This window comes from Bos javanicus, chromosome 2 (assembly GCF_032452875.1).
Source record: "Bos javanicus breed banteng chromosome 2, ARS-OSU_banteng_1.0, whole genome shotgun sequence".
In the NCBI taxonomy this organism is placed as follows: Eukaryota; Metazoa; Chordata; class Mammalia; order Artiodactyla; family Bovidae; genus Bos; species Bos javanicus.
In genome coordinates, this window is record NC_083869.1 from 127,133,424 (window position 1) to 127,386,495 (window position 253,072).

Here is a 253,072-nt window from a genome sequence, read left to right on the forward strand (position 1 = left end):
GTAAACTTCAGGAAGTTAAAGTCAGAGTGTTAAAGGAGGGGATTTGGGGTGAATTGTTTCTCTTTCAAAAGTGTCTTTTGGGACTTCTCCGATGGTCCAGTGGTTAGGAATCCATTTGCTTATACAGGGGACACACGTTTGATCCCTGGTCCAGGAAGATCCTCCGTGCCTTGGGGCGACTGAGGCTGTGTGCCGAAACTATAGAGCCAGCGTGCTACTACTGAAGCCCACGTGCCTGGAGCCTGTGCCCTGAAACAAGAGAAGCCACCACGATGAGAAGTCCATGCACCGCAACTAGAGAGCAGCCCCCACTGGCTGCAACAAGAGAAAGCCCTCGCACAGCAATGAAGACCCAGCACAGCCAAAAATAAATAAATAAAAAAAATTAAAAGTGTCTTTTGGATTCCTGGACCCAACCCAATGTGTATGTGAGTTGGGGGAAGGGCGAACTCCCACACAACACTGGACGATTCTCAGGCACAGCAAGGCTTCTGAGAATTCAACTCAGTTCTGATACTCTCTACCCAGAAACAGCATCAGATCCCACAGGTTTAAGAACTCAGTCCCATGAGACAACCCCTCTCTCCCATTTCAGATGCCAGTCACAAGCTTAGGTTAGCACCTGTGCTTCTGACCAACCAGCTATGGGTCAGAGGTTCCAATAACCCCTTCCTTGGGTCTGATTAACTTGCTACAGGGTTTTAGAAACCCTGTGTCAGGAACAGGGTCAAAGACAAATATTAGAACAAGAGATGCTCTTGTGCCCGCATCACTTAGGACAGGACAAGGGTTTCAGAAGCTCTATGTCAGAAACGGGGCCAAAGATCAAATGCATTTCTTTTAATAAATCACAGTATCACAGTGTGTTTTAATGGATATTCAGCCTCACTCATAAAAGGAGAAATGTGAAGCAAAAGAAAACCGAGATTCCATTTGCACGTAGCACTTTGGCAAACATCAAAAGATTTGACTCACACTCAGTTGGTGGAAGTGTAAATTAGTCCAATGTGAAAAAGTGTACTTTAGTGATAACTATCACAATCCCCCTTGATCTGATAATTCTGCTTCTAGGAACTTCAACTTACAAAAATCCTTGCACACAGGCAAATGTTGTACTGAAGAAAACATCTTTGTCTTTTGCCCCCACTGCCTGTGAAGATACTTTCTGCAGCTGGGTCGTCTTGTCCCTTGGTTGAAGCCAAGAGCAGATTCCATGACTTCACTGGACGTGCTCAGATTTTAAAAGTTTCCGATCATGTAAGTCATGAAATAGTTTCAGTAATTTGAAAGAGTTGAGTCACAACTTCAGGCCTCTCTCCCAGGCCAGGCTTGCTCCACAATGAAGACATCTTTCCTTTCCCCTTCCTCCCTCTTTTCCTCCCTCCCTCCACTCCATTAACCTCTGTTGAGCACCTACTATGTGTTAGGAACTCTTCCAGTTTGGAAATAGCAGGGACCAGGAAGGACGGGTGACCCTGGGGTCATCAGTATGGCAATGATAGGGACAGAGTAAAGGGACAAAGTAGGTAATGAAATAGTTAATCCCACTAGAGAATTGTAAGTGAAAAAAAAGAAGAAGAAGGTGTGGGAGACCCCTGTAAGTTAATGATTACTCAAGAAAGAAAGTTAATGATTCAGTTCAGTTCAGTCGCTCAGTCATGTCTGACTTTTTGTGACCCCACGGACTGCAGCACCCCAGGCTTTCCTGTCCATCACCAACTCCCAGAGCTTACTCAAATTCAAAGTCCCTGGAGCTTACAGTCTAATGGAAAAGACAACAATAAAATAGGAAATCAATTGCAGAAGTTAATGATTACTTAACCACAAAACCAAGCAGGTTACTTGGCATAAAGCGCGTGCAGCGGAAGCACGAGACATGCCCCCAGACAATAAAGATGGCGGCATGAGACCCACATCCTGCCCAGTGAGCTCAGCTGAGTTAATGACCCCTCGGACATGCTCTGTACACACACACACACACACACACAATAACTATGGAAAGGTGACATTTCAAAGCAAAGACTCTCACTGTACTGAGACCTGGAACTACTTTTCCATTGTGCCATGACAGCCCTGGCTTGACCCTGTAGGGCCAAGAAAATTCCCCTGCCCAACCTGGAGAAGGTGCTGATGATGGAAGGGTGATCTCTATTCAAGAATGAGGAAGAAGGTGGTCTTTCCCCTCCCCACTTGTCCTTTGATTGTAAAACAGTAGCCCACCAAATGCTCCATGTGCAGCACTTGCCCACTTGTAAGCCTCATAAGCATCCTGTTCTAATAAACCACTGATCTACCGCTTTGCCTTTCGTGGAATTCTTTCTGTGCTGAGACATAAAGGACCAGAGTTTCTTGGAGCTCCCTGAAATGCCACATAGCATTTTCCGCAGGCATGCTGAGTGTCCAGAAGGAAAATGAGACTGGGATGGATTATCAGAGGTACTGGGTGGGATAGGGGTGCCGTTGAGGATTCGGTGCCAGTTGATATAAGTGGTCAGGGAAAGCCTCTGCTGCTAAGGTGACGTTTAAGTAGAGATGTGAAGGAAGGGGCAGCCAGACATTCAGCTTTTTGGAGCCAGGCCCAGATTCATGGCCATGGAACCCACGTAGTCACATGGGGCTCTGTGTTCTGAAGGGTCCCATGCTTGATTTAATACTCTGCTATTGCTGTCTTGAAATTTTTAAGTTTTGAACAAAGCCCTGCATTTTTGTTTATACAGGGCCCCAGAAATTAAGTAATAGGTCCTGTCTGGGGCAAAGTGAGCTTCAGACAGAAGGAACATCCGGTGCAAAGGCAAAGAGATGGGGATGTGTTGGCAGCTTGAGTCTGGAGTAGGAAAGGAGCCAGGGTGGCACCAGGACTGGCTCCTTGATGCCTGCCGTATGAGGCTGCACCCCTTCCCGCAGCAAGTTATAGGATCAGGAAGTGTCTGACTTAACCCTCTGATTTGAGCTAGTTTTCTTGCTTTCCAGTTTTGTTGGGCTTCCCTGGTGGCTCAGATGGTAAAGAATCTGCCTGCAAGGCAGGAGATGTAAGAGACTTGGATTCAATCCCTGGGTTGGGCAGATCCCCTGGAGAAGGGAAAGGCTACCCACTCTAATATTTTTGTCTGGAGAATTCCATGGACAGGGGAGCCTGGCGGGCTACAGTCCATGAGGTCGCGAAGAGCTGACAAGACTGAGCAACTAACACTTTCATTTTCAGGTTTGTTGTTGTTATTGTTGTTGTTATATAGTCGTTGGGTTGCATCTGACTTTTTAGGGACCACACAGACTGGGGTCCGCCAGGCTCCTCTGTTCATGGGATTTCCCAGGCAAGAATTCTGGAGTTGGGTTGACATTTTCTTCTCCGGGGGATCTTCCTGACTCAGGGATTGAACTGGAGTCTCCTGCGTTGGCAAGTGAATTCTTTTTTTTTTTTTTTAGCCATGGACTTTATTGTTTGAATATTTGCAATTATTATTCTATACACAAACGTTAATTTCTTACAAAACTCTGTATTCCATATTGCTAGGTCACTTCACTCTTCATTTTATGTCACATTTCCATCAAGAACTATTTCCCCAAATCACAATCTGCCTGATTGTGTGTTGTTGTTGCTCAGTTGCTAGGTTGTGTACAACTCTGCGATGCCATAGACTAGCCCACCAGGCTCATCTGTCCATTAGATTTTCCAGGCAAGAATAGTGGAGTGGGTTGCCAGCAAGTGAATTCTTTAACAGCTGAGCCAGAGGGAAAACCCCAGGCTTGGCAGAGATTTAAAACTGACTCTTTCTTCCTGTGGGTGGGTCTGCTTTCCTGGAAGTCCTGCTCTGGTTTTCCCCCAAATCAGAGCCTGAAACAGAGACTTAAGTGCAGATAGTTTATTTGGGAGGTGATCGCTGGAAGTGAAGGGAGGGAGTGGGCAGACAGACCAGAAAGGACGCAGAGCACAAAGGAGGAGGTGTCTGCCGGTCTGCCCTGCAGACAGTGCCCTTTGGAGCTGTCTTCTCTTGGACAGGAGGCTGGGGCTTTCTCCAACAGCTCTGACACACTGTGGGTGAGGGCTGCTCCCAGGGTGTTGGCTGTCTGCATTTCTAGTCTGCAGCTCAGCTGGCAGGCTGAGCTAGAGCTTCCAAGAACGCCCTGAGGCCAGAAAGGAGAGGCAGGCTTGGCGGGTGCTTGGAGTGGGGCTGGGGTCCTCACGTTCCGAACAGTCCGCCACTGCTGAGGCTGAAATCTTGGTGGGCCAAGAAGATATGGCCTGGGCCACTCCTGTGTTTGCCACACGGAATGGTCACTGCGGGGCCTCCCACCTGGCGATCCCTTGCTTCCCTTGCTGAGAACAAAGTGCATCCACCAGCCAGCTGCTTACAGTGAACCTGCCCTGTTCCCAACATCTCAGGACACCTGCAGCCTCCTTCTGCTGAGGCACTGGGCCATTTCTGGAGACCTCTGTGGGCGGGATCTAAGGCTGCCCCAGGCTGACTCTCTCCTATGACCCAGTTCTGGTCGGGGGCAGCACAGACCCATGACCTGCTCACGTATGAGTGCAGTTCCCTCCTCCCACTGCCTCCTCCTCTGCTGCTACTCACACCTTGGGATCCTTAGGTAAGAGTTAGAGACCAGCCACAGAGTCCAGCCCACTACCTTTCTGACTGGTCTCCCTGAAGCCACCTCACTAGGCTTGAAATGAGAAGAAAGCTATCCCATCCCACCTAACTCTCGCCAGAAAAAAACCCTCTCTCTAACTCATCTCCCCACTGCCCTCAGGGTTGAAGCTGTCCCGCCTTGACTCCCTACATTTTAGCATCACCAACGCTAGCATCACCAACCTTTCCAATGTCCTCTGCTGCCACCGGGTCCCCTATGTTTAAAGTTTTTCATCCCCTAAACTTACCCTGCCACTCACACCTCTGCGCCTTTGCACATATTGTTCCCGCTGCCTTGAAAGTTCTTCCTCCTCCCCAGGGCTTGAGGAGAAACTCCTCATACTGTAAGAGTCGCCCCAAGTGGCCTTGACACAGAGAATCTTTGTAGGAAGCCAGTCCCTCCTGCATTGCACTCCCCATGCACCAAGCATGGTTGAGGTTATGGTCTTGAGTCAGATTCCCTAGGTTCCAACTCTGGCTTTGCTATGTGTACGAGTCAGGAATAGCTTCAACCATGCTGTGTAACAAACCATTTCAAAATTTGGGGGCTTACCACAAATTTTTCTTTACTTTCTTTTATTTTTCTCACCTATTTGCAAGGGGATGGAGTAAAGAATTGAAACAGACTGATAGTTGGCCTTTATCAAGCAGTCCCTCTGTGCCAGGCTCTGTGAACATGTCACATGTATTATTTCATTTAATCCTCATGCCAACCCTATATGGTGGGTATCATTAGCCTGTTTTAGAGTGAAGGAGATACATAACTTGCTGGTAAGTGGTAGAACTAAGATGTGAACCCAGGTAGAACACACTCATGTGCCTCACGGCTTTGCTGCCTCCAGAGGACGGAAGCACTTGCTTGGGGGAAAAGACAAGAATGTGTTCCAGGGACTTCCCTCGTGGTCCATTGGCTAAGACTCTGTGCTCCCAATGCAGGGGGCCTAGGTTCGACCCCTGGTCAAGGAACTAGATCCTGCATGTCACGACTAAAACCCAGTACAGCCAAGTAAATAAATAAATACCAAAAAAAAAAAAAAAGAGAGAGATTGTGTTTCAGACAGCTCAGGCGCCCCCTTCATCCTTTCTCTTACTTCGAGTCCACTGAAGCCCTTCCAGATGGCCTCCCCACTCAGAGCCCGACCTCTGAGGCCTTTGGTTCCTTAGGCCTGCCCCAAAATTCAGTCTCCCTGTTCCTTCAAGGGCCGAGCCCGGCACCTGGGAGGGCAGGTGGATGTTGCACAGGTTATAGAATAACCTGTTCCCCTTTCCAGGGACAGGACTCAAAGGCTTATAGGGGCTCTGGGATCCTGGAGCAGTGGAGTCACTGGGACTCAACCAGGTGGCCTGAGCCAGGGGAGGACAGGGAAGGGAGGTGCCCTTGGCTGCCCTGGGGCTGCTCTCACCCTCCCTGGGCTGGAAGGAGTCAGAGCAGAGGGCAGGGAAAGATGCGTGCTGGCCCCACAGCTCCACCATTTGATACCAGTACTGTGTAGCAGCTAAGAGCTGGATTTGGATCCAAGTCTGCCACTAGGCAACTGGGTGACCTAGGGCAAGAAGGATCCTCTCGAGTCTGCTTCCTCATCTGCAAACAGAGATAACGACAGCACCCCGTCACGGGCTTACAGCGTGTCTAGCGGGCTTTGCACATGGCAAGTGCGTCACGACTGATCACTGTTTCTACTTGTATTACTTTTATCATTCAGCTGTCAAGTATCCAAGCCAAGTTTCCTGGTTAAGTGCTTTTTCTCCCCCAAGCACAAATACAGGTTCACTGACACACGTGTGCGTGTGTGCGTGCTCAGTCACTCAGTCGTGTCTGACTCTTTGCGACCCCATGGACTGTAGCCCGCCAGGCTTCTCAGTCCATGGGATTTTCCTGGCAAGAATACTGGAGTGGGTTGCCATGCCGTCCTCCAGGGGATCTTCTTGACCCAGGGATCGAACCCACGTCTCCTGCATCTCCTGCCCAGACCCTAAATACACCGTGAGTTATGAGACCTGGGATATGTCATTTCTCTTCACTGGGCTTCATGTTTTCTAGCCATAAAATGGGGAACAACACATTCAATGTGCAGGAATGCATGAGGCCAAATGAGAGAATTTAACAGTCTCATGTCTCCTTTCTGAGCCTCAATTTCCCAATTTGTGAAATGAGTAAATAGGATTATCTGGATCAAAGGAGGTAGTTTTGCCCATGGCAAGAGCTTAATAAACTATAGCTTTAAAAACAAGTCCAGGGACTTCCCTACTGGTCCAGTGGTGAAGACTCATTGCTCCCAATGCAGGGGGCCAGGGTTCGATCCCTGGTCAGGAATCTAGACCTGACATGCTGCACCTAAAGATCCTACAGGACGCAACAAAAAGAGTCCACATGCCACAACTTAAAGAACCTGCATGCTGCAAAGAAGATCGAAGAGCCAGCACGCCACAGTTAAGACCTGGTGCAGCCAAATAGATAAATAAAGAGATACTAAAAACAGCACAAAACAAACAAGTCCAGGACAGAGCAGGTGTTCCACAAACGGAAACTGAATCCAAATCACCTTTCAAGTTCTTATTCACTATGGTAGAATATGTTTCATCATGTAGAATATAATCTCCGTAATGTCCTTACTTATTTTCATTTGCTATACCCTACCTGTTCTAAATGATCAGATTTTCTATGCCACTCTTCCTAGCTATAAGAGCAATGGAGATTCACGTAATTCTTGTGTGCTTGTCTGAACCTGTAGAAGTAAAGACTTATTTCATCCTATTACATTATGATTATACAGGTTTTGTTATAAAAGAGAAGTGTACATTCCTCTAGTACATTGCAGCTGACAAACAACCTTCCTATCTACTTTAGTTTTACTTACTTCTCCTAACACCCCTGTCAGGTTGGTATTATTAGCTCTGTTTTACAGGTAATAAACTAAGGCCCACTGAGAACAAGGAAACTTGCCCAAGATCACATGGTTAGTTGGGGTAGCGCTAGAACTTGGATCCTGTATCATGCCTTTGCCCTACAACTGTCCCTCTGAATAGGCTCAGAGCTCCTGAGGGCAGGGGGTGTCCCCCTGAGGCAGTCTCCCCTCAGTTCCATCCATCAGGCTGATGCTTCCAAGACAGGTCCGGGTTTCTCCCCACTCTGCCTGGTCCAGATCTTTACATACCCGAGGAGCAGACAAGCCCTACCAATGTTGGTCCAGTATCTTCTAAGGGCCTACCCTTCAGGTACTCCCTCTCCTGCCGGGAGATGTTACACCAGGGAGTAGAAAGAGGGCTTTTGTTTGGCCACATGGAAAGGCCTGTGGAAACTTGGATCCGTGACCAGGAATTGAACTCGTGGCCTCAGCAGTGAAAGCGCTGAGACCTAACCACTGGACCACGAGGGAATTCCAAAGCAGGTGTTTTAACGGAAGTCTAAATAGTGTGTCTTGGGCTGGGCAGGGTAGGTTAGGAAAAGCTGCCGGAAGACAGCGCTTTAGGTGGGGACTTGAATAAGACTGAGGTGCAGGGTTGGGGTGGAGCTCCCCAGGCAGCGAGGTGAAGATGGGGGAAGGTCAGGCGTATCTGACCAGAAGCAGCCTAGTGAGGTGGGCTGTGTGGGTTTACGTGGCTTCAGGGCTGGGCTGCGGGCTCTCACTGGAAAATTCGGGTGCTCCAGCTCCAACTCGCCGCCTCCCTCTCGGGTTAGCCAGGTCCAGACTCCGGAGCTTGCGGCTCAAGTCGCCGGAAGTGGGAGCGACTCCTCAGCTGAGCAGCAACTTCTGCTTTCTCGGCCTCCTAGTCTCCCTCGGCCCCAAAGACGCAGGACCTCGCCAGGCTGTCGTCGCCGGTGTGGATGACCCCTCTTGCCCCCGTGTGCAACACGTGGGCGCGGGGGTGGGGGGCGGTGGAGGTGCTGCTGGCGCCCGGCCAGGCCGGCTCGGTGGGCGGGCGGGATCATCCAGGCCTGGGCAGGCGGCGGCGGTGGCAGGGTCCTGAGCCCCGAACCCAGAGTCTGCGACCAGTTCTCCCCCGACTCGGGGCGGGGCCTCCACCCGGCCGCCCCCTTTTATCTGCGCTCCGGATGCCTGGATGCCGAGGGCAGCCTCTCGCAGATCGGCTCGGCCTCAGGTACCCGGCTGCCCGAGAGCTGGCGGTGTTGGGCAGCGGGGCCGGGCGGGGCGCAGGGTGCATCCGAGACTCGGGGTTGGGTGTCTTGGTTTGGGGGGGTGGCGGGCGGGGAGAGGCATGTGGGGAGGGAGGGAAGACCCACAGGACCGCGCCGGCAGAGAGGGAGCATCTCCCGCTGGAGCGGGAGGCTGACTGTGAATCAGCTGGAGGGGGCGCCGCTGCGGAGAGACTGGATTAGGAGGAGCGGAGCTGGAGGGGGAGCCTCTCGGGGAGCAGCAGGAGGAGGCTGGAGGCCCGGGGCGATCAGAGCCGCAAGGAGGAGAGGAGGCGGGCGGTGGGGCGAGCTGGCCCCGGGGAGGACCGCAGTGTCGGAGGACGATGGGCACGGACCATGCTCCTCCCACGGAAGGGGGAATCTAGGGAGATTCTGGGGGTGAAAGGGGGTGTGAGTACCTGGAACTGGGTGGTGTGACGGACTCCCAGTTGGAAAATCGGAAACAGTGGAAGAGCACGGCATGGGGCTCAGAGGGGCTCTCACTCCAAAGGAGCGCAGGTCCGTTGAGATCGGGGCTCCTTTGGTGTCAGGAGACTATAAGGGATTCCCCCCACTCGTTGAGGGACGCACTTGTCTCGAGACTATAGGCTTTGAGGACCTATAGGGAAACCAGAGGTTTCCCTGGAGCATCCGCCCACCATTACCCAACTAAGCCTGGCAGGAGTGAGAGGTCCGGTCAGACCAAGACTGGGGAGTTGAGTGTGATATATTTTCAGGGCCTGGCTGCTCCTAGGGGGATGTCCGTGACATTGCAGAGGGACCCAGCCTCCCATCTTGGGGCTTATACCACCGCGGGGCCCCTTAGTGACAGGCTGCTTTTCCCCAGCTTAGTTCCCCTGCCAAGAGGTCAGTAGGGAAACTGGTCAGTGATAAACCCAGGTCCCTTTTCTGTCCCCATGTCCTGGGCAATTGTAGCTAGCTCACCTGGGCCTGCTTTCCTCCAGCAGGTGTTTCCCTGTCCTCAGAGCAGTTGTGAGTCTGAGACCCGCAGAGGAATTCCTTTAAGAGTGATTTATTTCATTCTGATCACACGGTTCAGTACAAATGGAGGCCCAAAGTGCAGTTACAAAAAACAAAAGAGGTTTCTGTTCAGTTTTGGAACACATGGAGGAGCTTTTTCTTTAAACTCAGTGGGAGGAACTGGCGAATTGGTTTGCATTGAGGGAGGTGACCTAGTTGCTGAGATATCAAGAAGCCAGCCAGGGATGAAAACTTTGCTTGTATAATCTGTGGCCACTCACTGGGTGCCTGGGAGTTGACCGCAGTGGATGAAGGGCAAGAGCACTGGTTTTGGAGTAAGATAGGCATGCTCTGTCATCCTGCCTCCCTCCCGGGCTGTGACACCAGCGTAGTCACAGGTTCAAAGAGTTGCTGAGAGGGAGAGGTGAAATGTGTGTAAAGCCATTGTAAACGATGACTGTTAGTGCCTAGTCTTAGTAATAATATTTCAGGTTCTGCCATATTGTGTTATCCTTGTCAGGACCTCTCAAGAGGGTTTACTTCTGACAGCCGCATTGTTAACACTGGCCTAGCCTTAATTGTTTTTGTCTGATGAGGTTAAACAGCCTTCCATGGCAAGATGAAGTTGTCTTTAAGAGAGTGTACTGAACTGTCAGGGCCCAGAGAAGCAAAGATGAATATTTTGCTTGACAGGAAGGAGGCAAAAGAAGTAGAATTATAATCAAATATACTTATAATAGATGCTATTTAGTAAGACTGTTATGGAGAAGGAAATGGCAACCCACTCCAGTATTCTTGCCTGGAGAATCCCACGGACAAAGGAGCCTGGTGGGCTCCTTTGGGGTCCCAAAGAGTCAGAGACAACTGAGCGATTAACACACACACAAGGCTGTTAAGCTCCAAGAGGGCACGGTATGAATACCCTTAGGTGTTACCCTTTAGCTGTTAATTAACTGGGCTATTAGTTCCCTGAGGGTGGTGTTTTAACTGTGTTGTTCACAGCTGAAGTTCCAGCTTCTGACACTGAGTAAGAACTGAACTGAACTGAAGCCTAAAACAAATACTGTTGGAATGTCTCAGGGCCTAAAGGGCCCTTTGAAGTCACCGGAGAATGCATTCTGTCCTTTGACATTTGGAGAAACAGGGCCAAGAACAGAAGGGACTTGTCAGGGCCACACAAGGATTGAGTAGCTGAGTCAGGACTAGAATCAACAAAGCTGGTGGAGCCAAAGCCGTGCCAGAGCCAACATCCAGCATCTGTGACTTTGTTTTTCTTGAGGTAGCTATTATTATTCTCAGATTTTAAATGGATAGGTACAGAGAGGTGAAGTAAAGTCACACAACTGGTAAGTTCCAAACCTGAAATCCCATCCTCACATGAAAACAAGGACCTGGCTTGTCTTGAAATAACTGCCCGAGGAAACAGATGAGCAGATGCCCTCCCTGGGAGCAGCAGCTCTCTGCAGTTCTCCGTGATTACCAGCCAGGGGGCTTCTCTCTGGGCTTTATTTATTTATTTTCCTGGGCTCAGGGGTATTTCAGTTGTGTGGGTGAGCCCCATCAGGCAGCCTGTCTGCTTCGTTCACCATATGCCCCCAGCCCGGCACCCCTATGCCCCGCGTATAGTACTCATTGAGTAAAATCTGTGAGATTGGTACAACCCAGGGCTCTCCCACTCCGAAGCCCATTCACCACCTAATCCCCACAAACTGGCCTGCTGTTTTGCCCCCAGAGATATTAAGGAGCCTCTCTCTGACAGTGTGTATCAGGGGGAAACCAGGGGAACTTGGGGGGTGGCAAGCTTTGGTTGAGGAAGCAGGTGAGGAGGTTGACCTTAAGTTTAGAAAAGGGAAATGTGAATTGGAAGAGCTGAGGAGGTGGGAGGGGAGAAGAAGAAGATGATGCTCAGGCTGACAGAAGACTCCCCACTGGTGGTCCAGTGGTTAAGAATCCACCTGCCAGTGCAGGGGACACAGGTTCAATCCCTGGTCGGGGAAATTACCACATGCTGCAGTGTAATTAAGCCCACGCACCACAACCACTGAGCCCAGGTGCCCCAGAGCCTGTGTTCCGCAGCAAGAGAAGCCACTGAAATGAGAAGCCTGCACCCCGCGTTGGAGAGTAGCCACCATTCACAGCAACTAAAGTCTGCAAGCAGCAAGGAAGATCCAGCAGAGTCAAAAATAAGTAAACTAAAGAAAAAAAGACATCCCACTTGGGCCATGGAGATCCCAGTTCTGAAGTTCAGTCAAACCAGAAGGCTCCCGAACCTGCAAGACAGGCCACATATTACCGGCTAGCACAGTCTTCCACCTTTACCCTCCTGCTCAGGGATGGGGCTTCTGGGGCAGCTGGGGCTGAGGCCCCTTTTCTCTGGGGATTTCACTTCTCTTGGGTCAATGGGCAAGTGCAAGTCTTCAGGGCTCTGTGAATCCAGAGAGGTTATTCTGAATGGCCTTTGCTAAGAACACTTTAATTATTAAATAAGGTCAGTGTCCCCAGAAGTCCAAACTCCAGCCATATTGTCCTGGTCCCTAAATGTACCCTCAGAGGAAGGTAAATGTTTAAAGAGATACAGATAATTTTGTAAGGCCTCCAAACCCAGTGGAACCAGATATTGAGGCCTAAAAGAGCACTGAGATTTTTTTTTAGAGAACCCAAAGCAAACTTTTCAACTTGGGAATGTTTTAAATACTAATATTCAGGCTAAGAATATTTCAAATACTACTACTATTAATAATTGATACTAATAATAGGAATAATTTACTGAATCCCTAAACTGTGCTAAAACTGTTCTCATAGATTTCATATTTGTAGCAGTCTATGAGGTAGATAATGTTAAAATTCCCATGAGGGGGCTGAGGATTAGAGACGGTAAGTCACTTGTCTTAGGTCACACAGCTAGTGTGTTATGGAAGCAGAAGTCAACTTGGTTTGTCTGAATCTGAAGTCCATCTGCTTCATGAGCCTTTATAGTGTCTGTTTTCTCCTTGATTCCTAACTTCCTTCCATTCTGCTTCCTACTGAGTAGGGGACAGAAGCCAGTCAAGTTTGCCTGATATCCATCAACCAGGCCCTGGACATTTGGTCTCAGCCCAGCTTTGCCTGCCTTGCCGTGTGATCTTGGGTAAGTCACAACATTTCAGCTAGCTCTCAGTCTCCCCAAATATTTCATGCAGAGGTTAACCACGAGCTTCCTTCTATAGCTGAGGCCTGGCTAGTGGGGGCAGAGTTTAGCCTGGAGTTGACCAAGGTAGTAGTGGTAATAGAGGGGAGGGTGGAGGGTGGAGGTGGTCTTTAGCCCCACCCTCTGGTGACATCACACAAGACACCTACAGTCCCTGGAAGCCCCACCCCTAGTGACCCTCACGTATGGAAGTGCCATCCAGTGCCTGGCATCTGGCGAATTTTTTCTGTTCTATAGCAGAAGTCATCAGCCCTAGTGTTCAAGAGAAACCCTTAGGTAACTAGTGCAATTAGGGAGACTTGGAGGGGGGCCCTGGGGCTTCCCAGGTGGTGTTAGTGGTAAAGAACCTGCTTTCCAATGTTCGATCTCTGGGTTGGGAAGGTCCCCTGGAGAAGGCATGGCAACCCACTCCAGCATTCTTGCCTGGAGAATCCCATGGACAGAGGACCCTGGCGGGCTACAATCCATGGGGTTGAAAAGAGCTGGACATGCTGAAGCGACTGAGTGTGGAGGAGGGCCATGAAGGTGTACTGGACGGGGTGGGATGCCTGGAACAAGACTGGGGTGGGCAAACTGCTCAGAGGATGCCTTGAGCCTGCCCTCTGGGTGTCCGCCCTCATCCTTCTGGTCATGCTAAACTCCTGCCCCTGCTTCTTTCCCCTGGATCCAGGGCCACTTTCATGGAGTCAGGAGATGGGAACCAATTCTGAAAATAGAGCTGTTCACATGGAACTGGGCTGCTGGCTGAGGTCTAAAGGAAACAGGGCGACTAGACCTCTGTCATCCCAGGATCTGGTGTCTGGGTTCTGCGCTCAAAGTCCACTGTGTGTGGGGGAGGAGGAGGACAGTGAGTGAGCTATCCCCTGCTGAGGAGGTGGCTGTGAGCCAGGCTTCACTGGAACAGAGAGTAGGGAGCTGGTAACTGGGTGAGACTGAGGTCCTTGGATGCAAGTCAGTTGCTAGAAGCCTAAGGAAGCAATTTGCAGGAAAGGACCTAGTCACCTGCTTTAGAACAGAGTTTTCCAAAGTGGTTCTTCGGGATGCGGTTGGCTGTGACAGGAAGCAAGGCAACAGGAGTGGCTGAGAGTATCTGGGCTCTGCAGTCACAGAGCTGGGTCCGGATCCTGGCTTCACCTCTCTCTATCTACCTCACAGGCTAGTTATGAGAGTTGCAACAAGGCTATGAGTGAGAAAGTGAAAGTGAAAGTCGCTCAGTCGTGTCTGACTCTTTGTGACCCCATGGACTATACAATCCATGGAATTCTCCAAGCCAGAATACTGGAGTGGGTAGCTGTTCCCTTCTCCAGGGGATCTTTCCAACCCAGGGATCGAACCCAGGTCTCCTGCAATACAGGCAGATTCTTTACCAGCTGAGCCACCAGGCTATGAGTGAGCATATCGTAAACTCTTACTACATTTCAGCTAGCTTTATAATCATTACTGGGAAAGGAAATCCTTGGTCATGTAAGCTTGGCAAATGTATTGAGCTGTTCAAAAAGTATTTGGGTTTTCCCATTAACATCGTACGGAAAAACCTGAACGAAGTTTTTGGCCAATCCAATAGGTTCAACAAAGTGAAGCAGGCTCTTTGGTGCAGGCCTTCTCTGATCTTTTAATATGCTCTTAGGACTTGGGAAGTTCCAAGAGTGGGGATGGAGCACTGAACTGGATGGGACAGATTTTAGGGAGCCAGGAACTAAGGCACTGCTGCATGTCATCATTCCCAGGCCTTTGTCCTCATGGTGGAATGGAAAGCTAGCCGAATTGGGCAACTCTTGGGAAAGCCTTCCTGTCTCTGGGCTCCTGTTTTCTCAAGGTAAAACAAAGGAACTGCATGAGATGCTTTCAGAGGCCTTTTCTTGGTTCCCTGAGGTTCTGAGTTGGGAAGACAAAGCTATAGACAAGGGTGGAGGCCAGACTGTTGAGGTTAAAGACCTGTCTCTCGGGGAAGAGAAGAAATCCAATTCTGGCAAGTGGATTCAACCAGCAAGTGGGCTGGGGGGGGGTTCTTGTGCTCTGCACAGAAGTGGCCCCACTACGGTCATTAGCAAGGTCTTGCTGATGAATTGGTTCATCAGCAGGGTCTGATTCCTAAACCTGCCAGGCCATCTTGGAATATGAAGTAGAAGACTCTTGTACTCCCCTGTTGTAGCACCTCCCATGCAGTGGTGTAATGACTTATTTAACTCCTACTTCGCTACCAGGCTGGGAAAGGTCAGAGGCCAGAGCTGACTCCATAATGTAATGCAGGAGGAACTAAGGGATGCAGATCAGGCTGGGGGTGAGGTGGAGTGTGGGCTGGGGGTGGCTTGATGTTGCCTTTGCACAACAAGCACCCTGTGTTTGCTTGGACTATGTGCGAATTACTGGGGCTTTGGGGGTGATCATGGTGCTGCTGATGGCGGAGAACTTGAGTGCTTTATCTTGCCCAGATTTCTTGCATTTTAGAATGACTGGTGCAAAGGAAGTTGCAGTAAATATCTGATGAATGAAAAACAGTAAGTTTGGTTGCTAAGTCCATTAAGCTTCTTGGGGAGAATTTGAGGGAGGGGAGTTGTCTGTCTAGCTAGTTGTCTGGATAGTTTATCAATACATATTTGATTTAATGAACGGCACGGTGAGTAATGATAAGCCTGAATTAAGCAACTAGTATCAGGCAAAAACAGTATATAATTATTAAATTATTAATAGTACTTGCCACCTTGACTGCAGAGGGCAGTTTTGGGACGTGGTTAAAATTACAAACTGAGAGACTTCTCTGGTGGCCCAGTGGTTAAGACTCCATGTTTCCAATGCAGGGGCTGCAGGTTCGATCCCTCGTTAGGGAACTAAAATCCTACATGCTGTGCAGTGCTGTCAAAAAATAAAATAATAGTAATAATAATAAAAAGACTGCAAACTGAATTTATATCATGCCTTTACTGCTTCTTAGGCAGGGTACTCAACTTCTCTGTGCTTCAGTTTCCTTGTCTGAAAAATGGGCATATGATAGTACCTATCTCATAGGGTGTTGTGTTGATTAAATGAATCAAATATGCATAAATTGCTTAAGACACTGTCTGGCACATAGCACATGCTGTGTAAGCATTTGCTATGCTTTGGTTTCCTCTCTATAACCTCTACCATATTATGAAGTTCCTGAAGGCAAGGATCAAATTCTTTTCCACTCTCCTCCCACCCTACACTCTGGAACCCAGCACAGGACATGAGGCAGAGAAGGAGCTCAGTAAGTGTTTGCTAAATGAATAAATGAATGAATATGTTTTAAATGATAACTTGTATAATCCATTATAGATCTTCCACAGGGGAAAGTGAGGGGGCATTAAGGAGGTGGCAGCTTGTACTGGTCTTAAAGGACTTCAGTAGAGGGAAAGGAAGTTGGCACAGGGTCTCACATTTGGGTTAGGTGGAAATGAGGGTGGGAGCAGGTCATGGGGTCTTGAATGCAGGGTGAGGGGTTAGATTGGATTTATTTGCAGTTAGCAGTGTGGAAGGTCTAGAGGCAGGAACTTTTCAGCAGGGGTGTGGCTAGGGCTGTTTTTATAGGATCAGTTGTTACTAGGGACTTGCAGGGAGAAAAGTGGCTTTTTGAGTTGGGCCTTCAAGGCTACGAAGTATTATCAGGATGCTATTATGCTGATTTTTCATTCCACAAGCATGAAATGAATGAAAATGAGCACCAGCTACCTGCGAAGCACCAGGGGTTCATAAAATAATAAGACAAATAAGCCTACCCTGGAGGAGCTTGCATTAACAACTTAATGCCTATGAGAAATGTTATAATGGTCAAAGGACAGTGGGCATTCGAGTAGAAGGGTCAGCATCAGAGGACTGGGGGGCCAGGGAAGCCTGGGAAAATATCACAGAAGAAATGGGTTTTGAGGAATGACTAGGAGCTTGCCAGACAGGCAAGATGAGGTAAATGTCTCAGATGGAGGGAACAGCTTACCCAGAGCTACAGACATGTGAAACAGCAGGTCCAGGGGCTTGATGAGGCTGTGGCTGGGTGTGATGTGTGCTGTGGTTGAGTACTAAAGCTGGGAAAGGCAGTAGGGACCAGATCATGTAGGGTAATGAGGGTTAGTGGGAAACCCAGGCCATTTGGAAGAAGCTAAACGTAGAGGTAGCAAATCTGTTCTTAGCAAGGACATTGTCACCACCATGTGAGCACTGACGGCAGCATGAACACGGGAAGAAAACAACGGGGGCTGCTGCATGGAGCCTGGACTGGAAAGGAGTTGGCTGACGTAGTGGCCTCTAAGTAACGCCTGCCTCAAACATTTATTGAGCACCTTCTATATGCCAGGCACTATCCTAGGCCCTTGGGATAGATCAAGGAGCAAAAGAATCGTGAGTCAGAGCTGAGCTCTCTCTGAGGACAACTCTGCTCCTTTTTAACTCAGTGTAGGGATAAGGGGGTAGGGAAGATGGAGAAAGAACTGGGCAGCAAAGCCCCCCCAGTTGCTGCTCATGGGGCAGGAGGGTGAGGACACCAGCTCCCTAACTTTGCTCGGGCCTCTCTCTTCCAGCCCCCTGCCCAGCCCACAGCCATGGCCACAATCGTGGCCCAGAAGCTCAGCCACCTCCTGCCCAGTCTGCGGCAGGTCCACCAGGAGCCTCAGCCGTCTGTGCCATCAGAGCCTGTGTTCACCGTGGATCGAGCTGAGGTGCCGCCCCTCTTCTGGAAGCCGTACATCTACGTGGGCTACCGGCCGCTGCATCGGACCTGGCGCTTCTACTTCCGCACGCTGTTCCAGCAGCACAACGAGGCGGTGAACGTCTGGACCCACCTGCTGGCCGCCCTGGTGCTGCTGCTGCGGCTTGCCATCTTTGTGGGCACCGTGGACTTCTGGGGAGACCCACATGCCCTGCCTCTCTTCATCATCGTCCTCGCCTCCTTCACCTACCTCTCCCTCAGTGCCTTGGCTCACCTCCTGCAGGCCAAGTCCGAGTTCTGGCATTACAGCTTCTTCTTCCTGGACTATGTGGGTGTGGCCGTGTACCAGTTTGGCAGCGCCCTGGCACACTTCTACTATGCCATTGAGCCTGCCTGGCATGCCCAAGTGCAGACCATCTTCCTGCCCATGGCTGCCTTTCTTGCTTGGCTTTCCTGCACTGGCTCCTGCTACAACAAGTACATCCAGAAGCCTGGCCTGCTGGGCCGCACTTGCCAGGAGGTACCCTCCGCGCTGGCCTACGCACTGGACATCAGCCCCGTGGCTCACCGCATCCTTGTGTCCCCCGACCCTGCCACAGATGACCCGGCTCTTCTCTACCACAAATGCCAGGTGGTCTTCTTTCTGTTGGCTGCGGCTTTCTTCTCTGCCTTCATGCCTGAGCGCTGGTTCCCTGGCAGCTGCCATGTCTTTGGGCAGGGCCACCAGCTCTTCCATGTCTTTTTGGTACTGTGCACGCTGGCCCAGCTGGAGGCCGTGGCGCTGGACTATGAGGCCCGGCGGTCCATCTATGAGCCTCTGCACACCCGCTGGCCCCACAACTTCTCTGGCCTCTTCTTGCTCACAGTAGGCAGCAGCATCCTCACTGCATTCCTCCTGAGCCAGCTGGTACGGCGCAAACTTGATCTTCATCGGAAGACTCAGTGAAGGGGGTGGCAGCTGGTAGGGAGGGAAGTATAGTGGGGGCCCAAAGGTCCGGATGGGAACAGATGGGAATAGATGGGAACTTTGGCTCCAGGTGGGAACAAGTCCTGGTAAAGGTGTTTTTGTCTGGCCCGCGGTGATTCTCTGTGCATTCCTCGGCTGCCAAGGGCAGCACTGGCCAGTCCTTGGATTGAGGATTGGCTGGAGCTGCTGGGGTCTACTCTTGGGCCTGCCCCAGCTGCCTGCCCTGGGAGAGGGAAAGAGAAAGAGAAAGATGTGGGCCACCCTGGTTTTGCCTCCCCTCACTGCCTCTCTCACTTAGGGGTGAGGATGGGGGATCAGCTGGGGCCAAGACCCTGACTTGGGGCTTCCAGATTATCTGGGAGGGGGTGAAGTTGGGATTTAGGTTAGAGTCAGATCTGAGCTGAGGGACAGGGAAAGCATCAGCAGTGCCCTCTACCCAGATCCCCTTGGGAAAGGACAGCCCTCTGTTGTGTGCAGGACTTTAAGGTTCCTTGAACTCCAGCTTGGAGTTTGGGTGTTCCAGAGAACCCCCAAAGGTCAAAGATTGTGCCGGGTGGAAATGGATCCCATCCAGTGCCCCACAGCTCTCAGTCACTGTCCCAGTGAGCTCCACCCTCCTATCACTGGACTCTGTGTCCCACTCATCCTGTTCCCATCTTTCCTGGGTCCCTCATTCACAGCTCAGTGTTTATCCATTCAGTGTTTCTTGGGCCTCTACTCAGAGACAGGCTATTGATGGGGCCCTGTGGATTAATGCAGGATTAAAGGCTTTACTATCGAATGAACTGTCAGGGGAAACACTGAGGAGGGAATAATTAGTGCTGCCTGGGACCCTCAGGATCTTGGGTTGAGAAGGGTGAATAGGAGTTTGCAGATGGAGAAGAGGAAATGTATTCCAGGCAGAGGGAAAAACCTGTTCAAAGGCCAAGAGGGATGGAAGGAGGAGTCACTGGAGCTGAAATCAGGGGTGGTCTGGACTCTGATGTCCTGGATGCAATAAAATGACTGTGCCAACAGTTGCTTCCTTCTTGTCTCCTATCCTGGAGAGAGGGCCCCGGTGCACCCCTTGGGCCTGCTCATTGTGTTGGAGGAGGTTTTCAGGGGGAGCTTGGGGGTGGGCAAAGGGAGGAGATCCTGTTTTATCTTTGCCTGGGGGTGGGCCTTATTTACTGTATATGGGAACTTTGTTTTGATAGGAAAGGTGAGGTAGTTTTATCACTAAATAAATATTAGACGTTAAAAGAATATGTTTAAAATATATAATTTGACAAATATTTCATTTCTTGGTCTTTTAATCAAGGAAGATCTTTATGTATTGCCTTTTCCCCAGTACATAAGCAATAAATGGCAATATATGTACAGTGAAGGAAAATTAGGAAGTACAGGTAAGAAAAGCAAAAAATCTTGAATGAATAAGGAATATCACTCCACTGCTAAAATATCCTGTCGTGCATATATTTTATCTGTGGAGATTGTGGTTATGTGTGCGAGCATTTTTATATTTCTGAGGACTTAGAACAATGCTAGGCATGTGTGTGTGTGTGTGCGCACGTGCTGCTCAGTCGTGTCCTACTCTTTGTGACCCCATGGACTGTACCCCACCAGGCTCCTCTGTCCATTGGATTTCCAGGCAAGAATACTGGACTGGGTTGCCATTTCTTTCTCCAGGGGATCTTCCTGACCCAGGGATTGAACCCCCATCTCTTGTGTCTCCTGCATTGGCAGGCAGGTTCTTTACCAACTGCACCAACTGGGAAGTCCAGGTGCATTTCTGAGGGGCTTTCAGAATTTGCAAAGTACTTTCACAAACCTTGCTTGATCCTCTTTAAAATTCAAGGCCACACAGTGAGTACTGAAAGCTAGTTCTTGACTCCAGAGTTTTAGTTTTCATTCTACTTAACGTTTTCTAAATCCTTTCCCATGAGGTTTCCTAGTTACACTTAGTTTTTTGTTTTGAATTACAAACGTAATCCGTTTAAGGTAGTGCTGAGGACCCCAGCTATGGAGTTGGCAGACCAGAACCTCCTCTCCTCTTTTTGAGGTGTTCCTAGGTTTTCCTAGGTTTCCTAGATGTTCCTTGGCTTCCCAGGTGGCGCTAGTGGTAAACTCACCTGCCAATGCAGGTAGGCCACAAGAGACACAGGTTCGATCCCTGGGTCAGGAAGATCCCCTAGAGGAGGAAATGGCAACCCACTCCAGTATTCTTGTCTGGAGAATTCCATGGACAGAGGAGCCTGGTTGGGTACGGTCCATAGGGTCGCAAAGAGTCAGATACGACTGAAGTGACTAAGTATGCATAAGAACTCAGCGATGAGACAAGGAAAAGCTCTGATGGTTATGAGTAAGAGAGTGCAACTAACTCAAGAAAAAGAAAATGCATATTCCTTGTACAGCGTCGCGAACGCGTTCACACAACACAGTTCCGGAATACAACTTTTGGATCAGAAAGCCAGAATGAACTTGGCCTTGGTAATTCGCTCCTCGCCTCACAATTGTCCTGGTTAAGGCGTAAGACCGCAGAGCTGGGGAAAGGGGGCGGGGCTTGGTCCGGGGCGGAGCTGACGCTGAGGGCGGTGCCTGCGCCGGGGAGGTCGCGGCGTAGCTCCGCCCCCATCGTTGGCGGGAGATCCGAACGTCTGCAGAGTCTCTGATGGCGGTTGCGTGAGGTGGTTCGAGCTTCCAGCGGGTGTCCCGTTGGCTTGGTCTTCTCAGCGGCTATGAGGCGCAGAGGCCCGGAGAAGGAGGAGGAGGCCTGCGGCGTGTGGCTGGACGCTGCGGCGCTGAAGAGGCGGAAAACGCAGGTGGGTCGTTGCAGGGGAGAGAGGGTGGTTCAGGAGGGCCTAGGGGCCCAAAGGCGTGTGAAGAGAAGCGTTTGGGTGAACCTGGAGATGATGGAGATAGAGTCGGGGGGCGAGAACGAACATATTTAGCAGTTGAGGGGAGAGAGGGGCCGGAGTCTGAAAAAGGCTGAAGAATGGGATTTGGGAAGGGTGGAGAGAAGAAAATGGGGTAGGAAGGCTGACAGGCAGGCTGTGTGGGGCGGCATGTGAAGAGGCTGGGACAGCGAGGTTTCGAGGTGAGAGAGAGTTTGGAGAGAAAATCTGCTTGAGGAGCGTAATGGAGCAGACAGACTCCTTAATGTAGAATCCCTGCGAGAAGGTAGCAGAGGCTCAAGTACGCGGAGGGGTGGGTGCGTAGAAGTTCTCGCCGGGAGGGTCCGCTGCCCAGAACTGGTAACTTCAGGGGGGAAAAAAAATAGAAGAAAGGAAAAACAGAAAAATAGTGAGCATCCACTGATGTCACATACTGTATTAAGTATTTAATATGTATTATGTGTATCATCATCTTTATGAGAGTAAGGAGACTGCCGCCGCCGCTAAGTCGCTTCAGTCGTGTCCGACTCTGTGCGACCCCGGAGACGGCAGCCCACCAGGCTCCCCCGTCCCTGGGATTCTCCAGGCAAGAACACTGGAGGGGAGGGGAGGTTAATTAAGCCAGGTTCAACCAACTAGGAGAATTGGAAATCAAACACAGGTTTGGCACATATGCAAGATTCTGTTAGTCATTACAAAGAAACAAAAGTATGAGATAATAATATTTACTGTTTATTGAGCATTTTAAGCCGGACATTGTGCTGAATATTTCCAACGAGTTATTTTGTTTGGTACAGTTCTATGTAGTAGTAATATATGTAATGTATGTAGTAATATGTTTAACATATGCAGTGAAATATCTAACATTTATAACCTTTCCCTGTCTCAGAGGCCACAGCTTTCTTGGGTATCCTTCTAGAGATAGTCTGTGCATCTACAAGCAAATGCATAACTATTCTTTTAAATAGTAGCATCATACATGTTGTTCTGCAGCTTGCTTATTTCACTCACTGTATCTTAAGGATTATTTCATATGGCTCACAGAAAGCTGCTTCATTCATTTTAAGGACTACATAGCATTCTGTTATGAAATAGTATCCATTATAAGCAATAATAATGTCTTAGTCAGCTGGGCTACCATAACAGAATACCATAGACTGGGTGGCTTAAACCAACAGAATTAATTTTTTCATTGTTCTGGAGGCTGGAAGTCTGAGATCAGGGTGCCAGTATGGTTGGATTCTGGTGAGGACTTCCTGGCTTGAAAACAGTTGCCTTATTCTTGTATCCTCAACTGGTCTTTTCTTGGTGTGTATGTGTGTGTGTAGAGAGAGACAGAGATATATGTGTGTACTTGACCTGAGGCCACAAGAAGGCTAGTGTTGCTGAAGCAGAGTGAGGCAAACAGGAGTAGATGAGATCTAAAGAGTGTGGAGAGCATAGGTGGCCAAATAATGTCATGTCGGTATTACAGCCTCACATACGAATTTTGGAGTACACGATTCAGCCATCGCAAGTATATATGTGCTGTGTTTAGTTGGTCAGTCACGTCCGACTCTTTGTGACCCCATGGAATGTAGCCTGCCAGGCTTCTCTGTCCATAAGGATTCTCCAGGCAAGAATACTGGAGTGGATTGCCATGCTCTCCTTCAGGGAATCTTCCCAACCCAGGGATCAAACCCAGGTCTCCCGCATTGCAGGCAGATTCTTTACCCTCTGTGTCATAGGGAAGCCCGCAAGTATATATAGTATTTATGTTTACCAGTCTTTTCTTGATAAGAAGCTGTCTCTGCTACTGCTGCTAAGTCACTTCAGTCATGTCCGACTCTGTGACCCCAGAGACATCAGCCCACAAGGCTCCCCCGTCCCTGGGATTCTCCAGGCAAGAACACTGGGGTGGGTTGCCATTTCCTTCTCCAATGCAGGAAAGTGAAAAGTGAGAGTGAAGTTGCTCAGTCGTGTCCGACTCTTAGCGACCCCATGGACTGCAGCCCACCAGGCTCCTTCGTCCGTGGGATTTTCCAGGCAAGAGTACTGGAGTGGGGTGCCATTGCCTTCTCCAGAAGCTGTCTCTAATCTTTTGCTATTAAAAACACTTATGAAATGAAGAGTTTTATACACACATCCTTTTGTACATATGCAAATAAATCATCTGCAGGATCAATTTCTAGAAATGAGATAACTCGTTAAAGAATGTATATTTTTAAAATTAAGAACATGAAACATGTAACCTTGTTTAGTAAATACAAAAGTCTCTTTCTTCTATCCAGTGGTTAAAATATATATCACTTCAGAAATCTGAAACATATTTCCTGTAGCACAGGAGTTCTCCAGAGAGAGTCTGTGTCAAGCCTTATATTTTTTGTTGACTATGTTTGTCGAGCCTGGTAGGCTGCAGTCCATGGGGTCACTAAGAGTCGGACACGACTGAGAGACTTCACTTTGACTTTTCACTTTCATGCATTGGAGAAGGCAATGGCAACCCACTCCAGTGTTCTTGCTTGGAGAATCCCAGGGACGTGGGAGCCTGGTGGGCTGCCGTCTCCGGGGTCGCACAGAGTCGGACACAACTGAAGCGACTTAGCAGCAGCAGCAGCAGCAGCAGCATTTTTGTTGAATTAGTAAAGTCATCTTGCTTCCTTGTCAACTTTTTTGTTCTTCTCTAGTATGTGAATGAGTATGCTCCAAAAATAGGAGTTTTATCATATTATAGATAGAATGGTGACCTTTTCCCCCACATATAGGGGAAACGGCTAATTAATGGGTGGTAGGGAAATAAACGTATTTATCAAAAATGACCAAAATATGCAATGGGTGTTTTTTACTTCTGGAGTTAGGAATGAGCCTTTTATACTTTTAGAATAAATACATTCTTGATTGATGTGAGATGGATGGGAAATCTGTGTACCAGTTTAATTTAGAAAGAGAAGCAGAAGAGAGCTAAGAGAGAAAAAGGGATTACCCCTCAGGGAAGAGGAGAATCAATATTTATTTCTATATCTGTAACTCTGACACTCCAAGTCACACCTTTTCCTTTGATGATGTTATGATGAAAACATTTGTCTGTTGATCTGGTACATGGCAGGAGTCCTCTCTCCAGGATCTCTAGGCCCTTTCCTCTGATTTCTGGAGGCCTGGACCTTATGACTGTAGTCACTGACGCCATTATTCCCAAAGATACTTTTATAAACATTTGTTCTTCCACTAGTTCCTGTTCCTCTGATGTTAAGATTTCCAGCCCAAAGCAAAGTCCTAAAGATTCCCTTTTACAGGATGTAGAATCCTGCTTCTTCCTAGATTAGCTATACAATAGGCCTGAATGAGTTTTAATGTCAAGTGTCAATGAAAAATTAATAGTCAATTTAAGAAAGAAAGGGAAAATTTTATTTGGGCCAGCTTGAGGATTATAATCTGGGAGACAGTTTTTCAGAAAGCTCTGAGGACTATTCCTCCTATAGAGGTCAAGGCAAGGTTATATTAGTTTTTGAGATAAATGATTATATATGCAAAGTAATAAATTGAATTTACATAGGCAGGAGGAGAAGGGGACGACAGAGGATGAGATGGTTGGATAGCATCACTGACTCAATGGACATGAGTTTGAGCAAGCTCCAGGAGTTGGTGATGGACAGGGAAGCCTAGTGTGCTGCACCTCATGGGGTTGTAGAGTCGGATACGACTGAGCAACTGAACTGATTATGAAAAGAACATCTTTTTTTGGTGTTAGTTCTAGAAGGTCTTGTAGATCTTCATAGAACCGTTCAGCTTCTTCGGCATTAGTGGTTGGGCCATAGACTTGGATTACTGTGATATTGAATGGTTTGCCTTGGAAATGAACAGAGATCATACTGTCGTTTTTGAGATTGTACCCAAGTACTGCATTTCGGACTCTTTCGTTGACTATGGGGGCTACTCCATTTCTTCTAAGGGATTCTTTTCCACAGTAGTAGATATAATGGTCATCTGAACTGAATTTGCCCATTCCTGTCATAGCTTTTCTTCCAAGGAGCAAGTGTCTTTTAATTTCATGGCTGCAGCCACCATCTGCAGTGATTTTGGAGTCCAAGGAAATAAAATCTGTCACTGTTTCTATTGTTTCCCTATCTATTTGCCATAAAGTGATGGGACCGGATGCCTTGATCTTCATTTTTTTAATGTTGAGTTTTATGCCAACTTTTTCACTTTTCTCTTTCACCTTCATCAAGAGGCTCTTTAGTTCTTCACTTTCTGCCATAAGGATGGTGTCATCTGAATATCTGAGGTTATGGATATTTCTCCCTGCAATCTTGATTCCAGCTTGTGCTTCATCCAGCCTGGCATTTCGCATGATGTACTCTGCATAGAAGTTAAATAAGCAGGGGGACAGTATACAGCCTTGACGTACTCCTTTCCCAATTTGGAACAAGTCCGTTGTTCCATGTCTGGTTCTAACTGTTGCTTCCTGACCAGCATACGGGTTTCTCAGGACGGAGGAAAGGTAGTCTGGTACTTCCATCTCTTGAAGAACTCTCCACAGTTTGTTGTGATCCGCACAGTAAAAGGCTTTAGCGTAGTCAATGAAGCAGATGTTTTTCTGGAACTCTCTTGCTTTTTCGATAATCCAACAGTTGTTGGCAATTTGGTCTTTGATTCCTCTCCCTTTTCTAAATCCAGCTTGAACATCTGGAAGTTAATAATTCACTTACTCTTGAAGCCTAGCTTGGAGAATTTTGAGCATTACTTTACTAGCATGTGAAATGAATACAAGTGTGTGGTAGTTTGAACAATCTTTGGCATTGCCTTTCTTAGGGATTGGAATGAAAACTGACCTTTTCCAGTCCTGTGGCCACTGCTGAGTTTTCCAAATTTGCTGACATATTAAGTGCAGCACTTTCACAGCATCATCTTTTAGGATTTGAAATAGCTCAGCTGGAATTCCTTCACCTCCACAGCTTTGTTCATAGTGAGGCTTCCTAAGGCCCGCTTGACTTCACATTCCAGGATGTCTGGCTCTAGGTGAGTGATCACACCATCATGGTTATCTGGGTCCAAAATGCAGTACTTGGGTACTTTTTATTGGCCATCTTTGAAAAAAGACAATTACAGTTTTTTGTAGTTTTCAGCAAATTCGAAAAAATTGGGGCTATTATTTCTAAGTATATTTTCTGCTGTCTTTCACCTTGTTTTTTGGAATTCTTGTTATATGTGTGCTCCATATTCCACAGACCATTAAGAATTTATTCTTTTCAGTTTCTCACTCTGCTTCGTTTTGGATTGTTTATATTGTTACAACTTCAGGTCCCACTGTTTTTTTTTCCTGTAGTCTCTATAATCTATTAAGCCCATCTACTGAATGTTTCATAACTTCTATTTCTTTCATTATTTTCACATTTTCCTGTAAATGCTTGAGCATATTTAAAGTTTGCTAATTCTGTCATCCTTTATATGTACACACACACACACACATACATACATACGGGCCTAACAGGTCAGCTTGCAGTTCCCTGGATCTTAGTTCCCTGACCAGGGAGTGAACCCAGGTCCTCAGCAGTGAAAGGGTGAAGTCCTAACCACTAAATTGCCAGGGAGTTCCCAGTCATCCCTGGTTTTTCTGAGTCTGTTTCCATTAACTGATCCCCCACTCCACCCCCACCTCCCCATTATGGGTTATTTTCCTGCATTTCACATATCTAGCAATGTTTTGTTGGGACTTGACCATGGTTCTACATTGCTGGGGGTCTGGATTTTGTTGTCTTTAAAGAATATTGAAATTTGTTTTGGCAGGTAGTTACTTGCTAATCACACTGCTCTTTTTTTTTTCTAAAAAGTATTCATTTATATTTATTTTTGGCTATGCGAGTCTTCATTGATGCATTGACTTTTCCTCTAGTTGCAGAGTGGAGGCTACTCTAGTTGCGGTGTGAGGGCTTCTCCTTGCTGTGGTTTCTCTTGTGGAGCAAGGGTTCTGGGGTGCACAGGCTACAGTAGTTGCGGCTCCTGGGCTCTAGAGCACAGGCTCAATCAGTACTTGTGGCGCATGGGCTTAGTTGTTCCTTGGCATGTGGTATCTTCCTGAATCAGGAATCGAATCCATGTCTCCTGCATTGGCAGGTGGATTCTTTACCACTGAGCCACCAGGGAAATCCCAGTCAGCTTGTTTTTAAGCTTTGTTAGGACTGGTTGATTCAACAAACATGAACTTGGGGAGACTCTGGGTGATGGTGAGGGACAAGGCAACCTGCTGTGCTGCAGTCCATGGGGTTGCTAAGAGTCAGACATGACTTGGTGACTGAAAAAATAGCAGGACAGGTTTGGAATAGTTTTTGTTCTGGGGCCAGTTTAGAATTGCTTAAGGGGTGATCCTTCTAATTCTGCTAAATGTCCCTGATGTTAAAAAGTTCTTTCTAGGAAGAAATGTGTCTTTAGGTCTTCCATCCATTTTTTGATTGGGGTTTTTTTTTTTATATTGAGCTCCATAAGCTGTTTGTGTATTTTGGAGATTGGTCTTTTGTCTGTTGCTTTGTTTGCAAATGTTTTCTCCCATTCTGAGAATTGTCTTTTCATCTTATTTATGGTTTCCTTTGCTGTGCAAAAGCTTTTAAATTTAATTAGGTTCCATTTGTTTATTTTTGTTTTCATTACTCTAGGAGATGGGTTGAAAAAGATCTTGCTGTGGTTTATGTCAGAGTATATTTCCTATGTTTTCCTCTAAGAGTTTTATAGTGTCCGGTCTTACATTTAGGTCTTTAATCCAAGTATCATATATTAACACATATATGTAGAATCTAGAAAAATGGTACAGATGAACTTATTTCCAGGGCAGGAATAGCGATGCAGATGTACAGAATGGATGTGTGGACACAGGGATAAGGTGAGGTGGGATGAACTGGGAGATTAGGATTGACATACATACACTACCATGTGTAAACCAGGTAGCTGATGGGAACCTTCTATATACTACAGGGAAATCAGCGTGGTGCTGTGATGACCTAGATGGGGGCATAGGGGTGTGGGTGGGAAGGAGGTCCAAGAGGGAGGAGTTCTATGGCTCAAACAGTAAAGAATCTGCCTGCAGTGCAGGAGACCTGGGTTTGGTTCCTGGGTTAGGCAGATTCCCTGGAGAAGGAAATGGCCACCCACTCCAGTATTCTTGTCTGGAGAATTCCATGGACAAAGGAGCCTGGTGGGCTACGGTAAACGGGGTCACGAAGAGTCAGACCCAGCTGAGCAACTACCACCTTCACTTCTCACTTAGTTGTGCGGCAGAAACTAACAACACTGGAAAGCAGTTATACTCCAATTTAAAAAAAGTGTTTCTACGTTGGCTAGTGAGAACCCTCCCAGCCCTGTGTGAGCTCTAGAATTGTTCATCTTGTGCTTCCTGGCATTTTTTGTCTGACCTCATGGGGTTTTGCCTACCACACAGGTGGGTTTGTTTTCAGTAATGAACTGAAGGGCTCTCTATGTAGATTTCTGGATGTGCTTCTCTGTGCTGCAAATCCCAGCCACCTCATCTTTCCCCAAATTCCAGTCTCAGCCTGCTCAATTCATCAAGATGGCAGTGCTCTGCCTGGGTATCTCTCTACATACAATGCAGTCTGACAGGTGCTACCTAGGGCGACCCAGGGTTCACCTTATTTTTCCTGCTTTCGGGGATCAGTCCTGCACTGCCTGTTATCCATCATCCAAAATCAGTTGTTTCTATATCTGATTCAGTTTTCTAGTTTTGTATGGTGGAAGGAAATACTCCATACTAATACTACAAGTCTATGAATTTTATGCCCAGGATTTTCCAAATGTTAAAATGAAGTCAACTTTGGGCTAGAATTAATAATTTGGTTCAAATTTCAGGCCTACTTCCAAATTGGTACATTGTTGTTGTTCATTTGCTAAGTTGTGTCTGGCTTTGTGACCCCATGGACTGCAGCAGGCCAGGCTTTCCTGTCCTTCACTGTCTCCTGGAGTTTGCTGAAACTCATGTCTATTGAGTTGGTGTTGCCATCCAACTTATGTCCAACCATCTCATCCTCTGCCATCCCCTTCTCCTCCTGCCTTAATCTTTCCCAGCCAGGGTCTTTTCCAATGAGTCGGCTCTTTGCATCAGGTGGCCAAAGTATTGGAGCTTCAGCATCTATCCTTCCAATGAATATTCAGGGTTGATTTCCTTTAGGATTGACTGGTTTGATCTCCTTGCAGTCCAAGGGACTCTCAAGAGTATTCTCCAGCACCACAGTTTGAAAGCATCATTTCTTTGGCACTCAGCCTTCTTTGTGGTCCAACTCTTACATCCATACATGACTACTGGAAAAACCATAGCTTTGACTATATGGACCTTTGTTGGCAAAGTGGTGTCTCTGCTTTTTAATATGCTGTCTAGGTTAGTCATAGCTTTTCATCCAAGGAACAAGTGTCTCCTTGTCAAGTGGGCCTTAGGAAGAATTACTACAAACAAAACTAGTGGAGGTGATGAAATTCCAGCTGAACTATTTCAAATCCTAAAAGATGATGCTGTTAAGCTGCTGCACTCAATTATGCCAGCAAACTTGGAAAACTCAGCAGTGGCCACAGGACTGGAAAAGGTTAGTTTTCATTCCAGTCCCAAAGGCAATGACAAAGAATGTTCAAACTACTGTTCAAATGTGCTTGTTTTGCATGCTAGCAAGATAATGCTCAAAATCCTTCAAGCTACACTTCAAAAGTACATGAAACTGGTACATGGATATTGGCAAATCTCATTCTTTGACTTTCACAGCCAAACTGAATATAATCCTACTTTCCCTACTGTTTGGGCATTCCACAACAAGCAAATGGAAACAAAACCAAGTCACAAATAAAGGAGCATGGGATGAGTGTTAAGTGTAGTGAGATTTGTGCTGCTGCTTTGCTCCTCCTCTTATTAACAGCCAACTATTATTGTTGTCTGAGAATTGTGTAAGCCTTTTTTATATCAATCAACTCACCAAATCCTCCTAACTGCCCTGTGGGCTTGGTACTGTTCTTGTCTCCATTTCACAGATGAGAATGATACAGAGATGGAACAACTTCTAGAGGGTCATGCAGTTAATAGGCTGTGGCAAAACTGGTGTTGATTTGAGCAGAAGCTGTGTGACTTGGGAGCCATGCTGTTAAACCACTATGTGACTATTTGAAAACTATTGAAAATGAATCAATTGCTGCTGCTGTAGAATCATAAATTATCTTTAAGTATAAAGGAGAGAATATCTTCTGTGGAATCCCTTCAACAGATCCTGTTTGTTTAGTCAGCCTGCTGATTTCCACGGGGAAGCACAAAGAATGGGCTAGAATTGGAATATATGATTCTTGAGGAAAAACAGATACCATCAGTATGGCAGAAAACGGTGGAAGGAGAGGTACAGCCAAAACTAGAGAAGCGTATATGTGGAGTCCAAAAGATCTAGTGTGGTTCCAAGAGGGCAACTGCTGTTTATTGAGTCTTTCCTGTCTGAGCTGTCTTGATATTAATCGTTTCTATTATTCTTTTTCTCCCCTTCCTTAAGACACAGTTAATCAAGTCAAGCACCAAAATGTTAACACTCCTTCCTGGAGAGAGAAAGGCTAAAATTTCTTTTACTCAAAGAAGCTGTCCATCTGCAGGCACTCGGCAGACCAGCATTGCTTCCTTCCTCACCTCGCAGCAAGGTATGGTGAGCACACTGAAAGCAATCAGGGTGCGAAAGGGAGTGCACGCATTCTTCCAAGCTGGAACATTTACGAGAAGTGGTGTCACCAGTGCTTTGTGTTAAACTTAGCTGACTTATTAGACAAGTTATAAAGCACAAGAAAACATCGTCTTTTGGAAAGCAATATATACGTGCTTTTACAAACATGCTTTTCTGGTTCTGTTTATCACAGTCTAAAATTAAAATATTGGTATTCTTTGACAGAGCAGTGAGGAAAGGTATACTTGAGGGTTGGGGGGGGGAGCCATTAGTAAGGTATATGTATTAGTAAGGTATATGTCTTGGATTGGCCACAGTTAATAGTCTGTATAAGATTAATTGATAATTTATATGTCTATATGAAGCTTCTCAAATTAATCAAAGTTCAAAGGTGTTTTTTTCTTAGCTTGGCATAAAGTTGGCTTGTGTCTCATCATTCCTTGGCAATTCTTTGTTCACATGTTCCTCTTTGGGGACCAGCTGCCTCAGAGCAGGCTGGGGCTTACAGAGCAGGATTCTTGTCAGTTGAAGTGTGCTGGGAAGAGTTCTAATTCTTGGTGCCATTCCCAGGACTGCTTTGCCTAAGCCTTCAAAATGCTTTCTCCCTACCAGAAACAAAAACTTAAAATGATCTTTTGCTTTAAGCAACGAGTGCAGATTTTTTCAAAACCACTTTCCAATTCGAAATTCTTGTATATTCTATATAGTCTGTATTGAAATCTTAGAAAAAGTTGAGAACGCTTTTAAAAAATAATTTCTGTAGTATATTTCTTGGAGAAAGAAGAGTTATCAGCTTTGTTTATAATTAGATCTTGGCCTCATTTGTGGGGGAGTAGGAATTTCATGTTACATTTATCCTTAAGGCAGACAGGATCCATTCCACACCTGATAAAACATACAGGCTGGACACTAATAGTTTTTTTAATTGTCCTTTCTACTGATTGACTTAGCAAATAATTGTATCTTTATTCCATTTTCCATGAATATTTGGGGAGCGGGAGACTTACATTCTGTCAGAAGATTTCTGAGTTGGCTGGTTAATGTGATCTCTGAGACTTTACAAAAATGGTATATACTGAACATGTTTCTCAAAGGATAATATCCAGGAGTAATATTTGGCCAGCATCACTATTCAGAAGAAACTACATGTTAAATAAAAAACAAAAGCAAAACTGATCTTCCCTATTGTGTTAAACAAACCCATAACACTAAAATGTGAAGAGTAGGTTGTGGTCTGATTATATGCCATGTTTATTAGGTAGGTCAAAGCAAGCACCCATATATTTTGAGAAGGGGAATATAAGAACTGTGTTTTAGACTAGAGATTGAAAGCAGGAAGGTCAAAGGTAGTATGGTAGCTGATACTGATTACAGAAAAAGCCACCTGAATCCTACTCAGGTGGAGTTTTCCTGCAGAATAATATTTGTTCATCTGTTTTACTAGGAAAGACAAATGGTGCTGACCAGAGGAGTGTTTCATCTCATACAGAAAGTCAGACCAACAAAGAGTCTAAGGAAGACGCAACCCAGTTGGAACATCTGACCCAGGGCTTGCGGGCTGACTTCATGGCACCCCCTTTAGCCACTTCAACCCCTGCAGACATCCAGGAAGCTAGACTTTCTCCTCAGTCTCTCAAGGCTTCTTGCCAGCATGGAATAGGAACCCCATACTTGACTGTGCCATGTTTGTTCCGGCCTGATACCTCAGTCTGTGCTGGAGCGAGTAAGGCCTCACTGGCCTGCTCCTTCGCCCACGACCTGGAGAGTTCTTGCTTGCTGGACCAAAAAGAGGGAGAGGATTCTTCCTGTGAAAGGGAATGGCTTCAAGGATCTAAGAAAAATAATTATCAGAGTGTGGAGAGACACAGTAAAACAACTGGGCACAAGGGCCATCAGCTCTTGGATAAGACTAACTTGGAAAATGTGTCTGCCAAAAGAAGCAGGCAGGCCCCTGTCCTTCAAACATACAAGGATTCCCGGCGTGGAGCAAACATGAAAGCAGTAAAACAAAGCTCTTGCCCTATTCCTGGGTTTTCCTGGGACAGTGAAAGGAATGACAAGGACTCCTGGAGTCAGCTTTTCACTGAGGATTCTCAGGGCCAGCGGGTCATTGCCCACAACTCTAGAGCTCCTTTCCGAGATATAACCAACGACCAAAATCAGGGCTATGGGCGGGTCCCTAATAGCCTTTGGGCTCAGTGCCAGGACAGGACCACCCAGTTCAATCTGCAGCCTGATTCGCTCTTTACCCAGGACTCTGAAGGTAATCAAGTTATCAGGCACCAAGCCTAAATGTCTTTGTGAGGGTTTGGGTGTTTGGTTCTAAAAGTACCTAGAAATGACATATAAGAAAACATCTTCAGGGGGTGAGTATGTTTGAGGAGGGGAATGTAAGATTTTCGTTTTAGAAAGGTCTTTCAGGAGAATGATCTTTGGTGGGAGGGAAGCATGGGATGAGGCTGTCGTTATTGAGCATTTTGTGTCAATAAAGCAGGTGGTACCACTTGTTGAGACAGTGTGACTGGCTTCATGTCTTGCTCTGAGGATGAGGTGGCTGGTGAATTCCCTGCGTGAGTTCGGAAGCACGGAAGGTGAGCACGGAAGGGACAGGGCAGGTACTCATCCCTCCACTAGAGCCCACTACGCAGCCTGCACAGAGGGACCTCTTTGCCCTTTTAGATGCTTCTGACTTGGAAGCTGCTTCTTATGGATATGTGTTTTTCTAATCTTTGGCTGTAATTTTACCCATTCAACCTAAGCTTGTCACCATTATTCTTGACTTTTTTGAGTGATGAGGCAATTCTCCCAGACCAGGCATACAAGGACAGGGAGGATAGACAGAGAAGTAGAATGATTAGGTAGTTTTGTTATTTTATTTTTGTGGTAACTTTACAGTACTTTAGGATTATATATGTTTAAACATCTCCCTGAAAAGGGCTGACTTATAATGATCTAAACGGGAGAGAACCCCCTTTGAAAACTATGAATCCAAATAAATGACTGTTTACAAAGCTGGCTCTGATGGTAACTAAAACATTACCAATTTCGTTTTTTTGAAAAAGCAATGTTCCGTCACTGCCATGGGTCTGATCTGAACACAAATCCAATCTGATTTGTGTTCTATTCAAGACATCATCCACCGGGCAGCAGTTTCCCATGTTGCAGGTGTGGTACGTAGGAGGCTTAAAAATAAGCCTCTAGGGGGCAAGCGTGCAAGTTATAGGATGGACTGGCTTTAAGAAGTTAAGTGTTTCTAAAGGGAACAAGAAGCTCCCTAGGTAAGAAGCTTCCTCCTATAAAGGCAGGAACCTGTTTACAAAAGCTCATATACCTTGAAATTAATAGGAATTCTATACCTGTAGGGGATACTGGGTGGTCACAACTCAAGAGATGGACACAACCAATGCAGTATCTCTCCACATCCTTCCTTTAATGTCAGGTAATACTTCAACCCAAACACACAGTATACATACTGTAGTGAAAAGGACCTGAGGGCATCTGAGTCATGCATGGTATAGTAAGTACAAACCTCGGCACCAAGCAAAGGAGCTGTCAAGGGCCTGGAAGATTCACTCTTCATTTCTCTTTCCTGCTCGGCTTAAAGTCCATGGAAGAGAAAGAGCTTTCAATCAGTGGAACCAATGAGGCATCAGGGCCTTGGAGGGTAGATTTGGTTGTACAGTATTACAAAATATATTTAAGAAAAAAAACAGCCCAGGCCTCCCAGCAGTATCCCAAGCCTCAGCTGGTCCAGTGGCCCAACCTCTACATGTAAGTGTTAAGACAGGGAAGGGGGAGAGAATGATTGCTGGGCATTGGTGTCAGTTCATGATGGAGCAGCATAAGATTTTCCCTGCCCTGTGAATGTGCACATACATTTATAGCCCCCTCCCCTCAGCCCTGCTCTGCTGCAAGGAAGCGGCTGAGAGTGATTGACAGCTGGGCACAAAGTGTTCAGTGAGACCAGTTATGGGGTCTAGTGCAGTGAAGTCAGTCTTTCATTTAGGACCTACTTTCACACAGGAGAAAGGAAAAACCAGAAAGTTCTATCTCACCCTTTAAATTGAGAGATTCCAACGCATATAATTACCTGTGTCTCAGCTCAAAGCAGTCCTTTAGCTTCTAAGGTTTGAGTATGGAAAACATATAATGCAGCTCTTCTTAGTCCAAGCTCTAGCTTTCGCCAAGACTGTTGCAGATTTCTAACTGATAGGCAGAAACATCTGCGGTGAGGGAGGCAGCACTGAAGGAATTCCAGGAGCGTGAGACTGAGTTGTAGAGCTGAGTGATATCAGTTCCCTTTTCTACTGATATCTTCTTCCTTCAGAGCAAACTTCCTCCTTAGGACCTCAGAGATAAGAACAGCAGGATCTTCCTCCTTCAGTGAACTCCGGCTCCTAGAAATAGAATAATAGCTTATGTTTATTGAGTACTTTGGTTTTTCCAGTAGTCATGTATGGATGTGAGAGTTGGACTATAAAGAAATCTGAGTGCTGAATTGAAGCTTTTGAACTGTGGTGTTGGAGAAGACTCTTGAGAGTCCCTTGGACTGCAAGGAGATCCAACCAGTCCATCCTAAAGGAGATCAGTCCTGAGTGTTCACTGGAAGGACTGATGCTGAAGCTGAAACTCCAATACTCTGGCCACCTGATGTGAAGAGCTGACTCATTTGAAAAGACCCTGATGCTGGGAAAGACTGAGGGCAGGAGGAGAAGATTGAGGGCAGAGGATGAGATGGTTGGATGGCATCAGCGACTCAATGGACATGAGTTTGGGTAAACTCTGGGAGTTGGTGATGGACAGGGAGGCCTGGCATGCTGCAGTCCACGCGGTTGCAAAGAGTCGGACATGACTGAGCGACTGAACTGATTTAGTACTTATTCTGTCCTGAGCAGTGTTTTGTGTGTTGGAATACAATCTTATTTAATCCTCACAACACTCTTATGAGGTAGAAGCTATTACAATCCTTTTTTACCAATGAGGAGATTGAAGCACAGCAATGTTATGACTACGCCCAAAGTCATTAGTCAGTAAGCGATTGAGTCCAGAGTTTAAAACCAAGCTTGCAGATCTCATCTTTTAATTAGACATGGTTTTACTATTTCCTGCAATGGCTATAAAATGTGGGCAAAGGACCATTAACCTGTTGGTATTGGCCTGTCATGGCTAAGCTTCTGATCCCACCTTCTAGCTCTATCTTATAAGCAATCCAGAATTTACAGTTAAATGTTCACATTTTAAGACCCATGGGAGCAAAACCAGTTCCAGATTAGGGTAGGTTCAATTACCTGATAACCTCAGGTATCTTCCTGGAAAGTAGTTGCTTGAAATCCTAGTGAACTTACATATAATCCTCATGAAGGCATTTTATTGGTCATTATGCTAGATATAAGGGCTAAGATTATTATTAAACCTCGAAAACCAAACCAAGAGGAACTGCCTTCAGTCTGTCACATTTCTGAACCTTGAGGACAGGACTACTTTCCCATTCTTACTCATCAACCCAGCTCCTCCTATCAACAAAGGAGAAAAGATCCCAGGGCATGAGTGAGAGAAAAGGCTTAGCAGTAGGGGATCATAGATCTAACTGGTACAAGAGGCAAGTGTAAGAAAGTTGGAGAGTCAGTCTATAAAATACTGATCAGAAGAAAGCAGCAGCAACTGAATTTGGGAATGCTGGAGATCAAAGAACTGGGGGGGTCTGTATGACCAGCCTGACTAGGGACAGGTAGTAGGATCCACTACCAGCACCCTTGTCTAGTTTTCAGAAGAAAATGGGACCAGAAAACAAAAAGGGATCTTGTGTGAGGTGAGTCACTGTCCCTTTAAAAGTAACTTTATCATTTCAGGAGGCAGCCCTCACCTCCCCAGCCCTGAAAACAGCTTTTTTTTTAAAGGCAAAATAATTTTTAATGGCATAAATGAATAAGCAAACAATGTACAACGTCTGAGCCCTAGTTAACTCATGTGTAGCTACAGATTGATTTATCTGTTTGTAGGTTCACAGATGGGTTCTGTAACTAGGACGCTTAACAAAGGATAATTCTGAAACGTAAGATTTACACGTCTGCAGATACTGGCTTCGGAGAAGGCAATGGCACCCCACTCCAGTACTCTTGCTTGGAAAATCCCATGGACGGAGGAGCCTGGTAGGCTGCAGTTCATGGGGTCGCTAAGAGTCGGACACGACTGAGCGACTTCACTTTCACTTTTCACTTTCATGCATTGGAGAAGGAAATGGCAACACACTCCACTGTTCTTGCCTGGAGAATCCCAGGGACGGGGGAGCCTGGTGGCTGCCGTCTATGGGGTCACACAGAGTCGGACACGACTGAAGTGACTTAGCAGCAGCAGCAGCAGCAGATACTGGCTTATTTGCATCCACCGAACAATTTTTCTTTATTTTTTATTGAAGGATAATTGCTTTACACAATTTTGCTGTTTTCTGTCAAACCTCAACATGAATCAGCCATAGGTATACATATATCCCCTCTCTTCTGAAGCTCCCCCATCTATCTCCCCACCCCACCCCTCTAGGTTGATATACAGCCCCTGTCGAGTTTCCTGAGCCATACAGCATACAGCCATACAGCAAATTCCCATTGGCTATCTATTTTACATATGGCAATGTAAGTTTCCATGTTACTCCTTCCATACATCTCACCCTCTCCCCATGTCTGTAAGTCTATTCTGTTTCTCCACTGCTGCCCTATAGATAATTCTTCAGAACCATTTTTCTAGATTCCATATATATGTGTTAGAATACGGTATTTATCTCTTTCTGACTCACTTCACTCTGTATAATAGGTTCTAGGTTTATCCACCTCATTACAACTGACTCAAATGTGTTCTTTTATGGCTAATATTCCATTGTGTATATGCACCACAACTACTTTATCCATTCATCTTCGATGGACATCTAGGTTGCTTCCATGTTTTATCTATTGTAAATAGTGCTGCAGTGATCACTAACTCCCGGAGTTCACTCAGACTCATGTCCATCGAGTCAGTGATGCCATCCAGCCATCTCCTCCTCTGTTGTCCCCTTCTCCTCCTGCCCCCAATCCCTCCCAGCATCAGACTCTTTTCCAATGAGTCAACTCTTTGCATGAGGTGGCCAAAGTACTGGAGTTTCAGCTTTAGCATCATTCCCTCCAAAGAAATCCCACGGCTGATCTCCTTGCAGTCCAAGGGACTCTCAAGAGTCTTCTCCAACACCACAGTTCAAAAGCATCAATTCTTCGGCGCTCAGCTTTCTTCACAGTCCAACTCTCACATCCATACATGACCACAGGAAAAACCATAGCCTTTGACTAGATGGACCTTTGTTGGCAAAGTAATGTCTCTGCTTTTGAATATGCTATCTAGGTTGGTTATAACTTTCCTTCCAAGAAGTAAGCGTCTTTGATGGACAGGGAGGCCTGGCGTGCTGTGATTCATGGCGTCAAGGAGTCGGACACGACTGAGTGACTGAACTGAACTGAACAATGGTGTATGATACATGTCTCTTTCAATTTTAGTTTCCTCGGGGTACATGCCTAGGAGTGGGATTGCTGGGTCATATGGTAGTTTTATTCCTAGTTTTTTAAGGAATCTCCATACTGTCTTCCATAGTGGCTGTATCAATTTACATTCCCACCAACAGTGCAAGAGTGTTCCCTTTTCCCCACGCCCTCTCCAGCATTGTTTGTTTGTAGACTTTCTGATGAAGGCCATTCTGACTGGTGTGAGGTGATATCTTGTATTTTTGATTTGCATTTCTCTCATAATGAGCAATTTTGAGCATCTTTTCATGTGTTTGTTAGCCATCTGTATGTCTTCTTTGGAGAAATGTCTGTTTAGGGCTTCCCCCCACTTTCTTATTGGGTTGTTTGTTTTTCTGGCATTGAGTTGTAAGAGCTGTTTGTATATTTTGGAAATTGATCCTTTGTCAGTTGTTTCATTTGCTATTATTTTCTCCCATTCTGAGGGTTGTCTTTTCACCTTGCTTAGAGTCTCCTTTGCTGTGCAAAAGCTTTTAATCACGTCCCACTTGTTTACTTTTATTTCCATTACTCTAGGAGGTGGGTCCTAAGAGAATCTTGCTTTGATTTCTGTCATCGAGTGTTCTGCTTGTTTTCCTCTAATAAGAGTTTTATAGTTTCTAGTCTTACATTTAGGTCTTTAATCTATTTTGAGTTTATCTTTGTGTGTGGTGTTAGGAGGTGTTCTAATTTCATTCTTTTACATGTAGCTGTCCAGTTTTCCCAGCATCATTTATTGAAGAGGCTGAAAACAGCTTTTTAACTGCATTAAAAAATACAGCTGCACACCTGGCCTCTGGACTTTGAGGTTAAGATGTCAAATATTTCAATGCCCAGAATCTACATTTAAATAAACACTTCTGGTATGTCCCATGCAGTAGAGAAACACTGCAGGCAGATGACTCTCAGGCTGGAGCTCCAGGGCTTCTCTGCTAGATGAGTTTCTCATGGTAGGTATTTCCCAAATCCCCTCACACTCCCATCAGAAACACCTAGAGTTCTACTCCTTGGGTGTTCTGCTTTGGTAAGTTTAAGGTGTATTTTGAACAAACCCAAGCAATTCTGATCGGCAGCCAGAGTTAGGCACTAGGCATCTCAAAAGCTTTGTTCGTAAATCTGTGTTTCCAGGGTTGGTTTGAATAATGGACCACTATTTAAAGGGAATTCTCCTTCCACCAAGTCTACTTTTTGAGATACTAAAATAACTATTATGCAACTGTACTTTGAAGGATGGGGCACAGGGACAGTTATTACTACCAGTATGAGAACTGGAGTGGTGAAGCCTTGCTGGAGGACAGAAGCTGGATTAGATGAGCCTTCTTATTAAACCTCTGTTTAGTAACATTTGGTTGGGTTAGATCATCCCAACCAAATGTAAAGTGCTGCTCTTTTTTCAAACTGGGGTCCCCAGGCACTAGCAAGTGGGCAGCAAGCTTTGTGAATGAAATTACACATTGCTACTAATGAGGATTTACTATGTAAGTATTTACTTTCTATTAGATAATTGGCCACAGGCAACTTAAACAGTAGGGGATTCAGTGGCTAAGACTCTGAGGTCCCAATGCAGGGGGCCTGGGTTCAATCCCTGGTCAGGGAACTAGATCCCACATACCACAGTGAAGATCCCATATCCCGAGTGGCATAATGAAGACCCAGCACAGCCCCCTTTCCCGCCCCCCAAAATGATCATCATAAGCTCCTTAAGGTATACTTACAGGTCTTGGCTCTGCTTCATCCGGTGGAAGTCCTTTAGGATACCCATCATATCTGCAAAGCTGCTGGCCTTGGACAGAGAGACGCAGTCATCCTCTTCAGATGAGCTGCAGGTAGCTTTGTGTTCTGGTTTGCAACATTCAGGGCTGGCAGAACAAAGCAGGGGGACTGATGGAAGCTCAGGGACCTCTATCTCGGTCTCCTCGGTGATGTCACTAATGACAAAGGAAGTTGTAGAGTGGAATGAGGATCCAAAACAAGGTAAGGGAGAAGAGACATTTGAACTTCCTGGAGATAAGAAATCTGGCGTTAATGAAGCCGAAGCTGAAAGAGAAAACAATAGGCATGGATGGACATTGGGGCTAAAATACAGCAGTTACATCTCCCCACAAGCACTGCCTACCAAATATTCATTTCCTGGGCTGACACCATGACATTCTGGGTTCCTCCACTACCTTCCCCTCTCAGGATCTCAAGAAGATGTAGCAGTATTATGCTTTTCCAGTGTTCAGAAGGGCAGAAAAACCCACCCCATAAAGGCCTTGCTTCCTAAAAGCTCCCATTTTGCAGCGGGCAATGGAATGACAGCATTCTTTAGACTGAAGCAATAGTGTAGAACCATGGCCTGATTTTGTCCTTTTCTCTAACTAGGCCAGTGCTTCTGACTGTGCTCCTTTAAATGCAGCTATCTGTGACTGGAAGAACCGTTCTACAGACAAAAACCAGAATGGTGATAGTTCTCCCAGTTCCCAAATTTTAATGGAGAGAATTTCCTCAATTTCTAAGTTTCTAGGGAATATTTTTGGATTTTTCCTAAACTACTTCAGCATGTCTCTTGGATGATTAAAAAAAAATGTAGCGAACAAATATAAATGGAAAATTCAAGTCCATTTTCTCTATAAAACTGCCACATGAGAGAATTAAATACATAAAAATTTTCAAAGAGAGAACCATGATTTTCACATGTTCTACCAACTGACAAGGTTTGGGAGCTATAACTTTGAATCAATGAGTAGCAAAAAAGTGAGAATGGGAGGAATATGAGGGTTAAACACTGAGCATCCTGGGAAAGATCCACCCGTTGGTATTTCCTACATCTGGTCAGCCCATCCATTCCCAGTGATTCTCCCTTAACTGCAGACAGAAAGGCTGAGGGATGGAGAGGTGGTCTCTGGTAGAAAGTCAGAGTGCAAGGAAAAGGAAAATATGCTTATAAAGGGAGATATCTCTCAGTGGTGGGGAAAACTTATTTCTCATATTGAAAAGGAAAGCCACTGAGCACTCATGGAAGACATGATCTTAAAAGACATTTGGAAGAGAGGTGGTTTTTGTGGCTGAGGGAGGGAATCTGCCTGGGGCCCCAGATTAAGTGAAGATTTTGTTCCTAACCCAACCAGTCTGCCCCAAATGGCTGACAGAAACCATCCAAAGATTATATAGGCTAGCCAGGCTTTAGGGCAGTCCCAGAGCCCTAGACTCCAGTACCCCCAAATCAAGGACCATTCTTATCCTTATCCTGTCCAAAAGCTAAACAAAAACAAACAGCCTGCTATTTGGTCCTGGCTCAGGGGCTCCTACCTGCATCAGCTGCCACTATTTTGGCAATCTGGCTGCGCAGGTGGCTCAGCTCATCCTGCAACTCGGTGGTACGGCTGAGGGCTGGCAGGGCTGGCTTCTTCAGGGCCAGGAGCCTCTCCTCTGACCCACGCAGGTTGGGCACTGAGGCATTGCGCTGCATGACAATCAGAGGGCTGGGCTTCCAGGTGTGCCTCAGGGGGCGTGTATCGCTCCTGGACCAGGGAGAGAAGTGTCAGAGACATGGGCCACTGCACTGCTTCCAAACTTCCTTCATACACTCCTTCAAGAGTTACATAGCTAGACTTCCCTGGTGGTCCAGGGATTAAGAATCTGCCTGCCAATGCAGGGAACAGGGTTTCACCCCGATCTGGGAAGATTTCTCATGCTGCAGGACAACTGGACTGTGTGCCACAGCTACTGAAGTCCATGCCCCTAGAGCCAATGCTCCACAATAAGAGAAGCCACTGCAATGAGAAGCCTGTGCATAGCAACTAAGACCAAGTGCAGCCAAAAATTAAACAAATAAAGGAGATTAACTTCCTTGCTCTTAAAAAATAAAAGTAACACAGCCAGGTTCTACTCCCACTCCTAGCTCTCACTCCTGTTGCCCTCCATCTCACTCTTCTTCTGCCTACCACCTCATCTGTGAAGAAGCTTTTCATTCCCCAGTTGGCAGGCTACTGCCTCAGCTACCTGACCCGGGCGTAAGTCTCCTCTTCATCTGCAGCAATCCAGGCGATGTCAGCCAGGGTAGGAACTGGGGGCACATCCCTCAGACACAGGTCAGAGATGTTGGGCAGGGTCTGTGGGGAAGGAAAATTCATTAACATTTACTGCCATCGTGATGAGACAACTGGAAACTGGGCAAAATACATAGGGGAACACCTAATCCAGCACTGGGTGTAGGAAGACTTCCTAAAGGATGTCCAGTTGGAAGCAGTTTGAATAAGAGGCCAGAAGTAAGAGTCTATGAGATTACAAATAATTCAGCATGGCTGGAACAGGAAGGATAGAGTGGTGGGGAGTTGGGAGAGATTGGGAAGTGAATTAGGAGCTTTGAAATAATGAGCCATTGAAAGGTCAAGTAAGTAAGGATTAGATGTGAGCTTTTAAAAGATTACTCTGGCTACGGTTTGGAGCATGGATGGGAAGGTGGAGAGCAATCATAAGATTTTACCGGAAAAAAAGAGTCACACTCATTTGTTTAAGTCTTACCTGTCATGGCTTTTAAGCTATAACTGCAGAAGTAAGTAGCTGTAATGGAGACCGGTATGGCCCAGAGCCTAAAATATTTACTATCTGGTCCTCTGCTGACCCCTGGCTAGAGCAAAGAAGTCTTCAGTGGGACTGGCAAGAGTTACTTTTTTAACAGAGATGCCCACTGTCTAGCTTTCTGGTTGTGAGAATACAGGTGCAAGGACATGGACAATCTGTTGTATCAACAGGAGATTTCTCCTGGCAAGCTCTTTACAACACCTTTGTAGCATATTGGGATCTACATGTTATAGCAACACAGTCAGAAACAAAGTTGATAATTTGACTATTTAGATTTAAATTTTAAAAAATGGCTAATTAGACAAAAGGAATTGTAATGTAGTTCCTTAAAATAGCTCCTCCACCCAAATGAACAACTAGGGAACAGGGAGATTGCGTGACACCATGTTAAATGAAAAATTAGGAAGGTTCAATTATATTCTGACTGTTTACAACAAAGAAAATACATGGTTAGAAAAAGACAAAAAAGAACTAAAATGTGTGTCATGACTATGTGATTACAGGCAACTTGTTTCCCTTTTTTCATAATTTAATATTTTCATATGGATAAATTAAAAAATAAATCAATAAGATTCCCTTAAAAATATTTAAGGTAATCAATTTACAACACAGTTTCTCAAAAATCCACCTGTATATGAGTTAAATTCAGATGTTTCTGCTATAGACTGTTCAGTAGGTAGATCCAGAACTGATAGCTCTGACGTTTTGATAGGGAAATCTGGGTCTCACAGAAGTGAAGTGATGCTCCAAGGTTACAAACGAGCTAATGACGCAGGCGTTAATGCTAGGATGGGCCATTTAGGGAACGCCTCCATTGGCTTTCCTTGATTAGCCAGAAGGCTCCTCTGCTATTGGCAATTAAATGAATTAACAAATAAAAGTACTTAGCACAGTGCCTGGCACATAGTGTGGGCTCAATAAATGTAGCTATTTATTACTGGTATTACTAATACTACTTCTGCTCTGTGGGAGCCTGTGCCCTTGATTATCTGCCCAGGAGCATCCAGCCAAAGGACTAGAGAGGCTATAGTCAAATGTGGGGGCAACCATAACTGATTCATGCTTCCAAGCTGTCCTTCCCTGTGTTCCTGAGGCTTGAGGCAGCCAGGGCCACATTCAGCCCTAGGCAATAACTGGGTCAAGAGACAACACCCTGCACCAAACCCCAAACCCATTCCAATTCAGACTCCAGATAAGCTCCTACACAGTTTGCAGCTCAGCATCTGATATACAAACTCAGCTCCTTCATTTTCAGGCACATATTTCTGTCTCCTTTGTGTAGGCAGAAAGCTGAAGTAGTTCTTTTGTGTTCCAGCTCCCCAAAGGCACAGACCTTAAGCATCTAACTTGGAGCTGATGCTTAATCATTAGTTCTTACAGGGAGGCAACTAGGACTAACAAATGCTACTTAGCTTTCCACTGCACAAGGGAGTCTTACTCACCTGGGTCAGACAAGTCTGTGCTATAGTGAATGCTAAAGGCCCTTTGGGCACAGAGGTGAGACTGAAATAGCCCAGTAAAGGAATGGCTAAACTTGGCTAGAAAAGAGAGGATGAGGAATAAAGACATAAGGGAAATACTGTAAATAGGTAGCTAAGCAGGGCAAGCCTTAGGCTAGTGAAGAAAAGCAATTTAATTGTTAGTCGCTCAGCTGTGTCCGACTTTTTGCGATCCCATGGACTGTAGCCCACCAGGCTCCTCTGTCCATGGGATTTCCCATGCAAGAATACTGGGTGCCATTTCCTTCTCCAGGGATCTTCCTGACCCAGGGATCAAACTTGGGTCCCTCACGGTGCAGGTAGATTAGATTCTTTACTGTCTGAGCCACCAGGGAAGCCCTGAGTGACAACACCATATTAAAAGAAAAGCAGAGTTCATCTCAAAATCACACACAGCACTCAGTGTTCTGTGAGGGGACCTGCCAGGGTTGCAGGCACACACCTTAGAGCACAGACATGGCTAGTCTAGAGATCCAGTTCAGCAGGGGCCTTTGGCCTACTCTGATACACTGGATTGCTGGAGCCTGATGAAATTGAGTTGCTTACAGAGGCATCAAAGATGCAATATGATTAATTTATGAGCAGATTGGGAGCTTGACTTGTGGTCACAGGTTTGTGTGCAATCAGGAAGCCACAGTGACCAGTACACATTAAAGGCAGTTAAATATTTTTTGAAAAATGAAGATGATCAGGAAAGCAACCTGTCTTGCAACGCCGAGTCTGGGCCACAGAAGCAGCACCACTCTCCCATACACTCTGGGCCACTATTTTCCAGCTCACTTACCTCAAAGGATGCCCGGGGACATGGCTTCAGGGGCAAGTTGGTCCCAATTCGTCTCACTACACTTCGAGCAGCGCCATGCGGCTTATTTTGCCAGATTGGGATGGTCTAAAGCACAGAGAGACAGCCACAACCTCAGAAAAAAATCCAACTCCTGTCCCCATCCTCTCCCCTACCTTCCCTTTAGCAGCAACCTTCACCTTGGCCAGATACATAAGAGGACACCTGCTGTTGCTGAGGCACAGTAAATGCTGGGAGGATCCAGAGAAAAGGGTGAGGAATTAGCGGCCCTCCCTTCCCACTACACAGAGTGACAGAGACACACTGACCCCCTAACTGCCCCAGTATCAGTTGGTTCTGCCTGGAAGGAGGGGATGGAAGGCAGGACCCTTCAATTCCAAGCCTGGGTGGGGGAAGAGTTAACTTGAGGATCTCAGAACTTCCTATAGAACTTTTAGCAGGTCTAGTGCTTAATCTTCCCCATTACACCCTTGCCTTGGGAATGCCCCTTACCACATTGGCTTCCATTCCTGACGTTTCAACTGGCTCCTGCACTTGAAGGACAAGGCAGCCACCGGGCAGCGCTAGAGGCTTGAGGAGGCAGGGAGTGTGATGCCTTCATATCAGGCCATCTTAAGGAACACCAGACTTCTCTTCCTGTGAAACAATCCCCACAGGAGACTCAGTGGCTACCACACAAGCCCCACAAAACCAGGCCCTACAGTGTTAATCGCTCAGTCGTGTTCAACTCTTTGCGACCCCATGGACTGTAGCCCACCAGGCTCCTCTGTCCATGGGATTCTCCAGGCAAGAATACTGGAGTGGGTAGCCATTCCCTTCTCCAAGGATCTTCCCAATCCAGGGTTCAAACCTAGGTCTCCCACATTGCAAGCAGATTCTTTACCATCTGAGCCACCAGAGAAGCCCATGACTAACAATGAGGCTTCTCTGACGTTTCACAGGGGAAGAAAACCAGCCAAAGAGGCTGTGCTCACCCAACCATGGCTTCTACAAATCCAGACCCTTAGAGGTTCTATTTCAGATGCACCATGCTGGGAGCCTTCCTGAGTCCTTAGGTTTCCTGAGGCAAAACTTCTAAAGAATATATATGTATAATTGAATCACTGTGCTGTATACCCAAAATAAACATGATGTTATAAATGAACTATACTTCAATTAAAAAATGTTTTTAAGTCGGTAAGACTAAAAACAAACTTCAATGTAAATAGAATCCTTTGGTAGATAAAAAAGCTCATGGGAAAAGCAGAGTGTAGGTGCCATCCAAGTCCAACATTCATTCCTGAGGATAAGATATAAAAAAAAAGTCCAGCATGTGCCACCCAGCCTAGCACTGCTGGACCACTACACCGGGCAGATGTAAAACAGACAACAGGAGAAAGAAGCCAGTTTGGCCAAAGTCACTCTACCGGGCTACTGGGGAAGAGCCAAAACTTTTTATCCTGGCTCAGCCTTCAACTGGCTTAGTAGCCTTAGGCAAGTTACTTAATCTTTCAGAATGCAGTTTCTCTATCTGTAAGAAGACCTGTAAGAGCTGTAAGAGCTGCCACTCAGGGATACCGAGAGGGTCAATCAGTGAAATAAGATTTTAAAGTACTTAATGAACTGTTGAAACAAGACACAGATGGGCGGATTCCTCATAGCTGCCCTTGCATGGTGAGCAGCTGCAGTCAATGAACTCATTCAGTCCCTTGTTCATCAAACACTTAATACTCGCTCTGTGCCAGGACCTATGCTGGGCACTGTAGGGGCTATGGAAAGAGTAAGACACAGCCATGCTCTCAAGGAACTCACAATCTAGAAGAGAGACAGGACTCGAATACCTAATTCTACCAGAGGCTGAATATCACTGTCTAAGAAAGGCACATCGTGCAGCTGGCCAGGTGAGTTCAGCTCCCTGGCCCCAAGGCCCCATAGTGAGTTCAGAGGGGCTAAGAAGGGAAAGAAAACAGCAACAATAACACAGGTTTAGGAAAAGAAGCAGAGAAGGCAATGGCACCCCACTCCAGTACTCTTGCCTGGACAATCCCATGGACGGAGGAGCCTGGTAGGCTGGAGTCCATGGGGTCGCTGAGGGTCGGACACGACTGAGCGACTTCACTTTCACTTTTCACTTTCATGCACTGGAGAAGGAAATGGCAACCCACTCCAGTGTTCTTGCCTGGAGAATCCCAGGGATGGGGGAGCCTGGTGAGCTGCCGTCTATGGGGTCGCACAGAGTTGGACACGACTGAAGTGACTTAGCAGCAGCAGCAGCAGGAAAAGGTGAAGAGATGTATAAAGAGCAGAGTATGGTAAGGCCATAAAGGTAGGGGAGGTGGGGTGCATGTCAGGTAATGGTCAGGTCTCGAGGGCTGGGAATGTTCTAGGTAAGGAGTCAGTGCAGAGCCAAGGGCAGCCTCTGAAGAGGGGTGGGCTGGACTAACCAGCTCTTTCCAGAAACCTCCCTTGGACGGTCTCTCTTCACCTCTAGGAGAGGAGGTATTACTCCGCGACACATGAGGAAAGGAAGCTAGAAAAGAGGAAGGGACGGCTTTAAGGTCACTTAGTGGCCACGGCAGTAGAAAGCACCGGAGTCCGGTCCAGATCCTCCTGCCTCCAACCTGGGTTCCATCTTCTCAGCAAAGTTCAAGACTTTTTATAAAAGTCCTTCGGTGTGCCAGGCTCTGTGCTGTCAGTGCCTGCCACAAGCTCCACACAACAGTGCTTCCCTGTGTTTCTCACTTTAGTCACTGCAGCCACTACCTCTCCAAACTTATCTCCAAACTCGGTTGGGCCTAATCCTCACGTGGCAGCCAGAGGCCTCTTTTTAGAACACATTGGGAATAGATCTCTGCCAAGCTTCAACCCCTCATGCTTGCTAGAGCCAAGAAGATAACACCAAGACTCTTCAGCATGGCCAGCAGGCCCTCCCTGTCTTTCTCTCCCAGCCGACAAGGCCTCTCCACTCTGGTCCCTGCACGCTTCACCGCCACACCCGCCTTCCCCTGCCCTCCACCCACATTGGCCTTGCAGCCCCTCAATGGCCTTGTTTACTCTATTCCCTCTGCTTGAAACCCTACCAGCCTACCAGCCTCTTCCCCAAGCTCATCCTCAATTACTCCTGGAGCTCAGCTGAAGCATTGCCTGCCCTTCCCGGACGGGCGTCCCGCGTTTCCTCCGGAGCAGCAGTAACTAGATAACGGTGTAGCTTGTGCAGTTTGTCCGAAGGGCGGGACTTCCAGGTACAGCCCTAAGCCCGCTCCGTACCCGGCAGGCACTCGAGCATTTGTCAAGAAACGAACCAACAAGAACGCCGACTTAGCCTTGAACCCTGAACAAGTGTCTGCCTAGAAGACTCCCCACGGCTCGCTGGCCGCGCGCCTGGTTCCCACCGCCTCCGAGCCCGCACTGCCCTTTCCGGGTCTGCTGTCCTGGTGTTTTTACACACGGTCCCCCAGCGCCTCCCGAGCGGGGCCTGGCCGCATCATCCCGGTCCCCGCCGAGGCCGCCGCGCTCAGCGCCGTTCTGTGCCGGGGGAGGGGGAGCAGCCGCGGGGAGCTTCGTCCAGGACACGCCTCCCTTCCCCCCTCAACAGCCCGACCAGACGAGGTCAAGGTCGGCCAAGTTCTCGCCTCGGCTCGGGGGTGGTGGAGCACCCATGAACTCAAAGGCCCGGCGCCGGGTCTCGGAGGAAGCGAGGAGGCGGCAGAAACGAGAAGCCTCTGGTGCGGCTGGGTGACTCGGGCGCGCAACTGCCCCCCGGGGACTCAGTTTCCCCTCAGCCGAGTGTGGCGGACAACACGAGTTCCCGCGAGAACCGGCGCGGGCCCAGCAGCCGCGGGCAGCGCACGGCGCCCGGCACTCGGCCGCGCGACACGCCGGGCCGGAGGGCCGCGCTCCCGCTCGCATTCCCGCTCCGGGGCGGCACTCGGACCTAGTCTCACCTCAGACTGCGGCTCCGGATTCACTCACCTCACGGCCCCTCCTACCACAGCGGGCCGCCCAGCCTCACTCGCCCTCACTTCCGCTGACCCACCCCCCGGAAGCGATCCCTTGCAGCTGCGCGCCGAGCCGCGGCCGCGCGCGTCTTCCGGAAGTGGGCTCTGCTGGGGGTGGGGCGAGAGAGGATCCTGCGGCCGAGGCGGGGCGGTAGAGGGTAAACGCCTGCCATAGGCCACGCCCCCCTGGGGGAAAAGTTGGTGGCACCCGGAAACCCCTGAGGTCAGCCGGCCCTTTCCTGCTCTCCACGCTTAGTCCCAATCCAACCTTTGGAAGGGATCTGTGTTGCTATTCGGCCTCCAAATTGATCGGTGTCTGCTGTCCCCACCTCGACTATAAACTTCCGAAGCTTCGCGCCGGCGTTCGAGGCTCCAGGCTTAGTGCTTGCCCCACCTCATCTCACTCTGGTTCCTTCAGTTTATTTTTTGCAAATTAATTTATTTAATTGGAGGCTAGTTACAATATTGTATTGGTTTTTGCCATACATTCACATGAATCAGCCATGGGTGTACATGTGTCCCCCATCGTGAACCCCTCTCCCACCTCCCTCTGGTTCCTTCAGTTTATGCTTCCCAGCCAAGACCCTCTACAGTCTTCTCTGCACCAAGAAATGAGCCTCTTTCTCCTCTTGACTCTTGCCCTCCAGTGCTTTGTAGCTTTCTTCTATTTTAGCTGTTGTGTATCACACACTCATACCCACCACGGTATATCGTGAGTTGGTTGATCAGATGGGTAGACTGAGAAGCAAGACACCAGAGGCATTGCAAGAGAGACCCACATTCCTTCCAGGCTCACTCACCCACTCCCTTATTGTGCTCAACGCCCCCCGCCCCAGTCTTGGTCACATGACTTGGTCACCATGGCATCCAGGCCTGGGTCACATGCCCTCCTCTGACTTCAGGGTGACTGTGCCTGGCTCCCAGGCTGCTGTTCTTTGGTCTCAAAGCTTGAAAGTCCTAGCTGCCAGGGACAGATGGGCTTCATGGTGGGGAGAATCTGTGCTGTCATACAGGCCTTCTGGTCAAACAAATGCCTTACTTTAATGCCCTATTGTTGCTCTCTTGAAATTAAAATTTTTTTTCAACAAAGGCCCTGCATTTTCATTTTGCACTGGACCCTGCAAACTATGTAGCTGGTCCTAGTCAGAGACGGTGTCCACCCTGATTCCCACCATACTGCAAATGATGAAATTTGACTTCCAGGTCCAGCCCTCTTTCCAGGATGAGAAATTGTTGCTTTAATCATCACTTTCCCATCCTGGGCAATGGCAGATCTTGCAAATCCATTCTAGCTGCCTTTCCTTGGATGTGGTAGTGCAGTCTCTCTTTTTCCTGAAGATCACTTTTACCCAGCACATGACTCTATCCCCCAGCAGCTGTGCTGGCTGCTCACAGCTGCCCCATTCTCAGAATGGAAGCCCTAACCTAATAAGTTACTCTACCTCTAAGCCTAGGAGCGACTGATACAAGGTACAAGAGGCCAGTTCAATTTGGTGGTATGGTTTAGGCTCTAGAGCCTTTCTCCTGTGATCTGGCCAAGGTTTGGCTTTCAGATTCTATTCCTGCTCAAGGTTCTTTCTTTCCCCCTTTCTTCTTCAATAGCCATGAAATTAAAAGATGCTTACTCCTTGGAAGGAAAGTTATAACCAACCTAGACAGCATATTAAAAAGGAGAGACATTACTTTGTCAACAAAGGTCTGTCTAGTCAAGGCTATGGTTTTTCCAGTAGTCATGTATGGATGTGAGAGTTGGACTGTGAAGAATGCTGAGCGCCGAAGAATTGATGCTTTTGAACCATGGTGTTGGAGAAGACTCTTGCGAGTCCCTTGGACTGCAAGGAGATCCAACCAATTCATCCTAAAGGAGATCAGTCCTGGGTGTTCTTTGGTAGGACTGATGCTGAAGCTGAAACTCCAATACTTTGGCCACCTGATGTGAAGGGCTGACTCATTTGAAAAGACCCTGATGCTGGGAAAGATTGAGGGCAGGAGGAGAAGGGGACAGCAGAGGATGAGATGGTTGGATGGCATCACCGACTCAATGGACATGGGTTTGGGTGGACCCCAGGAGTTTGTGATGGACAGGGAGGCCTGGGGTGCTGTAGTTCATGGGGTCTCAAAGAGACGGACACGACTGAGCGGCTGAACTAACTTGTTCAATCCTTCTTTTACAGGTTTTTCCTTAAGTTCACACCCTCAAAAAAAAAAAAAAATTACCTAATGTTTATCTCAGGTTCTAAGATGATGGATTTAACTTCAGAATCTTTCTCAACACAGAACACCAGATTCTAAAAATAGTAAGTTCTCTAGGTCTATCACAAATTTATTTTAAGCAAGTTACTCAAGCCTTCTGGTGACAAATAAACTAGTCCCCAAAGGGACTCCAGCCACGCTCCCTCGTCCATCTGCCAGCTCCCGCACAGGTGGCTGTTCAGTCACTAATTTGGCTCCTTGCAACCCCACAGACTATAGCACGCCAGCCTCCTCTGTCTTTCTAGTGATTCATGTCCATGGAGTCAGTGATGCTATCTCACCCTCTGCTGCCCCCTTCTCTTTTTGCCTTCAATCTTTCCCAGCATCAGGGTCTCTTCCCATGAGTCCATTCTTTGCATCAGGTGGCCAAAGTATTGAAGCTTCACCTTCAGTATCAGTCCTTCCAATGTATATTCAGGGTTGGTTTCCTTTAGGATTGAGTGGTTTGATCTCCTTGTGGTCCAAGGGCCTCTCAATTCAAAAGTTATCAATTCTCCAGCAGAGGAGTGAGATGGAGAACAGAAGAGAACAACATCGGGTCAAAGGAAAGGCACTTAGAACCACCCTAATCTCTTCAATTTTATTGTAGGACACACTGGGGACAGAGGAGGGAAGTGGAGGAGCGATGACAAGAGGGTAGCTGGGGGCCTCCCCCACCACGAGCCTTTGAACCTAGTAGGGGATCAGGCAGAGGCAGCAGGGGAGGATGCAGGAAGTGCAAGCATCACCTTCCATGGGACAAGGATCCCTCATCATGGCGTTGGCCTTCTTAGCCCAGCATGAGGGGAGGAGCCTGCTGGGTGGGAGGGCTGAATGTCTGCAGACACCAGGTGGCTAGTGGGACGGGTTACTGCCACCCATGCCTGGAAGCACTGAGACAGGCTTAGCGCCGCCCCCTCCCTGTAAGCGGCATGAAAGCGCTGCCTCCCAGGAGGGACACAAAGAACCTGGCCGAGCTTGCTGGCTCGCACCTCATTTGCTCTAGAGAAGACAGGGGAACCTGACATATTGGTTTGAAAGGCTTTCTTTTTCGCCTTGGTGAAAACAGGCAGGGGAGAGAGGTGGGAGGGACGAGACAAAACACTGCCAACATTAAGACACAGGCTGAATGTCAAGCCCACCACTGAGTCACCTTGCGCAAGTCACTTCGCTTTCCTGAGACTCAGTTCCTTCATCTACAAGACGAGAATGACGGCTATCCGCCTTGCGTCCTTTGTTGTGAGGAATAAATGAGAAAACACATGTCATCTTGACACAGTGCCTTAGACGGAGAAAGCGCTCAGTAACTAGCTATTATCGTGATACGCAATGCAACATTGAGAACAAAACTGTGAAGACTCAGTAACTAGCTATTATCGTGATACGCAATGCAACATTGAGAACAAGACTGTGAAGAAGGCTCAGTGTGGAAACTCTAGTGGCGGGCAGGGGGACTCAGGTGGGAGGCCGGGGAGTGCATCTGAGGAGATGTTTGCCTTCCTTCCCCTTTCAGGCTGAAGAGGGAGCCCCCCCACCCCAACCCCAGTGGGGCTGGGGAGGGGCATACGTAGGGGTGGGGAGGGGTCTTCGTGAAAGCCCCAGGGCTCCTCATGGGCCCAAGTGGAAGATAAGGATACAGTTGGGGGTATACGGATCCTCTGGGGACTATTTTTAAAAAGTTGGTCAAGAAGAAGGAAGAGAAGGGGGATGTTTCTTCCCACAGGAGCAACTGCAAAGACATCAAGCTGGATCCACCTAAGCTTTCAGATCCAGCCATCATGGGGCGGCTGCTGGGGGGACACCATCGTCCCCTTCTTTCTCCTCAGTGCCGGAGCTATCAAAAATACATATAAACTGTGAGAAAGTTCACATAAAAATGCTTTCTGCATGTATAAAAAAAAGACTGGCCATGGTCAGTGGCTTGGGATATGGACTCAGCGGCCAAGGAGAGCTGGTGGCCGCCCAGCGGTAGATAACCTGGTTTGGGTGGCCTGACAGCTGGGACAGCGCCTGCTCTGGGGGAGGCTGCATTCTCTGGAAGACGTTTCTGTGGAGCTGAGGTCTGGGGTGGGAGGCGGGTGGGGGCTGTTACGGAGACAGTGGCTCCATGAGTCTCGCTGTGACCTGTGCTGGGGTAGGCCGTAGGGGAAGCTGAGGCCCTTGGCCTCAGTGGACTCCTTGTCAAGGGCAGAAGCTTCCTTCACAGTAAACCTCCCAGAGAGCAGGCCTCCAGGAAGTCCTGAAACAGGTTCTGGGGTCCTGTCGTAAGATTGGATTGAGTGGTCTGGAGAGCAGCAGGGTACAGTATGACTTCCCCTTCTGAAGGAGGGTTCTGCCCAGAGCTTCCGGAAGGCTGACGTCACCTGGGCAGGGGACCCCAGGCACAGGAGGGCAGCCAGGCAGGCCTCTGGCCTGGAAGAAGGCTCCAGACAAACAGGAGTGCTTCCTTGGCACCCCCCACCGCAGGCCAAGGCTTCTGGATGTCTCTTTTGGAAGGGGTGAAGGTAAGGAGGGGGGGGGCCTGTCTTTTTAGCACCCATTCTTCCCTATTGTTTGCCCTGCAAGGGCCGGGACTATTTGCCTGAGTGGGGTAGGTCCAAGGAGATGACCCCAGGCCATCTCTTTTGGGGTCTCAAGCAGCTACCAGAGCCAGGAATGTAGTTAAAGACTGTGGTGGCAGCCAGCGCTCAAGGTCAGCCAAGGACGCCCTGTCCACCCACCTCCGAGGCAAACCTTGGATGGCCGCCATTAGCTGACCCCGGTCCCCACGGGCAGCCTGAGAGGTGGAGCGAAAGGCTTGGTGTGTGACACATGGGAAGGCTGCTCTGGAGCTCCCGGGAGGAGAGGCCAATCCAGCTCCCTGTCCAGTTGGGGTCTCACCGGCCGGCAGGCTCACTAGGGCTGGAGGAGGGGCAGGCCGCGCCGGAGGCCCTCCTTCAGGAACTGCATGTAGGTGGCTGTGGACGGGTCTTCAAAGGTGGACGAGAAGCTGAAGACGTGGTTCTCAATGTCCTCGGGCTTCATGGACGTGATGTCCAAGAAGTAGTTGGCGTTGATGTGGTGGACCTGGGGGAAGAGCTGGGTGAGGAGAGCGGGGTGGGGGGCCCAGTGCCCCCTGCAGCCTCGACTTTCCTCGTCTGGGCTGATGACGGGCAGGCTGGGCAGCCGTGAGCACTGCTGCAACCGTTCCCCTCCTCCTCCGCTCACAGGGCTCTTAGCCTCCAGGGCTCCGCACCTCGCCCACCAGGCAAAACCTAAGGCCTTTCAATATCACCCCGCCCCCTAACCCCGCCTCTGTGCCCTTTGACCCTCTCATCTCTGATCCTACAACCCCTGAAATCCACATTCACTTCTGTCAAAATACTTGCATGCCCAGGCCTGTGTCCCCATCAGCTTCTCACTCCAGCTAGTGAGCGCCTTAAGGGCAGGTACCCGGTAAACGAACGGGAGAGTGCAGGCGACCCACCGCCCAGGCGAAGTCCTGTCTGCCCAGCTCCACCACCCGGGGCTCTGCTAGGCTGGGTCCACTGAGGGGGTCGTCCATGGACCGGTGTGAGCTGGCTGATTCCCTGAGGCCTTCCCTTCCCTGAGCCTGAGACAGAAGCTTCCCTGGTGGCTCAGCTGGTAAAGAATCTGCCTACAATGCAGAAGATCCTGGTCTGATCCCTGGGTCAGGAAGATCCCCTGGAGAACGGAGTGGAAACCCACTCCTTGCCTGGAGGATCCCATGGACAGAGGAGACTGGTGGGCTACTGTCCGTGGGGTCACAGAGTCGGTCACGACTGAGGGACTGATGCTCAGGGCCAACCCAGCTCCTGCTCCTCTGCTGCTCCCCACCTGCTGACCTCCCACCCTGCCCATCCCCCAGGACTGAAAGGAGAAGGAGCTGCTTTGCTCAGAAGAGCAAGCGATGCTGAGGCTCACAGGTGGGCGCCTGTTTTCAGAGCCAGCTATGCTTCTTTCTTGTGTGGCTTTTGCCATGTCTCTGAACCTTTCTGAGCCTCAGTTTGTAAAAATCACCATTTGTGATCATCGGTCTCGCAAAGCTTCTGTGAGACTCCTGCTTGAGGACGTGAGTGAGTGCTGTGTCAGGGGCCCTTAGGAAGAGCGGGGGTCTTGCCTCTGCCTGGGTGGTGTCAGATCCTTTCTGCTGCCACCAGGCCTGCCACCTGCCACCCCTCATCCCTGCCACGCCAGGGCTGGCTGCAATGGTCTGAGGTGAGACTTCCCTTCTGGGTCACATTCCTGTCTACTCTGCTGCCCACTGTGCCCCAGAGTGCTGCTGAGGTCCCCATTCTGAGGGAAGGTCCGACACCTGCAGGCAGGCCGAGGGGACATCAGGGGATAACTGAGGCTCGGACTGGCTAAGAGACCAGCCAGGAGGTGGCAGAGCCAGACCAGGATGATGAGGTCTGTAAGCCACAGCCCTGGCTCGCTGCTGCTTCTGCCTGCGGCCGAGGCCGGGTGGCGGGGACCTACCACAGTGCCATTGGGCAAGCAGATCATCATCTCCACGGGGAAGCTGTACTTCTCCAGGTGCAGGCCGGCCAGCTTCTGGTGGGATGGGTTCTCCTGGTTGTTCTGCAGGGACAGTTGGGTATGTTCCTGCTGCCTGGGCTCCACTGTCCCAGGGGCTCCCATGGGGCTCTTCCCACCCACCTGCTGCTCACCTGCAGGTCCTCCAGCTCCTTCACCAGGGACCAGGTGCTGATGAAGCTCTCATTGAGGAGGGCGAGGATGGGCGAACTTTCCAGGACGGTCTCCCGGAGAGTCCGCCCCGAACCTGTTCAGGTATAAGCAAGGTCAGGACCCCGCATGTCTCACTGGGATCTCAATCAGCAGGAAACCTCAGGGACTACAGAACACTCTGTGCACCCAGGTGAGATGACAGTGATTCAAACAGCGCCACAGAAGAGGTACTGAATTCCTGGTAGCTGTAATTAACATCAGTAACATACTGGAATCCTGGGCTGAGACTTGGTGTTGGGCCCCACCTGGCCCAGGGGCTTGCAGACAGCTTCTTAAATCCACTAAATACTGCCCCAGGGCCTTTGCACAGACTATCCTTCTATTTATCTAAAACACTTCCTCCTGTCACTCGACAAACCCTTACTCATCCTTCAGAGTCTCAGCTTGTGTCACTCTTTCAAGTAAGCCTTCCCTGACCCCCAGTTACACACTCTTGGGCCACTCTGGACCTTGCCTTGTGTAAACTTGCCACACTTGTAGCGTCTGCCTTCTGCACGCACTGCGTGCTCCCTGAGCCCAGGGACCGCTTCTGACTTCCTCGATGCAGGATGCCCAGCACCTAGCCTAGGGCTAGGCACAGGAGGTATCCGGGATGTTTGTCGATTGGCTGGACAAGGGCTGGGGCACTGTTTGCTCCTCTTTGTAACCCCCATCAGGCACCCAGAGAATTCTGCACCAGGGGGTCTTTGGAGTATTTTTCTGATTAAGTGAAAAGTGTCCAGGCTTTGGCACTATTTTTCTCTGACTTGTGTGCAACACTTTCCAGAGCACGGACACTTTCACATCTGTTTTCACAATGGTGGGAGGTAAAGTATGTTATCCTCTTATTGCTGAGAAAACTGAGGTCTGGGAAGGAAAATCACTTGGCCAAAGCCTCCTGGCTGAAGATGGCAGAGCTGGACTCCTTCTCCAGAGTCCAGCAGCTTCCTCGGAGCTCAGCACAGCACCCCAGAGCCCTCAACGCACCTCCCTGCCCCATGCGGTCCTCAAGCAACCTCGGGCTCTGAGAGCAGAGTCCCGTGGTCTCAGAGCCCCCTGCGCCCACAAGGAGTGATGCCGCCCCCTCTACCCGCAGACTGGCGGGGTCTCCTCACCTCAGCAGGACTGGTCGTCCAGGGCCCCCCACAGCAGGATTGAGTGCACCAGCTTGTTCTTGGCCTTGGCTTGGTCAAAGGCCTCGGTGAACGGCAGGTAGGTGACCTGGGGCCAAGTGGGGACAGAGAGAAGCTCTTGTGTGCGGCAGGGCCCCACTGCAGGGGCTGAGTGTGATGTGCATGTAGGTGTGTGTGTGTTTGTAGTGGATATACGTGTATGTGCACGTATGCACATGTATGGATATGTGTACATATGCATGGACGTTTGTTGTGTGTGTGAGATGCTGAGCCAGAGCATGGCTCCGCCAAGTTCTGAAAGACAAAGGGGTGGCTCCCCGGCCCAGGCTGAGCCCCACAGGGAGGCAGCCTGAGCCACAAGCCCTGCCTGGCACTCGGTGCCCAGGGCCCACCTGCCGCTCCTCAGCTCTCCTCCCAGCCCCAGGAAGCCCGCCCCTGCCTGTGCCCACTGTCCTGCCTCACCTTCTTGAAGGGGTACATGGCCACCTCCAGGCGCCGGGCTGCCTCCTCCCAGCTCAGCTCCTGCTGCCACTGGATCTCCTCAAACACAAACTGGAGGGGCTCCCCTGAGGGCAGGCGGCTGTCGATCAGGTTGCCATCCTCGTCCAGGATCACAGAGGGCACCGAGGGGCCCAGCGCCTCCAGCTCCATCTGGGCCAGGGGTCAGTGAGGGATGTCTCAGTGAGGGGCAAGAGTCCTCCAGGGGCCCCGAGAGACCCTCAGAGACATGCCATTCATTGTAGAGGCGGGGAGACAGGCCCAGGGAAGGGCAGGGTCCGGTCAAGGCTGTGTACAGAGCCCACTGTCCAGCCAGGGCTCCACCGTGGGAAGCCGGCTGGGGCCCATGGCAGCTGCTGGACTCCGCGTGCAGGAATACGTGTCCTCCCAGGATCCTGCTTTGCCTGCCAGGAGCTCTGTCACTCCCTGTCCTGAGGCTCCTAGCCAGCTGGGTATCCCTGCAGCCAGGCTGAGAGACCCTGTGGCAGGGTTCTGCCTCCAAGCCCCACCTTCCAACCTGAGGCTTCCTGGGTGGCTCAGTGGTAAAGAACCCGCCTGCCAACTCAGGAGATGCAGGAGACCCAGGTTCGATTCCTGGGTCTGGAAGATCTCCTGGAAGAGGAATGGCAACCCACTCCAGTATTCTTGCCTGGGAAATCCCATAGACAGAGGAGCCACCAGGCTACAGTCTATGGGGTCGCAAAGAGTCGGACGCGACTACGACTAACCACGTGAAGGGACCACCTGTGCGCTCACCTGGGGTATGTAGCCGATGTCCACCTCCATGTTGCTGTTCTCACTGGCCCCGTACAGCCACTCCATGTCCACATTCAGAGACCTGGAGACGGGAGAGGGCGCCCAGGGCACAACGCCATCATCAAAGCCCATCAGACGTCAGACTTGATCTCACCGAAAGCCTGACGCTGGCCCCATTTTATAGATGAGGACGCTGAGACTCAGCAGGGTGAACCCAAGGTCTCAGAGCCACTGGGATGCTGACGGCAGAGCCTGGGACCTTTTCTTTCCAGGCTGCCTCTTCTAAAGGCACTAGGACCACACCACCCTCCACCAACCCAGGCCTGTAGTGTACAAAGGGCTTCTACATCCACGGCTCAGGCACTGCCCGCGACCCATGACTCTTAGAGGCAGCGGTCATCAGTGCCTCCCCCAGCACCTCAAGTTGGGCAGGAGTGAAAAACGGGTACTGTCCTCTCGCTGCAGGCCTCCTCCACTGTCTCCAGTGGGAAGTCTGGCCTGATCATGTGCAACCTGCAGATTCACCACATGAGGGCGCCCCAGGACAGGCTACCAACCACCTTGGGCCGGTGAAGCAGGCACTCCACCGCCCCCTTCTGCTCCTTGTTTCATCCAATCCAGGACCCCACCTCCACCCCTGGGCTGGGGGCAGACGTGCCCTGGGCTGAGCCCCCGCAGCACAGGGACTTGCTTGCTGAGCAAGGGAGAGGAGGGCCGGTCTTTCCTCATCATTTTCCCATGGGCCCCTCGTTGCCCTTGGTAACCCTGAATGAGGATGGCAAGTCGCTCCTGGTCCTGGGTTCTCTTCCCAGGCTGTCCCGGTGACCCTCTCACTCCTGTCTAGGACCCAGCCGCCCATCTAAAAGATGAGGAAACTGAGGCCTGGAGGGGCCCAGGGTCTTGCCCACAGCCACTGGTGTTACAGCTGAGACTTAGCTCTGGGCCATTCGGCTCCCAGCCCGGGTACCGTCCTGGTACAGAGTCACTCAGGCCCCCCTGAGCTTGCCATCTGGGATAAAGCTGGAAAGGCTCTCTGCATCCCCCCAACAAGAGGCTGACCCTGAGCAGGTGAAGCAGGTGGAGCAGGCAGGCAGGCAGGTGGAGCAGGCAGGCAGGCAGGTGGCTGGCATTGAGCCCTTCCAGAAGCCACCCCCAGTCCCCACCCAGGGTCTAGGGTAGCAACTGCAGGCAAGGAGGGCCTGCCCCTTAGGTCTCTGCGTGTGCTGTTCCCTCTGCCTGGCTAAACCCTCCTCAGCCCCCAGGTCGCTGCACAGATGTCCCTTCCTTTGGGAAGGCTTCCTGCACCCCCACCAGTCAGGTCCCTGCCCACCTGCCAGCCTTTCCCTAGGGTGCCAGGGCAAGGTGTGGTCACGGGTTTGTCAGCAGAATGAGCAGGGGTGGGGGGGCTCCAGCTTCAGGGAGGGGCTGCAGGCTGCTGCCTTGGGTTCCAGCACAGAGCTGGCTGGTCACTCCATCATCCCAAAAGCATGTCCCAGGTGCTGCCTGGGATGACGGAATGACCACCTCCCTGCCCCCGACCACCTCATACTGCCTCCTCCGAGGTCAGCTCCAGGTGCCTCCCAAGAGGAAGGGCTCTGGGGAGAGACTGAGGGGGGCTGAACTCTGGGAGCTGGCGGGGGCACACGTGAGCAGGATGCTAGGGTGGGATGGAAGCTCTCACCTGTGGTTGGGCACGAAGAGCCGGAAGTCACGGACGTGGGTGGCATCTTTGGAGAGGACGACGTGGCCGGTGAACTGGCCGGGGGAGAACCAGAAGGGGAAGTCGGGGGGCTCGCTGAGCTGGAACTCGGCATGGATGCTGGAGGGAAAAGACCTGGCTGGGAGTGGGTCCCCTGGCCGAGCAGAGCTTGCCTGCCCACCCCCTTCTGCCCCAAAGCCTGGAACCCACGCAGGGATGGCCAGACTCTGGGTGGGGCAGAGGGCTGGGCAGGGGGCGGAGGAGTGTGTGGGGCAGGGAGAGGGGAGGCCCTCAAGGTGCTGCCCTACCTTCAGGGCCCAGTTTCCCCGCACCTTCCCTGGAAGCCTAGCTGACCCTCCTCTGAGCTCTCACAGCCTCTCCAGGGGCTGTGTGACCTGGTGTCACAGCTCTTACGCACCCCCTTCCATGTGGATGACAGTGACGGCCATCAGCCCCATGCTAAAGCACACTCAGCACTTTTCCCTTCCTCCTGGAGGAAGTCACCCCTTCCCTGGTGCATGAGGAGGAATGTGAGGCTCAGAGAGCAAAGCTGCTTGGCCAGGCCCGCAGGGCAGTAAGTGGTGGTGATGGGGTGGTGGGGTCTGGCCCTGGCTCCCGGGGCTGTACCCTTCCGTGCTGCCCTGGAGTCCCAGGCCCAGGTGAAAACAGGGATGGGGCTGCCAGGACCCCTCACCGGAACATCACGGTGTAATAGAAGTCGCTGATGGCGGTCAGGCAGGCCACGGCCCCCTGAGGGGCAAAACGGGTCTTCACGAAGGGCCGTGGGTGGAACATGCTCAGGAGCCGGTGGATGATGACCTGCGGGGAAGGCAGTGGGTCCCGGGGTTGGCTTGCGGGGACCCGGCTCCCCTGGGTGAGTGTCGGCCCTGGACCAGGGGTGGGGCCAGACGGAGGCAGGAGTGCAGGACGCGGGGCAGGCCGGCGGCCTTGGGTCCAGGTGCGGGGCCGGGGTCACGGGGCCGCCCTCACCTCCTTGCCCTTGGGTGGCGGTGGGTAGAAGCGGTTGTTGGACAGGTAGCCAGTGAAGACACTCAGCTCACTGGGGATGATCCACCAGGGCTCGCCTAGCTCCACGTGGCCCTGGGGCGGGAGGAAGGGCCGGAAGTGGCGGGCGGCAAACACGGCACTCGGCGAGGCTGCCGCGGTCCAGTTGCGGAGGCCAGACAGGGCCAGGCGGGAGACCTGGGGCAGGGAGACCGTCAGCGCGCTGGGGCACTGAGAACCTCCCAGGCCGCCTGGAGGTCTCCTCGAGCCCTGAGCCAACCCCCAAACCCAGAAACAGAGGCTCTGGGAGGCTCCTGCTCTGGTCAGGACGGGGTGAGTCTGGCGGGTACCGTCCTGCCAGAGCTGAGGCTCACTTCGCCTCCCCCAGCCCCTAGCCTGGGAAGCGGTGCCCCTGCGGCCCCTCGGGTCCAGCCCAGGCCAGACACCTCTTGCGAGGACAGGGGAATCGAGGCAGCAGCAGGGTCACCTAGGACTGGAATGGGGGGCTCTGGGGGGGCTCTGTGTGTAGGCCCTGACCGCCTCTTCCCGCCTTCCAAGCCCAGGTCCCACTTCCCTTGTGCATAAGCCAGCAGACCAACCCCAGGTGCCCCCACCCCACCCCGGGCTTCCTCACCCCTCCACCTGCCCTGCTTTCTGCTCTCTAAGCTCCCTCTCCAAGTCTCCTCCCTGCAGCTAACGTCCTGGGTGACAAGAATTCAGGAGTCTGTCGGGGGAGCAGCAGCCACCTTTGGGTGAAATCTCTAGGGGCAGGGGCAGGATGAGACCACAGAGGAGGGGGAGGAAGGGCACCACTACTTCAAGTGTAGTCTGGGCCATGCTGGCTGGGCACCCCGGGCACAAGGCCTCCCTGAACCGTTTCCTCATCAGTAATCCACCCCAGTGCTGTCGGATAAGTGACGGGCAGGAGAGGAGGCAGGTCAGACTATGCAGGCCTAGAGCAGGAGGCGGCCATGGACCATGCAGGTCCCCTGGTCAGAGCCCCACCTTCAGTGGCTCTTCCCTGCCCTTATGGGTCACCAAAAGCAGCTGCCACGGCAGTGAGTGCCTGGCCCCACTCAGGGATCCCAGCCGCCAGAGAGCTGTCCCACCTTTGACAGTAACAAGTCCCCTCCTCCACCTCCCTGGTGAGGGGCCCTGGGCTCAAGGAGACTTGAGAGGTGGGGCTTAGGGAGCAGAAAACAGGGCAGGCAGAGAGGGTAAGGAAGCCCAGGGTGCGGCAGGGGCACTGGGCTTATGGTCTGCTGGCTTAGGCACAAGCTGAGATGATGGAGGAGAGTTCTCAAAGCAGCTCACAGGCAGGTTCTCAAAGCAGGGCTGGCTGAGTGGGGCCAGGCGGAGCCTGTCTGCCTGCTGGTCCTGCTCACAGGCTGTGGAGCTCTTGGGGAGCAGCCTGCAAGGTGGGGCCTGAGCTAGGGAGGCAGGGCTGGGGTCTTCCAGACCCCACCTCCCCTGTCAGTGCAGGTGGGCCCCTGCACCTATTCTCCCCACTCGGTGGGAGGGACTCATCCGCTTAGACAGCACTCCAGCCCGTCAATGGCGGACCTTCTCCACCCAGACCGTGCTGGATTCTCCCTTGGACGTCCTCAAGGACCTCAACTCCAGCAGTCCAGACTGACCCCACACCCTCCCTACCAGACCCGCGCCCCTCCTCCAGCCCCCATCAGGAGATGGGTTCCCCACGCACCTGGCCACCAGCCAGAAGCCTGAGATACCCCAACCACCCCTCCCACCCCCTTCCTTTAGGAGCCCTGCGCTGCCTTTCTGTCCTCCCAGCATCCCTCGGGCGGTCCTTCTTTTCCATCACCAAGGCCTCCCCTTCCCCCTTCCTGTCTTCCCGTCCCTCCTGGGAACTGGTCTTCTTCTCTTCCATTTCTCCCCAGCTGCCAGCCTGGAAAGCCTAGATCTGATGAGGGATGTCTCCTATTTCAAAACACACTATGGTATTTGGCTGCTGCAGAATGAAGGCCAAAGTCAGGCAACTGAGCCCCTGGGCCATCAGGCAACTTCTCTTCCAGTCCCACTGATGGGGATGCCCCTACCTGGGGTCCAGTCACCCCCTCTCTCTGCCCTTGGGGTCCTGCCAGGCATCTCCTGCCTTTAGGCCTTTGTCTGTGCTGAAGTGATGGTTCAGCTGAGACACAAAGGCTGAGCAGGTGTGGGCAAGACAAAGAGAAAAGGTGTTCTTGGTCGAGGGACCAGCATGTGAGCTGGCTCACAGGTGGAGGGAAGTCTGGACACCTGGAGCCGTGGACAGCTGAGAGGAGAGGGCAGGGGAGCGAGCAGGAAAGGCAGCAGGGCCTGGGGATGCCAGATCCTGGGAAGGCTTGAGACCTTGTCCACAGGGCCTTGGGTTCAGGTGGGGCTAGTTAGGATGGCACTTGTCAGGGTCATTCCCCACCCCAGAGCCCCTACCAGGGCCTAAACTTCAGATCCAGTTCATCGGAGCTCAAGAGAGCACCTGTCAGGGGCCAAGTACTGTGCTAGGGGCCTGGGGATTCATAGATGTGTGTCACAGGCCTTGCCCTGAGGAAATCGCAGCCTTGGAGTGGAAGACTGACCTGTAGAAAGTAATGATCATAAGCAAGGTGGCTGCATCAGCATGGTCTCTAGCATACCAGCTATTTCCTCCAGCCAGATCCTCCCTACCCTGTGGACACCGGCCTGAGCCCTCCTCCCCTGCAGTTGCTGTCAGAAGTCATTCCCTCTAGGGAGCCATCTGGGTCACAGGTTCATGCTCATCCCTCCTAGCTCCCCTACCAGACCGGGGGCCTGGACGGTGGGCACAGGGCCTGGCATGCTGGGTGCACAGAGGGCACTGGATAAAGGAAGGCAGGAAGGGAGGAAAGACGAGCAGAGCACAGACCATTCTCAGGAGGCGAGTACACACAGATGGTCCCCCCATCTCTGGTCCTGTCTCTGGGAGGTCCCCTGCCCCTCCTGCCCCAACTTACCCCTAGGAACCCATCTTTGCTCTTGGTCATGGACTCTGGGAGCAGAGGCTGGAATCGGGCTTCTATGGTGAGAGTCTCCTCGCTGGGGTCAGGGGGCAGCTCCTCCTCCTCGTAGTTGGCCGTAGGAGTAGACCCTATGAGACACAGGCCACCAGAGAGGGGTCCTCCCTTAGACGGCAGGGCCTTACTTCCTAGGATGTCCGCATGGGCCAGTGATTAAGGAAGCCATGCTTGGGAGGGATGGGGTGGGAGGTTGTAACAGGTAACAATCACCAAAGTAACAATATAGATTACATCGTTTATCAAACATATACAAATAAATTGTATATGTATTGGGCTAGCCCAAAAGTTATTTGATTCTCCCATAACATCTTACAAGGCTTCCCTTTTAGCTCAGTTGGTAAAGAATCTGCCTGCAGTGCAGGAGACCCGGGTTCAATCCCTGGGTTGGGAAGATCCCCTGGAGAAGGAAATGGCAACCCACTCCAGTATCCTTGCCTGGAAAATCTCATGGACAGAGGAGCCTGGAGAGCTGCAGTCCATGGGGTCGCAAAGAGTTGGGCATGACTGAGTGACTAACACTTATAACATCTTACAGGAAAACTTTAACGAACTTTTGGGCCAACCCAATATGATATACCGGAGAAGGCAATGGCACCCCACTCCAGTACTCTTGCCTGGAAAATCCCATGGACGGAGGAGCCTGGTGGGCTGCAGTCTATGGGGTCGATAAGAGTTGGACACGACTGAGTGGCTTCACTTTCACTTTTCACTTTCATGCATTGGAGAAGGAAGTGGCAACCCACTCCAGTGTTCTTGCCTGGAGAATCCCAGGGACGGGGGAGCCTGGTGGGCTGCCATCTATGGGGTTGCACAGAGTCAGACACGACCGAAGTGACTCAGCAGCAGCAGCAGCAATTTGATATACAAAGTGTACGTATAATGTATACAACATAGTATATCCCGCATATACAATCTCTCTTGTATATATCACATTTTGGCTTCACAGTAGTCCTGTGAGCAATATTATTAAGTCCATGTTACAGATGAGAAACTGGAGGCTCAGAGGGTTGAAGTCACTTCCCAAGGACACACAGCCAGGCCAGGCTGGCTGGTCCCCTTCCCTCAGCCCATCTCTGGGGTGAGGTCAGCTCTATTTCCTGGACCATTTGGGGCAAATCCCTCAGCCCTTCTCGGTTTCCTACATGAGAGATGGAACCCATGCTACTATGCATGTCTGGTCTTGGGGGCCTCATGGAGAAGCAAGGGCTGCTCGGGGAGGTCAGGCAACGTGGAATCAGGCAATCTTTGGTGTCACAGAAAGAGCGCTGGTCCTGAAGTCAGGAGACCCGCTTCTCCCTGATTTCCTGGGTGGCCCGTTTCCCCATGGGTATAAGGAGGGGCTGGACTGACAGGAGCTGAACTTGATTCATTGGATCTCTTCCTGCTCAGAGACCTGCCAAGTCTGTAGTCCTTCAAGGGTGGAGGGAGTCAGGATGAAGGCTTAGGGGGGTGGCTAATAGCAGGGAGGGGCCCCATGACGCAGATAATGGAATGAAGCATGGGTGGGTCTCGCCATGACTGCTCTCTTGGGGGCAGAGACCATTGCTTGGCATTTGTTGATGGACGGACAGACTGGATGGGTACATTCAAAGGAGTGCTTACCCAGGAATCACTGGAATCACCAGGATGCCTTTTTAAACTACAGATGCCCAGAACCCCCTGAGTCAGACCTACTGGGTCAGTCTTCAGGGGCTAGAACCTGGAGAAAATGTGCTTTTGATTAGCCCCCCACCCCCTACCCCCAGTGGCTTCTGATGGAAACCCCTGTTCTAAAGCATCCCAGTTACTTCTGCATTTCTAAGTCAAGGCAACAAAATTTCCAAACAGCAATCTGGAAACCTCAGAGGAACAGAGCAACAGGAATATGTAGGGTTACTGGTCAGCTTGCTTATCCAATCATATTACTGTCATCACAGGTAATTCTGAATAATAATGCCATGCATTTTGTGGCTCTTTGGTTTTTAAATAAAAGTTATATTTCCTGACTTATACGTAAACTTTGCTCACTATAGACAACTTGTAAAAATGTTAAGCTACGAAGCAGAAAATTCGGCATACATGACTGTACTACCTAGAGAGGACTGTTTGCCTCTATTTCCTACTTAGATTTGGTGTTTCTTTTTGGTTTTATTTTTTGTTCATCTGACAACTTGGTCCAGTTTTGTACTCGCAGTGGCTCAGGTGGTAACGGAGGGAGAGATTATTTTCCCCGATGGAGAAAAAGATTTGTGTAAAAAAACTAAAGCATCCCCAAGCTCAGCAAGCTTGGCCAACATGTCATTATGAGGGAACTCTGGCTCTCTAGGTGCAGAAAAGGACAAGGATGTGGCTGTGTGGCTGCTTGGAGAAGTGCGTGCAAAATACGAAGTCAAAGCAAACCTGCCCGGGACTGACCTGTGTACTTGCCCATCTGCTTTCATGACAGAACCTGACTGCCCCGGGAGGCACTGACACGTCTGCTCCACCAATTAGCATTTTTCATCTGACTCTTCTCCTCTGACAGGGACTGCAGGCCACCGGGCCGGGACTAAGCTGACCTACCCAACCCCATCCTGAGACACAGAAAGCCCATCTCAGACCTCGGGCGCTTACTTGCCTGAGAGCAGCTGGCGTCTCTGTCTTTTCCATCTATTGACCTACTTATACCAGGTGATCTGGGTAACAAGTAGATGCCCAAGATCAGAAGTTCAAGAAACATCACAAGATATGGACACAGAGGTTAGGGTGGTGATGGAGCGGTGGGAGAGACATTTTATAATTCATTAGAATGCTTTAGCTCATCTTTACAACCGAAATAAAATTACATCCAGGCAAAAACAGGTGACAAAGTAGGATAGGAATCTGACAGTTCCCCAGGAAGGTTTAATATTTAGTAGTAATAGCAATAGCTCCTGTCTATTGATTATCCAGGTTTCCCGGGTGGTGCAGTGGTAAAGAATCTGCCTGCCAATGCAGGAGATGAAGGAGACTCGAGTTCAATCCCCAGGCTGGGAAGATCCCTTGGAGTAGGAAACGGCAACCCACTCTAGTATGCTTGCCTGGAAAATTCCATGGACAGAGGAACCTGGCAGGCTACAGTCTGCTGCTGCTGCTGCTAAGTCACTTCAGTCGTGTCCGACTCTGTGTGACCCCATAGACGGCAGCCCACCAGGCTCCCCCGTCCCTGGGATTCTCCAGGCAAGAACACTGGAGTGGGTTGCCATTTCCGTCTCCAATGCATGAAAGTGAAAAGTGAAAGTGAAGTCGCTCAGTCGTGTCTGACTCTTCGTGACCCCATGGACTGCAGCCTACCGGGGTCCTCCATCCATGGGATTTTCCAGGCAAGAGTACTGGAGTGGGGTGCTATCGCCTTCCCCAGGCTACAATCCACAGGGTCGCAAAGAGTCAGACACGACAGAGCACACATACCATGCCATTGACTATCCACTGCATACTGGGCACTTTGCAGACGTTTTCTCTAATCCTCAAATCAGCTAGTGCAGGACCTGAAGACAGAAGCTCCCTAAACCTCGCCCTATACCCTCCTCGCACCCTCCTTTCCCTCCTGGGCAGGCTGGAGAGGCTTCCTGCTCCCCAGTCTCTCAAACTATACACATTAGGATCAGGTCAGCATCCATCTCACAGGCACTGCTAAGAGATAACTCAGAAGGTGCTTAAAGTGAGTCTGGTCCTGGGAAAGCGGTCCGAGAATGTTAGCTTGTAATATTCACCTGTGAGGAGAACAGGCTTGGGTGTGTGTGTGTGTGTCTATTGTGTGTGTGTGTGTGTGTGTGTCTGTGTGTCTCTGTGTGTGTGTCTGTGTATGTATCTGTATCTGTGTGTGTGTCTGTGTGTGTGTGTGTTTGTCTGTATGTACTCATGGTGAGGCAGCTTGCCCAAACCACCCACTAGAAAGTATCTCTGAAGCCCAGGGCAGCTTCCTCCTACTCCAGGCAGTCCTCCTGCTCAGAGCAGACACAGGGCAAGAACCAGAGGGCGGTGCCCCAGGTCCCTCCTCCTGGGTCCCCAGCCCCTCCTGGTACCTGTCAGCTTCTCAGCGATGGGCTTGAACTCCTCGGGGCTGATGTACATGTCCCGGTCAGTGTCCAGGGAGGAGAAGAGGAAGAGGCCTTCTGTCCCCAGGGTTTTCAGTGCTGAATCCTGCTTGGGAGGAGGCGCTGGGTTGAGCAACCGGATACCCACTGGTATCCCAAACCGCTTTCGCCACCACCTTCCTGAGTTCTTTCAGCCCATCCATCTCCCAAACATCTGTCCAAATGCCACTTCTGCACGCCCCAGAGCCCAGGTCCCCCGTTCCCATCCCTCTGGGTCCCTGTTACACTCCCAGCCTTCGTCCACTGTCCACTCTCCGAGTGCCCGATTCGTATCCGGATCCATCTAGAGTCACCCTCTTGGTCCACCCATCGTCCTCCCTGGACTCCCCTCCCCGCTGTCCCAGCGCCCCCGGCCCCGCCCGCCCGGATGCTCGGGTCCCAGCCTCTCTCAGTGCTTTGTCTGCGGTGAACTGTTCTAGCGCCCATCCGCCCGCTCCCCTAGGAGCCGTCCCAGCCCCGGCCTCGCTCGGGGCCAGTCTGCTCACCCCCGCATCAGTCCTTCATAGCCCGCCCGCTTTCTGGAGCCCCCCTTTTCCTTCCTGGCCGCCCTCCCGGCCCTCCGGCCCCGTCCCCCTCCGGTCAGGCTGCCCTCCCATCCCCGCCCCGTCCCCCACCGCCCCCGGCCCCTCGGAGCCCTGCCCGTCGGTGAGCCCCGCCGCCCGGGCCCACTCGAGTGTCCCCGGCCGGCCACCGCGCCCTCCCCGCCGACTCGGACCTGCCTCGCGGCCGCCTGGGCCTCGCTGTAGCGGGCGAAGGCCCGGGCGGCGGCGGCGGCCGCGGCGGCGGCGAGCAGGGCCCCCAGCAGCGCCAGGGCGCGGGCGCGGCGCGGCGGGGGCGCGGGCGGCGCGGCGGGGCCGGAGCCCGGAGGCCCGCGCTCGCCCGGCCGGGTCCGGCCCATGGCGGCGGCTCCGGGCGGGGTGGCCGCGGACGCGGAGCCGCGGCGGCGCGGGCGCGGGCGGGGCCGGGGCCGGGCCTGGGCGCCGGGGCGGGACGGGCTGGGGCCCTCGGTCCGGCGCACGGCGGCGCTGCTGACTCGCGAGTGCAGGGAGGGAGGCGCGCCGGGGCCCCTGCTCCACACACACCTCCCTGCCGTCCGGCGGTGTCTCCTTCCTTCTCTTTCCTCTCCGCGAATGAAACCGGGCCTCCGCGTCCCGCCTAGCCTGGAGGAGCCCGGGAGCACTTCCAGGCTGAGCACCGGGAGGAGATGCGAGGGAAGCCAGAGGCGGGTCGGGTACCCACTCTCCCCGCATCCCACCCTGCCTCTTATCCGACCTGCTTTTTGAAATGTCTCTGTAGTCATCGCGAAACAGAAAACTACCCAAGTTCAGCCCTCCCTGTTTCTTTCATGGTCTTGCTGGAAGGCCACCTCTGCAAATTCATTAGGGACAGGAGCTACCTGTAAGGACACAGGCAGGTGCAGCGCTGAACCCTCACCTGCGGGGCCCAAGTTTCTTCACCTGTAAGGAGGATTCAGAGAGGCTCTTCTGTGGGTTGGTTGGTGTCGTTCAGTCGCTCAGTTGTGTCCGACTCTTGGCGATCCCATGAACTGCAGCACGCCAGGCTTCCGTGTCCTTCACCATCTCCCAGAACTTGCTCAAACTCATGTCCATTGAGTCGGTGATGTCATACAATCATCTCATCCTCTGTCCTCCCCTTCTCCCACCTTCAATCTTTCCCAGCATCAGGGTCTTTTCAAATGAGTCAGTTCTTCGCATCAGGTGGCCAAAGTGTTGGAGCTTCAGCTTCAGCATCAGTCCTTCCAATGAATATTCAGGACTGATTTCCTTTAGGATGGACTGGTTGGATCTCCTTGCTGTCCAAGGGACCCTCAAGAGTCTTCTCCAACACCATAGTTCAAAAGCATTGATCATTCGGTGCCCAGCCTTTTTTATGGTCCAACTCTCACATCCATAAATGACTACTGGAAAAACCATAACTTTGACTATAGGGAAATGCCCAGGCGGGTGGGGGTGGCAGCCCCCAGGCACAGGGCAAGGCCGGCTGTGAGTTACCCTCTCCCCTGCTAGACCTGGCCTGGACACTAGAATGGTTTTTCTGGAGAACAACACTTAGGGGAGGGCCTTGGGCGTGGAGATGGGTGGAGTTTGAGGAAGTACTTTCAAGTCCTCAGAAATCTTGGTTCCACTGGGTCTCTTTTCCGTTATATCAAGGGCCCTGGGATCCCAGGGGTGGCTGTGCCTGCACTTTCCCACGAGAGGGCAGCAGCTGCCAAAGCCTCTGGACAGGAACCCAGAGTCTGGGGAGCAGCCGCGCAGTCCTTGGAGATGACTGCCAGCCTCAGGGCAGGGCACCGCCCAGGTCTGGGATGTCAGGGGGAATTTAGCGGGTACTTAGCACCCAATGTGTGCTGGACTTGGTGCCATGAAATTCATGCCATCCTATTTCATCCTCAAGCCACCCAATGAGGCTTGTTTGACTCATTTTAAAATTGAGGAACCTGGGAATTCCTTAGAGGTCCAGTGGTTAGGGGGCTTCCCAGGTGGCTCAGTGTAAAGAATCCTCCTGCCAATGCAGGAGATGCAAGAGATGTGAGTCAAGAAGATCCCCTGGAGTGGGAAATGACAACCCACTCCAGTATTCTTGCCTGGAAAATTTCATGGATAGAGGAGCCTGGTGGGCTACAGTCCATGGGGTCGCAAAGAGTCGGGTGCAACTGAGCGCACAGGCACGCACACCAGTGCTTAGGACTCTGTGTGTTCCCTGCTGGGGCCCAGGTTTGCTTCCTGGGCCAATAACTAAGATTCTGCAAGCCACAAGGCAGTGCCCTCATAGAAATAATAATAAATTAAAATTGAGGAGCCTGAGCCCTGACACCCAGGTCTATCTGAGTCCAAATCTCTTGCCATGCTGCCTCTCGGGATGATCCAGCTGACTGAGTGGTGGGGGTGGCACTGGTCTCTACCACCACTTCTGTCCTTCATGGGTAACCAGCCATGACAGTGCCATGTGAGCAGGGTCCTGCCTTCCTAGTGCCCATAAATGACCTGGCACATAGTGGGCACTCTCATGTCTTTTGAATGACTGACACCCAGGGACCAAGAGTTGTGGACCCTGGACCCAGCCCTTGCCCAGCTTTCTGGCCCCCCATTCTCCGAGGGACCCACAGAGGCCTGACATCTGGTGTTGGCTTCTGAAGGCGTCCCACTGTGCCACTTCCAACTCATTATTGCTGATGTTTAGGGACACCCTGCATACGACAGATGCTATTAGAAAACCAAATTCCGTTCTTTCAGGAAGCAAAGCTAACAGAGCACAAAGCAGGTTGGGGGAAGATTGATGAGTCAAGTCCCCTGGAAAATAAATGAGGGGCGTTTTCTTCACCAGATCACTTTTACTTATTACACTTGCTTTTTGTTAAAGACACAGGACCCCACTGGTCTCGGTGGCCCAGGGCTGGAGAGATGTGACTGAGATTGGGAGGGGGCATGTCTCTCAAAGCTGTGGGGTTTCTGGGCAGAGGGGGAGCGGAGAGGGGTGGACTTACAAGATTTGACTCAAGTCAGTGAAACTCTGGAAAAAGGGTCAATCTTGGGATCCAGCTCTGGGGAGACATCAGCTCTGGCCTTGGCAGTGTCCCGCTGGTGGGCACCCTTCCCACGAGGGCTTGCCTCCAAGCCAAGGACCGGGGCACAGCAGGACAGAGCCTTGAGAGATTGGGCCAGCAGGGTGGCTGTAGCCAGGGGCAGCCCTGCTGGAGGTCTTTGGCACCTCCCATGTGGGCACGGTGATATTTGGTAGTAGCACCAAGGTAAGTGGCATGTTGGCCATATCCTTCTCACCCATTAGCAGGGAGATCACTCATTCACCTACTCAACGAACAGTTACTGAGGGTCTTCTATCGTCTGTTCTGGGCACTGGAGAGCCATCAGAGGATAAAGCGAATCTCTGATCTTTTTTTATTGAATTAAAATTTTAATTAATTTAAAAAAAGGAAGATCTTGAGAAGGATCCTGGTATTGGCAGTGAGACACTGAGGGTCTATGATCTCAGGTCTAAAGAAAAAGAGTAGACTAGCCAGTGGTTACCCTCCCAGCTGCCACTTGACATTCGTTTCAGTTCATTCCAGGAGGACAGAGAAGGGCAGGGAGGTAGGGAGCGTCTCAGCAAAGCTGGCTTCAGCTCTGGTCATCTCACCTACCCACTGCATTTAAGGAGCTCCAGGTTAAGAGTTTCAGAACGTAAGGCACCTAGTCCGTCACTCAGGAGAAGGGAAGTCATTCCAGGTTTCCAGAAATCTCCTATCTCAGATCTGAGAGTGTCCAGGGTTTCAGCTGAGCTTTTCAGGCCAACCAGCAGTTACTTGGTTAGTCCTGTGGCCTTGACCCTATCTCTGGGAAGGGCTACAATCAGAGGGAGTAGGGCGAGTCTAGCCTCCAAGCCTTTGGAGGCACAGTTAGATAGCGAAAAGAAGGACCCTGGGCTCACTGATTCTAGGAGTGAAACTGGTGTGGGCAGCATCTCTCCTGGGCTGGACAGAGTGGAGGCTGGACACACAGCAGATCTGTTCCTATTGCAGCTACCAGCCCCAAGAATTGCTCCCCGGCCTGTCTTGGCTTCCCTTGGTCTCAGCTGCCCCTGAGATGCGCCTGTCGTGGCAAGTCCATCTCCAGCCCGCATATCTCCAGGGCCGATGTGAATCAGGTGGACAAAGTTCATTGGTTCCCCAACTACAGCCCAGTCAATCCGGCTCCTCTTGTTCAGCTCAGGTTTCTCTACCATGCAGCAGCCTGGTTTGTCCCAAATTCCCTCACATTCCCTGATGGTTCCGGGTTGACCGATCTGCCTGGGGCCCCAGAGGATTCTTGCTCTGATGCCCAGACTGCCCCCTCCTCACTCCCCTCAGGTGTAAAAACACCCTGAGTATACTCAGCTGGACAGGTCTAGAGCAAGTAGAGTCCTCGGAGCCCTTAGCTGAGCAGGGAAGGTCAGTGTCTTGGACCCCGAGAGACTAGCAGGGTCAGGGAGTGGGGTGGGCAGGCCGGCACAAGGTTCTGTCTCCCACTGACTTGGAACCCTGTTCTGCTCTGGCTTGAGCTGTCTGGCCGCAGCTGGTGTGTGGGGGGGTGGTTCCCACTCCATGCCCGCCAGGGTGGAGTTTCCGGGCTCGCTCCTCAATGCAATGGGGGATCCAAGGGCCAGAGTCTCTGGTCTTCTGGGCAAATCAGCGAAAACTCTGACTCCCGGGAAGTGAGTGCCTGGCGAGAGGGATGCATGCAGAGGAGGGTCCCCTTGGCTGTCAGGAGGGGTTAAGAGAAGCTTCACAGAGCCGATGTCCAGCCGGGTCCGAATGCGGGAGCTCACTGGTGGAGCACTGGGAAGAACATTCCAGGGGCAGGCAGAACAGAGGCAGAGGCCCCAGGGCACGTCTATGGCTTTGTGAGGATGTAGTCCCGTGGGTCTGGGCAGAGGGGGATTCAGGGCAGAGGTGGGGTGCTGTGAAGGGAGAGGCAGCAGGAAAGACAGGCTGAGCTCCACCCAGCTTGTGAAAAGCTTGGACTTCACGCTGGGGCAGTGCAGTCACAGTAGGCCAGGACCTTCCGCCACTGAGGCACCTTCAGATGCTGGGGACCCATCCCTGATCCCGTGTCCTGGCTTCTGGAGGACATGGAGGTACAGGAGTTCCATGTCCACACCCCAGGTGTCCGTGCAGACACTCCCACTGCTCCCCTGGAAGAGGAGGCAAATGGCCTTGGTGCCGGGTCATGGCCTCATACCCCAGCTGTGGCTCTCTCTCTCACACACACCCACGTCCACACCTGCCTGCCTTCTGGAAGCTTCCTCTTTTCTTCTGCTCCCTGTGTCTCTGGGGTACAGGCGCCAGGAAAAAGTCTCTCTCCTGCAGGGGGTTCTGGCGCTCTCCAAGGAGTAAAACCAAATGATTTTTCTACGGTAGTTCTAGGTGGCTAGTGTAAAGTTGGCTCAGTGGGAAAGAATCCACCTGTAACACAGGAGACGCGGGTTCAGTCTCTAGATCAGGAAGATTCCTTGTAGAAGTGAAGTGAAGTGAATGTTGTTCAGTCATGTCTGACTCTTTGCGACACCGTGGACTATACGGTCCATGGAATTCTCTAGGCTAGACTACTGGAGTGGGTAGCCGTTCCGTTCTCCAGGGGATCTTTCCAACCCAGGGATCGAACCCAGGTGTCCCACATTGCAGGCGGATTTTTTACCAGCTGAGCCACCAGGGAAGCCTACCTAGAGAAGGAAATGGCAACCAGCTCCTGTATTCTTGACTGAGAAATTCCATGGACAGAGGAGCCTGGCGGGGCATAGTCCTTGGGGGTCGCAAAGAGCTGGACACTACTTAGCAGTTGAACATGCACGCACATTGGCTACTGGGATAACAGACCTGGTGGGGGTGGGGGTGGGGTGAGCGGGTAGTGAGAGCCATTTGGCTCTGTTTTCTTGTGTTTCTCCTCTATCGTCTCAGTTCAGTTTAGTTCAGTTCAGTCGCTCAGTCATGTCTGACTCTTGGCGACCCCATGGACTGCAGCGTGCCAGGCTTCCCTGTCCATCACCAACTCCTGGAGCTTACTCAAACTCATGTCCATCAAGTCGGTGATGCCATCCAACCGTCTCATCCTCTGTCGTCCCCTTCTCCTCCCACCTTCAATCTTTCCCAGCATCAGGGTCTTTTCCAATGAGTCAGTTCTTCGCATCAGGTGGCCAAAGTATTGCAGTTTCAGCTTCAGCATCAATCCATCCAATGAATATTCAGGACTGATCTCCTTTAGGATGGACTGTTTGGATCTCCTTACAAGTTCAAGGGACTCTCAAAAGTCTTCTCCAACACCACAGTTCAAAAGCATCAATTCTTTGGCACTCAGCTTTCTTCACAGTCCAACTCTCACATCCATACATGACCACTGGAAACACCATAGTCTTGACTAGACAGACCTTTGTTGGCAAAGTAATGTCTCTGCTTTTTAATATGCTGTCTAGGTTGGTCATAACTTTCCTTCCAAGGAGTAAGCGTCTTTTAATTTCATGGCTGCAGTCACCATCTGCAGTGATTTTGGAGCCCAAGAAAATAAACTCCTGCTGTTTCCATTGTTTCCCCATCTATTTGCCTTGAAGTGATGGGACCGGATGCCACGATCTTAGTTTTCTCAATGTTGAGTTTTAAACCAACTTTTTCACTCTCCTTTTTCACTTTCATCAAGAGGCTTTTTAGTTCTTCTTCACTTTCTGCCATAAGGGTAGTGTCATCTGCATATCTGAGGTTATTGATATTTCTTCCAGTAATCTTGATTCCAGCTTGTGCTTCATCCAGCCCAGCATTTCACACGATGTACTCTGCATGTAAGTTAAATAAGCAGGGTGACAATATACAGCCTTGGTGTATTCCTTTTCCTATTTGGAACCAGTCTGTTGTTCCATGTTCAGTTCTAATTGTTGCTTCTTGAGCTGCTTACAGGTTTCTCAGGAGGCAGGTCAGGTGGTCCGGTATTCCCATCTCTTTAAGAATTTTCCATGGTTTGTTGTGATCCACACAGTCAAAGGCTTTGGCGTAGTTAATAAAGCAGAAGTAGATGTTTTCCTGGAATTCTCTTGCTTTTTCGATAATTCAACAAATGTTGGCCATTTGATATCTGGTTCCTCTGCCTTTTCTGAATCCAGCTTGAACACCTGGAAATTCACAGTTTATACACTGTTGAAGCCTGGCTTGGAGAATTTTGAGCATTACTTTTCTAGTGTGTGAGATGAGTGCAATTGTGTGGTAGTTTGAACATTCTTTGGCATTGCCTTTCTTTGGGATTAGAATGAAAACACCTTTTCCAGTCCTGTGGCCACTGCTGAGTTTTCCAAATTTGCTGGCATATTGAGGGCAGCACTTTCACAGCATCATCTTTTAGGATTTGAAATAGCTCAACTGGAATTCCATCACCTCCACTAGTTTTGTTTGTAGTGATGCTTCCTAAGGCCCACTTGACTTCACATTCCAGGATATCTGGCTTTAGGTGAGGGAATCACACCATCGTGGTTATCTGGGTCATGAAGATCTTTTTTGTGTAGTTCTTCTGTGTATTCTTGCCTCCTCTTCTTAATATCTTCTGCTTCTGTTAGGTCCATACCATTTGTGTCCTTTATTGAGCCCATCTTTGCATGAAATGTTCCCTTGGTATCTCTAATTTTCTTGAAGAGATCTCTAGTCTTTTCCATTCTATTGTTTTCCTCTATTTCTCTGCATTGATCACTGAGGAAGGCTTTCTTATCTCTCCTTGCTATTCTTTGGAACTCTGCATTCAGATGGGTATATCTTTCCTCTTCTCCTTTGCCTTTAGCTTCTCTTCTTTTCTCAGCTATTTATAAGGTCTTCTATCATCTAGGACCTTGGAAAGTCAGAGGGGTGATTTGCCTCACACCCAACACTAGCATCTTGGCAGCCAGTAATCAGTCCAGTGTTCCACATGGGAGCAAATTGTCGCTTGGGAAAACCGAGGCTTCTGTTGGCATTGCAGGAGTGGCTTTACCTGCCTGGACCCCATGGGCCTCTCAGCAAATAAGTACCTACTCTGTGACGGTCCAGGAGCACAGCAGGGAAGAAGACAGACTGGGTACTTCCTCCCTGGACCTAAATATTCTAGCAAGGGGAGAGAGATGATGAACACCCAGAGAAGATGGTTTCAGATAATAGTGGACACGAAGAGGTAAGACAATGTGGCGTGGGGTGATGCAGGCAGCGGTGCGTGGCTTCAGCTAGCAGCTCATGTTTACACTGCAGCCTGAGGGAGAAGAAGAGGCCATTCTTTGGAGAATGGAGGCAAGGACATCCCAGGCCGAGAGAAGAAGAACCGGCAAGTGCAAAGGCCCGGAGGTAGAAATAAGCTTGGTGTGTTCAAGAAACGTGAAGAAGGCAGAGCGCGTCATCGAGAGAGTGACAGGGGAAACGGTTGGTGACAGAGGCTAGGGCCATGTCATTGAGAATCTTGCAGGCTGTGGCAACACGTTTCAGTTAGATATGATGGGAAATCCTTTCAGGTATTAAGCAGGGGGAGTGACATGTGATTTTATTTTATTCATTTATGCATCTGTGCTGGGTCCCAGCTCGTGGGAATCTTCCATCTCCCTTGCAGCACGTGGAATCTTTAGTTGGAGCATTTCAAATTCTTAGTTGTGGCATGTGGGATCTAGTTCCCCGGTCAGGGATCGACTCCACACCCCACTGCATTGGGAGAGCAGAGTCTTAGCCACTGGACGCCCTAGAGAAGTCTCTGTGATTTGTTTTTGAAAAGACCTTTTTTTAATAGCCAAAAAAGAGAAATAACCCAGATTTCTATTGATGAGTGGATAAACAAAATGTGGTATAGCCAAACACTGGGTGTTATTCAGCAATTAAAAGGAGTGAAGCGCTGATGTGTGTTACAGCGTGAACAAACCTCAGAAACATTACATTGAATGAAAGAAGCCAGACACAGAGACCACATATTGTGTGAGTCCATTTATATGAAATGTCCAGAACGGGCAGATCTACGGAGACGTTAAGTACATTAGTGGTTGCCTGGGGCGGGAGTGGGGAACGGGGAGGAGAAAGGATGTGCTAATGGATACAGCGTTCTTTTGGGGGGTATTGAATGTTCTAAAATTAGATTGTGGTGATGCTTGTACAACTCTGTGAATATACTAAGAAACATGAATCGTATGCTCTAAGTGGGTGAATTTTATGGCGTATGAATTAGAATTCAATAAAGTGTTTTCTGGGTAGAGAAGAGACTGAGGAGAGCAGGAGTGGAAGGAGGGAGCCAAGAGGCTCATTTAGTCCCCTTGCTGGGCTGGTGAGGAGCTGGAAAGAGGTGGGAAGATGCAGTCAGCCACGTGGTGGTGGAGACAGGGCTTGCTGATGGCTTAGGGGAGGGCGGTGAGACCAAAGACAAGCATCGATTAGGGCTTGAGCTCGGGTGAAGGAGGAAACAGACCAGGCTCTACCTTGAAAGCAGGACTCCATCTTGGGCCGGACTGTGCACTTTGAGTTATATGCCCAGTATCTATGGAAACAGACCAACTGGAAAACCAGGGCCCTGGAAGGAAGAGCCCCAGGGCTCATACCTAGACTCTCCTCGCCTAAAAGAATACCCTAATTATCTGTGTAACCGGATAGAATCATACATTCTATTATGCTTGTTGGGATATGACCACAGGTCTGTTGATAATTGTCCACTGTTAACTACCTAGGCTTAAGGCATATGAATCACGGGTTAACTTTGTATCTTTCTTTTTCCTTTGTTCAGACTAGTTTCTGGGAACCTTGTACACTTAGGGTTATAGGTTTTCACAAAACCTGGTCGGGGTCCTTGCCTAAGAGGGGACTCTGCCTTGCACCCACCGGTGTAGTGAACTGCACTCCACTGTCTGCATTGTCCTGAGTGCGTTTGTTTCCCGGGACTCATGGCTACAACAGGGGTAGATGGTAAGGCCATTTCTGGAAGTCTGAGAGGCCCAGGCTGGGGGCAGCTGGGTCAGGTCTGCTGTGTGGAGATGCCCTGAGCTGCCAGAGAGGCCGCGGGTGTGGGAGTCTGGAGCTGTGAGCTGCTGGACTGCAGACTTGGAAGTTGCCAGTCTCCAGATGACATCTAAAGCCCCCAGATTCAGTGAGATCTCAAAGGAGGGTGAAGAGGCCTTCAGCCTGTGTGGCCTCAGCAGCTGAACGTGGTCCCAGACGTGGCCAAGCCTTGGAGTCTGAGTGGCTTTGGCTGGATTCACAGGCATGGGGCTGGGACTATGATTAGCCAGAAAATAGATTAATTGGAGGGGTCATGACAGCTTTTGGCTAGACTCTCAGACTGTCCAGGCAGAGAGATTGGTTTCCTGGGGTCAGGAGGGCCCACACAAACTGCTTTATTCTCAGCAGCATTAGCCTGGCTGCCACCAGCGTGGCCTGGGGCCTCTGAACAGAGACCAGGCCCCACCCCTACCCTCGTTGGTCCAAGGAAGTGGGGAGCTTTTCCCCAAGGGCACCTGCGACTCTGAGACACAGTCAGGGTTGGGAATCACTGGGCCGGCGCGAGCACCACCGAGTTTTCCTGTGTGGGGTTTCTGGAGTGCTAAGCATTGAATGCCAAATCCGGAAGAATTTTTCCTTTTTATAAAACCATCCTCCCCGCACTCCTGTTGCTCATTCAGGACTGGAGGCTGAGAGTTTCAAATGCAGAAACAGCGATCTTCCAAACAAGCCACAAAAAACAGCGAATCTGACATTTGGGGGCCTTTAAACAGGGTCAGGCTCAGGAAGAGGTGTGGAGTTAAGAGCCCCACCCTCTGCCCCTAGCGTCTGTTTTGAACTGTGGCCAAGGAGAGGGCAGAGACTGGGGTCAATCTCCTGGTTTGCCCGGGACTGAGGGCCACCCAGTATGAAAAGCTGCAAAGGCCAGGGCGGGCTGCGCTGAGCCAGCCGCCCTACAAGGGAGGGAGGAGCATGTCTCAGGTGCCTCCAGGGTGTTTTATTTCATAAGCTCTGATCTTAGTTGTGTGCTTCAGAGGTTTGAGCCACAAAGGATAGAAAAGGGCTTTGTGACAGCCAGACAAAAAAGCATAAAGGTCCTTCTTATATAAGAGATAAGTCGTTATAGGTTGTCTCTTATCAATTGAGACAGAGGAAAACTCAGTGGAGTTTTTATAATTCAAAGACTAAGAAAGGAATTAAATTTTGTGCTGAAATTAGTGATGGACGAGGTCAGCAGAGGATTCACTCTGGAGAGGGCAGGTATTGATAGGAAGCAGCAGGAAGATTTTCTGGGGACTGGAAATGTTGTGTCTTGATGAGGGAGGTGGTTTTAAGGTCTGTGTACATACGGGTCAACATTTCTTCAGCTGTATGTTTAAGATTACTATCCTTTACATTTGTTGCTGAATCTGCATTAAACCTAAAAGGTTTGTTTTTTTTTTTTAAAGTAAATATTCCTATGACATTAGGCACCTTCAGTTTTCAACTGTCTTTCACTCTACTTTTAGTTCGGGGCAGGGCTGAATATAAAATAAGAAAACCCCCTTCCAATCTTTTAAAGAAAAGTTTCATTTAAAACCTCATGGAGAAACAGGACTAATTAAAAACATGGGAAATGAAAGTAGATTGAAGGGAGGACATGGGATTGGAGGGGGAGAAAGGGAGGGATTTCCTTAAGGGCAGGTTGAGCTCGGAGACAAAGATGAAAGGGAGGAGGAGGCGGACAGTCTCGAAGGAGGTTGGAGGTAATGAATTGTTCCTCAACAGGAGGGAACCCAGAGAGACTTAACAGAGATGGAGGCAGGATCTCAGACAGCAGGTCTGATGTTTTCCCGCGGGGCTAAGGCAGGGCACCCTTACGGGGAGCCCTTAAAGCCATGATGGGCAGCGGCTGTCAGGGCAGGCCCCTTGGCCAGTGGGTGAGCAGGGAAAAGTGTGGAGGTCATATGGAGATTGTAGGTGAGGAGCCACATACCGGAGGGAAAGCCCTGGAGAGGTGCAGAGTCAAGACCCTCCAGGAGGTGCCAGGCAGACCACAGGGCAGAAAGGGAGGGGGTGCTCCGGGCATGTATGTGGAATCCAGGCCTGTGGGGGACACTTCTGGAAGGCCATCGTCTCCTGGTTAGCATTCCCCATGAGGGGAGGGCGTGAAGGTGGACAGTACTGTGTCTGAGACCTGGAACTCACTGACTTCCTGCCTGCCTGGGCCCCACAAACAGCCTTGATTCTGCACATACAAGGGAAGGAGAAGGGCCATTATTGGAAGCAACTTCTATTTTTAAAACACCCAGCTGGGCTTGTTGAAAGGCGGAGGGGGGGCGGGGGGCGCGGGCAGAGAGGGAAGTGGAAGCTGCAGGAACAAAGGTCAAAGGAAAGCTGGGGTGGCTTGAAGTCACCCGGTCTGGGACCAGAGGAACCCAGAGACCGAGGACAGGCCGTGGAACATCCGGCAGAGGGCGCTGGGCTCTCTCTGCACTCCTGGGGGCACTGGTTCCAGAAGCTTCTGCTTAGGAACCCAAGAATGGTTTTCCACTGAGACTGATATAAGGGGAGAAAAAAAGAATTCTTAGGCATCTCCACTCAGAAGGGAGAGGAGGCTTTCAAAAATGTAAAGGAGATTATCTCAGGCCCCAGCTTAAAACCCCACCTAGCTTCTTGCTGCTCTCAGATGAAGAGCAAACCCCGCCCAGTTCTGGAGGCCCTGCAGGTTGGAGCCCGGTCAGTCTCTTCCAGCCGGTAGGACCACGCCTCCCCCTGGCTTGCTGACTTCCCGCCCCTCAAACAGATCAGAACTTCCTCTGCTGAGCTTTGCGCCAGGGGCTGGCTGTCCCCTCTGCCTGCGATGCTCCGTCACACGTGTCAGCTCCCCGGGGAGTCCCTGACCTCCCCCGTTCCTCTCACATGTCCCTTGTCTGTGGTTTCTCCGCCTGCATTCAGCTTGCGGATGTATCTGAGGTTTGGTCACTAGCCCGGAAGTCCTGTGGGAGCAGCCACCGTATCTGTCCTGTTCTCAGCTGCAGTTTTAGCACCTCGCTCTTCACTCTTCATGGGGCAGGGATGGTAAAGGCTACTTGTTGAATTACAAAAGCCTGGAGGATTCTGGAACCGAGGCTGGGGCAGCAGCCCTGAGCCCCATAACCCAACCTCAAGAACTAACTGGATGGGAGAAAGCACAGTCAGCCTGGTAGGGGATGGACCTGGAGCATCACTTTCAGGGATAATGGCCAGAGGGAGTGGAGTTTGCTCGTCGATGCTAACCTCCAGCTGGTGCTGGGATTCTTCACGTCCTGTTGAGTCTGACCCCAGAAAAGCAAGATGTTCCAGAAACTTGGGGTCAGATTAGGTCAACATTGGGGGTGGTGACAGGGATGTAGGAGATGGCTCAAGAGGCAGGTGGGGCTGTAGGAACCCTAACATCCAAGAGACCCTGACATCTAAGGAAAACAATTGAGAGCAGAATTTTTATTCTGGTCAAGACTGAGCAGAACAAAAAAATGGAAAAGGAGGAGTTTTGACTTCAATTTGTTTGGATTTCAGTTTTCATCATAAAGGAGGTTTCATTGTGAATTTTATTTATTTTTTGAGGAGAGAATTCATTGTTTGGAGGGTGTTTGTATTGTTCAAAACGGGGGCGGGGGGGCACTTCTTATTTGGTTTATGGCAGGACCTCTGATGAGCACACACAGAGTTGAGGCAGAGGGATATGGAATGGAGACAGGCTAGGCATGGGTTTTATTCTGGGGTGTGGGGTGGCTTTGGGGATCAGTCAGCATCGGTTCTCCCATATCTACCTGTGCCAGGGTCACCTGAGGGCTTGTTACAAAAAGACTGCTGGTGCCCCCAGAGCTGCTGATTCAGTCGATCGGGGCAGGCGGGGGGTGGGGGGTGCCTGAGAACTTGCATTTCTAACAAGCTCCCGTGTGCTGCTGGTGCCTGGGGCTCGGTTCAACACTCTGGGAGCGTGACCTAAGGATGCTTCAGCTCTGAATCATTCTGTGGCCCTTTTCAGGTCTCAACACAAAACCCCCTTTTCAGGTCTCAGGGGAGCTCCAGAAGGAACAGTGACTGGGGGCAAGGGGCTCCCAGTGGGGTCAGGACCGTCTGGGTGTGCTCCCCCGCCACCGCCAGGGAGACAGCCAACCCCTGATGACTGCAAGGCTGGCCAATAAATCCTAGGGCTTAGGAGAGGGAAGTCAACGGGTGTGTTTGTGTGTGCACATGAGTGTGTATTTGTGTGCTTGTACCTGTGTGTATGTTTGTGCACACATAACTGTGCATGTATGTGTGTGTGTGCATGTGAGTGCATGTGCATGTATGTGAGTGTGTGTGTGAAACCTTTTCCTCAGCATGCTCTCATCTCAGCCCCCAGACTGGAGAGTGACAAACAGGTCGGGCCTGTGTCCTCACTCTCTCGGTGGGACAAGGGCTGGGCTGATCTAGTCGGTCTTCTCCTGTGTAAATAACTGCCAGCCTCGCCTCCCTTCCAAGGAGGGATTCAAGGTCTCCAGGAAGAGGAAAGACAAATAGGATCTCAAACACCTTCCAAAGCAGAGACGCCTCTCTGCCAGCATCCTGGACAAGCTCTCAGCCTCTTCCTCCAGCCGGCCACTCCTGCCCGAGCATCCTTCACAAACTCACTGGGCCTTGGAAGCCTGTGGACAACCTACAAATCTTCATCCCCATTTCCCAGTTTTCGCAGATTCAGGGCTAACGGCAATATGCTCGTTCCATGCGAAAAGCAGAAAATGTTCAGATGTATTGCTTGGAGAGTTCGGTCTGTCTCTTGGGCCTGGTTGATGCAGTTTCTCCAAGTTTCATAGCATTTTGTTAAAAGAAGAATTTTTGACAGTAGTGTTTTCCTCACGTTTACTCAAGGTTTATAGTTTACGAAGAGTGTTCACGTAATAACGATAATCACTATAGGTACTGAGTTCCAACACCGGGGAGCTCAGTTAACCCTGGAAACCACTCTCCCTTTCCACAGACAGAAAAGCAGAGGCCCAGAGAGCTTAAGGGACTTGCCTGAGGTCACACAGCCCAGGGAAAGGACAGGGTGGAGCTGAACCCAGGTTCATTTGGTTTCAGCCTGCGTTCCTCCTCTCCTTTGTCCTTCTTTCCTTCAGCCTGACGGAATGCATTCCAATCCGCAGAAAAACTGAGTGAGAAAAAACACAAAACAAATCAAAAGCCAGAGGCTTTTGCAGAAAACAGAGGCTGGAATGCATACAAAAATAAACACGTAGGTTCAAGGGAACCCTCAGGTCCCCAAACAATATGTTTTGTGTAAGATTCTTTCTGTAACGATGCAGGTGGTCGAGGGTCCAGTGGGGCAGGTGGTCAGCGAGCAGAGGACTGACTTTCTAAGTGTGAGGACTGCACTGTCCAAACAGTGGCCAGGAACCACACACAGCTATTGAAATTTAATTAAAATTAAGCAAAAAATTTAGTTCTTCAGTCGCACTTGCCACATTTTAAGAGCTCAATATCCATATGTGGCTGCCCTTTTGGACAGCAGGGATCTAGACCATTTGCATCATCACAGAAAGTTCTACTGTATAGCATTGTTCTAAGCCCCCACTGAGCCTGCTCCTGTCTTACCCTGGCTGTCCTGGAGGAGGGGAGCCGCAGCGCAGGGACAGACGTCTATTCTAAGGCAGGTTCCTCTGTAGTCGAGGTACCTATAGCTGCCATCCCAACACCCCAAGTCCCTCTACTTTACTCTGGAGAGGCGACAGCACAAGGGAAGCAGACAAAGGCCAAAAACCGAAGGACTGGCCGTTAACTGAGGCCATGCTACTCAAAGTGCGGCCCAAGGACTGGCAGCTTCAGCATCTCCTGGGAGCTCGTTAGGACGCTCCATGCCAGACTCTCTGAATAAGAACCTGTGTTTTAACAAGACCCCCAGGTGATTCAGGAGCACATTTAAATTTGAGAAGCTGTGACTTAAGAGATAGGCTGAGCGGGATCAAAATACTGTCCCAAATATAGGAAACCAATCAGATATTTTTAGACACACAAAAAAATAGCATCAGCACCCTGTTCCCCCAGTAGTGTGTGATTAAACATGAGTCACAGAGGGCTGAGCATCTCTGCACCACGTGATTAATCAGCATATTTCCTAGGTTAGGCCCCTCGGGAGGAGCTGGGGGGAGCTGGCCCATTTCCCATCCCTAGTACCTTCTTAGACCAAGATGAGGTCACCTCTCCAAAGCAAAGAGAAGAGAGCGAAGACTCACATCCTGGGTCTCAGGGATGCTGCCTTTATATCAGATTTTCTATTTTTGCCTTTTCTTTCCAATGCGTCTGGCTTTGAACTTTGTAAATTGCCAAAGACACAATGCACTGTATAAAGTCAGCCTGAACAAACACACAGTCCTGTAAAGGGAAGCACCTGGCAAAAGACTGTGTCCCCTCTTCCCGGGGACGTGATGCCCCGCAGGCCCCAGTGCCTGGAGCCAGGTGCTAACGAAGCTTTCTGGGAAGGAACCAGCAACAAACCAATCCATGAAGAAAACAGGTGGTTCCATCCACTATGAGGGCAAAGACGAGGCTTAAAATGAGCCTGGCAGCACGCTGCCTGCCTCCCCGCCACCCCTCGAGCTGGGGACGGAGAGGTCTGCTTCCGGAATGGTTCCAGAGCTCAGATTCTTCCTTCATTGCAGATGACTCACCCTTTTATTCCCCTCTCCTCTCAGCCTACCTTGGGTCTTACTTATTTTTATCCCCAGAATGGAGTTAAGTTGCCAAAGGGATGATATTTCTCCACCTGCAAGGGCCCTCCTGGAGGATGAATTTTAAAATATTCATTTTTACAACTTGCTCCCAGCGATAATGCAGAAGATAAGAATGCTGTGGGGAGGAGAGGGGGGCAGCGACATGGGCCCAGCAGGGAAGCCTGGGGCCTTGGGGAACTGCTAAGTGGCTCTGCCATGAGAGACACCCCAGGAACTGACTCCAAGGGGTTGGACCTGGGAAAAGGGGAAGGGGTCAGTGTGCTTTCATAACTCTCTTTATAATGCTGAGAAGAATCAAAGCCAGACCTAAGAATAGTCCTGCTGTTTTTGCCTTGTCAGCAGACAGATGTGTCGTTTTGGTAGCAAACCTCATTTTTTCTCCAGGGAACAGCCCGTTGCCCATTGCATGGGGTGGTCAAGATGCCTTGCCTTCCCCTTGGCTAGGGGCACGTGACCCAGGTCAGGCTGTTTGGAAGCTCGCGTCCTTGAAGGGAGACACAGTAGAATCTGGAGCTAACATTTGGATTCACCCATAGTGGTGGTGGTGCCTGGGGAGGCTTGCCCCCTGATTCTTGCAACCTGGACCCCTGGCAACATCTTCTTTCCTGTCCTTCTTGAGGTCTGGCTGTTCTCTCCTGAGCCACTCCGAGGCATTCTAATACTGTATTGTTATTATTAATTTTTCTTGCTTAAGTTAGAAAGTGTTGGTTTCTATTATTTGTAGGTAAGAATCGGAACTGACACAAACCCAAATGCCCAGCAATCAGGGCTTAAAAGCATGATACAGCTCACGATGGAGTACTATACACCAGGTACAGCAACGAGACACAGGCACAGAAAAGATGCTTACAACATATAGTTTAGTGCAGAGCAGATTCTAATAAAACAGGATGCCATGGTATGATACAATGCTTGCAAAATACACTCTGTACCATCATAGAAAAAGGTCTGGAAAAAAATATAACAGTATTTATTCTGGTGCTGACATATTGAGTATTTCCCTGATGCTGGGAAATACTGACAGCAAAAAGAAGGGGGCAGCAGAGGATGAGATGGTTAGATAGCATCACTGACTCAATGGACATGAATTTGAGCAAACTCCAGGAGATAGTGGAGGACAGGGGAGCCTGGCATGCTGCAGTCCGTGGGCTCTCAAAGGTACATGACTTAGTAACTGAATGACAACATTTATTCTGGAGGGTAGGAAGGGGAATGGTTTTTCTTTCAGCTTACCATAAAGATATTCCTAACTGTTCTATGATATTTGTGTAATGACTCTTCCTTTTTGCTTTAAAAAAAATGGGCCCAAGCAGGTTACACTTTCTTGGTGCCTGTCAAGAGTGATTTGCTGGGTTTAGGCAGCAACTTATTTACCAAGTGCCAGGGCTCCTGCTACAGCCACAGCTTCCTTGTAGCTCTGACTACTGTTAAGAAGATGCTGGAAATGTCTGAGTTTCCACAACAGGAAGCAGCATCTCCCACAGCCTCAGGGCACCAGCCACATTCTGCTAAGGAGAACCTTATGAGGTGGAGGGTCCACCCTCCACTTGGTGGAAAAGAGAGGTTCAGAGAGACAGGAGACCTGCCCAGGTCCCCCCAATGGGGGTTTAAAGCCAAGTCACCTGGCCCAGGGCCTCAGCATCCCAGGGTGCTACTCAAGTTCACTAACAGCCAGAATGAAGTGGCTGAGCCTGGAGACGGACTCAGAATCATCCTGTGAAGTCAGCTGGGTAGACACGCTGCCGAGGGGTGAGGGTGAGTGAGGAGACGCTCTCCCCAAGCTGCTGGGGCCTGAACTCTTTGCCCTGCAGAATGGTGGCCTCCCAAGGGTGGAGGTCAGGGGGAGAGCAGACTTGTGGGCTGCCGTCTATGGGGTCACACAGAGTCGGACACGACTGAAGCAACTGAGCAGCAGCAGCATCTTCCCTTCCAGGTCTCAGCTTGAAGGTCATCTGCTCACAGAGGCTCTCCTTGACTGCTCCTCTAAGGTAGGTCTCGGCCTGCTTGTCTCCTCTGGAGCATTTCATGGAACTTTTGCAGTCATTCTGCTCCATGGTCTGTGTCTCCCTGCTTGACTACATGCTCCCTGAGGGAGAGGCTTCTGACTGTTCCACTCACAGTTGTGTGCCCATGTCTGGCCCCCTGCAGACACTCACCAAGTAGCTGCAGAACGATGGAATAGATGAAGGCTGGACGGGGTTGGTGAGCAAACCATAGGGGCTGGTCTCCCCTCTGCCTTCATTGGCTGTGTGACCGCAGGCATGTTACTGCCCCGCTCTGGGTCTCTTCCAAGCCACTATGTTTAACTTCATGTATAAATATCCAACCCCATTGAAAAGGTTGGCCTCACCCTTGCTGAGTATCTTAGGACCGATGTAAGGGAAGGTAACAGAAGTTGGCATCTTTACTAAATTATACCTTAAATCAACTGCTGGTTGATTTTTCTTTCTGATGATAACATTGCCGTGGTTTCCCCAGGAGTCACTGATGTGCAATGAACCCAATTGTATTTCTTATTCAATAAACTCTTTTATTGTAACTTTACAGATTTTTCCATTACAGTAATGAAAACAGGACTAGTGATTCATAACTGGCCCAAATCAAAGGGGAACTCTACCTCAAATTATAAGGTGAATGACACATAATTGAACATATAGTAAATGTTGGGCAAAAGGAATTCAAAATACAGAAAATGGGGTCAAGATTTTGTGTGTGTGAGTGCAAACACTTTAAGGTTGGGTTTATCAGGATGATAGCATTTTTGAAAGCACATGAGTTTGGAAACTATATTTATAATCTGTGATAAAACACAACTGTAGAGAAAAGGCAAAATCAAGCAAAACCCAATAAACCGCCTAAACGAAAGGAAGTAAATCGAATCCACGGGGCTGCAACGCAAACCTCTGGTGCTTTGGCCCTGGAACGGCGAGAGAGCAGGTGTCACAGAATTTCTCCGTGGAAAGGAATGTCTGGGCCTGGTGTGACATCTCTGCGTCTCCAAGTCCTGTCTCCTCACAGAGGAAAAGAAGTTGCTCGTCCGACACATTGGCTGGGTCTGCCGGGCAGGGGCCCACGTTCCCAATCCGTTTGAGAAAACCCCCAAATCCAGAAGAGGTGACCGGGGAGCAGCAGGGGTCCGGGTGGGCGTCAGCCCCCGCCCCGGCCAGAGCTGTCTGAGTGGTTCACGGGGAGCGGGTGGGCCTCTGTGTTGAACACCCAGTCTTCCAGGGAGAGCATGTCATCTTCAGAGAACAGAAGATAGAGATACCTGTGCACAGCGGGGAGGGAGCAAGACAGCCTGTCAGTGCCCCAGGGAAGGGGGATCTACTGGGAACAGAGCTCAGAGCCTGGGGTGGGGGCGGCCTCTGGGACAGGCCTGTGCCCAAGGGGGCAGAGAGGTCGCAGACCCTGAGTTCGTCCAGAGGGCCCAGCCCTGGGAAGGAGCTGTGGACGCCGGGGGGCACATCGAGCTTCAGGCCAGATGGAGCTGCTTCATCCTGCCTCTGCCCCCAGCCCCCACTCTGCACCTCCCCCAAAACCAGCTTCCCCTAACGCAAGGAGCAGACCGTTCCCATCCATCCTGAAGGGCTAAAGCACAAGGGACCTACTTGAGGAAACCGCGAGGAGATAGAGGCCAACTTCCACCCTGGAGAGGAGAGGACGGCGCAGCAGCTGAACTGCTGTGGGGACGGTACCAACGCCATCATGGTGATTACTCTGCCCGTTTTACACAGAACTTAAGTAACAAGCTGAAGAAGTTCACTTCTCACACAGCTAATGCTCAGGTGCGTGGAGTCTGGCCCACCTCACTCTGCGTGGAGAAACTGGCCTGGCCCAGGGCCCCCACCCCGAGTGGGATAACCTCCTGGTTCCCAAGCTCCCATCCCTTTTGGGCGCCCTCTTGGGATGGCAGAACCTGACTGATGGTGATGGTGGAGCCTGCCCCTCCTGCCTGCTTCCCTGCCTGCCTTCTGGAAAGAACATGGGCCAAGCCCCCAACTCACTTTAGAGTCTCTGCCAGGAAGAATGTCTGCTGCCTGTTGTCGTGGTTGGGAACCTTACTGTATACATCCTGGATCCCGGAGAACCCAGCTTCCGTCCGACAGTATTTCTCCAAGGCCTGAAGGAATGGAAGGCAGACATGATGTGGGGAGAGGAGAGGTCTCCCCAAGACCCACGCCTGCCCAGCTCTTTAACAGGTATGCGCCCCCTGCTTCGGCTGGCGACTCCAGCATTGGTGGGGGCAGCAGGCCAAACTCCTCTCCAGGGTTCAGCCACCCTACGTGAGCAGGCTCCCTGAGCCCTGCCTGAGCTCTTCACCTGGTGGGAACTCACAGGAAGCTTTTCTGCCTCTTGGAGAACTAGACTGGCCTGGCAGACTCCCTCACAGTGGCAGACAGAGGGCAGGGAAGGGGCGGGTGATGTTCCTGGCCTGCAATGTGGGGATTGGACATGGCTCGCCCCAGGGATTCCCTGTAGATATGTGGTCCTTGGGCCAGACTGTGTCCGCCTTCTGCACAGAAATGCAATTTTTACCCACTTAGCATCTATGGGTGGGGCCCAGGGGGACAAAACAAGTGACCTTCAATGGTCAAGAACTAGGGTTCTCAGAAAAGGAGGGGGACTCTGGCCAGTGCAGTGTGTCCGTGAGTCTGAGCAGGCCCTGACCCCTGGCAGAACATGTGCTCTGGGTGGTCTGGGCCCCCCAGGGCAGTGGGCCAGGGCAGAACAACAGAGGGAGCTCTGCATCCATCCAGGAATCTTCTGGAGTCCCCACCCCTTCCTCTGACACCTGCCCCAAAGAAGGGAAGGATTGGAGGAGCAGAAACCAGAGAGGGGGAGTCCAGGGCTGGGCTGGTTTAGGGAGAGGAGGCAGGTGAGCTGGCAGCCTGCTCCCATTTGAGAGGAGCGATCGACAGCCACCCGCCCAGGCTTCAGGGTCAGAAGGCGGTGACCCTGTGCACGCTGGGCCGCCTCTGGCTGCCGCCCTGCGTTCGCCCCTCCAAGTTGCTGACACTAGTGGGCACTCAACCCTCTTCACAAGCTTGGGGCCTGCTTCTGCCCAGCCGGGGACTCTTGGCCCTGCAACTCAACCTTGACCCTTTGCACTCTCAGCCTTAGCCAGGTGCCAGCCTGGCTGGCCCTTCCTCTGGGCTTTGGACCCTGTCTGGGAGTGGCCAGCGGCCCCCGCCACTCACCATCACCGCTTCCCAGCCCCACTCCCTGTAGATGGGGTCGTGGGTCTGCCGCCATAGGTACATGTAGCTCTCCACCACCTCCGGCCGCAGGATGTAGTAGCTCTCGCTCGTCTGCGTGGCCACGGCCTCTCTGCCCGAGTTAAACCAGAAGGCCTCGGGCCCCAGTTTGGTATCTGTGGGGAAATGACCAACCAGGGAGCCTGGGTCAGACCTCCCATCTCCTTGCTCTTCAGGATCCTGCTGCCCTAGGACAGATGGAAACCTCTGGAAGCCCTGGCCGGGACTGGTTGGTGATGGATTGGCATGGGCTGGCCTGTCTGATTTGCCCGATAAGCTGCCTGGCAGAGGTATAGCTCCCCTCCTGGCCCAAGCTGGCCAAAGCAAGACCCTAAGGCCTCGAAACGCTGGCAGTTTTAGACCCTGAGAATCCAGACAAACGTCCCAGCAGTTCAGGGAGACAAAGGTTTGGGTGGTGTGCCCCTCACTGTGTATTTGAGACCTTAGTCCTGCTAAGATGTTAACCGGAGCTCAGCCAAGAAAGGGCTTTAAGCGCATTTGGGGAACAGTGGGTTAAACCCAAGGAAAAGTCTCTTGTCTGTGGACCCTTCTTTAACTTGCTGATGCAATGACGCTTCTCCATTGCCTGCCCCCCACTCCCCACCCCACCCCACCTTCCCTGGGAACCTCTTCTGACACTTTCCTGAACCGCCTTTCCAGAGCTGACAGTTTGGGAGACTGCTGAGGTGGAGACAGGGAAGATTTGCCCAGAAGGCACACACAGGCAGAGGGAGCCAAATAAAGAAGGCCTGCTGAGCTCTGGGTTTTGCTGTCCTTGTCCGTTTTTGGTCAGTTTGCTGGGGTTCCCACTTTCTTATAACCACCACTGCAGCTATCACGGATGAGTTTAAAGGCTGGGCTGGGTGCTTTACATCCATTTATTTCAATTCTTAAAAGAAATGTTGCTTTGGTTAAGGCAGATATTATCTGCCTCTCAGGCATGTGGAAACTGAGGATCAGAGAGGCTATGTGATTTGTCCCAGGTAACACAGCAAGCTGTGGCTGCGCTGGGGTGTGACCCTGGGTCCGTCTGATGCCCTTTCCCCAGGCCATCCTTTCTCTTTCTCTTCTGGGTCCAACATCTAGGGGATGTAGGTCAGATCGTCTTTCCTTTAATGCCTGCCCATCTGGTCCAGTCAGCGGAGGGCCCAGCTCTGGTCCTAATGTGGCCCTCCCCACCTCCCCTGAGGGCTCAGGACCCCTAGATGCTCTGGGCTGCTTTTTCTCAGGGACAGATTGGAGCTTTGTAGGACATCCTACTCATTCATATGGAGGGCTTCACGGAAGGCGAGTTAGGCAGACCCTGGCCCCTTCAATCCTCTCAAGTGGCGGAGCCGCTCGTGGCCATCAGAACCCAGCCGTTTCGCCAGGCTGCTAACGGGGCGAGGGTGAGAGTGGCCGTGGCAGCCATCCGTGGCGGAGCCAGGCTGGCTGCAACAACATGCTCTGTTAAGCGGACTTTTACGGTCTGGGCTGATTGTCCCCAACAAATAGCAAGCTTTTTATCATTGCTGAGATTTCCTGTTTGTTTATGGTGCTGGCAGAGACAGCTCTTTGAAGAGAGCTGAAGACCAGTTTTAAGGACCCACTGCGAATCGCTGGCCTCCTAAATACAGCTCCAGGAGCTATGGATTCCACTGTTGCGCTCACAGACTCATCTTCAGTGGACCGTTAACAAACGCCTCCCACAATGCTGGCTGAAGGTGCAGGCTGAATACTTCCCATGGGGCCTAGGAGACCTGTGTTATGTTCCCATTGAACAGATGAGAAAACAGAGGCCACCAGCTGGGTGAGTGGCAGAGTGGTACTCAAGCCAGCAATTTTTTTTTTTCACTGCAAATCTTGCGTGGGTCCTCTCCTCCAACCAAGGCTGGGATTACAACTCAGAGCAGTGGGCCCCTTTTGGGGTCCCGGGGTGGGGTGGCCTGGGGCTTTTTCTGAGGGGCACTGTTTAGAGAGGCAGCAGACAAGGTGGGGCTGGGCATCAGAAGACCTGGGCTCCAGCCCCACTGAGCTACTCAGGTGCAGTGTGGCTTTGGCTTAGCCACCGTTTCCCCACCTGTAAAATGAGGAGGTGGGTTCATGATCATCAACGGCGGCTTCTGAGTCTAACGTTTGGCAGTTCTGCCGTGAGGGCTGGCGGGGATGGTGCAGAAGCTCTTGAGCTTCCCGGGGGGTCTTGGATCAGAAAGTGATTATGGGGGTGGTGCCAGGAGGTGGTAAGACCCTCTAAATAGGAGGATTCCAGGGAGGAAAGACAGGGTACGTTGCAAGGTAGGGGCTCAGGGAGAAGGAATTTGCTAGGCTCAGGAAGCAAACGTTTCCAGCTCTGTGCCCCTCATGTGGGAGCCTGGCTGGGTCACCTCTGAGCCTCAGTTTCCTCATCTGTGCTGTGAGGGTCAGCAATGGGTGTCGAGTGTTGAATGATACCCAGCACAGGCAAAGTGCTTAACACAACACCGTGTTCCCTGTAACTGAGGACAGTTTGGGTACGTGGCTAGCACACCCCTCATTCAAATTCTGCGTAACCCCTAAGGCAAGGCATCGCTAAGTCCACGTGTTCCTTCACTCACTGCCGCTCTGCTGGTCTTTCCAGTCTCTCCTGCTGCCCCTTCCCTTTGCAGGGTTACCTGAGCGGGCGTACGACTCGTGGCACGTCTTGGTGATCTGGGCTGCGAGCTCTCGGTAGTGGGCCCTCTTTTCTTCCTTGGCATCCTCAGCGCCGAGGGCGATCATGCCCCCGGAGAAACAGGCCAGGTGCCCCATCTTGTGGTCCAGGATCCCCCCTCGCCACTCGGCGATGTAGGTCAGCCCCCCGGGAGAGACATTCACCAAGTGGGTCTCTATCGCCTGGGAGCAAGGTGGGAATTGGGGCAGGGAGGGAGGGCAAGAGGGGCACAGAGAAGGGAAGGGGGGGATGGAAAGTGAACATTCTGGAGATGCAGCACACGCAAGTCCTCCATCCCAGACAAAGGGGGCCTGCTGACCTTGGCTTGGGGTGGTCCCAGGCGGGGCTGGCAAGAGTTTCTGCCACTTACCCAGCTGAGGCCTGCTGCTTGCTGGGGCGGGGTGGGGGGCTTTGACCACAAGGCAGCTTCCCCAGGGTGAGTCTCTTAATCAGATTTTTAAAAATCCTTTACGTTCAAACATTTTTAGAAAAAAATCTTTAAAAATTATTATCGTTCTCCATTATATCCTCTGTCTCCCACATTGCAGGCGGATTCTTTACCAGCTGAGCCACAAGGGAAGCCCATATCTCTGTTAAGGAATCTTAACCTGAAGCCTGGATGGCCTGCGGGTGGGTTCGAGTGGGTCCAGAGTTCCCCTAATATTGTATGTGACACTTTAGAGCATTTTCAAGGGAAGAGGATCAGTTATATTTGATCAGATTTTCAAAAGGGACCACAGACAATACGAGCTACCCACTACAAGCCCTTATCAGAGGCTTCCTCACTTAATGCCCGTAATAAGCCAGGCACAGCGGTCGAGTGGCTTGTCCCAGGTCTCCCACCACACCAGGATCAGGACAAGGACGCCCACATGCCCACATCTGATTCCTTCCATGACCTGACAGCTGCTCCTCTTGGTGACAAGAGGCGTTCAGAGTCCCTCCCTCCTCCCCCAAGAGGTGATGCTGTTGGGGAAAGACTCCCAGGATATTGGGTGGGGGGTGTAGGTGTCAGGCCATCACACCCCTGACTTCCTGCAATTAGTCCCTGGGAATCCAGGAGCCCTGGAGACAGAGGTGATGGTGGCAGCCACCCAAACAGCACAGGGCTGCACTCAATGGGTCCCCTCTGCTCTATTCTCTGGGGTGGGATGTGGGGGTCTCTGTACTCTGTAAGTAGCACACGTGCCTGCATCTTGGGCCTCTGTAATGCCCTCCCATGGTTTCCAGGTGCCCTCAGACGAAAGTCCAGACTCCGTGATCTGCACCCTGAGGTTTAACCCAACGCCAGGGACATGGCTCCCAGGTGTAGACTCTGGGTCAAACCGCACGTCCACCAGCCCCAAGTTGTGTGACATTGGGCAGGTTCTCTGTTCTCTCTGTGCCTCAACTTCCTCATGTATAAAACCAGGGTGAGAGCACGAGTCACTTCACAGGGTTATGAGGGTCCAATGTGATGTGTCTGTGGAGCTTAGCATGTTTCTTTGTGCAGAGCGGCCTTAATAAAGAGGCCTCTGGCAACTTGCTACCTCCAGCTCTGCTGCTTCCTTGGTGAGAATACCCCCGTCGAAACCACGGCGGCCCCATCACTCTATGACCCTGTTATCTCTCTATGCAGTTCTGGCCCCACGTGCCTGCTCCTGTTTGTATATGATTTATGGGATATCTGCTTCCATCCCAGGACCCTGAGTGCCAGGTGATGGCAGAAGCCACCATCGTCAACCACCAGCCAGTGGCTGGCACTGGGGAGGTGCTCAGACAACATTTGTTCCTTGATCTGTTTTTCCTTGCCAGAAAAAGCAGAGAGGCTGGCAATTATGACTCCTCTCCAGTCTGCCCTCCAGCCTCCCCGACTCCCTCCCATCCTCCCCCTCCCTGGCCCTGGCCACACCTGTGCCCCTTCCCAGCCCCCAGGACATTTTGTGAGCGCCCTCAGTGCCGGCGCTGTGCTCCATGCAGGGGATACAGCCCAGAAGATGGGCCTGGGCCCCAGGGAGCTCACCGGTGGGCACAGAGGCTTCCCAACAAAAGCAAATACGCCTGAGAACCATGACTTGTGATCAACATTTGAATAAAACAAGTTAAGGGGATGAGACAGAAAAAAGCTTGGGGAGGGGGGTGGTCCTACGCTGCAGAGCGAGGTCAGAGATGGTTTCAATGCTGGTGACCCCCACTGAGACCTTTTTTTCCTGCCTCAGGCTTTGTTGCAACTGCTGTTTCCCCCCTAAGCTCCAGCCCCAACTTGCTACCTCCAGCTCTGCCGCTTCCTTGGTGAGACCACAGCGGCCCCGTTACTCTACGACCCTGTTATCTCTCTATGCGGTGCTGGCCCCACGTGCCTGCTCCTATTTGTATATGTTTCTTTGGGACATCTGCCTCCATCCCAGGACTCTGAGTGCCGGGTGATGGCAGAAGCCACCACCATCAACCACCAGCCAGTGGCTGGCACAGGGGAGGTGCTCAGACAACATTTGTTCCTTGATCTGTTTTTCTTTTGCCCTCAGCTGTCAGGCCCAGGCTGGTGGGCTGGCACCAGGACCCTCGCTGAGCAGCAGATGGGGACGCTTTGATGATGTGACTGATGTGCCAGGGCACTGCTCTCCTTGGGAGGAGTATTGGAGTGACCTGCAGGGCTGTGGGGCCCTGACCCGGCAGAGCTGGGTCCACCGCAGCTGCTCTGCGGCACTAAGCATGTTGGAGCGGGGAGGGGTGGCAGGGCTAGTCCTGAGTGCAGATCCCTGGTTCAGTTACCCACTGTCAACAATTGGGAGAGAACCCAGACATCCAGGGAGATCCTAGGAAGCTTCGCACTGCAGCTGGAAATCGGTACCTTTAAGATTGTCTCGCATCAGTTAACTTCTCTTTGGGGTTAATGGGGCTTCCCTGGTGGCTCAGAGGGTGAAGAATCTGCCTGCAATGTGGGAGACCTGGGATCGATCCCTGGGTTGTGAAAATCCCCTGGAGAAGGGAATAGTTATCCACTCCAGTATTCTGGCCTGGAGAACTTCATGGACAGAGGAGCCTGGCAGGCTACAGTCTGTGGGATCATAGAGAGTTGGACATGATGGAGAGACTAACACTTTCACTTTCAGCACGCTATGTAAGTGTGGTAAAGAGTGAAAAGATAGGCTGGTCTCTCTCTGAGGATACAACTGAGACAAGCAAGTGTAAAGGTGAAAAAGCAAACCCCAAAGCTTTCTAAAACCCTAAGCAAGACAAGAGACAGCACAGTCTGGCAACTGACCAGTAGAAAGGCTAAAATCACAGCAAGAGACAGAGCGGAGAGCTGAGTTTGAACCCCAGCTCTGCAGTTTGAGAGTTGCATGACTTTGGGCAAATTGCTTTACTTTTCTGATGACTCTCTTTCATCTTCTGTAAAATGGGAACAATACTTCCTGGATGGTTACGAAGCCGTTCAAAGACTCTGGCTAAGCACTGGCACTGACGGTTCCTTCCTTTGCCTCCTAGAGGGCACCCTATCTGCACCCTCCTGAGGGGGCTGTCAGACCAGCCAGGATCCTCTGTGATTTGGCAGCTGCTAAGTGGAGGATCTGAAGTCAGTGAGACCTGCGTTTGAGCTCTGGATGTGACACTTGCTGCTGGCGGCCTTGGGCCTTTCTCTTTAATTAATTTATTTTTTAATTGAAGGATAACTGCTTTACAGAATTTTGTTGTTTTCTGCCAAATACCAACATGAATCAGCCATAGGTATACATATGTGCCATCCCTCTTGAACCTCCCATCTCCCTCCCCTCTAGGTCGTTACAGAGCCCCTGTTTGAGTACCCTGAGTCATACAGCAAGTTCCCATTGGCTATCCATTTTACATATCGTAATATAAAGTAATGCTCAAATTTTGAGCCAGCAAAATCGAGCTAGCAAAGTAAAATTTTGCTAAGTAAAGTAAAGTAAAATTTAATTTGGTAAAAAAGTAAAATTTAGAAAAAAATTGAGCTAGCAAAGTAATGCTCAAAATTCTCCAAGCCAGGCTTCAACAGTATGTGAACTGTGAAATTCCAGATGTTCAAGCTGGATTTAGAAAAGGCAGAGGAACCAGAGATCAAATTGCCAACATTCACTGGATCTTTGAAGATGCAAGAGAGTTGCAGAAAAACATCTATTTTTGCTTTATTGACTATGCCAAAGCCTTTGACTGTGTGGCTCACAACAAACTGGAAAATTCTGCAAGAGATGGGCATTACCAGACCACCTGACCTGCCTCTTGGGAAATCCATATGCAGGTCAGGAAGCAACAGTTAGAACTGGACGTGGAACAACAGACTGGTTCCAAATAGGAAAAGGAGGACGTCAAGGCTGTATATTGTCACCCTGCTTATTTAACTTACATGCAGAGTACATCATGAGAAACGCTGGGCTGGAAGAAGCACAAGCTGGAATCAAGATTTCTGGGAGAAATATCAATAACCTCAGATGTGCAGATGACACCACACTTATGGCAGAAGGCGAAGAACTAAAGAGCCTCTTGATGAAAGTGAAAGAGAAGCGTGAAAAAGTTGGCCTAAACATTCAGAAAACTAAGATCATGGCATCTGGTCCCATCACTTCATGGCAAATAGATGGGGAAACAGTGGAAACAGTGGCAGACTATTTTTTGGGGCTCCAAAATCACTGCAGATGGTGACTGCAGCCATGAAATTAAAAGACGCTTGCTCTTTGGAAGGAAAGTTATGACCATCCTAGACAGCATATTAAAAATAAGAGACATTACTTTGTCAACAAAGGTCCATCTAGTCAGAACTATGGTTTTTCTAGTAGTTATGTATGGACGTAAGAGTTGGACTATAAAGAAGTCTGAGCGTTGAAGAACTGATGCTTTTGAACTGTGGTGTTGGAGAAGACTCTTGAGAGTCCCTTGGACTGCAAGGAGATCCAACCAGCCCATCCTAAAGGAGATCAGTCCTGAATATTCACTGGAACGACTGATGCTGAAGCTGAAACTCCAATACTTTGGCCACCTGATGCGAAGAACTGACTCATTGGAAAAGACCCTGATGTTGGAAAAGATTGAAGGCAGGAGAAGGGGACAATAGAGGATGAGATGGTTGGATGGCATCACCGACTCGATGGACATGAGTTTGAGTAGGCTCCGGGAGTTGGTGATGGACAGGGAAGCCTGGTATGCTGCAGTCCATGGGGTTGCAAAGGGTCAGACACGACTGACCGAACTGAACGTTACTCTTCCCATACATTTCACCCTCTCCTTCCTCCTCCAGACCTTGGGCCTTTCTAAGCCTGTTTCATCACCTGTAAGAAGGGCACTAAATAAGGTCAGGCACCCAGCACAGCTGCCTGGAGGAGACCACAAGGACAGAAACTCCCTGCTCTTCCTGTTGTGCCTCCTCTTGACCCCCAGGGGTGTTCCTGCCCGCCTGTCTGAACCCCCGCCCCCCATGCCCACCCTAGCAGGAAATTGGTCTGACTTACACGTTGGAGGCCCTGAGGCAGCTTTCACAGTGGTCGCCTGGGCCCCAACCCAGAGGCTGTAAAGTAACCTTGTTGGGGTGCAGCCTGGGCACCGGGATTTTGCAGCTCCCCAGGTGATTTTTAACATGCCAACAAGGTTGACAACCACCAGAATATTCTTCAAAGCCCCAAACTCGCCAGAGGCCCAGCCTTTACCTGGGGTCAGAGACATTGCAGGCTCTTCATTGGGGAGATCAAATGCCAGAGCAAAGCTGAGTTCTCTCCTGTTCAATCAAGTGTTTCTATAAAGCTCCCCGTTTGCTTAAATAATTCATGGCCATTTCTTCCCTTGAAGCCTCAGCTACAGTGTGCCCTGAGGGCTGGGAACCAGGCTGCTCGTTAACTTTTCTGTTTATTCTGCAAGGAAGGCAGAAAGGGCCTCCCCCGGCAGCACCGCTGGGCCCGACCGCTAGTCCTTGACAGACGCTGCAGGCTGCAGCTGCAGCTCAGCCCAGAAACTTGGAGTGGATGGGGCTGAGCCAGACAGAGCTGGGACTGGAGTCCCAGGACCTGCTTCATGACTGAGGTCTTGGCGCTGCGGAGCTGGGCAGGGGAAATTCATCACTGAGCCCACAGTTTTAAGGAGTCCACGGCTCTGGAGGGCTGTTCCAGTGTGTTTCCTTGAAGGACTACCATTCCTGGCCAGATTCAAGTGATCAGAGCGTAGTTAGATGTCATTCATCCATCCAGTTGCTGCTCACACCCATTCATCCACCTATATCCACCCACCCACCCATCCTTACATTCACCCATCCACCCATCCATCCACCCACTCACACACTTCTCCTCCCTGCCTTCCTCCCCACTTCCTTTACTTCCATCCTTCCACCCACCTATCCACCCATTCAGTCATCCATCTGTATTTCCTTCCCACCCTCCCTCTGAGAGAGAAGCCGGGGAAGGCTAATTCTGTGGCCTTTGAGTTGACCAACAGGCAGGACCCAGCCACGTGAATGATATTCCAGGTAGGAAGGCAGCAGATATCAAAGCTCTGAGGTGGGAATGAGCCGGTGTGCCTGAGGGAGGCTGGGGGCCAGAGCTCAGAGGGCAAGGGGGAGAGAGAGAGGTCAGGGTGACTGGCAGGCCCAGGTCAGGGACTGTGGGCAAAGGCGAGAAGTCTGGTTTGTTCCAAGTGCTGAGCAGCTGTGTGGGGAGGGACAAGCACTTACAACTATTCGGGCTGCGGTGGAAGAACTGACTTAGAGTGGGGAGGGGTGAGCAAGGAATCCAGTTAGCTTCGACCAAGGAGGGAGCAGAATAGATCCAACCTGCTCAATGTACTTCATGAGGAAACTGAGGCCCGGAGCCTGCCTTTTGTTTCGCTGGGCTCAAAGGTATCTTACCAGTGGGCTGCTGGGTTCCAACCCCCCTTGAGAATAGCCCAGGCTAACTGGCTGCCCATCAGTCCCACAGTCTCTGCCCCTTTGGCCCATCTGAGCCTAGCATCCTTGTTCACTCCATGCCACGTGAACAGACCAGCTGAGGGACAGTGGGGAGAGCCTGACAGCTGGCTTTGGAGACCTGGTTTTAGCTGGAGTTCTGCCCGTTCTGTGCTGTGTGTCTTTGAGCCAGTGCCTTCCCCTCTCTGGGCCCACAGGATGGGGTGCCCCGCTGAGGGAGGCCCCTCTCAGCTTGGATGTGCTAATTACGTCCCCTCTGGTTCAGCTGGAAGATGTGAGGGTCTTGCTTTGGCAGCCTCCCTTGGGGGCCCCTGTGTTCTGGGTTCTGACACAGCAGGAGCACAGACCCTGAGTTTCTGAATCAGGCTGCCTGCTGCTTCCCCTGAGGCCCTGGACAAATGACTTCACCATCTTCAGCCTGGGTTCTGCATTTGTAAAACGAGGGGGCTGACATGACCCTGATTTCAAGGTGTTTGAGAAGAGTCACAGACAGGGTGTGCAGAGCGACAGGCTGGGGAGGGGACAGTCTCGGGGTTCCTTTGGGCCCGCTCGCTGTGGGGGGCACGGGTGGGCAGAAGTAGGTGGGGGCTAGGCTCCCAGCTCTCAGGGACCCTTGGGGAACTGGCGGCGAGTGACCAAACCGCCCATGCAGCGTCAGGCGCCTGTCTTACCTCCAAGGCTTCGTAGTACATATCTTTAGCTTCCATATCTGTCTTGGCTGACATCAGCCAGGACTTGATCAAATATTCATAAAAACTGTCCCCGAGTCCTCCAACCGAGACGTGGTCTGTGAGGGGAGAGAGGACAGGAATATTATCTCTACCGGCTGCCGGCAAGACTCACCCAGTAAGCTCGGTGGGGAGCGCGCATTAAATCCCCGGCCTCAGACACCCCAGCAGAACGGTTCAGGGGTGCTGGGAGAAAGGTGTGGCTTGCGACTGGGGGCCACCGGGGCCGCTTGAGCTCGATGGTCCCACACAAAAGTGCAGGGGCTCCTCTGGCTGCCATAAATCATGTCGTTTAGCAGGCAGAGGACGGCAGGGCCGCTGGTTATTAACTGTAAATGAGTTGCATTTCTTTAAAAAGATAATCTGGTGGCAGGGAGTTCAGGGATTTTTTATTACCCTGTGCCAAACATGGTAATTAATGTTGGGCAGGTTCATAAAAGGCCACGGGAAGGAGGAATGAGAGGCTTAATTTAGTTGGTCAGAGTGCAGAGCTATTCTGAAAAAGCCAGGTTTAAATGTAGCCAATTGGGATGAACGGAGTTCAAAGGAGCAGGGGGAGGGAAACTGGGTTGGAGGACCCCTCCGTCTGCCCTGGGGGAGCAGGACCTCCAGGCGTGGCTGGACAAGCAGGTGCCCCATGCAGGGCAGCTCCGAGAGAGTGACAGCTTACAGAGGAGCACTTCAATAAAGAAGCAAGAGCTCACTTCACTCCCATTAACAGGCAACATCAAGGCATTCAGTAGATACAGCAAGGAGTGAACTGAGGTTCCTGGTTAAACAGGGAGACAGAGAGGAAGGAAAGGGGCTGGATGAAGCCAGGGCATGGGAAACGGGAAGAGAATTTTCAGCTCCTCTGGAGAAAGAGGGGGCTGAAAGAGAGAAGGGAAGGAAGGGGGTAGAGGCAAGAGAAAGAAACAGAGACTATGGCAACGGCTACCCTCTTTCGAGGGTCTACTGTGGGCTGGAAGCTTTGCTGTATTATGTGTAACAGTCTTCCTAAGAACCCTGTAGAGTAAGCACGACAAACCCCATTTCCCAGATGGGAAAACTGAGAGTGAGCCTAAATAGCTCAGCCACCAAGCCAGTAGAGCGCTCACTTTCTGCAGCTTCACACAGTCAACCAAGAGAAGGAGGCAAAGACTGAGAAACAAAGGACAGGTGTGAAGAGGGAGAGCCCAGAAATGGGAGGAAAAGACAGAACCAGGAGAGGGGGCTTATAGGAGGCCCCATGGTAAACCAGCCCTGCCAGCCCCCTCCAGCCCCTCCTTAAACAAATCCTGGTTCAGCAAGAGTTCAGGAAGGGGACAAGCACTTGGGAAAATGGGAACAGACCAGATAAAGCCTGGGGCTTAGGGAGGCATGGGAAGGGGCCAGCGTGGGCTGGACTTTGTTACCCGGAAAGACGGGACCAGCCTAGTGTCCCCCTCGGTCCCGCTCCCTGGGGAAGGACACAGCTGGACAAGCACAGAGGTGGCAGGACTGTGCCAGGCCTGATAGATGGACGGTGTGTCCACAGCCCTGGCAGGAGACCCATGCAGAGCAGAGGTGGGGGGAGGCTAGAGGTTGGACCGGGTCAGCCTCCGCAGAAGGGGCTGGTGGCTCACAGGAGGGGCGCGGTGACCTCCACGGCCATCTGCTGGGCCTGCCTCCTCTCTGCCGCCCCAAACGCTGCAGCCCACCCCCACACACTCTGTCTCACCTGTGATGACCCCTCTGCCGGGAAGACCTTTCCCCCTGGCATGGCTCAGGCCCTCTCCCTGCTTTGCTCCACCTAGAAAGGCTCTCCTCCGTGTCCCCACAGGGGGACCATGAGGAAGGAAGGAGATAAGGCAGCTGTGCCCTCTGGCCCGGTGCCCTCCTGCAGTAGGCGCTAGGTGACAGCGGCCCCGCACCGTTGCTGGGTGCTGTATCGTCAGGACCTGTCTGTGGGTCTGCCTCCCCAGCTCGGCTGTGGGCTGTATGGGGAGGGACCATGGGAGATTCGCAGCTGTGCCCAATACCTCCACGGCACACAGCGGACGCCCCAGTGGGCCCTGAATGAGAGAAAGGTGAGCAGATTTGGGCCGTGCTGGGAAGGACCTTGAAGGCCACGCCAGCGAGGCTGGACTTCATCATGTGACTGCAGAGCGTGGTGAGTGACGAGGTCCAGGGCTTCACCTGGCAGGTGTGTGTGGGAGAGGGGAGCCAGGTCAGCAGGTGTCCCACAGTTGTTTGAGACAGGACCCCCCCTTGGGGTGTGCGTAGAGTTTCACAGGGCCTCGGCTGCAGTGCACAGTTCTCATCTGGAGGTCCTGCCACTTTCTAGCCTCTGTGTGTGATGTGTGTGACGTGTGTGTGTGGGGGCGATGTGTGTGTGTGATGTGTGTGTAATGTGTGTGGGTGATGTGTGTGTGTGTGGTGTCTTCCCACAGCAAGGGGCACAGGGGAAAAGTACAGGAGTGGGAATTAGAAACATTAGCTCAGGACAAGTCAGACCCCTGCCCTGGGGGGCCTCCGTCTCCTGATTTGTCAAATGCAGATGGGAGCAAGAGTTTGTGTGCTTGAGTGGAGCTGGATTCTTCTGCTTCCTGACCGTGTCAACAACACTCCCATCACACTCGGCAGCAGGAGGCGGCCACCCTACATGCCTGGGAATCGCCGGCAGGAAAGTAGAGTGAAGCTGGGGAGGCGGCCAGGCTGCAGCTGGCGGGCCGCTTACGCTCCTACGCCGCCCACGGGGGAGAATCTGGGCTCGCCACGTCCCTCTCACCAAGGACGGTGTGGGATTCAGGCAGTGGACAAGGCGGCCAAGCTACTCCAGGGGCCAAGCCGGAGGGCTGGCAGCTCTTCAAGCTCTGCTGGGGCCGGTCTCATCTTGGTGCTTGGTGCCAGCAGCAGCCTGGTGGACTTATCCTGGCTGCGACGTCCTAGGGGCTGGAGGGTCTCGGCCTCTCACTACCCTGACATCCAGCTTCAGGCAGGAGTGGGGACTGGGCAAGAGCATGGGTCTGGGCTGGGAGGTAGCCTCAGTTAGTTCTTCGCCTCCTGAAGCTGCAATGTCTGTGGCTGCAAGTGGGCTACACAGAGGATTCAAGGAGAGATAAGAACGTGAACTTGGCTTATGCAAGATGGGAATGGTATCACCTGCTGGAAAATCACACAGTCATCCAGAAAACAAAACCAAATGAACCCAGTGAAAACCACAGAAAACCCGAGATGACCCCTGGCACCAAAGCCAGGGGAGGAGGAAGGCAGGCGCCCAGAGGAGCAGGGCTTTCTTTATAACCTTCCCTCTGCAATCCAGTGGGCCTTGGCTTCATATTTTATTAATAGGAAACATTTTTCCATATGTGACTGAGTCTGCCCAGCCCTGCGACCCTGAGTGCAGCCTGCAAAGAAAATTATGCTTCTCAGCAGGGCGGGGGAAGGCGCGGAGGCTCCCCTGTAATTTGCCAAGGTGGCCCTTCAGGTTGGGAAGCCATGCCCCTTGCCCCCTGGTAATGGGTTTTGCCGCATTGTCCTGGAGCAGCTAGGGCCGGCAGCTGCACAGTTTATCTCTTCACCCAGTCAGGCCTTGCAATTAAAGGCAGTAACAGTTATCGAACTGTCTCTTCCCGTGGCCATAATCTGTAATTCAAACCTTCATTTTCCCCTGGAACTTCTGAATTTGGTACTGTGTTTTGGTTATAAATACTTTGCGTTTCTCCAAGCAGTTTTTGCAGGAGGCTCCTTGGGAATGAGGTCATCACCAAGGAAAATTCCCGGGTCGAATTTTCTGGGCCTCCTGGACCAGCAGATCTTAGAGGCTCTGGCTTGGAAGGGCAGGCCTCTGCAGTTTCCTCACAGTATCCCTGCTGGCTGGCCAGCTGGCCCTCCAGGCCCTGCTTGTATACTTTTGGTGATGGGTGCTTATTACCCGTTAGGACAACCCATGCCATCTTTTTTTTTTTTTTTTTTAAGTCTTTTTTTGAATTTATTACAATATCGCTTCTGTTTTATGTTTTGGTTTTTTGGCCTTGAGGCATGTGAGAGCTTAGCTCCCCACCAGGGATCCAACCCACACCCTCTGCATTGGAAGGCAACGTCTTAACAACTGGACCGCCAAGGAAATCACAACCCGTGTCATCCTTGGAGAATGAACTGAAATCTGTTTACTGCAGCTTTTGACCAGTGCTCCCACACCCTTCTGTAGTACACAAAGATCATATCTCTAGCTCTTCCATTTTGCGAGAGAGGAAACCAGGGCTGGAAAAGAAGAAGTGACGTTCCCCCAGGGTGGGCAGGAATTAAGACTCAGGTTTACCTTGTCCCTGAGCCTTTGCTGATGACATTACAACTGGGGTTGGAGGCAGGGAAAGGGGTAAGGGGGCAAAAAAAAAAAAGGAAGGGTAAAAAGGGAAAGGGTCCTTGTCTGGGTAGAGGCAGTGAAGGTGGGGCTTCTGGGCGAGTCTTGGGAAGCCCTGAGAGGCAGGGCGCATGGAACCAATTTGCGCTGACTGTGAGCACACGACTAGGGCCTTGGTCAAAAAAGGCAAGGCAGAGCCGGGCTTCCCGACAGCGGGGCAATGCTGGAGGCTGGGAGACTTCAACACTCCCCTGCCTGAGAGTTTCACAAACCCCATTCTGTTTCAGTGGGTGGAGCTGGGGGCTGTGAATGAGGCTCCAGAGGTGACCCACAACGGTTTGGTTGAAAAAAAAAGCCTCTGAACATAAACAGCTGGAAATCCTAGCACCGATTCTTATAGGTGTAAGATATGAGTGAGGAACTCATGATTTTTATATTGCTGAATAGGCAGGATCTGCTTAAATGTTTTTTGAAGAAATTACAGTTGGAGGAAGGGAACCAGACGAAGCGGGGTGGGAGGGGATTGCATGGCTTTTCTTGGAGCCACGTTTGGCATAAACCTCTAACTGGAGCACTCTTGCAAGTTTGGGGGAGGATGAAGGAGGTTTCGGTGGGCATCAGAAGAGATGGAAGGCTGGGGATGGCTAGCACGTGGGCGATGCACAGGGCGGGCCTTGGTAATGAGCACTCCCCACGGCTCCTGGCAGGAGGGTGGTACCCAGGAGCCCTGTACAAATGCATCACCCCTCACTGGGCCCAGGTGCCTCACACAGCCTGGCGGGCGGGGAAGCCGGGCAGAAATCCAGTGGACCAGGGGCACCTGTACTCACGTTGCATCCAATTCCCGCTCACCGGGCTGAGGAAGTTGGGGTAGAGGCCGAAGGGTTTGTCAATTTCCCGAAGGACCTTTCGGATGTTCCTGACCTGCCAAGAGATGGACACCACGCACATTTTTACTTTCTCCAAGGAGCCAGCTAATTCCCAGCCCACTGAGGACCAGGGTGGCTGATTCCAGTCCAGAGAGGAAAACATTCCAACAAGGAAAGGAGAGCTGGGTAACCAGCAGTTGGCTCCAATCTGGAGGTCAAGAGAGGGGCCCTTATGCTCAAGAGTGGGGTGCAGCAGGATGTGGCCACAGTGGGGCCTGACCTCCCACCTCTGACTGATCTGCCAGGGGCCCTGCCAGTCTCCCCTTCCCCACCTTACCCCTTCCTCACTGTGTGTGGATTGTGGGGATGAGTCTTTTTACTAGGGGCTTCGTATAAGTGATAGTCGCTCATTTGTAAGTGCTAGACAAAACTGTCTTTTTAACAGTCAGAAATGGTTAAATATTGGCAATTTCACATCACTCAGCCTGGTAATATGTTGTTTTATCTGACACAGTAGGAACCATTCCAGAAGGGAGGATCCTTAGCATTCTTGTGCCCTAATAGGCATCTCGGGGTTTTAATAACAACTGCAACAGCCGTTAATGTTTCTCAGTTGCTCTGAGACAGACGCAGCAGATACACGATCGCCAACCCTCCTAACAATCCATACGGGATTATCATCTCAGGAACCAGGATATCGGAGAGGTGCAGTCACTTGCCCATGGTCATGGGGCTTGTAGTGGCAGAAACCAGGGCGTGAGTCTGGTCTGTCCGCCCACACAGAGTGGCCCTGGGTCCAACAGGGATCAGGGCAGGGACCGTGCAACAGAGGCTGCCCCCGCTGGAGCAGGAGGCCAGGTCTGCAACCTTTGGGGCTGCGAAGGGCATGACATGGGATTCAGCAAGGCTTTATCCATCAGGGGCTGCTGTCTGGCAGAACATGAAATCTTACGGTGCAGACTCCGCAGGACAGAAAGGCCCTTGGGGACCGAGCTGTAGCATGCTCACAGATTTATCTGCAAGCCGAGGAGCAGTGTTTTAGCTGTCAGACCTTTCTTTCCGGGCACAGAAGCTCGCTCGCACTTGGCTCTGCCACATCAGATCTCATATCCATTTATACTAATAGTCCATTATGGGGGACAGGACTGTGCTTGCACCTGAGTTAGTCTTGATTGTCCTGGTGGTGAGCAGTGAAGCGAGCTAAATGAGCTCCCCTGGAGGGTGTGGGTGCTTCCAGAATCAGGGCCAATTTGTTGACTGCCAATAATCGCCTGTGTGAGAGGCATGACTGCGGGAATCAAAGGAGCTAGAGAATGTAAATGTAGTGACAGAGAGGTGGAGGGACTCTTGTGAAAAAGCTGGAAGCCTGCTGTAGTGATCTGGTCTTGAAACAGCATGGGTTTCAGGGCCAGAAAGTCCCTGGGTTTGAGTCTCAGCTTAATCACTTACCAGATGGATGACTCAGGACAGGTGATTGAACCTCTCCGAGTATCAGTTTCCTCCTCTGTCAAATGGGGATAAAAGAAGACACACCTCACAGGCTTGGTGGGAAAATCAGAGCCACTACACAGGGCCCAGCACATCCTAGGTGCTCAGGCAGCGGCAGCTCCAGCCTAGCAGAACTAGAGCAACTCCTTGCCTCACTCCTCTCTGAGCCAGCCGTGGTATTCCTAGAGGGGTCTGGCTCAAGAGCAGTGGAGAAGGGAGGCTGGGGGCAAAGTCAGCCTGGAGTCGGGCAAAAGGACCAGAGACCAGAATATAAGATTCATCAGAAGTGGGATTGACTTTACTCCATGAGCTCTGGAGGTGGGGTGTCCTGGGGAGGCAGAGTCCTCTCAATATAAGGAGGGGCTTCTGAAGGGAGATCTGACAACATGAGGAGCTGTTTAAGGGTGATGGTGAGCCCCAGTGCTGAGGAAGTGATCAAGGGGTTGAAAAACCCTTCTTGAGATTCTTGAGAAAGCTTGGGTGGATTCCCACATTGAGTAAGCGGTGGTCCTCAACCTGACATCAAAAAACACATGGGTGTCTTTTTTTTAAAGACTTTTTTTTTTGATGTGGACCATTTAAAAAATCTTTATTGAATTTGCTACAATATTGCTTTTATGTTTTGGTTTTTTGGGCATGTGGAATCTTAGGTCCCCGACCAGGGATCAAACCCACACCCCGCCACCCTGCACCAGAAGACAAAACCTCAGCCACTGGGCCTCCAGGGAGTCCTGTACGGGGCTTGTTTAAAATGCACATTCCTGGGCTTGAGATGGCTTCTTCGCCAGCCAGCGTGCTAGGTGATGGTTTGAGGCTGGCTGGCTGACGTAAGCCTGGGAGCCACTGTAGTGGTGTGACTCTGTGACCCCTGGGCTCCCTTGGCATTCTAAGAGACTAATCCAGGACCGGGGAAGAGAAGACTTTGGCGGCAGGGGGGGTGGTGGGGGTGGGGGGCGGTGGTCTCCTGCTTCCTGGAGGGCAGGGCTTTATCTCCCTGCAGGGCCAGGACTCGGGAAGGCTCAAGCACCATCGGCGGGTGGTGTGTGTCCACTTTCCTTCTTTGGGTTTAGAGTTGGATCTACGGGGACCCTTCCAGATGGGACTGCCCCGGGCTGTGACCCTGAGAAACCGCTCTTTCTGGAGGGCTTCACAGGGCAGGGGTGGCTGTCAGGAGGGACAAAGGCCTGGACACTAGCTCTCTGCACCCCTGCAGTCCTAGCCAGCCGGGTAACTGAGAAGGAACAGACGTGAGCCTCTGCCGCGGAGGGAAATCACTTTGCCAGCCTGCTGACAGCATGAGCTAGATGGGCGTCTGGAAGCGCTAAGGCAGGCAGATCTCACCCGAAGAAGTTAAATGTCTCTGGAAAGGGGACTTCGGTGCCGGGTGGCCAGTTCCTGCCAATGCAAGCTGGTGCCTAGATTTCCCTGGTTGCACTTACTCCGGATTTCACACGTGTGTGGTTGCCACCAAGCTCACACGTATACCAGGGAAAACCTTCTCGCTGGCAGCCATGTCTCTTCCCTGCTTACTCCTTGTCCTCACCTTCCCTGCCGCCTGCCATCAGGTACAATTAGGCAACTATTTGCTACACTGGCCCTGGCTGCGGGCGCCCCCCACTCTCAGCTGGCCCGTGCTCCATCTCCCCGTCACAAGCTGAGTGCTCACCCTCTGCTCTCCACAAGGGAAAGAGGGAGCAGAGAGAAGACTTGCCTTTTCTGCGAAGACCTGGTTGCCAGAGAGCTGGGTGAGGTGTAAGAACTCCAAGTGCAGGGATCCAAACTCCGCCAGGATGCTGCTGCTCCCTGCCATGGCCCAGCCCCAGCTCCTGTTGGAGCCGCTGAAAAGACAGAAGCAGTCGGGTCACCCCCTGCCGGCGGGGCTGGCTCCTCTGCTTCGTGGGGGAGCACCTACTGTGTGCTGGGCACTGGACTAGGAGCTTCACCATACAATCGCAGTGAATCCTCCCTGGGGGTTGATACTGTTCGTACCCCCTGTTTATCTGATGAGGATGTTCAGGTTGGTGAGAAACTCGCCTACAGGTCATTTAAACCCAGGGCTGTCTGACAGGCAGTAGTCTTCGTTTCTATGGTCAAGCAGCTCCTGTAAGATGTGTGGGCTCTCAAAGGATGTGGGCAGAGCTGCCTTGGTGGCCAAGACCTGGCACAGACATGATGCTAAATTTACAGGCGATAGGGATAATGCAGTCAGGGACCACAAAGACCCCCTAGAACATTCTATCTCCATCCACTTGTTCAAGGGCAACTGATTGCTCACAATCATTGCTGCTGTGTGTGGAGAGTGCATGGCCGGGGTCCAAAGTGGGGGACGACGAGAGGGACCCCGCTTGGCCCTTTCCTTCCCTCCGCAGTCACTGCTGCCCATGGACTTACACAGCCCCCACCTGGAACTCCATGGAACCCACACCTGAAGGGTGGCTGGCTCTTCTAAGACCACCCACCAGGGACCACCCAGATCCTGGGAAGTCCGAGGTTAGGGATGAAAGCAGCCGGGGCTCTCTGAGCAAAGGTCTCCTCGCCGCAGAGATGCAGGCGTCTCCTGAACACCTTAGATGGGTCACCAGCATGACTCGGCGGCCCCGCCGGAGAAGGCTGTCAGCTAACTGCCTCCTCCCTTTCCTGGAAAGTACTGGGTGCTTTCAAGGAGGAAGAGTGCAGAGGCAGGGCCTCAGGTAATCCTCCCATCTGCCCCTTTCACAGATGGGGAAAACAAGGCACAGAATGGTGATGTCACCGCCCGAGATCGCACAGTTAAGTGGAGCAGCTGGGACCCTGGCTCCCCGGCGGCTGGCCTCTGTCCGCCCTCTGCCTCCCAAGGACAGGACCTAGGAGGGCAAGTGTGGGCCCACAGTTTGCCAGCTGAGGGGCCCTGCTTTATCCGGGTGGGCTGGGGCTCCCCCGAGGTTGCCTTTCTCCTCTCTGATGTGGTTTCAAGAAACTCTTGTAGAAACAGATGGAATCGAGTTCAAGGATATTTGGAGCAATGACCTCAATAAACACACCCGTTTCCTTGGTATTACTCTGACTCTGGGCAGGTGGGGAGGGAGGGGTTGCACAGAGGGGAAATTTGAGTTTTAGGTAGTAAATAAAACAGCTTCCAGATGCAGGCACTGGGGCGGGCCGTCCACATCATGACTGCATTTAAAGCCCACAAAGTTAAGCACCGTTAATCCCTGAGGAAAATAGAGAGGGAAGTGAGCTGTCTTTAGAAGCTCAGAACCAGTAGGTGGTGGAGGCAGGATTTGAAGTGAGATCTGTTGGCCTCGGCCTCAGAGAGTACGACCCTCAGGGGTCCCCCAGATGGCCCCATATCCACCCTGAGAGAAGGGGAAGCTGATCCCTCTGTGTCCCTCTTCCCTCCAGGCCAGGAGACCTCTCTCTCCAGCCTGTGACCTCAGTGGGAGCCTCAGGCACCCAGAGAGGTCTTCCTGAATAATTGATGCTTCCTGCCCTGGCAGAGAAATTCAAAGTAAACAAACAAAAAAAAAGCCCCAGCCATGATCAGCAGTCTTTTGTTCTCCTTTTCCTTACAGGAGCCTCTCCTTCCTTCCCCTCCCTCCCAGTGCTCACCCTCCCAAGTGGACCTTCAGTGGTGGAGTCGCCCCTGGGCAGGGGCAGGCGGTGGGCCAGGCGCTTTCCCCTCTCTGACTTGGCCTCACAAACTGGCTCCCCCAGTTCTCAGCTAGGGGACCTCAGGCGGGTCAGGGAATTCCTGCAGACCCCGGTCTCCTTATCTACACACCTCATAGAGTCATTGTAAGTTATAAATTACGCATGCGATGACTGTCATTGTAACCACTATGTAATAATGCACATTAGATTATGTTGTCTGTTAGAGTTAAGTTCTTGATATGTGCCAGGCAGCAGCGGTATCTTATTCTACCTTCACATCCAACTGCAGGGGTAGACAGCAAGATTCTTATTTCACAGGTTAGGGCAGTCCGACTCAGAGAGGGGAAGACACTTCTGCAAGGTCACACAGTAACCTGACAGTGTTAGCTGAGCTGCAACCAAACCCACACCCTCGGTCCTCTGTGCCCCGAATGCATCCGTTCTGGGCAGCGTCCATTCGAAAACCAGGAGGGCTTCTGATCAGCCTTGTGACTGCTGGGCTGACGGCAGCGGGTCTGCTCCCCTCCCTGCCTTTTCAGCCGGCAAGTGGGCCTGCAGCCTGCGTTCTCTCCCCTCGTGTGAGAGAACCATAATCCCCCTCCCTAGCCTGGCAGAAGCTTCTGTGTGTGTACACACGTGTATGGTATCAACACAATCGTTAATTCTGGAACCAGGCAGAGACTGGATTCTAATTTCTAACTTTGCTGCTGTGTGACCTTGGGTAAGTTACCTCAACTCTCTGAGTCTGTTTCTTCCCTTTAAAGTGGGGTCCATGTGGTTGCTGTGTGATGAAGAGAGAGAATCCATAACGTCGTGCCTGGGACATGGTGACCATTCGACAAACCTGCATAATTATTACCACCTGGATGCATGTGTGTGGCAGAAGGGTGCACTTGTAAACACGTATTTGGGTGTGAATCTGTGCACATAGGGATGGGACCAGTGTGTGTGGCAAAGGTGAGGTTGGATGTCTGAGCCTTCATGATTAGGGTAGTGGCAGTGGGGTGCATGCGTGTGTGTGGCCTGAGTGTGTGAAAGCTACCTGGAGAGGCTGATTTACCTGCAGAGGCCCTGTGACTGGACACCTCCCCTCTCCCAGAGCCCAGTGGTCCTGCAGGTCACAGGTCATGGCTGCCCCCTGCCTCCCCCCCGAGCTGGGCAGGGGCAGCAGCGTGGACCCCACTCCACCAGCAGGCCCTCTCCAAAGGCAACACTCAGCACCACGCCCCCAGGGCTGTATACATCCCTGATGCTTTCCCTGGTGGAACCAGGAGGCATTTTTAGCAACAGACTCTCTTACCCAGAAAATGAGAGGGAGGTGTTGCCAGGAAATATGCATTTACATACATATGTATACAGCACTGGCAGCATGCAAACAGCCTAGAAATAAATGCGCTTTCTTAATCAGAAATGTCAGGATCTGTGTGAGATCAGGTCTGGTCTCTGAGGGACCCAGGAAAGGCAGGCGGCCAGGGCTGCAGCATGTGGGGCTTGCTGGGGGTCAGAGGAGGGGGATGCCATGTAGGGAGGAGGGAGGGGTGCCTGAGCTAAGGTCTTATTCTGACCCGGGGCAGGGAGGCCCGAGAAGCTAGACCTGGGACACAGAGTCAGAATCACAGGGTGCTTATGTCTTGGCTCCGAGACATCTGGCCAAGTTTCTCCAGGATCAGTGTTTGTGGGAAAGGAGCCTGAAAAGAGATCCAACTGTCCAACTCTGAGGAGTCAAGCCTGGCACTGAGATGGTGTTTCAGTGGGTCCCTAAGGTTCCTCGCTGGTCTGTTACAAAGACTGAAGTGACATCACTCCCCAGGAATCCTTTCAGACCAGAGATGGTAAGTCAAGATGCCGAGCAGGCCGAGTCCCCTCTTCTTTGCAAGGCCCTAGAGGGTGGGAACTCCTCCGGATGGACAGGGGCAGTGGGAACTCTACCTGAGCCCAGAGACTCTGCCTACCCTCCCCTGTGGGGCTGAGATTCCTGAGATAAGAAACTGCTTCAGGTGATGGGACAAGAAGTTCAGTGTGATGGAAATATTGCAGCTCTTTCCCCAGGGTCAGGCTGTAGCAGGGCCTAAAGCACAGCCCCAGAGTGCTCCCTGGGTGCTGGGGAACGGCTCGTGCCTTCTACTAAGACTCTTGGATCTGTTCCACGCAGCGATGGGCTGCAGGGTTCCTGCCTGAGGGAGGGCCAGGTGGGCATCAGGAGCACAGCTCTTGATCCATAACAAAATGATTTAATAGTTGGCCCCTTACCTGTGAGCAAGAAGACCTTGGGCAGCAGCCATAACATAAATACTGACCCTAAAGGACTTCTGTGTGGAGTGTGATAGGTGAGGCGATGAGCGAAACCCTCGGCATGATGCCAGGCACAGAGTGACCACTCAATAAACGTAGGAATCAGCAATCATCAGAGTTGGCCTCCCGTCCCATACACGGCGCCTTGAGTGAACACGTGTGGAAGGAGAGAAAAAAGAAGGGGACGTGTGTCCTGCCCTCAAGAAGCTCCAGGGCTGGTGGGGGAACGTGGGGAACAAGGGTAACGAGGGCCAAACGAAGCAGAGAGAGTGCCTGGTGGCCGGCGAGGCGAGGATGCTTTTGGCTTCTGGAGAAGGTGGCATCTGAGCTGGGCTCTAATGGCCAGAGAAGCGGTGAGAAGCCCAGGGGACAAAAAGATGGAGAGCAGGCAAAGCAGTGGGGTGCACAGGGGTCCCCAGGAGCAAGCTGCATGGTCCTCAGTGGATCTTAAGGCCTGCTGGCTGCTGTCCCCTTGACTTTCACCCTGCCCTTCCCCTCTGGGAAGCAGCGGGACGCAGGTAAGTCCCCGAAGGCTTTGGAGCGGGCTGGAGCTGCAGCCTGGCTCCACCTGCTCCAGCCACATTCCCCAAGGTCCCATCCACTCTGGCTCTGGGACTTGGTGAACGTCCAGGAAGACGCTAGCTCCCATGCTGAATTACGCAACCCATCGGGAGGGAAAATGATGGAAGCAGCCAGTGAAAATCAATGGCCAGTAAAGAAGCATACCAGTGGTTTCGTGCTTAGTGGAGTCACATGTGATATTTTGGGTCTTATCCAACACTTCTGGTATAATCCACATTTTTTTTGCGAGAAGAATTTGTTTTATAGGGGGGACTCACAATAAATATTATTGAAAATTGAGTTGGAAGTCCTGGGCTCATATCCTAGGTGGCCTTTTACTGGCTTATGTGACCTCAGCCAAGGTCTTTCCTCCTTGGAGTCTGAGCCTCCATGGGGTCGATGTTTCAAGAAGCCCCTCAGGGCTCCTGAGACTTAACTCTGAAAGGGGTTGAGGGTGAGGGTCAGCAAACCAAGGTCCCTCTGTCCATGGTCCTGACTCCCCAGTGGCTGCGGGTTCCTGCCTGTGGTGGGAGGTGTGATGACCCTCCTGGCCAGGCATCTCAGCTGAGGAGGCGGGTGGTTGGGGCACAGCTGTGGGGCTGTGAGTCATGGCAGCATTACAGGAGGGTCCCAGAGGCTCGGCGACCCTGCTCTCCACACCACGAAGATCAGGTGAGCCCTTGGCTAAGGCTGGCTTTCACTATGCCACCCACTCCCTGTGATTCCCGCACCAGAATCACCCCACCCCGCCCCCCACCTGCCACCCTGTGCCTCAGTTTCCATGCAGATGCAGCCAAAGCCACAAAGGGGAAACGAGAAGGCATCCTACCTTTTGAAGTTCACCACGCCTTTTGGGATTCCTGTGGGGGTGTCGAAGGCTGGCAGGAGTTTCTCTCCCAGCTTGATGGCCTTTATCCGGAATACCTGTAAACACCCAGAGTGGGAGGTTTATGAGGCTCTGGGGTCAGACAGGCCTGGACGTGAACCTGACTCCATGACTTCCTGGCTCAATTCCCCTCCGCGTTTATAAATTAAGGACCCTACTACCTTCCTCAGAGGGTTGCTGGAGTAGGAAAATCAGATAACGTTTGTAAAGTACCTACTGTGGTGTCAGGACCAGGAGGAAGGCTCAGTGACTATGCTGTGATTAGGGTGACTGTCGGGAAGACGGAGCGATCAGGGCAGCGGGTCACCAATGTCAGTGCTGCCCAGGCTGGGCACACGGGAAGCACCTTCAGACAGAACGTAAGGAGCACTGGACTGGGGGCTCCAGGCCTTGCTCCCCAACTTGGCTTCCGTGCGCTTCTCAGCAAACCTCTGCCTTCGCCCACGCCATAAACCCAGCGGAAGGGCCTTTCCCCCTGACATTCTGCGCACCCTTTCTGTTTTGCAGCAGCAAAGGTGAGTGGCTAACCCAGGGATATGACGACTAGGGAGCCCAGGTGTCAGGGGCCCTGCCCAACTGTTCTGATTAATTCAAAATCACCTGTGACCCTCTGAGGAAATAAATCATCAAGGAATTTCCAACAACTTAACTTTATGGCTACTTATTCCAGTGTTGTTTACAATAGTAGAAAAAGGGCAAATACACTAGATATCACGTAACAGGGAAATGGTGAAATTATGGCTTTTAAGTGCAACCACTCAAGTGATGTTGCAGATGGTTGTTTTATAGTAAAAAAGGGGGTTATGATCTATTAAGAGACAATATTTCACAATGGTGTAATTCAACTTTCGCATGAGGAGAGGTTGGGAAAACACCGACATATTAACAATGGTCTTCCCAAAGGACTAGGCTCATGGAGGATTTTTATTTTCTTCTTTTGGTTTATCTCTATTTTCTGTGCTATTTACAATAAAAGCAAACCCACAAAAAGGTTATTTATTTTTTAAAAAGATGAGATGCAAGTCCCCAGGCAACCACTCCTGGTGAGACAACAAGCATCTCCTTTCCCTTCGGGGCTCCAAGGGGGTCTCAGTGCGCTGGAGCCCACTGCGTGTTGCTGCAAGACGAAGCGTTCCTGAGGCCTCTCCGTCTAACAGATGCAATTTATAGCCTCTCAGACAGCCGTCTGGGGACCACAGTGGAGAAGGAGTTTGTGAACACCACCTGGGATTGGATTAGAGGGCTCTGTGGAGCAGGTGTGGTTCTTGTTTAGGAAGGAGGGTGGGAGGGAGGGAGGGAGACAGACGAATTGCACCTGGGGACTGGCTGTGATGGGTGCGAGATGATAATGTCCAGTGCCAGACAGTGGGTCCTAGAAGTGCGGACAGGGGCAGCACAGCAGAATCCCAAGGGAGTTTGTCTAGACACCAGATTCCAAAGCCTCGAATCATCCCAGAAGCCACCGGTTCAGTAACAAGGGGCTCTTGTTTGAAGGTCCTGATATCTTCATTTGACCCCCAGGGGGGCTGAGCACAGAGGCACAAAGGAACCCATGGGGACCCTCACGCAAGGCTGGGGCTCCAGGCTGCCCTCTGCTCAAGGACTCCAAGCTAACTGCTCTGAAATGCTCCTCTCTCCCAGCAAACCACATCTCCTCCTTTGGAAGGCCCTCCTGCCGACTGGTTCAGCAGGGTCTCAACCATCCCAGGCAGGATGCTGGGGGACTGTGTAGATAGGAGTAGTACCATGGGGAATAGAAAGCCCGTCCTCCTTATCGTTTGGAAATGATGCGTCTTATCTACGTGAACTTCAATCCTTGCAACAGCCTTGGGGAAGACAAAACTGAGTCTCAGAGAAGTAATTTGCCCGAGGTTGTGGAGCTATGTTATGTGGCTCTTTTCCAGGCCACACGCTAACCAACACAGAGAGAGTTGGCCTCAGACAGTCACGGTAAACAACGGGCAGTGGCCTCCTAGTTCCAGAACAGGGGTGATTACGTGCTGCAGAGCGGAAAGGGCTCTGGACTGGGAGTCAAAGCCCAGGTTCAGATCTCCCGTCTGGGCAGCTGCGTGACCTTGGGTGAGCCATGTGCTGTCTCTGAGCCTCCTCTGCACAAAGCAACAGTGATGCGTGCCCTGGCTGCTTCAGAGAGAGTCCTTTGGAAATCAGATGAGAGGATGTACGTAAGTGAATGTGCTATACAAGCTGTAAAGTGAGCTCCGCATGTCACTCGGTGCGGCTGTGGCTGTACTTGTCTTTCTCCTGGGAGCGGAGTCTCAGGGGCTCCACCTCCTGCAGGTTCCCTCTGTGGCAAGAAAGACCTCAGCACCGGAAGGGATGTGGGGGCTCCTTCACCGTCCATTCCACAAACACTCATAGGAACAGCCCACCCCATGGATACCCACTGTGGGCAAGACGGAGGAGGAGAGAGGAGGGCGTCCTCACCCTCGTGTGGCCAAGTCCCGGTTGGTTACAAGCAGTGATGCTGGGCCAGGCTGAGCAAGAGCTAGGACCCAGGCCGCGGGAGGAAGGCCACAGGAGCCTGTGTGACCTGCACCAGATGGCTCTCTAGCTCTTGGTCTGCATACCTGCTAGGGCAGCCTGGTCTATGCCACGTGGAGGGAGGGGTCAGTGAGGCGTGTCTGGGGGCACGGGGCAGTGCTGACCACCCAGGAGCCTGCCTGCTCAGGGGCTCTGTGCTGATCGGACTCTCCTGGGGCCTCCTGGACCACGGCGCTCACACCACACCCCACTGCCTGCTCTGCCCCCCAGAAATCATTGGTCCTATACCCACGGTGGGCCCTGAGCTGTATTGCTCCTCCCCAATCCTGGACAGGAGGCTGGGGAGTGCCTGGGCAGAGCCTGGTGCCTTCTTCGACTCCATGTCATTTTCCTGTCTTGGGGTTTTTCAAATGACATTCAGGCCTCAGGTGGCTCGCAGGGTTCCCATGGGCCATTGGTTCAGTTCAGTTCAGTTGCTCAGTCATGTCCGACTCTTGGCGACCCCATGGACTGCAGCACGCCAGGCCTCCCTGTCCATCACCAACTCCCGGAGTTTACTCAAACTCAAGTCCATTGAATCGGTGATGCCATCCAACCATCTCATTCTCTGTTGTCCCCTTCTCCTCCTGCCTTCAATCTTTCCCAGCATCAGGGTCTTTTCCAATGAGTCAGTTCTTTGCATCAGGTGGCCAAAGTATTGGAGTTTCAGCTTCTGCATCAGTCCTTCCAGTGAATATTCAGGACTGATTTTCTTTAGGATGGATTGGTTGCATCTCCTTGCAGTCCAAGGGACTCTCAAGAGTCTTCTCCAACACCACAGTTCAGAAGCATCAGTTCTTTGGCCCTCAGCTTTCTTTATAGTCCAACTCTCACATCCATCATTTGGGGACAAATTGGTACAAGCAGGAACCTCTGCTGAGGAGATCAGGCTTGAGGGAGAGGGGCTCTGAGCGACCAGAGATCGAGGGCTCACTGCTGCCTCCACACCCTTGGCATCCAGGGCAACCCAGTGACTTCCTCTGACAGCGGCGGCAGAGGCTCCCCGCCGGCAGGGAGCAGGACCATTGTTTGTCTCTAAGTGGACACAGCAGTGATGTGCAGAGCAGTGCAGCCCTCTGGGTAATGGAGACATGACTGATGGGTGACCCATGTGCTGGGGACTCAGCCAGCTTGCCCCTCAATCCTCGGACACTCCCAAGGGATGAAGTCCCCGCTCTGTGATCTCAGGGTTCCTTACAGTGCGGAGAACATGGGCTCTGGATTCTTTCAGCCCTGGGTTTGAACCCTTTCCCTCTCGTCCCATTTCACAAGAGCTCTCTGACTCCATGGGCTTGGGATCACCCCACGGAGGGGAAGGCAGGAGGCCCAGGAGCGGGAGAAGGAACTTGCTCAAAGCCACAGGCAGGTGCCCCGTGTGGGTGACAGGCAGGTTTTTCTACTCCGTGCCCAGGGCTCCACCTTCTCGCCTCATTTCAAGGCTCTCCTTCTGGAAGCCAACGCAGCTAGCCTGGGCTGAGTGGCCAGCAGTGGCTGCCCACCTCCCTGGTCACACCCTTGAGACCTGGAGCTGGTGTCTGGCCCAGGAGCAGCTGCCCTTAAAGATTTACCACCACTTGGGAGCCACTTCTGAGCAGCAGAGTGGACGCGCCGGACAGAAGAGGAGGAAGAATCTGTAGGTGGCCCTATGGAGATGGGATGTGGATCCCCTGAAACCCCTGTTTCTTCATAAAATGAGGGGGTGGGGTTGGTGTTCTCCCAAGCCCTCTTCAGCCAGGATGACCCAGGGGCCTCAAGAGGCCAACTCACCTCCTCTCCCGTCAGGTAGAAGGCTGAGAGGAGTCCTCCGATGTACCGGATGTTCACTTCAAACAAGGATGCTTCTCCACTCTGTAGGGCAGAAAGATGGGGAGGGCAGAGGGGATATTCATGAGATCCCTGCAGGGTTCCCTAGGGCCTGCTGGGCCCTAGAGACAGGTCACACCTGCCACCCACTGCCTCTGCCCCACGGGCCTAGCCACACTTGGGCCAGGCTCCAAGCCCTTGCCCAGCAGGTCAGGCTCCCCACGGTGAGGGTTTTCAGAGCAAAAGGCGAGAGGGATCAGCACCTGCCCGGCGGCAGCTACCGCACATTTACAGAGTTCCAAATAAACACTGGGCTTGGCTTCCTTCCCTGGCCCTTGCCAGAGGCCATCGGAGCAAAGTTATGCCTGGCTGCTCTCCAAGGAGCTTGAGAACGCGCCGGGGGAGCTGCCGGCTGAAGCTTAGCCGGAGGACCGGCAAATCCTCTCCCAGTCTGGCCCCCTCCCCTCTCTGAGGGAGCCCCCTTGGCTTTGCAGGAGGCTGGTGTGGCCCTTCTCCGGGCTGACAGGGCAAGCAGAAGGTTCTCAGAGGAGGTTCTGGGGCAAAAGGAGGGCTGCCAGGCAGATTCTGACAGGCAATCAGCACTTTCTTAGCCTCCGCTCCGCAGCCCTCAGGGTACACCCACACTCGCCTTCAACATTGTCGTCTTCTTTCTGAAGCCTGGACAGCGAAGCAGGGGTATTGGGGCATCACGCTAAGGACCAGATCTGGCTTAATATCCCACCTGAGCCACTCACTTGGCTTTGGGACTTTGGGCAAGATACTCAGCCTTTCCCGCTCCGAGTTTCCTCTTCCTGAGCGGGTGGACAGCAGATGCTGACTGGGGCAGGGGAGAGGCCTGCCCAGTGCCTGCCCAGGGCTGGGTGTGGCTCCAAAAAGGTACCTGTTATCATCCCCCCCTTGCTCCCGAGGGTTCCCTTTGCACGCTTCCCACACTGCAGTCTTTGGTTATTGATGACAATGACGGCCATCCTTTTATCTGGGAGAGCTTGTCCACTAACAGAGCACTTGCAAAGCTGGTCCTCTCTTTTGCCTTCCAGTCCTTGGTGAAGTCATCACACCCACCTTTCAGATGAGAAAGCCCAGACTCAGAGAGGTGAAGAGCCCCCACCTGGCTTTCTTCCAGGGACACTCCCTAACTGTCCCCGGGCTGCCTGAATGCCCCTAGGCTCCCCAGCCCTGCCACCACCCGGCCCCTCCGGCAGCTGCCTGAGGCCCACTCTCTTCCCACCATCTGCTAAGGGGCCAGATGGGCTATGGAGCCACTCCTGCCTTCTCCCGCCTCTGCTCCCGTAGGAAATGGCAGGATTCTGCACGTCTTCACCTCACGCAGACTGGGCAGAAGTCACAACAAGCTTCAAAATCACCACAGGGATGATGGCATCACTTTATCACCAGTGGACTTTACAGTGTGTTATCAAATGCTTTTTACAACCCTCCATGGTCATCCATCCTTACAAGCCTGTGCATTAGGCACCAGCATCGCCCCATCTTTCGGGTGGGAAACTCAGGTCCAGGAAGGTCGCATGACTTTTCCCAGCCTGCGGGCCGAGCCGTCCCCTGTAGTGTCGCTCTGCCAGACCTCTTCCACCCTGTCTCTCTGCCCTGCTCCGCGGTGACGTGGGCCCCTCTAAGAGCAGAGGCGTCCACTCTGCCAGGAGCTACAGGAGCTGTCTCAGTTCACAGCAGGACCTGTCACTCATGGAGCCCCGGCTGGAGCCTGACGGTGGGCTTTGACGTGACCCCACCATCTGTCTCCATGTCCTGCTCCCCAGACCACCTAAACGGCCTCTCCCTGAGGGGAGCTGAGACTGCCAGGATGGATCTGTCACTTTAGCCCAGGCTGGGAGATCACTGGGAGAGGCAGGCGTCTGGCACTTAAGGCTTCTGTACCATCCATACGCATGAGCATTCCCTCCCCAAGGGTCTGGTCCTTGAGGTCCTGAGCAGGGTTGCCTGCAAAGGCTGGAGACCAAGAGGGCCCCAGACCTGGCCTTGGGCCTCACACCAGATGGCCTCCGTGCCCCCTCACCTGTCTCAAGAGGGCAGCGTGGGGACACATAGATGGGCACTCCGGCTCAGGGCAGGTCCAAGCGGATGGCCACTTCTCCCTTTCTAGAGTCGCTTCCCCTGTTGCAGCTGTTCTGTCTGACAGACTTACTCCCAGAAGGAGCTTCCTGGGTGGGAGCAACGTGCCTGCAGTTCAGGCTGGTAGATACTCATGGGCTGTGGGACATCCCCACCTTAAGGCTGGTCACAGGGGAGGGCACTTGGCACAGAGTGTTGGGAGCCCTGGCTCTGAGAATGCCCTGCTGGGCAGCCTGGGTCTCAGAGATGGGAGGCGAGCGGGTGGCTGACCTCTCAGGCCCCTTCCAGCCCTAGTAGCCCAGGAGGTCTCGGACTCACCACGTTCAGGTGGAAGCTCTCTTCGACCCAGGCCTTGGCCTCCTGGAACTCCTCCTTCAGCTCCATGAGGTAGAGGGTGTCGAGGGAGTCGATGACCGTGGCCCCGCTGAGGCCTCCTGCAGGCACAGAGGATGCAGGGCGTGACCCAGGGTCGTTCTCATCCTTTCCACCCCAACCATAAGCCATCATTCGCCAGGCCTCCTCTAAATACCTGGGCAGGCTCCCAGGCACAACTCAGGGAGACTCCAGGGTCACCAGCCTTTAAAGGCACATCTGGGATCCAGAGTCCTCCCTTTGCTTCCTCCTCAGGGCAGCAAAGAGGGGGTGGTGGGTCGGGGAGACAAGTCCAAGGGCTGAGCCGCTTCCCAGACCTTGGTTCACTTTTATGTCCGCCAGCAAGCCAGCTATCAGCACCAGGCGGTACCTACCACTTTTCTGTGATGCTGGAGGGTGAGGGGAGGGGAGGGTGAACTGGCATTTGGTCGACAAAATCTTAAAAAATGTGCTAGTCTTCTGACTCAATTCCACTCTTTATTTTATGCTAAGAAAATAGATGTTCCTAAATATTTACCCAGGGAGGTATTTATTGCAGTAACATATAATGGGTGAAAAAGTGAAAGTGAAAGTGTTAGTTGCTCAATCGTGTCTGACTGTTTGTGACCCCGTTGTAGCCCACCAAGTTCCTGTCCATGGAATTCTCCAGGCAGGAATACTGCAGTGGGTAGCCATTCCCTTCTCCAGTGGATCTTCCCAACCCAGGGATAGAACCCAGGCCTCGTAGGCAGACCTTGAAGGAAGATTCTTTACCATCTGAGCCACCAGGAAAGCCCCAAATATAATGGGTAAAAGTTGGGGGAAAAAAAGCTCCAACTCCAATAATAGGGGATCAGTTATACAAATTGTGGTTTATGTACAAACTAGGACATTATGCATACATTCACACAAGTGAGAAAGACTATTAGTTGGGGAGATAGCCATAGGATCTGATAAGCTAAAAAAATTAAATTGCAAAAAAACCCCACAAAAAAGCAGAGTATAATTTCTTTACTGTTTGCCAGTATGGACAAGCTGGTACAGAATTAAGTCTGGCAGGAAGTGATTCAGTGGTTATCTCTGAGGGTGAAGATTACAGGTGCTTTTTGATTGCTTCTAGCTCATGGATTATTTTTATAACCAGAAATTTATTTCTGCCTAAAAAAAAAAGGAAAGACAGTTTGAGCAAAGAAACCAAACACATACACACACTAAAGAGTCCATGGCCACCCCTGGGCTTCAGACTCCTGTCTTGGAAGTAAAGGCAGAGAACACTGTACCGTTTCCCCCTCACAAGCCGGACAAAAAAGCAACGAGGAAGACCTCCCCATGTGGGACAACAGAGCATGGCTTGTAGAGGATGGTGAAGGAGGAAAGGAGGGAGAAAGAGATGTGCTTGGTGCCACCTGGAGGGCTTCCTGGAAGAGATGGCAGGCTCCCATCAACTCTGTACTACAGCCATCACAGGCAGCAGCAATTTCCTTCAGGGACTAGTGGGTAACTTAAGAGGAGTATTGTTCCTTCAGAGTACTCCTTCCCCCAGATGCTGCCAGAGCTGGCCAACGGGTGCGGAGCCCCACTTGAGTTTGAAGCACGGCTCTGCGGGCCCTCCTGCATTCAGAGCTAATGTCTGATCTCCTTAATTAGTGCTTCCCTGACTGCTCACTTGTGTTGACTTTGCAGAGTAATGCCTATGAAACTCAAACACTTAACCACCTCTCTAAGCTGGGCAAGGTCAGATAAAAGGCATGCCCTGGAAAAGGATGGGAGGTAGACCCAGGAGAAGTTGGCAGAAAGTTAAGTCTGGAGGTTAAAGAGCCATTTCCAGGAGGAAGGGTTTTGCAAGGAAAAGTAGAGGGTGGGGAGGGCTGGCAGGGGGTGGGGTAAAACGACTCACTTCCCAGTCCAGAGACATGTGTCCTGGGATGGCTTTGCTATTTGGGTTGAACTGAATTTCCAGACTATCAACCCCTCCCACACTTAAGCATTAATAGGAAAACACACTCGAAGCCAAACAAAGTCGATCTTTTCCTGGTTTATCCCGGCTGCTTCCAGGCAGGTGTCCAAGGCCGAACACAGTTCGTGGGAGCTCTGGACCCTCCTGAGGTGTTCAGGCCTTGAGACACAGATGGGCCACACACGGACGAGACATGCCCAGACCCCAGGGTGCTGGCCTGGCATCCACGCTCTGGGCTCTGATGCCTTCCCTTCACCACAGGGCCTCAAACCTGAGTTCTTAAGGGCCTGGAGGAATTCCTGAGATCCCCGCCTTGCCTCACCCCAGGATTTCATAGACGAGGACCCCAGAGAGATCCCCTTCAAGTTTAGGCCAAGGGAGGAGAGGAGCCCAAGGCTGGGCCACATGTAATGTGTTTTCTGTATGAGGGCGTCTCGATTCGCTGGGAAACAATTTCAGATCTGCTAGCTGAGCCTTCTTCCTGATGGGGCCAGGAAGCTGCTCTGGTCAGTGAGGAGAAGAGAAGCCCAAGCTGCGTGTCCTTCAGGGCCAAGGGTGAGGCAGCCCAGAGTATCTGATTTCTGGATCCTGTCCCCCAGCTGCTGGGTGTTTTCACCCCGTGGGCCCTCCATCTCCTGGTCTGACCCTGAGCCCAGAGGCCTCGGGACCTCAGCTGGGCCGGGAGGGCAGCCAGGGAGCCTCGTGATCAGCTGTCCTCCCAAACACTCCCGAGGCCGCTCACTAAGAGATCTGTTGGCAGGGTTCTGCCCTGGCTCTCAGCTTCCTCTCACCCCGCCCCCAGCCACCACCCTGCTGGGCCGCAGGCCAGCAAGTCACTTATTGGAAAGCTTTTCGTTTCAGGCCAGAGGTTACCTGGTGGCCCGGCTGCTAGGCAGGAGAGAAGGCGTGATACCTTCTCTGTATCTGCACCTGTGGCCCGTCTGGGGTAGCTCCCCCATGGAAAAAGAGGTCTGTCTGTTCAGTCAACAGGCCCACAGACTGTCGGGAAAGAGCCAGAGGGGCGCAGAGAGTCAGGCAGCTGGCTCGGCAGCTTCCCTGGGCTGCAGCAGCCCACGCCCCCAGCTCTAGCTCTGAACTCTTGTTCACAAAGGACACCGCTGGCTCCTGTTTCTGCCGGGGCAGGAGGCAGTGGTGGTGGTGGTTCAGTCGCTAAGTGGTGTCTGACTCTTGTGACCCCATGGGCTGTAGCCTGCCAGGCTCGCCCTATCCATGGGATTCTCCAGGCAAGAATACTGCAGTGGGTTGCCATTTCCTCCTCCAGGAATAGAGGCAGTGGGGTCTGTTAAAAAACAAAGAAACAAACCACAGCTCTGGGTTCAAATTCCAGGCTGGGGCAGCAACATATCCCCTCTAAGTGCCAAAGTTCTCATGTGTAAAATGAGGTAAAGGCCCCTGGGCCGGGGTACTGGGGAGCCACTGAAGGTTCCTGACCTGGGACGAGGGTATCATATAATGCCCAGCCTAAATGCACGTGTACATGTCTGGCCTGGAGTAAGCGCTTAACAAATCAGTTTACTGCTCTTATTTCTGGGGTCCCTTAGCTCACCTTGAAATTCTGGCCTGGCCCAGGGAGGCATGGGTTCACATTCTGGCTCCATTAGGTACTAGCTGTGTGACAGGGCAAGTCACTGTACCTCGCTGAGCCTCATTTTTCTTATCTGCAAGATGAATACAGTAGGACCAACCTGATAAGGCTGCTGGGAGGGTTAAGTGGGGCGGTGGATGAAAAGGAGCTGGCACGATGATGGGTACACGTGAGCTTGCCCCTACAAGCAAAAATGTGACCCTCTCTGTCCCCAGCTGGCCCTGGGCAGCCCCTCTACCAAGTCTTCTAGGGTCACTGAGGCCTTGTGATACTCTTGCATTTACTGGTCTCTCACCACCCTGTGGGGCACTAGACACAGCTTGTAAAAGTCTTGACCTCAACTTAAAGGAAAAGCGTCACATGGGTCCCACCTGTGTCCACTGCTTCCCACCCCTGACTTGGCTGTGCTGCTGCTAAGTTGCTTCAGTTGTGTCCGACTCTGTGCGACCCCATAGATGGCAGCTCACCAGGTTCCCCCATCCCTGGGATTCTCCAGGCAAGAACACTGGAGTGGGTTGCCATTTCCTTCCCCGATGCGTGAAAGTAAAAAGTGAAAGTGAAGTCGCTCAGTCGTGTCCATCTCTTAGCGACCCCATGGACTGCAGCCTACCAGGCTCCTCCGTCCATGGGATTTTCCAGGCAAGAGTACTGGAGTGGGGTGCCATTGTCTCCTCCAATGCATGACAGTGAAAAGTGAAAGTGAAGTCACTCAGTCGTGTCCGACTCTTAGCGACCGCATGGACTGCAGCCTACCAGGCTCCTCCGTCCATGGGATTTTCCAGGCAAGAGTCCTGGCGTGGGGTGCCACTGCCTTCTCCGGACTTGGCTGCACACCTGCCTCCGAAAAGGTCTACCTGCCTCCCAGGCCTCTCTGATTCACCCTGTACATTGTCACCTTACCTGTCTTCCTAAAACCAGATCTACTGTGCCCCTCCCCAGCTCAGGAACCTGCAAAGGCTTTGCAGTACCCATGCAACAATCAGGGACAGGGGGTGAGGCCTTTTGGGTCTGAGTCCAGAGGATCTGGCTAATATCATCTCCCATCCAGCTCCGCTTCCTGGACACAGGCTGCGTGCTCTGCCCTCCCTACATTTGCATGTGTGGTCTCCTCTGACAAGAGAGCTTCTCTGTGCATCTGGGCATACGCAAAGCCTTCACCTTCTTCAAGGTCACCTCCCACTGGCAGCCTTCTCTGATTGCACCCAGCCAACCTCTTCCTGCCCAGAAAGCCTCCATAGAACTTTCCCAGACCTCCCATTCAGGTGACCTTCTGTGAGTTCCTTGAGGCCAAATGCTCCCAGGGCTTCTCTCACACCCCTTCCCTGCTACCCCAAAGGCCAGAGGCCCAAACCCCAATGCCATCCACCATTCCCTGCAGCCTCAGCACCTGCCCTGACTTCTGTGATACTTCTGCAAACTCTGCTAAGAATTGCCTTGCCCATCCCCACTTCTCCTGCAGGATCTAGAGCCTACCCAGGGCCTCCTCGGCCAGGAAGCCACAGTGATCCTACCCCCCACAATCTGCATGAGGTCTCACCCTCCCTGAGACGTCCTCACCAGCCCCTCGGGGCCCACCCTCGAGGCTTGTGCACTCTCATCTCCACAAGTGCTCCACTCTCACCACCATAATGGAGCTGTCAATTTACTGCCCTGTCCTCTGTAACAGCAGGGGCTCAGCCTGCAGCAGGGTCGCCTCCAGGCTCAAGAGACAGCTGCCAGTGGAGTGGGCAGACAGGAGGGAGGAGACCCGGCTGGCCCATCTCCTGCATGGACTCCCTGGCCTTGCTCTGGCTCTGGGCTGGGTCTCGGCCTTCAGGACGCTCCTCTTCCTCTTGCTTCTCCTTCTCACCCTGTGGTTGCTTCTTTCTAGCTTCTTTGCTGGTTCTTCCTCATCGCCAGGCCTTGAAAGCGTGGGGCTCTGTCCTTGGGCCTCTCGTCTGTTCTACTTCCTTTTCTTAGTGACTCAATCTGGCCTCACGGCTTAAATACCATCCACGTGGTGCTGATGACTCCCAGATTTAAATATCCACCCAGGACCTCAAGCTCCGGCCCAGACGCACTATTCAACAAGGCCTTACTCACACTTCCACTTGGAGATCTAGAGACATCTCGCCTATAACTTGTCTGAAGGCAAATCCTGCCCCTCCCTCCCAACCTGTCCCTCCCACAGTCTTCTCCCCTCGGTGAATGCCAACCCCCTCCTCCCAAGAGCTGTGGCCCCAAGCCCTTGACTCTTCATCTCTCACCCCCACATCTTGTCCCGCAGCAGATTTTGGCGGCTCTGTCTTCATAAGAGGTCCAGCCTCTACCCCCTCCTCACCCCCTCCGGCCTTCCACTACAGAAATGCAAGTCGTGTCATGCCTTTCCTCTGCTCAAAACCCCCAGGGCTCCCCACCTGCCTGGAGGGCTGTGATCCTGCCCTGGCTTCCTCTCTCCGCTTGGCCTCCCTATCTTCATGCCAGCTGTTTGTTGCTCCTGGAGCCCTCCAAGCCCTAGAGCCTTGGCCTTGGCACTTGTGATAGCTCTTCCCTCTCTCTATCTTCAGCACCTTAATCCCTGGCAACGTCACACAGGGGTCTGCCTCCCTGTTTACCGTCTTCCCCAACAGAGCGTAAACTGCTGGAGGGGAGGCTCTGTTTTGTGCACTGCAGTCCTCCACTGCCTAGAACAATTCCTGCCCATCACAGGTGCCTGATGAGTATTTAGGAATAACGGGGCCCCTTCCCGGGGCAGGGAAGGCTTCGAAAGGGCTGTGGCTCATTCATATCTTTCCATGTTCGGCTACAGTCTGGCACCCAGAGGCATTAAAGGTAAATGTGTGGGTTGAACAGACTGAACCTATCACGTGGGCATCTTCGGTGGCCACGTCCAGGGAAGCTTAACTCTGTGCTCTAGGTTCTGGTGCCAATCGACAGAGGAGACCCTCCCAGCAGGCTGTGGCCAGATTGGCCAGAATGGTTGAGCGGGTCACACCACTGCCCTGCACAGAGCTATCTATCTCACTCTATGTCAGGCTCTACAAGGGAAGGACCCTGGGACCCCACGGCCTCCTCCCCTGAGGGCTGCCTGGCCATGAACCACCCTGCCCTGCTGGACTGTGGTTTGTATCACTTCTCCAACTCTGCCATATTAATGATGATGAGGTTTTTATGTGACATTGTATTAGCAAAGAGAAATGGGTCAGGCTGGGCAACATAAGCTCCAGAAAGAACATTTGGATAGAAAAAAAAAAAATCACCCAAGGCGTAGCCTATTACCACAATATCCCCAGAGCCAAATACTAATGGTTGCATTTAATTTGATGATACAATCCAGAGACTTTTCTTAATCTGTAAAGCAACAACACAAATGTCTTTCTCAGCTTCCAAAGAAACCAACGTGGCTGTGGGGCAGGTTGAGTTCCCAAAGATGGATGCCATAGGACATCCTATCCCACAAGAGAACCTCTGCCCACAGCTCCTCTCCTTGAACCTGGCTGCAACTTTGTGACTACCTGGAATAACAGAACAAAGCAAAATGGATGATGTGCTAGTTTTCAGGGCCAGACTTTAAGGAATAGGCAGTTTCGACTTCCTGTCTCTTGGAATGCTGGCTCTTGGGACCAGCCACCATATTGTAAGGAAGCCCAAGAGAGCCCACAAGGAGAGAACATGTGGAGAAGCCATACGTACGCTATCTGATGGACAGCCCATCTGAGCTTCCAGTCAACAGTCTGCATCCATTCCAGACATGGGAATGAAAAATCTTCCAGAAGGTTCCAGCTATCAAGTTACCTTCAGCCTTCAAGCTTTCCCAGATTAGGGGCTGGATATCCTGGCAGGGAGATAAGCTGTCCCCATTGTGCCCTTTCTGAATTCTTAGCCCACTGGATCTGTGAGCATAATAAAACCACTGTTTTAAGCTGTAAATTTTGGAGTAATTTGCTATGCAGCAGTAGCAGCTGGAATGTTCTGCCACATGGGTTTCTATGCGGATGAATTAAAGCGATATCCCCACTACCCCAAAGCACATTGTTTAAAACTACCTGAGGTCTTCTGTGAAAGAGTGAAAAAGGAGAGTGAAAAAGCTGGCTTAAAACTCAACATTCAAAAAACTAAGATGATGGTATCTGGTCCCATTGTTCCATGGCAAATAGATGGAGAAACAATGGAAACAGTGACAGACTTTATTTTCTTGGGCTCCAAAATCACTGCAGATGGTGACTTCAGACATGAAATTAAAAGACCCTTGCTCCTTGGAAGAAAAGCTATGACCAACCTAGACAGCATATTAAAAAGCAGAGATATTACTTTGCTGACAAAGGTCTGTCTAGTCAAAGCTATTGCTTTTCCAGTAGTCATGTATGGATGTCAGAGTTGGACTATAAAGAAAGCTGAGCACCAAAGAACTGATGCTTTTGAACTGTGGTGTTGGAGAAGACTCCAAGGAGATCCAGCCAGTTCACCCTAAAGGAAATCAGTCCTGAATATTCATTGGAAGGACTGATGCTGAAGCTGAAACTCCAATCCTTTGGCCACCTGATGCGAAGAACTAACTCATTAGACAAGACCCTGATTTTGCAAAAGATTGAAGGCAGGAGGAGAAGGAGACAACAGAAGATGAGGTGGTTGGATGGACATGAGTTTGAGTAAACTCCAAGAGTTGGTGATGGACAGGGAAGCCTGGGGTGCTGCAGTCCATGGGGTCACAAAGAGTCGGACATGGCTGAGCGACTGAACGGAACTGAGGTCTTCTGGCTGCATAAAATATTTTAGGGATGAGGACTTCCCCATTTTTATCAGGTCTGGGTTATTTGTTTTCCTCCGGGAGGAATTTTTTCCTTGAAGCTTTCCATAATGATTAGTTCCTGGATTACATAAAGTTGTGTTCAGGGGCTGAGTATTTCCAGGAAAAGGTTTCTTGGTGCCTCCGGAAGGACTAAAGATATTTTTAAGGAAATATTCTTGGAATCCAACAGAATGTTCTTACGAGAAGCTGATTAATAAAAGGTGATCAGATCTGACTGTATCACTGCCCTTTTAAAAAGCTCTCAAAGCCTCCTGTTCTCTAAGTTCAAAGTCCTGGGCACAGTGTGCAGGGTGCCTGTGGTCCAGGCTTGGCACCCTCCCTAGTCTCACCTCCCTTTTGCTCTCTTTGCACGTGATGCTCGGCCCAGAGCAGACCACTAGCAGCTCCCCAAACACCCTGCAGTGTCTGCTGATGCGAGCACTGTCTTTTCTCAGGATGTTCCAGAACCACGAAGCAGAGCTGACCGCCCCCTCCTTTGCAAGCCCAACTCGCTCTGCAGCAGGCGCCTCCGTCACAGCACGGTCCACCCTGCATCTGACATCTTTGCCCGTGAATCATCTCTGCCCATGAATCATCTTTGCCCGTGAATCCTGGAGGGCAGTGGCTGGGTCTGACTCTTCCCAGGAGCCCCAGCATCCATCCTTAGGCCAGGCACCAAGAAGGCAAGAACAAATGGCTGCTGCATGAATAAATGGCTGGTGGCAATACCCACAGCACTTTCTTAGGGATTTCCAAACATTTCACAAGCTCTTTCGGCCTCAGAGAAAACACAGTGCTCATAGCAGCAGCCAGTTATCCAAGGAAAGCACTGTCAGAGGGACATGATGGGCAGCTGCTGACATTAGGGCCCTGGTGGAACTAATGGCTTCCTGCATCCTTCCCAAACACATGCCACGCTTTGCAGCCACAGCCGGCTGGAGAATGCTTGCTGTGGCTGACCGCCGGATGACGTTTACTGCGACGAATGGCCAGACACGGTTCACTGAAGCAGCCTGCTGGACAGGGTTCCTTATTGGAAAACAGGGTGTGTTTAAAAATGTTAATGTTTCGTTTGTTTTTAAATAAGAGCTGGGGGTGCAGGCTGACCTGGAAACTGGCATTCAGACAATTCCCTGCAACAGTGCTGTGTAACAAGCTCTGAACTGCCTTCATCTCAGAACACCTCAAAGAGAAGAAAGGCAGATGGAGAAGCTGGAACTCAGGGCGCTCACAGCTGTAACCAGACTTTTCAGACCACGTGACTTTACAGACTTGGTTTTAACCCAGCTTCATCCTTTCCCAGCTGTGTGATCATGGGCAACTGACTTAACCTCCCTGGGGCTCAGAAAAAATGGGACAATGGGGCCTCCTTTTGAGGACAGAGTGGCCAGTTGAGATGGATGTATACCAGAGCACTCAGCAGGCGCTCAGTACCAGAGAATCTGATACCCCCAGCACACAGTAGGTGCTCTGTGCACAGGGCTGTTATCATAAGGCTCAGTTCTGGCAGAGGAAGGCATACCCTTGGCCCAGCAGGAAAGGATGGCACAGCCTACGTGCCAAGCAGGCAGGAGCTGCGGGCTCTCAGGAAGGCAGGACCAAGCTGGCCAGGCACTCTGGCATTTTTAACACACTTCTTGGCAAAAGCCGGAGTCCTGGCTGCTCACCCCAAGACACCTTAAACCCAACCGCTGCTCTGTGTAGCTCCTGAGGGCAGACCCAGAGTCCCTCCATGGTCTGGCTTCCCCCTGCAAATTAGACGATTGCTCAGTACTGTCCCTTCACCTCCATGGGAAGGGTAAACATCCTTATTCCATCAGCCTTGGTCTTATCCATGTAACCTTTTTTGGCATCATGGTGGGAAGGGAATTAAAATCGGCTCTGACTTTAGGCTTGGCCCTGAGACTTGCCAGTGGGATTAGTGGACATGACTTGAACAGAGGTTTGAAATAAGCTAGCATGGGAGGATTTGCCCTCCTGCGTGCCCACCTTTCACCAGGAGAAGAACAAGTCTCAAACAGTCACTGGTCCATGAAGGATGACAGATGGATGGAGCAGACCTGAGCCAGCTGAGCGCAGCCTAGATAAACCAAACCCCAGCCTATTTGCAGCCACGTGAACAAAAAATAAATGCTGGCTGTTGTCTGCCACTCACTGTGGAGTAATTTTTTACATGGCATTATTTTGGAAATAGATGACTGATATAACGCCCTTTCAGTCCTATTTCTTAATAGTCTTGGCATGTTTTCTGTACTCTAGCTAGACTACAGACTCTATGAGGTCCACCTTTTCTTACCTTCCAGACCTTTATTCTGTCTGCTTGGACGTGCCTCCTCTAACCCAAAGTGTCTCCACAGATGGCCAAATCCAATGTCTACTTTAAGTCCTAGAGAAAATGCTGCTTCCTACATGAAGACATCCCTGATTGCCCCCACCTGGACCTGAGGTCATCCTCCTCTGAATTTTTATTAAGTCATCCTCCTCTGAATTTTTATTAAAAGAACTGCTTTTCAGCTTTCATTACAGAAATCTGTGTCCTTTTCTCAAGTCCCTCCCAGGCAGTGAGTGTCTTCAGGGCAGAATCTAAGCCTGTTTAACTGAAGCTGGCACAGGCCCTGGAGAGTAAAGGTGTCACTGAGATCTCCTGAATGATGCCCTCCACCCACTGCCTCCCATCTGGATGATGAAGACTCTGGAGAGCCAGGGCCCCTACCAGAGGCTGTTCCTAACATGGTGGCAGGTGTGGAGGGGGTTGGATGGGGAGGGCAGACCCCAAGTCCATGAATCTCTGAAATCCTGGCCCAGGGAGGACACCCAACTGAAGTTCACTTGTGGGATGTGGGATTCTCCTAAATGCCAACCACAGAGGTTAACGAGAACAGCTGTAGACAGCGCTCCGTGCTGGGCACAGCCTTATATGTTTACACACATCTTTTTTAAGCCTTGTGAAAACTCTATCATTGTCCCTCTTTTACAGGTAAAGATGGAAACTTCAAGAATTAAGTCACTTGCCCCAGGTTCATTCATTTACCCGAAAACACACTGTGGAGTCAGGCTGGGCCTGGTGCTGAGCACAGTGGGGAGTGGACAGTCCCGGTCCCCACCCTCAAGGCGCTGAAGGTCTGGTTGGGGAGAAAGACACCAGCCAGGTATCACACGATGGCACCGAGTTACAAAGGACCGCGTGCGGTAGAGGGAAAGCGAACAGGGGCATGGCCAAGCCTTTGAGTTGAGGCCTGAAGGAGGCACGGGAGGGAAGAGGGGGTCAGGGCAGGCCAGACAGATACACAGCAAGTAGAACGGAGCGGGGAAGTCTTGGTCTGCTTGTGCAGCAGAGAGCAGGTGTGGGTTGGGTTGGTGAGAAAGAGGGAACATAGTGGGTGGTGAGGGGTGGTGGGCCGGACCACACAGGGCCTTGGGGGCTCAGGAAGCTTCGTGTGGATGGCTTAGGGACCCCAGCTGCCTGGTGTTTTAAAGCGACACATAAGCGGTTGTGTGAAGAGTGTCCTTGAGGGGGACCCAGTGGAGACTCCAGGTAGAATAATCCCGGGAGCGGCCCATCTTGGCTGGGGAGTGCCCTCTAGTCACTTAGGGTGAGTAGGAGGGAGGCAGGGAGCACCTGGGCCTGTGCTTTGAGATCCCCTGAAGGCAGCTGGAGACACCCTCCAGCTGGTGGGAGGCTATTTATCAGTCCAGGGTAAGGAGAATTAACCAAGAGCACACGGCAACATCAGCCCGTCACCTCACTTCAGCCCCGTTGAGGGGAGCCCTTAGCTGCCCTCTGAAAGTGCCAGGGCCTCCCAGGCCCATGGACGCAAGGTCACAATGTCATCTTGTATATACATGGTGGGCACACAGAGCTACGCACTGACCGTGGCAAACACAGCCTGCAGGCCAGAACCAAGAGGCACAGATGCAAGGCTGTGATAACAAGATGAACGACGCCTCCCGGAAAGGGGAGAAGCAAGGAGATCAGAGAGGCCCCATTCACCCCAAGAAGCATAAAGAGGCGGCAGAGGCAGTGCCGGGAGAGCCTGGCACAGAGCTGTGCCCCGGCCGAAGGCCCCTCCCGTCGCTTGGACGGCTGAGCTGCAGGGGACGGGCCAAGCCCTGGAGCCCCACTCACTAGCTGCCTCAGTTTCCTCATCTGTACAATGGAGCAACCACACCTCCACCCTGCAGAACCACCCTGAGGGTCAGAGATCATACCACTTCCTGTCCACGGCCAGCCTCGACTGAACCTGTGTGGAGGCAGATGCGGGCACTCTTTAAACAGCCTCCCAACAACCCTCTGAGGAGGGTGCAATTGTGTCGCTCTTTATCAAGTGGGGAAACTGAGGCTGAGACAGGTCATGGAAGGTTCCCAAGGTTGATGAATGGGGAGCCAGGATTCAACTCAGTCTGTCTGCCTCAGAGACTCTGCATTTCATTGGTGGGTCATCTTGCTTCTGTGCAATTTCTGGAAACTTGGCCAGGTTCAGAGGGCCTGAGAGGGTCCCAGAGAGGTGCCCACAGCCACAAGACCCCCAGGCCAACTCCTCAGGGCGTGGCGGCACCTGCCACCTGTGGGAGGGAGCAGTGCCTGTGTGAAAGCAGCTGGTACCTCCCGGTAGAAGTCCTGCCTTGATGCGCAGACAAGCCTCCACAAAGCCTTCCCAGATGTCCTCGAGGTAGTGATGCTTTCTCCCTGCACCATTCTGGGTCCCACTGCTGATCACCTGGCCAGGCCAACTCTGGGAGTGTCCCTGCTGGTCTGTCTCTCTAACAAGCAGGAGCCTGGAAGGCAGAGATCCTGCCATATTCATCTTGAGACCATCTACGATGGCTTCCCTGGTGGCTCAGATGGTAAAGAATCTGCCTGCAATGCAGGAGACCTGGTATCAATCCCTGGGTTGGGAAGATTCCCTGGAGAAGGAAATGGCAACCCACTCCAGTATTCTTGCCTGGAGAATCCCATGGACAGAGGCTACAGTCCATGAGGTCACAAAGAGTCAGACATGACTGAGCGACTAACACACACACACACACACTCACACACACACACTCACACTCACACTCTCACACCAGGTGTGCGCAGTAGGGTCTGAGTCAACATAAACAGAATTAACCTGGAGAGAGAACTGAGGAGCCCAGCAGGCAGGGGCAGAGGCCAGACCAGCTGGCCCTCTTCCCATCAGGTCCATGATGGCCCCCCCTGATTCACCCTCAGCATCCAGGGAAGAGGAGGGGGCCGGCTCCCCCTCCTCCACAGATACCTGAGACCTTCCCTTTCCTTAATCCATAGACCCCTTTCAGAATCTGCTAGAAGCCACCCCAACCCCTCCCCTTTACTAAATGGACATTTGTATGCATTTTACACAGAAAGTAGCACAGGCTTCCCACTGGCAGACCTATCTGGGTTGACCACCTAAGTGAGATGGGGGACCCTCTGGGCAGATTTTCATTTCCTACAAAGATGAGGTGAGGAATTTATTTTGGAGTCAGGGAGATGTAGAAACAAATCCTACCTTACTATTTCTAGCTGTGTGATCTCTGGTTAGCTGGTTTACCCACATAAACCTTAACATCCTCTTCTGTGAAATGGGGATAATGTCAGGTAATGCACATTATTAGAAAGAGTGCATTAATAGGTGGACAGGGAAGTTTGTTTTTCCTTTAAATAAGAAATAAGAAAATCAGCTGCAGTAATTGCCTCTGAATCACCTTTCACTTGATTTTATTTGATTTCTTTTAATAGGCAACAGTAATAATGGAAAAAGCATAGGCTTCTAGTCAAAATGTTTGAGCCTTGGCTCTGTGTATTACCAGCTATGTGACCACAACCAGATTCCTTAACCTCTCTGAGCCACGAGTCTGCATTTATCAAAAGGGACTAATAACATCCCCCTTGAAAATGTGGGTGGCTTGATGTGGCACAGAGTCTGGTAGAAAGAGGGAGCAGGAGGGGAAGGGTCCGTGCATGAATGAAACAGGGAGAGCTCCTCACCCACCTGCCCATGTGTACCCACTTCTCATTCCTGGTGCGACAGCCCTGAGCACGCTTCCTGGGTGAGAACTGCTTCTGTTTTAGATCTGGAGCCCAACGCAATTCACAAATGCAGCAGACGTGCCGTGGCCCAGAAGACAACTCCCTCTGCTTCAGAGAAAACACACAGTTCAATTTCCCAAAGATCGAACCTGGGAGCCTTTCAAGGCTTTCCCAGTGAGAGCAGTTCTCGGAATTCTCAGGCGCCACCCTCATGCGACTAAACAATTAAAGCCCAAGTATTTGTCATTCTCAGCAAAGGTTTGCGAGGATGAGTGAGAAAATGAAAAAAAAAAAATCTGATTTCAGCGGCACAGTTTTCAGAAATGTATGGTAATCCATTTTTGTCAATCCACGGAAGGCGCAGCTCAAATCATTAAAAAGCCATCGTACTTAATCATGCATGGAGAAGGCTGGGCTGTGACTCTCAGATCATTTTCAAATGGTTTCAGGTTAACTTTCAAAAACTGACAGGCAAGCAGGCAGGGGATTATGACAGATGATAATCTGAAGAATTTCTGGTCCTGGTTCTCAGAGGATGAGGGATTTATTTGAGAAAAAATTGCCACCCAGACCTCAGCATGATGGCAACGGTGAGGAAGAGTCCAGGATGGATCACCCGTGACCTCTGCCCTCAGGGAGTCTGCAGCTGCCTTCTCAGAAAGACAGCAAGTTCAGAGCAAACTATTAAGTAAGCAAATAATTGTGATGCATTCTGACAGGGGCTAATAAAAGGCGGAAGTTGATCCAGTGGTTAAGTCGCAGCTGTGAGTGTACAGACCTGGGTTTGGGATTCGTCTTTGCCACCCATTCTGTGACCTCACGCAGGTTCCTGAACCTCTCAGTCTTGGGTTCCTCATCTATAAAAAAGGATAGCCAGCTCATAGGCTCAGGAGGTTACGACTGAGCTCATTCCTATAAATCCTTTCACGTGGTGCCTGGTACTGAGCTCTCTGGTCAATGCTGGCAAAGCAGCTAACTCCTAACTAGGAAGCCTCCCAGGTGACCTCTGATTGGGATCAGGAAGGATAAGTGGGAGTCTGCAGGGATGAGGGGTGGAGGAAGGATGTTCCAGGCAGAAGGCACAGCACATGCAAAGGCCCTGAGGTGAGAGGTTGGCCAGGGAGGAGCACAGGGCGTGTGGGGAGCAGGATGAGGGAGGGAGTGCTGCAAGGGAGTCCTCCTATGAAGGTCAGTGACTGCCAGGCTGAGGCGTTCAGGCTTTATTGAAGGCGGGGGCAGCCTTTACGACCTCAGAGGGTCAGGGACATCCTGTGTTTTCTTCCAGGTCTTACTGCGTGTTGGTTACTTGTTGAATTCTCAGGGATCGCCTCTCATCAAACTCGATCCAGGCCTTTGTGTAAGAAAAACACCCTCTATTAGGCCCAGTAGTGGTCATGCTTCCCCTCCTCAGGGCAGAGCCGTTGGGGGGGAACCACCATCCAGTCAGACACTGCGCTTCCCACTTTTCCCACCTCCCTTATCTTTAGGTGGGGCCCTCTGACCCAGTTCTGGCCAGTGGAATATGGGTGTAAGTTACATACAGACTGAGCCCTGGTCCGTGAAACCTGCTGTGGGATCCTCCGAGGCTGAGGTGACCTTGGGAGTCACAATCTGAAGATGACGGAGCCTCTGTTACCCTGTCCCTGAGGGACCGTGATGGGTGGGGCTCCCTCCTCCTGCCATTTGACTTTACACAAGCAAGAAATAAATGTCTGTTCCCAATCCATACAATAATCTCTGGGTTTATCTGTTACAGCAGCTCGCATTACCTTAAATAAATACACCCATTACAGCATGACTGTGGGCATGTTATTTTGCCTCTCTGAGCCTCAGTTTCTCTAATGCGGAGTGTCATGAAGGGCTAATAAGATGAGATGTGAGGGAACACATTGCTGGTGTTGTGGCTTCAAATCTCTCCGAGAGCTTGCAGGGGAGGGCACTTTGTAGGACTCCTGCTGCGGCAGGGGGAGTGCACGCAGCTAAGGGCTTGGAGATGCTCCGGGCAAGGGGTCCAGATCCAGCAGCAGATCCTGACCTGGACTGGAGACCCTCACTCCGGGCTTTAGTTCTGCCCCTTGGCAGAACTCCCCAATATGGCTGAGGGAGGGGGCTGGGGCCTGGCTCTGTCTCTTGGCTTCTGCTCCCCTGGGAAGCAGTCAGCCCAGCCTCCCTGATGATAACTTGTTCCAGCCTCTCACAACTCATTAGCAGGAAATTGCATGCCCTGCCAGGAAGATGCACGTCTGATTTTTCAGACATGTCAGGTAGACACTGTTATCAAAACCTTGTCATGTCTCTGCACAGCCCCGCATCCTTCTCTGAGGTCCTCCTGGCAGGCTCTGTGCTCAGGGCACATGCTTGCTATCTTGGGAGATTGAAGAGCCTTATTCAGTTGAGGATTCCACCAGCCAGCTTGCAAGGAGCAGGGGCTCGGGACGGAAGCCCGTGTCGGTGGCCGAGGCTCACACTCCACCCTGCCTCTAAGCCATCCTGCACCCCCAGCCCAGGACTGATGCTGAGACCCGCAGAGGAGACAGAAGAAAGGCCTGAGTGGTCTGTGATGTGCTGAGCTGGATCCGGCCAGAGACAACTTTAACAGGATCCCGGTCATTACGTGTCCTTTTGCGGACTGGGTTTCCTCTCCCATGGACTGGAAGTAGGGATGGAGAATGCCCCACCCCCAGCCTCTGGAGCCCGAAGTCGGGGCAGGGCCACCTCATCCTGTACACATGGCCCCATGGCCCCATGCTTAGGTGGGTGGGTGCAGACATTGACCTTCTCCACCTTCTGTGCCCTCACCTTTGCCCGCTGCCCACTGGCCAGCGCTAGTGGAAGGCATGTGAAGAGCTCTCAGATCACCTGATGGAGTAAAGACCATCAACACCCTGGACTCGGCTCTAAGGAGAGACAGAGAAGAAGCAATGACAAGGACAAAGTGCATCCATCTCCACAGTCTTTTCACACAATAATGAACCTGTCTGAGCCTTATATCCTCTCTGAGAAATACCATTACCCTTATTCCACTGAGGAGGAAACTGAAGCTCACAGAGATTCAATGACTGGTGCTCAAGGTAACCCAGCTAACGCACCAGGCAGTAATCTGAGCTGCACCCTGTGAACATCTCATAATAACCACAGTCACTTGCTTAGAAGGTCCTACATACCAAGTCCTAGACCAAGCATTTGGTCAGTTCTCCAGCTGACGTCATATGATCTCCATTTCCAGGTGATCTATGGAGGCTCAGAGAGGTTAAGCAACTTGTCCAAGGTCACACAGCAAGCAAGCAGTAACCACAGTCTTAATGGCTATGGTGGTGCTCTCTCCCTATACCAGCTGGCTCACCAGCGAGAAGGGTTCCACCTGGGGAGGGCAGCAAAAGAGGGAGGCTACCAGATCCTACCAGGCTAAAAAGCAGCAGACAAAATTGCACACATGCTGATCACCACTCCATTAAAACCCCGAGGGGGCATGGATTGGATAGGGTGGGATCTGGTAGACAGTTGGGTGGCTGTCTCAGAGTGAAGCAGGGCCTGGCAACTTCTGTTAGCTCACGGTCTCCCTTAGCTGAGTTTTCCTTGTAAGGATGGCTGAGGGTCAAAGTGAAGAGGGGCTAGGTGGACACAGGTGTGGTGGCTCCTCGGCTCCTTGGCCCCGGCAGCAGGGGGTCCTCCCTCCCTCTCCCAGGTGCAGGAGCCACCTGGCCAGGTAACCTCTCCACCTCACCGCATGCCAGACAGCCTTCAGTCTCAGGCAGAGATCCCAGCAAACCAGCGCCCACTGCGCTGAGCATGTGGAGCTTTTGAAACAGCCAGACTTGCAGAAGAGGGGCCGAGCAGCTGCGACAGCCCAGGCAGTGCGTGTCTGTGGTCCCCCATCCCGGAGGCCAAGGCCAACGAGCTGGTCTCCAATTACCTTCGAAGAGGCCCTCCGTGATGTAGCCTCTGCCCTCTGGGCAGCTCATTACCCACCTCTCCTTTCATGCTCCAGTCACTCTCAGGGCAGCACACAGGACTGCCAAACCTCCTCCCAGGCTGTCCTTTCCGCCCAGAATGCCCCTCACCTCCGCCTGCCTATTCTGCAGCTCTGGAACACAGCTCTGTTGTTCTCAGTTGCCCTGAATCCACCCTCCAGCTTTCAGACTGCTACACATCTTAAACTTCTGTTCAAGCAAACACTTCAGGAGAATCCTTCCAGAACTCCTGCTGGAAGGCAAGGTGGGGTGGAGAAGGAGGGTGGGGAAGGGGAGAGGGCTCCCGAAAGGGGAGGGGAGGTGGCCCGAGGGTACCTGGCACACCCGTGCGCTGCCGACTCTGCTGCAGCCTAGCTGTAAGCTGCCTCTGCAACAGCTCCTGGGCTCTCACGCTGCTGTGCCTTTGCATGTGCTGTACCCTCCACCCAGAAGGGAATTCTACTCTTCTCTATCCGAGCAGCCCCAGCTCCTGTCTCAGGGCCCAGCTGGATACTACACACTCTGCCATGCTACAGAAGTAGGCTCCTTCCTCTCTATTTTCTGCACTGCGTATGTCACAATGACATGTGGGTCCTTTCCTCGAGGAGAACTCTTTAGGGATAAGGGACTTGGCCAACTCATCTTTGCATCTCTTTTATCAGCCCAGAATTGGCCTGGAAATGTCTCATGAGTGAACGAATGAACCTCCTTCTCTAAGACCTCAAGAGGCCTAATTCCCCTCTTCCTGCTGGGCCTTCTTCTCCAGTCATGAGAGGAACAAACTGCCCTTTGTCTTCATACCACGTTGGTATTGACCAGAGTTGGGTTTTAATGGCGCTTTGACAAAAGGCAGCACCCACGTTCATTTTCCTTGGCTAATTACATTTCCCAATTGAAATGCTTATCTCTGGGCTGATGTTAAAGACATAATCAGTTTCCAGAATGGATTCAAAGGAGGTGAGAAGCAAGAAAATAATTAAGCTAACTTCTGATTTAATCAAATAATTAACTAGATTAAATCGGCTGTTTGTGATCTACAGCCCAGCCCAAGCCTGGGGAGTGCATTTCTCTATCGGAGAGATTATTTCTGATTGTTTTAGAGATGGAGAACCTTTCTTCTGAGTAGTATGTAAAGGACTGACTCCTTCAACCGAATGCAAAATCAGAGTGGCAGGACCCCAGCTTCCTGGTTTAGGTAAAGTATTCTGGGTTTAGGGAAAGAAAGCTTCAAGCAGGGAGGGGTGCTCTGTTTCAGAACCATACCTGGACACTCGTGGCACAAGGGTTGCATTGCTGGCCTTAGTTTATCCATGCCCTCTGCCCTCTGAGCAGGCTTTCCTGCCCTGTCCTCTTATTCGGCACGCAGGCATGTGGCTAACTTTAGCCAGTGATAGCCAATGTGATGTAGGCAGAGGCTTGAAGAAACACTTGCATGGCCATCACTGTGTGAACATTCTGGGACTAGACCCTGAAAAGGAAAGACATGTGGAGCAGAGCTGAGTTGACCAGTTGTCCCAGCCAAGGGTTTCCTAGGATAGTTCACAGTCAGCTGTCCTACTTGAGATCAGCAGAGTCACTTAGCTGACCCAATCTGGAGCTGCTAAACCCTGAAGGCTCCCAGGCTAAATGAAAGCTTAGTGTTACATACCAGTGAGGTCTGTGAGTGTGTGTTATGCAGTGTCATTGGAGGGCTAGATTATCCCTCAGCCTGGGATGATCTCTTCTCCAGCCCCAACCTTTAGAAGGTCCTCTCTACCCTCAGTTCAGCATCATTTAGAACCCTGGTAGGTGACCAGTAAATATTGGGTTGGGCAAAAAGTTCATTCAGTTAGTGAATACACTGTTCAATTAAGTTCTTGGTGAAAATGAAAAATGTCTTTTATTTTTACTTTAAACTGAATGAACTTTTTGGCAGACCCAATATTTACACAAAAACTCATCTGATCTTTACAAAGGCTCCTGGGTGGTTGTCAGGACAGGGATCATTTGCCCCATTTTATAGATGACGGTGTGAAGGCTCCAAGCAATTATAAGAGCAAGGGATTATGGTTACGGAGAGTGGGTTGGATGAATACATTAGCCTCTATTTCTATCCCTACCCTGAAACTCCACTAAAACAACAGTATAAATTTTTTTTTTTAAAGATATCAATTTAGAAGGACAAAACAGAGGAGAGGCAACAGCAACAATCTTGGCCTCTGCTAAAGAGAGAGATGTGTAACACTGAATTAGCAAAGCCGGGAAAGCAGAATCTATGCCAAGATGCTGAAAGCACATGCATCAGGTCTATACCAGAGACCCTCACAGGGTCTGGAATTGGTGGCAAGACCAGGCATCTCTGGAAGGATTTATCGACAGTCATCTTAAAAGGCACTAAGACCCCTTTTCTCCTACATCTACCCAGCCAAGAAAACGTCTCCTTCTCATCCCAGCAGAAAACTAGGGGTTGAGTCTTGAGAGGTGGTAAGCTAGAGGGTCTCTGGACTGTGGGAGACCTGGCAGAGGTGGGGACACCATCCTGAGAGCATGGGGGCTTGGGACTGCCCCACTTTGTCCCCTAGCCCTTCTGCCTGCCTGGTTCTCAGCAAACAGAAGCCCAGAGTCCACTCTCAGAGAGGAGAATGGAAACATCTCAGCGGACGCTGAGCAGCCACAGAAGGCAAAGACCTCTATCTAGAGTTCCCTGTTGCCTCACGCTGCAGTGAGGTATCAGCCAACAAAACCCACTCACCACATCGGAGCCCCAACCACCTTCTTTCCTGGCCCCCATTTAACACGCACACAGCCAAGGGTACCTAAACATTTTAGGGAAAACTCACATGTGCAATAGACATACATACACTCAAATGAACAGGAAAAGTATATTTAGAGGACACAGACTCTGCAGGAAGGAGGAAACTACAAAAAAAGAAAAATCATATCCTCAGAGAGACAAAAGGAAATGTTGCACCCATGAGATAAGAACAGGATGCTCGAAAAAGAACATTCACAAAGCAAAACAACTCTTGGAAATTAACACATAGTCTGACCGAAGAAATAAAACCCTACAGAAGAGTTGGATGATAAACTTGAGGAAATTTCCCAGAGTAGAACCAAAGAGAGACTAGGATGGGGAACAACTGGAAGTCTCAAACACTGCTGGTGGGGATGAAAAAAGGTACATTCACTTTGAGAAAAACAGCTTGGCAGCTCCTTACAAAGTTAACCATACACTTAATACATGACCCAACAGTTCCACTCCTGGGTATACACACATCTACACAAAAACTTGTACATGATATGCAAAACAGCATTATTTGTAATATCCCCAAATTGGAAACAACCCAAATATTCATCAATTGGTGAATGGAAAGAACCAACTATGGAATAGTCATACAATGGAACACTGCTGCTGCTGCTGCTGCTGCTAAGTCGCTTCAGTCGTGTCCGACTCCGTGCGACCCCATAGACGGCAGCCCACCAGGCTCTCCCGTCCCTGGGATTCTCCAGGCAAGAACACTGGAGTGGGTTGCCATTTCCTTCTCCAATACATGAAGTGAAAAGGGAAAGTGAAGTCACTCAGTCATGTCCGACTCTTAGCGACCCCATGGAATGCAGGCTACCAGGCTCCTCCGTCCATGGGATTTTCCAGGCAAGAGTAGTGGAGTGGGTTGCCAGTGCCTTCTCCACAATGGAATACTACTCAGCAATAAAGAAATGCAAACCGCTATACATACAACAATGTGGAAGAACCTTAAAAACATAACATGAAGTCAAAGAACATGACACAAGACTACACACTCTATGGTTCTATTTATAAGAGACTCTAGAAGGTTCACACTAAACTAGAGTGACAGGAAGCAGATCAGTGATTGTCTGGGCCAGAAGTTGAAGGAGGGGCATGAGAGAACTTTCAGAGGACAAAATATTCTGTACCGTGATTTTCAGTTCGGTTCAGTTTAGTTGCTCAGTAGTGCCCAACTCTTTGTGACCCCATGGACTGCAACATGCCAGGCCTCCCTGTCCATCACCAACTCCTGGAGCTTGCTTAAACTCATGTCCATTGAGTCGGTGATGCCATCCAACCATCTCGTCCTCTGTTGTCCCCTTCTCCTGCCTTCAGTCTTTCCCAGCACCAGGGTCTTTTCCAATGCATCAGTTCTTTGCATCAGGTGGCCAAAGTATTGGAGCTACAGCTTCAGCATCAGTCGTTCCAATAAATATTCAGGACTGATTTCCTTTAGGATGGAATGGTTGAGGATCGTCATTTTGGTGATGGTTAAAAGCACTTCTCAAGATGCATTGAATTTTGAGAATTTTTCTTATTCTCTTATAAATAGAATCATAGAGTGCATACTCTTGTGTCATGTTCTTTCACTTAACAGTTTAATTTTTAAGTACACTTAAAACTGGGTGTATTTTATTGTAAAAAATTATACATCAATATAGTTGATTTGAAAGTAAAAAAAGAGAGTTACTGATTCAATTGGGGTTTAAATCAAGGAGATTTCATGGAGAAGGCAGAGTATAAGCTTGGTTTTTTTAAAAGTGAACTTGAGAGACATATGGAAGAAAAGAGGAGTGACCTGTCAAGGAGAGCAAATCGTGTAGGTATGGCTGAAACAGCTGCTGCTGCTAAGTCGCTTCAGTTGTGTCCGACTCTGTGCGACCCCATAGACGGCAGCCCACCAGGCTCCCCCGTCCCTGGGACTCTCCAGGCAAGAACACTGGAGTGGGCTGCCATTTCCCTCTCCAATGCATGAAAGTGAAAAGTGAAAGTGAAGTCGCTCAGTCGTGTCCGACTCCTCAAGACCCCATGGACTGCAGCCTACTGAAATTGCTAGTGCTCCCCTGAAGTGCATTCTCCCCTAATGTCTATAGAAACAGAAACCGCATCTTTATCTGAGCACATGGCCATAAGAATAAAGACCACGTTCCCCAGCCTCCCTTGCACCCAGGTGTAGGCATGCACACAAGTTCCAACTTGTATTGTAACTTGGGGATATAAGTGGAAGTAACTTGGGGATGTAAGTAGAAGCGGGGTGTGCAACTTCTGGAGAGTATGTTTCAAGTGAAGGGACGTTCCGTCTCTCCCCCCTTTTCTCTTACTGCTGGCTGAGATGTGGACATGATGACCAGAGCCAGAGCAGCTACCCTGGAAAACACTGGACTGAATGCTCGTGTGTCTCCAAAATTCATGTCAAAACCCTAACGCTCAAGGTGATGGCATTTGGAGATGAGGCTTTCAGGAAGTAATTAGGGTTCGATGAGGTCATGAGGGTGGAACTGTCTGGTGGGATTAGAGCTCCTATAGAGAGCTTGTGCATTCTCTCTCTCCCCTACCAACCCTCTCTTGCTCCTGTTCCTGCTCCGTAAGTCCACACAGAAGTCATTTGAGATGTAAGCACACAGCAAGATGGTGGCTGCCTACAAACCAAGAGAAGATGCCTCAGAATGAAACCCACCTTGGCAGCACTGTGATCCTGGACTTCCCAGCCTCCAGAGCATTGAGAAATAAGTTTCTGTTGCTTAAGCCATCCGGCCCGTGGTATTTTGTTTCAGCACCTCGAGTAGACTAATACACACAAGACAGACTATGTGTTTGCTTCCTGAGGACAGGCCCGAGCCCCCCTCAACACCCCCATAACCCTTGCACCTAGCTGCAGAAGACTTGTTGTGGGATCTCAGGTATTTGCTGAAGCAAAGAATGAAAGGTTGATGTTGCAGAAACCTGAGGTTTCACAGCCAGAATCTGCCCATCTTTTTGGTTAACAGGTCCCCAAGTTGCTTTCAAGGGTGCCTCCTCTTCTCTCTCACTCCTAGTTCATGTCCTTCTTCATGGAGTGGGACTGTCTAGACCCCCAGCAATGGGAATGAGTGATCTAGACCCCAACCCATACCTTTCATCTCTTTGGACCTAAGGATATGTTAGGGACAGACAGAGCCATGGGCCCCATTAAAGCTTGTTAGAGCTAATCTTGGGACTTCAAATGAACAATCAAAAAAGTGGGTCTTTTATACCACACACAAATTCAGTGGATGGAAGATAAAGTAGCTGTAGCCAAATTGCTATCATTAAGGAACAGCCAATCGGAGGCTAAAGCCAACTGAGAGAAAGTAGCACACAGAGACAGAGGGGGAATGGAGCCTTGGTGACTTCATTTGATGCCTGGATCCAGCCGTGCCTGAAGTCCATTCAATCCTAGTGATTTAAACTAAGTGATCTAGTAAATGTCCTTGGGGGTTAAACCAAACGGGCTTCGGTCTTTATCTCTTACAACCCAGAGAGTACATACTGAAAACTGACCTCAAGGGTCAATGTCACCTTCAAAATATGTCATCTTGGGAGCAGTGCTGCCATCTAAAAAGGGGGCCAGGGCACTACCAGGCTGTTGCATGAACTCTACTTCCTCTCAAGCATAGCTGACTCCGAGAACCCCAACAAGGCCTTGTTGATTCTACCTGGTATGTGACATTGTAAACCAATCTCACGTTATCAGCATTGCAAAAATCCCCCTATAAAAACACAGGGGTCTAAAATGTTTATCTGGGAATTAGTGGACATTCATCTTCTTTTGGATCGGTATAATTTCCTCCCATTTTTTTTTTTTTACCTGCTTTCTGAGCCACCTCATTTATCTAAGCTTTCAAAAGCTCATGCAAAACACATAATGTACTTCAGCTACAAAAATCAATGCTTGAGGATGTGTTTTTTACCAGAATTGCTACAGAAATTTTTCCTGTTGCTTTTCAGAGCCCTACCAAAATTTTTATTCATGAATAAGAGCCAGAATAGTCTCACTTATAAACAAAGCTTTTCCCTAATTATCAAGTAAAGGGGAAAATGTAATTTTAAAAAATAATTCTTTTTTTTTAAATATGTTTTTGAAGAGGAGGAGATTTATATTAGTTTGGGCTTCAAACAACCCTCCCCTACCCCTCACCCTCACCGAGACTGACTTTAATTAAAGACCATTTACCTTGGGAATGGATTGCTTGCTGCAATTTGTACCAAAGAGACACATTTGTAGACAAATGGATTGCAGTTCTTAGATTTTGCTCAAACGACAAAAGGAGCGATTACATTCCCCCGTCACTTCCTCACTCTGAAGAACTCTATTAAGAGAATAATTTGAACGGTCTCTCTGCTACTCTGCATTTTAAAGTGTGATCTATTTCAATGCCACCAACATTTCCCCCCTTTAAAAATAATGAGTGATATTTAAGGAAAAATGCCAGCTGGGTGTCTATTTGAGGAGGGGCTTGTAGGAAACGTGAAGGTTTACATAACTCCCTCTGAAGCCCCAGCTGCTCGCACGTGCATGGGTAACCTGTAGCTTTGTTCTGTGGCTGCAAATAGCAGACAGAGACAGTCCTAGAGCACAGGAGGAGACTAATCGAATTCCCATGCTCGCTCTGAACACCTTGTTCTATTTTCCGTTTCCTGGCTGCCCAATGCCAGAGGGGTTTCAGTGGGGCTGTCTAACTCTGGAGCCATGGAGTTTAAATGGAACTGTCAGCCCTAAGGCTTCCTGACTCATATGTGGTCTGAAAACAAGCCCCTGGATCTGCTGAAGGAAGCCCAGACTGTATGGAGGTCGCTGGTATTGTATTAAAAGAAGCCCGGGGGTACCTTCTCCATGACCCTATAAACACCTGCGTGCTATGTTATAATGTTCCATGCATCTGTTACCCTAAGGGACTGAGGGTGGGTGCCTTGAAAACAGGGGCTAGTCTACCTCCTCAGGGCTTAGCTCAGTACCTGGCACACAGTGGGGCTCACTAACTGCAGTGAGTGACTAAGAACATGTCCTTTAGGTCTGTCCAGTTGGAGCTGAGCTCAGCACCAACACTGACTGGGTACCTGGGCAATTCATCCCAAATCCAGGAAAGGCCTGTCCAGTCCTTGGCCTGCGATGATGGGAACTAACCTTCCTCCTCTCACTCTGATTCATGCACTATTTGATTTTAGAGATTTTAGAACAGGGAGGAATCTGAGTGTGGTCAACTGCAAAAACATTCCCAGTTCTTAACCCTTCCCTGCACCCTTGTCTTTGGTGATGTGATTTAGCAGATGATTTCAGTCCATCTCCTCACCCCTTTGTCCAGGCTAGCCTTTTAACCTGCTTAGCCAACAGAATATGAAGAAAGTAACGGTGTACCTTCTAAGCCTGGGTCTTAAGACGATATGCATGCTTCCACCTTTCTTTTGGACGTCTGTCACTGTCAAGAGAAGAAGTCCAGGTCCATATGCAGCCAAGTTAGGTAATCCAACCAAGTCCATCCGAGACCAAAGGGCTCCCAAGTGACTTAGCAACTGACTACAGATTCATGAGTTAGCCTAGCCAAGACCCATAGACTGGTGAGAAATAATAAATAGTTTTGTTATAGATCACTAAGTTTCAGGATGGTTTGTTATGCAGCAATAGCTGACTGGTACATGGAGCTCAGCATTCCAAACAAGAGGGCACCCTGAAGCCCAGAAAGGGGAGAGAACTTTCCAAAAACCACGAATGCCAGTGACAAGAATCCATGAATGGGAACCACTCACTCGGCCCTTCCAACTACACCGAACACTGGTCTTTCTTTAAGCACCCATTTCTTTTCACCTTTCTAAGTCATCAGCCCTTGGGTTCTGAACAAAGGGCAGGGGCAGGCACATGAAGATCACCCAGCAGCCATGAAGAGGCCAAGTACATGTTATCAGTTTCCATCTCACTACCTCTGAGGTTCTAGAATCATACTCCCAGGAAGCCATTAGGTTCCCACACATTGTAACCATGTGTACTGAGTGAAAATCAACCACAGTGGCCCTTCCCCAATTCGTAAAAAATTACGGAAATCAATAGGACTTTTAATGTCAAGTCATTTATAAAAGGAACTTAGAACAGCATTTGGCACACAGTAAGTGTTCAATAAATGTAAGTTGTTATTATTGTTAAATTCTCCTCTCATATTTCTTCTTAAACCTCTGGCACCTGCTACCATGTGTCAACCAACAGGCAAAATGCATGGATGACAATACCCACAGCTAACATTTTTTGAGCACCCTGCAGCCCTTCTGCATGTCATGATGTTACTCTTCACCCTTCTTTGAGATACCAACCCCCTTTTACAGATGAGGAAACTGAGGTTCAGGGAGATGAATTCATCCAAGGTTAATAAAGCTAGAAAGTGGCTAGACTCACACCTCAGTTTTCTGACGCAAGCTTGGGGCAGCATAGATCATGACATGATTATTCTTTATTTTCTCTTGTGCTCAGCCTAGAGGAGAGACTGAACAAAAGTACAGAATGAATAAATATATTTCAAGAATTCAAAGACAAAAATGTCTCTCTGCCCCATCCCAAGAAGGGCTGAAAATAAAAAGATTGACAAGGGACTTTCCTTGTGGCCCAGTGGTTAAGACTCCACCTGCCAATGCAGGGGACACAGGTTTGACTCTGGGGTCCAGGAAGATTCCACATGCCATGGGGCAACTAAGCCTGTGTGCCGTAACTACTGAGCCCAAGCTCTAGAGCCCTCTGCCACAACTGCTGAGCACATGGGCTGCGACTACTGAAGCCTGTGGCTCTAGGGCCCATTCTCTGCAACAAGAGAAACCATCAAGATGAGGAGCTCGCACCCCGCAACTAGAGAGTAGCCTTCACTCGCAGCAACTAGAGAAAACTTGCACTCAGCAATGAAGCCCAGTGCAGCAAAAAAAACAAAAACAGAGAAAGAGAGAGATAGACAATGTTAAAGTACTGGTGAGGGTGTGAAGCAACTGGAACTCTCACACACTGTTTCTCCACCACCTCCCCACACTCCCTCCTCCCCCACCAAATCTCAGGCTCTCATACTTGAAACCGAGAGGGCAGGGCAGCAACCATGTCTGATTGACCAACACAGTTAAACGGCCCTCCAGAGCTGTGGTGAAGAGCATGGGCTTCAGATCTGGACGGGTAGGGTGGACAAGAACTATCTGTGAGCCCCTAGAGCATTAAGCTGGATCCAACACTGTTCCTTTCCATGGGACTCACTCATCGCGTCTTCATACTTTATTGAGCACCTACTATGTGCCAACACAGAGACCTTGAGGCTGCTACTGTTATGCTCACAATATAGAAAGGTGGCCCTATTACAGGACTTTGCTAAATTCAACCAGCCTGCTTGATCTTTGGTTACCTCCTCTACATGCTGCATCGGGTCCCTAAGTGTCCTTCCTCTTTGAGAGGAGAAAAAACACCTCTAATCCAAGCCTCTCCATCTTAGAAATAACCAAAGCAGCAGGGATACCATCTATACTGGCCTTTCATTTCTCAACTCAGGAAAACTGTACCCTCCCTGGAACATGGAAGCCTAGGATTTTCTCTGTTCAAGGGTGCTGCAATGGACTGAATGTTTGTGCCTCCCCGAATATCATATGTTGAAATTCTAATGCCCAGCATGATGGTATTAGGAGGTTAGGCCTTTGGGAGGAGGTTTTTAGGTAAAGAGGGTGGAGCCCTCATAAATGGGATTGGAGACTTATAAAAGGGACTCCAGAGAGCTCTCTTGCCCCTTTCACCCTGTGAAGACACGGTGAGAAGACAGTCGTTTATGAACAGGCAGCCAACCCTCAAGGAGACAATTAATCTGCCAGCACCTTGATCGTGGACTTTCCAGCCCCCAGAATCGTGCAAAAGTAAGGTTCGTTCTTTAAGCCACCCACTCTGTAGTAACTTTGTTATAGTTGACCAAGATGGGTGCTATTTTGTGGGGGCAGCATGACCTTGCACCCCACCAGCCCGCCCCTGCTTAGTGCTGCATGACAACTCAGTTCAGCAGGTCCTGGATTCCTGCGTGGCAATGCACACTGGCTATGTCACATCTGGGAAGATCTGTGGATTTCCAAGTTCCTAAGCTCAGGAAAATGCAAGTGTCCAAATTCCAGGTGATGCTGACTGAGTAAGAAATCCATTAGGGACTTTCTCAGATACTTTCCAAGACAGTGGCTCTTTGGTACTGTCTTGGGATTGAACTCCCCACCCCCTAGGTCCTGAGATCACATATACAGTTGTGAACACAACCTAGATGCCCACTGACAGATGAACAGATAAAGAAGTTGTGTACATATATACAACGGAATACTGCTGCTACTGCTGCTAAGTCACTTCAGTCCTGTCCAACTCTGTGTGACCCCATTGACAGCAGCCCACCAGGCTCCCCCATCCCTCGGATTCTCCAGGCAAGAACACTGGAGTGGGTTGCCATTTCCTTCTCCAGTGCATGAAAGTGAAAAGTGAAAGTGAAGTGGCTCAGTCGTGTCTGACTTTTAGCGACCCCATGGACTGCAGCCCACCAGGCTCCTCCGTCCATGGGATTTTCCAGGCAAGAGTACTTGACTGGGGGCGTCATTGCCTTCTCCAACAATGGAATACTACTCAGCCATAAAAAACAACAAATCTGAGTCAGTTCTAGTGAGGTGGATGAACCTAGAGCTTGTTATACAGAGTGAAGTAAGTCAGAAAGAAAAAAATAAATAATGTCTATAGGATCTCTATTGGAATAGAGACTCAGACATGGAGAACAGCTTGTGGACACAGTAGGGGAAAGAGAGGGTAGGATGAATTGAGAGTTTAGCACTGAAACCTACACATTACCATATGGAACATAGGTAGCTAGTAGGAAGTTGCTATATAACACTGGGAGCTCAACCTGGTGCTCTGTGACAACCTAGAGGGGTGGGATGGGGTGGGGGTGGGAAGGGGGTTCAAGGGGGAGGGGGCACATGTATACTTATGGTTGGTTCATGCTGTTGTGTGGCAGAAACCAGCACAACATTGTTAAACAATTATCCTCTCCCCCAAGAAAAAACTGTCATATGATTCTTCTTGTTTAATCCTTCTAACTCTAATCCTTTTTTTCTAATTAAGAAAGTATTATCGATCTGCTAAGCATAATGTAATTACATAAGATTTGAGAAGAATTGTCTTTGTTTTAATACTGTTTTACCATTATTTTGTTAACTATACTGTCTAACAAAATTACTTGTTGTTCAGTCGCTAAGTCGTGTCTGACTCTTTGTGATCCCATGGACTGCAGCATGCCAGGCTCCCCTGTCCTCCACTATCTCCCGGAGTTTGCTCAAATTCATGTCCATTGAGTCAGTGATGCTATATAACCATCTTATCCTCTGCCACCCCTTTTCCTTTTCCCTTCAATCTTTCCCAGCATCAGGGTCTTTTCCAATGAGTAAACTCTTCACATCAGGTGGCCAAAGTATTGGAGCTTCAGCTTCAGTATCAGGCCTTCCAATGAATATTTAGGACTGATTTCCTTTAGAATTGACTGGCTTGATCTCCTTGTACTCCAAGGGACTCTCAAGAGTCTTCTCCAGCACCACAATTTGAAAGCATCAGTTCTTTGACACTCAGCCTTCTTTACAGTCCAACTCTCACATCCATACATGACTACTGGGAAAACCATAGCTTTGACTATACGGACCTTTGTTGGCCAAGTGATGTCTCTGCTTTTTAACATGCTGTCTAGGTTTGCCACAGCTTTCCTTCCAAGGAGCAAGCATCTTTTAATTTCATGGCTGCATTCACTGCAGTCTGCAGCGATTTTGGAGCCAAAGAAAATAAAATCTGTCACTGCTTTCACTTTCTGCCCATCTCTTTGCCATGCAGTGATGAGACCAGATGCCATGGTCTTAGTTTTCTGAATGTTGAGTTTTAGTCCAGCTTTTTCACTCTCCTCTTTCACCCTCACCAAGAGGCTCTTTAGTTCCTCTTAGCTTTCTGCCATTAGAGTGGTGTCATCTGCAAATCTGAGGTTGTTGATATTTCTGCCAGCAATCTTGATTCCAGCTTGTGATTCAACCAGCCTGGCATTTCGCATGATGTACTCTGCAGTACTTGGTTGCTAAACCTTATGGCGGGAGTATGTCACTCCTAACAGCAGTCTCCAACCCTTGTGGCAGCAGCAGGGATAGGTTATGTGGAAGACAATTTTTCCATGGACTGTGGGCAGGGGGGATGGTTTCTGGATGATTCTCATAAGAAGCGCGCAACCTAGACCCCTCACACGTGCAGCTGACAAGGGTTCATGCTCCTATGAGAGTCTAATGCTGTCGATGATCTGACAGGAGACGGAGCTTAGGCAGTAATGTGAGTGATGGGGAGTGGCTGTAAATACAGATGAAGTTTCTCACTCGCCTGCTGCTCACCTCCTGCGGTATGGCCTGCTTCCTAACAGGCCACAGACCAGTATCAGTCCACAGCCCCCGGGGGGTTGGGCTTCCTTGACTTAAAACATAAGTGGAATTGAACTCAACGGGGGAGAAGGCACTAACTGTATAACCCTAACCCTTTAAGGATGGTCAGGGTTAGGAAATAGTCTCCCCATTTGATGGGCTTCCCTGGTAGCTCAGCTGGTAAAGAATCTGCCTGCAATGCAGGAGAGCCCGATGTGATTCCTGGGTCAGGAAGATGCCTTGGAGAAGGGATAGGCTACCCACTCCAGGATTCTTGGGCTTCCCTGGTGGCTCAGGTGGTACAGAATCCGCCTGCAATGCGAGAGACCTGGTTTGATCCCTGGGTTGGGAAGATCCCCTGGAGGAGGGCATGTCAACCCACTCTAGTATCCTTGCCTGTGGGCTACATGGGGTTGCAAAGGGTCAGACACGACTGAGCAACTAAGCATGGCACAGCACTCCCCTTTTTACAGATGAGGACACTGGGATCTAAGAAGTAAATTCCTGGCCAAGGATCACACAGGCTTCCTGCCTGACTCAATCTAGTGTTCCTTCTACTATATATCTCATAAGTAAGGTAGGGTGGGGAGCAGAGAGGTGGGGAGAGGGGGGCAAAGTATTACAGCTCTGCTGTTTTTACTACGTTAGGTGTTTTTGTGTGTTATCACCACAACCCGGTGAGGTGATATTGTTCCCATTTTACAGATGAGGAAACAAATTCAGGAAAGCTGACTGATTTGCCCAAAGTAATGACAGCAACAAACGCCAAAGCAAAATCCAAACCCGGGTTTTGAATCTGTGCAGCGGCAGGCAGAGGCCTACTTTCTAGAAACAGAGTTTATTGGGTTCCCAGTCTGGTGAGTGACAAATTAGCAGGACGTGATAATTCATGGTTCAGGCACTGACTTCTAAAAGCAGCTCTCAGGTGGTAGGTTAGAACTGCTTGAGGCTGGGCAGTATTGGGAATATGAGCTGGCCTCTCAAAGGAACCACCTGGAAAGAAATGAGTCACTTATGTTATTCTAGTAGATTTGTTTTTTAAAAACATGTAAGTTTTGAGGTCAAATAAAATAAGACCATCAGCCTGGAAGGATGAAAGGCTGTCTAGAGTTTCAGCTCCAGTATGTCTTGTTATCTCAGGCCGTGCTCTTAGGATTCTGCCCCAAAATACTTATTCTGGCTGTACACCCTCATCTCTTCTGTGCTCTGGGGCAAATCTGTTCCTGGCCCTGGGAAACAGGAAGAATCTGAGGTCTGCAGCGTAGCTGTCAACAACGCCTGGACACCTTTTCCATCAGTCAAGCTCTGGCCCACCCATCTGCAACATCTGAGGCTTCTCAGTGGTAAAGAATCTGCCTGCTGAGCAGGAGATGTGGGTTCGATCCCTGGGTCAGGATGATCCTGTGGAGGAGGAAACAGCAACCCGCTCCAGTATGCTTGCCTGAAAAATCCCATGGACAGAGGAGCCTGGTGGGCTACCACGGGGTCATAAAGAGTCGGACACAGCTTAGTGACTGAGCACATACACAACGCTTCACAGAGAAATGAACAGAAGCAGCTTCTCTTTACTAGTTGATCTGAGATTTCTGATGTGGTCCATTGCAATCACCCGCAGACACGAAAGGAAAGCTGAGGGGCTGCCCTGGGGGCAGGGGCTGGAGGCCTTTTCCTTTCCACTCCCCGCACTTGCTTCCTAACATCTGCATCTTAACAGCGAGCAGCCATCTTCCCCGTGAGACGCGAGCTGTGTCAGGCCAGGACCCAGGGCTAGTTTCTCTCTGAAATCTCCAGCATCTAATCCAATATTTGGAACTCTGTAGGAGTCCCACCACTATTGTTCGTGGAATAAACGAATGAATGAACGAATGACTGAGTTCTGTCCGACTATGACTGCTTCCCGGTACCAGGGGCCTGGCGGCTGGTGACGACTCTGAGGCTAACGATAAGGAAGAAGAGGTGAAGTTTGTTGTTCAAGGTTATAGCAAAGTTCCGGGCAGGGAGAACAGAAGCTGACCTTCCCAACCTCAAAGCTTGCAGTAGCTTTTCCTGTTGGCCCACGCCTTTTTGAAGCCCTCAGATGCATTTTCTCCCCCAGATCAAGTCACTGCAGAGGCAAACCAATTCTCTGGTTAAGTGAAAAGAATGTGAGCAGATTATCTATTGATTGCCATCCTTCCAGGTTTTATGGATAAAGACCCCCTACCTGGACTCTGCATGCAGCACTGACAGGCCAAGTGGCCGCGTGATGGGAGGTCGAGAGGCCAGAGCTTTGAATGGCCTGATTTTAGCTCTCTGGTAATCTCTGCTGCGTGGGATGGCTTTCGACATTGGCATTTCCGCTCCCTGGGTTTTGAAGAATGAGAAATCTGTGGCTGATCACATATTCAGCAGCCAAAGGCACTTATTTGAAGACCTAAATTGCAGAAATAACTCGCCTGATTAGTTGAATGAATATGAGTCAGATCATCAAGCTCAATCTATGGATAAATCAGGATAAGCTAGCTGGGCCCAGTGGAGGGCAAGTCTCTTCTGTAAGTCTCATCGAGCTCTTCTGCCGGGCCAAGACACACTTTCCCTGCAAGGTGGCCCAGGCGGGAATCCTTGAGCCTCCGCTTGACCAGCCACACCCCGAGCCCCAGCTCCAAGGCCGTTTCAAGTTTGGAGGCAACTGGACCTCTGCTTAGTCCCCAAGGGCAGATCCCCTGAGGATGAGCCCGGCCTCGTGAGGGACACGTGAAGAGGGGGCCTCACCCTGGGGCCACAAGCCTGTCCTCCTAGTGCTCCTGGTGAGCTCCTGCAAAACAAGCCTGAGCTTCTGGGCGTCAGCCTTAGATTAGCCCAGTCCAGCAGCATTATCCAAGCAAATCTCTAACAGCCCTGCCACATGCCCAACTCCCCCAGAGTGGCCTGCAAGGGTTCCCCCAGCCAGAGCCGGGCTCCCACAAGGAAGAGTTCTAGAAGGAGTCACAGAGCCTCTGAGCACAGTGCACACTCTGCTTGGCCATACCGCAGCCCAGCCTGTAGCCCAACCCCGCTGAGCTGTCAGAGACCTCACGGCTCCCCAAAAGTGGGCCTCCGGTCAACTCTTCCTCTCTCTGGAACATTCCCAAGAAGGCACGTCCCAGGGACTGAGGACCACACCTACGTCATAGCAGAATGGCATCCCAACACCCACCGATTCTTCCTTTCCTGTTCCTATTATGCGATGGTGGCAGTGACGGGACTCTGAGAAGACCAGGCCTCGGTGAGGTGGTCACAGAGTAAAGAGCTGGAGGAGACGAAGCAGGGGACAGGTACCATTAAACCATGCAGTGGAAGGCTATACAGGCCTAACCCTTTCCATCAAAGCTTAGAGGATCAGAGAGTTTGGGTTCCAACTGTGGCTCTGCAATTTGCTGGCTGTCTGACCCTGGCCAAAGTACATACCCTCTCTGGACTTCAGTGTCCTCATCTGTAAAATGTATATATTTCTATATAGAATTATTTGTAAGACTCAGATTCAACAAATAATATATTTAAAGCAGTCAGGAGAGTGCCATGTGGTAAATGCTTGCACATGTTAGCTAGCCCTGTTCTAAAAATCTATCTTAAGAAAATATTAGGACATGTATGCCAAGATTAGTGAACTGAATTAGAAAGAATGGCAAAAAAAAAAAAAAATCAGAAATAACCTAAATGTCCAAGTAGAAAGATAAGAAAAAAATATATAAAATGTATATACATATACATACATACTGTGCTGCAGTCCGTGGGGTCACAAACAGTTGGACACGACTGAGTGAACTGAACTGATGTATATATATAAACATGTGTGAATATACACATTGTATATATGTGTGTGTGTGTATATGTTACTTCCCAGATGGCTCAGCAGGTAAAGAATCCACTTGCAATGCAGGAGACAGAAGAGACATGCGTTTGATCCCTAAGTCGGGAAGACCCCTGGAGGAGGCTATGGCAGCCCACTCCAGTATCCTTGCTTGAATAAAAACCCCATGGACAGAGGAGTCTGAAGGGCTAAGTCCATGGGATTGCAAAGAGGAGGACACGACTGAGTATCCAACCACACACATATATGTACATGTCATACAACAGATGATACAGTGCCATAAACATGACAATATAGTTGCTAGTGTTTAACAGCTTGAAAAGGTGATCAGAAAAACACTTTAAGTGTTAAGTGTATAAGGCAGATTACGAGACAGAACTTTTTATATTATTCCATTTATGTAGAAATACATATTCATATGTATGCATTTTCCATGAAAGAAGACATATCTGGAGAGACACATGAAACCATGGGTCACCTCTGAGTGATGGAACTTCAGGAGCCTTTCTTTCTGGCTCTTATTTGGAATTTCTAATTTCTCTACAAAGGGCATATACTACATTTACCTTTTTTTTTTTTTTTAAGGAAAAAAGAGATGGAGTAACTTTAAGGGTAGAAAAGGATTTTCACACCCAGATAATTCCAACACAGATAAAAGGATCTGTTCAAACTTCATCACTCTTCAACTGAGAAGAGGCATGAAGAATGGCAACCTTAAAAGAGAAAATCTCACATTTCAAGGTTTAGTGTCTGAGAAGAGTAGCTTAAAAATTGAGTGTCTCAGGCCATCCCGATGCATCCTTTCCTGTCGCTCCATCCCCCGGGACACCAACCTTGAAAGTCAGCAATAAACCAGACACAGAAGGTGTCTTTCTTACGAGGAACACAAAATCAGAGTATCACAGTGACAACAAATTTCTACTTTACCTCGCAAAGAGACCCTTCCTGCTGAGATGGGGGAATTTGGGGCACAAATCAGCCCTCTGGAAAGAGGAGACATTTTCACAGGATCAGCTGGAGGTCGGGGAAAACTGCAAAGTCTAAACATTCTTCGTGTCATAACTTTGTCAGCTGTGTTGAAGTTGACAAGATGCTTACCCAGCATCTCAAGTCATATGCCCAATTGAAGTGGTTAAATGTGTAAGCTATAATAACCACTGCAAAGATTTCGTAAGCCTGTGCCCTTTAGCAAGCCTGCCTGCCTCTTCTCTCCATACCAGGAGCGGCACAGTCAGACTGCCCAAGAATGGGTCACAGGACAGCAGCCACTGGCTCAGCCACCGGCCCGTTTCCAGCATCTGAGCTGTGGCCTGGGGCTGGCACTGGAGGTAGGGTCAGTCAGAAGCTGTGCCTGCCTTCAGGAAGCAGATTATACTACAGAGCACGTTCTCCCAAGAGAAAAACACAAATTCAGTTTGTGTTCCCTCACAAAGGGAACATCGGAGCTTGGAGGCAGCAAGGAAGAGAAAGGGGGTAGATGGAGAGAGAGGCTGTCCGACAACTCAACCCTGGGAGAGAGATGGGGGCCAAGGCTTCCTAGGTTCCTGACCGGTTCCTACAATCAGAGACAGGAGTGGAGATGTGCTGAAGGTGTAAGGAGCCAGGTCAGTGGGCCAGGCGGGGGTCTGCAGGAGGCGGGCAGTGGGATGGGCACTAACAGGGGGAAGGTGGGGCCCCACCAGTGCCCAAGGAGATGGACCATTTGTGATAATACAGCTCCTTTGAGGTTTCTCTTATCAAAAGCATCCAAAATCCTCTCCTTGACCCCACAGGAAGTGGGGCTAACATACATCCACACCCCCAGCCCCTTCTCAACCACACTTTAGAAAGAGCTCACAGTTACACTGTGAACACCCTGTTACCCGGGGGTAGGGTTAGTTCCCAAGCACCATGTGGCTGGAAGGCACTGCCTTTTCATGATTGCTCTGCCTGCCATTTGCACAGGCCATGCTCACTGAACATCTGCTGAATGAGCCCTTAGATGGGCTGGACCGCTCACCCACAAGGCTGCTCTCCAGACCACCACAGCCTTCCTGCTGAACTGGAGACTGGCCTTCCACATCCAGTAAAGTGTGACCCCCCTCATCTCACCCAGGTGGCAGACACAGCATCCATAGTGGGGCAGGGGGCTCACCCTGGCCAAAGGCACCACCTGGGCTGACGGGTCTGCGAGAAAGGGACTGATCACTTCAGAAACCACATCCTTTAGGCCCAGAAGGGTCCAATGGTTCCTAACCCAGCCTGTGTATCAGAACCACCGGTGGGGAGATTCTACCTTTAACACAGGTTCCTAGGCCAGATCCAGACCTGCTGAATCAGAATTTCTGGGGATAGACCACAAAAGTCTGCATTTGCAAAAGCCTATGGGTAATTCTGATGCTTTTCCCTGGTAAGAGCTACAAATTGGTCCATACTGCTCATTTCATAGACAGCAAGACTATGCCAGAGAGAGGGGAGAAAGTGTGTTGTCCAAGGTCACACAGGCAGAACAGGGAGGGGACCTAGTCCTCCTGCTTCCCCTGGCAGCTCTGACAATATTACTGGTAAAAACTGACGATGATAATAGCAGCTACTGTTTATCAGCTACTACTATTTGGGGCTCTAAGCCCTTCACGTGTATTAACCAACTGAATGCTCACAACTGCCACTCTATGAGGCACACATTATTATTCTTGTTTTTTCCAGGAGAGAAAACTGGCAGAGAGGTTCATTTAATCACCCAAGGTCACACAGCCAGAAAATGGTGCCAATGGTGACTAGGCAACCTGATGACAAACCTATTGGTATAACTGCCTTCAATCACCAGGAGCCTCCCTTGGATTTTGCTTCCTCCCCAGTGTGCAAAATTGCAGACTCTGGGATGCTCTGGGGTCCAGTCTCTGCGGAGCTGCCCAGCTTTGCACCCTGGAGGGGGAAGACAGAGCCCCAGCTCTGATCCAGGGAGCCGGGGGAGCCCAGAGAGAGGGTCTTGCTTGCCGAGGGACCTGCTTTTGCATTTCCATCTGGGTCTGAGTATGTATTCAAGTCCCTTCAGACGAAGAGTTGACTCATTAGAAAAGATCCTGATGCTGGGAAAGACTGAAGGCAGGAGGAGAAGGGAACAACAGAGGAAGAGATGGTTGGATGGCATCACCGACTCAATGGACATGAGTTTGGCAAGCTCTGAGAGATGGCGGAGGACAGGGAAGCCTGGCGTGCTACAGTCCATGGGGTCACAAAGAGTCGGACATGACTGAGCAACTGAACAACACCAACAGATGAAGCACAACCCCAGTGGAAAGAAGGCCCCTCGCTGTGGATTAGGGCAAGAACAGAAGAGGCGGTTCCCCCGGACAGCCCCTGTGACATCATCTCAGACAGTGGCGAGCGTCATGCAGTAATAGCCTCGTCTGAAGTGTTTGAGATTTTGTCCTCCTTGGTTTGGGGAAAACAAGTAACTACTCTGGCTTCACTTTTTCAGCCCAAGGCAGGGCAGAGGGACACCATGGACCAAGGCCAAGCTGTGTCAACAGAATCTCCGCGGCAATCTCCTTTTAATCAATAAACACACACGGGCCCGTCTTTGCCCTTCACTAGTCCCCTGACACCCCAAAGCACCATCTGGACCTGATGACACGCTGGTGTCACACAGGGCAGGTGACGCAGGGACTCCTGGCCCACGGGGGGCTCAGTCCCTGAGGCAGAAGAAAGAGGACGGGGGAGCTTCGGAGGCAGAGAAGCCTGGCTTGGAACCGCGGCTCTGCCTCTTTGCAGGCCTGGGTGGGTTAGTTCTTTTCAGAGCCTTGGCTTCCTCGCTACACCCACACCTCAAAGAGGCACCATCAGGAAAAAATGAAACTCACGAGAAGGTTCCTGTGCTGGCAGGTGGGCACCTGCAGCGACTCCTGCCAGCCCAGTTCTAACAGAGACAAAAAACCCTGGGCTCTTGGCAGGTGTACTGCCAGCATTCCTGACAACAGTTCTTGTCAGGAAGACCTTCCCGTGGACAGTGAGCAGCTGCAGGCTTTCCCAACCCGACTTTCACAGGTCCAACCTTGGTAAAATAAATAAACAAACAACTCAAAATAATCTTTTACGGTTGCATTGGTAAAAAGAAGCTGGATTCATTATTTTATATTTGCATTTTATTCTGATTTGAAAAGAAATTAAAATGAAAATACTTTTGTAAGCCCCAGGCACTGCATGTCAGGGAGAGGTTAGGCCCTGTGCAGGGAATGCCTGGCTGGATATGGGATGCTCAGACAAGATCTCTTCCCTTCAAGCCTGCACCCCTCCATCTCCACTCCCACCAACCACCCTTGTGTCTGAGCACCAACATTCTACCCAGCAGGACCCCTTGACCTTGGTCTGAGCTGCTCCCCAGCCTGTAACAGAGATTTCACGGGTGTCTCTCAAAACCCTGAGCAACTCTGGGGTAGGTGCTGCCTCCTTCCGTATGACTCCTCCTAAGTGCCACTGTCTCTGTGACTCCCCAGCAATGAAACGTGGGGAATGTGATGAAAACTTTTCACATAGTCTCAAGAACTTGCTCAGCAGCCCTCAGTCAAAACTGAAGTCCTCTCTTGCAGCTGCGTCATTCAGGCGCCCACGTTCTGTTCGGCTGTACAAGCAGACATCATTTGTCTTTTCTCCAATGAGCTCATCATACTGTTCTTTGCACCCTCTTCCCTGCTCCAGACCTGGCTCAGAGCCCAGCACGTAGTAGGTACTCAATGCAAATCTGCAGAGCTGAATGAAAACTCTCCACGTCCCCCTGTGTTCTCAGTTGCTTGTTGCAAAATAACATCCAGACACATTTCTGGGCAGCTGCTATTTTGGGAATGGGTTGTTTAGGGAGTGGAGCCCTGGCTGCTAGATGTAGGAAGCAGGCAGACGGCCTGGGGCATGATGGCTCCCTTCCTCCCTGTCCCAATCATTTGCTTGGTCATCGGTGGGATTAGACAACAGCAATTATCCCACATGGTCTATTCCCAGAATTCAAAGTTACTGGGGGAGAAAATACAATTGTGCTTTATCCAGTCATTAAAAAAAAACAACAACAAAATAAGAGCAGTGGATTTCAAACCGCCTTTCAGACTTGATGAAAAGAAAAACAAACTTGAGTATTAGCTTCAAATTGTGCTGACAACACACTTCCGGATCCTTTTGTCCTCCTCCAGGCTCTTTTCAGAATTTTTCAACAATTCCTATTGATCCCTGCATGGTTCTCATGCTGACCATTTATGCCCCCTCTGCAGAGCAGGGAACCGTTCCACCGGCCTCAGAGGCCCCTGCGGGGAGGTGGGGGGATGTGAAGTCCGGCCCCCACCCTCCAGAGGAGTGGCCACCACGGCCCGTGCAGCCCCTCTCCCCCTGTAGCTGATCAGCCAGGCTGAAACACACTTCAAAGTGGTCCAATCACCCTACTCTTTTAGGACCTAGAAGTAACACGAGAGCCCGTATGCCAGAGGTCCAAGGTGTATGGTGGGGAGATGAGCCCAGAGAGGGAAGGAGCTTGGCCTGGGTCACACAGCAGATTGGTGGCTGAGAAGCCCTAAGAAGCCAGGTCTCCTGGCTTTTGGGGTCTGGGGTGGGGAAAATACACTGGGAAGCATTCATAGGACTCCCTTAATATTCCAGCTGCCCACAGAGGGTCTCTCACCATGCCCTCACCCTCTCAATCCACAAAGAACACCTTTTAGACCCCAAGGGGCCATAGTCTCGGAGAAGGCAATGGCACCCCACTCCAGCATTCTTGCCTGGAAAATCCCATGGACAGAGGAGCCTGGTAGGCTGCAGTCCATGGGGTCGCTAAGAGTTGGACACGAATGAGCGACTTCGCTTTCACTTTTCACTTCATGCATTGGAGAAGGAAATGGCAACCCACTCCAGTGTTCTCGTCTGGAGAATCCCAGCGACAGGGGAGCCTGGTGGGCTGCCGTCTATGGGGTCGCACAGAGTCGGACATGCCTGAAGCGACTTAGCAGCAGCAGCAGGGCCGTAGTCTTGCTCAACCTCCCCTTTGAAGTCTTTGCACGTGTGTTTCTGTACCCATGACCCTGCTCTTATGCTCCATTCATGTTTCAGGCCTCAGTAGAGGCCACATCCCCTCCCCACTCAGGAAATCCTTCTGAAGCCCATGCCTCCAAGGGTAAGTTAAGGAGCCCTTGGTATGAGCTTATACCTCACAGCACTCATATTGCCTTAACTGAAACTACAAGTTCATGCATGCATCTCCCTGCTAGCCTGGGACATCCATGTGGGCATCCATCTTGCTCCCTGGCACTTGCCCTGTGTCTACAGCGGGGTCTAGTGGCACACAGTAGGCACAGAATGATCACTGGCAGATAAAGAAATGGTCTCCTGTGATCCAGGAAGGTGCTGTCACCCCCAGTCCACAGAAGAGGAAACTGAGTTCAGAAAGGAAACTTCCACTTACCCAGTGAGTTAGCAGAAGAGCTGGGGTTTGGACAACTCAAGTCTCCTGACTCCAAAGTCAGCATTTTCTCTGTTAAGACCCCTTTCCTAGCCAGTAACTGAACTAGAGAAATTTCAGTTCATACCGTCTTGGCTCGTGTGTCATAGCCAAGTGGGCTGGGAAGTGGAGAGGCCACCCATGGTGCTGGGGAGACACTGTGGGGAGTGGAGAGTGAAGGAAGCCACTGCTGGCCGCTCCTTGCACTGCAAGGAGGCACTTGAGGCCGGCTGGCCTGAGAGCCTCCATCTACCAGTAAGTCCAGGCAGGAGAGGCAGGGGCCAGCTCCACACCAGGCCTGGGCTAGCTCCACACCAGGGCTGGGCCAGCAGCACAGGGTGGCTCTGCCTTGAGGAGCATAGGCCCAGGAAGCTGACGCTTTGAACGTGGGGTGTGGTGGGATCTTGATTCGAAGGGAGGCAGCATTCAGCAGGAGGCTAATACTGAGCACACAGAGGACAGCAAGCACCAGTGAGGATCGTAGAGCCAGAACCTCACATACAGCTGGCGGACTGCTGGCTTATCCTCTCTGGCAAGCTGGCAGCATTCAACTAAAGCTCAACATATGAACACAGAAGTACCCAGCAATTCAAACCCTGGGTAGATCTCAACATAGATGACTGCTTGTTTCCAGCAAAAAGCACATATCAAAGTGTTCATTAACTTCAAATACTCTTCATAGGAATGTAAATGGTGCAGCCACTGTGGAAAACAGTAGCAGTTCCTCAAAAATTTGCACATACAGTTACCATATGACTCAGCAATTCCATTCCTGGGCATATACCAAAAGAAATAAAAACATTTCATATACAAAAACTTACACATGAATGTTCATAGCAGTATCATTCGTAACATCCAAAGAAAAGTGGACACAATCCAAACATCGACTGGCAGCTAAATGGATAAATAAAATGTGGCATGCCCATACAAAGGAATATTACTTGCCAATAAAAAGGGATAAAGTAGTGATATCTGCTACTGTCTGGATGAACCTTGAAACATTATGCTTAGTGAAAGAAGCTATTCACAAAAGGCCAGTTTTGTATGGTTCCTTTTATAGGAAGTGTTCAGAATAGACAAATCTGGGGACTTCCCTGGTGGTCCGGTGGCTAAGATTCCATGGTCTAAATTCAAGGGGCCCAGGTTCAATACCTGGTCAGGGAACTAGATCCCACATACCAGAGCTAACAGTTCGCACACTGCAACTAAAGATCCTGAAGCCTGCAACCAAGACCTGGTGCGGCCACAGGAATAAATAAATATTCAACAACAACAAAAACATCGACTAATCTATAAAGGGATAGAAAGCAGATTAGTGGTGGCTTAGGGCTGTTGGGGAGGGAGGGTTGGGGGGAAATGGGGAGTGACAGCTAAAGGGTGCAGAGTTTCCTTGTGGGACAGCGAAAATGTTTTAAAACTAATTGTGGTGATAATTGCAAATATAATCAATCACTAAATTTTCAACAAACAAATAAACAAAAAGTGTTTATAGCAGCTTTCTCATAATTACCAAATACTGGGAACAAAGATGTCCAGGAACAGTAGAATGGGTAAATTTGAAAAAGAATGAACCCTTCATGATACAATTATGAGTGAAAGAAAGTAAACCATAAAAGTACATACAGAGTGATATGAACTTATTTTTTTATGGCTGCACCTTGAGGTATGTGGGATCTTAGTTCCCTGACAAGGGATGGAACCTGCCCCGCCTGCACTGGAAGCGTGGAGCCTGGACTCCACTTCCACTGGACAACCGGGGAAGTCCATGATAGGAACTTTTAAAGCAGACAAAACAAATGTAAGGTGATAGAAATCAGAACAGTTGTGGCCCTTGGGGACCGCTGACCAGGAAGTACTGGGGGAACATTCTAGGGATAACAGAAATGCTCCCTGTCTTGATCTGTGGGGGTGGTTATGGGAGTGTATCTACATGTAAAGCTCACTGGACTGCGCACTTACGATTTGGGCGTTTTATTCTAAGTTACATCTCAGTTTTTTTTAAGTATTTAATTAAAAAGATGATGGCTCAAGTCACAGGACCAGAGTTCAAGTCCTGGCTGTCAGGCCTTCCCGAGAGCCCCTGTCCTGCTGTGCCTCTTTCCCCATCTTTAGACACTGGACCAGATGGTTTCAAAGACTCCAGCTGGCACGGACAGTCTTGAGATTCTGTGAATTCACATACCTATTTGTCACTGAGTTTGCTGGGAAATTTGGCAAGTACTTGCCATCAATGTGGTGCGAAGAAAAGAAGGCTGGCTGTCTGCTGTGGGCTCTGCCTTGTTTCCAAGGAAGGGAAGGTCTTTGGAAATTGGGCAGGAACACATCACTCTCAGGAGGCAATGTCAGTTTCAATATGAATCATCTTATGCATCGCCAGTAACTTCCTCTGGGAATAGATACCCTGACTCACTCCTGCCCAACAGGAGCAAGACTTGTCACTAAAATTTCAGATTTCAAGAGAATCAGTATATCCCAAATAGCTTCTCTGAGGCAAAAAAAAAAAAAAAAGGAATCAGCCTAGTAACCAACCAAGAGTCACAGAGAGGACACCGAGAGTCCAGGGTGCAAACCTCTTTGTCCTAAAGCAGAGACGGGGCCCAGAGGAGGTCGCCGGCTCTCTTGGCTGCTGGCGCCAGGGCTGGGATGGGGACCCAAAGCTCTGAGCCTTGAGTTTTCTTTTTACAACAACCTGCTGCTATATTTTCTAAAGAAATAAATTATGCTCTGTGCTGGTGGGAAGCCTTTTAAATGAAAAGAAAAAGAAAACAGCCAAGATGCATCCTAATTAGAAACTGCTTGGGGAAAAAAAACAAAATCTTTGCGGGGAGGAGGGTGCAGAGCAGCAGGCTCTGAACGGTCAGCTGCCCAAGAGCCTGAAAGTCCAGCAGGCTGATTTAGAGGTAAGCCTGTTGCTTTGCTAACCACCCAGATGGACATTCTGGTCTTTAGAAGGTGGCAGGGAACTGTGGATCTGTCATTCGAGGCCACAGGGAGGCCACCACGGGGGGCAGAACCCGACCAGCAGTTGCCAGTCCTATCTGTCCTTCACACGCGTGGGGTACATACTTTCATCCTACTTCCCTCCTTGCACTAAAGGCCATTTGCCAGTGACCACTGCTTCTAATCCATTTCCTCTGAGCTTTGACAGCCTCTGGCCTCCGGATGGAGCAGCCTGGGCTCCTCAGACACGTGACTGCTGGGAAGGTCTGTTCGCTGCCCTGAAGCCTGACCCAGTCTACCCAAGGAATTGCGACATCATCACCTCCGCTGAGGCTGATGACAGCTCTTTCTCAAAACAAACTCCAAGCTTGGGCCAGGAATGTGCACCACGGCCGGCCAAAATCAGGGAGCGGCATGGCCTGACATCAATTTTCCAAGAACACTTGGTGTTTTGTTTTGTTTTTCAGAAAAACAAAACAAAACCCAAACCTCTGAAAAACAAAACTTGTACGAGCGGATATGGCATTTTCAACCAGAGAAGTCCAAGTGCCCTGTGATAAGACAGGAGACAGGAAAAGGACTGGGAAGGGTGTATATGTACTTGGGGAAGAAAAATCTACTGTTTCATGAGGAGTTACTAAGTGCAGGCCCTGTACTGGGAGGACCAAGGCCTGCTGGCCCCTTTACAGGTGAGTAAACTGAGGTTCAGAGAACTCTGTCTCTTGTCCAGTTTAAATCAGCAGGTAAATCTGAACCAGGGATTTGAGCCTGGGCACATCTCCAAAGTCAAAACTGCTGCCACCCAGAAACAGACTCAGAGACCCATGGAAACAACGTGGAGATCCGTGGAAAACGGGGAAATGACTGATTTCCCCGAATGGTCTGCAAAGCGTGCAGTTCCCCTGGCAGCCACACTGCAGTGTGTGTGCGTGTGTGTGTGTGTGTGCGCGCGCGCGCGCGCGCGAGAGAGAGAGAGAGAGAGAGAGAGAGAGAGAGAGAGAGAGAGAGACTGTGAACATTTTGTGGAAGGCACTGCTAAGTCAAACACCACAGCACAATTGTAAAAATGACATCTTGGGGCCTAGATTGATTCCCTCTTCAACATCATAGTTGCTCCGTTTACAAGGCAAAGATGATTTTTTCCCCCCTCTCTGCCAAGGCCAAACATTCCCGGGCTGTGATCTGAAAATCGTGCTGTGTTCATTTTAGCTCTTGACTCACCCAAGGCCATAAATCATCCCTCGAAATGGGGCTCTGGTTGGGGAGTTCTATCAGGAATTCAGCAGGTGGAGGCAAAATCCAATCTGGGGCTCTCAGGGTCACCTGGGGCTGGCTCAGATATTCTGGCCACACAAGCACCTCTATCCTCCAAAGAGAAAATGCCCGAGATCAGAGCCGCTGACTAAGCAGGACTGCTGCTCTTTCAGGGTCAGCCTGCTGACTCCTAATGCACCTTGCGATGGGGGAGGTCAAGCCAGCTGCAGAAGATGCGAGCAGAGCAGGGCCAGGAAGAAGGGCCTCAGGGAAAACAGGGCAGGCAGAGACTGCAGGGGGCAATTCATTCATTCGACAATATTTATCAAGAGCCTACTGTGTGCCAGGCACTGCTGTTTTCCTTGGGATGTAATTATTCTCACAATTATTTTACAATAGACACAGTAATAACGGCAGTAGCTTACTGTTAATGAGTGCATATGGGCAAGTATATTTAAGCATATGGGCAGGTTTTCCACACATCAACTTTTACCTATTCCTCGCCACTGCTGAGTGAAGTAGGTATTATCCTCATGGTACAGATGGAGAAACTGAGGTGCAAAGAGTTTAAGAATCTGGCCCAAGGTCACATGACTAGTAAGAGGCAGATCTGGGATTCAAACTCAGGCTGGCCTGGTTCTCAAATCCATGGTTCATCAAATCCATCATGCTGACAGCCAACGGTGTTTTGCAAGTAGGTGTTTTTAGACTGTTGGGCAGAGATAAAATATTTGCCTATGGTGGCAGAAAAGAGGGATGTTTTTCCCAGGCCCTGTATAGTCAACTGATATCTAATAAGTCATGATGCCTTCGGATGGGTGGCTGCAGACCCTGACCTGAAATACAGTCTGGGCTTCCCTGAGGTTAGTGGAGCAGAAGCAGCAATACCACCCACCCGGAGACCATCCCCTGGCTCCACTCCCTTCTCTACAGATGCCCATGCAGTCACTGGGAGACAGGACAGTGTTGGTGGTTTGTGGAATCTGACGGAGCTGTGATCAAGTCTCTGTTTGATTACTGTATGACTAAGCAAGTCCTAAAACTTTTCAGGCCTCAGTTTCCTCATCTGTGAAATGGGGATAAGTGGATAATTCCTATCTTAGCAGAGCTGTGAGGAGGACATGAGAGAAAGCAGCTATAGTGCCAGGTGTGATATATGTACAGGAAGCAGGTGGGCTCTTGGCCCCTAAATCATACACCTCCTGAAAGACAATTTACTCTTGTTAGAGTTCTGAGAAAGTCCAGCTCCTGGCGGTGATCTGCCCAGGACCACAGGCTTTGCTTTGTCAATTGGGCTAATCTCAGAGTGGGTGGTGCAAAGAGCCCAGGGCTGGGACTTTGGCCTCCAGAGTTCAAATTCCAGACCTACAATTAGCATGCTGCGTCACCCTGGGCGAGTGCCTTCCCTGCTCTGGGCTTGGTTTCCCCACATCTAAGATGAAGGAGTTGGACTTGTCATCAAAGGGCCTCTCTGGTGGAGACCTCCCAAGACTCTGTATCCAGTACTGTTTTCCCCCACTGCTGAGGGAGAATGAAGGTTTTACGACTGCTCTTCTTGGGAGTTTTAATGCTAAGTGGTTCAAGGCTGGCAGCTGGCACTGAGTGCGAGGTCTCATTACTCTCTTGGAAGCCCTTCTGCTGGCAGGAGGCCAATTTATTCCACAGCCTTGAACCCTAACCTTCCCTTGACTTTTCCCTGTTAAAAATTCTACTGTAAGCTGCTTAACTGAAAGGGTGAGAGGTACACTGCCTACCAGTGGCCTGCCCACTCATGATCTGCCATGGGCACTTGAGGGCTGCGGGGAACAGGGTAGGAGGGATCAGGGCTGGGAAAGCCCTGGAGTCCTTGTGTGGGTCCCTGAGTCCTAGACACTTGGTCACAGCCCAGTCAAAGTGGGAGAAGCGCACGCTGTCCTACGGGTCTTACACCATCCTCATAGTGGCTGAACTGAAGGATGCTTCCTATGTGCCAGGCGTGGATACAAGCACTTCTCACGTATTAACTCATTCAGTTCTCAAAACAATCCTGGGAGTCGACATGACTGTCCCCACTTCATAGCTGGAAACTGAGGCCCAGAAAGGTTAAGGAACTTGCCTAAGGTCACAGAGCTGGGAAGTGGCAGGGTAGCATGCAAGCCCAAGCTGTCCGGTCTTAAGAGTCCGTGCTCTTCAGCTTGCCCCAGGTTCTAGCAGCAGCCCCTTTTACAGGTAAGGAGGCTGGGCCTCTGAGTACTGAGCGAACTGCATCCCCAGCAGCGGCTTTAAGGCAGGTCCTCTACACTCTCCTCCTCGAATATGTTCTTCAAGTGGCGGGCTCACCTCTGTGACTTCACAGTGATGAGAGCATCGCCACTGCGTGTCGGTTGTGCCCGTGAGGAGCAGGCCATGTCCTCCCTGCTGGCAGCCAGCACTAGGGTCTTGAGGGCATTTTCTGGCAGGATCTGCAGAGCAGGACTGCGGTGAATTGAAAGCCACTTTAACACTCAATTGCTCAGGACACAAAAGCTAGCTTGAGAGGTGCCTCACCCAGAGGTCTGACTCTCCAAGTGAGAACAGATTCAGGAAGGGACACACGGGCGGCAGGGAGGAGAGATTCGGTTAGGTGAACAGCCCCACGTGGAGCCCAGGCTCCACGTCCGATGTCCTGGCTGCAGCCCCTGTAAATCCTGCAGAGCCAGGCACTGGCGTGAACCTGTCACTCCTCCCCGTATGCAATTCTCCTGGTCCTGCAGGCCCGGGGAGGAGGATGTCAGAGCCCACGCCAGACCAACACGCACCAGCACGCAGCTCAGGGACCCCAAACATCCACCCAGCTGGGCAGAGCAGGGTGGGGATGGCTGACAGCTGACCATGCCCTGCAGGGCTCAGCTTCCAGTGAGGTGACTGATGACAGAGGCTGCCAGAGCCCAGGAATGATGCCACCCATAAGCCCGTATGAGTCCAGCAAAAGCAGCAGTGGTGTGACAAGCAGCTTAATTCAGGCCAGTTCATCTCCTACCTTCTAGAATAGTCTGGCTTCCAAGTCCCTCACGGGTCCAACCCAAACTAGAACCTCCTCCAGGCTCCTCAAATGCCCCGAAACCCTCCTCCTCCGGGGGTGTTCCCATAAGCCTCTGTATCATCAGATCCATTTGTGGCAATGATAAGCATAACTACCACCTATTAAGACAGTTCTGTCGGGAAGCCCTGGGCTGGGCTGGGGTAATGTGTTCCTTTTTTTTTTTTTTTAAAGATTGATTTATTTACTTTTTTTTGTTGGGGGTTGGGGGTTGTGCTGGGTCTTCATTGCTGCATACAGGCTTTCCCTAGTTGCAGAGAACAGGGGCATCTCCTGTTTCAAAGCATGGGCTCTAGGTATGTGGGCTTCAGTAGCTGGGGCTCATGGGCTCTACAGCGTGGCCTCAGTAGGCACATGGGCTTAGTTGCTCCATGGCGTGTGGGATCTTCTCAGACCAGGGATCGAACCCATGTCCCCTGCATTGGCAGGCAGATTCTTAACCACTGGACCACTGGGGAAGGCCCTGGGATAATGTTTTCATTAGTTCCACTTTACAGAAAACTCAGGCTCAGGGAGAAACGCCTTGCCCAGGGTCACTCAGATAGGAAATAGTGAAGTCAATCTGAACTTGCTGGGCTCCAGGGGCCCAGAACCACAAGCCAGACAAGGTCTGTTGATCCCCTCTAGTTGTCCTTCATTCTGAGAGCACCTAGATGACCCCAGAGGGGCCCCAAGGAAGGGTTCCCAGTGTACATCTTGGCAGAGCTGGTGGAGTTATCGCTGTACCATTTACCCCTGCGTCCCCAGCAGTCAGCGCCAGACGTGGCGCTAAACAAGCAGCTGCTGAGTGAAAGAGCAAGAAACCAAGGCTAGTTTCCCCTTGCCCAGTGCCTGGGGCCCTGCGTGTCCTCTTTTCCCAGGAGACAGCCGCCCACTGCGGCTCAACTGCTGGCTGCAGAAGGCAGGCCTCACTTCACTGCCAGGACTGCTGCGGGCATGGGGTGACGGGGCACCCAGGGCCTTGCCAAGGCTGCTCATGGGAGACAGGGGCATCAGCACCCCCCGTGGGCTCACCTGGGCAACTGCCAACCACATGTACTACAGTGGAAGTCTTAAATCACTCCTACACACTTGGCCCTTTGTTCAGGGTGTTCTTGCACCCTCTCGTAGCAACCCAAGTGTGAAAGATGAATGAACAGGAGCCCAGAGAGGTCAAGTGACCTGGACTTGGACACACAGATAGTTCAGGGCAGTGAGGACTTGCACCCAGGTCTCCTGGTTCAAGATCCAAGTTTCTTTGCATCATTCCCAGCTGTCCTCTCTCCCTCAGGCTCCGTGATGGGAAAGGGGTTGGAGGGTTGAGATGTACATCACAGGCCCTGAGGAATTTCATAAAATGGGACTTGGTTCAGCCCAGTTCCTCCCAGTATGCTCCCCATGGGTGCTCCCTCTATCGCCATGAGTGGTCACAGCAGTAGCTAAGCCCACTCTCTGCAGTTTCAGAAATCAACAGCCCCCCATCCACCTCCACCAGTTTCCTGAATATTTGCACCCTGTGCAGAGAGGAAAGGATTACCTCCCTCGATGACACTAGTAACCAAAGCTCTAACAACTCTGATGAGAGCCACACTGGCCATCTTTCCCCAGGGCTGATGCGGGTACTGGGGAAGCTCCATGATCTGGGCAGGGAGGGCAGTGAGCCTCCAAAACTGGAATCCACACATTTCATACTTGAGGTTAAAGAAATATCTGCCTTCCTCCTTCCAACTCAGGAGTCCTCTCTCCAAACCTGTCCTAAGACAACATTTTGTACACAAAGATGGTTAACAATGTGCTATCTCTATTGGTGAAAAATTGGAAAGAACATTTGTCCAACATCAGTGGAATGGTCAAATGAATTATGGCACATCAATGCAATAACTGTATCCAATAAAAATATTCTTCTTTTTTTGGCCATACCACATGGCATGTAGGATATCTTAGTTGCCCAACCAGAGATCGAACCTGTGCCCCCTGCCATGGCAGAGTCTTAACCACTGGACCACCAGAGAAGTCTCCCCATTAAAAATATTCTTTATGAAAAATTTTACATGAATTAATGAAACACATGATGTAACATTAAAAAAGAAGGAACATAATATTATATAGAGAAGAAGGAAGAGAATACTGAAGAAAAGATTGAAAGGAAATAAGCCACAGCATGTTAAAAAGCAGAGGCATTACTTTGCTAATAAAGGTCTGTCTGGTCAAAGCTATGGTTTTTCCAGTAGTCGTGAATGGATGTGAGGGTTGGACCATAAAGAAGGCTGAGTGCCAAAGAACTGATGCTTTTGAACTGTGGTGTTGGAGAAGACTCTTGAGAGTCCCCTGGACTGCAAGGAGATCAAACCAGTCCACCCTAAAGGAATTCAATCCTGAATATTCATTGGAAGGACTTATGCTGAAGCTGAAGCTCCAATACTTTGGCCACCTGATGCGAAGAGCTGACAAATTAGAAAAGACCCTGAATGCTGGGAAAGACTGAAGGCAGGAGGAGAAGGGGACGACAAAGGATGAGGTGGTTGGATGGCATCACTGACTTGATGGACATGAGTTTGCGCAAGCTCTGGGAAGGAAGCCTGGCATGCTGCAGTCCATGGGGTCACAAAGAGTCACACAACTGAGCAACCGAACAACAACAAAGCCAAGATGTCCACAGAGGCTGCGTCTATGTGGTAGAATGAGTTATTTTTTGCCAGCGTTACACTTTTGATACTTTCTCTTATCCCCTACATGCCTATCATAATTAGGGGAAAAAAGCAAGATTCACCCAAATCCCATCCTCCTACCCAAGGGAAGTGAACTGTCTGAACAGCCAGAAGGGTCAGGATGCTGCCTGGTGTAGATCCTGGGTCTCTTTTCACATAACACAAATACGCATGGGAGGCTTCTCTTTGTAAACCTGCCTTTGAAATTTTTCTGGAGAATTTCATCTGACTTAGGTCTTTGGGTCTCAGTGTCAGGAGTCTGTGCTTCTGAGGATTGGGAAATACAGGTGAGGAATTTCTGTCTCCAGCCCCGCTCTGCCCAAATAGCTCCTGTCTCTCAGGGAAGAAGAAAGCCCGGTGCCTCCAGCATCTTCTCACGTGAAAGGCCTGTAGACAAGGGAGCTGGCAGTTTGTCCAGGAATTACATTTGAAACCTGAAGCCGTGCTGACAATGAGGCACTCTGTAGACTCTCCAGCTGAGAGGGGCTTTCGAGGCTCTGGGTGAGGAGATCTCGTGGTGGCAAAGGGCAGAGAGGTCGCACAGTGAGGCTGCAGGTCAAACTCAAGCTGCCAACATGCAGCGGCACCTGGGGGGCTCCCTAACGTGACTGTGTGTTCACCAAGCCGGCCGGCGACAGACACGCCCCCAAGACCCTCAAGGCAGTGTGCATGCCCACTTTATCAGAGGCGTGTCTGGTTTCTCTAGGCAAACATCGCAGATCATTTTACAGCCGCCTGAAGGAGCGGATTTAAACCCCATCCTCTGTGTCCTTCAGATCTGCCTGCCTTCTCTGTGGAAACACGTGTCCACCACTCACTGTCCCCACTCACATTTCCAAGTCTGTCTGCTCTGAAAATTAACAACAGGTGCATAGAAAGAAGAGTTTGAGGTGAGGGAGAAGCATGTGGGTTTTCCTCAAACCTAGAAGGCTCAGCAACCTAGACAACCCCGAAGGGAACGCACACTTAGGAGCCTCCAGGTCTGGAGAAAGAGGGACACCACTCAGGAGGCGAAAATGCCAACAATAAAACTGTCCCCGAGCAGGGATACTGCTCGGCCCCCAGGGGCAGGGCTTCTCCCTAGGTCAGCTCACCGAACATGTTCCCCTCGTAGCCATCTCTCGTAAGGGGCCGGAGCTCATTTTTCCCCATCGCGTAGCGCTTGTAGCTCTGCCAGGCGAACTGCATCATCTGTAAGGAAGAGCAGAGACAGAGGTTGAGCGTGGAGAGTCGCGGCAGCACGGGCTGGCCGCACGGCCTCGCCTCCTGCAGTGGGATTTGAAACCACATTACGAAAACAATCTTCCACACTGAGAAAGACAGCTTCCTCTCCCCATCATTTTCATAGTTACACCTGGAAGACCGTTCTCCTTAGACCACCCCACGCATGCTGCGTCTGCCCACAGATTCCGCAGAGATGACACAAACGATACTAAGTTCCTTCTGGCCATCCGGATGTGAGTGCCATCATGGAAAGACAGCTCCTCCGTGAAGCCTTCTTGGACTTAAGGTGACCCTTTGAAGGGAAGGAAATGAAACTCCCTGAGGGATGTCTGTTAGAATCTAATAGAACCATCCCCTGCGGGAAGGATTAACTCCCATTTTGTAGATAAGGAGACAGGTCAAGACAGGAGGTAACCTGCCTGGGGTTATCCAGTGAGTCAGTGAGAATGCCAGGACTTGAGAGCATGCCCTGTGGCCCGAAGTCTTAAGTCTGTTCCCTGATGTCACTGTAGGAGTCTCCTTGAACTCCTCCAACACTGCGCTTGGCTATCTCAGGCCTCCAAGCACCCCAGGGGGTCACTGTTGGTTTTTGCTTCACTGGCTCTGGACCATGAACTCTTGAAAGCCATTAAACTATACTTTCTTTGCCTCAGTTTCCCCAAAGCACCCTGCACAGGTCTTGGCAACGAGTATCTGTCAGCTTTGTCTCCCAGTGCGTGCATGAGTTCCTACTGTGCTAAGTCACTCCAGTTATGACCGACTCTTTGTGACCCTATGAACTGTAGCCCGCCAGGCTCCTCTGTCCATGGGATTTTCCAGGCAAGAACACTGGAGTGGGTTGCCATTCCTTTCTCCGGGGGATCTTCTTGACCCAGGGATCGAATCCGCATCTCTTACATCTCCTGCATTGGCAGGCGGGTTCTTTACCATGAACACCACCATTGGGTCAATTATGTCAGCCCCTTGGGAGCATCACAGAAGAACCTTTGTCCCCTAACTGCGCTTAGCACTGGAGGCTGGAGGGATGCAAGGCGACATTTGTCCCCAGCCCTGCTACCCCGCCCCTCCCCAGGTCTGCCTTTTGCCTTTGATGGCAGGCTGGAGGAGGAGGACAGCTGAGCAGAGCTCTGGGGTGACCATGGGGTTGAGGAAGGGGCCAGGCCAGGTAGTGGAGGCACTCCTGAGGGACAGGGAGGTGGGAGGCAGCCTGGGCTAGTGGAAGGAAGTCAGGCTTCCGGGCCAGAGAGGCCTGGCTTCTAATTCTCTCTCCGCCACTCTCTCTTTGATTTTGGCAAGTGACTAAAAGTCTCTAAGCCTCAGCTGTCTCATCTCTGAGATGGGAATACCAAGGCCTGCTCTGCCACAATCCTGAAAGGTTTAAATGAAAGCAAGTAGCTGGAAATGCCCAGTTTTCGACCTGACACAGCAAGCGATCAATAAACACAAGTCCTCCTTCCTGCTCAGCCTTTAAAATGCCCACTGAGTTCTCCAAGCCTTATCCATCCTCCCCTCCTCTCATCCACCTTATTAGTTCTCTGACCTGGACTGCATCCATGTCGCCTGGGGAGCTTGTTAAAACAGGCTGTTGGGCCCCATCCTTGAGTTTCTGATCCAGCACGTCTGGGGTGGGACCTGCGATTTTTGGCTAAGAGACTCCCCATGGTCCATGGGCCACACCTGAGAACCACGGGTCTACTGTGTGTGTTATTCCTACTTCTCAGCTCACTTCCAGACACTGTCCGGCACCCGTCTGCTTTTCTCCTTCGGCCTCCCGGCCCACCTTCCTGCTTCAGCTCTGTCTTTCTGGACAATGCCCTCTGCACTCTCCATGCTCTTCCACTCCTGGTGCCAAGCCACGTCTTCCAGGCACACCTAGACAGTAACTACTGCCACGCTCACCACTGGGGCCCAAACACACAGGCCCAGAGGGCAGACCTGCCAGGGCTATGACCTGCGCTCTCCATAAAATCATATACTAGCATAATCTAGTATTATCTCTCCACTTCAGGGATGATGAAACTGAGGCTCCGAGATGGAAGGTGGTCAGGGAGGCACAGTCAGCAGGACTGGTGGTGTACAGCCCTTTCAACTCCCAGGCCGGCAAATTCCACCTCCGTGCCTGGCCTGCTCTGTGGCTTCCCATGAGACACACATGTGAATGTCATGGTAATGCATGCCAAGCACTTGGCACAGGCTTTGGGTCCTGGTTCCATTCCTCTGTTATTTTCTACTTATCTTGAATTGGCAATAAGGGAAACTAATTGCCGGGTACGAGCACTTAAGGGAGACCAGCCTCCTCCCTCAGGCTCTCTTATTCTGGGGGGGAGGCCCTCAATTAAGTCGTGGGGGAGGTGGCTGGGTAGGGGAGCAGCAGGAGGCGGTTCCAACATAGATGGCAGTAGCAGGAGTGGAGGTCGGTGGTCGGGAGGGCGAGGACCGAGCCCCACCCCAAGCCCCACCTACTAGAGACAGAGGGAAGTGGGTGTGCAGGAGTAATTAAGAGAACCATAGGTATCCACGTGTTCTCAAAGGAGCTGTCACTGCAGGGACGTGGGGATGTTTGGATCATGGCCCATTCTCACAGTCCTCTCAATCAATGGAGGGGAAGGAAGGCACACACAATCCCTGCGTCACTGGGACAGGACTCGGAAGGCAATCAAGCTGCTCGGTCACACGCACATGTGCCCAGGGGCACACAGACCCTTGAAAGCTCAGCCTAGCGCCTGCACCTTGGGTCGCCAGCCCAGGCGCTGGATGAGCAGGGGTGACGGGAAAGGTCACAGCCAGGCAGTCTTTACTTCTCTTCCCCACCCGCCCTAACCTACCAGGTGGCCTGTCCTGTGCTCACCGCAGTTTGGGGTGCAGTCATTATGGGAGTGCTCCCCAGTCCCCTCCCTCCGCTTCCCTGCCAACTGCTCATCTTTCAAGTCTCAGTGGAAATTTGAAAGGGGGTGTGTCTTCGGAGTAACAGAAGAGCTCGGGAGAAGGCATGTGTCTCAAGGGGAGCTTCTGGGTGCATGCTGCGCTTGGTCGCTCAGTCGTGTCCGACTCTTTGCGATCGCATGGACTGCAGCCTGCCAGGCTCCTCTGTCCGTGGGGATTCTCCAGGCAAGAATACTGGAGTGGGTTGCCATGCCCTCCTCCAGGGGATCTTCCCAACCCAGGGATCGAACCCAGGTCTCCCACACTGCAGGTGGATTCTTTATCACGTGAGCCACCAGGGAAGCCCCAAGGGGAGCTTCACGGGCACCCAAACATCCTGATGGACAAGTAGGATCGTGAGGACGCAAGAGGATGACCCTGGAACTGGTGCTGTGTGCCTTGGGCAACCCCTGGGCTTGGCTTTAGAGATGGACTGTCCCTGGCTTCTGGTTTAGGCAGTTCTAATAGCTGTCTGGGGAGGCCTTACAAATAGCTGTGAAAAGAAGAGAAGCGAAAAGCAAAGGAGAAAAGGAAAAATATAAGCATCTGAATGCAGAGTTCCAAAGAATAGCAAGAAGAGATAAAAAAGCCTTCCTCAGTGATCAATGCAAAGAAATAGAGGAAAACAATAGATTGGGAAAGACTAGAGATCTCTTCAAGAAAATTAGAGATACCAAGGGAACATTTCATGCAAAGATGGGCTCGATAAAGGACAGAAATGGTATGGACCTAACAGAAGCAGAAGATATTAAGAAGAGGTGGCAAGAATACACAGAAAAACTGTACAAAAAAGATCTTCATGACCCAGATAAATCACAATGGTGTGATCACTGACCTAGAGCCAGACATCCTGGAATGTGAAGTCCGTTGGGCCTTAGAAAGCATCACTACGAACAAAGCTAGTGGAAGTGATGGAATTCCAGTTGAGCTATTTCAAATCCTGAAAGATGATGCTGTGAAAGTGTTGCACTCAATATGTCAGCAAATTTGGAAAACTCAGCAGTGGCCACAGGACTGGAAAAGGTCAGTTTTCATTCCAATCCCAAAGAAAGGCAATGCCAAAGAATGCTCAAACTACCGCACAACTGCACTCATCTCACATGCTAGTAAAGTAATGCTCAAAATTCTCCAAGCCCAGGCTTCAGCAATACATGAACCATGAACTTCCTGATGTTCAAGCTGGTTTTAGAAAAGGCAGAAGAGATCAAATTGCCAACATCCGCTGGATCATGGAAAAAGCAAGAGAGTTCCAGAAAAACACCTATTTCTGCTTTATTGACTATGCCAAAGCCTTTGACTGTGTGGATCGCAATCAACTGTGGAAAATTCTGAAAGAGATGGGAATACCAGACCACCTGATTTGCCTCTTGAGAAATCTGTATGCAGTTCAGGAAGCAACAGTTAGAACTGGACATGGAACAACAGACTGGTTCCAAACAGGAAAAGGAGTATGTCAAGGCTGTATATTGTCACCCTGTTTATTTAACTTATATGCAGAGTACATCATGAGAAACGCTGGACTGGAAGAAACACAAGCTGGAATCAAGATTGCCAGGAGAAATATCAATAACCTCAGATATGCAGATGACACCACCCTTATGGCAGAAAGTGAAGAGGAACTAAAAAGCCTCTTGATGAAAGTGAAAGTGGAGAGTGAAAAAGTTGGCTTAAAGCTCAACATTCAGAAAACTAAGATCATGTCATCTGGTCCCATCACTTCATGGGAAATAGATGGGGAAGCAATGGAAACAGTGTCAGACTTTATTTTTCTGGGCTTCAAAATTACTGCAGATGGTGATTGCAGCCATGAAATTAAAAGACGCTTACTCCTTGGAAGGAAAGTTATGACCAACCTAGACAGCATATTCAAAAGCAGAGACATTACTTTGCCAACAAAGGTCCGTCTAGTCAAGGCTATTGTTTTTCCTGTGGTCATGGATGGATGTGAGAGTTGGACTGTGAAGAAGGCTGAGTGCCGAAGAATTGATGCTTTTGAACTGTGGTGTTGGAGAAGACTCTTGAGAGTCCCTTGGACTGCAAGGAGATCCAACCAGTCCATTCTGAAGTAGGTCAGCCCTGGGATTTCTTTGGAGGGAATGATGCTAAAGCTGGAACTCCAGTACTTTGGCCACCTCATGCGAAGAGTTGACTCATTGGAAAAGACTCTGATGCTGGGAGGGATTGGGGGCAAGAGAAGAAGGGGATGCCAGAGGATGAGATGGCTGGATGGCATCACTGACTCGATGGACTTGAGTCTGAGTGAACTCCGGGAGTTTATGATGGACAGGGAGGCCTGGTGTGCTGCGATTCATGGGGTTTCAAAGAGTCGGACACGACTGAGTGACTGAACTGAACTAAGGCCTGAAAGGTGACCTGGCCACCTCTTGCCCTGTGCAAACTCCTTAATAAAAGGCTAAGTAACCTCTCTTTGAACACTGTGAGTGATGGGGTGCTCACCATCTTACCAGGCAGCTCATTCAACTGCTGAGTTTCACAAAGTTCTTAATCAATCCAAATCTGCTTTTCCCTGCGGGCCTTGTGGAAGACAGCTCATATGCTCCGACCACAGATCTTCATGCAGGAGCAGCCAACTCTCAAGCCACTGTAGGCTGCTGACTGGCCGTGGAACAGACCAGCTCCTTCAACAGTTCCCCTGATGGCAGAGCTCTGAATCCCCTGAAACTGCAGGCATAGATCATAACATTTTTCTAGGGTGCCCAGACTTTATTACCCATTTGTAAAGGTTGGTTTTTGGTAACAAACAGAAACCAAAGTGCAAACTGTCCCTGGTCCAGATGTATCTGGACCAGACTTTGTGGGTGTGGATTTGCGATTTGTGCTTAATAACTGCATGTCGTTGGACTCTGCATACCATTCCGTTCTGTCAGGATCTTTCTGGAACCAGATCTTATCATTCAATGTGCGTGTGTCTGCCTGTTTGGGGTATTTTGCCTGCTTTGATGGCTCTGCCATCTGCATCTCCCCCAAGTTTTGGACAGAAATATTCAATGGCTGGGCTGAACACAGAATCAGGGAAACAGCAGCAGGGGCCCTTCACCTGACTCCAGCCTTGCTCTCTGAGTGTCATCTGTCAACACGGGAGGAATCTGCCAGACAATCAGTCCAAGCTCCGTGTCTCCATTTTCTGTACAAAGATATTGTGAAGGACAGAACTGAAACACAAAAAACACTCTGTCCCAGTACAGAGAAAATAGATGGGTTTTTTTCTTTTAAAGAGAAATCAGGGGTTAGACTGGTATGATCTGCTCTTAGAGAACCCATTTTGGCCCCTATGGGTCCTCCTTTTTCGGTCCTAAATGCTTGCAACTCACCAACTTAAAAACCCATCAGTTCCACTAGGATGGCTGTAATCAACAAGATGGACAATAACAAGTGTTGGCCAGGCTGTGAAAAAATTGGAACCCTCATCAATTGCTGGTAGAAATGAAGATGGCTGCAATTGCTTTGGAAAACAGTTTAGCATAAAAAGTTAAATACAGAGTGTCATGTGACCTAGAGATTGCACTCCTCGGGGCAGACCTGCACAGAACAGAGACAACACAGCAGGCCTCAGACTCTACCCCTAGAAAGGCCCTGCTTGCACACTGGGCCCTTGGCTGGTGTCTGGGAACTTGAGTTCAGTGAGTGTTCTGACCATTCTCTGATGGGTAAGGGTGGTTTACTGCACCCGGGCGGCACAACAACCTGGTGTATGCTGAACACCAGCTTCCCTTCCGGGAGTGTGGAATTTTGGTACATGTTAGGCAGGGGGTTCTTCCGTGATCAGCCCCCAGTAAAACTTTGGGCATTAAGTCTCTAATGAGCTTCCCTGGTGAACAGCGTCTCACACCTGTCGTCCCAATTCAGATAAATGAAGTGTGTTCTGTTTGGCTCCACCCAGAGAGCACTCTTGCACGCTGGGCCCGGTTTCCTTCTGGGCTTTCCCCGCGCACATTTCCTCTTCGCTGATTTTGCTCTGTGTCCTTTCAGTGCAGAAAATCAGCCAGTGGTAGGACTATGTGCCAGGTCCTCGGAGCCATCCTGGTGAATCACTGCAACTAGCCATGGTATTGGGAACCCTGACACATACCCTGGAAATTAAAGACATGTGTCCACAGAAAGTTGTACACGCAAGTGCATAGCACCACTATTTGTAATAGCCCCGAAGCGCAAACAACCCAAATGTCCACTGACTGATGAATGAAGCAACAAAATGTGTTGTTGTTTAGTCACTCAGTTGTGTCTGACTCTTGGCGACCCCATGGACTGCCACATGCCAGGCCTTCCTGTCCATCACCAATTCCCGGAGTTTGCTCAAACTCACGTCCATTGAGTCGGTGATGCCATCCAACCATCTCATCCTCTGTTGTCCCCTTCTCCTCCTGCCTTTAATCTTGCCCAGCATCAGGGTCTTTTCTAATGAGTCAGTTCTTCTCATCAGGTGGCCAATATTGGAATTTCAGCTTCAGTATCAGTCCTTCCAATGAATATTCAGGACTGATTTCCTTTAGGACTGACTGGTTTGATCTCCTTGCAGTCCAACAGACTCTCAAGAGTCTTCTCCAACACCAGGGTTCAAAAGCATCAATTCTTTGGTGCTAGCCTTCATTATGGTCCAACTCTCACATCCATACATGATTACTGGAAAAACCATAGCTTTGACTAGATAGACCTTTGTCAGCAAAGTAACGTCTCTGCTTTTTAATACGCTGTCTAGGTTGGTCATAGCTTTTCTTCCAAGGAGCAAGCATCTTTTAATTTCATGGCTGCAGTCACCATCTGCAGTGATTTTGGAGCCCAGAAAAATAAAGTCTGTTACTGTTTCCATTGTTTCTTCATCTATTTGCCATGAAGTGATGGGACCAGATGCCATGATCTTAGTTTTCTGAATGTTGAGTTTTAAGTCAGCTTTTTCACTCTCTTCTTTCACCTTCATCAAGAGGCTCTTTGACTGATGAATGAATCAACAGAATGTGTAAATAGACATCATGCAATGGAATATTATTTGGCCATAAAAAGGGATGCGGTGCTGATACCTGCTCCAGCATGGATGAACCTTGCAAACACTGTGTTGAGTGGAAGAAGCCAGATACAAAAAGCTGCACAGGTTTTATTTACATGAAATATCCAGGATAGGCAAATTCATGCCAACAGAAAGTAGATTACTGGTTAGATGGACTGGGGAAAAGGACACAGAGAATGATTAGTAATGGGGATGGGGTCTTTTGGGGGTGATGAAATGTTTTAAAATTGATTGTGATAATGACTGTACAACTCTGGGAATACACTAAAATCCACTGGATTTTACACTTTAAAACAGTGACTTTTATTATATGTGAATTATAACTCAATAACACTGTTATTAATATATAATTTTAAAAACTATTAATGTGGACAAACAGATATCACATGCCGTTTACTATGCCGTTTCAGTGGTAATCTTGCCAAGAAAGCAAACCTGAACTGAATCATGAGGAAAGATCAGACAGACTCAAATTGAGGGACAACTCACAACATAAAGGGAAGCCTGGTGGTGCAGCGGTAAAGAGTCTGTCTGCCAAGCAAGAGATGCAGGTTCGATTCCTGGATTGAGAAGATACCCTGGAGGAGGAAATGACAATCCATCCCAGTATTCTTGCTTGGGAAATCCCACTGACAGAGGAGCCTGGCGGGCTACAGTCCATGGGGTTGTAGGAGTTGGACATGACTTAGTGACTAAACCACCACCACCATTACAACATAAATGGCCTTTACTCTTCAAAAAATCAAGGTCATGAAAGAAAAGACAAGACTGAGGAATTGTTCCAGCTAAAGGAGACTAAAGTGACATGAACTAAATGCAATACATGATCTTGGGTGTGATGCTAGAGCAGAAGTAACAACTACTACTATTATTATTATCATTGCTACTTTAAAGGACACTTGTCAAGATAATTGACAAAATGTGAATGATACAATCAGATAGTATTGTATCAATGTTAATTTTCTGGTTTTACTGTGGTTATGGAGAAAAGTAGAATTGACCTTTCGGAGACACACAGTTAAGTACTTAGGAGTAAGTGGCATTATGCTTGCAACTTATTCCCAAATAGTTCTGAAACCTGCATGCACGTGCGTGTGTGTGTGTGTGGAGAGAGTACACACCAAGTGAACAGGGTGAAACACTAACATTATGCTGAAGCTCCAATACTTTGCTCACCTGACACAAAGAACTGACTCATTGGAAAAGACCCTGATGCTGGGAAAGACTGAAGGCAAGAGGAGAAGTGGACGACAGAGGATGAGATGGTTGAGGACATCACTGACTCGATGGACATGAGTTTGAGCAAGCTCCAGGAGTTGGTGATGGACAGGGAAGCCTGGTGTGCTGCAGTCCATGGGGTCGCAAAGAGTTGGACATGACTGAGAGACTAAACTGAACTGAACTGAACTCAGAGGAATCTGGGTGAAGGATAAATATGAATCTTTGTAGTATTTTTTGCAACTTTTCTAAAAGTCTGCAACTTTTTCCCATAACTTTATTTTTTATCGTTTGGCCACACTGTGTGGCATGCAGGATCTTAGCTCCCTGACCAGGGATCAAACCCATGCTCCCTGCAATGGAAACACAGTCTTAACCACTGGACCACCAGGGAAGTTCCTGATGTTCTCTCTAAAAAATATTGGGGAACTTTGCAGGATGTTGATGTCATTTTCAAAGAATAGCAAGGAGAGGTAAGAAAGCCTTCCTCAGTGATCAATGCAAAGAAATAGAGGAAAACAATAGATTGGGAAAGACTAGAGATCTCTTCAAGAAAATTAGAGATACCAAGGGAACATTTCATGCAAAGATGGGCTCGATAAAGGACAGAAATGGTATGGACCTAACAGAAGCAGAAGATATTAAGAAGAGGTGGCAAGAATATACAGAAGAACTGTACAAAAAATATCTTCACGACCCAGATAATCACGATAGTGTGATCACTCACCTACAGCCAGACATCCTGGAATGTGAAGTCAAGTGGGCCTTAGAAAGCATCACTATGAACAAAGCTAGTGGAGGTGATGGCAGTTGAGCTATTTCAAATCCTGAAAGATGATGCTGTGAAAGTGTTGCACTCAATATGTCAGCAAATTTGGAAAACTCAGCAGTGGCCACAGGACTGGAAAAGGTCAGTTTTCATTCCAATCCCAAAGAAAGGCAATGCCAAAGAATGCTCAAACTACCACATAATTGCACTCATCTCACACGCTAGTAAAGTAATGCTCAAAATTCTCCAAGCCAGGTTCCAGCAATACGTGAACCATGAACTTCCAGATGTTCAAGCTGGTTTTAGAAAAGGCAGAGGAACCAGAGATCAAAATGCCAATGTCTGTTGGATCATCGAAAAAGCAAGAGAGTTCCATAAAAACACCTATTTCTGCTTTACTGACTATGCCAAAGCCTTTGACTGTGTGGATCACAATCAACTGTGGAAAATTTTGAAAGAGTTGGGCATACCAGACCACCTGACCTGCCTCTTGAGAAACCTGTATGCAGGTCAGGAAGCAACAGTTAGAGCTGGACATGGAACAATGGACTGGTTCCAAATAGGAAAAGGAGTATGTCAAGGCTGTATATTGTCACCCTGCTTATTTAACTTCTATGCAGAGTACATCATGAGAAACACTGGGCTGGAGGAAGCACAAGCTGGAATCAAGATTGCTGGGAGAAATATCAGTAACCCCAGATATGCAGATGACACCACCCTTATGGCAGAAAGTGAAGAGGAACTAAAAAGCCTCTTGATAAAGTGAAAGAGGAGAGTGAAAAAGTTGGCTTAAAGCTCAACATTCAGAAAACTAAGATCATGGCATCTGGTCCCATCACTGCATGGCAGATAGATGGGCAAACAGTGGAAACAGTGGCTGACTTTATTTTTCTGGGCTCCAAAATCACTGCAGATGGTGATTGCAGCCATGAAATTAAAAGACGCTTACTCCTTGGAAGGAAAGTTATGACCAATCTAGACAACATACTGAAAAGCAGAGACATTACTTTGTCAACAAAGGTCCGTCTAGTCAAGGCTATGGTTTTTCCAGTGGTCATGTATGGATGTGAGAGTTGGACTATAAAGAAACCTGAGCGCCGAAGACTTGATGCTTTTGAACTGTGGTGTTGGAGAAGACTCTTGAGAGTCCTTTGGACTGCAAAGAAATCCAACCAGTCCATCCTAAAGGAAATCAGTCCTGAATGTTCACTGGAAGGACTGATGTTGAAGCTGAGACTCCAATCCTTTGGCCACCTGATGCGAAGAGCTGACTCATTGAAAAAGACCCTGATGCTGGGAAAGATTGAGGGCAGGAGGAGAAGGGGATGTCAGAGGATGTGATGGTTGGATGGCATCCCTGACTCAATGGACATGGGTTTGGGTGGACGCCGGGAGCTGGTGATGGACAGGGAGGCCTGGCGTGCTGCGGTTCACGGGGTCGCAAAGAGTCGGTCACGACTGAGCGACTGAACTGAACTGACTGATGTCATTTTCGCCCAAATACATACATTACGGCATTCTGTTTTCCTCCACTTTTATAAATTATGATAAAATGTTGTTGCTAGTCTCCTGTGGCTCCTCTTACCCCTCGGTTCCTCAAAAGCCCTGCTGGGCTTTCACATCCCCTTCACCAACCCTGGCCTGTCCACGCTGGTCAGAAGATGGAGCAAATGAGGAACCCATAATTTTGGTTTCTCTGTTTTATCATTATCTTACTATATTCAAATGAGGTGCCCATCCTCACTCTATTCTTCCTGCTCCAAAGCTAAACTAAAATGCACCTTTTGTGGTACAAAGCATTTTCCTAAAAGTTCCAGGTCAGTTTGGGCTCAGCAACCCCAGGCCCTTTTCTCGCACCTCTGGGTCACTCCTTTCACGTGAGCTCAGTTCTGTGCCCCGTACTTCCTTCTTCCACATACATCCTTTCCAACGGTTTAAAACACAAGGTTGATCTAGCTATCTGTCTACCTACCTACCTACCTGTCTTCTCATGAAACTAATCTATGCAAGCTCATTGCAGAAAAGCAGAGAGAAAGAAAACAATCACCCATCACTTCAACATTATAACCACCATTCCCATTGGGTAGTCTTTCTTTTCGCTCTTTTTCATTCATCTTCGCTTTTTCCCATGATGGTGACATAAACATCTTCCATTTTATTACAAAACCTTTGTAAACATCATTTTAGCTAGCTATATAATAGTCTGGCAAGTAGGTTCAGCATCAGTTACTTAACCTTCCTCCCATATAATTGGACATGGCAGTGTTTTCTACTTTGGGGCTATTGTAAATACTGCCTTCATAGACATCTTTGTACATACTCCCTTCTCTATATTTCAGGTAAATTCCTTAAGACAGAGCCTCTAAGAAATTACCAGGAAAAAATAAAAACTTATTAATAAGCACATTCTCTTTTAAAGATTAAACCCAGACAGCTTGTTTTACCCACCACTGGGCAAAACTTCATGAACAGGAAAGTGAAAGTCGCTGAGTCGTGTCCGACTCTTTGCAACCCCATGGACTATTATACAGTCCATGGAACTCTCCAGGCCCGAATACTGGAGTGGGTAGCCTTTCCCTTCTCTAGGGGCTCTTCCCAACCCAGAGATCAAACTGAGGTCTCCTGCATTGCAGGCAGATTCTTTACCAGCTGAGCCACAAGGGACACCCAAGAATACCGGAGTGGGTGGCCTATCTCTTCTCCAGCAGATCTTCCTGACCCAGGAATTGAACCAGGGTCTCCTGCATTGCAGACGGATTCTTTACCAACTGGGCTATCAGGGAAGCCCTCACGAATAGGAAAGTATACAACAATTTTGTGAATACATAAAGTATTTTGTGAATACATGAAGTACTTGATCGGGAAGATAAAGCTAACAGTACTCATGATCGTTGCTCATGTTTGTTCAGCTCTTTGCACACTTCCTTAATTTGACTGGACAGTTCAGTGGGCTTGACAGGTATTGTTCCCAGTTAAAAATAATCATGCAAGGGATAAAGTATGAGATGTAAAGTATGAAACAAGTGTTAAAAATCATGTTTCCAAGGAAGGAGAGGGTGAGATGAATGGAGAGAGTAGCATGGAAACATATACACTACCATATGTAAAACAGATAGCCAATGGAAGTTTGCTGTGTGACACGGGGAACCCAAACTGGGACTCTGTGACAACCTGAAGGGGTGCAAAAGGATGGGAGGGGGTAAACAAGGTTTCAAGAGGGAGGGGACACATATACACCTATGGCTAATTCATGTTGATGTATGGCAGCAAACAAACCAATATGGTCAAGCAAGCATCCTTCAATTAAAAATAAATTGAAAAAAACTGTGTTTCCTGGGTATTCCCTAGGGGTCCAGTGGTTAAGGCCTCTGTGCTTCCACTGCAGGGGGCCTGGGTTTGTTCCCTGATTGGGGAACTAAGATCCCACAAGCCAAACAGACAAAAAAATTTATGCTTCTAAATATTTAGTGATATAAGCTAAATATCACTATATATAGAGAGAGACACACAAAGATGCTTGTTATATAATATTAGTTGGAAAAGCAGGACACCAGGTTATATGGCATGAAGATCACTGGATTATTATTAGTATTTCAAAGGAGAAAGACAGGAAGGATATGCACAAAAATGTTGACAGTGGTTATATCAGATAGTGAGTGGTTTAGTGGTCATTTTTTCTTCCTATTGATCTATATTTTCTGGGTTTTCTACAACGAATATCTATAAATGTTTGTAAGGTGAAAATGAAAGACTGTTAAATGAAAAGCAAAGAAAAATGATACAATGCTACTCCTAAGTCAAAGGGAGTGCATGGCTGATTAGCCATGGGGTGGATGGGAAGGAGTGGGTTTTGACAGAGTAGAAGGCCTTTACAGCCAGGAGTCAGAAAGGGCCCAACCAGCAAGAGAAACAACATAAATAGAAGCAGAGAGCCAGAACCTCACCGTCAAATAGGATTTAATGCCAGAAACATTACCTATTTGCCAAGCCACATTTTACAAGAACCATGTGAGACCAGACAAGGAAAATGACTTTTCATCGCCTAGATGCGTAAGTTAATAGTGCAGGGATGGTCGTGTTTCCAAAAAGATGGGCCAGGACAGTGAAGCAGCTGATGTAGGCAGGGGCAGCCTGAGCTACAGCAAGAGAAATCTGGGACAGACTCAAAATGTGGCTGTAAGAATCAACAGACAGGAGAACTAAACACCTCTGCCCCCACTGGGATCTGGAAATACACACCAGGCGGTCATCATCTGTATGTGTATGTATCTACGTGTCTGTGTGTGCGCACATGTGTGTTTGTGTGTGTGTGCATCCATGCACGTCCATGCTAGAGACAGAGGGAGCTCTGGATGGTCTCTGGAAGCCCCTCCCTTCCAGCAGCCTATGATTTATAGTTTCAAAGAACACCTAACAATAGACCACAAAGCATTCCCTTGCCAAGCTCTGCAGAGGCAGGCGACAAAGCTCCAGTGATGGAGAGACAGGCAGAGCAATTGGAGCCAAATCCTAAGACACCTCTTCAGTTCTCTCTCAAACAAAAGCTGTTCTTGTCCACCTGAACAAATTGCAATGACATGAAATCTTATAATGAAAAATATTTACAAGTTTGAGGCAGACATTATTATTTTGCTTAAGATGTTCTTTCTCCCTGTCTCAGAGTTCTAGAATTCTGTCCTGCAGGAAACTAGAATCCACGGCTATCGCCCCTGCACAGACACCCACCCCAGCCTAAGAAGCCCCCAAACAACAGAGCCAAGACAGAAAGGATGTGTTTGAGGAGACAAAGAAATGGGAATACTGGAAGACTGTCTGGAGAGTGCAAAACTGGACAGAAAGTTTGCCTCAGAAAGTTCTTTGGTGGCAACTAGGGAGAAAGGAGCGATCACCGAAACAAGTGAGACATCCTCCCCTTTTTAATATAAAGCATGCGCACAGACAGATCAGGGCTGGCGATGACCCAGAAGCACAGTTGCAACATCACAAAGCTGCCAAGAAGGGAAATGGATTTTCCCAGTCATTAAAGTGCTCACACAGTGACTTGCAGCCTTATTGGCATCTCCCAGCAGTGACACCTGGCCCATCTGCAGGGGCTGAATGGGAAAGGGCTTGGTCTCCAATCATCCCAGGAGCTAATGATCACACAGATTAAGAGATTAGAACGTTGGGTTGATTTTGTTCCCCTTCATTTTCAGTACAGCCCAGGGAAACAGCTGACAGCTTGGTACTAACAACCATTCATATTAGATTTCTCAATTCACCCCCATCAATGGGTCCCCCACAAAATGACCTGATTGACAACTGTGGAGACATCTGTGAATGTATGTGACCCCTGGTCCCTGGTTCAGAAGCAGACGCAGGATGGGGTCTGGTTGTGCTGAGGGGTGGAGGGGTGGGTGGGGAATAGACTGAGAGGTGCTACCTCCAACCCTCTCACTTCTGGGTTTGCTTGAGCTATTGGGCAAAGGGAGGAAGTGAAAATGTGAAACAACTTCCGACCTATCTGAGGTCCAGAAAGCTCTCCCACATCCTGCCCAGGGTGGGATTCAGATTTGAGTAGCTTCAGAAATCTCCCGCCATCTGCAGCTGTTCTAAGGCACCATGGCTGAGAATGTGAGTCCTGGAGGCAGACAGACCTCTGTTATTCAGTGTGGTCCAGGGACCAGCAGTGGGGCAAATCCGGGGAGCATGTTAGGAATGCAGCATCTTGGGGCCCATCCCAGACCGGCTGAACCAAAGCCAGCATTTAACAAGATCTCCAGGTGATCCACTTTCTTCAATTTCAGTCTGAATTTGCCAATAAGGAGTTCATGATCTAAGCCACAGTCAGCTCCTGGTCTTGTTTTTGCTGACTGTATAGAGCTTCACCATCTTTGGCTGCAAAGAATATAATCAATCTGATTTTGATGTCGACCATCTGCTGATGTCCATGTGAAGAGACTTCTCTTGTGTTGTTGGAAGAGAGTGTTTGCTATGACCAGTGCATTCTCTTGGCAGAACTCTATTAGCCTTTGCCCTGCTTCATTCTGTACTCCAAGGCCAAATTTGCCTGTTACTCCAGGTGTTTCCTGACTTCCTACTTTTGCATTCCAGCCCCCTCTAATGAAAAGGATCCAGTCCCCTATAATGAAAAGGACATCTTTTTTGGCTGTTAGTTCTGGAAGGTCTTGTAGGTCTTCATAGAACTGTTCAACTTCAGCTTCTTCAGTGTTATTGGTCAGGGCATAGACTTGAATTACCATGATATTGAATGGTTTGCCTTGGAAATGAAGAGAGATCATTCTGTCGTTTTTGAGACTGCATCCAAGTACTGCATTTTGGACTCTTTTGTTGACTATGATGGCTACTCCATTTCTTCTAAGGGATTCCTGCCCACAGTAGTAGATATAATGGTCATCTGAGTTAAATTCACCCATTCCAGTCCATCTTAGTTCGCTGATTCCTACAATGTCGATGTTCACTCTGTCATCTCCTGTTTGACCACTTCCAATTTGCTTTGATTCATGGACTTAACATCCCAGGCTCCTATGCAATATTGCTCTTTACAGCATCGAACCTTGCTTCCATCACCAGTCCCATCCACAACTGGGTGTTGTTTTTGCTTTGGCTCCATCCCTTCATTCTTTCTGGAGTTATTTCTCCACTGATCTCCAGTAGCATACTGGGGACCTACCAACCTGGGGAGTTCATCTTTCAGTGTCCTATCTTTTTGCCTTTTCATACTGTTCTTGGGGTTCTCAAGGCAAGAATACTGAAGTGGTTTGCCATTCCCTTCTCTAGTGGACCACATTCTGTCAGACCTCTCCATCATGACCCATCCATCTTGGGTGACTGCACATGGCATGGCTTAGTTTCATTGAGTTAGACAAGGTCCCATCACTTCATGGCAAACAGATGGGGAAAAAGTGGAAACAGTGGCTGACTTTATTTTTCTGGGCTCCAAAATCACTGCAGATGGTGATTGCAGCCATGAAATTAAAAGATGCTTACTCCTTGGAAGGAAAGTTATGACCAACCTAGACAGCATATTGAAAAGCAGAGACATTAATTTGTCAACAAAGGTCTGTCTAGTCAAGGCTATGGTTTTTTCAGTGGTCATGTATGGATGTGAGAGTTGGACTATAAAGAAACCTGAGTGCTAAAGAATTGATGCTTTTGATCCGTGGTGTTGAAGAAGACTCTTGAGAGTCCCTTGGACTGCAAGGAGATCCAACCAGTCCATCCTAAAGGAGATCAGTCCTAGGTGTTCATTGGAAGGACTGATGTTGAAGCTGAGACTCCAATAATTAGGCCACCTGATGTGAAGAGCTGACTCATCTGGAAAGACCCAGATGCTGGGAAAGATTGAGGGCAGGAGGAGAAGGGGAGGACAGAGGATGAGATGGTTGGATGGCATCACCGACTCAGTGGACATGGGTTTGGGTGGACTCCGGGAGTTGGTGATGGACAGGGAGGCCTGGCATGCTGCGGTTCATGGGGTTGCAAAGACTTGGACACGACTGAGCAACTGAACTGAACTGAACCAGGTGATCCAAACGCACATTAAAATTTGAGAAGCTGTTCTAGGGCTCTGCCACCTACTGGCTGTGTGGTCTTGAGTGAATGACTTGACCTCTCTGAGTCTCAGTTTCCTCATCTGTAAAAGGACAGGAACATTTAATCCTTATGATGACCCTGGGAGTAAATAAGATAACACACACAGAGTGCTTAGCACAGCAGCTGGTACATAATACGTGCTCAGTCAAAAGCAGCCATAGGATGACTGCTCCCTTTTAATCTATCTACCACGTCTCTCTCCATTCACTTCTCTCCGCACCACCTCTTGAATCTATGTCCCTCCCAGCCCTCTGGGGGACTCCTGCAGCAGCCTCCAAACTGGCCTAGAGGATCCTCTTTGGCCTCTTACACAGTGATTATTCAAAGTGCAAATGTATTCACATCTCTACTCCACCCCCCACACACACTTCAAGATTTCCAACACTCCCTGTGAGGCCCACAGGTGGAGCAAGAGTGGGTGAGACACTTCCCTACGCACATGTACGCTCTTGGTGCAGGGTCTGCAGGCAGACAAAAGATGCTCATGGAGAAGGTCACAGAGACTCTGAGCTCTGCCACTGCACTGGGGTTGGCTCCCCAACTGTACAGTGAAGGGTCCTCCCCACTCTAGTCTATCAAAGACGGGGCATCAGGGTGGAGGCAGTAGATGGGGACAAGGATGACTGACAACTGGAAAGACCGCAGCACATCTGTGAGGGAAATTCCAAGGGGAAATCATTCAACGAGGCCATTTGGAAGAAACTGAGTATAAAAACCACCCATGTGCAGCTAGCTCTACCATTTCCACTGTGCTTTGCCTTTCTGATTTGAGTCTTACGATTCTGTGGGTGAGGCAGGGTGGGTGTCATCATCACTCTCATTCTACAGAAAAATAAACTACACTTACACACACACGCATGTGCCAAGCACCATGATAAGGGCGCTTGTACCTACTAGAACATATAGTTCTTGCCACAGTTCTGAGAGGCCTTCTCAAGGGGGAGCTAAGGCATGGAGGATAAGAGCCTGGCTTTGAGTCCCAGATTTCCCTAGCTGTGTGCCTTTAGACAAGACACTTAACCTCACTGTGCCTCAGTGATCTCATTTGTTTAAAGACAATGATACTGTTATATTATGCTTAATATATATATATGTTAAGTCGGTCATCAGTGTTTCACATATATGTCAACTCTTTTAATCTTCACACTAATTTTATAAGTTTCAGTTCAGTTCAGTTGCTCAGTCATGTCCGACTCTTTGCGACCCCATGAATTGCAGCACGCCAGGCCTCCCTGTCCACCACCATCTCCCAGAGTTCACTCAAAGTCACGTCCATCAAGTTGGTGATGCCATCCAGCCATCTCATCCTCTGTCGTCCCCTTCTCCTCCTGCCCTCAATCCCTCCCAGCATCAGAGTCTTTTCCAATGAGTCAACTCTTCACATGAGGTGGCCAAAGTACTGGAGTTTCAGCTTTAGCATCATTCCTTCCAAAGAAATCCCAGGGCTGATCTCCTTCAGAATGGACTGGCTGGATCTCCTTGCAGTCCAAGGGACTCTCAAGAGTCTTCTCCAACACCACAGTTCAATTCTTCGGCGCTCAGCTTTCTTCACAGTCCAACTCTCACATCCATACATGACCACAGGAAAAACCATAGCCTTGACTAGACGAACCTTTGTTGGCAAAGTAATGTCTCTGCTTTTGAATATGCTATCTAGGTTGGTCATAACTTTCCTTCCAAGGAGTAAGCGTATTTTAATTTCATGGCTGCAATCACCATCTGCAGTGATTTTGGAGCCCAGAAAAATAAAGTCTGACACTGTTTCCACTGTTTCCCCATCTATTTCCCATGAAGTGATGGGACTGGATGCCATGATCTTCGTTTTCTGAATGTTGAGCTTTAAGCCAACTTTTTCACTCTCCACTTTCACTTTCATCAAGAGGCTTTTAGTTCCTCTTCACTTTCTGCCTTAAGGTTAGTATATCATTACTCCCATTCTCATACGAGGAAACTGAGGCACAGGCCCAAGTGTCACATCAAGTAAGTGGCAGAGCCGGGATTCAAACCCAGACAGTCTACACTCTTGGTCACAATACCCTCTGCCTCTCATGTGCTGTGCTTAGTCGCTAAGTCGTGTCCGACTCTGCGACTCCATGGACCACAGTCTGCCAGGTTCTTCTGCCCATGAAATTCTCCAGGCAAGAACACTGGAGTGGGTTGCCATGCCCTCCTCCAGGGGATCTTCCCAACCCAGGTCTCCCGCATTGTAAATGGATTCTTTACTAACTGAGCCATCACGGAAGCCCAAGAATACTGGAGTGGGTAGCCTATGCCTTCTCCAGGCAATCTTTCCAACCCAAGAATCGAACTGGGGTCTCCTGCATTACAGGTGGATTCTTTACCAGCTGAGCTACCAGGGCAGCCCATGCCTCTCACAGAATGGAGTGATTACCATGCCTGCCTCCAACAGGGCTGTAAGGATTGCAGTCGTCCCTTGGTAGCTAGGACCTCCCGCAGATATCAATATCCACAGATGCTCCAACCCCTTAAGTAAAATGACTTGGTACAGTTGGTCCTCCTTATCTTCGGGTTCTGCATCCATGGATTCACCAACCTCAGACTGAATTTCAGTTGGTCAAATCCATATGGAAAACCCATGGATACGGAGGGCCGATTGTAATTACAAGGCTAGGCATTCAGCACAGCTCCCCGCAGAGAGAAAACCCTGCTGTGAGTGGCAGCACTGGTAGCTGCGACCGTGGGCTCCACATTCATTATCTTTCCAAGACTGGAAAAGGCAGCACTGTACATCTGAAACCTCCGAGTCCTCTGGAGTCTCCTTCAACTCCACACCTCATGTTCACTCTCCAGCAAGTCTGTCAACGATCTCTCTCATTCTCTCTTTCCCAGCTGCCTCCCAGCCTACCACTGCCCCTTAACCTCAGCACAGTCTCCCTGCATTCTTTCTTGACCCTGCTCCTGCATCCTTGGTCTATATATCCACCAGAGTAAGCCCTTTAAAAATGCAAGCCATTAGGGAATTCCCTGGTGGTCCAGTGGCTAAGACTCTGTGCTCCCAATGCAGGGAGCCCAGGTTCAATCCCTGGTCAGGGAACTAGATCCCATGTGCTGCAACCAAGAGTTTTCAAGCTGTAACTAAAAAAAAAAAAAAAGTAAAGATACTATGTACCACAACTAACACCTGGTGCTGCCAAATAAATAAAAGAAAAAAATCATTTAAAATTGAATAAAAATAAAAATTGTTGTTGTTTTTGTTCAGTTGCTCAGTCATGTCCGACTTTCTGCGACCCCATGGACTATAGCACGCCAGGCTTCCAAGCCATTAAATGTCGTTTGTGTGTAAGAGCTTCCAAGAGCTTTCCAAGGCAACATGCTTGAACGGCTTGTCTCTGATCACTTCCCAGGCCCCTTCCATTCTCCAAGTTTCAGCCTTTGGATAATATCTCAAATACGTACAGCACCTTCCCACCTAGGTCTGGCAGAATAATGGCCCCCCAAAGGTGACCATGTCCTAATCCCTTGAACTTTTGCGTATGTATGGTAAAATGGAACTAAGTTTTCAGATAGAATTAAGATTAGTAATCAGCTGATCTTGAGAGGGGGACATTAGCTTGGGTTATCCAGGTAAGCCCAGTGGATTCATGCGGTCCTTAGAAGTGACAGAGGGAGGCAAGAGCGTCAACATGGTGAGATGTGAAAAGGACTCCACTGGCTATCGCTGGCTTTGAGGATGGAGGAAGGGGCCATAAGCCAACGAATCTAGGGAACCTCCAGGAGCTGGAAAAGGCCAGGGAATGGATTTTCCCCTGGAGCCTCCAGAGAGGAATGCAACCTGGCCAACACCTTGATTCTAGCCCAGAAAGCCACTCCTGTTAGATTTCTGATCTCCAGAAGCATAAAAAAGTAAATTTGTGGTTTTAAGTCATTAAACTTATGTAATTTGTGACTACAACAATAGGAAACTAATATACTACTTCAGCGCCTTAGCATTTCCCAATGAAAACTGAATGAACAAGCCCCGCTCAGCCTCCAAACCACTTTCCACCCCATCACAGCCCTTTTTCTGCAAAAGGAATTCTAAGGTTCTGGAGCATAGTACCCGCATTCTGGAATTCACTGTCCTACAGCCTCCTGTCTTCCATCCGTGACAGTGCTGCAGACTTCTGCAGGATAATGATTTCTTTCATGTCTGCCTCCCCTGCCCTTGAACTGTGGCCTATTCACCAACGCAGCCTCAACCTCCTAGCACAAGGCTGTCCCAACAGAGGAAGTCAACAAAGCACATTTGTAATAATAATGACTGCGTGTGTTACCTCTGTTATCCAGAGGTGGACACGCACTGAGCCCCGAGCCGGGGCGGAGCCCTGGGCTAAGCCTTTCAGAAGCACTTCATCCTACACCAACCCTGCAGGGTGGGTTACCATTGTTCTCCCTATTTTATAGGGTGAAGGAAGCAGCTGAGCCCTGAAGGGTTAACTGACTTGCCCAAGGATGCAGAACAAACAGAGGCAGGGCCAGGCAATGGATCCAAGAAGACCGCTTGGGAATCTGCACACTTAATCACAACAGCACACTGCTTCCCTCTCTACAGCCTTCCCAGGCAAGATGAGCGTCTCCTGTTCCCAACATTTGGGACCCTGTCGCTAGAGTTGGACAGACTGAGCGACTTCCTTTTCACTTTTCACTTTCATGCATGGGAGAAGGAAATGGCAACCCACTCCAGTGTTCTTGTCTCTAGAATCCCAGGGATGGGGGAACCTGATGAGCTGCTGACTATGGGGTCGCACAGAGTCAGACACGACTGAAGCGACTTAGCAGCAGCAGCAGCTGGCAAGTGGCAGAGCCACTGTTTGAAGCTGGGGTCTGACTGATTCAAAAGGCTGTGTCCCTTTCCATCTCACCAGGCTGCTTCACTGTCCAATGAGCGAATGAACAAAACATCAACCCAGCACCTCTGGATGGCATGTGGCACACAGAATCAAAATGAGGACTGGCTGCTAACTAGTGCCACACGGCCCATCCTGAGGACTGTTTCTTTTTGAAAACAAGCACCGTCCACATTTCTAGTTCCCGAAGGCTCAGTCTGCTAAAAGGGAGGGGATGACCTGCTTTAAAGCTGCCCCAACAGAGGCTGCGGCCTCTGGAAACGTGAGAGAGGCAGAACCAGTTCTTTGTCTAAATGTTAAGAATTTTTAAAAAGAAAGAGGAAAAAAACAGGTTTATGTGAAAACAAGGAACATACCAAAGGGAGCTGTAGAGAGATCGTGACGGAAATGCAGAGAGAAGTCATCTCTGTTGACAGGTTGTTTAGGGAGGTAATGCCATTTGAAATCTGGAAGATAAGCCTTGAAAACCAGTTTCTAAAGGCTGTTAGTGGCACCTCTGTGACAGCAAGGGGCCTCGGTGACCTGTTTCAGGGTCTTTGGGGTGTGCATGGAGACCTTCAGCCTCGGATGAGAACAAAAGACTTCAGGAGAACAGCAGTCTTGTTTTCCAGGCAGTGCTGCCATCTCTTGAGGAACCAGGTCTGAGTACAGAACCCTTAGGACCCCATCCTTGACTCCTGCATCTAGAACCGTGTGAGACTGCCTACATTTACAGTGGTTCTCCTTGGAGCCAAAAAAGGATTAGTACTATTTCCCCTGGAGATACCATTCCTAGACACAAGAAGGAGGCTTGAGGACCACTGGACACTCTTAGACAGTAAAGGGCCCTATTTGTTGTCTGGTAAAATTGTTTTAATCAAGGCTTGGAGAATGAGCCAGTATTTATTGAGCACCTCCCTGTACCAGCCCCTTTGCCAGAAGTTACCATATACTTTATCTCATGTAATCCTCCACTGCTATTCTGGGAAGCAGGTTAATACCTGCCCATTTTACAGAATAGAAAACTCAGGCTCACAGAGGTTTGGCAACTATTCCAAGGGCACACAGCCAATAAGTGGAGGGTTTGGATTCAAACCTAGGTCTGATTCCAATCTTTGCCTCTTCCTGTTCCTGTCTCAACCTCCCTTCACCTTTATTTAAAAAAATGTGTACTGAGCATTTTACTAATGTACCCCATGTTCTGGTACATGCAGCAGTGAAGAAGACAGGCAAGGTTCCCACCTTTATGGCCTGGATACCCTAGTGTAGGGAGATGGACAATAAGAAGGAGACAGATAAGCAAGGTAATTCTGAATAGTGATAAGCACTGTGGAGAAAAATCAAGCAAGGGATTGGGGGAGAGGATGACTGAATGAGTGGAGGTGGCCGAGGAAGGTCTCCAGACGATAATTGAGCTGAGATCTTAATTAGTATCCAAAAAAACCCCACCAAATTCCTCCTGTTTCCTACGTGTAGCCTGAGACATGCATTTGACTTTTCTCTTTATCCCCTCTAGTCCCCCATCAGCAGAGATTCCAAAGTACATACTTTCATTTTTGGGCTAGAATGCCTTGTGAAACCCACTGATAAGGTTACCTGTTCACACCAGGAGAGAGAATTTCAAAGTGGTAAACAGACCTGCTCAGCCTTACAAACACCATATAAAGACAGGTCCTGGGGCTCATTTGTCCTACGAAGCCAAGGAGCTGCCACCCCATAAGCACTCCTTGAGTCTGCATTAATCAGACAGCTCGAAGAAGGTTTCCTTTTCATTTTTCTAGGTCTGTGATGATGGATGATGTGTGGCGGCACTTCTGGATCCATAATCAGGGGGTGGTGGTGTTTTCTCACTCCTACAAGACTAAACTTCGTGGGACATTTAGGATATCTTCCTTGACAGTGCTGAGCTAAAGTGCTGTGTTCTTGAAAGGATGATTGCAGCCCTATTATAAAAGATAACCTAATCACACGGGAGAGAGTAAAACATCAAGCAATTTGATTTCAAAACCCTGAAATAGAAGACCAAAGAATAATTAACTACGAAAACCAGAAGGCTCTAATCTTGATGAACTAGTGGGACGACCAGGAAAGACAGAAAACTTAGATCTTCGAGCTTCACAGATCCTTGAATGGTTTGAGTGATCAGAATCAGGGCTCCCGCAGGCTTTCAGTTGGCTTGTGTGTGAGCTTTCTCCTCCCACCCCCTCAAGTCCCCACCCCTCCACGCACACTTTCAAGTAACCAAGTGCGCCTGCCCCAGCTCTGCCGTTCTGGCTTCTAGTAAGAAAGAGAAGACTTGCTCTCAGCGGCCCCCAGATCTGGGCTTCCTGCTAGGGCCTGTACACCGGCTGAAGGGAGGTGGCAGTTCCCACAGAGCCGGCAAAACAGACCCTTTCACAGAAAGGAGACAAATGGGCTGACGGCCAGTGACAGGTGATTTGATAAAACCTTCACAAGATTCCTCTTCCCCGTATTTGCTGTTGAGGCACAGCTACGGGTGACGGTGGCTCATGGGGGCTCTTTCATAAATCTCAAAGACAGGCCCTTTTAGACGCTGCCTACAAAGGAAAGCCCTTGGTGAGACTTCTGTCACTGACAGCCATATATTCTGTTAAAGGAGAAAACCGTCATGTTTTCCCAATTTTGAGCACAGTGGCTGAGAAAAAAAAAAAAAACATTACCTAAAACAATCTCAGTTCAGCTGGCAGGCTTGGGCCCAGGGTGAGGGTGGGGCCAGGGTCAGGGTCTTCTCCAGCTGCTGTTAATAAAATAAAAACCCAGTCTTGGGTGCCTTTTCTAGGAAGGGTGGCTTCGACTCAACATGCTGGCCCAAGAAACTGCTCTTTCTGTTTTTCTTTTTCTGAGCAAGAGGAGAAGGAAATTCTCCTTAGTTTCACCATGGAGTTGGTATTACATTTGTGGACCCGAGAAAGATGTGACAACCATTCACTCTCAGATCTGGCTCTGGGCCTGGTTGGTACCACTTAAAATGAAGAGATGAGCCTCATTAGCTGGGATTCAACAGGCCCCTCGTGGATGAGAAGTCACTGAGTGAGAAAGCTTCATTCAAGGGTGAGGAAAGGGGGTCAAGGATGGAAATGACGCACAGGAGAAAATGAAAATGCATGAAGTTTCCTGAGTGATTTGCTGTGGCTATTTAAACCATTTAAAAGTCTAAACCCTCTTGAGGTCAGGGAAAGAACCAGTGGAAAATCAGAGGTACGTTTTAAAATGCAAAGCATCTCTAAACAGCTATTTGATGAGGTTTTTATCCAACTAGACTATGATAATTAGCAAATGCCTGGGAGATGAGATTTAAATATGCCAATCAGCCCATCTCAAGAGTTTAGCGTGAACAATGTAGAATTTAATTATCCTTAAGCGATCACCACTTTGGCGGGGTTACAGCCTTAACTAGAGATCTGAAACCCAAAAGATGACCTCGCCTCATGCCTGGAGCAGCTGCTTTCCCACTTAAAAAAAAGAGCAATCCCAGATGTTATCTGAAAATTCCACCAGTGTGACCTTTAAAGAGAATGATTTGGAGTACTTCTGGTGATAACTCTGCCACCATTTCTTCCACTAATGGGGCAGTTTCAGAAGCAGCAGGGTGGTGGAGATAACTGACTTCACGGAGGTGCAATCAGACTCTACCTGCAATACCTAAATTGCCACTTTCCCCATCAGTGACCATTTCTTAGGTTGAAACTCATCAAAAGCTTAAAGATTCACAACTTCTGGCTTCTCATGCAGTCAGATGGGACATGCAAAATGGGACCTGAACTAGAGATTGACCTATAATGGGATTGAACATAACTTGAAAGAGAGGAGAGCGCAGTTAACTGTTGAGGAGCGCTTTTCTGTCTTGCTACCCGGGAATGTGGCATCATGAACTCTGGTTAAATGAAGTCTTTTCAATGACTCAGGCTCTCGTCACAATGGGTCCATTTTTCACCCCACAGACTGGGCTTGACTATCTCTCAAAATAGCTTTTTAGAATACTGTGATTGCAAAATGGCTAAGAGCAAGGAAGCTTTCACTTCTTCAGCCCGTAACTATAGAAACATGCATGTCTTGGGCACAAAGGGACATTACCAGGCAACATGACAAAAATGAATAGTATCAATAACCATCCCACAGTATCTCAGCTTTTGTAATTATAGATGACTGCAAGTGCAACAGATCCCGACACAAACGGGTATAATGGAGACGTGATCATTTCTCTGCTTCTCTGTCACCAACTCTCCTCCTGTCTACACGTGGCCCTGCACCCGCATGGACTGGAGAGGTCTCTAATTAACCACCTGCCAGTGTCACTGGCCATAACTCTAACTGGGCCAGCACTTTCTTGCCCAAGTTCTCACAAGTGATAATTAAATCCCCCAGCCTCACTTAGGAGGTCTGCTCACAACTGAGCAGATCATACATACACTAGCATGTCTACCAGTGACAGATTCTCCAAGTACCCCTGGCTGGCGTCTGGGCCGCCAGCACTCTAATCATGAGATAAGTATCTCCTTATGTGAGCGCCTTGAGTCACAGCCTCTGCCCCGGGAGCCTTCACCTTTTCTTTTAATGGAACAATGTTTTGCAATTTCAGCTCCATCTATCAGGTGCCTCTTATTGTCTACTAATAGAGTTTACAGAATCCTATTCCCTGTCTAGGGCCAGGGCCAAGAAATCTTCTGTCGTTTCTGTAAGTCCAAGAACATTGCAGATGGACTATAAACTGAATTTGAACTTGGTCCACCATTGGCTGCCGACCTCAGAATGTGACAGCAAGGGTTTTAATTCATAATTAGATGTTGACTAGACAAATTACCTGCCAATGGTACCTTTGCCTACTGCATTGCACAGGAGAATAATGTTCAGTGTGGGGATACATGGAAAGAGAGAGCTCTCCTGGGAAGCAATGTTTTGCAAAAATCTATTTCCTTGACAACTGTTTTCCAAGCAAAAGCTAGTACTGCAGATTTTCCCCCCAGTGATTTTAAACTATTCTGGTGTCTAAAAATCAACATTGTCAAATGACCTAATGTGAAAAATAGGGATTTAAATAAAAGAAAAAAATTTTTTTTTTTAATTCTAGAGTTGAACATTTTAAAAGGTAGGGATTCACATGTACCATAAGATTTGGGGAAGAAAGGGTGGTAATGAGCAGAACACGGGCAGTATTTAGTGGTAACCACACTAGGAATTAGTGACATCGGTGATCATGGAGAAGAATGTGGAGGACAAACGGGCTGCCATGCTGGGCCCCTCTATCCAGAATTGGAGGACTAACCTAGTCTCTATGCGGAATACAGCCTAGACCCCTTCTAAGGTTTAAGGAAACTCCAGAAACAAACCCATCAGCCTCAGGTCTAAGTTAAGTTCCTTAAAATTACACAATCTCTGATTTTCTGGGGCTTCCCTGGTGGCTGAGACACTAAAGAATCTGCCTGCAATGGAGGACACTGGGGTTTGATCCTTGGGTCAGGAAGATTCCCCTAGAGAAAGAAGTAGCAACCCACTCCAATATTCTTGCCTGGAAAATGGACAGGGGGACAGAAGAGCCTAGAGGACCACAGTCCACGGGGTTGCAAAGAACTGGACACAACTAAGGGACTAACCTTAAAATTAAAACTATTATTTAGCTTATATGCAGAGTGCATCATGAGAAACTCTGGGCTGGAGGAAGCACGAGCTGGAATCAAGATTGCCAGGAGAAATCTCAATAACCTCCGATATGCAGATGACACCACCCTTATCAGAGAAAGTGAATAAGTACTAAAGAGCCTCTTGATGAAAGTGAAAGAAGAGAGTGAAAAAGTTGGCTTAAAGCTCAACATTCAGAAAACGAAGATCATGGCATCCGGTCCCATCACTTCATGGCAAATAGATGGGGAAACAGTGGAAACAGTGGCTGACTTTATTTTTCTGGGCTCCAAAATCACTGCAGATGGTGATTGCAGTCATGAAATTAAAAGACGCTTACTCCTTGGAAGGAAAGTTATGACCAACTGCTGCTGCTAAGTCACTTAAGTTGTGTCCAACTCTGTGTGACCCCATAGACGGCAGCCCACCAGGCTCCCCCATCCCTGGGATTCTCCATGCAAGAACACTGGAGTGGGTTGCCATTTCCTCCTCCAATGCATGAAAGTGAAAAGTGAAAGTGAAGTCGCTCAGTCGTGTCTGACTCTTAGCAACCCCATGGACTGCAGCCAACCAGGCTCCTCCATCCATGGGATTTTCCAGGCAAGAGTACTGGAGTGGGGTGCCATTGCCTTCTCCGTATGACCAACCTAGACAGCATATTAAAAAGCAGAGACATTACTTTGTCCACAAAGGTCCGTCTAGTCAAGGCTATGGTTTTTCCAGTGGTCATGGATGGATGTGAGAGTTGGACTGTAAAAAAAGCTGAGTGCTGAAGAATTAATGCTTTTGAACTGTGGTGCTGGAGAAGACTCTTGAGACTCTTGGACTGCAAGGAGATCCAACCAGTCCATCCTAAAGGAGATCACTCCTAGGTGTTCACTGGCAGGACTGATGTTGAAGCTGAGACTCCAGTACTTTGGCCTCCTGATGTGAAGAGCTGACTCATTTGAAAAGACCCTGATGCTGGGAAAGACTGAAGGCAGGAGGAGAAGGGGATGACAGAGGATGAGATGGTTGGATGGAATCACTGACTCAATGGACATGGGTTTGGGTGGACTCCGGGAGTTGGTGATGGACAGGGATGCCTGGCATGCAGCAGTTCACAGGGGTTGCAGAGTTGACTGAGCAACTGAACTGAACTGAAGAGACAAACACTTTCACTTTTCACTTTCACCGATTTTCTGAGACAGGCCCAATTTCTACCCCATTATCAGACAACATGTCAGACACCATGTTATAAGTTTTTATTTGGAAACTGATCTTATGGAATGGTGGCCTTCCAGTTATGGGCAGAACCACACTCCTAGGGCCAGGACAGGTCAGTGATATGGAGAACACTACCATTCTCTGCTCAAGCTGACCCTCTACCCTGACGACATCAATGAAATTTTTAGCTTGACTCTACACAGGTCATGGCAAATCAGGACAGTTTTTAACATACCCACCTACTTATTCAATCCTATTATCTCCACACGAAGGCCTGAATGTCAAGAACTGTATGAGCTATTGGGGCCGCAGAGGGACAGGACTGGCCTACAGTGGGGAATCTTACTTTTTAAAGCAGGTTCTTGATTTGAAATGGAAGCTTGTGAACTCCTTGAAACAACATAAAACTGTGTTCGTGTGTGTGTGTGTGTGTGTGTGTGTGTGTGTACGCGCGCGCATGCCAGGGGCATTATGGGGAGGAAGGTTTACAGTATTTATCAGATTAGCATAGAGGTCTGTGACCTACAAAAGAGTAAAGAAAGTGAAAGTGAAGTCGCTCAGTCGTGTCCAACTCTTTGTGACCCCACAGACTGTAGCCTACCAGGCTCCTCCATCCATGGGATTTTCCAGGCAAGAGTACTGGAGTGGGTTGCCATTGCCTTCTCCAGGCGATCTTCCTGACCCAGAAATCGAGCCCGGGTCTCCTGCATTATAGGCTTACGATTTACGGTCTGAGCCACCAGGAAAGTCAAGAAAGGTTAAGAATCACATAAAAGTTATAATGCAAATTGCTGTTTTCTGTCATAGATGTCTCTCCAGAGGCATAAGAAAACATAAGAAAAAGCTATGCCATGGAGGTAAAGTTTGGGCAGGACCTTGACAAATGCAAGCGTTTGGCTTCACGTGCAGCAAGTGGAAGAAGGAAGGCTTCCTTCTTTCAGCTCAAGCCACTCCCTCCAGATGCCCTCTGGGCCTCTCACCTGCATGAATCTCCCTCCTCCAAGCTTATTCCCCCCTCCATTCACTTATTCAACAAGTTCTTTCTGATTGCCTTCTGATGCCAGGCCCCATGAGCAAAACAGACACAGGTGCCTGCTTGCCTGCCCTCCTAGAGTTGACATTCTTATGAGAGAGACAAGACATCCATCAAACACGCACTCAGATACTTAATTACTGCAAAATGAGATCAATGCTAAGTAGGGGGAGAAGAGAGAAAGAACCAACTGGATGCCCGTGGGTGGGGGGGCCTGATTCCAGAAAGAGGAAGAAGGCTTGGGGTGGGGGCTGGGTGGGGAGGCATTCTGACCGCTGTGCTCACTGGCCATCGATCTGGATTATAAACTGCCCCACAAGTTTGAAAATCCCTTAAGGGGAGAGGCCTCGGATCACAGGCTTGGCAGCTCACAGAGCTTGCGAGCACCTGGCTGGGTAGGCATTTGTATTTGCTGAACAAACAGAGGTGTGAATCAGCAGGCTATCCTGTGATATTTCTTATATTAAATATTTTAAGCCCTTTCAGGTGCAAAGGTCTCATTTTAGATCTCCTTCATTCCCGAAGCACAGAGAACAGCTAACCATTCTTGAGGCAGGGAGGATGTATCCCATTTTCACAAACTTCAAAGAAACTGATTTTGCTTCCCTCTTCCTGGCTCCGTCCCAAAAGCTGCTTCAATATTCAATCCCCGGCCTTCATTCAAGTTCCAAGCCTTTCCCGCATGACTCTGCTCAGATTCTGTCCTCCTCGAGCTGAGGCTCGTTCCCAGCAGCTCAAAGTTGAAAGACAGGACCGGCATGGAGGCAGAGCTCACCCTGGGTAAAGGAGATCAAGACTCAGAGAGGGCGCTTTCGTGCCTTGAAGGAGGTAAGGGTCTGAAAATGGAGTATTCTGTCGATTGCCGGTTTTGTTCACTGCCGTGTCTCTGGCGTCTGGCACACAGTACACAATATGTATTTGTTAATGAGCCAGTGAATGAAAGGGGACTGAAGCATGCCAGTCAAAGGCGTGGAGCTGGTGGAACACTGGGACCAACAGCAAACCCCGCGATGTGCTGACACGAGGTGTAGTTCCCACACAAGCACTGGTCAATCTTTTTGTTTACCTTAAATAGTAAGACAAAAATGAAATAAAAGCACACCAGAATTTCATTTGCTTGTCAGTGATATGAGTGGGTTCTCTGCTGAATTTCTGGTAGCAGTAGTTTTTGAAAGCCAGAAAAATGTTAATTTTCAACTCCTCCCACTTTTTACAATACATGTTTAACGCCTACTCTGCACTATTAACATTTTCTCCACCACTTTCTTAAGTCTAGATAATCATCAAAACAATAAATACAACCCTGATTTATAGGGTTGGCTAATTTCTGTGGTGTAAATATTCCCATACCAAACCTATGATGGGTAGACATAAACAGTAGCACACCATTATATACAGACACAATAGACATAGGTAACCTCAAGAGGTTATCTATTTATTATAGATAAATAATAAAAAGTGGAGTAAGTTAGGGGGTAATGAGATTTCAGTATTTGCTACCTTTGCTTTTAGTATAATTTCTTTAATTGTAAACTTACATATTTAAAAATAATGGCTACTTTAACAATCAGCTCACAAAACTTCTGAAAATTTAACAACGGCTCTCATGACTCAGCTCCAGCACATCACTGGGCACATCCCACTGGCAGACCTAGCCCTGCTTTGGGGTCACAGGAGATCGAGCGTCAATGGACTCACCCAGGACCATACAATCAGAAAAGCTAGAAAGCCGCTGTATCAGTGTTCATACAACATGTGACTTTTATGATTAAAGAAAAGGATTTCTTCTAAACTACATTTCAGGATTTAGGGTTTCTAAAAGCCGAGCCCCAGCATCCCCTCCCCCTAAGGAAGAAGGGTATATGCCAGGCTATTCCCCAGCGGGACTGGCGCTGCCTTTTGGAGGGCTTGAGAAGGACATAACCAGCTCTGTGCTTTTTAGGTTGTGAAGCACAACCTGTAGAAAACTGTAGCCTGAGGGCCAAATCAGAGTTCCCCAAGTCAGCCAGGTGAGAGGGATTCTAGATCTGGGGCGCGGTTGGGAGGATGGAGCCAGGGGAGCTACAGAGGTTGAACCACAAGCCGAGCTGGCTCCATGGGGCACAAGGAGGGGAAAATGGCCCAGGAGACAGCGATCTAGAACAAAGGGGCCCTGACTTGGCAGGCTGCCCAGGTGCCATCTCAGCAACAAGACAAACCCCCCAGCCCTGTCGACTCGGAGGCTCCGAGTCACTCTCGCGTCCCAGCTGGGTGCATGTGTGTGACACCAGGCGTAGTCAGGCAAGCAGGTGACTCCACACCTAAGTCCTCTGGCAGACGATGGGAATGAATAAGCACCCTCAGCTCTACAACGGCTCTTGCCCTTCCTAACGCATCTTCCCTGAGCCTTAGGCTCAGGAGCGAGGTGGGGTGTGCAGGGGAGATGGGGTCCCTCTCAAATAATAGTCGAGCTGAGATTTTGGGGACATGGGAAACCCTAACTATGGTGGGGTGGGGTTGGGGGTTGGGATAAGGGTGGGAGAGAGAAAATGGTGAGAACACGACTCATGACCCCAAAGTCCTGCTCACTCTACTGTTTGCTACACCCTCCTGGACAAGGCCCTACCCACGAGTCTCAGTTTCCTCATCTGGAAAGAAGAGACCACTTTTGAGGACTGTTTTATTTTAAAAAGTTGTAAAAGCTCACTTATTGGCTGCACCACGTCTTAGTTGCAGCACGTGGCGTCTCCGGTCTTCGCTGCAGCGCGCAGGATCTTTTGTTGCAGCATGAGAACTCTTAGTTGTAGCGTGTGGGAGCCAGTCCCGACCAGGGATCGAACCCAGGCCCCCTGCACTGGGAGTGCGATCTCAGTCACTGAACTACCAGGGAAGTCCCTTGAAGACTATTTTAAAGACTATAAAAGAGAAAGAAGAAACGCTATATGACAGCAAATGGACTAAGCAGATGGGACAGGACATCAGGAGGCAGGCTGGGTCGAGGGGGGCAGGGACAGTGAGTTGTCTCCTTACCAGGCTCATTCCAATCCCGGGACCACTGCTCTTCATTCCCAGGAAGCTGCCAGCCCCCTCTGCACTCATGCCAGACTCGTAGAGTCTATAGTTTGTGCATTTTACGATCATGGGCAAAATGGAATAACCAAGGCTCCCTCGGCTCCCTCTCTGGTTCTGCCATTTTCTAGCTGTGTGAGTCTGGGCCTGTCACCTAACATCTCTGAGCCTCAGCTTCCTCAACTATATCACAAGGAGAGCCATCTCTGTTGGCTAGAACCATGATGGAGATTAACAACCAATGGGAAAGGCCCACTTCCTGGCAGTAGTTACTGAGTTTTGGTTTTGATCGACTGACATCGGCTGGGCCACCGAGAGTGAGACCAGGTGTTCTTGCAGAGCAGGGGATGTGGTCTTGCTTAGACCGATCAAGGCCCGGGGGCAGGGAAGTGGGCATGGGAACAGAGAAGAGCACAAAAGGGGCCTGGCTGTACATGCTCCTTAAGTGGGTGAGTCCTCAAAGTGGGCAGGTGTCCAGGTGGCAGGCCAGGCTCTGTGTGCGGCCATCCTTCCATCCAGAGGCAGGCCACAGCCTAGGGTTCAATTCCTCCAACCACACTACAGGACAAGTGACTTGGGGTGCAAGTTACATGGGGTTCTTACTCTATAGTAAGGATGACATATGATGGGAAGGCACTGGTAGCCACCAGTTACTTACTGAGGCCAAAGCCCCCGTGGGGAACAGGGCCTAACACGAGGTCACCAACTTCCCCGGTCCTGCCTTCTCATTTCTCTGTGGCTCCTGCTGTATCAATCTCTTTTTTGTGTGTTTGTCAAAGGGCAGCCCCCAGAGCTCCCCAATGGGACATAAATAGAACTGATGTACAACAAGCTACTATATTCTCAGCACTGGGAGTGGAAGGCCCTTAGTCTTAAAGTGACAGATGAGCAGGAAATTATTTCTTGCTGAAGAATAATGAAGACCATAAATTGCTGTGTGTATGGATGATTCACTAGAAGGTAAGCATCTCCCACTGAAAAAGGAAGGTGCCACCACTTCAAGCCTCAGGGCCCAATTTCACCACTTCGTTCCTCCACTTCCAGCAACCCTACCCACCCCCTTCCTCTGCCCTCATAGCCCTTGTCCCTCCTCCTCAGCCTCTGGACAGACGCACGTGTGGAGGGCCACTTTCTCCGTCAAAAAGTTCCTTCACTCCTAGGAAAGGCTTTCTGGACACAGAACTGTTCCCTGGGTGATGGTGAGCATGGCCATGACGGGCTCTTGTTTTGAAGGTTGAAGGCCCTGGGATCCATCTTCTGACCAGATCCCACACGAGACCTTTCCTGTGCCTGGTTATGACCCAGGCTGCCCTATCACTCCCGCTCTCTCTCCTCTGGCACTCCCGCATGATCAAGGGACCTAAACAGCAAGATGCCAGTGTGGCTGTGATCAAACACGTGTCTTCATTTTCCACTTCTAACAGCAGCTTCAGAGGAATCACTACAATTAAGCAGATACAAGCACAGCCTGACATACAGCAGAGAAACACACACGAATTCCCTGCACTAAGTAGAGACCTGGAAGAAATTTAACACACAGGCTTATTTATTTCAAATACAAAGTTGACCCCGCAGACCTGAGGAACGGGTTTCAGCTAATACTTTGCCAAAGCACAGCTAAAACGAGATCGCTCATCCTGGAGGAGGTGCCAGATGGACCTGTAGCTGTATGATGAAATGATGTCTTTTAAAAGGACAGGATCATTCCAACCTATGACCACCCCGCCCCCCACCCCCCGCCCGCATTGGGTTTGTAGCCTAACCGGTTTCATCACCCCACCACCCCTAGAAGAGAAAGCAGCTCCTGGGGATCCCCAGTCCAGGCCCTGGGCTGTTCTCCCACCCCACAGGGGAGCTATCTCACACTGCCAGGTTCAAGGATAAGATTTTTTTTTCTTGAAGTCAAACTGCAGCAGGAGAACTGAGGTTTTGGTGAGACTGAATTTCTTTCTGTTGTCTTATTAACCACTGAAACGGTCCCTGAGGGAAAATTGGCATTTTCCAGAGGGTTTTAAACAAGGAAGAGATTTCAACCAATAGACTGGAAGTCAGCACTCCTGATCTGAAGCTGACAGCAGAACCGAGCAGAGAAACCAGGAGTTGAAAAGGGGTGTGGGAGGGAGAGCCTGCCTTCGAACCAGCCTCATGCTGCCCCACACATCAATCACCTCTGTCCCCAAGGGCTGGGGAAAGAGCCAGAGAAGAGTCTTCTGTTGGTATTTGTCAAACTCAGCTCACTCCCATGAAGCCAAGGAAAGAGATTTAAACTATGCGTGTCGGTCGGTTCTGTGTAACGAAACCAGGCATCTGGTATTTTGAGAGCCTCTGAGAATCATGATGATGAGGCGAGGAGAGGGGGTCATTTCTTCAGCTCATTCTCACCTTTCAGAAGGGGTGATTTTAGCCCTGGAGGAGCAGGAATCAAGCACATGTTGCCTAAGTTCCATGAAATCCAGGATCTGAGCAAGAGGCTGCAAGCCGGAAGCAGACTCCAAGACCCAGTCTGGGTCCCCATTTCTGAGATGAAACTCGGACCTGGAGAAGTTAAAAGCCTTGCCCAAGATCCTATGGTAAATGAATCTCTTAATCCGTGACCTTTGGGGATGAAATAGGCTGGAATCCTCAATCACAGACAGGCTCTGAGTTTTCTTTTCATTTTAAGACAGCCTAGTTCACAAGATGGTTTATTTCAAACCAATAAGGCCTAGCTTTGTTTTAAGCCACTTCAATGATCAGAGGACAGCATGTGTTCCGGTGAACTCCACGGCACTTTGGAACCATAGAAAATTTACAGCCTACACGTGAGAAGATTACATCCCCTGGCATTAGCTGTCAAGTCAGGCTTCCCAATGTGGCCACACACAGATTAAAGCAGAAAACTCACGGCGCATAAAGAAAGGACAATTATTTGCAGGAGAGAAGAACTGCTTTGGCACCAGCACAGTCCTGGGACCTGGGTGGGCTCCCACCCACCCCATGGGATGGTGCTTCCTTAACTCAGAGCCTAGATCCAGCCCAGCAGTGCCCCTCCAAATACAAGTCAGAACCACTTTCCTTTTACAAAGCCTATCCCTCTGGAAAGAGTCAGGTGCCTTGTGAATCTGTACAGCAGCCTGGGGTCCCTTAAGACAAGAAGCTCTATACCAGATGAGATGTCTCTGACAGATAATCATCTGGAAAGGCAACCTCCAGGATCCCCGAGTACAGGAAGGGAAACTAAGGCTCGGAGGGTTTAATTTATCCACGGGTGCACAACCCATCAATAAGAGAAAATTATTCCATCTGGGGCTGGGGGATGGAAAGGAATGGAGGACTCGGGCCAAGGCTGCTGAAGGCTGCTGCTCAACAATCCTCAGAGCTCCCAGGGTTCTCTCTCTGTCCAGCCAGAAATAGATCAGGGTTTCTCAACCTTGGCATGACTGACATTTTGGGCTGGATACTTCTCTGTTGCGGGAGACTGTTCTATACAGTGTTGACATTTATCAACATCCCTGGCCTCTACCCACTGGACGCCAACAGCATTCCCAGTTATAACATCTAAAAACGTCTCCAGACAGTGCCAAAGGTTCGGGGAGGTGGGGCAAAACTACCCCAGTTGAGAAGCACTGGAAGAGATGGACAACAGGTTTCAGAGAGAGAGAGAGAGAGCAGTTCCCCAGTACTGTCCTCCCAAACATGCATCCAGTCCCATCACTTCATGGAAAATAGATGGGGAAACAGTGGATGACTTTTTTGGGGGCTCCAAAATCACTGCAAATAGTGACTGTAGCCATGAAATAAAAACATGCTTACTCCTTGGAAGGAAAGTTATGACCAACCTAGATAGCATACTAAAAAGCCAGCAAAGGTCCGTCTAGTCAAAGCTATGGTTTTTGCAGCAGTCATGTATGGATGTGAGAGTTGGACTATAAAGAAAGCTGAGGGCTGAAGAATTGATGCTTTTGAACTGTGGTGTTGAGGAAGACTCTTGAGAGTCCCTTGGACTGCAAGGAGATCCAGCCAGTCCATCCTAAAGGAGATCAGTCCTGGGTGTTCATTGAAAGGACTGATGCTGAAGCTGAAACTCCAATACTTTGGCCACCTGATACAAAGAGTTGTCTCATTGGAAAAGACCCTAATGCTGGGAAGGATTGGGAGCAAGAGGAGAAGGGGACAACAGAGGATGAGATGGCTGGATGGCATCACCAACTCAATGGACATGGGTTTGGGTAGACTCCGGGAGTTGGTGATGGACAGGGAGGCCTGGCGTGCTGCGATTCATGGGGTCACAAAGAGTCGGACACGACTGAGCGACTGAACTGAACTGATGCTGGGAAAGACTGAAGGTGGAAGGAGAAGAGGACGGCAGAGGATGAGATGGTTGGATGGCATCACCGACTCAATGGACATGAGTTTGGGTGAACTCCGGGAGTTGGTGATGGACCAGGAGGCCTGGTGTGCTGCAGTCCATGGGGTCACAAAGAGTTGGACGACTGAGCGACTGAACTGAACTGAAACATGCCTCACCTCCTGTGCCCTAGAAAAGAGCCTGGCCACTCAGCCAATTTCCTGTAGGAGCCAGACTAGAGGAACACTGAGGCCAGCCACGGCACTCTGGTCCTGGAGAAAGCAGCTTAAGACCAATACCCACTCTGACATGGCCCCTCGGCTCAGACATTGGCAACTACTGGAAACTCAGGGAGTCCATGGAGCTCCCCACCTGGACTGCAGCCGGGGCAGGGTGACAGACATCTAATTAGCACGCAACTGGATGAGCTGTGCACAGCAGCCACACTGCAGCACAAAAAGATGGCATCCTGTAAGTCCCTCGCAGAGCTGGGGCCGTGACAAGCAGGGCTGGGGGAATATTCAGGGGTCTCAGCAGAGGAGATGCAGTAGGAAGCTAAGATTGATGTGCCAGGAACTCTGCTAAGCACTTGATATAGTCTCCAACCCTGAGGACAGTCCCATTGTACAGAAGAGGAAACAGAGGCAGTCGTTCAGCACCTTGCTTTGAGGCCCCTGTTGGTGGGAGGGCAGCCAAGCTCTGCTCAGGACCAAGCCACCCTCACGCAGTGCGCCTCGCAAGGCTCTGGTCCCAGCTCGCAAGACCCGTTGTCCAGCCAGAGGAAAAGACGGTCTGACTCGAGGGCCTGCAGCAGGCTTCAGTCTCTGCTAAACAGCCTTGAGCCAAGTGCTGCCAGCGGCTCGGCCCCATGCCTGAGCGGGTGCTGGGGGCCTTCCAGCCCGGGGAGCGGGAACGGCGGACGCCAGCTGGAACAGAACCTGAGAACACATTAGCAGAGTCTCACTTCCCAGGAGAACGCTACTCCGCCACGCTGAGCAGACTTCTTTGGCAGCAAGAAGGACTCACAGAGTCCCGGTGTCACTCAGAGGAGCCCTTTGTTTCCCAACAGCAACCCGGGAAGGCGGCACTGGCCCTCCGGTGGGAGTCGGGGAGGCCTCTGCTGGGAACTGCTCAGTCCTCCCAGCCCCGTAATGAGGTGCAAGTTCCGCAGGGCAGAGCCGGGGGTACGGGGTCTCCCAGGGTCTTCAGGGTCAGCTAGGCAGACTCTTAGGAGCCAGGAGCTGCTATGAAGGGGCTGACATGCTGAAGGACAGGGAAGCCTGGCATGCTGCAGTTCACGGGGTTGCACAGAGTCGGACACGACTGAGCGACTAAAAAACGGCAACATTGGAAAGATAGAGCATCTGGCTCCGGGTGGCCAGTGCTGGGGAGCGAGACCGGCTGTCTGGGTCCGCGGAGAACTCAGCGATCCCAGCTCAGGCTGGCCTCCGCCACTGCAGGCGGACGGCAGGGTCTCGCCCCCTGCCCCTCCCCCTACTGCTAACACGCCTCAGATGGAACAAGACCGTCGCTTTTCTAAATCCCACCACTCAGGAGGGGAGGACACTGGAGATAAGCCTCCTAAACCCCGAGGCAGAGATTCTCCCCACAGGGCACCTCCTCCTTTCTTTCCAACAGCTGAACTCGGGTCCTGGCTGGGGTGGGGATCAGAATGCCCTCTAGCAGGCCAGAGCTGGACGCAGCGGAGCGACTATTATTCACTCACTCACTTGCTAACAGGCCAGAGGACCGTCTGCGGTTAAAGGACAAGTGGGTTAATTCTGTGAGGCCTGCTCAGCGACAAGAGGCAGAAGGGCACACGTTAGTCTCTCCCTGCAGAGAGCATCTGCCTTGAAGAAACGGAGCTTCTTTCGCCCTGGGTCACAGCCCCAGACACAGAAGAGACGGACACTGCCTGCCCTGAGGAGTCTTGGCTGCAGAGCTGAGTGTGGGTGTCCTTCCCACCTGCCAGGAGGCGGCTCACAAATGCCAAGGGCAGAATGGGGACAGAGGTCTGTCCACTTCTGCTACTTGCCGGGCAACGGGCAGCCAAGAGCAACCCTCCCGGCCTCCAAACAAGGCAGTGAGCTGGGACAGAGGATTAAAGCACAGCTGAACAGCCAAGCGACCTCAGAGTCCAGGCCTGGAAGAACCAAGAACCCTCTTGCCTCTCAAGCTGGCCCGTTTGTCTTTCCGACCAGCTGGGCCTGATTACAAAAGGAACCTCGGCAAGGGTAGGCCTGCAGGTCCCCCTCTGGGACAGGAGAAAGGATGGGATCGGGTTTCTAACCAACACTTCAGAACCCAGTGGTGGCTAGCCCCGGTTCTTGGCGTCCACTGATTTCTAGAATGTTTGCTCTTAGTCGGTGGACCCCTGTCAAGTGTTCAGCAGGTGGGATCTCTCTAGAACCAAGCTTCCCTCCCCGACTCCTGCTGTGATCATTTCCTCCCTTTCTCCCAAGCCAAGCTCCTCCAGTTCTCCTTTGAGGGGTTCTTATTTACTCAATGGACAAGTGAAGAAAATAACTTTAAAAATAAACCCAGCTAAGAGCAATACAGCCTGCCTTTAGCCTTTGCCATAATACTGATTTGAAACAGGAGAGCCAGGTTGTCTGGGTGAGAATTACAGGGTGTGTGGATTAGGGAGGCAACCAAGCCTTCTTTATTTCTCTTCTGTAAGGACTAAATTGATATTTACGTGCACAGGCCAAAAGGAAAACGGGGCAACCAGCTCTCCTAACAGCCATTTATACATCCAAGTGTGGTAGATTTATCAGAGTCTAAAATGGCAGAAAGAGAACTCAGGATGTGAAATGTCAGAGATGAGTTCTGTGTTGTGCTGAAGAGAGCATCCTGTGGGTAGAAGGCCCTGTCCTTCGCTCGAGGAGAGAGCTGGTTAGGCCACAGAGTCAAGAGAAAAATGTCTGACCTGGTCTCTCTCAGGAACTCTAGTACTGCCCCCAGACTAGCTCAGAACCAGCTCAGAAGCAGCTACACAGGAGCAGCCTGGAGCTGTGGTCGTCGCCGAGGCTGACGGGTTTCTTAGAGCCTCGGCATGGCGAGCACCAGGCACTGATTTGGGAACAAAAGGCTCCAGACTCCTACGGAGTTCCTCATTAGATCCTTCAGCTCTGGGTCAAACGTACTCACCAAGGTCACAGCTCAGCAATGAACCAGATGCCTCCTCATCCATCCATCCCTTGAGGGCAGGAGAAATAAATGTTGGGAAGAAACGATGCTGAGGACCTGATTTACAAAGGCGAAGAGGACGCTGTCTTGCGGCAGAGGAGAGCTGCCTCTGTTCAGGGTAAGGCAGAGACGCACAGGAGCCCAGCTGCACTGGGGGCGCACGCCCGTGTCCGTGGGGCTGCCAGCATTTATACCCTCTGCTTTTTGACTCAGAAGCAGAGGTTCTATCCCCTCACTTTGGCACCTCAGCCTGGCTGGTGACTGAAGGTCTTCTTGGGAGCCAGCACAGTTACGGGCGAGATGGAGCACCCTGGCATCTTCAACATCAGAAGTAACAAGGCTGAAATATACTCAACTTCTTGGTTCACCCTGGTATGCTGTCAGGAGCCAGCTCCTTCCATCAGAGGCAGGTCAGCTGGAGAAGTGCAGCAGGCAGGCTCTCAGAACCCCAGGAACCCCGAGGTCCCCGTGGGGCAGGGAGGCCAGCACTCTAGGACCTTCCAGCCCAGAAACCACGCTGGATGCCAGAAAGAGAAACACATGTGTGGGCCGATGGCCTCTGAAACCCCGAAAACATCTCTTACCTGGGAAATGGCAGCAGAGCCTCACAGGACAAGGGGGCCCACAGAGAAATGGGGAGCAGCTGAGAATCGAAAGGAGAGCTAGGTTCCTGGGCTGGCGTTCAGGACAAGAGGCGGAGGTTCCCATCTCAGAGCTCAGCATGGGGAAACTCTAACAGCAAGAAGACCCATCAGCTTGAACTTCAGAACCATTAAGAATGGCTCCCCAGCCCCAAGACTGGGAAAGCAAGTGCAGTCAAAGGGTCAGCCAGTATGGACCAAGGATCCCCTCAGCTGCCGGTAAAGTCCAGAAATACAAGGAATTCTTTGCCCATTGAGAGACTCAGTCAAGAAAGTCTACAGCAAGAGAGGTGAAAACAGGGCCAGGGTGAGCCACAGACAGGAAGGCACCAGCCAGACCTAGGTCCCCGGGTACTTCTCCACCTCTCCCCATGCTCTGCGGATTCACATCACTACTAGGAAATTACTGGGATTTCTGACATTGAAAAGGTGCCTAAGTATTAAACACTGGGCTTCCCTGGTGGCTCAGATGGTAAAGAATCTGCCTGCAGTGCAGGAGACCCAGGTTCCATCCCTGGGTCAGGAAGATCTCCTGGAGAAGGGAATGACAACCCACTCCAGTATTCTTGCCTGGAGAATCCCCACAGTCCGAGGAGCCTGGCGGGCTACAGTCCATGGGGTCGCAGAGTCAGACACGACGGAGCCACTAACACTTTCCTTTTCACTTTTAGTACTAAGTATTAGCACGCTCTGTGTGCTGTCACACGGTGCATTGGTCACGATGACAAAAGCTGAAGCTCAGAGTCTCTGGTGCAAAACACACACTGTCTTCAGGAGACCTGCTCAGCCTGCAAGTGCTGCACAGAAATTGGTGCCAAGGGTTCTTATGCGAATTAAGTGCTTACTAGCGGCGAGTGCTAGACAGTCCGGAAGGTACCCTTTCCGAGCTAGATGAAAACTCAAATCAAGAGTCCTGGGGTCCTTCCCGGTACGTGCCTGGCATGAAGGTTACGAACAGTGCTCGTGAAATTCCTCAGGAAACACAGCAGCTGATCTGGCTTCCACCATTATATCGTTGACAGGAAGCAGGAGACAGGTAGTCAGGGAAGAATGACAGTTTGGGGATTCGTGTGATGACAATTAGCCAAGTTCTGCTCTGCTTCTCTTTACAAAGAAAACTTCCCTTCTCTTTGCTCTTGGAATGCCATGTCAGAAGAGAGACATTTCCATGGCAACCATATACACATTTAGTGATGTGTCACTAAATTTGTGAGTGCACAAAGGCACATTAGGAGACTTTTTGAATGTGGCAAGAGAAATAGATTTTCATAATTGAATGTTGCCCTCAAGTAGAGTTTAGCATTTGCTGAAAGCCGAGGTTGCAGCCAGAGATGCAAAACTCTGCCTCGACAGAATTGAGGCTTGACCCAAAAATCTCAAAAAAGCAGACTTTAGGTGTGGGCTGGCTCTTTAGAACACTGCTGCCCAGAAAGGGGTTTAGATACCTGTGGGGGGGCCGGGATGGTCTCAGCAGAGTCAGGGAAAGAAGATCCACCTACTTGACCAGAGCCCAGAGACAGAGCAAGCTCCCTGCACGCGAATCAGACATGATCCTGATCCTTCCCCAGCATCTCACGACCCCAAGACTATCATCTGTTCTAACAAAGAGAGTGCAGGAAAAGATCAGCACCAATATCAGATAGATTCCCCCAGAAGGAAAACAAACTAAAAAGAGCGCTGAATCCAGAGCCAGAAGTCCCAGGTGTGTGTCCTAGTTCTGGCTCTTCCTAATCACGGAAATTCGAAAGCCATTCTTTTTCTCAGCTTCAATCTGTAAACTGGGAATATGCTTTCTGATTACCAGGTGCTTCAAGGAGGCGGCAGACACAGAAGCATCACTATTAAACCGCAACGCTGCCAAACTAGGACACTGTTTATAAGGTGGCACTGGCTTGGCCCATGTACCCTGAAGGGGGCCTCTAGCCAGATGGGCTGGGCTCCCAGGGCATGCGTGTGGCGAAGGGGCCACCTCAACTCTGTCTGCACCCTTTGGGGCTGCTGTGGATTTATGGTGGCCTGACCCTGGGTCTCTTCGGGAGCTGGGACAGCCCTGAAGCACCTGCCCAGTCCCAGAGCCTCTGACGTCAGCCTTTCTGGCCCCCCTGCCCCCACCTAAGTGCTAAGTACCCTAAGTCCTGAGCCCATCAGCACAGCCGCCAGAGGGCCTCAAATATTCAATTCTACCCACCTGCCACCCCTCCCCTAATCTCTTTATTCTTCCCATTACCCTTCCCACTCAGACTAGACCTTGGCCTCCACTGCTTCCAGGAAAGAAAAGCCACCACTGGAAAGTAAACAAAAGAAGCTCAATTTTGGCTTTTGAGCTTCCAAGGGCCTAGGTCCTGGCAATGAGAGGTTTTCAAGAACAGTTTTGAAGACCTTGGATTCCCCTGACACACTTGATTCAGAACTTCACCTCTGTCTCAGAGAGCACTCTGCTTTGGGGTAAGAGCCAACACCTCCACTCTGAAGCCCAGTGAAGCACCCCCTTCCCATCACCGCTCCCCCTCCTCCTCCCATCAGCCTTATCTGGGAGCTGGGCTGGGCCTGCCTCAGGGCAACCTGTCTCCCTGGGGGCCACCACCTGCCAGCATCCCAGGCTCAGGGCCCAGACACCACCTGCATCAGCCCTCCTGACTACGTGGCCCTTCCACTGCCCCGCCACACACGCCCATCACATACACCTCCCACTACACCCCCACCACACACACTCCCACCACACACACTCCCACCACACACACTCCACATCACACACACTCCCATCACACACACTCCCATCACACACACTCCACATCACACACACTCCACATCGCACACACCCCACCACACACCCCTCCACCATACTCCCACCACACACTCCCCATGGCACACTCCCCACCACATACTCTCATCACACACTCTCATCGCACACTCCCCATCAAACACCCCTCCACCACACATACCCCCCACCACACACTCCCCATCGCACACTCCCAACCACACACTCTCATCACACACTCTCATCACACACACCCTCCATCACACACACCCCCACCACACACTCCCCATCGCACACTCCCCACCGCGCACACCCACCACACACTCCCCATGGCACACTCCCCGTCACACACTCCCATCACACACTCCCATCACACATTCCCTACCGTGCACACTCCCACCACACACACTCCCTGTCACACGCTACCCACCACACACACGCTCCCATCACATACTCCCCATCGCACACTCCCCACTGCACACACTCCCTACCACACACACTCCCCATTACACGCTCCCTACCACACACGCTCCCCACCACACACGCTCCCATCACATACTCCCCAACACACACTCCCACCACACACTCCCCATCACACACTCCCACCAAACTGGAGCAGCTCAACCACCCCTGAGGGCTAGGCCCCGGCCTGCCCACTTGCACTTGTGAACTCCAAGTTCCCCAGGCCCTGCAGCCCGCCCTATCCACTCCCGACACCACTGGTCCACCCTCCACTGAGGCACACCCCAGAGAACCACTCTGGTTTATGCCAGAGGGGCTGGCACACTTGGCTCCAAAAGTCACCGCCTCCCCTCACACTGCTGATCAGAACACAAACATTTCCAGTTTCCCGCTGTGGAAAGCTGGCATTCTGCAACAAGGTAAACACAGAATGACCATATACACATAAGAGCAACCTCTTAACGTACGTCCCCAAAAGGACTGAAACACGTGTCCACCCAATAACAAGTACATGAATGTTCAAAGCAGCATTATTCATAATAATGGCCCAAAGTAAAGCACCCCAAATGTCCATCAACAAGTGAATGGATAAACAAAATGCAGTATATCCATACAAAGGAAAAAAGAAATAAAGCTGACGTGTGCTGCAACATGGAAGAACCCTGCAAACATCATAAAGGTCACGTATTGCATGATTCCCTTTGTGTAAAAGGTCCAGAATAGAAAACCATGTAGAGACAGAAAGCGGACTGGTGGTTGCCAGGGGCTGAGGTGGGAGTCGGGGTATGGGGTTCCCATCTGGAGGGATGAGGAAGTTCTGGAGCGGGACAGTGGTGATGACCACACAACACTGGGAGTGTACTTAATGCTACAGAATGGTCCACTTTAAAACTGTTAAAATGATAAACGTTATGTGTATTTTACCTGCAATTATTTTTTAAAAGTCACCATCTCACAGGGCAGTCTATGCACTTCCTTGGTGCCTCCCCCAGCAGCCTCTGCAGCCTTGCTAAGGTGAGACCTTGGGGTCTCTGGCACTCCAAGACTGGAGGAGGGGGTGCTGGCTCAGGAGGCAATACTGCAAGCATCAGACACTTCCCAGCTAAACTGGTGGGGCTGCTACAGGGCCGCTGGGGACATAAATACACCCTAGGAGGGCAGGCATGGACGAAGGAACAGGAATGCATTTCAGCTTTCAGCGCCCTGTGCGGAAGCTGAACAGCTCAACACAGGCTGCTGCTAAAAACACTGTGACCCCGGGGGAGAAAGACACCACACACATTTCAGTCCTGCTACAACAAGGATGATAAACCAGCGCTGGGCACGTAGCACCTGTTACCCTGGGGGAAGAACAGACCTAAATATTCAGACTATAAGATGCGCAAACCACTACAGGAAGCGTCGGGGCAAGACGGCAAGAGCCAGGACTACCAGGCTGCCACCACACAGGGACCGCTTTGAACCAGAGCTTCCAGGATGTCTTCCAGGTGTTCAGTCCAGCCCGTTTTCCATCCCAAGCTGAGGCCAGGACCCAGGGTGGCTTACGCAGCACTGGTGGAGCTCAGATATCAGGGAGACAATCTGGAAGGGCGGCCAGGGTGCGAATGCCCCCTAAACACACCTTAGATGGCAGGATCGCAGGGACTTGGCCACATGATCCTCCCTTCAGTGGTCAGGGGCATGGTTTCAAGAGAACATGCCCCACCAGAGCAGAGATGATAGCCAGAAGCTGAGTGTGGCAGGATCTATCCGGTCACTGCTTGTGGTCACGGGGAAAAGACAAAACCCACCATTACCACTGCGCAAAGTCTCCCTTTCCTCAACAGCAGCAAAGACTGAACCCTGCCTTCTCCCCCAACACATGGCCTCCTCTTTTCACTGAAGAGGAATGGAGCTGGCCTGCCAATCTTTAGTGCGTGGTCAGGCCGGAGGACATACACACCCGACTTCCAGAAAGCAGGGGAAAGAAGGGCTCCCCCTGTTCTGCTACAAGGCTGAGCTCCTCCAGCCTCAGGCCAGGGAAGAGCCATACCCCAGGTTCAGGTTGGCTCTTCATTTCTTAGTTGAAAATCAAAGAGCAGACGGCTCAGAGCACCAGCTCTTCAGAGCAGAGGTCCGGATACACAATCAGAAAACAAAGGGAAGAAACGGATGCTCTGATTCTTGATGCCAGCAGGGAAGGAAAGTCGTGGGGTCTGTGGCTGGTAAAGACAGTGCTCTGAAGCTGGGAGGTGGTTGAGGAAGAGATGAGACAAAGGGCAGGCAGCTCAGGACAAGGTGCTGGACTGCAAGCCTGCGTGAGACTGAGAGCTGTGCATGGGGCTCAGGGGGCCCCCAAGTGTGGCAGAACCAGTCAGAGGAAGGAAAAAGGAGGCTGGACAAGGTTCCCCTGGTCTCTCGGCCACCTGCCTCTGTCTGCTTCCCAAATCTCTGTTCTTTCTCTGGAATGCTTAGGTTCCTGAAGGCTCTGACCCCTGCGCCTCTTGGTCCAGGTTTTCCTCAAATAGCTTCACACTCCAGCCTTGAGCCCCCAGCAGGACATCCTTCTGAATCCGCATCTCCTGTGCCATTGCCCCCAACCAGTCCTAAACCCATATTTCCAACCACCTAGAATTCACAGATGTCTGGAATTTTTGTTTAATCATGTCTAGAATTCAACTCATCTCCCCCTCCCAGGATTTCTCACTGTCCCCACTTCTTGATGTTCTTATCTACCCCCAGGTAGAAGGGGCTCCCCAGTGGCTCAGCAGTAAAGAATCGGCCTGAAATGCAGGAGATGCTGGAGACACAGGTTCGATCTCAAAGATTCCCCTGCAGAAGGAAATGGCAACAGACTTCAGTATTCTTGTCTGAAGAATCCCATGGACAGAGGATCCTGGTGGGCTACAGCCTATAAGGTTGCAAAGGGTTGGAAACGATTGAAGCGACTTAGCATACACACCCAGGGTAGGAACCTTGGTCACTCCAAACTTCACCTCCCACGTCCATACCTGTGTCACACCCCTAGGTCCAGCACATGGAGCCTCTTGCTATCTGACAAGTCCACCCCACCTGGTGTTCATTCTCCATGTTTGCCTGAAACACCGACCTTTCCCCTAAGCTCACATCAAAGCTGCTGCGACCCCCAGGCCTTTTTCACCCCGTGACTGGGGCTCCATGGTATCACAGTTGTGTGCACACATGTCTGCCTGGATGTGAAGCCTCACGTTTGCATCCTCAGCATCTAGGGCACTGCCTGGCAGGTGGTAAGAACAAGGTAAGTTTTCTGGAAAAGTTGAGCTGGAATAAAACAGATAAGCGGCAGGTAGTTAATATTCCTCTCACTGCGTATCAGCTCAACTACGTTATTTCATAAGGTCTGGTTTGGACCTGTTTGACAACTAGGTTTCCAACACGAATCAGCTCTGCAAATTCTAACAGTCACATGAAGGCGGTTTCTAGAACAAGAACGACAGGGAGAGAAAAAAAAACAGCAGCTCAGAGAAGGAAGCAATGAGGGCTGCATCAAGAGAAAATGAAAGGAGAGGAGGTCAGGCCCAGAAAAGCCCAGATCCTCTCCAAACTGCGGAATGGCATCCACCTGGGGTGGGGGTGGGGGGTGGCAGAGGGGGACCCACGCAGAAATGCCTCGGCATCTAATTAAACATTTTAGATTCCACTGCACACGAGAAGGAAACCTGCGTCCCCCACGGAACCCTGACAAATGAGTCGTTTCCAACCAATCTATCACCGTAGCATCTGGGCACCTCAGGAAGATGAAAATAAGACCAATACATAAATGAAAACCAATATATAAACAATTGTCTCTCCGCACAGGCCTCCAGGAAGCCACAGCTACAGCCATCTGCCAAGTTCCACCCTCGTCACTGCTTCCCGCAGCCAGAGGCCTCTGAGTAAGCATGGTTTAATATAAGATTTAACAGCAGAAGGAAATTTCTTCTCTGAAGTCTGCCTCTCCATTAATGCTCCTACGCTAAATGTCCACCGCTTGAAGCTGGAATGAAATAAGTTTGGCATTAATAGGACTTTGTTCTATGTGCCACGTCAGCCAAAGAATTTGCTAGAAATAGTTGGGGCAGATTGACGAAAGATCGCAACTTGGCACAGGTTGAAAATTCAAAGGTTTCTTACATGGAAACAGAGCTCTCGGGGGGCCTGTCACTAAGCTGTGGGAAGGAGGCTCACACTCATCTCTGGCGTATTATCACCTCCTGCGGCTTCCACGCGGAAGGGGCCTGGGTAGATGTGATCTGATCAACCCAGGACAGCAATTCTCAGATTCAGTCACATCCAACACCTGGCAAGGCAGGGATGATATGAAATTGCAGCACTCCTGCCCTGAGCCTGAACACCTGGGACCGGGTTCAGCTCTTTTACTTCAGTATCTTTTTCCTGAGCATCTGTGATTTGATTTTAGGGCCCAAGCAGCAACAAAAGACTGCTCTCCTAACTGGAAAGGGGCAGAGGCAGTCACAGTGGTGGGGGTGAGAAACCAACTTCTGGACAAGCAAATATTTTCATTCCAGATATTTATGTTCTGCCTGCTTCCCCCCAAAAAGATTTATGTGGGACAGGCAAGTATTTATGCAGTTAACCTAGGTTTCCTTTCTTCCATGCATCTGTATACAGTGGGAAATGATTCCGACACACAACACCATTACACAATGAAATTCCTTAAAGCCAGAGATTCATCTCTAATTTTCTTTAGCTCATATAGCCTGTGGTGTGTATAACAATTTCTGTTTCCAAGATCTTTTTCTTTAAATAAATTTATGGCTTCTCTTGATGTTAATAGTTTATGCTCTTAACACTGGAAACCTCAGTTTTAATTGAGTCTTTTCTCCAGCACATCTGATCCGATCATGGTCTTAATAAATATAGAAAATTTCCAACCTCTTCCATAAGTGGGTAAAAGGGAAATATAGTCAGAAAGGAGATACAGCTTAGGCGAAATGAGTCCTGAAGCATAGCTATACATTAAAACCATCTGGGAATGTTTAAAAATCCCAGTGCTTGTGCTGTATTCTGGACCAATTAAACCAGAACCTCTAGGGTAGGCACTTGGGTATCAGTATTTACTAAGAGACCCCTGGGGAGTTCCAGACTGCAATCAAGGTTAGAATCCCTGTTCTAAGGATTTGTCAGAACCGTTCTGTTCAATGTCAACCAAGACTATGACAATTTCTACTTTATTTCACCCCAAAGTGAAAACTCTTCCTCTAAATGATCAACCTTGATCCTTCAGATAACGTAATAGAAAGAATGTTAACCAGAGACAGGAGAGGAGGTCTGAGTCAGTGCATCACCATTTAAACTGGCAGGGCCTGGAGTTGGTCACTTACAGCCTTTGCAGGGTGTTCATTCCCTGAGCTATAAAAAGGGATTATCGCCCTGCCATGTATGCCACAAGGCTGCTGTGGGGATAAGCTAAACTCTTAATGGGATGCAAGGGCTCTACTAAGACTATCACACACACAAGGAATCTTTGATCTCATCTGTCCATGAGGTTAGGTATCAGCTCGGTCCAGCCTCTACCCCCTGGAAACTCCTCCGGGGAGCAGTTAAAGCAGGCCCCCTGGAAACTCCTCCGGGGAGCAGTTAAAGACAATGGATGGTACACGGAGCAGAGAGTCAGAAGCCTCTTCTCTGACATGCAAGAAAACTTCAAATTCCAGGGCTGACAAACTGCTCCCACGGTGCCAAATTTGAGAGCACTTTACTCAGATCACAGAGAATCTGATTACGCTTTAATCTAATCCAGCGCCTAATCACAGGAAAGGCTAAGGCTGTTTGTCTCCCTCAACCCCATCTGGACCGACGCCACTCTGGTACCATTCTTATTACTCAAGGATTGATAATCAGAGCTCCTACCATGATTACAGGGCCGCTATTACACCAGACCACCTCTGAGACTGCATCGGTGTGAAGTCTCTGCCTTCTGTGAAAGTATACACCCCAAAAGACCTGCCTCTGAAACTGCTAAAGAAGCCTCTAGACTGAGCTGCTATTTCTCTGTCAAAACATGAACCTTTCTCTATAAAAGGTTTCCTTATAGTCTAAAGCAGGAAAATTGATTATATTTATAGGTTGCTCTCTAAAAGGTCCAGTTCTGAAAGCAAGAAATTTAAGTCTTCTTTCCCCACTGATTCTTATCATTAAAAACCAAGACTACTCCAGAGCTCTGTAAAGTATGTGACAGACGGAGAATGGCTTCTGGGAGAGCTGGAAAAGAGGAAGTTTTGCTGATTTAGGTCAAGAACACAAGTACAGGAAAAAAAAAAGGTGCCAATGTCTTTCCAGGAGATCGGCATTTACTTGGCAAAGTTTAGCTTTAACCTCTGAAAAGCTCATTCCAGGAATGAAAGTGGAGGAAAGAGATCTTAAATAAGAGACCTGTAACTTTAATTCAACACTCCCCTGCCCCGACCCCAAATGAGACGAATGAAATTAAAGACAGCCTTTGCAATAATACACTACATTTATTTTCTACTGAACTTTGCTGATTGAGGGGAGATAAGAGATCAGACCCACAGCCACGTAAAAATCCTTCAGCCATGTATATTTAGCTTCCTTCTGATCAATAATCAGCAATTTGGCCTATACGAATAGCTTTTTTTATGTGGGGATTTACAAACCAAGTTTCTAAAATGTCATCATTAGAGTTAAGGTCGAGAGGCTAGAGAAAATATTTGACAGATTAAAAAATTCTGAGAGGAAAGTCACACTAATAGAGACTGCTAGAATGTCACAGATAGCAACAAGTATTTCTTCTAACACTTCAAAGCAGATGAGCAAAAAATGCACAAATAATTTCAGATGACATCAACCAGAAATTAGACACGCCTTTGAGAACTACTCTATTTGAGGATATAATTTCAACACAAAATTATATTTCATGCATCTCATACCAACTACCAAAAGTAAATAAGAATCTTTAAATATCTAAGCTGTACCAAAATATGTCAAGTTTATATACGTCATTCAGGAGTCTTCTGAGACCTACTCAAGGTCTATTTATTTGTACTTTATATATAATGCTAACAAGATAGATTGAATGTTTCCTACCCATCTATAGATTAGAAAATAGCAAAATAGGAAGAGTAGAGAATAAACTGGCCAGAAGCAGGCATCTTGACAGCCCAGAGATGTAACAGCTGTCAGCGTAACAGGAAAAGGGGATAAAAACTACTTAAAAGCAGATTAAAAAAAAAAAAAACTAACAAAAAAAGATGAATCTAGAATCTCAAAAGAGTACATTCACAGTGTTTGGCAGAAAATGTTTACCAATCAGTAGTCACATGAAGATGTAGGAAAATGTGACCCATAACCAAGAGATAAAACAGTCAACAAGGATAGACCCAATAATGACAAAGAAGACTTTTTGAAAAGCTATTATAGATGTGCCTTAGGATTTAAAGGACAAGATGAAAACAATGAGTGAACACGTGTGAAACACTGGAGAGCTCAAAACAATGAAAAAGGTCCAAATGGAAATTCTAGAGGTTAAAATCACAACAAACTGTGGAAAATTCTTCAAGAAGATGGAAACACCAGACCACCTGACCTGCCTCCTGAGAAATCTGTATGCAGGTCAGGAAGCAATAGTTAGAACTGGACATGGAACAACAGACTGGTTCCAAATAGGAAAAGGAGTAGGTCAAGGCTGTATATTGTCATCCTGCTTATATGCAGAGTACATCATGAGAAACGCTGGGCTGGACGAAGCACAAGCTGGAATCAAAATTGCTGGGAGAAATACCAATAACCTCAGATATGCATATGACACCACCCTTATGGCAGAAAGTGAAGAGGAACTAAAAAGCCTCTTGATGAAAGTGAAAGAAGAGAGTGAAAAAGTTGGCTTAAAGCTCAACATTCAGAAATTAAGATCATGGCATCCGGTCCCATCACTTCATGGCAAATAGATGGGGAAACAGTGGAAACAGTGGCAGATTTTGTTTTGGGGGGCTCCGAAGTCACTGCAGATGGTGACTGCAGCCATGAAATTAAAAGACGCTTGCTTCTTGGAAGAAAAGCTATGACCAACCTAGACAGCATATTAAAAAGCAGAGACATTACTTTGTCAACAAACGTCCGTCTAGTCAAGGCTATGGTTTTTCCAGTAGTCGTGTATGGATTTGAGAGTTGGACTATAAAGAAAGCTGAGTGCCAAAGAATTGATGCTTTTGAACTGTGGTGTTGGAGAGTCCCTTGGACTGCAAGGAGATCCAACCAGTCCATCCTAAAGGAGATCAGTCCTGAGTGTTCATTGAAAGGACTGATGTTGAAGCTGAAACTCTAATACTTTGGCCACCTGATGTGAAGAGCTGACTCACTGGAAAAGACTCTGATGCTGGGAAAGATTGAAGGCGGGAAGAGAAGGGGACAACAGAGGATGAGATGGTTGGATGGTATCACCAACTCACTGGAGTTGAATTAGAGTAAACTCCAGGAATTGGTGATGGACAGGGAGGCCTGGCATGCTGCAGTCTATGCAGTCGCAAAGAGTCGGACACGACTGAGCAACTGAACTGAACTGAGAGGTTAAAAAAAAATCTGAAAATTAAAAATTCACTGGGTGGGCTTAACAACAGATTGGACACTACAGAAGAAAATTTCAATGAAATTGAAGATGGATTAACATAAAGTATCCATACCAAAGTGCAGAGGTAAAGATTGAAAAGAAAATGAGCATAGATTCAGTGACTTCTAGGAAAATATCAAACAATTTAACTTATATGTAAGTTAAGTTCTAAAACAAAAGGAGGTATATTGGGGTAGGAAAAATATTAAAGACCTAAGGGCCAAATTTTTTCCTAACTTGATAAAAATATCAACCCATAGACACAAGAAGCTCAACAAACCCCAAGAAGGATAAACAATTACATCCACATTTAGGTACATCGTCAGATGACTTAAAGAGAAAATCTTAATAGCATCCAAAGGGAAGACAAAGACATTATACACAGGGGAATATACTCTGATCTTTCATCAGAAGCAACACAAGTTACAAGACAATGGTTGGTTCATACAAAGAAAAAGGGTGGTCGGCGTGGAGGGGATCAACTTAAAATTTTATATCCAACAAATATATTCTTTTAAGAGGAGAGCAAATAGAGGCATTTTTAGAAAACAAAAGCTGTAAGAATCAGTCAACAGTAGACCTACACTTAAAAAAAATGTTCAGAGGAATTTGATGTATAGGTTCAAGGCAAATCCAATAAAAATCCCAGCATGATTTTTCATAGAAACGGGTGTACTTATTCTCAAATGTACTTCAGAAATGTAAAGGACTTATAGTAACTGAAGCCATTAAAAAAAAAAAAAAGTTCAAAGATGGAGAAATCACACTACCTGTTTTTAAGACTTACTACAGAGCTCCAGCATCAGTATAGTGTGAACTGACAACAAGGACCTGCTCTATAGCCCAGGGAACTATACTCAATACAACAATCTGTAATCGAAAAGAAACTGAAAACGAAGATATATAAAAAACTGAATCACTTTGCTGTACAACTGAAATTAATGCAGCACTGTAAATCAACTATACTTCAATTTAAAAAAAAAAAAAAAACTTGAAAAAAAAAAGCCAAAAAAATTCCAGGAAACAAACAGCAAGATGGTTTGATTAAAGCCAATCACACTCAAAAAAAGATAGTATAAACTGGCATAAAGACAAATCAATAGAACAGAAGAGTCCAGAAACAGAACCACATACTTATGATAAATTAATCTAACAAGGTATCAAAGCAATTTCAAGGGGAAAAGAAAGCTTTTTCAACAAATGGCACTAAACAACTAGACATTTAAATGGAAATAAAGAACCTCAACCATATATAAAAGTTAATTTGAAGTACAGGAAAGACCCAAATGTAAAAACTAAAATGACCAAGCTGCTAGAATTAAAAGGAGATTATCTTCATGAACTTTGGGGTAAAGAAAATAAAATTTTTAATCCACACAAGAGTACCACCATAAAAGAAAATATTGACACACCAGATTTCATCAAAATTTAAAATTTCTGCTGTCTGAATGACACATTAAGAAAATTAAAAAATAAATCATAGAGTATGAATATAGGAATATGTGTTATTGCTTAGCCACTTGGTCACGTCTGATTCTTTTGCAAACTCATGGACTGTAGCCCACCAGGCTCCTCTGTCCATGGGATTTCCCAGGCAAAAATACTGGAGTGGGTTGCTATTTCCTTTTCCAGGGTATCTTCCTGACCCAGGTATCAAACTTACATCTCCTGCATTGGCAGGTGGATTCTTTACTGCTGAGCCACCTGGGAAGCCCATGCATATATACATCTGAGAAATGACATATATCCAGAATATGCAAAGGATTCTAGAATTCAATAAGAAGATGATAAATGGTACAAATTAAAAAAAAAATTTTAAGGGGGGGTGGGGCAAAAGATCTGAACATACCCTTAAAAGGAAGATAAAGAAATGGCAGATAAACATATGAAAAGATATTCAATAACAATGGCTAACAGGAAAACGAAAATTAAAACTTCAACTTAATATTCAGTTCAGTTCAGTTGCTCAGTCATGTCTGACTCTTTCTGACCATGAATCGCAGCACGCCAGGCCTCCCTGTCCATCACCAACTCCCGGAGTCTACCCAAACTCATGTCCATCAAGTCGGTGATGCCATCCAGCCATCTCATCCTCCATCGTCCCCTTTTCCTCCTGCCCCCAATCCTTCCCAGCATAGAGTCTTTTCCAATGAGTCAACTCTTCGCGTGAGGTGGCCAAAGTATTGGAGTTTCAGCTTCAGCATCAGTCCTTCCAATGAACACCCAGGACTGATCTCCTCTAGAATGGACTGGTTGGATCTCCTTGCAGTCCAAGGGACTCTCAAGAGTCTTCTCCAACACCACAGTTCAAAAGCATTGATTCTTCGGCGCTCAGTACTATACATCAAATAGAATGGCTAAACCAAAAAGGTGGACAGTAGCAAGTGTAGGCGACGATGCAGAACTCTCACACACTGCTGGTGGGAGTATATAACGGTCTAACTATTTGGGAGAAGTGTTTCCACTTCCCTACAAAGTTAAACAAACATTTACTCTGTGAGCCAGCAATTATATTCCTAGATGTTGACACAAAAGAAATGAAAATATACCTACATAAAGACTTGTGCGTAAAATGTTCGTAACAGCTTTATTCATAATAGCCAAACACTGGAAACAACCAAAGGTCCAACCACATGTGAATGAATAAACAAATCGTGGGATATTCATACAGTGAAATACATCTCAGCAAAAAGAAACGAAATACTGCTACACACAACATGAATGAGTTTCAGAAGCATTAGCCTCGGTGAAATAAAGTTTTGCAAAGAACGGCATGTATTGTACTACTCCATTTAGTTGAAGTTCTAGAACAGGTGAGACTAATCTCTGGCGACAAATCAAAACAGTGTTTGGGTATGGATGATGGGGGACTGATTGAGAAGGAGCAGATGGGACTGTCTGGGTGATGGAAATGTTCTATATCTTCCTAGGGGTGTGGTTTACACGGTTTTCTGCAGTTGTTAAAATTTAGCAAACTGTATATTTAAGATCCGTGCATTTGCCTATATGTAAGTTACACTTAAATAAATAACTAGTTTCCTTGGCCAAAATCACTGCAGACAGTGACTGCAGCCATGAAAGTGAAAAATGCTTGCTCCTTGGAAGGAAAGCTATGACAAACCTAGACAGCATATTAAAAAGTAGAGACATCACTTTGCCAACAAAGGTCTGTAGAGGCAAAGCTATGGTTTTTTCAGTAGTCATGTATGGATGTGGGAGTTGGGCCATAAAGAAGGCTGAGCACTCAAGAGTTGATGCTTTTGAACTGTGGTGTTAGAGAAGACTCTTGAGAGTCCCTTGGACTGCAAGGAGATCCAACCAGTCCATCCTAGAGGAAATCAACCCTGATTCTTTGGAAGGACTGTTGCTGAAGCGCCAATACTTTGGCCACCTGATGTGAAGAACTGACTCATTGGAAAAGACCCTGATTCTGGGAAAGATTGAAGGCAAAAAGAAAATGGGACATCAGAGGATAAGACGGTTGTATAGCATCACTGACTCAATGGACATGAATTTTAGCAAACTCCAGGAGATAGTAGAGGACAGAAGAGCCTGGTGTGCTTCAGTCCATGAGACTGCAAAGAGTCAGACATGACTTAGCAACTAAACAACCACCACCACCACCTCCTTCACAGGGTTGTTGCAAAAAAAAATAAGGCAGTGAGAGACCAACAGTCTTACCTAAATGATTCATCAGGGCCTAATGGGATGTACTGTATTGCACAGTGGATTTTATGGTGACCCCCAAGTCACAGGAGAGGTGAAATGAGGGGAGAAAAATCTATCAGCCACTGAAAATGGTTGTTATTCAGTGAAAGCTATTTACCTAGAAGTTTCATCTACAGAGCAGCTGACTCCCAGAGCATGCCAGGGAAAAGCATAATTATTGCTTATCAGTTAAGGACACTAATCAGTATGCCCTTCTTCTGTACCACTGCAATACTGCACTAAAACAGATGGACAACCGCCCTAGCCTCAGCTTTTAATTAATGAAAATTCAGAGTTAAGAGACATATCCAGACTCTCTTGTGAATAAGGGCTCTTCTGACCACCTGCCTGTCAAGTGTGGGGAGACCTCAACCCAGATCTTAGAAAACAGCCTTCTCAAGGGAAGAAACATGTACAGCTGGGCCACCACACTGGGCCACAGCCTATAGCTGTGGTCTCCATGGTTTTGGTTTTCTTTGGGGATGGAGAAACCAAAAGGTAGGCCTGACTTCCAGCTATCTCAGCCACACCCTGCGTTTAAGAGAACCAAAACCATACTGCCTTGGCTATTAACCAGCCACCAGAGCTGAGTGGGGGTGAAGGAGGGAAGGGGGACTTGGATCCTTGGGTCCTCAGAACTTCTTAAGGAATCTCCAGTTTCTTTTCCTTACCATCATGTGCCTTGAGAATTCAGAGCTTAAAAAAAAAAATCTGTTTTTTTCCCCAGAGTATGCAAGCACTGGTTCATAAGGCCTTGGTGCTGAGACAGTGGAAAATGAAGAACCAGAGCTTATTGTTTCAATGAGCCTGGTCTTTTTGGGGCTGCAGTTGTACAGAACTAGAATAATAATCATTCTTAGTTCAGGACACTCATTCCTGCTCCATGTATGTGAAAGTCACTCAGTCGTGTCTGACTCTTTGCGACCCCATGGACAATACAGTCCATGGAATTCTCCAGGCCAGAAAACTGGAGTGGATAGCCTATCCCTTCTCCAGGGGATCTGCCCGATCCAGAAATCAAACTGGGGTCTCCTGCATTGCAGGCAGATTCTTTACCAGCTGAGCTATCACGGAAGCCTGCTCCATGTATGGCACATCTTTTAAAGTTAACATAACAAGTGCCCACCACTCTCTCTCGAATCCTGTCCATCACGCTCTTGTGAAAGCTTTCCTGACTTGGCCAATGAAAGCAAGGCAGGGAGAGAATTTCCCGAAGCCCTCGCCACCTCTCTTGGTGCAGATTCGACTTAGGGTGCAGAGGCAATCGCCTTCCCCACGCCAGAGGCAGTACCCATAGGCCGGCTGCCCACCTAGATTACCAAATAGCTTCCCTGCATGGGGCTTTCCAATCTGTGAGCCTGATTTATTTTTTTCAATAAGAGAAAAGATGTAAGTCCCTTTGAGCAAACTATGCGTGATATATATCACAATATTTATTTTTGGTAGAGTAATGGATCAGTCTTCGGGGAGAGCTAGAGAAAAGGCATTTCTTGAGCTCGGATGTAAATCAGTCACTCTGAAAACTGCAGGGAATCTATATTCTTGCCCCACCTGCTAACAACAGTGTGAAATAAGCAGCTGACTTTTAAAAGTCATTGCACAACGTGTTTCTAAACCTAACACTAAGGACAGAGTTAAAGGTGAGAGGCCTGAGGAATGACTGCTTCCGGAACGCCTGCACCAAGTCCCCAGAATAATGGTGCAGCTCACGACGAAAGGAGAGACTCACCCAACCTGCGGTTGTTAAGTCGTAGACCCGGTGGGGACAAGGTCTAAGCTTTGCTCTACGTGCAGTCCTCTTAGTTCTAAGCAGCACTTAAAAAGGATGAAGTGTGTGACTGGGCATACAATGTGAGGGTCTCCCAAGGGACCTGTCCAGTTCTTATCGGCCAGTCTTCTTGTCTATATTAAATGTACCATAGAGCAGAAAATACATCAGGAGAGAAACTGAAGGACAAGGGGGTAAAAATCTTTGGTGGATTTTCAACTCAAATAGAGCTCTTCGAAGGAAAGCTATTTAAATCTGAAGATGTTCCTAATATTAATTATCCTGAACATCTCACAGGCTCAGATTCACATGCTACGAACACAAAGCCCTTTAATTTTCCTACCTGTCCCTGAGACTAGCAGTGATAAATCAGATATACAGAGAAACCACATGTGACTAACAAACCAGCCCATTAGTGGGGAGCAAAGATCATCTGCCAAGATGACTTATCTGGACATAGTCACACATCATAACCAGCAATGTCCTGGAGGCTTAAGACAGCAGGCATGGAAGGCAAGAGCTGGGGCACTCTCTGCCAAGTCTCAGGACTCCAAGGTAACTCGGGCATCTTCCAGATGCCTGCTATCCAGGCATGAAAGATTTTACTCATGGCTGCCCCCTCCCCAGTCCCTTCAAGTTGCACTTGGAAAATTCCTGCAACTTCTAAAAGGCTTCTTGGGTCACAGAGCTGCTGAGCCCCCAAACCTTGCTGTGGTCTCTGCTCTGCAACTCCTGGAATTCCAGGTACCCTCAGGAAGAAGACCTGGCTTCTGCCACCAGCAATCTTAACTGTTAGTTAAAGATCTTTACTGCAGCCACTCATTCAAGTATCTGGGCTCCAGTGAAGTGTCAGATCCTATCCTAGGTGCTTGGGCAGATCCATAAATAAAGCAAGTGGGAACAGATGGGAGAGAAGACTTCCCTAAACGCCAATCCCTTCATTTTACTGTGAAAACTGAGGCCCAATGACAAACAGAAATTTTCACCTGAGGTCAGGGTTGATGGCTTGGCTAGGGCCTGAACCCAAGCAGGACACCCAAGAAGACTGTCACATACAGTGGTGCAGAAGAGCACATTCTTTATATGGGTGCCCCACTCTCACTGACCAATTCCCTCTAACAAAAGCCCCCTTCACCGGAAGAGACAATTGAGGTTCTTTAGATTAGCAACCAGCCATCATTAGTAGGACCCAACACTGTCTGAAACCTTTCATCGGGATGTAAGCCTGGCAAGCTATTCACTCCCAACCCTTGTCATGTGTTCAGTTCAGTCCAGTCGCTCAGTTGTGTCTGACTCTTTGCGACCCCATGGACTGCAGCACGCCAGGCTTCCCTGTCCATCACCAACTCCTGGAGCCTACTCAAACTCATGTCCATTGAGTTGGTGATGCCATCCAACCATCTCATCCTCTGTCATCCTCTTCTCCTCCTGCCTTCAATCTTTCCCAGCATCAGAGTCAGCTCTTTGCATCAGGAGGCTAAAGTATTAGAGCTTCAGCATCAGTCCTTCCAATGAATATTCAGGACTGATTTCCTTTAGGAGGGACTGGTTGGATTTCCTTGCAGTCCAAGGGACTCTCAAGAGTCTTCTTCAACACCGCAGTTCAAAAGCATCAATTCTTGTCATATGTGAGAAAGGTCTATTGAACTTCAATAGCAGCCTACCTATGACCCTAACATAATTATAACAATAATTTCCTACATTATCATCAGATCTGTAAGGGAAGGCAGTCAGTAAGCCGTTTCTCGTTCTTACCGACCTCTTTGCTCTCCAAGATGAGCCCAAGATGAGGCTCTGTCACTGTTCAGTCCCATCTCTGAAGTTCAATACGTGTAACAGGAATACTTAGCTATGTGGTGCTAGGGACACAACAGTGAACACATGACCATCATCAACAAGGCATGACACTGTCCCTAACTTCAAGGAACTGAGACATGCTGAAAACAGGGCTGGGAAAAGCCCAACTGCTAAGGAGCCCGTGGCCAGACTGGCAGTCTACTTAGGGGCCGGGTCTGGAAGCAAGCGTTTATGTAACCAGTCTCTTTCCCTCTCTCTCATCCCACTTTACAGGAGGAAAAACAAGGTCCAGGAAGGAGAGGAAGTGGCTTGTCCAAAGTCAGACAGCTGATGATTGAGTGGACACTTGAATCTATGTTCTCTGGGTTCCCCTTTTCACCACACTGCCTCCTCCAAGGTTCCAAAATTACAAGTGAGGAGAAATCGTTGGTTCCAGTGACAGATGGTTTCCTGATGTGTGAACAACTAGAACAGGTAGCCTCAACTCATCTTATCAGCAGAGACCTTGTGTCCACGTCCATCTCTCACACCAGAATGTTCATAAGTATACTTCGTTGATCTAGAGCCTGAGTGTCCAGTCGTCATTCACTCTCATTTATCACCCTCTCTGAATCGCTCCTGATGCTTACTTTTGCTTTAAAAACCTCATCTTATAAGAACAGAGCCCTTCTTATCTGATGCTAGCTCCCCCTCTGCTCCTGGGGTCTAATCAATCCATGTCTGGAAATAAACAAGCCAGAGAGGAAAGCAGGAGTCCCTTTTCCGAAAACAGGCACCTTTCTAAAATGATCTACCCCTGGGCTTGGCACGGATAGCAATTTAAATGAGAAGGAAATAAAGACATCCTCCAGCAACAGTCAAACGCATTCCTCATCAGGTGGGACACCAGGGAAGTTAACTCTGTGTTAACAGCTAAACCAGACACTGCCCACATTTCTTTGGGGGGTGGTTATTTGGGGAGGTGGGAAAGGGAGGGGTCCAAACTCAAGACATGTGAAAAGACAATAGGCTTCAAAACATAATAGCATATATAGTAGTCCTGTCCCCTCCATTCTGAGGAGCTTACGGTCTTCAAGACTGTAAGAGAGGGTTCACTGAACAACCAAAGGTACAGACAAGCAGGCTTCTACCTACTACCAGGGGTGTACAGAGACGCCAGACAGAAAGATCCAGACACCTGGCAACTGACACAGACCTCCAACCATTGTGTTACTTTATACTCACTGGCAAAGCAGAATCTCTACACCTCCCACCATCTCCAGCCACTGCAGCAAGTCACTGCCCACAGCCTCTGCCCTCAAGGGAGGTTCTCTTGGTATAGAGGGGCAGAACTTGGTTCCCCACTGACCAGCCCACTCTTCCTACCACGGCTCCCAACCACAGGCTTTCAGAAATGGGTCACAGTCTTAGATGCAAATGCAGAACGAACTGCTTCCAAAGAGGACAGTAGTTAATTCCTAATCCTTTGGGGGATCTTTTGGAAAATCTAATGGCAGCTCCACACCCCATGAAAAACTGCATGCACGCACTTTATATGTGATTTCACTGGGAGTCACTGCCTTCCGAGGAGGTGTGAAAGGGTTAATGTGCTCAGAGGCAGTTTCAGGAAAGGGAGCTGGAGTGGTTCAGGTGAGTATTCAACAACACAGCTCCTTAACCAATGGGGGAGAAATGATGCCCCTTTCTTAGCTACTGCAAGTTCTAAGCTTCAGTTAACCTTTGGGATTTCCGTAAGGATTTGGAAACTGACAGCGCACACTTGCACACAAGAAACAAGGACTCCTCTTTGTGATTTCCGATCCTGACATCACAAAATGTCCAGCGATTGCCAGTTATTCAGTAAGATAGAGTCTCCACAGGGCTTAGCATAGAAAGCTGAGTTACAACAGCAGAGATAACTAGGGGAGAGGTGGGTGCTGGGAGAGAGGGTGGACTGGACAAGGGGAGGAGGGAAGCTCAGCTCTCAGCTGGCTCTGAGCAGATCTTGGCAGGACAGGTCCTGACCCTTGCTGCCTGCTCTCCCTGGAAATCACAGCAGACTTGCTGACTGCTCTGCAGCAAACCAAGAGGTCCAGAGAGAAGCAGTCCTTTCCTTCTGGGTCCACGGGGACTGAGGAAGATCTTCTCGATTCTAGGGAGGAGACCCTGGCCCACCGCTTCCCCACAGCCCCCTCGTGGTCCAGGGGTGTCACTGCAGCCCCCTCCGCAGTGCTGGGCAAAATCCTCACACAGGCGGCTCCAACAGCAGGCAGCTCTAACAGTGGTTGAGCAGAACATTTAGTTATCAGTGGCGGCTTGGCAACTGTCTCCAAGCCATGGTGAGGCTGCATTTGTTTTTGGTGTGTTAAACTAGGACTCAGATTCAGACTCAAAGTGATCCATCTAACCCCTCTCTGGTACAATCCCTACAGGAAACCAGTCCAAGACCTGCTTCATTAAGCCAATAACCTCAGAACTTCTGTATCATTACCACTACCTTATTGATCACTGCTCCTTGTATCACATGCAATTATGTACAATTGTTCCAAAGCTCAATAGAAACAGTTAGTAAGAATGTAGGACATCTTCTGGCTTGTGGGTTGCTGGCTAGATTACAAAATACTTGGAGAACATCAAGTATCCCCCAAATTCTGGATTTCCAGGTAGCAGATCCTAAAGGGATTTAGGAGATGTCATGACTTAAGGACTCACAGTGAGAAAGAACATGGCCCTTGGCCCCTTGGAACAGAAAGGGTGCCCATTAATGAACCCTACTCCCGTATTCTTGCCTCGAGGCGGCCCTGGACAGAGGGGCCTGGTGGGCTACAGTCCATGAGGTCTCAAAGTGTTGACGCCTGAAGCGACTGAGCACGCATGCATGCATGCAGCACTCCACAGAAATCCTATTAGCATCTCCAAAAGGGAGGGAGCAGGGCCCACCTGGGCTCAGAACTAGACTGAAAAGACCAGAAGCTGGGGGTGAGGGAAAGTTGGTCTGGGGCTTTAGCTACCATCTATCAGGAATGTGGATGGTTAACTGAACCCAGCACTGGAAAAGTGTGCAGGAAGGAGTGAAGGTGGGAAGTTTGGGAGGAGGGCCTCGAGCAGGTCAGGGAGCCGGGGAGTGACTGGGGGTGAGGGAGGATGGATGGAAGCACAAGAGCCGTCTTTTAAAATATTCTGTGGAAGGAGGAGGAGAGTCCTTACCTCCTTGATTTTCTCCCGCTGGGTATGAACTAGGCTCTGGGGCTCCTTACTCCTGTCGGTCCTAGTCCCCAGGACCGGGTGGCGGAGGCGGCTCCGGAATGCCTTGAAGTCAAAGCCAGAGGGAACGCTCCCCTCCTGGGGTCTGAGGGCCGTGGCGCCGCCGCCCCGGGCCGCCGTGGCCTCCTCCCGGGGTCCAGTGGGGTGCGTGCGGCGCAGCCACCCTTTTCTGCGCCGAAAACTGGCTTGGCTGCCGGGGTCATCCTTGCCCGGGGCTGGAGCCGCGGGGGCCGGGTTGGGAGGCGACTCCTGTCCGCGGGCCCGCGGGTGGCTGGCGACTTGGGCCACCGCCTCCAGGCCGGGCTGCTGGGTCCGAGGGGCCAGGAAGAGGCGCTTGAGGCGAGAGGAGTTGGGCAGCAGGAACAGGGCCCCGAAGCACAGGGTGACCAGGCCGGAGAGGAAGAGGAGGAAGACGAACTTCTGCGGCAGCCGCAGCCCCCACGGGGAAGCCGGGACGAAGCCGGGCACTTTCCTCACGAGCATCTTGACCGGGCACGGGCCTGGGGCACGCTCAGCTCCGGCCGAGCTCCTGAGGTCTTCGGAGTCCAGGCACTTGTCAGCAGCTGGGCTCGGCGAGCGGAGGTCGTCGAGGGCGCGCCGCCCGGGGTGGGGGTCCCTGAGAGTTTCGCCCTTTCGGGGGGCTTGTTCCCGGAGTTCAGGGAGTTTGGAGAGAGTCCTCCCGCGCCGGGACAGGGGGAGCTGCGGCGGCGGCGGCGGCGGCGGCCTCGGCGGGGCCCGGGCGAGCGAGGCAGGAAGGCTCGGGGCCCGGGCCCGCGAGGGTCGACCGCGCACCGCAGCCTTCCCTCCGGCCGCCGCGCCGCCCCTCCTCGCCGCGGCCGGAGTCCGCGGGGCCCGCGCCCCTTCCCGCGCTGCGGCCGCCGCCGGAGCCCGTCACATGCCGTCCGAGGCGCCCAGGCTTGTCCACGAGGAGGGGCGCCCGCAGGCCTCGTCCCCGAGCTGAGCCGCCCTCAGCAACCCCCAACCACCCCGGCCCAAAGTTTGAGCCTCAGAAGCAGTTTCCCGAAGGGGTCGACTCCCGGGGGCGGGGGGGCGACGCGGCCGGGCTGTCAGTGGCGCTCCGAGAGAGCGCTGGAGCGGCCGGGTCGCGACAGCGCTGGGGGCTTTGGCTATCGGGACACGTCCACAACTTTGCTCCGCCGCGGGGCGGGCGCCGGGGAGCTGGGGGTGGTGGTGGTCAGGCACTTCTGAGCCAGGCGAGGCAGGGGCCTGGGGGGGCTCCCGGGAGCGGAGGGATGCCTGAGCCGGGTCCGGGGCGTAGTGCCGTTCGCGACCAGCCGCGGCGGGGGCGGCTGCAGCTGCGCTGGGGATGGGGTGGGTGGGGGGGGAGTGCGGGCTCCCGCCCCTCCAACTCTCCGTAGGGCTCCGGGTTCCCGCTGGGATCACCTGTTCTCGGTGCCCGCCGGCTCCGCTGAGCGCGTAGTCCCGGCTGCGCCTCCCCCGCTGCAGCTGGCTTCCTCGCCGCGGCCGCTCCAGACGGGCCGCTGCCGCCGCCGCAGACTGAGCCGCCGCCGCTGCCGAGCCTGCGCCCCAACACGCGCGCACACACCGTCCGGACGCCCCCGCCGCCGCAGCTCGGGCTTTCACGGAGGCAGCGCCCGCGGCCCCGCCTCCCGCCGGGCCACGCCCTCGGGCCACGCCCACTGCGCGCGCCTCGCCGTCCACCGCCGCCACGGCGCCGCAGCCGGGCCAGTTGGCCTGGCGACCCGGGGTGGGGAGTGTGCAGGGGCCTAAGCCCGAGTCCAGGAGAGGGCCCGGGACTCCAAGCCACGCCCCCTTCCTCCAAGGGCCGGCGCCGCCGCGCACACGCCCCCCCCCAGCCCACCAGCACCAATGGTCCAGCTGCGCGGGGTTGGCGAGGGCGGGGGGTGGAGAGCGGCGCGAGGTCATTGGCTGCCTCGCAGGGATCCCCGTTGGGCTGCGGTCCCCCATTGGTTAGTGCCCAGCATTCGCCGGACTGTGAGCGACAGAGACACCCCCCACCTCCGCCCCGCTTTTTGCCCCCACCCGCGCGGCTCAGGTTGCTGGTCCCCTGGAGCGGGCAGGGGACCCAGCCAGTCTGCTAGGACCCTGGCGGCCGTTCGGTAACCTCACTCACCCCCTCAGTGCCAGTCCAGAATTGGCAGGGAGCCGGGAGCTTGCCCGGGGGTCCCAGAGCTTCCGCGGGAGCCGTGGAGGTGCTGCTGTGGCCGGCTGTGAGGAAGGGCTGGCTGAAGCCCCCGGCCAGGGAGCTGTGGCCACGGTTGGGCTGAGTTCAGGCAGGGTTTCCACCGGACGCCCCCCTCCCCCCCGCCCCCGCACCGGCAGACCACAACTCTGCCTTCCTTTTCCTATGGCCCGAAACCAGGCCGGGGCCCCTGGGTGGGGCAGGGAGAGACGCTAACCGCAGCGGAGTGTAGGGCAAGGAAGGAGAAAGAACCTTGGTCGTCTGCGTAGAAGACCACACACATCATGTGACACGCGTACCCAGAGGCCTGCGTGTGTTTATGTGCACGTGTGTGCTTCTACGCCTAGATGCAGATGCACTCGGAGATAACACGTGGGTGTGTACATGCACACAAACTTACGCTTAATTTAGGTAGAACTGATTTACCAAAGCGCATGTAGATGTATATGCATATTATACATGTACTAATTTACGTATTAGTATAAATAGTGACACGTACACACATACCCACATGATACTTACACAACAGGTCCAAGAAACACACACGTGTACACACTACCAGACGTAGAGACACCGGGGTCTCCACCCCAAGGCCCTCACCCTTTCCTCCCTTCTTCTCCTCCTATTAAACCTAACTCAAGGCAAAGAAACACTATGCTGTGTGGGTCTTTCATGCAAAACACTTTATAGAGACAAATAACAGCAGAGGGAGAGACAAATTAAGAGGTGTAATAGGCAAGAGGGAAAATATCCGCTTTCAGCTGCAATTTAAAATGAAATGCAGCGTTGATGAGACAGAAAATACTGCAGGGAGGCCTTTCCAACAGAAGCGGCCCAGGCGGGCTCTCACCTCATAAATCTTGCTTCTTCCCTGAGGCCTGGTGGGACTCTGACATCCTTCTGCCTCTGGCCAGGCCACTGACAACAGACCCTCCCCTGATGTTTAAATGCCTTTGGCATGTCAGTTTCTTTCCGTTGAAAATAAAAGATTGCTCTGGGTAACAGGTGCAAATATTTTGGTCACTGGAGATACATAGTTTCTCCCCACCCTACAAGCACACCCAACTTAAAAATGTGAAAGGCCAGTTGAGGTGTTTCAGTCTCTCATGAGTTTGACTGTCAGGAGTCAGGTGCCTGGAACCAGCTGTGAACATCAGAGACAAGCATGTGGTCCACTTGGATGCAGGAGCCCAGAGATCTGGCCAGGCTTTTGCCAATCTCCAATGCCCAAGCGTCTCCCTACTGGGACCCACCTTGGGCAGAGGGAGGCTTGTCTTTGGAGAACCAGACAGGAAGGCAGCAGGCACTGGAGGTACCCCACAGCATATCACGTTGAGAGGACAGGGGAAGTCACTGTTCAGTCCCCTGAGAAGGGAGGACCCAGGAGAAGGGGAGGAGGGTCGGCAGAGTCTCAGAAGGCTATTTGAACTAGATCCTCACTGTGATTGTGACACAGTGACCAATCTCTGGTATGCTGGTGAGCTGGCGTAGAAAGTGAGGCTGCAGCAGGATTCCACAGACAGCCTACAAAAACAACAACAACAACAGAGCCTGGGGGGACAACTCCATTTCAAACCGATGTCATATTGGTGATTTCATGACGTTGGTGATCCCATAACCTTCTATAATCTTCCTAGCAAGCTTTGGAAGGACTGATGCTAAAGCTGAAACTCCAGTACTTTGGCCACCTCATGCGAAGAGTTGACTCATTGGAAAAGACTCTGATGCTGGGAGGGATTGGGGGCAGGAGGAGAAGGGGACGACAGAGAATGAGATGGCTGGATGGCATCACCGACTTGATGCACATGAGTTTGGGTGAACTCCGGGAGTTGGTGATGGACAGGGAGGCCTGGCGTGCTGCGATTCATGGGGTGGCAAAAAGTTGGACACGACTGAGCGACTGAACTGAACAAGCTGGCTGAGGGCCCATCTGGAGGTCCCTTTCCACCTCCATATCCCTCTGTAGACCTCACACACATTATGGCTCTTCTCTCACTGGATTTTTACTATTGATAGGCTGTCCCACAGCAGACTTAGTTCCTCACAGCGGGAACCATGCATGGCTTGTTCACCTCTCTAACTGCCCTAAGTCTTAACTACAATATCTGGCACGTGAGTGCTGTGTTTGTTGAGTAATGAATGCAGAGGTGTGGGAGTGGATGCCCATTTCACAGATGAGGAAACTAACGCTGAGGGAAGAGAATAATAATGGACCAACATTTTCAATGTGCTGAAAACATGTTGCTTCATTTACTTTCAGAACATTCTAATGAGGTAGATATTATTAACAGGCTCATTTTACAAATAAGAATACTAAGGCTAGATAGAGATTTAGGATAAGTTAAAAAGTATCTTTCTCAGTTCAGTTCAGAAACTCAAGTGGGACTGGGAACAGAAATAAATAGCATTTTAAAATCTATTCTGTCAACAAATATTTATTGAAATTAGATACTAGGTATTGGCCTAGTCTCAGGTTGGTCAAAGATGAGCAAAGCATGATCCCGGCTAGTATGGATTCATTCTCAGTAAAGAGCTATTTACTGAACACCTACTATGTGCCGGGGGTTGGGGAAAACAGCCCTAAATAAGGCAGGTGTGTGAAGCCTGACTTCAGGGAGCTTCTCGTCTAAGAGGCAACAGGAACTAGTTCAGCACCAGGAAGAGAATCACCGTGCACTGCGTCCTGTGCTGCTCTGCTCTCATCCTGTCTGCTCTCACAGTGACTGTCTCTGAAAGATCCCAGGTACCGAGATGGGGAAACTCAGGCTCAGGGGTGTGAAACGACTTGATCACACGGGGAAAAAATGGCAAATATAAGAGAAAACCAGACTCATCCATGCTGGGATCTATGCTCTTTTCTGTTAATAATACCAATAGTAACTAAGCTTAATGGGGCACATACTATGTGCCAAACCCTTACAATGGCACAGAGATTTTAAGGATCTTACCCAGTGTCACACAGCTGGGAAGTGGCAGTAGAGAGATTTGAACCCAGTTGGTCAGCCTCCAGAGCCCTTAAGTCTTTGAGTCTATTGTTCCCCTTTTACAATGCCAAGAGAGCAGATGCTGTAGGAAGTCAGAGCTGGGAAGGAACATTGGCCTCAGGCAGAATTTTCACAGGCTTGCTGGGAGGATTATATGAGTTCACTCAGCCATTCAGTAAGTATGTATTGGGTACCTGCTATGTTCCAGGCAATATACTAGGCTTTAGCGAAATAATGAGGAGCAAAGATGGATACATTGTTCCCATCATGGAGATTACAGTCTTAAGGGGAAGAGGAGTCTAAATAAATAATCTCCCCAATAAATCTGCAAGCTGAGATAAAAGTGAGCGATGTTGCTCTCAGAATGATGGATCTGGACCTAGACGGGGGTTGAGGAAGAAGAGGTCAGGGAAGACATCCTCTAAGTGGGATTGCCTAAGCCAAGAGTGGCGGTGAGAACACCGAAGCTGAGGAGACAACATACGCACAAGTCTTGGTGGGGAGAGAATATGCTAACTTTTGAGAACAGACTAGTCAGTACGTCTGGAGCAGAGCAAGTGGAAGGGAAAGACAGGAAGCATCACTGAATGATTTAGGGCAGGAGCAGGAATGTGTGTGTAGGGGTGGGTGGGTGGGTGGATTCTGATTAACATTTTTAAAAGGCTATTGTAGCTCATTGAAAACAGAGTGGAAGGCAGGAGTGAATGAAGTGGGTGCCTTTCAGAGGGTATTGCAATAGCCTATGGTGACTTGGATTGGGGAAGTGGGAGATGGACCGGCCCACAGGATCCAAATCATGCTCAGAATCCAGAACTGAGAGGACTGGGTGAAGGCTTGAGATTGGGCTTGGATAGGTAGGGAGATGGCTGCAAGGATTCCCGGGTCTCTAACTTGCCAGGGGACAGAGGAACTTGCTGAGCCGGGAGCAGTGAATTTTGCTGTAAGAGGCTTTGCACCTGCTCATTGAGAAGCTCCTATGAAGTTGGTGCAGGATCTGAATCTCACGCGGTCATTGTATGTGTTAGTCACTCAGTCGTGTTCCACTCTTCAATTCCATGGGTTAGAACCCACCAGGCTCCCCTGTCTGTGGAATTCTCCAGGCAAGAACACTGGAGAGGGTTGCCATTTCCTTCTCCAGGAGATGTTCCCGACCCAGGGATTGAGTCAGGAGACCCAACCTGGGTCTCCCGCATTGCAGGCAGATTCTTAGAGATAAAGCTAAGTTGAGCCAAGAAACAACCGTCGGGCAGCTTTTTTAATGGCCGCCAGACAAATTCAACACGAGCAAGACAGGGACTGGTGTCTGAGGGGCTGCTGGGTATCGGGTGAGAGCACATTAGGCTGGTCCAGAGATAAAAGTGCCTGCAGCTGTCTCAGGTTCTCTCCTGCAGGCTGCAGATACCTCTCTGTGCAGGGGGTGGCCAATTTCGGGGTCACAGAGCCAGAATATCTGCTCTCACGCTCATGAAGTTTCTCTTTCAACTCTTCTTTCTTGAGTCCCCAGTCCTGAGGTGGCCCAGTCAGCCAGTCAGAAGCAAGGGCTCTCAATGGGGAGCAGTTTTGCACCCAGGGAACACTGACCATGTTTGGAGATAATTGTGGTTGTCACAACTGGGGGAGGCGTGCTGCTGGAATCTGGTGGATCAAAGTCAAGGATGCCATCAGACATCTTCCAGTGCACAGGACAGCGCCCCCCTCCCCGCAGGTTGCCCAGTCCCAGTGTCAGCTGTGCCAAGGGTGAGAAACCTTGGCTTAAAACCAAGGCTTTGAAGTCAGAGATGCCTGGGCTTGAATCCTAGTTTTGCCGCATATTAGCTGGTTTTTCTTGGACAACAACTTATCTGGCCTCTCTGAGCCTCAAGTTCTCCATCTGTCAAGTGGGGTGAATAGTAACACAGACCTCAGAAAGATGATGTGAGGATTACTTGAGATAACTGGTCAAAAAGAGCCTGAAGCAAATGTTACGCTCATGAGCAGAGTCCAGGTTGAATTTATTTCTGATCTACCTCCCAAACTAAGTCCTTGGTACGCTAGACAAGGGAAAGCAGGGTTGGAGGAACGCGGACCCTGGGACTTCCCTGGTGGGCCAGTGGTTAAGAATCTGCCGTCCAATACAGAGGACATGGATTCAATCCCTGGTCAGGGAACTAAGACCCCACATGCTGTGGGGCAGCCAAGCCCACGTGCTTAGCTAGAGAAGCCCACATGCCACAACTGCTGAACCTGTACCCTCGTGAGTTCGTGCACTGCAATGAGCAGCCCACACACCAAAACGAAGACCAGTGCAGCCAAAATAATTTAAAAAAGAAAAAGTAAAAAGAACAAGGACCCTGGAATCAGAGCACCAGTCTGGACTCCATCTCCCACCAGTAGCAAGACGCTGGGGAAATTGCTCATCTCTTGAAGCACCCGTTTCCTCATCTGTGAAATGCGGATGATCACACAGGGTGGTTATGGGGACTAACGGAGCTAATTGTTGTACATATCTTAGTACAGAGTCTGGTACATAGTGAGCACTGGATAAATGGGAACCAATGTTATGGAAGAATTAGGGCTGCTGCATTTCCCAGTAGCAAACAAGCTAGGGAGCAAACTGAAACTTTGTAAGTCCAAGTTTCCAGGGAAGTTCCAATTCCAAATACTCTGTCCATGGTCCCTATGAGGATCTCATTTGTCAGACTGTACACACCAATGTTCATTTCAAAAAATATGGCCTCTACCCGGATTAAAATAATAGTGCTATTGATGCAGTCCTCTTGCACTAAGCACTGCTCAGGCCACCCCCTCCTCTCCAGGAGTTTCTAGATCACCCAGCTCAAAGGAAGAATGCTGCACGCGTGAAATCTAAGGATCAAGATGCCTGTAAGTAATTTGCTGTTAGAGGCAGAGCAGAGGTTGGCTCTTGTCAGTACTTGAGAATCCCAGTTGAGGCCACTTCCACACATATAATAAGGGTTCTTCTCACTTTCACAGCCCTGGGTTACATTTACCTCACTGATGTTGTGAGGGTTAAATGAAATAATCCACATTAATGTCTTAGCAGAATGCCTGACATATCGCAGGATCTAAATGTTAGTTATCCTTATTTATGGTTCTGGCACTTTTAAAGGGAAGGTAAAATAAATATCTTTGAATCTCATTAAGCTTACACTCCTAAACCCCACAAAACTAGAAACACAATCTTTAAAATGCAACCCTGGCATAATTTGGTCATCTGGTTCTACTTACTAATATCAGGGAACCTTTATCTTGTTTAATGTGTGTGTGTATCTGTTTCTCAATGTCCCCAGGTGACTGAGTTTCCAGATTCTATGCAGGGTGTCAAACTATCTGTCCCTCTGGGATTAGGAATGTAAGCAGGGATTGTTGGGACCACAGGAATCAAACAAACAACCATGGGGAGTTCCCTCACAACCTTATCCATTATGTCATTCAAATGATTCCGAGCACCAGGCCAGTAAGCCAGAGAGGCACAACAACATCATAATTACAGCCTTGACTCTCACAGACCTGCACACGAACCCAAGTCCTGCCAAGGTTACCAGGGGCTATGTAACTTTGAGTGGTCATCTCATCTGTTTGAGCCTCAGATTCCTTGGCTATAAAATAGCCATGAAAATAGTACAAATTCAGTATATGTTAAATGTTAGTATTAAAAGAAATAAAGAAAAGCAAGTTCAGTTCAGTCCAGTCACTCAGTCGTGTCCAACTCTTTGCGACCCCATGAACCCCAGCACACCAGGCCTCCCTGTCCTTCACCAACTCCCAGAGTCCACCCAAACCCATGTCCATCAAGTCGGTGATGCCATTGAACCATCTCATTCTCTATCATCCCCTTCTCCTCCTGCCCTCAATTTTTCCCAGCATCAGGGACTTTTCCAATGAGTCAGCTCTTCAGGTGGCCCAAGTATTGGAGTTTCAGCTTTAGCATCAGTCCTGCCAATGAACACCCAGGACTGATCTCCTTCAGAATGGACTGGTTGGATCTCCTTGCAGTCCAAGGGACTCTCAAGAGTCTTCTCCAACACCACAGTTCAAAAGCATCAATTCTTTGGCGCTCAGCTTTCTTTATAGTCCAAATCTCAAATCCATACATGACTACTGGAAAAACCATAGCCTTGATTAGACGGACCTTTGTTGGCAAAGTAATGTCTCTGCTTTTTAATATGCTGTCTAGTTTGGTCATAACTTTCTTTCCAAGGAGTAAGCGTCTTTTAATTTCATGGCTGCAATCATCATCTACAGTGATTTTGGAGCCCAGAAACATAAAGTCAGCCACTGTTTCCACCGTTTCCCCATCTATTTACCATGAAGTGATGGGACTGCAAGTTAGCAGGGTTGATAAGTGAAAGAGAAGAAAGATTGGGGTTTGATGCAGAAGTTCCATTAATTATCTTACTTGTCCCAAGTCCCACCTCTGCCATTTGACTGTGAGACCTGGGCAGACCACTCACCTCTCTGAGCCAGTTTCTTCATCCATTAAAGGGGGGCCCATGAAACCCCCATGGGGTTCCCAGGTGGCTCAGTGGTAGAGAATCTGCCTGCCAATGTAGGAGACACAGGAGACCTGGGTTTGATCCCTGGGTCAGGAAGATCCCCTGGAGGAGGAAATGGTGACCGACTCCAGTATTCTTGCCTGGAGAATCCCATGGACAGAGGAGCCTAGCTGGCTACAGTCCATGGGGTCGCAGAGTCAAGACATGACTGAAGTGACTTAGCACACACACATAATACCCTACATGAGATAACCAGTGGGCAAGCACTTTGTTAGTGACAAAGCAGAAAGGACATGTTCGTTGTGGTTATGACCCATTTTGAGAAAGAATTTTCGCCATCTCATTAATATTTACTGAGCCTCAATCATAATTTTTAAAAATCTGTGAGGCTGTCTGAACTTTTCTATTCCATTCTACTTTTTTACTATCATTTAATTCTGTATGTTCTAAAGAAAGAAAAAAAGCTGGTAGAAACAAGCTTATCACGTCCACCAAGGATTGCTGGAGCTCTGCCTCTGGGCACAGGGTAGGCTCGCCCTGCCCCCTTGTGGTTAAGTAAAGCCATGTGACTGGTTCTGGCCAATGAGCTGTGAGCAGAAGCAACAGGTGTCACTTCTAGGCCAGGAGGCTTAATTGTCAGCGCCATGCCCTCCAGAGCGCTGGCTTTCCCTCTAGCAAGGTGACTGACAGGGATCAAGGCGGCAGCTGCTCCATCAGCCAGAGTCCCCGTGTGACTATAATGTGCAGAACCTTCTGCACATCTGCTTTGGCTGCCCTGGCATGGAGCTAAGATGAGGAATTGATAGGTGTTGTGTTGAGCTGCTGAGACCACAGGGCTTTGAAAACATTTTTAACTTCAAGAAATGTTTCAGGTTAGCTTCCACAATATATTTTATGTAATCCCATATATCCAAAATAGTATCATTTCTGTTATTATTTTAAACATCAGTCATGAAATAGGCTACATTCCTTTTAACATGCCAAGTCTTCATGACCCAGAGTGCGTTTTACCTTTATGGCCCGTCTCCATTCAGACGAGCCACATTTCAGGCACGGCCACAAGCCCCACGTGGCTAGTAGCTACTGGAATGGACAGCACAGCCGTAATGGCTAATGACCCTCATTTTGAAGCACACTGTTCTAAGGTGCCTGAGCACATAAATCTTTATCCCAGTTCAGACGATCTTTGGAAAAGGAAATCCAGTGTCTCGTAAAATAGATTGTAAAAAAAAAAAAAATACAATAGATTGTAAAAAAAAATTAGATCCCTTTTCCTTCATTTAGCCTGCAGTCGGGGGGACTTTTCCTTCCAGGATAACTAATGCCATTTGATTCCCATTAGCTAATTCATTCCCTCTTATTCTTCTTCAAATTAAAAAAAGGGGGGGAAGGGCTTTCCAGTGGCCCAGGTTAAAAGGAAAGAGAACAGTACAGCTTTTTGAAATGTTCTCAGCACCCACAGTACTCTAAGAGTAGACTCACTAAACCCCAGGTGGAGGTGAGGTAGAGGAGCAGCTGATGCACTTTTTTCTTTTCCACAGGAGGTGACATGGAGGCTTCAAGGTCAAGAGGAATTGCGGGAGTCAGGGTGAGTGGGAGGCTGGTGAGACTCAGGCATTAGAACTTGATCTCATACCCCGGGGTAGACAGGATCCCTTTTGACTCTGGATATTGACTTGGGACATATACTCAACAATCGAGGGTAAATGTTAATTCTTTTTTTTTAATTAATTTATTATTATGTGTGTGTTGCTGTAATACTGCACCCATTGCTTAGAAAATTGGCTCCTTCAGTTTCCCAATATGTCAGGAGCATTTTCCCATGAAATTAAATGTTCTTCAACCTCATCATTCTGACAGCCAGATATGATTTTTTAAATTTTCAAGTGAAAGTCGCTCAGCTGTGTCCAACTCTTTGTGACCCCATGAACTGGGAGTTCTCCAGGCCAGAATACTGGAGTGGGAAGCCTTTCCCTTCTCCAGGGGATCTTCCCAACCCAGGAATCGAACCCAGGTCTCCCACATTGCAGGCGGATTCTTTACCAGCTGAGCCACAAGGGAAGCCCATTTATTTTTTAAATGGGTAGACCATAATTTACCCAATCTGCTGGACAGTAAGGTCATTCCAGTTGTTAACTATGTTTGTAATCCTTACCATCCCTCAGCTCCTCCAGAAGGTACGGTCAGAGGACATGTTTAGATGGAGGAAGGTGTGATCACTCCATGGCGTCCTTCCGGCAAACGGGGGTTTTGCCACATAAGATGCCAGCTTCTGGTGGCAGCGGGGAGGGCACAGCCTTCTCTGAGCACTTCCAGGAGAGCTGTGTGAGGTGTAAAGAATGTTGGAGACAGAGACTGTGGGTGACACCAGGTCCTGCCATTTATGAGTTCTGGGGACCTCTTCTCCGAGCCTCTGAGAATGAGAACAATAATACTGGCCCTTTGGTGGTGGTGTGAAGATTAAATGACACTATGAGTTCTGGCTAAATAAGGCAGATTGAGCGCACACACACAGCCCTGCTCCATCCTGACCCTCCACTAACACAAAGGCAAAGGGATTTTTTTTTCTTTGAAGGTGTGAAACCACAAGGATAATTAGCATAGAAGAAGAGATTACAGTAACAATATTTGGGAGGCAGAAAAACCAGATTAGTGCCTTATAACTTGGGGCAGCCAAAAACCTTGAACCTTAACCCCCACAAGGCTGTGATTACCTACAGGGGCTGAGGAGAGGAGGGGCTGAAACAGGAGAGTGGCTCCTTCTCTTTCTTGCCTTCCCCTGCACCCAGTTACTGCTTCTCAGAGCCTGAGGTGGATGGGAGAGAGCCTGTCCCCCTCATGGACAAACACAGCCCACTTGATGCCAGGTTCCCAGTGCCCATAGTGAGGGGAGGGTGGCGGGCACAGACACCTAGCAGAAGCCATCTGTCCTGGGGACTCTGCAGGAGGCAGTAGAAAGGTCAGGTGGCCGTGGAGAGTTAGGAGGAGCAAGGAGCCTGGAGCAGGAAGGGCTGGTGGCCAGAACATATGCTCCGACCACCCAGCTTAAGACAGGGGCCCTGAGGGATCTCCCTTCCAGTGGTTAGGACTCTGTGCTTCCAGTGCAGAGGGTCCAGGTTTTGTCCCTGGCCCGGGAACTAAGATCCCATATGCTGCACAGCATGGCCAGAAAAATTTAAAGATGGGGGCCCTGAGGCCTGAGAAGACAGAGCCTGGCCCCAAACCCATATGCTTTAGCCTGTCCCTGTCACCTTCCTGGCCCCTGCTCTCTCCGTGCTTCCCTTTCTCCACCCAGGTGGACAGTGGCCTCCCCAGCTCCGCTCCAGGTTGGGGGTGCCCTGCTCAGCCCGGAGGTGGGCCCAGGATCCCCAGTTTGGGACCCTCCCGCTCCCCCATCAGGCCATCCCCCACCCCCTGGGAGCACTACGCCCCTTTCCAGGAAATCACCACTGAATTCCGTTCTCAGAAAGTCCTCCTCCCAACTGGATGTCAAAAAACGTGCTAGCTTATGCGGCTCCAACCCTTGCAGAGGCAAATGTACTTCCCGAAGTATCTGAAAAGAAACAAGGCTCCAAGGATCAAAGGACTGCAGCTGTAACAGGGGAGCCTCAGCAGTGGGCCAATCACCTGGACAAGGGAGTGCTGCTAGCTCTCACCTGCAGATGGTCAGTGTTCCCCCCACATAGAAAATGTCAAATGTGCTGAAGGCAGCGGGTGGGAAAAGGTCTTCCTGGACCTGTCTGCTCTCCTGGAGTCAACTGTCCTTGGCAGAAGCATGAAAAGTTCGTGCTCTCATGGGACAAGAGCCAGGGTATTTCAGTGTCATGATTTACCAAATAAAAACACAGGCGGTCCCATTACATTTGAATTTCAGATAAACGACAAATGATTTTTACTATAAATATGTCCCACAGAATCATTTTGGACTTGCATATACCAACAGATTGTTTGCTGAGTTATCTGGAATTCAAGTCCTGTGTTGTACCTGGGAGTTCGACATGTCCCCAGCCCAGGGTCTGGTACATACTAGATACTCAGTGAAGGAGAGATTTGTTTGAGCTTTGAACTGGATGAGAAATCAAAATATTTTATTTCACTGGGTCAAAGTGGACTTTCTAATGACTGGAAGTGAGTTTTAATTACCAAAATGAAACTGTTATTTTGCCCCAAAGGGACCAAGAAGTCATGGATCTGCCTGATTATCATCAGGAGTCAAGAGAGGGAAACCACCTTTGACAGAAGAAATTTTCAGGAGGAGGAGAAAAATAAGATCATTTCTTCTTTGTACCTCCTCAATTCTAGCCCACTAAATTCATTCATTCAACAAATATTGATTGAGTGCCTGCTATGTGCCAGGCACTGTTCAGTAAACAAGGAGAATTAATTACTATGATTATTCTTTGTATTGCCTCTGTTTGATAGCAGAGGAAAACTGAAGTCCAGAGAAGTTAGGTGACTTTCCCGAGGTAACACAGCAGATAAGT

The 253,072-nt window shown here is 49.9% G+C and overlaps 5 protein-coding genes, 1 long non-coding RNA gene and 1 other non-coding gene across 25 annotated transcripts; 3 read left to right on the forward strand and 4 right to left on the reverse strand.

Annotated features, from left to right (window-relative positions):
- Positions 1 to 3,845: 3,845 nt before the first annotated feature.
- Positions 3,846 to 10,694, reverse strand: LOC133232988 (uncharacterized). The gene is made up of 2 exons (XR_009731556.1): positions 9,709 to 10,694; positions 3,846 to 9,382 (listed from the first exon to the last, which is right to left on the reverse strand). It is a non-coding gene; the product is annotated as an uncharacterized LOC133232988 (long non-coding RNA).
- Positions 8,085 to 19,574, forward strand: PAQR7 (progestin and adipoQ receptor family member 7). 11 transcript variants are annotated; one of them, XM_061392920.1, is made up of 5 exons: positions 8,085 to 8,729; positions 12,776 to 12,871; positions 14,659 to 14,747; positions 16,067 to 16,157; positions 17,461 to 19,574. In XM_061392920.1, the coding sequence occupies exons 4-5, from the start codon at positions 16,137 to 16,139 to the stop codon at positions 18,532 to 18,534; spliced, it is 1,095 nt and encodes a 364-aa protein (XP_061248904.1). In that variant the 5' UTR covers positions 8,085 to 8,729; positions 12,776 to 12,871; positions 14,659 to 14,747; positions 16,067 to 16,136; the 3' UTR covers positions 18,535 to 19,574. The 11 variants fall into 11 exon arrangements, with proteins under 11 accessions (XP_061248904.1, XP_061248953.1, XP_061248939.1 ...); XM_061392965.1 differs by having other exon boundaries at positions 8,481 to 8,729; positions 14,559 to 14,747; positions 16,129 to 16,157; XM_061392955.1 differs by lacking the exon at positions 16,067 to 16,157 and having other exon boundaries at positions 8,086 to 8,729.
- A 255-nt stretch (positions 19,575 to 19,829) lies between these two features.
- Positions 19,830 to 49,513, reverse strand: MTFR1L (mitochondrial fission regulator 1 like). 7 transcript variants are annotated; one of them, XR_009731553.1, is made up of 8 exons: positions 49,401 to 49,488; positions 45,970 to 46,113; positions 45,460 to 45,564; positions 42,595 to 42,704; positions 41,902 to 42,113; positions 40,326 to 40,647; positions 35,178 to 35,484; positions 19,830 to 21,437 (listed from the first exon to the last, which is right to left on the reverse strand). XR_009731553.1 is itself a non-coding variant. In XM_061393014.1 (8 exons), exons 3-8 carry the CDS (start codon positions 45,982 to 45,984, stop codon positions 35,379 to 35,381), a joined length of 870 nt encoding a protein of 289 aa, XP_061248998.1. In that variant the 5' UTR covers positions 45,985 to 46,113; positions 47,901 to 47,986; positions 48,545 to 48,978; the 3' UTR covers positions 33,942 to 35,378. The 7 variants fall into 7 exon arrangements, 6 of the variants coding, with proteins under 6 accessions (XP_061248972.1, XP_061248998.1, XP_061248990.1 ...); XM_061393014.1 differs by lacking the exons at positions 19,830 to 21,437; positions 49,401 to 49,488 and adding exons at positions 47,901 to 47,986; positions 48,545 to 48,978 and having other exon boundaries at positions 33,942 to 35,484; XM_061393006.1 differs by lacking the exon at positions 19,830 to 21,437 and having other exon boundaries at positions 33,942 to 35,484; positions 49,429 to 49,513.
- Positions 21,273 to 35,319, forward strand: AUNIP (aurora kinase A and ninein interacting protein). Its single transcript, XM_061393049.1, is given in 5 exon segments — positions 21,273 to 21,356; positions 30,926 to 31,067; positions 32,532 to 33,350; positions 35,253 to 35,264; positions 35,267 to 35,319. Coding segments are annotated over 5 exon segments (1,110 nt in total).
- Positions 49,514 to 52,273: 2,760 nt separating the features above from the next.
- On the reverse strand, positions 52,274 to 69,899 carry SELENON (selenoprotein N). Of its 2 annotated transcripts, none has more exons than XM_061392899.1 (12): positions 69,717 to 69,899; positions 68,563 to 68,680; positions 64,478 to 64,611; positions 61,491 to 61,703; positions 61,195 to 61,319; positions 60,483 to 60,620; positions 58,802 to 58,883; positions 58,010 to 58,198; positions 57,530 to 57,635; positions 56,357 to 56,469; positions 56,166 to 56,267; positions 52,274 to 54,752 (listed from the first exon to the last, which is right to left on the reverse strand). In XM_061392899.1, exons 1-12 carry the CDS (start codon positions 69,882 to 69,884, stop codon positions 54,582 to 54,584), a joined length of 1,659 nt encoding a protein of 552 aa, XP_061248883.1. In that variant the 5' UTR covers positions 69,885 to 69,899; the 3' UTR covers positions 52,274 to 54,581. The 2 variants fall into 2 exon arrangements, with proteins under 2 accessions (XP_061248883.1, XP_061248875.1); XM_061392891.1 differs by lacking the exon at positions 69,717 to 69,899 and adding an exon at positions 69,350 to 69,547.
- An 18,435-nt stretch (positions 69,900 to 88,334) lies between these two features.
- MAN1C1 (mannosidase alpha class 1C member 1) lies at positions 88,335 to 239,718 on the reverse strand. 2 transcript variants are annotated; one of them, XM_061393070.1, is made up of 12 exons: positions 238,867 to 239,718; positions 175,039 to 175,135; positions 122,183 to 122,298; positions 119,723 to 119,803; positions 115,358 to 115,452; positions 109,757 to 109,883; positions 106,519 to 106,612; positions 101,308 to 101,423; positions 93,716 to 93,935; positions 91,029 to 91,201; positions 89,835 to 89,950; positions 88,335 to 89,098 (listed from the first exon to the last, which is right to left on the reverse strand). In XM_061393070.1, exons 1-12 carry the CDS (start codon positions 239,404 to 239,406, stop codon positions 88,978 to 88,980), a joined length of 1,896 nt encoding a protein of 631 aa, XP_061249054.1. In that variant the 5' UTR covers positions 239,407 to 239,718; the 3' UTR covers positions 88,335 to 88,977. The 2 variants fall into 2 exon arrangements, with proteins under 2 accessions (XP_061249054.1, XP_061249065.1); XM_061393081.1 differs by lacking the exons at positions 175,039 to 175,135; positions 238,867 to 239,718 and adding an exon at positions 136,537 to 136,641.
- TRNAG-CCC (transfer RNA glycine (anticodon CCC)) lies at positions 195,679 to 195,751 on the forward strand. Its single transcript has one exon. It is a non-coding gene; the product is annotated as a tRNA-Gly (tRNA).
- Positions 239,719 to 253,072: the final 13,354 nt, after the last annotated feature.

Excerpts from the sequence above, each read along its gene's own strand:
- MAN1C1 (XM_061393070.1), bottom strand. The coding sequence starts at position 239,406 with ATGCTCGTGAGGAAAGTGCCCGGCTTCGTCCCGGCTTCCCCGTGGGGG. Across the intron at positions 109,884-115,357 it reads GGCGTGGTGAACTTCAAAAG|CGGCTCCAACAGGAGCTGGG; the intron begins GTAGGATGCCTT and ends CTGTCTTTTCAG. Across the intron at positions 91,202-93,715 it reads CGAGTCGTACGCCCGCTCAG|ATACCAAACTGGGGCCCGAG; the intron begins GTAACCCTGCAA and ends ATTTCCCCACAG.
- PAQR7 (XM_061392913.1), top strand. The coding sequence starts at position 13,117 with ATGGAAGTGCCATCCAGTGCCTGGCATCTGGCGAATTTTTTCTGTTCT. Across the intron at positions 14,748-16,128 it reads TGGGCTCCTGTTTTCTCAAG|CACAGGACATGAGGCAGAGA; the intron begins GTAAAACAAAGG and ends TCTGGAACCCAG. Across the intron at positions 16,158-17,460 it reads TGAGGCAGAGAAGGAGCTCA|CCCCCTGCCCAGCCCACAGC; the intron begins GTAAGTGTTTGC and ends TCTCTCTTCCAG.
- MTFR1L (XM_061392988.1), bottom strand. The coding sequence starts at position 25,923 with ATGGAAGTACCAGACTACCTTTCCTCCGTCCTGAGAAACCCGTATGCT.